This window comes from Salmo salar, chromosome ssa04, assembly GCF_905237065.1.
Source record: "Salmo salar chromosome ssa04, Ssal_v3.1, whole genome shotgun sequence".
In the NCBI taxonomy this organism is placed as follows: Eukaryota; Metazoa; Chordata; class Actinopteri; order Salmoniformes; family Salmonidae; genus Salmo; species Salmo salar.
The window spans coordinates 37,312,398-37,577,836 of NC_059445.1; the positions used below are offsets into that span (position 1 = coordinate 37,312,398).

General features: G+C 42.5%; 8 protein-coding genes across 18 annotated transcripts; 5 read left to right on the forward strand and 3 right to left on the reverse strand.

Annotated features, from left to right (window-relative positions):
* Nucleotides 1–8,146: 8,146 nt before the first annotated feature.
* Nucleotides 8,147–33,364, reverse strand: rgs14b (regulator of G protein signaling 14b). 3 transcript variants are annotated; one of them, XM_014195934.2, is made up of 16 exons: nucleotides 33,119–33,364; nucleotides 32,732–32,854; nucleotides 31,909–31,930; nucleotides 29,544–29,716; nucleotides 24,534–24,626; nucleotides 24,286–24,429; nucleotides 23,848–24,048; nucleotides 23,019–23,145; nucleotides 22,832–22,902; nucleotides 22,550–22,738; nucleotides 21,038–21,114; nucleotides 20,795–20,921; nucleotides 20,616–20,697; nucleotides 16,909–16,967; nucleotides 9,408–9,522; nucleotides 8,147–9,286 (listed from the first exon to the last, which is right to left on the reverse strand). In XM_014195934.2, exons 1-16 carry the CDS (start codon nucleotides 33,179–33,181, stop codon nucleotides 8,904–8,906), a joined length of 2,049 nt encoding a protein of 682 aa, XP_014051409.2. In that variant the 5' UTR covers nucleotides 33,182–33,364; the 3' UTR covers nucleotides 8,147–8,903. The 3 variants fall into 3 exon arrangements, with proteins under 3 accessions (XP_014051409.2, XP_045572835.1, XP_014051411.2); XM_045716879.1 differs by lacking the exons at nucleotides 32,732–32,854; nucleotides 33,119–33,364 and adding an exon at nucleotides 32,124–32,304 and having other exon boundaries at nucleotides 22,550–22,735; XM_014195936.2 differs by lacking the exons at nucleotides 32,732–32,854; nucleotides 33,119–33,364 and adding an exon at nucleotides 32,124–32,304.
* Nucleotides 33,365–42,567: 9,203 nt separating this feature from the next.
* Nucleotides 42,568–47,822, forward strand: LOC106602926 (ADP-ribosylation factor-like protein 3). Its single transcript, XM_014195940.2, has 6 exons — nucleotides 42,568–42,802; nucleotides 43,028–43,171; nucleotides 44,436–44,552; nucleotides 46,162–46,212; nucleotides 46,390–46,575; nucleotides 47,255–47,822. The coding sequence occupies exons 1-6, from the start codon at nucleotides 42,785–42,787 to the stop codon at nucleotides 47,306–47,308; spliced, it is 570 nt and encodes a 189-aa protein (XP_014051415.1). The 5' UTR covers nucleotides 42,568–42,784; the 3' UTR covers nucleotides 47,309–47,822.
* Nucleotides 47,823–53,315: 5,493 nt separating this feature from the next.
* Nucleotides 53,316–59,516, reverse strand: LOC106602925 (pre-mRNA-splicing factor RBM22). The gene is made up of 11 exons (XM_014195939.2): nucleotides 59,415–59,516; nucleotides 58,987–59,040; nucleotides 58,775–58,804; nucleotides 58,376–58,508; nucleotides 58,103–58,203; nucleotides 56,820–56,992; nucleotides 56,412–56,612; nucleotides 56,122–56,286; nucleotides 55,826–55,917; nucleotides 55,492–55,617; nucleotides 53,316–55,301 (listed from the first exon to the last, which is right to left on the reverse strand). Exons 1-11 carry the CDS (start codon nucleotides 59,466–59,468, stop codon nucleotides 55,159–55,161), a joined length of 1,272 nt encoding a protein of 423 aa, XP_014051414.1. The 5' UTR covers nucleotides 59,469–59,516; the 3' UTR covers nucleotides 53,316–55,158.
* A 2,744-nt stretch (nucleotides 59,517–62,260) lies between these two features.
* Nucleotides 62,261–174,809, forward strand: LOC106602927 (bifunctional heparan sulfate N-deacetylase/N-sulfotransferase 1). 4 transcript variants are annotated; one of them, XM_014195941.2, is made up of 16 exons: nucleotides 62,261–62,625; nucleotides 91,897–92,080; nucleotides 132,329–133,300; nucleotides 136,927–137,412; nucleotides 154,578–154,665; nucleotides 154,981–155,135; nucleotides 155,356–155,541; nucleotides 160,505–160,633; nucleotides 160,870–161,052; nucleotides 162,209–162,305; nucleotides 169,021–169,144; nucleotides 169,777–169,951; nucleotides 170,266–170,436; nucleotides 170,671–170,780; nucleotides 171,330–171,432; nucleotides 172,105–174,809. In XM_014195941.2, the coding sequence occupies exons 3-16, from the start codon at nucleotides 132,746–132,748 to the stop codon at nucleotides 172,222–172,224; spliced, it is 2,682 nt and encodes an 893-aa protein (XP_014051416.1). In that variant the 5' UTR covers nucleotides 62,261–62,625; nucleotides 91,897–92,080; nucleotides 132,329–132,745; the 3' UTR covers nucleotides 172,225–174,809. The 4 variants fall into 4 exon arrangements, with proteins under 4 accessions (XP_014051416.1, XP_045572836.1, XP_014051418.1 ...); XM_045716880.1 differs by lacking the exon at nucleotides 62,261–62,625 and adding an exon at nucleotides 91,308–91,791; XM_014195943.2 differs by lacking the exons at nucleotides 62,261–62,625; nucleotides 91,897–92,080 and adding an exon at nucleotides 117,997–118,349.
* An 11,958-nt stretch (nucleotides 174,810–186,767) lies between these two features.
* rs14 (40S ribosomal protein S14) lies at nucleotides 186,768–195,368 on the forward strand. Its single transcript, NM_001140782.1, is given in 5 exon segments — nucleotides 186,768–186,803; nucleotides 187,608–187,758; nucleotides 187,969–188,130; nucleotides 192,553–192,629; nucleotides 195,258–195,368. Coding segments are annotated over 4 exon segments (456 nt in total). The 5' UTR covers nucleotides 186,768–186,803; nucleotides 187,608–187,609; the 3' UTR covers nucleotides 195,326–195,368.
* Nucleotides 195,369–212,146: 16,778 nt separating this feature from the next.
* Nucleotides 212,147–217,179, reverse strand: LOC123742450 (SLC35A4 upstream open reading frame protein). The gene is made up of 3 exons (XM_045716881.1): nucleotides 217,030–217,179; nucleotides 215,521–215,604; nucleotides 212,147–213,074 (listed from the first exon to the last, which is right to left on the reverse strand). The coding sequence occupies exons 1-3, from the start codon at nucleotides 217,042–217,044 to the stop codon at nucleotides 212,877–212,879; spliced, it is 297 nt and encodes a 98-aa protein (XP_045572837.1). The 5' UTR covers nucleotides 217,045–217,179; the 3' UTR covers nucleotides 212,147–212,876.
* Nucleotides 213,448–249,335, forward strand: LOC106602929 (amyloid-beta A4 precursor protein-binding family B member 3). Of its 5 annotated transcripts, none has more exons than XM_014195946.2 (14): nucleotides 213,448–213,637; nucleotides 219,607–219,763; nucleotides 235,118–235,305; nucleotides 235,433–235,506; nucleotides 236,919–236,970; nucleotides 237,533–237,679; nucleotides 238,005–238,132; nucleotides 239,084–239,089; nucleotides 244,485–244,599; nucleotides 244,716–244,803; nucleotides 244,960–245,043; nucleotides 246,454–246,581; nucleotides 246,812–246,991; nucleotides 247,259–249,335. In XM_014195946.2, exons 2-14 carry the CDS (start codon nucleotides 219,715–219,717, stop codon nucleotides 247,484–247,486), a joined length of 1,467 nt encoding a protein of 488 aa, XP_014051421.2. In that variant the 5' UTR covers nucleotides 213,448–213,637; nucleotides 219,607–219,714; the 3' UTR covers nucleotides 247,487–249,335. The 5 variants fall into 5 exon arrangements, with proteins under 5 accessions (XP_014051421.2, XP_014051420.2, XP_014051422.2 ...); XM_014195945.2 differs by lacking the exon at nucleotides 213,448–213,637 and adding an exon at nucleotides 216,253–216,568; XM_014195948.2 differs by lacking the exon at nucleotides 213,448–213,637 and having other exon boundaries at nucleotides 219,322–219,763; nucleotides 246,466–246,581.
* A 201-nt stretch (nucleotides 249,336–249,536) lies between these two features.
* Nucleotides 249,537–256,282, forward strand: LOC106602931 (steroid receptor RNA activator 1). 2 transcript variants are annotated; one of them, XM_014195952.1, is made up of 6 exons: nucleotides 249,540–249,660; nucleotides 251,306–251,434; nucleotides 251,622–251,899; nucleotides 252,067–252,175; nucleotides 252,475–252,537; nucleotides 255,461–255,898. In XM_014195952.1, the coding sequence occupies exons 1-5, from the start codon at nucleotides 249,546–249,548 to the stop codon at nucleotides 252,513–252,515; spliced, it is 672 nt and encodes a 223-aa protein (XP_014051427.1). In that variant the 5' UTR covers nucleotides 249,540–249,545; the 3' UTR covers nucleotides 252,516–252,537; nucleotides 255,461–255,898. The 2 variants fall into 2 exon arrangements, with proteins under 2 accessions (XP_014051426.1, XP_014051427.1); XM_014195951.2 differs by lacking the exon at nucleotides 252,475–252,537 and having other exon boundaries at nucleotides 249,537–249,660; nucleotides 255,461–256,282.
* Nucleotides 256,283–265,439: the final 9,157 nt, after the last annotated feature.

A 265,439-nucleotide genomic window follows, 5' to 3' on the forward strand; every position in this document is an offset into this window, starting at 1 on the left:
ACTGCCAGATTTATGGATTGGGCTGCACTCAGAGTTTCTTGCCTTAGCAAATTGCGCTGTTAAGACACTGATGCCCTTTGCAACCACGTACCAATGTGAGAGTGGATTCTCGGCCCTCACTAGCATGAAAACTAAATACAGGCACAGACTGTGTGTGGAAAATTATTTAAGACTGAGTCTCTCTCCAATACAACCTATCATTGCAGAGTTATGTGCATCCTTTCAAGAACACCCTTCTCATTAACCTGTGGTGAGTTATTCACAATTTTGGAGTTTTATATGTAAGTTGGCTAAATAAAGAGTAAAATTATTGATTATTATTATATTATTATTTGTGCCCTGGTCCTATAAGAGCTCTTTGTCACTTCCCAGCAGCCGGGTTGTGACTAAAACTCACACTCATTCTTATGTTAAATAAATGTATCGTGTAGTGTGTGTGTGTGTGTGTGTGTGACAGGCTTACAATGATGGCAAAAAACAACATTTGAAAGTGCGCTGACCCTGGTTCTAGAGGGGGTACGCAGCTGGAGGTTGAATGTTTGAAGGGGTATGGGACGATAAAACATTTGGGAACCACTGCGATAGAAGAAACCAATCTTGATTTAACCTATGCCTGCAGCTTTGATATGTGCTGAGAGAAGGACAGTGTACCGTCAAGCCATACTCCCAAGTACTTGTATGAGGTGACTACCTCAAGCTCTAAACCCTCAGAGGTAGTAATCACACCCGGTGGGGAGCGGGGCATTCTTCTTACCAAACCACATGAACTTTGTTTTGGGGGAGTTCAGAACAAGGTTAAGGGCAGAGAAAGCTTGTTGGACACTAAGGGCTCCTGAGTAGCGCAGCAGTCTAAGGCACTGCATCTCAGTGCTAGAGGCGTCACTGCAGACCCTGGTTCGATTCCAAGCTGTATCACAACCAGCCGTGATTGGGAGTCCCATAGGGCGGAGCACAATTGGCCCAGCGTCGTCTGGGTCTGGGTCTGGGTTATGGTTTGGCCAGGCTAGGCTGTCATTGTAAATAACAATTTGTTCTAAACTGACTTGCCTAGTTAAATAAAGGTTAAATAATAAGAAAGCTTTGTTGTGGAGATCTGGGGAAGTGCCAGCTGAGTATAAGACTGTATCATCAGCATATAAATGGATGAGAGAGCTTCCTGCAGCCTGAGCTATGTTGTATATGTAAATTGAGAAGAACGTGGGGCCTAGGATTGAGTCTTGGGGTACTCTCTTGGTGACAGGCAGTGGCTGAGACAGCAGATGTTCTGAATTTATACACTGCACTCTTTGAGAGGTAGTTAGCAAACCAGACCAAAGACCCCTCAGAGACACCAATACTCCTTAGCTGGCACACAAGAATGGATTGGTCTACCCTATCAAAAGCTTTGGCCAAGTCAATAAAAACAGCAGCACAACATTGCTCAGTATCAAGGACAATGGTGACATCATTTAGGACCTTTAAGGTTGCAGTGACACATCCATAACCTGAGTGGAAAATCTGATTGCCAGTCAGTTGATTATTGATACGTTTTCCCAACACTTTTGACAACAGGGCAAAATAGAAATGGGCCTATACAGTTAGGTCTCCACCTTTAAATAAAGGATGCATCGTAGCTGCTTTCCAAGCAATGGGAACCTCCCCAGAGAGGAGAGAACAGGTTAAAAAGGTCAGAGATAGGCTTGGCGATGATAAGGACTGCAACCTTAAAGAAGGGTCTTTAGCACCTCAAACTTTGTAGTGGGCAGGGAAAAAAGAGGGAGGAGCATCGGGGCTAGTCGCATTAGAAGGGGTGGGAGATGAGGAAATGTTGGATGGGCAATGAGGCATGGCTGAGTCAAATAGGAATCCTGACTTAATGAAGTGGTGATTAAAGAGCTCAGCCATGTGCTCCTTGTCAGTAACAACCACATCATCAACATTTAGGGACATGGGTAGCTAGCTGTAAGGAGGAGGGTTTATTCTCCAGGTCTTTAACCGTTTTCCAGAACTTCTTGGGGTTAGACCCACAGAGAGAGCATGCACGCACTCATACTCACTCACTCACTCACCCACACACCCACACACACACACGTGCTCACATTGCATGAATATATGATGTGAAGTTTGCAGATGTAGGCATTTTGACCAATTTCAATACATTTCAGGGAAGAATACATTTAATAGAACATTATCTTCTGTGTTGTGTGTTGTCTCAAATCAACAACTCTGGAGAATACACAAGAAAGAAAGAAAGAAAGAAAGAAAGAAAGAAAGAAAGAAAGAAAGAAAGAAAGAAAGAAAGAAAGAAAGAAAGAAAGAAAGAAAGAAAGAAAGAAAGAAAGAAAGAAAGAAAGAAAGAAAGAAAGAAAGAAAGAAAGAAAGAAAGAAAGGGAAAGAAAGAAGTGAGAAATAAGATAAAGATATTTTAGCAGCAGGAATAATGTGATAGACAACGGAATATTAATGCAGTCTCAGGCCCGGAAGAAACGTAAGATAAAACATGTTATACAGTATCTACCTTATTCTCCATCTCCGGCTTCCCTGGCAATGATTTCTGTGTTGTGTGAAAGGCCTGGAAACGAGACTTTCATACCAACAAAAGGAAAACAGCCAGAAGGTACTGTATCTCTCTGATAAACAGTTCTTCCAAGTGTCATGACATTGGCCTGGGGGTAGGTTTATGACCCCCCCCCTCTCATAAATACCTTTCTCCCTTCCCTCTTTCTCTTGACTCTACAGAAGGACTCTTGAAGAACCTTTGTTAAACATATAGAGTCTGGGAACATCAAAAGGTGGGGGGAAAGGAACCATATTTCGGTAATCCAACCAGTTGAAAATATGCGTTGGTACTTAATGAATATGTTGTCATCTGAGACATTCTCATTAATGATAGGATGACATAAACTGTATCTTGGAAAGTCTATACATTCTAGTTATCAGATTCACATGGAATTTCTGTGCAATTTAAATGTTTAAATATGAAACTATTTGTGAAAAGATGAAATGTAATTTTAGCTTCCAAATGAGAGAATTGGGTTTTCATAAGGTTAAAGCTCTGCTCCATCAGTGGCCCGCCCCTGTGAAGAGACATTGGTTATAAACTATGAAACACACCCTTCTCTCCCTCCACTATATAAGCCCTTTACGAAAATATAACTTTCTGTTCCGGGTACATTAGGGCGACGGTCCGATGTCAGAAGGATTCAGATAATAAGCTGTTCCGAGGACGTGAGGACGACGGTCCCACATTTAAAGGACTAACATGTCAACTACAGAATTAAGCCATGAACTTTGAACTCTTATTCACTACAGAAGTGATACCTCCTACCCGTTGAGTTAGCAGCGGCCACTGTAAACGTGGGCTAGGAAAGGACGGACGACGGATCCAGTCTAACACACAACGACGATACTACAACGCATCCAGTTTACCACCAGAGACATTCTTCCGAGAACAGGAAGATCTCTGTTGGGCAACACGGCCTTCCATCTACAACCAACCTATTGAGGCGCAGCTCAGAGTAAATATTTATTGCATTTTCCTTTTCCAAATGGGTGGTTATTTTACATATACATTCTGTGTATATGTAATTCTGTGTGATTAGTTAGGTATTTAGTAAATAAATAATTCAACCAAAGTTTGTATTGCTGATTCAACTTAGCCAGGGTTCGTGAAGATAACCATGAATTTACAACTTTCAGATGAGAGTGAAATAAGGTGACGATTAATATTGACTGCTATTAATGTAAAATATTACTAGGTCTTTAAGAGTTTATTCGGAAGATAACGGCTCTATAAACATTATTTCGTGGTGCCCCGACTTTCTAGTTAATTACATTTACATGATTAGCATAATCAGGTAATATTAATTACAGAGAAAGGATTTTATAGAATAGCATGTCATATCACTTAATCCGGCATAGCCAAAGACACAACACAAGTTTCAAGTTTTATTTGTCACAGGCACAAGTTCAGTGAAAATGCTTAACTTGCAAGCAATTCCCAACAGTGCAGTGTACAAAATCAAAGCAGTATAACAACAACAAAAAACTGCAGAAATAAGAAATAAGACGGGAATTTTAAAAAAGCTGGAGAATGCAAGCTAAATACAGGTTCAGTGCCAGTACCACATTTTACAATGTGCATGGATACTGGAGTAGTTGAGGTAGATATGCTACCATTTTGTGCTTCTGCCATGTTGTGTTGCTACCATGTTGTTGTCATGTGGTGTTGCTACCGTGCTGTGTTGTCATGTGTTTCTGCCATGTCTTAGGTCTCTCTTTATGTAGTGTTGTGGTGTCTCTCTTGTCGTGATGTGTGTTTGTCCTATATATATTTTTTTTTATCCCAGCCGTCGTCAACGCAGGAGGCCATTTGCCTTTTGGTAGGCCGTCATTGTAAATAAGAATTTGTTCTTAACTGACTCGCCTAGTTCAATAAAATAAAATAAATGTGTGTGTGTGATCAATGATGTCTGTTATCTGGGTTAGATTTGTATGTGACTCATCATGGTTGTCCTCTGTGTGACAGAAATGGGACGTTTCTCTCCAGGAAGCAGATTCACCAGGCCTATGACATCATTCACCACCAACTATTCCTGTCCGGAGTGACCTTAGGTAGGGTTTAGGAGAAAGTGACTGGTAGCTGGATAAATAATAATAATAGTAATAATAATCAACAACATGGCAGCAGCATAAGTGGTGTGTGGGTGTGTGAGTGTGTGGTGGTGAGCTTGTGTACAGTGTACAGTATGTGAGTGTAAGTGTGTGGGTGTTAGTGTGAGTGTGTGAGTGTGAGTGTTAGTATGAGTGTATGAGTGGGTGAGTGTTTGTCAGTGTAGACTTGATAGGCAGATATACTGTACATGTAAACAGGGCTATGTAAAAGGAATAACCAGTCACCCGGCATACTCTCTCTCTCTCTGTCTGACATAACATACCACATTTTGTCATGAAAGGAATACCTGCAGCTCAAGTGGTTTCAACACACCAGCAGGGGGCACTCTTAGCTATGGAAATGCTGCGGTACAATGAGATGGATCAAGAAAGATGCTGTTGGATACACATGAGCAGACTGACTGATGGTACAAGGTCGTCTACCTTTATGGCTTGTTGAACCTCATCTGTTGACTTGTTCTTCACTGTGTGTTTGAGGAGAGGTTGGTTGAGCCTGCATGGGATAAAGCAAAACAAGCAAAAAATACAATTTGTTCAGACAGGATGATGACAGCAACTGACAAGTCCCACAGAATTGTTTTCTCTCACTGTTTTCTCTCACTAGTTTCTTCTAGACACAGTTCACGTGCAGAGTCTGTAGTTCACAGGCTGTTGTTCGATGCAACCGGTAACTGTTCTTCTGCTTTAAAAACAACAGTCAACAAGAAACCACGTCAGTGGGCAGACTGAGGCTTCTCTTGGATCAGGTCCTCTCAGTGATGTAAAGCTGTAAATGAAAACAGAGCATTGGAAGTTTCGTTATGGAGGTTTCTGATGTTTTGCAGTTGACTCAGTCTGTAATAGGCTACTAATTTGGAGGGTGTAAAGAAATCAGCAAACACTTCATGAGCATAAGTGCATTACTGAGACGGCATGACCTTGAACAAACCAAAACGAGTGGTTACAAAGTCAAGGAAACTTGACAGCCCATGGAAAATGTTACACTGTCAGACTACTGTTGATGTAGACATCTGATAAGCCTCGTATAGGGAGGAATACATTGACCTATACATTGAATAGGAACTAGAGTTACAGATTTAGAACTCTGGTTATAGATAGATCACAATACAGACTAGATTGAAGAAATTATCATTCTAGTTTAGCTTTGAGGAGAGCTGTGAAAGGCATCAAAGATTAAAATAGATTCTCATTCTTTTAAAGAAAATTGAGCCTCCGGAGGCATGCAGAGGCCAAAACACGCTGCGTACCGCATCGCCATGCACCTCTCAAATCAGTGTTGCTCCACATGGACATGATTGGTTGACGATAGATGGGGGCGGTACGTCCTGCATAAACACAAACTCGCTTCCTTGACAACTTCTTCACAATAGCTGTGCTCTGCCTCCGCTAAGCGCAAGAAGTATGAAAGTCCTGAAGTCTGTAGAGGCTGCATGGTAGTAAATGCTGTACGGCCACTTCAGATGATGGATTGACCATGAAGACCCTTTTAAGGGGTCTACAGACACTATGCAAACAGGCCAGACGGAGGGTAGAGCAGTGCTGCAATGACGTTTTTCATCACGAAAGGGGCGGCTCCTTATAATACGCTCCATCATTTGACCCAGTTTTGTTCTATCTGGAAATTGAGCCCCGACGTAACATTCCTTGCGAAGACTGGGGGGCACTATTGAGTGAATTTTGCAATGGAAGTCCCACCCTTGTGTCTACATCACATCTTTTCCGGTATCTCTTCTGGGATAAACACAGAAGAGATGGATGTTCTGCTACTTCGTTTCTACTACTTGCAAGCTTCCTTTCTTTGTGCTTTTAATGTCGAGATTTGCTAAGCACAATTATGTCTATATCCAGTTTTGAAGAGCATCTGTTTGAGCTGGTGAGACAATACCAGAACCTTTACAACTCTTCGATGTAGTTGTATTCGGCCAAGCAGCTGGAGGAAGAACACCGAGCAATTTCAGCCTTTGGAACTTTGGTATTCCTAGATATGGCTACTATATTGTGATCACTAAAGCCGATGGATTTGGATACAGCACCCCAGTCTGAGGTCCTGAGCGCTCCGGTGCAGGTTTTCATCAAGGATCTCTCTGTACTTTGCGCCATTCATCTTTCCCTCGATTCTGACTAGTCTCCCTGTCGCTGAAAGACATCTCCCACAGCATGATGCTGCCACCACCGTGCTTCACCGTAGGGATGGTGCCAGGTTTCCTCCAGACATGACACTTGGCATTCAGGCCAAAGAGTTCAATCTTGGTTTCATCAACCAGAGAAAACTTGCTCCAGAGCGCTAAGGACCTCAGACTGGGGTGAAGTTTCAACTTCCAACAGGACAAGGACCCTAAGCACAGAGCCAAGACAACACAGGAGTGGCTTCGGGACAAGTCCTTGAATGTCCTTGATTGGCCCAGCCAGAGCCCGGATTTGAACCCGATCTAACATCTCTGGAGAGACCTGAAAATAGATGTGCAGTGACGCTCCCCATCCAACCTGACAGAACTTGAGAGGATCTGCAGAGAAGAATGGGAGAAAGTCCCCAAATATTGGTGTGCCAAGCTTGTAGCATCATACCCAAGACTCGATGCTGAACTTGCTGCCAAAGGTGCTTCAACAAAGTACTGAGTAAAGGGTCTGAATACTTATCTAAATGTAATATTTCAGTTTTTTATTTGTAATACATTTGCAAAAAATTCTAAAACCTGTTTTTGCTTTGTCTTTAGGAGGTATTGTGTGTAGATTGATGAGGGTACTTTTTTGAAATACACTACAGCCTTATTTTAAAATGTAACTATGTGTAAAAAGTCAAGGTCTCTGAATACTTTCCTATGGCACTGCATACAAAAAAAATCCCTGTTGTTTTTACAGGAACTTACTGGCAGCCAGTTACCTTTTGACAGTTTTATGGTACCACTGTAATCGGTAGCATTACTGGTACTGTAATATATTTTAAGGAGTGGGGGAGGGGAGGGAGAGGGGAGGGGAGGGGAGGGGGAGAGTTGTTTGAATTCAGGTGATGTTACAATTCGCCCATTTTCTACAATGGGCTTGCGTTTTACATGTATCTCCTATTTTGTGTGTGCTTGGTTTAAATATATTTTTTTATTATAGTACAAAGACAGTGCTCGCTCTGAGAAGATGTAGACTACTTGTACTCTTTTCTACAACTAGATGCAGGACTGCTTGAGGTGTAAGGCTAAGAGACATGCCTGAGGATGGCTAAGTGGGATGGCTAATAATTATAGTTATTCCTCTCTCTCCTCCCCTCTCTGTCTGCTCTCTGTGTCTCACTTGCAATGAATACGAACAACACGCCGAAGGAGACTGAACATAAAAGGCTGCTAGGTACCCAGGCAATTTTATGCTCTACAGTATCTCTTCACCAAGCAAGAGATACATTCATTTCTCCACTGGATTATTTCCAGTGATGAAATTGTTGTGGCAAACGTTGTATTCCAATGACCTAATATAATTTGATTTACACTTTACACTTTACACTTTACACTGTATCAATACATCAATTTATTATCTCCCAGGCAAAATAAACAGCAGAACAACAGTAACAACACACAGACACTATAGGTAACCATTTATACTGTGCATTTAAAGGTCCGATGCATCCATTTTTATGTTTATATCAAATCATTTTTGGGTAACAATTAAATTCCATTGAAATGGTAAAAAAGAAACAAAAATAGCTTCTTGGAAAGGAGTAATTTCTCAAGCAAGAATTTAGCTAGGACTGTCTGGAAGTGGTATGAGTGGGGAGGGGAAAATTGAAAATTTGCTGTTATTGGCAGAGAGGTTTGGAACTCTCTTTCTTATTGGTCTATCAACTCATTTACTGCATGGTGATGTCACCACGGATGGCCAAAACTCCATCCCACCAAAACAGGCAGCAATTTCAGGTATTTTAGAGCAGCTCTTACACTAAAAAGGCATTACCATAATTTTCACAATTTCACAGTATTATTCCAACCTCATAATGTGGAAATATATAGAAAACACGGGACAACCACATTTCTGACTGCACTGAGCCTTTAAGCAAAGTGAAAATGTCAGTTCACACCACAGGTCAGGTAACAACATGAGGCAATAGAAGGCACTGTAATTCAGCTTAATAAATAAGGTAAAACAGCCATTCCTAACTAGCCTGGGTACCAGTCTGTTTAGCTAACGTTCCACTGTCATTGCTAAACAGACTTGTACCCAGGCTAATTCATAATCCATTCATCCACAGCATTTCTCTTTTCCCTCGGTCACACCACAGTCTCGCGGCCAGGGTCAGGGTCTGAGAGCTGGCTGTCTGAGGAGGGTGGTCTGGTCTGCTCCTCCCCTCCCACTCCTGTGTCTGAGAACTGCAGTGGAGGCCCAGAGGGAAGCTGAAAGGGCTCAGGGAAGGCATGGAAGTGGACAGGAGATGGCTCCAGCTCTGTCTCAGTGAGCCCTAGTCCATCCTGACCCCGCAGTCCCCCCATTCCTCCTCCTCTTTTCCCCTGCTCCTCCTCCTGGTCCTCCTCCTCGTGCGCCTCAGCCAGAGGGAGCTGTAGGAACTGAGGAAGCCACAGCTGCTCCTTCTTCAGCAGGCCTCTCTGATCGTCCACACTGCAGCACTGGGCTCTGGACAGAAGTTCCATCAGACCTGCAGACAACAGACAAATCATGTTAGGCTCATGTCTTAATGTAATAGCAACATAGATACCTGAAAACAGCTGATCATTGCAATAATGTCTAGTAGGTTCCCACACAAACCATTCCCTTACCATCCATGTCATAGGTTCTTCTAAAGGCAGGGTTTCTCAGCCTGGTGTTGGTCCGGACTCTGTCAGCACTAAAGAGGGAGCTAGTATCCACATCTACAACAGCTGATCTTCTTCCCTAACGAATATAGAAAAATGTCACGTTGTTTGAAATGCCAAGAACTTTTTAAAGCCTAGATTCAATCAGATCAAGTGTTAACCGGTGATAGCGGACTCCCACATAGCTGGTATTTTGGCGGTGTCGGAGTTGTAACTGTGTTATAGCTGTCAAATTGGTGAGCGGTTGCTCATGTGGTTGTCACGAAGCTACAACTGCCCCACTCACTTTGGAAGTTCAGAACAAGAAACTGTATGCTACATAATGAAAATCATTAAAGAAATAAGGATTTATATCAGCCTAATCGGGGTGTAGATTACAACACAGATTCCAGTGTTCAAACTTGGAACAAGGCTGCATGGGATTATTATTAATGTGACTCGGCGCATCCAATGGCAATGTCTGCGATACACACATAAAAAATACTGCAGTTTGATATAGAACATTCTAGTGCTTACTATAATATGTAGTATACTGTAGTATACTGTACTCCACACTGTAGTTGATAAATAGATTTATTTGACCATTTAAAACACAATACAACCACACCTGTGGATAATGCATTCAAATCATCAGGGATGTCACAAAAAAAAGTTTGAAAATGTATGAAATAAATATTACACACATAAACATAGCCTACTAGCCATACTTTGGTTACACATATATCAACAAATAAAACAATGGACAGGATGACATTGCCTTAGCCTAGAGCAGGACTCCCTCAGTCGATCAGCGATCTCAGGCTCCTAAACCAAGTTAAATGATGGTTTAATCACGGCGATGTCAGGTGACGCCAGATGATGATGCAGATGGCTTGTCGGGTTCTGATATTATCTTCGGCCTCTCTGTAGCCTGTGATGCCAGATGATGATGATGGAGTTGGCTTGCTGACCCTGATGTCGTCCTCTGCTCAGCCCCCCACCACACATCAGCCCAGAGCAGTAGTGATCCTCACTAGGAGCTCTCTGCCATTTCCACAATGCAGTCAGGTCTCATTGATCAAGAAGCAGCCGGTGTTGAGATGCATCATTTAAATGCATGCCAACATTAGCCAGCTAGCAAAACCAGACAAATCAATCTGCCATCAGTCCTGCAACTCCGTGGGTAAAAACAACCAGATATATCCAATCAACAATTCAATAACTTATCAAAAACTAAAATATGTACAAAATTCCAGAGCTCTCTGTTTAGGCTGCCTTACAACACCATGGAAACCACAGAGCCAGTATCCCTTGGTCATGTGTAGTACTTACTATAGAATTTTGTAGAATACTATGGGTGCTTTCGTTAATTCACTCTGGCTAACTATTACGATTTCAGAGCACTCTCGTCTGAGTGCGCCAGAGCGTAGAATAACTGATGAATTTACGAACGCGCAACACCCGTTGAATATAAACATTGGCAAAAAAACGTAATTAAATTGTTGTCAGCAACACAGTCACAAACGCTCTACATAACATGAAAACAGCCTAACCAGCTCTGCTAGGGCAAGTAAAATGGTCAGAGTGAGGTGTTCTCTCATTTGTGTCTGAAAGTATCTAGCAAGCTAGCCAACTTTAGCTTGTTAGCTTGGGTGCTTGAATGCCATTGCGAGGTCAGAATGCTCAGATCAACCCTACTCCTCAGCCAAAGTGTCCAGTGTGCGCTCTGAACACTCCATGAGCAAAAAGCTCTGAATTTATGAACTGACAACAATCTGAATTTATGAACGCCCAGAGCGCACTTTGGCACTCCAGTGGGAATAAGGAACACACACATTAGTACACACTGTAGTATTCCTCGATTGTGTAGTGCTTACTATAGCATTTTGTAGTGTACTGTAGAATTAGAATACTATACTCCACACTGTAGAATCCCTTGATTGTGTAGTGCTTACTATATAATTTTGGAGTATACTGTACAATACTATACTACACAACAAACTCTCCAGTGTTCATTTTTTATTTATAACTTTAAATCAACACTGAAAGTGTTGCATCTGTGGACCCATATAGACACCGGAACAGTGTTGAATTAAATTAACACACTGCTTAGTGCCTTTCAAGTAAATTGTAGAGTTACATGTGTCATGTCCTGACCAGTAAAGGGGTCATTTTGTTATTGGTGTTGGTCAGGACGTGGCAGGGGTGTGTTTGTTTTGTGTGTTTCGGGGTTTTTGGTTTATGTTCTATGTTTTCTATTTCTATGTGGGTTTTCTAGTTTGTCTATTTCAATGTTAGTTTTGGGAACGACCTCCAATTAGAAGCAGCTGGTTGTCGTTGCTTCTAATTGGAGGCCATATTTAAGTGGGTTTATTTTCTCTTGTGTTTATGGGTGGTTGTTTCTTTGTATAGATGTGTAGCCTTACAGGACTGTCGTTCGTTTTTCTTGTTTTGTTTAGTGTTCACCTTTATAAAATAAAAGTTAAGTATGGACCCTTACCACGCTGAGTATTGGTCCGATATTTCTTAATCCTCAGAAGACAAAGATTATGACAACATGACTGTATTTGTTAGTGACAGAGACATGATTGTTGCATTCATCCCTTTTTGGTCCCATTGACTTCACGAATATGTTATTATAAAAATAAGTTTCATTTTGAGGGCCTAGTTTTATCCTAATACAGGGGCCTGAAACTCCTACACATCACTTTGAACCAAAACCACACCTATCATTATCATATTTCCCAGGACGCTCTATTGCAGGTTGATATTTAGAGTAGTTTTTTCAATATCTATGTTTGTGCATTGATTGATTGATTCATTAATTAATCTTATACTACTCAAATATAAATTACAAAAATATTCTAAACTTATCCTAAATGTTACTTGGACTTATTGCACCGGTAACTGAAATGGTTGTTACAATTTAGATGGTTTAGTTAGTCCCATAGTTTAGTCTTCCCAACCCAGGGAGTCGTTCTGAATGCAGGTTGTGGGTGATAAAAACATTTCAAAAAGTTGGATAGGCCCACAATGGATGGATTATAATAGGAATTACACATCACGTTGCAAGCCAGCATAATGCGACTTGCAGGCCTGACGTAAAGCATTAATTTCAGGCCACTGTATTAAAGATGTGTTCCTAACGGGGTACAAACACCATGTAATGTCATCCTTTGTACCTTTAATTATAAGTGCGTAAGTGTACCCCAGTTCATACTGTACCTCAGGCCACATTGGGCCTGCAAGTAGGGTTACAAAATTCTGGATTCCCAGATTTGTCTAAAATCGTGATTGAAGGATTTCTGATTTTCTCCTTCCATTTCCAAGAAAACTTCCAACCAGGATTTCTGTATAACCTGGGAATTTGGGTAAAGTTACCAGAATGTTGCAAGTCACATTATGCTAGCTTGCAAAGTTATGTGTAATTCCTATTGAACTCCATCCAGAGTTAGGATATACAACAGATGGAATTTTAATTCACCTGCAACCTTGCATTCAGAATGATTGCCTGGGTTAGGAACATTGTGAGGAGACTACCGAAGGCATTTAAACTGGAACAATCATTTCAGTAACAGGTGCAAAAATCTAAATAACTGATTGGATTACTTTAGAAAAATGCATGTTATTTATCTTTGTGTAGCATAATATTAATCAGTCAATCAATGTACAGTACATGCACAAACTTAGATATAGCAGATCAGATGCTTTAATGTTCAAATACATTGATAGAACTTCTGTTCATTTTCTTGCCTTAGTACCTGACTTGCATATCTTAGACCACCTTTTGCAAAAATATTAAACACAAATGTCATCAGTGAATACAAAATTCATTGTTAAGTGTTTTGTTGACATAATAATAAAGGTGCAATATGCATAAATGGCTCCACCATTTCCTGGTTGCTAAAATTCTAATAGTTTGCCTAATTTCAGTTTTGTTGACAAAACAAGCAATGCATAGTGTAGAGACTCATTGTACCAACTAAACCGCCGTGAAATATCTTTTCAATCACCAGAAATATTGTATTTTCAGCTGTTTGAAGCAGGTATACAAAACCAAAAGTAAAAGACGCAAAAATGAAGCTTAAAAACGTGAAGCATGGAAATAGTTCACATAGAACAGATCTAACACTTCTTACACTTGCTTTCAATGAGAATGACAAATCTATAACTCACATTTATATGTGAATTTGGTCAAGTAACCCAAAAAGTTACATATTGCATCTTTAACACATTGTTTTCATCAGAAGAGAAATGTGTACTATTGTGTTCACTGTTTCCGGCAATATGTAAATACTACTGCACAAAATTCTAAATCATCCAATCACTGTCATACCATGTAAACTATATGGAAAGATCTAGGCAATGGGGACTATCCAAATTGTATTATCTTTTAAAATATTGCAGACATGCAGAGATGCAGAGAATGAAGTTGGGTTACTCCTAAATCATAATCTCCAACATTGTGACCTTCCTTAGAGCTTTTCTTCGGTGTGGATTTAGGCCTATACATTCGTATCCTTGTGTTTCTTTATTGTATTCACCTTTCCTTATTTCTATTGTGGATTGTGTTTCTGTGCGCCAGTGGAAAGTCTACAAAACTATGAGCAAACAAAACTGTGTATTGAATACATGGAATTGAGTTGTGATGATACCGATGAATGAATCCTCCACATAATGTGCTTATTTTTGATTAAATGTAAAACACAGACTAGCTTTCTGTTTTGTCTGCTTGGATTTAAGAGAAAGGTATGATTGCGCAATTTTTTTTGCAGGCAGTTGTGTTCTTTTGATGAATGTATTTGCAATTTTGACTGCATAATAGAGTTTTGATTAACGTATTTATGTTTTGAGAAGGCAACTACACTTTGAAAACACATTCATTGTTTTGCAAAAGGCCACAAAATTCTATGTCTTGCGGTGTCTGTTTTGAAAATCGACATTGTTCCAAAAAATGCTTGTACGTGATTCAGAAAAACTGAACTAGCACTTACTAATTTTACCATAATGTACTATATTATGCATTATAGTTGACCATGGTACACCGTGGTGAATACTATGTTAGGCCTATGATAACTTTGTAAATAATGGTATTTATTTATCCATATTACTCTACTGTGCAATGACAATCATGTACACAATGAATGTGCTGTACTGTAAATATGTAGCCATTGAACAAATCTGATGTATCATGGTGTAAAGCTGGAAATCATTCCATGAATATGATCATTATGGAAATAAATAATGGTTTACCTGGTAAAAAAAATACTATAATTTACTTTCGCATACTACAGTACTTATTATAAAATTATTTAGTACACTGTAGTAAACTGTAGTACAGTGTAGAACACTATATACTACACACTGCATTGATATGCTAATATGTAATTTGCATATACCCCAACCCCCTCCCCATGTGCCAATTTCTGCCTCCCATGAGTAAGAAACCTACACGCCAAGTATAGATCATATATTGTTGTTCCCAAAAAATGGAAAAAATGTGTGTGTATGAAAGTGTTCTCCCCCTGCTCAGTTGTGAGCTATAATTTTAATAAAGCTGATTTTAAACACAACAAACTCATGTTGGGAAAAAGGTGAAACTAATCTATGCCTGTTCTGATAAAAACCTTAGGGCATTTAGCCTCGGGGATGCCTTGCTTGACCACACCCTCCTTCCTTGCTCCTGGCCTGCCCTGCCTCTTCCACCAATCCATTTGTTTTTATGGACAGAGAAGAGCAGAAGCTCTGAGCTGTCCGATCAGGTCCATTGTCTACTGTCGGCCAACAGGTCATGGAGAAGAGCAGGAGGGCTGATCTGTTCATACTCATTCTGATCTACTTGCAGGTTATGGCAAGTTTGCTGTTTTAGTATTTGTCCAATAGAACACTACAATATACTACAGTAATGTCTGCAAAACTGCGACAACAAATACTACAATTTAATGCTACAGTAAATACTACACTATGCTGGAGTAATGTATGCAAAAACACAAGACTAAATACTACAGTATGTGCTGTAATGTTTCTGGGAGAGAAAAAAACTGCTGTCCTACAGTTAAGTCCGTAAAAATACTACAATGAATACTATAGTACAGTGCCCTCCACAATTATTGGGACAGTAAAGCTTTTTTTTCTTATTTTGGCTCTATAGTCCAAAGTCCTATAGTCCAAAGTCCAAAGTATGGATTTGAAGTCAAACAATGACTATGAAGATAACGTGCAGATTCTCAGCTTTAATTTTAGGTTATGTTCATCCATATCGGGTGAACCGTTTAGAAATTACAGCACTTTTGTACATAGTCCCCACCTTTTAGGGGAGGAAAGTATTGGGACAAATTCACATATATGTTTATTAAAGTAGTAAAAACGTAAGAATTCGGTCCCATATTCATAGCACACAATGGCTACATCAAGCTTGTGACTCTACAAACTTGTTCGATGCATTTGCTGTTTGTTTTGGTTGTGTTTCAGATTATTTTGTGCCCAATAGAAATGAATGTTAAATAGAGTATGTATCTAAACACTTCAACAGTAATGTGGATGCTACCATGATTACGGAGAATCCTGGATGATGAGTGAGAAAGTTACAGACGCTACATGGGAGGTACAGGGGAGCTTGGCATTTTTTAAGTGGTATGATATTTGCGCGTCTATAACTTTCTCACATTATTCATGATTCATTCAGGATTATCCGTAATCATGGTAGCATCCAGATTCATGTAGAAGTGTTTAGAAACATATTCTTATTTACAACAAAGGTGACTCCAAAAAGACACAATACATTATTTACCATTAATTTCTATTGAGCACAAAATAATCAGAAACACAACCAACACAAACATCAAATGTTTGTCAAATTTGTCCCAATACTTTTGGTCCCCTAAAATGGATGGACCATGTACAAAAAGTGCTGTAATTTCTAAATGGTTCACCAATATGGATGAAAATTCACTCAAATTAAAGCTGACAGTTTGCACTTTAACCTCATACGCATTCTTTGATTTCAAATCCGAAGTTTTGAAGTATAGAGCCAAACAAAGAAAAAAAATGTCACTGTCCCAATAATTACAGAGGGCACTGTTTATAAATATACTAACACTACAGTTTTAATAACATAGTAAACTATGATATTTTTCATGTGGGTATAACGCCAGGAGCGCTATCCTGATTTGACAGCTCCAATGCAGTTACCTCCGATATCGCCTAAATAAAAACAATGAAACTGCTTTGCAGGTAGACAGACAGATATATAGACGGACGGACGGACGGACGGACGGACGGACGGACGGACGGACGGACGGACGGACGGACGGACGGACGGAGCGGACGGACGGACGGACGGACGGACGGACGAGACGGACGAACAGACAGACAGACGAACAGACAGACAGACAGACAGACAGACAGACAGACAGACAGACAGACAGACAGACAGACAGACAGACAGACAGACAGACAGACAGAACGTTGCTCAAGTACCACTCACCTGAAACACAGGGCCTGAGGAGCTACCACACACCATTGAGCTGCTGCTCTGCTCAGTACCTGGGGAAAATAATTGGATAAAATATTCTCAATCTCAAAAACAAAACTACGCAAAACAATTTAGACGCGTGGCGGTCCCGAAATTTCGTCAGCCGGTGATTGTCAAGCAAATAACTGCCGGTCTCACGGTAATTGACCGTTAATTAACATAAACACATTTAGCATCTCCTGGCTTCCACACTGATGCAGACCTTTGGAACATCTACATTTTAAAAAGTCTAATAAATCTATGTAATATAGCCTACGTCTTCACAATAAATCCATTATTTATTTTAGACAGGTTTAAAGAAACATGATATGAAGAAAATGTCCCACTGTCATTGGTATTATGAGGAAAAAACTGTTTTGGTAACTGATGCACATAAGTAAAAGATGACGAGATAATGTACTGTAAACGAAGCAAGTACACTCACAAGGACAACTACAGTAGTACACTGCCTATATATATATATATATATATATATACACTGCTCAAAAAAATAAAGGGAACACTTAAACAACACAATGTAACTCCAAGTCAATCACACTTCTGTGAAATCAAACTGTCCACTTAGGAAGCAACACTGATTGACAATAAATTTCACATGCTGTTGTGCAAATGGAATAGACAACAGGTGGAAATTATAGGCAATTAGCAAGACACCCCCAATAAAGGAGTGTTTCTGTAGGTGGGGACCACAGACCACTTCTCAGTTCCTATGCTTCCTGGCTGATGTTTTGGTCACTTTTGAATGCTGGCGGTGCTTTCACTCTAGTGGTAGCATGAGACGGAGTCTACAACCCACACAAGTGGCTCAGGTAGTGCAGCTCATCCAGGATGGCACATCAATGCGAGCTGTGGCAAGGTTTGCTGTGTCTGTCAGCGTAGTGTCTAGAGCATGGAGGCGCTACCAGGAGACAGGCCAGTACATCAGGAGACGTGGAGGAGGCCGTAGGAGGGCAACCTCCACCTTTGTGCAAGGAGGAGCACTGCCAGAGCCCTGCAAAATGACCTCCAGCAGGCCACAAATGTGCATGTGTCTGCTCAAACGGTCAGAAACAGACTCCATGAGGGTGGTATGAGGGCCCGACGTCCACAGGGCCCAACACCGTGCAGGACGTTTGGCATTTGCCAGAGAACACCAAGATTGGCAAATTCGCCACTGGCGCCCTGTGCTCTTCACAGATGAAAGCAGGTTCACACTGAGCACGTGAAAGACGTGACAGAGTATGGAGACGCCGTGGAGAACGTTCTGCTGCCTGCAACATCCTCCAGCATGACCGGTTTGGCGGTGGGTCAGTCATGGTGTGGGGTGGCATTTCTTTGGGGGCCGCACAGCCCTCCATGTGCTCGCCAGAGGTAGCCTGACTGCCATTAGGTACCAAGATGAGATCCTCAGACCCCTTGTGAGACCATATGCTGGTGCGGTTGGCCCTGGGTTCCTCCTAATGCAAGACAATGCTAGACCTCATGTGGCTGGAGTGTGTCAGCAGTTCCTGCAAGAGGAAGGCATTGATGCTATGGACTGGCCCGCCCGTTCCCCAGACCTGAATCCAAATGAGCACATCTGGGACATCATGTCTCGCTCCATCCACCAACGCCACGTTGCACCACAGACTGTCCAGGAGTTGGCAGATGCTTTAGTCCAGGTCTGGGAGGAGATCCCTCAGAAGACCATCCGCCACCTCATCAGGAGCACGCCCAGGCGTTGTAGGGAGGTCATACAGGCACGTGGAGGCCACACACACTACTGAGCCTCATTTTGACTTGTTTTAAGGACATTACATCAAAGTTGGATCAGCCTGTAGTGTGGTTTTCCACTTTCATTTTGAGTGTGACTCCAAATCCAGACCTCCATGGGTTGATAAATTGGATTTCCATTGATTATTTTTGTGTGATTTTGTTGTCAGCACATTCAACTATGTAAAGAAAAAAGTATTTAATAAGATTATTTCTTTCATTCAGATCTAGGATGTGTTGTTTAAGTGTTCCCTTTATTTTTTTGAGCAGTATATATATATATATTCACACCTCTTGACTTTTCCACATTTTGCTGTGTTACATATTGGGATTAAAATGGATTTAATTGTCATTTTTTGTCAACGATCTACACAAAATACTCTGTAATGTCCAAATGGAAAAAAAGTTTAACATTTGAAAAGAAATGTTTGGAAATAAAAAAACGAATATATCTTAATTAGATAAGTATTCAACCCCCTTAGTCAATACATGTTAGAATCACATTTGACAGTGATTAGAGCTGTGAGTCTTTCTAGTGAAAGGTGAATTTGTGTCTCTGTGTCTGTTGGAAAGCAGACTGAAACAAGTTTTTCTCTAGGATTTTGCCTGTGCTAAGCTCTATTCCGTTTCTTTTTATCCCCCAAAAAACTCCCTATCCTTGCCGATGACAGGCATACCCATAACAAGATGCAGCCACCACAATGCTAAAAAATATGAAGAGTGGTGCTCAGTGATGTGTTGTGTTGGATTTGCCCTGAACATAATGCTTTGTATTCAGGACAAAAAGTTCACTTAATTTCCAACATATTTTGCAGGATTACTTTAGTGCCTTATTGCAAACAGGATGCATGTTTTGGAATATTTTCATCCTTTTCACTCTATAATTTATGTTAGTATTGTGGAGTAACTTCAATGTTGTTTATCCATCATCAGTTATCTGGAAAACCTCCCTGGTCTTTGTGGTTGAATCTGTGCTTGAAATTCACTGCTAGACTGAGGGACCTTACAGATACATGTATGTGAGATGAGGTAGTCATTTAAAAATCATGTTAAACACTATTATTGCACACCGAGTGAGTCCATGCAACTTATTTTGTGACTTGTTAAAAGGGTTGAATAGTTATTGACTTAAGACATTTCAGCTTTTCATTTTTAATTCATTTGTAAACATTTCTAAAAACATAATTCCACTTTGACATTATGAGGTATAGAGCAAACGCATGTAGATCAGTGACACAATATATCAATTTAATCCATTTTGAATTCAGGCTGTAAAACAACAAAATGTGGAAAAGGTCAAGGGGTGTGAATGCTTTCTGAAGGCACAGTAGATGTATAATCTTCATCAGAAGATATATTGTACTAAAAGAGAATATTATATTATATTTTACAGTCAGCTATTTATTTGCTGTTTACATTGAAATCATATTGTCCAACTCCATAGCTGTCATTGTCAAGCAAAACAAGACAATTAGTGATACAGAGTTGGCATGATAGCACAAACAGACTGGCACTTAGACTAGGTACTGTAATTACATAATAATTGCCTAAAAATTATTGGTTTTAATTCTTTGAGATTCATTGCAAAAACAAACGAGCACCACTAAGTACTGCCAATTGTGCTGTCTTCTTGGAAGTGATTATCATGAAGTTCGGAGTAAATACCAGACAAACACTGGCTAAACAAGCACTGTAAATTATCATGCTTTACAGAAAATTCTCATAGGAAATCATAGTGTTTGGCGTAATAGGACATAGCGTATTGCAGAATATTGTACTGACTCCTTTGGGGAAATATATGCATAAGCTTTGTGGATACAGTATCAGTTTTGAGCACAAGCAATCTCACTGTCTAGGTTTCTCTCCTGCACACACATACACACAATAGAAAACACAGAAAAACAAACAGAATTTTGCAGCATACTAGCCTTTCACTCTGTCCAGTGTTATCTTTTTGTTGGCCAGGGAGGTTACGGCCATGCTCATGCTCAGGGACTCTTTGCTCCCACTCTGAAATAAAAGGGAGTATGGAGAGAAAACATCAGAGGGTTTATAGGTTATGCAACAGCATAGAACGTCACAATCAGAGTCCCATAGTTAGACTCACCATGGTTACTATGACGTCCTGTGGTCGCAGACGTTGCTTCTGGAGCACTGGGGTCAGTGCTTCCTGTAGAGACTTACTGGACTTTACCACAATACCCACTGTCTTCCCTGTGGACACTATCTCCACCCTGAGAAATAGACACAACTTGGCATTAGTATGATTTTGTTTGTTTGTAGGGTTTATTTAATTACAAAAAAATACAAAAGTGAACATGTTGTAAAATATCAGGATGTGGACACTCACGCAAATGTCACTCTGAGCTCCAAGAAGACCTGCTGCTCCTTCAGAACTGAGCTGTCCTGATCCAGAGAGAGGGGCTTCTGGGGAGAGACCGGAGAACAGAAGGCGAATAATGAACACAGTACATCAACTATACTTGGCATAGAAAATTCTCCCTACTCCTCCAACTAAGATGCTGCTGAGTGACAGACAGACACCATTTTGGGTAAAACCAATAGTCTGCTTGAGAGGTTGCTTGATTGATTGATTTTATAAGTCAATTAAAAAATATATACATATACACACAGTACATATTCAAACTTGTCAGCGATAACACAATAAAGTCTGACTTATTTCCATTGTGGTCCCTTGTGGTCCCATTGTGGTACATACTCTACACTCTTAGAAGTAAAGGTGCCTGGAAGAACATTTTGGGGTTCTAAGAATTGCCACACCAGTGGAACCATTCCAGGTCAAAAAGGTTCCCAGAGGAACCCCTCTGAAAAGGGTCTTAGAGGAACCCCTGTGTAAAGGTTCAAACCGGAACCTTTTTGTGATGGGATGGGTTCAATAGTCCGCCACAGTGGACGCGTCATAATACCCATAAAAACACAGAAATGGTTCCAATTGTTTTTCCGCCACACATTTTTCACATTATGAATTTGACAAAAAAAATCTAATTAATTGTGTTTGGTGTAGACTTACCTTGATGAGACGTTTTGATAGCTGTGTAATTCTCTCTCAGACAAGGTGAGTTTTCTCAACATATTCACCTCAATTTCCTCTAAAAAATTTGCAATGACAATTTTTTATGAAACTTACATTGTCCGACCGAGAGAGATTTGCGCGGTTATCAAAACGTCACACCAGGGTAAGCCTACACGAAACACAGAACTTATATGAAGTAGCTCTAAAACCCCAGAGGGAAAAATGTATGGTGGGAAAACGATTGGAACCATTTCCAGTCCAGGTTTAAGAGTGGTACCGTGGTACTAAATGTTGAACCTTTTTAATAATATATTGTAGAGCTGGCAGCCTATCAGGAGATAGGAGGCGTGGCTTTACTATAGTTTTTTTTGCCAGCCGTTTGCCATTCCTGTTCGCAATGTTAAGTTTATACACTGCAAATTTAAATGTTCCTCAAATATTTAGGCATCTTACATATTCTAATATAATATTAATATTGCTGAATACATATAGTAATAACGTGGTAACTCCAACTTTGGGATTTGCATAAGCTACAAAACTGTCAGTGTTCAAACTTAACATGCGATGACAATAAAACAGAACCGATGAACAGGGATGACATTTACACTAACGCCTTCAAGCTCAACTCTGGACCTACAAATCAGTTCCACTGCATTTTTTCATTGTTCCCCTCTAATCAGGGACTGATTTAGACAGGGGACACCAGGTGTGTGCAATAAATGATCAGGTAGAACAGAAAAACAGCAAGCTCTGGACCTCGTAGGGTAAGAGATATTACTCAGCTGGCCTCGGCTCTGCATGTAGGAGCCGATTCTGACTGAGGCTCACCTTGTCCTTGCCCTGCAGGTAGATGATGACATCCGAGAGGGGGAGGCCTCTCTTCTCACAGAGCCCAGTCAGCATAGTGCGGATGGAGAGGCCAGGTCGGGCTGGAGCCAGGGAGGCAGTGCCGTCAGGTAGGAACACACAACAGTACTTCTCTGCCTGGCCCGCACGCCAACGCTCCTTCTCCAACTTCTGGGGGGAAAGGGGGTAAAAAGCACAAGTTAATTCAAAGTTTAAATAACTATTATGTGATAGTCAGAGCTTGGTGTGTGTGTGCGTGCTCACCTCTGCTGCATTGAGGAGAGATCCCGACCTGGCTGTGCTCTGTAAGACTGCAGCATGGTCAGCAAGCTCAGCTAAGGGAATGGGTAGGGGGTATATTCAGCTGCAGATATACTGTATGTCATCAGACCAGAAAAGTAATAGACTGTAATGTAAATTCTGAACCAATGCTATCCCTATTGTATTATACCTCCCCACGATCCCCTCTTTTCCTGTCCTTTCTCTCTGGTCAGCTTGTTCTGTGGAACTCCTTTTCTCTTCTCTGCTCCCTCGTCCAAATCCAAAGGTAGAGACTTTCCTGGTTTGACCCTTGGTTTCTATGAACAATACTCAGTTATGAAGTGATGTGTTGGTTTATGCACAAACTTTAGAGCACATTTTTACAATACTGTATGGCCAGGGCCGGCCCTAGCCTTTTGGCGGCCCTAAACGAGATTTAGTTGAGGGGCCCCACACCTCGCGAGCAAAACATTTTAGTGGCCCCCCTCTTGACGGCTGAGATAAAGTACATTTCCCGTAATTCTACACATTTTGCCATGGGGCGCAGAGATAATGTTGCAGTTTTAAAGCAAGTATCCGCAATTCTACACATTTTGCCATGAGGTGGAGATAACATTTTGCCATTTTATAACTAACTTCATGCAATTCTATTAATTTTGCCACCGGGGCGGAGATAACATTATTACGTTTTACAGTTAATTTCCTGCAATTCTACACATTTGAGCACATGTTCTTCTTACCCGGTCGTTAATTCGGACATGATTACTACAAGTTCAGATAGCTGGTTAGACTAATTTTCCAATCTAAAAATATTTTGCTGACTTGGAATAATTGAGTGACTGTCAGCGACTGACATAACAAGAGGAAAACTGCTGATACACAACCATATCTCTAAACGGCACCTTGTGTATTCTACTATTCTAACTCTCAACAAACAGTAAGTTGAAACCCCAACTGAGTTCCAATTGTATTTTTTATTTTTGTACGCTTATACCTGGGGCCGGCCCTGTGTACGGTACCTCTTTGGGTTTCTGGTCAGCCTTGGGTCTGTCACTAAGAGAGGGGATGTCAGTCCCAGCAGTCTTTCTGGTTGCTGTGCTCTTTGAGCGGGGGCCCAGCTCAGGTAGAGGCCTGCCCTCCACATTGGCCAACATGCAGCTCTGATAGAGCTGGGAGCGAACAAAGCGTGTGTAGCTGTCAAACTTCATCAGCTTGAAGATCTGAAGTGAGGGGGAGAGAGAGAGAGAGAGAGAGAGAGAGAGAGGAGAAGCCTTTTTAAGTCAGGCAACACAACCATCTTTGTTACTAAACTCAGTTTTCATGGCATTTCTTATTTTTCCTGCTGTTTCCCACAGCAAAAGATGGGCATGCTACTGTATGAATACTTAATAAAGGAATATTTCATTATTTTCTAACGGAGGCTTGCTACAGTAGATGATGTGTCCATGATGGTGTACCTGTTGTTGAGCCTTGTGATACATGTCAGGTTGAGGGTTTCTCACTTCCCACTCCTCGATGCGGACTTTGTCATCAATGTTGATGGGATGGGAGGCACTGCCTGAGAGGTAACTGCTGTAGATGGAGCGAGCCTCCTGATTTAACTGGACAGAAAAGGAACATGGTCAGACCCTGACAGATAGAGACCCCTCTTAGCACATGGGGTAATCTTGAAGATGTCAAAAACCAATTTTCATCTGTGAAGTACCTTCTCTTTCTGATTGACTGGGATCTGTCTGAACTTTTCACATGCCTGCCAAAATAAGATGTTCTCAGCACTGACCTCCGACTTCAGGAAAGCCTGTGGGTTTAAGCAGAAAAATAGTCTTGTCACCAATATTTACCCAACCACAATACCTTATCACCAGGCATAATCTTCAGCCTGTTTATACTGTCTGAAAACTGTGGGTAGTTTCTTAAGGGGTTAAGGGGGAAACCTCTTCCACAGTGTTTTTTTATTGGACCTTAATACTACCTTAAATTTGACTTACAGTATACCCTGCAAACCAAAATTGGTTCTGAGAACGTTCCCAGAACATTCATTAGGTTGCCATAAAAACTGTCTAGTTGTGCTGATGATTATACAATGTTTGTATAAAACATTTGCCTGATGTTGCAAGAACGTTCCCAGAACACATTTTGTTATTACATCACCTGGAAACCTAATAAGAACCCTAGGGCAATGTTCTGTGGTGGTTGTTACAGATGTAGTGCACAACATTTCAGTGAATGTTAGGAGAATGTTCAAAGGATATTTAATTTAAAACATTTTCTTATCAAGAACATTACTTGAATGTTTTTGGGACGTTATCATCCTAATGTTAGATAAAACCCTAACTAGAACTTAATGGGAATGTTAGCTAATGTCCTGGGAATGTTCTCTGTTTGCTGGGTATTGTTTACTCTGATATCTCACTCACACACATTCCTCTGCTCTCCACAGGCCCGTAATCCAAACTGGTGAATCTCATCTCTTTTCCCATAAATCCTCCAGCCCTCAGGAGAAAATCAGACGCCCATGTGGTTCTGACTATTTAAGGGACTCTTGCGTGGGCCTCTTTTTCACTTTAATTTCTTTGGCATTTTGACAAACAGTCTTTGTGGCAGGGTTATGTAGTCTCTCCCAGTCAGTAAAAAAATGCTTTCATTCAAATAATGTTTTGTGTTTGCTTTTCATGCACTGTGTAATTGATGTGTATATACAGTACCAGTCAAAAGTTTGGACACAACTACTCATTCAAGGGTTTTTATTTATTTTGACTATTGTAGAATAATAGTGAAGACATCAAAACTATGAAATAACACATATGGAATCATGTAGTAACCAAAAAAGTGTTAAACAAATCAAAATATATTTTATATGTGAGATTCATCGAAGCAGCCACCCTTTCCCTTGATGACAACTTTGCACACTTTTGACCTTCTCTCAACCAGCTTCACCTGGAATGATTTTCCAACAGTCTTGAAGGTGTTCCCACATATGCTGAGCACTTGTTGGCTGCTTTTCCTTCACTCTGCGGTTCAACTCATCCCAAACCACCTCAATTGGGTTGAGGTCTGGTGATTGTGGAGGTACTGTAGATATAGTGTAATTGTTGTTTTTTGATGTGTTCATGCAGGGCTTATATCAAATCAAATACAATTTTATTGGTCACATACACATATTTAGCAGAACTTATCGTGGGTGTAGAGAAATGCTTGTGTTCTTAGCTCCACCAGTGCAGTAATATCTAACAATTCATAACAATACACAAAAATCTAAAAGTAAAATAATGGAATTAAGAAATGTATAAATATTAGGATGAGCAATGTCAGAGTGGCATTGACTAAAATACAGTAGAATAGAATACAGCACATACATATGAAATGAGTAAAGCGGTATGTAAACATTATTAAAGTGACTAGTGATTCCATGTCTATGTATATGGGGCAGCAGCCTCTAAGGTACATGGTTGAGTAACCGGGTGGTAGCCAGCTAGTGATAGCTATTTAACAGTGTGATGGCCTTGAGATAGAAGCTGTTTTTCAGTTTCTCGGTTCCAGCTTTGATGCACCTGTACTGACCTCGCCTTCTGGATGATAGCGGGGTGAACAGTCCGTGGCTTGGGTGGCTGGTGTCCTTGATGATCTTTTTGGCCTTCCTGTGACATCGGGTGCTGTAGGTGTCCTGGAGGGCAGGCAATGTGCCCCGGGTGATGCATTGGGCAGACCGCACCACTCTCTGGAGAGCCCTGTGGTTGCGGGCGGTGCAGTTGCCGTACCAGGCGGTGATACAGCCTGACAGGATGTTCTCAAATGTGCATCTGTAAAAGTTTGGGAGGGTCTTAGGGGCCAAGCCAAATTTCTTCAGCCTCCTGAGGTTGAAGAGGCGCTGTTGCGCCTTCTTCACCACGCTGTCTGTGTGGGTGGACCTTTTCAGAACGTCAGAGATGTGTACGCCGAGGAATTTGAAGCTTTCCACCTTCTCCATTGTGGTCCCTTCAATGTGGATAGGGGCGTCCTCCCTCTGCTTTTTCCTGAAGTCCCCGATCATCTCTTTTGTTTTGTTGATGTTAAAGGAGAGGTTATTTTCCTGGCACCACTCCGCCAGGGCCCTCACCTCCTCCCTGTAGGCTGTCTCGTCATTGTTGCAAACTTGCTGGCTGAGTTGGAGGCGTGTGTGGCCATGCAGTCATAGGTGAACAAGCAGTACAGGAGGGGGCTGAGTACGTACTCTTATGGGGTTTCGTGTGTTGAGGATCAGTGAAGTGGAGGTGTTGTTTCCTACCTTCAACACCTGGGGGCGGCCCGTCAGGAAGTCCAGGACCCAGTTGCACAGGGCATTCTTACATAGGTATTCCTCTTGAATATGTCTGTAAACACTCCAGCCAACTGGTCTACGCATGCTCTGATGACGCGGCTAGGGATACTGTCTGGGCCGGCAGCCATGCAACTTCTTATGGCTTGGGGGCAGTATTTCAACGTCTGGATGAGAAGCGTGCCCAAAGTAAACTGCCTGTTACTCAGGCCCAGAAGCCAGGATATGCATATAATTTGTCAAGTTTCCAAAACTGTTAAAATAATGTCTGTGAGTATAACAGAACTGATATGGCAGGTGAAAACCTGAGGAAAATACATCCAGGAAGTGGGATTTCTTTGATGTGGGTATTTTCAATTGAATGCCTATAGAGTATCTAATGGGTTAGGACCCAGATTGCAGTTCCTATGGCTTCCACTAGATGTCAACGGTCTTTAGACATTGTTTCAGGCTTGTTTTCTGAAAAATGAAGAAGAGTGAGACCTTTCTGTCAGTGGACTGTAGAATCATGCCGTGCTGGTTTGCTCCGCGTGACTGAGTGCGCACCCTTCGTTGTTTTTCCTTTCTATTGAATACGCTACTGTCTGGTTGAAATATTATAAATTATTTAGACAATTGACAACCTGAGGATTAATTATAAACATCGTTTGACATGTTTCGATGAACTTTACCGGTACTATTAGAATGTATTCGTCTGCATGGTTTGACCGCCTTTGAGCCAGTGGATTACTGAACAAAATGAGTTTTTGGGATATAAAGAGGGACTTTATCGAACAAAACAAACATTTTTTGTGTAGCTGGGACTCTTGTGACGTTTTGCCTGTTTGATTGCCTTACGGAGGGAATAACTACATGGTTTGTATTTCGACCATCTTCCCAGTCATCTTGCCATGGTTAAATGCGGTGGTTAGCGCTTTCAGTTTTGAGCGAATGCTGCCATCTGTCCATGGCTTCTGGTTTGGGTAGGTTTAAATAGGGACAGTGGGAACAACCTCCCCTATACACTTCCTGATGAACTCAGTCACTGTGTCTGTGTATACATCAATGTTATTATCCGAGGCTACCCGGAACATATCCCAGTCCACATGATCAAAACATTCTTGAAGCATGGATTCCGATTGATCAGACCAGCGTTGAATAAACCTTAGCACGGACTTCCTGTTTGAGTTTCTGGCTCTAGGAAGGGAGGAGAAAAATCGAGTCGGGATCTGATTTGCCGAAGGGGCCTTGTAGTGTAGGCATCCAGGAAGATAGAATAGGAGGGGTCGAGTGTTTGGATATTACATTTTTGCATCTGAGCTCCTAGAGTGTGCGGCTCTCCCTTATTTTCAAGGGGTCGCGTGTTTTCCCATCGCGAGTACTACAGTCATTGTGTTGGTAGAACTTCGGTAGCATTTTCCTCAAATTTGCTTTGTTAAAATCCACAGCTACAATAAATACAATAAACCTCAGGTATGTTGTTTCCAGTTTGCATAAAGTCCAGTGTAGTTCCTTGAGGGACGTTGGGGTATCGGCTTGAGGGGGAATATACACAGCTGTGACTATAACCAAAGAGAATTCTCTTGGGAGGTAATACGGTCGGAGTTTGATTGTGAGGTATTCTAGGTCAGGTGAACAAAAGGACTTGAGTTTCTGTACGTTATCACAATCACACCATGAGTGGTTAATCATGAAACATACACCACGCCCTTCTTCTACCTGGAGAGTTCTTTATTCCTGTCTGTGCGATGTACTGAGAACCCAGCTGGCTGTATGGATGGAGACAGTATATCCAGAGAGAGACATGATTCCATGAAACAGAGTATATTACACTCCGTGATGTCTCTCTAGAAGGAGATCCTCACTCTGAGCTTGTTTACTATATTGTCCAGAGACTGAACATTAGCGAGTAATATACTCAGAAGCGGTGGATGGTGTGCCTGCCTCCTGAGTCAGACTAGAAGTCCACTCCGAATACCTCTTCGCCGACGAGCAGCATCTTGGAGCAGCCTCTGGGATAAGTTAAATTGCCCTGAGGGGTAAGAACAAAGGATCCAATTCGGGAAATTCCTGGTCGTAATATGCTGGTGAGTTACCGCCACTGATATCCAAAAGTTCTTTCCGGCTGTATGTAATAACACAAAAACATTCTGGGCGAATAGTGTAAGAAATAACACAAAAAAGCAAAATACTGCAAAGTTGCTTAGCAGCTAGAAGCAGTGCTGCCATGTCTAAGATGGCTATGACATCCTGAGACCGCGGTTAAATAAAGGTAAAATAATCAATACAAAATCATAGTCTTTCCTTTACATGACAATGTACATGTTCAAAATTACTTCATTTATCTCTTAAAAACACACAAGACCCATAAACACACACTGTATACTAAAGCTCATCATGAATAAGCCTGAAAGATTGTGTACAGTCAGGTTTAGGTCCTACCGTGAAGTAGAGGACACCAGTTGGGTCCTGTAGTAGCCTCTCAAAGCTCACAGCCCAGCTGGCCACCTTCCCCACACCACTGGCTCCATCACTGGGCACGGTGGGGAGACTGGAGTTACTGCTGGAACACAGGCCCGCACTGGCTCCACGCTCCTCTGGTACCACATTCAGCTCTGGAGACATTAACAACAGGGCTGTACTGGATGTAATACAGAAACGACCATATATGCTTCACTTTGAAATATGATATGTGTCTTCTCCTGTACTTGAACATAGTAATGTGATTTTGAATACAGAGAACTTAAATCTAATCACTGAGTTGTGAAAATATACAGGAAATTAAAAGACGAATGTACAAAAAAAACAAGTCCTGCGAAACTCCCTCACGTGACTTTCTTTCACATACAGCTGTCAGCTATTGACGAGGAAGTCATTGTGGTAACACTGTAACTTCAGAGCCAGACAGGCAGGTGAACCCAATAGACAGTGCATTCTTTAGCTTTTACAAACAGTAAACACTACTTACAGTGAGCTACAAAAGTATTGGGACAGTGACACATTTTTTGTTGTTTTGGCTCTGTACTCCAGCACAATGATACAATGACTGTGAGGTTGAAGTGCAGACTGTCAGCTTAAATTTGAGGGTATTTTTTTATCCATATCGGGTGAACCATTTAGAAATTACATCACTTTTTGTACATAGTCCCCCCCCCCATTTTAGGGAACCAAAAGTATTCGGACAAATTCACTTATGTGTATTATCGTAGTCAAACGTTTAGTATTTGGTCCCATATTCCTAGCATTAAATGATTACATCAAGCTTGTTGTGACTCTACAAACTTGTTGGATGCATTTGCTGTTTGTTTTGGGTTGTGTTTCAGATTATTTTGTGCCCAATAGAAATGAATGTTAAATAATGTATTGTCATTTTGGAATCCCTTTTATTGTAAATAAGAATAGAATATGTTTCTAAACACTACTACATTCATGTGGATGCTACCATGATTACGGATAGTCTTGAATGAATCGTGAATAATGACGAGTGAGAAAGTTACAGACGCACAAATATCATACCCCCAAGACATGCTAACTTCTCTCCATTACGGTAACAGGCTAGCTTAGCACATTTCTTTGTTGTTGGGGGAGGAGGGGTGTGATATTTGTGCTCACTCATCATTATTCACTTTGAAATATTATTTGTGTCTTCTCCTGCACTTGAACACAGTAACACGATTTTGAATACAGAACACTTTAATCTAATCACTGAGTTGTGAAAATGTACAGGAAATTAAAAGATGAATGTACAAGAGGACAAGTCCTGAGCAACTTCTCACGTGACTTTCTCTCACATACGGCTGTCAGCTATTGACGAGGAAGTCATTGTGGTAACCCCGTAACTTCAGAGCCAGACAGGCAGGTGAACCTAATAGACAGTGCATTCTTTAGCTTTTACAAACAGTAAACACTACTTACAGTGAGCGCCAAAAGTATTGGGACAGTGACATTTTTGTTGTTGCTTTGGCTCTGCACTCCAGCACTTTGAATTTGAAATGATACAGTGACTATGAGGTTGAAGTGCAGAACGTCAGCTTTCATTTGAGGGGATTTTCATCCATATCGGGTGAACCGTTTAGAATTACACCACTTTTTGCACATAGTCCCCCCATTTTAGGGAACCAAAAGTATTGGGACAAATTCACTTATGTGTATTAACGTAGTCAAAAGTTTAGTATTTGGTCCCATATTCCTAGCATGCATTGACTGCATCAAGCTTTTGACTCTACACACTTGTTGGATGCATTTGCTGTTAGTTTTGGTCGTTTCAAATTATTTTGTGCCCAATAGAAATGAATGGTAAATAGTGTAATGTGTCCTTTTGGAGTCACTTTTATTGTAAAGCTGACAGTCATTGTATCATTTCATTGTTTCACTGCAATACTTTTGGAGCTAACTGTATATGAGTGAAACATGTTGAGAGAGGAGGACGCTGTGCTACAGGGCCATTCACTTATTCACATGCAGCTCTGATGTACAGCTCCTCAAAGCACTCAGCAGGTGAGTGAGTGAGTGAGTGAGTGAGTGAGTGAGTGAGTGAGTGAGTGAGTGAGTGAGTGAGTGAGTGAGTGAGTGAGTGAGTGAGTGAGTGAGTGAGTGAGTGAGTGAGTGAGTGAGTGAGTGAGTGAGTGAGTGAGTGAGTGAGTGAGTGAGTGAGTGAGTGAGTGAGTGAGTGAGTGAGTGAGTGAATGAGTGAGTGAGTGAGTGAGTGAGTGCATCCATATGTATAACTGGGAGAAAGCAGACCATCTATTGTCCGGTCCAACATGTTCAGTGAAAAAACCCCGAATGTGTCCATGTTTCAACTCACCTCCGTCCGACACTGCCAGACTCTGTAACCACAAACATAGACTAGTGAATAAATCTGCTTTGGATTAGGGTAACAACAATCAGATACACAATGATTTTATATCTAAAGTAACATATTTTTAGTTGGCGTAAAACCTCTAATCTTTAGAAGACTTTAGAGCTTAGACAGTGAGACTGTGAGACAGAAAGACAGACAGACAGTCTAGGCCCACTTACTGCACGTCCATTCGTTATTCCAAGGTTTTTATGTGTTAGGAACATTGCCGTATCGCTTCGGTTAATTGAAAGATTCCAAGAGAGACATTGATAGATCACTGAAGAAGGGTTCCGGTAATGTTCTTCTCTGAACCTACTTGCTTTGCAGTGACTGCCACTTCCTGACTGCACAGGAAGTCTTGCCATAGCAACATGACCACAAGAGGATGTGTGTGCACTCTACACAAACCCTCGTCTTACTTTACCCCCTTGTCTAAAGCAATATCATTCTCATTCATGCAGACAATAGAATACACCAAAACATGAAATGAACACACTGAAGATTACAGTTTGAAAATAGTTTGTGGTGTTTGAGTTTCTCTAGCCAAATATTGGTCATGTGTTTTAATTAGCATAAAACTGGATCTTAACCATATAGAATTAGGAAGATCTCTATGCTTAACCTTGACAAATTTCCACCAGCTGTAAGTGACTAAACACACACCATCACCACCATAAACCACAGCTCACATATTGTTATCTAATATTAGTTAATAATTAGTTAGTACATTGTTATCTATAAGTGAATTAAGTTAATTATATATAAGATAATTTTAGTATAGGTTTACCCTTGTGAGATTCAGTGGTCTAATGCTGGTTTCATTGTTGTATCTTCCAAGTCTCCTTCGGAGAGAGGATCTCAGGGCAAGTTGAGAGAATCCTTTGGTGAACTCTTTGAACATCATTGTTTTCTGTAGGATAAATTCAAAACAATCCAACATTGATCAGATAAATTACGTCACACTTGGCTCAACTATAACATGACTTGTCTGAGCATGTTCCATACTCTCTAAAAATCTTGAACTTCCATGACAACCCAAGGGGAGCGGGTAAATCTGATCCTAGCTATCCCTAAATGCTACATAAGGCACCACAGGAAATTCCCCCAAAAGCCACAATCCTCACGATACAGAATATCTACTGCACATGATTAAATGTATGTAAAAGTATTGTACCTTCTCTCTGGATTCTCCAGTTGTTTTCCTCAAAGGACAGTGGCAGGATGCAGAGGTCTCCATGGCAGTGGTGGAGCCTACTGGAATAGACAGAGAGAGAAAGGAGAGGAAAGGAGATGAGACGTTAACAGCTCTGGGCGGCTTATGCCAGGGGACTGGTCTGGGGCCCACAGTGATGATGGCTTATCACTGAACAAACAACATCCCAGCCATAAACCACAGCTCACATGGATATAAAAATCAATGGGTGGGACACAGATAGATAAACACAGCAACCACTCAAGGGGAAGTCTCAGGTTGTCTCCTCCTCCATTCCAGTTTCACAGTGACTGTCTGTTCCTAAAACTGTGTGAACCAGCCCGCATGTAACCCACTCATAACCCATTTTAACATAAACCAGCCTGCATGCCCATATGGCCATTTATACATACACAATATAGACCTGTGCATACAATGTTTTTATTTCACAATTCAAGAAAATAAGATTGACCTTCATCCTTGTGTAATATACTGTATATGACACCATTCACTGTACCATTTAATTCTTTGCAGTAACCTAGTAGTATTTTAGTAGTATTTTATTAGGATCCAATTAGCTACAGCCAAAGATGCAGCTACTCTTCCTGGGGTCCACACAAAACTTAAAATAATACATAATACTAACAGACAATGATAGCCGAAGGACAGAATCACATACATTTTAAATAAGAATACACACTTTCATATTCTTATGCCTTAGCAATTCATGCAACATGTACTCCTAACAAAGGCTACACTGCAGTCTTCCATTTTGTAGCAGTTGCTTACTGTTACAATTGCAGGTCCTGATCCTAATCTCTCAGAACCAGTTTTTCTGTAAACACTAGCAAGAATCTCACAACATTAGGAACCACCCGTGTCGTTGATTCTGCCATTTGACGTCAACGCTATTCATAATATTAATGTGATTCATAGTTGCTACTGAATGCAAGTGCAACGAAAACGACAATGGAAATGCTACTTAAACGTTCAATCTGCCTGTGACTCAATCATACTGAGAGGAACTGAGGAGAAAAGATGAGAGCTTCAGCTTGCAGGGCATCATGCATAGAGAATGATAATAGAGTAGGTAACTGATGGATAAGAGTGTGACTGTGTGTCAGACAAATCTGACTCATGGCGAGATGATGAATGAGTGGAAGAGGAGCAAATACTAAAACCAAGATGATTTGCTTTGAATTTGTGACTCAAGAGAACATTTCTTGTTACAATAGAGTAGAGTTTATTGGCAAGAGAAAAGCAAAGAGATTACAGGTGCAATGAAACACAAATGTCTCAGCAGTATCTATTGTATGATATCATGAGAATAAGCCCCCTTTTCTCCTTGTATGATATAGATGTAGGATCTTAATTTGAATCGGTTTGCTACAGTGGGAACATAATCCTGTTGCGACAGGAAATGTGAATTATTATATGGATTATAATTAATGGACATTTTTGTAGTGGTTGATACATTTTTTATAAGTGAAAATCAAGTCTGAAATTTCAAAGTGGAAATTAGAAACTTCAGAACACTTTTTTACATTTCAAATATACTACAAGTTGCGCATTTCCTGCATGGCAGGAATGTTCTTCTGTAACATGGTGATCAAATTAAGATCCTACATCTGCATTATCCTCTCGCTCAATGCATTAGCAGCAATACAGCTTGGAACTGACCACAGCTGGAGCGGACTGGATCTTCAAACTGGACTAACATGCACTATTAGGGCACTCCGCTCTCACTCTAGGAGCATCAGGCCACGAGACTGAGAGGTAGTATGACCGCTAGGATTACCTTGACAACACCCTCTCCTCTTAGCAGCCCAGGTATTTGTATTGCAGCAAATAAGCAATGAGGCCAAAAAGGTATAATAACTAATGCAGTTGGTAGGGTTGCTATAGTTGTCATTCGGTTTTACTCAGGATTGCTTTATCTTAAGATTGACAGGATTCCAAGATAATGTGCAATCTTCTTTGAGTGTCTATCATATAGAGACGTTTAAAAGGAATTTGTGCTGGACTGCATTGTGTAAACTGTAGCAATACATCTTAGTTTTGTCACTCTGACAGACTGGTTAAGCCTCTGTCCCATTTTACAGGACAGTTAATAACAAAGATTGCCCCCTTGGTTGATAATAGACACAGACCAGAGGAATGCAGGCTTTTGTGCTGGGAGAGGGAGAGGACACTTAAGCTACTAATCCTTGAGTAACGGTCCTCTGAGAGGGTAAAAGGAGTCGTGATTTGAAATTTGAAACTCTTTCAGAAAGCTATTTTCACTCCGAACACAAATCCCAATTGAGAGACTATATGTTGTATTCTCCTCACACAAACATGCATGATGTCAAACATGATCCTCTGATGATGATTAATGAACCCCAGCTTGACTCTGACTGTATTTCCCTTGATATTATTCACTAACAATCCCTGAGTATTTCATTGATTCAGACATATCCTGGAGTGCATTGTACAAATTAGGAAAATGCATGTGTCTGAGTGACAAAGGTTGATCCCCCTGGGCACTCCACCACTCAGTCTAAATGTATACATGGCTATGCCTCTTACAGCTTCCAGATGGTCCTACTGTAAACTGTAAAACAAACTTTCCCTGTGGATTTACACCATTATTCTGGCAGTTGCCAGTTAAATACTGTCATTTTGATTTACAGCAGGGATGCTGTAACATGTTTACAGTAAGAAAAACTGTGCTGTATTATACAATACTGCATAATACTGTAAACGAGCCAACAGTAATCATTACAGCAACACAGCTATAGGATATTATATAATGAAGTAATTTGCTGGCAATTCTGATGCCAATATAATACTGTAAATGTACAGTACAGCATGTTATTGTAATCTGTTTTACAGTACCAATACTCTTACTGTGTTTTTTTTTACGGTAATTGAAATGAATGAATTAATGGTTGAATTAATGAATTAAATTCATTGAGGGAAGGCAGGTTTGTATTTAACTGTAATTGCATGGGATTGGTGCAAGCAGGTTGGCTGCTAGTGTTTTATATACACTATATATAAAAAGTATGTGGACAACCCTTCAAAATAGTGGATTCGGCTATTTCAGCCACACCCTTTGCTGACAGGTGTATAAAATCGAGCACACAGCCATGCAATCTCCATAGACAAACATTGGCAATAAAATGGCCTTACTGTGACTTTCAACGTAGCACCGTCATTTTATTTAACCTTAATTTAAACATTTTATTTAACCTTTATTTAACTATGCAAGTCAGTTAAGAACAAAGTCTTTTTTACATTGACGGCCTGCCAAAAGGCAAAAGGCCTCCTGTGGGGAGGGGTGCTGGGTATTTTTTTAAATAAAATAATAGGACAAAACACACATCACAACAAGAGAGACAACACTACATAGAGACCTAAAACAACAACATAGCATGGCAGCAACACATGACAACACAGCATTGTAGCAACACAACATGACAACAACATGGTAGCAACACAACATGGCAGCAGCACAAAACATGGTATCAGCACAAAATATGGTACAAACATTATTGGGCACAAACAACAGCACAAAGGGCAAGAAAGTAGAGACAACAATACATCACGCAAAGAAGTCACAACTGTCAGTAAGAGTGTCCATGATTGAGTCTTTGAATGAAAAGATGGAGATAAAACTGTCCAGTTAGAGTGTTTGTTGCAGCTCGTTCCACTCGCTTGCTGCAGCGAACTGAAAAAAGGAGTGACCCAGGGATGTGTGCGCTTTGGGGACCTTTAACCTGTTATGGCTAGGGGGCAGTATTTTCACGGCTGGATAAAAAACGTACCCGATTTAATCTGGTTACTACTCCTGCCCAGTAACTAGAATATGCATATAAATATTGGCTTTGGATAGAAAACACCCTAAAGTTTCTAAAACTGTTTGAATGGTGTCTGTGAGTATAACAGAACTCATTTGGCAGGCAAAAACCTGAGAAGATTTCATGCAGGAAGTGGCCTGTCTGACAAGGTGTCGTTCTTCTTGTCTCTGTTTATTGAAGAGTGAGGATCTTAGCTGTACCGTGACACTTCCCACGGCTGCCATAGGCTCTCAGAAGGCGGCAAAATGCTGAATCGTGGCTTTGCAGGCTGTGGCTGAAAAAAAGTAGCTCGTTTGGGTAGTGGCTGGTTACAGTACTGTGAGACTCAGGCTCGTGCCCGCGTCGACCGAAAGCTTTGTTTACTTTCCTCTGTTTAGCTAAATGGACATTCCCGGTCGGAATATTATCGCTTTTTTATGAGAAAAATGGCATAAAAATGGATTTTAAACAGCGGTTGACATGCTTCGAAGTACGGTAATGGAATATTTAGATTTTTTTGTCACGTATTGCGCCATGCGCACGACCCTGATTTACCATTTCGGATAGTGTCTGGGACGCACGAACAAAACGCCGCTATTCGGATATAACGATGGATTATTTTGGACCAAACCAACATTTGTTATTGAAGTAGCAGTCCTGGGAGTGCATTCTGACGAAGACAACAAAAGGTAATCAAACTTTTATAATAGTAAATCTGATATTGGTGAGTGCTAAACTTGCCGGGTGTCTAAATAGCTAGCCCGTGATGGCTGGGCTATGTACTTAGAATATTGCAAAATGTGCTTTCACCAAAAAGCTATTTTAAAATCGGACATATCGAGTGCATAGAGGAGTTCTGTATCTATAATTCTTAAAATAATTGTTATGCTTTTTGTGAACGTTTATCGTGAGTAATTTAGTAAATTGTTAGCAAATTCACCGGAAGTTTGCTAGTTCTGAACGTCACATGCTAATGTAAAAAGCAGTTTTTTGATATAAATATGAACTTGATTGAACAAAACATGCATGTATTGTATAACATAATGTCCTAGGTGTGTCATCTGATGAAGATCATCAAAGGTTAGTGCTGCATTTAGCTGTCTTCTGGGTTTTTGTGACATTATATGCTAGCTTGAAAAATGGGTGTCTGATTATTTCTGGCTTGGTACTCTGCTGACATAATCTAATGTTTTGCTTTCGCTGTAAAGCCTTTTTGAAATCGGACAGTGTGGTTAGATAAAGGAGAGTCTTGTCTTTAAAATGCTGTGAAATAGTCATATGTTTGAAAAATTGTTTTTGTATTTTTGAGGAATTTGTCATTCGCGCCACGCCTATCATTGGATATTGGAGCAGGTGTTCCGCTAGCGGAACGTCTAGATGTAAGAGGTTAACAGAATGTGACTGGCAGAACGGGTGTTGTATGTGGAGGATGATGGCTGCAGTAGGTATCTCAGATAGGGGGCAGTGAGGTCTAAAAGGGTTTTATAAATAAGCATCAACCAGTGGGTCTTGTGACCGGTATAATGAGATGACCAGTTTCTCTGTAATCTAGCATGGGTAGAATGGTCATCTGAAACAGGGTTAGACTGGCAGCTCGGGTTAAAGAGGAGTGATTACGATAGAGTAAACCAAGTCTGGATTTAACCTTAGCCTGCAGTTTTGATATGTGCTGAGAGAAGGACAGTGTACCGTCTAGCCATACTCCCAAGTACATGAATGAGGTGACTACCGCAAGTTCTAAACCCTCAGAGGTAGTAATCACACCGGTGGGGAGAGGGGCATTCTTCTTGCCAAACCACATGACCTTTGTTTTGGAGGTGTTCTGAACAAGTTAAGGGCAGAGAAAGCTAGCTGGACACAAAGAAAGCTTTTTTGTAAAGACTTTAATACAATATCCAGGGAGGAGCCAGCTGAGTATAAGACTATCATCTGCATATAAATGGATGAGAGAGCGTCCTATTGCCTGAGCTATGTTGTTGATGTAAATTGAAAGAGCGTGGGGCCTAGGATCTAGCCTTGGGGTACTCCCTTGGTGACCGGCAGTGGCTGAGACAGCAGATGTTCTGACTTTATACACTGCCCTCTTTGAGAGAGGTAGTTAGCAAACAAGGCCAAAGACCCCTCATAGACATCAATACTCCCACAGGAATGGAATGGTCTACCGTATCAAAAGCTTTGGCCAAGTCAATAAAAATATCATCACAACATTGCTTAGAATCAAGGGCAATGGTGACACCATTCAGGACCTTTAAGGTTGCAGTGACACATCCATAACCTGAGCGGAAACCAGATTGCAAATAGGATAGAATGGCACCTTTCCAACAAGTCAGTTCGTCAAATTTCTGTCCTGCTAATAGTCATCTCCATGTACTCAGTGTATGCTGACACCCCCTACTGTATAGGAGCAACATTGCACTAATAGTCATTTACAACATCATAACCATTGTATTCTCCAGCTGCCTGAGCATGACCCAGGGGAATCAAAGGTTTAGGTGAATTGTCATACAGTGGGGGGGAAAGTATTTGATCCCCTGCTGATTTTGTACGTTTGCCCACTTATAAAGAAATGATCAGTCTATAATTTTAATGGTAGGTTTATTTGAACAGTGAGAGACAGAATAACAACAAAAAAATCCTGAAAAACGCAAGTCAAAAATGTTATAAAGTGATTTGCATTTTAATGAGAGAAATAAGTATTTGACCCCTCTGCAAAACATGACTTAGTACTTGGTGGCAAAACCCTTGTTGGCAATCACAGAGGTCAGACGTTTCTTGCAGTTGGCCACCAGGTTTGCACACATCTCAGGAGGGATTTTGTCCCACTCCTCTTTGCAGATCTTCTCCAAGTCATTAAGGTTTCGAGGCTGACATTTGGCAACTCGAACCTTCAGCTCCCTCCACAGATTTTCTATGGGATTAAGGTCTGGAGACTGGCTAGGCCACTCCAGGACCTTAATGTGCTTCTTCTTGAGCCACTCCTTTGTTGCCTTGGCCGTGTGTTTTGGGTCATTGTCATGCTGGAATACCCATCCACGACCCATTTTCAATGCCCTGGCTGAGGGAAGGATGTTCTCACCCAAGATTTGACGGTACATGGCTCCGTCCATTGTCCCTTTGATGCGGTGAAGTTGTCCTGTCCCCTTAGCAGAAAAACACCCCCAAAGCATAATGTTTCTACCTCCATGTTTGACAGTGGAGATGGTGTTCTTGGGGTCATAGGCAGCATTCCTCCTCCTCCAAACACGGTGAGTTGAGTTGATGCCAAAGAGCCCCATTTTGGTCTCATCTGACCACAACACTTTCACCCAGTTGTCCTCTGAATCATTCAGATGTTCATTGGCAAACTTCAAACGGGCATGTATATTTCAGTCCTTCACGGCGTAGTGTGTTACCAATTGTTTTCTTGCTGACTATGGTCCCAGCTTCCTTGAGATCATTGACAAGATCCTCCCGTGTAGTTCTGGGCTGGTTCCTCACCATTCTCATGATCATTGCAACCCCACGAGGTGAGATCTTGCATGGAGCCCCAGGCCGAGGGATATTGACATTTCTTTTGTGTTTCTTCCATTTGTGAATAATCACACCAAATGTTGTCACCTTCTCACCAAGCTGCTTGGCGATGGTCTTGTAGCCCATTCCAGCTTTGTGTAGGTCTACAATCTTGTCCCTGACATCCTTGGAGAGCTCTTTGGTCTTGGCCATGGTGGAGAGTTTGGAATCTGATTGATTGATTGCTTCTGTGGACAGGTGTCTTTTTTACAGGTAACAAGCTGTGGTTACGAGCACTCCCTTTAAGAGTGTGCTCCTAATCTCAGCTCGTTACCTGTATAAAAGACACCTGGGAGCCAGAACTCTTTCAGATTGAGAGGGGGTCAAATACTTATTTCCCTCATTAAAATGCAAATCAATTTATAACATTTTTGACATGCGTTTTTCTGGATATTTTTGTTGTTATTCTGTCTCTCACTGTTCAAATAAACCTACCATTAAAATTATAGACTGATCATTTCTTTATCAGTGGGCAAACGTACAAAATCAGCAGGGGATCAAATACTTTTTTCCCCCACTGTATGTTATGGCATTCATCATTTCAAAAAATTGTCTTCAAGACTTATGTATGTCTTATCTTTTAAGATGGTGCTGTAGTGGATAGCGGCTGTTTTACATTTTATCTTGCGGGTTTCTCCTCTGGAAAACTAAGATGTGAAGAGTGTGTCTCTTTGTTAACAGCAGCTGATGCGTGATATTTAACGTTAATGAAGTCTCAAGCTTTTGCTCACCTGAGTTAGAATACCTCATGATAATCTATATTTAGCTGTCTATTTACCACCACAAACAGATGCTGGCACTAAGACCACACTCAACAAGCTGTATAGGGCCATAAGCAAACTAGAAAATGCACATCCAGAGGCGGCATTTGTTGCCGGTGATTTAATGCAGCTAAACTGAAATCCGTTTTACCTAATTCTTACCAGCATGTCACCTGCGCAACTAGAGGCGACAAAAATCTTGATCACCTTTACACCACACACAGTAACGCAAACAAAGCTCTACATCACCCTCCCTTTAGCAAATCTGACCATAACGCTATCCTCCTGATTCCTGCTTACAACCAAAACTGAAATAGGAAGTAATAGTGACGTGCTCAATACGGAAGTGGTCCAATGAAATGGATGCTAAGTTACAGAACTGTTTCACTAGCACAGACTGGAATATGTTCTGAATTTAATCCGATAACATTGAGGAGTATACCACATCAGTCACTGGCTTCATCAATAAGTGCATCAACGACGTCGTCCCCACAGTGACCATACGTACATATAGCAACCAGAAGCCCTGGATTACAGGAAACATCCACACTGAGCTGCAGCTTTCAAGGAGTGAGACACTAATCCGGACGCTTATAAGAAATCCCGCTACGACCTCCGACAAGCCATCAAGCAGGCAAAGCTTCAATACAGGTTCCTACTACACCGGCTCTGACGCTCATTAGATGCTGCAGGGCTTGCAAACATTCACTATCAGCCCCGAGCTGCTTCCCGGACTATCTGCATTGACCTCCCCTTTGCACTAACTCTTTTGATTCATCACATATGCTGCTGCTACTGCTCATTATTTATCATGTTGCCTAGTCACTTTACCCCTACCTATATGTACATACAGTATATACCTCAATATTTCTTACTGCTGGACATTGACTCAGTATTGGTACCCCGTGTATATAGCAAAGTTATTGTAACTCATTGTGTATTTATTCCTTGTGTTATCTTTCTTTTATTTGTCTATTTTTCTCTCTTCATTGTTGGGAAGAAATGTGATTTGATTTGTAAGGAAAAGACAAAACAATATTTTGGAGGAACACGGAGGAGGAAGAAGGATGAGGGGTTGGAGGATAGTGGGCAGAGACCAGAGAAAGGCAGCAGATGAAGAGCTCTGGGCTTCCCGTGTGGCAGGTGGTGGGGAGGATAATCCAGGTAAATTCTTTAATGCATGGAGTTAGGCACAGAAAGGACAAGGGAGGGGTGGGGGCCAATGGGGTTGGGGGAAAGGTGTGCAAAACAGGGAGGGCTAATTGTAGCCTGGTAATCCTTCCCTGGCCCCTACCTACTCCTCCTCCTGAGGGAAATCTTCAAAAAAGCCAGGGTGGACGACTCCACCCTGGCTCTGGACGCTTCAAACGGATGTAAGGGGTACCGAGGAGATACCTTTAGGCCTATTTACTGGGTACCTGGACAACACTGTGCTCACCTCTGAAGATTCACCATATAATGAGGATTTACCCTCTTACCTGTCCTTTTTTCCCACCATCTGAAGCACATCATTCAACATGGGAGAAGTTCAAAAGGTAATTCCGCTACCTTCTGCTGCCGATCTTTGAGTTTGATGGAAATGTACATCTTGATGAGTCCTAAAGGGTTATTCAGGGACAAATTGTTTTCTCTTTTCAATAATTAACTGTCGATTTGACACAATCTCAGCTAATAAAATGCCTAGTAGTCTCTTACAAGCTTCCTAATTGCTTTTTTTCTGTGTCTGTTTGCAATATCCTCTTCTATCTTGTTTTTCTCAGGGGTTTTTCTCAGTCCTACAGAAATTAAAAGGAACCACAGAACAGGAACTTCGTATAGTCCTTCTGGGTCTAGACAACGCTGGCAAAACAACGCTGCTAAAACAGCTTTCATCCGAGGATGTCAACACCATTACTCCTACACAGGTCAGATCCATTCCTGGCATGCTCTGAACTTACATAAGCAGGCCCACTGTAGTTTTGTAATGACAACTCTGTGACCCAGCTCCATGGCAGGATATTACACTTCCTTCCTCAGGTTGTTGCTGAAGGCTTACACGGAATGACACTTACTCAATGGAAGCCGGATGTCAGATCTTTTTTTAACCTGCTGATTCAAAATCGGATCTTTGATCATATCAATGTCTTCTACCAAGCTATAATCATTCTTGGATCTCTAAATGGGTGACATTTGAGAAAACAATGGCATATTAACCTAATTGTCACTCCACTGGTAGCAAGTAAAGCCGCTCATCCCTTCTAGCAGTTCAAATAGATGCAAAGAATTGTCACACTTCATGTCAGACATGAAAAGGGAGATAAATGGCCTGATCCCAGATCAATAAATCAAATGTATTTTAATGGTCCTTTTTTTTACAGCAGCAGTTGTCACAAAGTTCTTTACAAATACCCAGCCTAAAACCCCAAAGAGCAAGCAATGCAGATGAAGATGCACAGTGTCTTGGAAAAAGTCCCTAGAAGGCAGGAACCTAGGAAGAAACCTAGAAAGAATAGTCTCCGAGGTATGACCACTGGCCAGTCCCCTTCTGGCTGTACCGATGACTTCACAAGGGTCAGGTCACTCCAGAGGGTTATACTACAAAGCAGGATCAAAGAGTCACTTGCCTAAATATTCTGAAATAAGTTCTTTTTTTTTGAAAGATGAGCTTGAAATGGGTATGGTCTAATTAACTCAACAACCAAAAACACATGGCTAACTCATTGTCCTGCTTTGTAGTATATCCCTCTGACCAAGAGCTAAGGGGCTTTGGAAATAAACAAGTAGTATCATCAAATATCGACACGTTGTCTATTCAAGTTCATCATAGTAGTGTTGTATGATTTAGTTTGGTTTTTCATATGTTCAAAGGCAATCACAGACAGTGCTTGTTTTATGCAGACTTTGCACAAAATAGCACATTAAGCTAGACTAAGAATAGAGACCAGGCTGTGACTTTAATCCAGGGGTTGAAGATTACTTAACCATTAAGGCAGAGGGTGTGACACACATTTTGTAAGGCCTAGCTAAAAACAGAGGGTCTAGGTTTATTATCAATGTACATGTCTATCTTGTAATGTCAGAATGTTATAAACAAATGCTTATTTAGAGACACAAGTAGCCTACAAGATTAAGGCAGTGTTCTGCTGAACTGTGTTACCTCCAAATTCTGCTCCTCCATTGATCCCAAAGGGCTTCAACATTAAGAGTCTCACATCTCACGGAATGAAACTGAACGTGTGGGACATTGGAGGACAGAGGAAGATTCGACCCTTCTGGAAGAAATATTTGGAAAACACAGATTTGTTGGTGTGTAAATTCTGTTAGCAGATTTCTCACTTTGTCCTATTATACAGTGGCTTCAGAAAGTATTCACACCCCTTGAATTTTTCCACATTTTGCTGTGTTAAAACCTGAATTTAAAATTGATTAAATTGAGATTTTGTGTCACTGGTCTACACACAATACCCCATAATGTCAAGGTGGATTTACGTTTTTAGAAATTTTTACAAATTAATGAAAATGAAAAGCTGAAATGTCTTGAGTCAATAAGTATTCAACCCCTTTGCTATGGCAAGCCAAAGAAATTCAGGAGTAAAAATGTGCTTAACACGTCACATAATAAGAGCGGTGAATTCCAAACACGGATTCAACCACAAAGACAAGGGAGGTTTTCCAATGCCTTGCAAAGAAGAACACATATTGGTTAAAAAAAAATAAGAAAAAAAATCATCACTACAAAGATACAGGTATCCTTCCTAACTCAGTTGCCAGAGAGAAAGGAAACTACTCAGGGATTTTACCATGAGGCCATTGGGGATTTTAAAACAGTTAGAGTTTAATGGTTGTGGTATGAGAAAACTGAGGATGAATCCACAACATTGTAGTTACTCCACACTACTAACCTAGATGACAGAGTGAAAAGAAGGAAGCCTGTACAGAATAAAAATATTCCAAAACATGAAACCTGTTTGCAATAACATACTAAAGTACATTTTCAAAAAATGTGGCAAACGAATTAACTTTATGTCCTGAATACAAAATGTTATGTCTGGTGCAAATCCAACACAACACATCACTGTGTACCACTCTTCATATTTTCAAGCACTGTGGTGGCTGCATCATGTTATGGGTATGCTGGTCATCGGCAAGAACTAGGGAGTTTCTCTGGATAAAAAGATTGAGTTAAGTACTGGCACAATACTAAAGGAAAACCTGGTTCCGTCTGCTTTCCAACAAACACTGGGAGAAAATCCCCTTGCGGACAAGAACCTAAAACACAAGGTCAAATATACACTGGAGTTGCTTACCAAGAGGACAAACAATGTTCCTGAGTGGCCTAGTTACAGTTTTGACTTAAATCGGAATGACAACCTATGGCAAGACTTGAAAATGGCAACGATCAACAACCAATTTGATAGAGCTTGAGGAATAAAAAAAAATGATGTGCAAATATTGTCCAATCTAGGTGTGCAAAGCTCTTAGAGACTTCAGCTGGAAACACTGCCAAAAGTGAGTCTAACATGTATTGACTCAGTGGTGTAATATTTCTGTATTTCATTTTCAATTCATTTGCAAAAATGTCTAAAAACATGTTTTCACTTTGTCATTAAGGGTTATTGTTTGTAGATGGGTGAGAACATTTTTTATTTTTTTTAAACCATTTTGAATTCAGGCTGTAACAACAAAATGTGGAATAAGTCAAGGGGTATGAATACTTTGTGAAGGCACTGTATCTGCAACATGCTTCAGAGAGTAAAATAGAAGCCATTTACTACAGTCAGGTTTAGACTACAGCCTGTTTTATTGCTTGGGCATTAGTTTACTTCAATCTCAATAAAAGTGAGATACCAAATAGAGAATCAATCATATGTGTTACAAGATGATAAATGACCCGCCTATTTCCTCTTTCCTCCAGATATATGTCATAGATAGTGCAGACAAGAAGCGGTTTGAAGAAACTGGACTGGTGAGGCCAACTGAAATAGCAGTCATTCTCTATTCCAAACATTGTCTTGTAAATCTTTAATGTTAACAGTAAGCCTTGTATTATAACAGTGGATACGCAAACCAGTAATTGCTGACAACACGGAGATGTAGTCCACACACTATGCTCCTCTCTGAAATAACACTGCTGACCCCTCAGGAGCTGTCAGAACTGATCGTTGACGAGAACCTGAAGGGGGTTCCAGTGCTCATCTTTGCCAACAAGCAGGACCTGGCCACGGCCTCGCCTGCCAGCGAAATTGCAGAGGGCTTGAACCTGCACACGTACCGCGACCGGGCGTGGCAGATCCAGGCCTGCTCCGCTTTCTCTGGAGAGGGAGTACAGGTAGGCCACAACATCTCTGAAAATAGGACAGATCATGTCAGTTACCATTTAATGAAGTTAGAGGGACACCATATCACAATATAAAATAACTGTACTGTACAATCCACTGGGACTTACAAGACATATGAAAGGCAACATCAAGTGCCAATTCAGTGGACTCAGTGGGTGTTCATGTTCTGTTCCTCCTCATGTAGTTAAAGGGGAGTGCTGTGCGTACTCCAGCAAACGTCCTCTTCTCACTATTCATGTAGTAAAATAATTGGAGCCCACAGGAGAATAAGTTATTCTCTGTTATCCACCATATCATTAGTAGGATCTTTTCAGAACCTATAACTGGGTTTCACATAGTGTGCAGCATATTATGTCATTACAGTTTACAGCAGGGTTGTCAGGGCAACATCTCAGTAGGGGTGAAAATGAAGAGCTGAAACAAACTATTGGAATGCTTTGCCTCATCGTCGTAACACAACATGAAAGCCGTGTAAAGCTCCAGATTAGCATCTGCCCGAGTACTGTCCTAGAGGATCAGGAGGTCAGACCCCAACATAAGACCTGACTATATGTCCAATGAAATACGTAACACTGTAGCTGCAATATACTGTACATCTACGACAGGTATATGCTGTAATTACTTTGTAATTTTTTTTAAATGTCATGTGTAATCTTTTTGTTCTCACAGGACGGCATGAACTGGATTTCCGACACCATTGTGAATAGGAAGAAAGCTGACTAAACCCTGAATATCCAACATGCTGCTTTGTACGCACATACTTTTGTGTGTTTCATGAAAACTCTGTACAAATGTTAACACCCAATGCAATGGTGACAGGTTTTATAGATGAAGCCATCTCTCTGAGGATGACCCAAAACATTTGAGATCTTTCTGGCTTCTCAAATCCAGCCACAGGAAAATGGACTGAAGGAGGGGGTCACAATAGAAACCATCAACAAGAGAATAAAACACATATTCTCCCGGTCCCATGAAGGGTTAATGCTCTGGAATGATACTTTCTTTGATATAAGTCTATGGAGAAAAAACTATTCTGGAAGAGCACAAGTACTCCAAGGGACAGAGCATTTTATGGGCAAATAGTCCCACAAAAACTTTAGTAGAACATCTCTACTTTTAAGCATATTTTAGGAAAAATTCATACATTTTGTAGTTTGTGTGGTTTCATTGTTTATACATTATTTGTTTATCGCGTGAATTGAGACTGTGATACAACATAAATATTGAATTGGCAAAATCTGCTCAGACGTATGCATGCTTTGTTTGTACCATCAATTAAAGCAATAGGCAAGCACTCTTCCATCCTGTTTGTCACTGCTGTCAGACAGTAAGTCAGTGCTGCCCCACAGTGGGGGACTGTCATCATTACACCTGTGCCAGGAATAGTAAACTCACAAAAAACAATCCATGGTCTGTGTCAAATACATTGTAAGTAAATGTATATTCCTGTCGCACACACGATGAGGGCTCAGCGAACAACTGAACGAGAAGTATCTGTATCGCTATAGACTATGCTAATTCAATTCAAATCTGGACCGAAGCCGGTTCCACTGCTTTTTTTCCATTCTTCCCCTCTTATCAGGGACTGATTTAGACCTGGGATAACAACTGGGTGCAACTAATTATCAGGTAGAACAGAAAACCAGCAGTAGTCTAAACCTCGTAGAGTAAGATTTGAATATCCCTGGACTATGGTGTCACTTCAGAGTTGATGTCAGCAGCTGGATCGTGTTTTTATTATCAGTGATAATTTGTAAGTCGCTCTGGATAAGAGCGTCTGCTAAATGACTAAAATGTAAAAAAAAATATGGATGGATGACAGCTAAATCCTATCTCATTAGTCCCTGTGAGGAGTACAGCACACTCTGACGACCACTCACTAAAATAAGCCTGTGTTCTAAAGTGGGTGGCCCGACTGTCAGAACCCTGTCTTTCACCAGCAAAGGAAGCTCTGCCTTGAATAGAGAGACATACTCAGACCCTTTGCTATGACACTCGGAATTGAGCTCAGATACATCCTGTTTCCATTGATCATCCTTGGGATGTTTCTAAAACTTGAGTGTCAACTTGTGGTAAATTCAATTGATTGGACATGATTTGGAAAGGCACACACCTGTCTATATAAGGTCCCCCAGTTTAGGGTGCATGTCAGAGCAAAAACTAAGCCATGAGGTCAAAGGAATTGTCTGTAGAGCTCTGAGACAGGATTGTGCCAAAGCACAGGTCTGGGGAAGGGTACCAAAAAAATTCTGCAGCATTGAAGGTCCCCAAGAACACAGTGGCCAACATTCTTAAATGGAAGAAGTTTGGAACCACCAAAACTCTTACTAGAGTTGGCCCGGCAAAACTGAGCAATCGGAGGAGAAGGGCCTTGGTCAGGGAGGTGACCAAGAACCCGATGGTCACTCTGACAGAGCTCCAGAGTTCCTCTATAGAGATGGGAGAACCTTCCAGAAGGACAACCAGCTCTGCAGCACTCCACCAATCAGGCGTTAATGGTAAAGTGGCCAGACGGAAGCCACTCCTCAGTAAAAGGCACATGACAGCCCACTTGGAGTTTGCCAAAAGGCGTCTAAAGGACTCTCAGACAACGAGAAACAAGAGTCTCTGGTCTGATGAAACCAAGATTGAACTTGTAGGCCTGAATGCCAAGCGTCACGTCTGGAGGAAACCTGGCACCATCCCTACGGTGAAGCATGGTGGTGGCAGCATCATGCTGTGGGGATGTTTTTCAGTGGCAGGGACTGGGAGACTAGTCAGGATCGAGGGCAAAGATGAACGGAGCAAAGTAGACGAGAGAGCCTTGATGAAAATATGCTCCACCAGAGCGCTCAGGACCTCAGACTGGAGCCAGAGCCCTAACCTGAACCCGAACAGAACAGTAGGCTGTAACATAACACAATGTGGAAAAGGTGAAGGGGTCTGAATAGTTTCCGAAGGCACTGTGTGTGTGTGTGTGCGTATATAAACTCAGCAAAAAAAGAAACATCCTCTCACTCACTTTCAGCAAACTTAACATGTGTAAATATTTGTATGAACATAACATTCAACAACTGATACATAAACTGAACAAGTTCCACAGACATGTGACTGACAAATTGAATAATGTGTCCCTGAACAAAGGGGGGGGGGGTCAAAATCAAAAGTAACAGTCAGTAGCTGGTGTGGCCACCAGCTGCATTAAGTACTGCAGTGCATCTCCTCCTCATGGACTGCACCAGATTTCCCAGTTCTTTCTATGAGATGTTACCCCACTCTTCCACCAAGGCACCTGCAAGTTCCCGGACATTTCTGGGCGGAATGGCCCTAGCCCTCATCCACCGAGAGGTCCCAGACGTGCTCAATGGGATTGAGATCCGGGCTCTTCGCTGGCCATGGCAGAACACTGACTTTCCTGTCTTGCAGGAAATCACACACAGAACGAGCTGCATGGCTGGTGGCATTGTCATGCTGGAGGGTCATGTCAGGATGAGCCTGCAGGAAGGGTACCACATGAGTGAGAAGGATGTCTTCCCTGTAACGCACAGCGTTGAGATTGCCTGCAATGACAACAAGCTCAGTCCGATGATGCTGTGACACACCGCACCAGACCCTGACGGACACTCCACCTCTAAATCGATCCCGCTCCAGAGTACAGGCCTCGGTATAAAGCTCATTCCTTCAACGATAAACGCGAATCCGACCATCACCCCTGGTGAGACAAAACCGCGACTCGTCAGTGAAGTGCACTTTTTGCCAGTCCTGTCTGGTCCAGCGACGGTGGGTTTGTGCCCATAGGCGACGTCTGGTGAGGACCTGCCTTACAACAGGCCTACAAGCCCTCAGTCCAGCCTCTCTCAGCCTATTGCGCACAGTCTGAGCACTGATGGAGGGATTGTGCATTCCTGGTGTAACTCAGGCAGTTGTTGTTGCCATCCCGTACCTGTCCCACAGGTGTGACGTTCGGATGTACCGATCCTGTGCAGGTGTTGTTACATATGGTCTGTCACTGCGAGGACGATCAGCTGTCTGTCCTGTCTCCCTGTAGCGCTGTCTTAGGCGTCTCATAGTACGAACATTGCAATTTATTTCCTTTGGCCACATCTGCAGTCCTCATGCCTCCTTGCAGCATGCCTAAGGCACATTCACACAGATGAGCAGGGACCATGGGCATCTTTCTTTTTGTGTTTTTCAGTCAGTAGAAAGGCCTCTTTAGTGTCCTAAGTTTTCATAACTGATCTTAATTGCCTACCGTCTGTAAGCTGTTAGTGTCTTAACGACCGTTCCACAGGTGCATGTTCATTAATTGTTTATGGTTTATTGAACAAGCATGAGAAAGTGTTTAATTAAACCTTTTACAATGAAGATCTGTGAAGTTATTTGGATTTTTACTAATTATCTTTGAAAGACAAGGTCCTGAAAAAGGGATGTTGTGTGTGTGTAATGTGTGTGTGTGTATAAATATACACACACACACACTCCGGCTCCGACATTGCTCGTCCTAATATTTATATATTTCTTAATTCCATTCTTTTACTTTTAGATGTGTATATGGTTGTGAATTGTTAGATATTACTGCACTGTTGGAGCTCGGAACACAAGCATTTCGCTACACCAGCAATAACATTTGCTAAATATGTGTATGCAACAGATACAATTTTATTAGAAAAAAGCAATCAGATAAAGGATCGGAGAACTGCACTGTCTTTGGAAAAGTTTCTTACACCAACATTAAGTGAGTTATCCGGATATGGATATCTGGAGGTAGTTCTGGAATTCTAAGACATTCAGACGAGTATGTGTTCTGTTGGTTAGTCTCATGTTATCACTGAACAACTCCTGTTCTATATAGTGACATCCTGGTTTCGCTGTGACTAATTTACTCGTAATATCTCTGGATTTGTACTTGTTGCTATGCTGTATTGTTATGCAGTAACAAAACTATAACATAAGAACACACGCTTACTGCGACTATTTCTACCTGCCATACTCTCTAACCGCAGGGTGTAATCCTACTGACAAGGATGATGCAGGCACAACTCTGTGACATGGCCAGTTAAATAAAGGTTAAAAAAATAAATAAAGAGGAAACACCTGGTCCAGGAAGTGCGCATGGAGACACAAGAAGGTATGGCAACCACCACAGTCCACTGAGGGAATCATGACGGGCTACTGAAAAAGAAAGCCACATTGCATTTCATTAGAGAATTCGATCATCTTTGGGTTCAATCCTATTTGATTAGAAAAAGTTAATATATTCCATATCTACTGGGGCATAGAAATGTCTTTTGACTTGATTGTAGTAATCAAACACATTCTTGAAGTAATCATCCTCGTTGATGATCTGAAAAAAAGTACAACGTGCCAGTCTCAGACACTGTTACAAACAGTGAGAGGCTAGCTACATGATTAGTGTCTGCAATTCAGTCATGCACTGTTAGAGCCAGTCAGTCATATTCTATGGAACACAGAAGACAAACGGAACTTTGAACGTTGGCTGTAGGCCTACGTGTAGGGGGGAAAAACCCGCTCCAGCTTGGGCAGTGGCTTTGTTCACAAGGTAAAAAAGTCCCTACAATCAAGTCAAAAGACAATCAAGTCTGTGTTTCTCTCTAGCATGGGATTGTATGTACATTTTATAACTACACCATCTACTGTATCTGCCTTTGTGTGTTCTCTTGTCTGTGTTAGAGCACTTCGACCTGGGGAAGGTGATCGGCGTTCCTAAGGATGTGATGGAGGAGCTCAGCCTGCTGTCTAGCAGAGGTTCTAACAATCCACCTCAAAGGTTACTCTGGTTCTCTGAAAGAAGTTCCTCGTGTGACGTTCAATGACACTGTGATCCCCAAGCTCTACGTCTCCCCATGGCAAGACCAGCTGCTGTCTGCCATCTCTGCCTGTCTCCCTTAGCTGCCTCAGAAAATCACCCCATCCAACTACAGTTGCTTCAACACGTGAGCCCCAGCTACTGCCTCAGTAGCTGCCCTCAACACACACACACCTTCAGTTCATTCTAAGAGTCTCAGTCAAAGAAAGTTCTAGGAGTCTGGTTTCCTTCTTGGCCGGCTTCTGAAACCACTATGCTGTCTGCTTGTGAATCCAGAATTTGGCGCAGGCTCACACACCAGTCTGGGCCACTGAGTAAAGCTTATATTTTAACATGCCGAAGTAAACACACACACACACACACAAAAAAAAAAAAAAAAACAGTCAAGACCGATTTATATCTAGACACAACGGGAAATGACTAATCAAAACCGGTCATCTGTCTTGTCACTCAACTTTGAGATCTCTTCACACCATGCTACCATGACCCACACACTAGAGGGCTTTTGAGAAGAGGGCAAATTTAATATGGTTATACTTACTAATTCAAATCCTGACACCCATTTATTTCTGTAAGGGCCCCAATGCCATTTGGAGGGACAGCAGGTAGTGTGTGGATGTTCCCCCTGCCTGGGTTTGAGCTTCTGTAGGCCCGTGCTGAGCCTAGTCTGACCTGGGAGAGCATGTGTGACCAGCGCAACTTCAACTGCACCCCCAGGAGCCGGGCCACCCAATACTCTGATAAAATTAAGACTTCATACCATGACCGCTTTAGAATTTAGATGACAAATGATTTGCAGAGGACTTATCTTTGTACTCTTCCATACATAAACTGGGAGTCCAAATAGTGGATAGTTACTGTGTTTCTTGAGATATTGTTGGCTCCCTGTCTTTTTCTGCCTCAACTAACGATATCAAGAATGCCTTAAACCAGATAATTATTTATCAAGGACAGAACTTTGTAAACTATGTACATAACTTTTCAAATGAAAGGATAATATTCATGAAGCTAAAATGTGACAAGCATACATTTCACAGTTCTATTAAAACAAAGACATTTACAATTCTACGGAGACATGGACAACTTCATCAATCTTTAGATAATAGTGCCACCACATGGAAGTAAATGGTCTTAACAACTGGAGTTTCTTAAGACCGTTAAAGCTGTAATACTTGATGAAATTGCCATGGCCGTTTGGGATATTACACCAACAAAAAATACAGCAAACAATGAACACTTTACCCCCCTTTGACACTGTTGCACACACGATAGAGCAGAATATGTACTGCATTAAAAAAATTGCCACGGTGCTCACCTCCATTTCATCAACAACAAAATAAATAAAGGAGCCGTTTGCCCTAATGAGGACTCCATCTTTAACGTCTGACAATCCTGCACAAAATGCATGATATACAGAATAATTTTGTACAAATGGAAATAGTTTGACATTTCTTGTATAAGAAATGTTTTGTACAATATGCACATTTTACAAACATAAACCTCCCTCCTTTCAAATATACAAGCCATCCGAGTTAGAACCAGGGGTTGGAAAATAAATCATTTTACAATCGTTTCGTTTTGAACAGAACCATTATTGTTTTCATCCCGTTTCACTGTTCTGACCAGCAAAATAAAGTGCTGAACCAGTTCGAACATATAGCTCCTTCATATTCCTTTTTAAACCTCTGAAATATACATTTTTGTTTACATTTAGCTCAATGTTAAATGACTTCACCAATCAGTGCGGCTAGAGCAGCTTGCTGTGGAGCGGGTAAGCGACTTAATCTGTATAGGAAAGTTGTTAAGAGCAAATAGTATTTTGCCGTAACAGCATGGTTTAATCATAATGAAAGACAAACACACACACTGTGTGTAGGGCGTGAAATGGAACAGAAAATTTCAGGTTGAGGAGAGAGAATGGAGGAAGCTTGCCTTGAAGCCCTGGGCATCTTGTTATGACATGCATTGTCTGAATTAGGCCCACAGAAGTATACCTACGGAGGATCGGCTTCTATGGAGAAACTTTGAATGTCATTGAACTTCCGAGTTGGTTTAATGTTGGACCAGATCAAATATTAGTTAACAAGCTTGTGTGTGCAGAGCAGAACTAGAATTAAAAACACATCTTACCTTTTTGTAGGTAATAAATCCAATGTGAGGTGTGAAAACAATAGTATCCCTTAACTATAATTGAAAAAGTCAATTCATTCTTTAAATAAACATCTCTCCCTAATTTCTAAATTATGCGGGTAACGTCGTCAGTAGGCTACAGTAACCTATGCTTCAGAGGGGAGGGGCAAATAGCCAACACACACACCCACTGGCAAAGATTTCCAGCTGGAAGGCAGATGCTGGAATAAGTTTGAGTGACAGAGAGGGCTTGCATAGGTGCTCCGTTGCGATTTTTGTGGACTGTTCCAGAACACTATAGATCACGTTTTCAGTTCGGGTTCTTTTCCTCAAATAATTTATTTTCGGTTCTGCTCCCTGAACCGGTTCCAACCCTTGGTTAGAACATAGGTTGAAATGGAGGAAGGTTTAAGGAACCATTAAAAATTACACTGTTCAGAACTCCCTTTTCCTAACCAGCGAGACCTTGCTGGTGCACAAACAGAGGTTATCCTCTATATAACGCTTAGAACATGGATCTCACATCAGTGAAATGTGCCTACAGTTACTGTGCCTGGTTTGTTTATAGGGTGGAATTGGTAATTTGGTAAGGAATTGGTATAAGACTAAATCAAAATGTCATTAAAAACAGCAGGGTCTAGGAGCCTCCGTGACGACTGGCGTGTGCACCCATGCGCTGTGGATCCTGGGAGGGGTAGTGGACATGGCCAGGAGGCCTCATCCCCATGGGATGGGGTATCGCCATGGGGTCCATGGAGTGGAACATAGGTGGGCCAAAGCCTGTAGGGATGGAAACACCACAAGTTATAAGTGCTGCTGATCTGCTTTGGAGGTTAAACAAAGAGTCTTACACAGAGAGATTGAGTACATTAGGACTCAGGATAATAAAACACTTCTTTCAAATGTGGTCCTCTATAGGGGGGAAAGTATGGGAAAAGGTGGGAGGAGAATTCATGGGACTCTTGTTTACCTGGAGGGGGCATAGCCACGCCGGGGGGTGGGGGTAGACTGATGTTCATGACAGGAGGGGCTGAGTTGGGGCCCAGGTTGAAATAGTTGGTAGGGGCATCTTCATCCACAGGTGGCAGAGGTAGCGCTGCAGGTCAGAGACAAAGGGTGAGTATTGACAATCACATTATTGGAAGTGTATGGTCAAATGTGAGAGTTTTACTGCTAAAAGATAAAAGTGTAGCTCTCGTGTGTCCCGTGCTTATACATTTGTTTCTGGTATCTGTATTAGCACTTTGTGACAACTACTAAGGTTAAAAAGTCTTTATAAAATAAATGTAATTAATTGCCCTCACCTCCAGGCAGTCCAGGTACCGGCTCCAGCTTCATCCCCATCTCTGTCACCCCTTCCCTCTCCCTTCCCTCCTTCCCCCGCGCTCCCTGGGACCTGTGACAGGACACATATCAATCAATTAATGTCACACTGTGGGAATTTATACTGGGTTGAAAATGCACAGCTTGTAATATCTATGATAACAGAGCAATCAGTCAACAGACGAATGGGCACCTGCTGGCATAGCCATCTGTCACTAGTATTACAAACCACAGGTGATAGTGTATGAGATTGTCATATCAGAGGGTGGGACTTTACCTGCCCCACTTGACGTTGAGTCTGCGACCTTTGATAATGAGCTTGTTGAAGGATTTCTCAGCAGCCAACTCTGCAGCCTGACGGGTGGCAAACTGGATGAAGGCACACTGCTGCCTCTGAACGATGGTGGTGGTCCGGATCTCCCCAAACTGGTAGAAATGGTTCCTGTTGGGAGGCACGCGGTTAGAGCACCCAACCATTGTAAACATTCAGCAAAGCACACGTGTCAAAATTTCATATGCTTCATTTGGAGTAAAATGTACTACATTAATTCCCGAGCAGGCACTCACCTGAGCTCTGAATCAGTGATGGAGTCTCCGAGCCCCCCCACATACAGTGTAGTGATGGACTTGTCCTCTGGCGTATCCAGTCTAGGCATGGTGGAGGCCCTCTTCAGCAGCTTGTCAGCCACAGGGTCGTTGATACCATAGTAACGGTCCTTAATGTTCTGGTCTGCCAGGGGATCGTCAGGATCAGTTGGCTTCTCATGCCTGGAGTTCAGTAGTTCATAGTTAATGAGAGTTAAAGCAAAACATATGTCAACATCCTTGGAAACAATCTTATCTTGGACAAAGTTGATAATCAGACCTTAAGTTTACTTTTTCCATTGGCTCATAAGTCAACAGCTGCCTGATGTTTAACACGTGTGTCAAGACTCTCTTTCCACCTTTGGTTTCATGATGTTGACAGTTGCTCACCTGTAGGGACACTCTTCTCCTCTCTTACATTCTCCCTTCACCCAGAAGGAGCAGATGTGTGGTCTGTTCCTCTTGTAGTAAGGCGTGGTGCGGGCTAGCTTCAACAGCATGTCACTAGAGCTGGGGGCCTTACCCAGGAGACCCACTGGCCGTGTACCATCAGAGTTCCCTATCTGCGGTCAGGAAAGAGCTACCGTCAAGAGGGTGCATTTTGGTTCCATTAAAACTAAAGCCCCACCGATATTGGTATTTTGGGTCTGATAACGATTCTGATTTTTGGGGAGACAACTTACTGTTACATCTGCCGAGGAAATTAAAAGGCAAGATTTTTACACACCAAGTTCTCATAAATTGTCAACCAAAAGAGCAATTGTAGAAGACAAAGGTTTCAAATGTTGAATTATTACATTGTGACAGTAATGACACATCATGAATGGTCACAAGTGTTCAGATCTGTTTCCGGTTCTGGTGGGATCCATGGAAACGCATGGCATTTTCATGGCTTTCTTTTGCAAATTACTATGAATTAATGAACTTATTTCTTAAAACTTGGCAATACTAAACAAAATATTAAGGTGTGGGACATTTATTGTGTGACAAGAAATAACTAGCAGGTCTATTTCGCTCCTGCAGCTAGAATTTGTCCGTCCACAATTAAACTGTGGGAAGATGGCGTCTCTCAGCACCAGACAATAGAAAGAGCTGTCCGCTACTATACAAGAGATTGTTTGTGAGGAGATCACCTCTGCCCTCGACTTACAATTCAAACCCATAAATGAATCATTGGCAGTGCTCACTGCTAAAGTGGATACCTATTCAACAAGTACTCAGATAAGCATGATATTTCCTATCGGGAAAAGGCCAATATTGGCTGATAATATCGGTGAAACTATATATTTGCCGGCCTCTAATTAAAACCAGGGTGTTCGATTTGACAGGAAACCTCATGAAGAATGAAATAATGATGAATGACCTGGCCACGAAGGTACACATCTCAGACAAGAGGACCAAAGAGCAGATATTTTTGGGTGGTACTCAAATCAGTGAGTAAACATTGTCTGGAATCTTTCCAAGGGAAAATGAGAAGGGTCAAAGGGTGCTATCTGAACCTTCTTGGCATGAACATACTGTAAGGATATTTACGAAGCAAGCCAAGTTATATGACAGAATGTAAACGTAGATCTGTCTGATAACATTAACGACACAATTAGAGGTTTACTCACGGGACTCAGATCTTAATGTTAGGAATGACTTTTGATCTTAAATAAGGGAAAATACATCACCTCTCTTTCCATGTTCTGAGTGTAGTATTCCTTGTTCACGTCGGATTTTGGCACGTCGTCCTTGATTGACAGCCCAGTGTCTCGGACCTGTATTGGCAAGCCTAGATGGAGTAATGCCAATTTAGACAACAGCCACACTGAACGTGTCTGAAGTGCAATATCTCTCTTTTATACCCGTACAACTATGTGTATATTCATGTGTATATTCATTCTGGTAACAGGCATAACCTGGCCAGAGGATGAGTGTTCCAAAAACTGTCTTTGTTGACTCACCATACTCTAGATCCAGCAGGCACGTCTGACAGACATTCTTCATCTTACTGCACGTCTGGCACACCTCTGTCTTTTTGAATCGCATGCGGGTCCCAGGACACCATCGGAACACTGTGAAGGGCCTGGCACATATCTAAGCAGGACATAGCGGTAGCAGGGTGTCAGTCTGTTTAGATTGCAGTTTCATACTCTGTACTTTAGTATGGTTCTTTAACTCCAGTGTTGGAGAGCTGATGTATGTGTAGGCTCTCTTTCTAGCCTGGCAGTAGCTCATACAAATACATCAGCTAGTCATAGATTGTACACCCAGTATCTCCTCAGAACCTAAGTTGGAGAACTCTGCTATGAGTAAACAGTGACTGATTATCCAACTAAGAATGAATTAACTTAATTTCTTACCTTACACTCCTTGCCATATTTCTCCTTGGTCTATCAAATAGAAACAGTGTGATACAGGGCGAGTTTTTATAAATAACCATAACTAGAAGAACATGCAAATCAAAATAACATGTTTCAGCCACAGAGATATGGTTTCATATGAAATTTAGCATAAAATTGTTAACAGTTAACTCCTACAGAACAATAACCAAAAGACAATTGATTAAACTTACCATTCGAATATAAGGATTCTCTCCAAGACATGTCTGGCAGAGAATAGGAAAATCCTGTGCAAGGGAAGATTAGTACATTACAGTAACAAACAAAACAATTAACGTCAGCTAGCAAACTTACTAAGGTTGGCTGGAACCAATTTTTGTTCACGTTTAGTTAGCTACGTAGCTGTGAATGTTTTTGTTTTATTTTGCTAGCGCAACGACTTAGTAAACTAGCTAGAAACCATATCTGATTTGCACTGTTATTATTGGGCGATTCCATGCCAGTTAGGTATTAGCTAGCTAAGCGAGCTCAAATGACAATACTTGTCTAATACAATGCTACCACCGCTTATTGACACAGTCAATGTCACGGAATAACAATTACAAATGACATATTCCTTTCAAATAATTCTGATTAACTGAAAATGTCATTTCAAACATACCGCGTCTTCCCAATTTTGTCTGTTGTAAATATTAGCTCCTAAAGATGTCGCCATTTTCAAAAAGTTTGCTTCCCAGCATGCAATGCAGCAAAAAGCATCTCACGTGATCAGACCAAAAACACGCACACGCGTCCACACACACGCGCTAATAAAAGTCTATAACTATTATTTCACAGTCGAAACAACATCTTCAACAATTATTTGGATAATTTTAATATGTGGATCATTTGTGGATCATTTGAATGTGTATCGTGAATACTTCTACCAGCATGGTTGTGCGTATATAGCGGTTGCTCATTGAGGAAAGGGTGTAAAGTAATTTACCCCCAGTCTCTCATGTGGGTTTGTTTTTTTTGTTAAATTATCTGATCGGATTTCGGTAATCAGATAGGATTAAATGTTAGAATTGGGTTTTTACAACTTAAAAAAAAATATAGTATTATAAGGATTTGGTAACCCAATCTGACCTTTAAACAGGATTATATGTTGTTGCGTTTTTCAAAACTCAAAGAATGTGATTAGGAAAATGTTGATGCGAAAATCTGGATTATTTTGATCCCACTGGAAGGGTGGATTCAGGGTGGATTTAGAAAGGTGAAAGGCCCTAAAACCAATACATATTAATGTATGTAAGGTGAGGAGTTTAAAGAAGTTCTTACATCTGAAAACCAAAGGTTAATTATGTTATACTGCGGTATAGGTAGGCTATATGGTCAGTTATTTTGAGAAGTGTCTAGTAAATGCAAGTATGTGGGTTCTATAATTATTTTATCCTTGGGACATCCATACCCCGTTGAAGTTGACATTTTAAATTCTTAAGTAAAGGTTAGGGTTATGGCTAGGCTAAGGATTTAGGGTAGGGATGTCCCAAGGACCCCGGATAGCACTAACCATACATTTATTCATGTAGTTTAGTCATCTCTGTTTCCCTATGACAAAGTAGCCTATCACAACATGTCCAGTAGATGGCAAAGTGTAGGCCTGTTCAATGCACTGAAAATCCAGATTCTGTGATCTTGATATTGTGGTATCTAGATCAGAAGGATCCTATCTGATTATTTCCTGAAAAGAATGGCTAAAAAACAGCTAGATCGATCTGATCCTGAATAGCAAAAAAGACGATTACAAATACGGATCATTCTGATCCAGATAAAAAGTTTTGAAAAACTGGGCCATGACCGTGATGATTAGCAGGAGCGGTAGAGATACTCTCAATGATCGGTCGGTTATGAGAAGCCAACAGACATTTACTCTTGAGGTGCTGACTTGTTGCACCCTCGACAACCACTGTGATTATTATTATTTGACCATGCTGGTCATTTATGAACATTTGAACATCTTGGCCATGTTCTGTTATAATCTCCACCCGGCACAGCCAGAAGAGGACTGGCCACCCCTCATAGCCTGGTGCCTCTCTAGGTTTCTTCCTAGGTTTTGGCCTTTCTAGGGAGTTTTTCCTAGCCACCGTGCTTCTACACCTGCATTGCTTGCTGTTTGGGTTTAGGCTGGGTTTCTGTACAGCACTTTGAGATATCAGCTGATGTAAGAAGGGCTATATAAATCAATTTGATTTGATTAACAGCATGGCCTGAGCAGAGGTCAAAGATACTACTATTTATCTGTAAAACCATAAGAATAACCAGGATTAGGGATTAACACATTTATGTATTTTAGTGATTTCATAAATGCATTATAGCAGGCACAGGTGTAAAGAGGTATGTTTCTGTTGAAGAGCAATGGATCAACTCTCTCAGAAGACTTCGGATCCCTGCCCCATTCGTGTCATAAGGCATCTATCTATATAGTATGAAACCCATGCCTTCAGAGAGAGAGGAGAGGCCGAGATGAAGCGAGTGAGAGAGAGAAGAGATAGAGATTATTGTAATTCTTATCCCATCGTGAATGTTCAGTGGAATGTGTAATTTTTGTAATTTTTAATTACAGCCTATATTCAACAAAACAACAATATAATATATATATATATAATATATATATAATATATATATATATATATATATATATATATATATATATATATATAAAATCCCAAACTAATGTTGCAATGAGCCTCATCATGCTAGGTAAAGCCCCGCCTTATCTCAGCTCACTGGTCACCATAGCAGCACCCACTCGTAGCACGCGTTCCAGCAGGTTTATCTCACTGGTCACCCCCAAAGCCAATTCCTCCTTTGGTCGTCTTTCCTTTCAGTTCTCTGCTGCCAATGACTGGAACGAACTGCAAAAATATCTGAAGCTGGAGACTCATATCTCCCTCACTAGCTTTAAGCACAAGCTGTCAGAGCAGCTCACAGATCACTGCACCTGTACATAGCCCATCTGTAAACAGCCTATCTATCTACCTACCTCATCCCCATACTGTATTTATTTATTTATCTTGCTCCTTTGCACCCCAATATCTCTACTTGCACATTCATCTTCTACACATCTACCATTCCAGTGTTTAATTGCTATATTGTAATTACTTCGCCACCATGGCCTATTTATTGCCTTAACTTAACTCATTTGCACTCACTGTATATTGACTTTTTGTTTTCTTTTGTTCTACTGTATTATTGACTGTATGTTTTGTTTATTCCATGTGTAACTTCTGTGTTGTTGTATGTGTCGAATTGCTATGCGTTATCTTGGCCAGGTCGCAGTTGCAAATGAGAACTTGTTCTCAACTAGCCTACCTGGTTAAATAAAGGTGAAATAAAAAAAATATTTAAAAAATCAGCTTGTTGACGTTTTGTTTTTAGGGGGGATCAGTCGAGGTATTGTTACGTCATCTAGCGACCATTCGCTACTCTCCGAGAAGGCGACCAGGGGTGTATTCATTGCGTATTGAAACGGAAACCGTTCACATTTTAAGAACCAAACAGAGCAAATGGAACAAAACGTTGCGGGGCCTACCTGCATTACTCCAATATATACTCTCGTTTTCGTTGCAAAGCATTTTCAGTTTGGAGGAAACGGGTTCTGTTGCAAAACGTTTAACAACAGATAAAAGGTTTTGCAACAGAATCGGCTTAATGAATACTCCCAAATAGAAGGAGTGAGGCGAGTCCGCTCGTGTTTCTCGCGCACCCTAGGAGTAGTCTAAATCTAAACCGGGACGCCCGAATTCTGGTAAAGCTACTGCCTAAAGCCGAACTTCAAATCCAGCTTTTAGACACCAAGGTTTGGTCGTGTCGATGAAACAATCAAGTGGGTAAGTTAAATGGGTTTGTGTAGTAAGCGTGCTGCAGGAAGCACACGCGTTCCCGGAGAACGCTACTGTACTTAACGTTAGCCTCTGAAAGTCTCCCCTTCTCCAAATTCGACTCTCGAATTTGGAGAAGCGGGGAGACAGCTATTGTAGCTACAACGACAGAGAAACGAGGACATCGTTAGTTAGATATGTGAGCCTTTTTAAATGGTTGTCTAAAATCGTAAATACGGTTGATCGCGACCTATATTTATAACAGTAAAACAAAGAGTATACAGTGATTTATTAACCTGGTAAACTGCAACGCTAATGCATGATGATAGCTAGGTTATCTGGTAACGTTAGCTTCACACTGATTCAGCTAGCCTGCTAACTAACTAACGTTAGTTCTGCTAGCCAGTTAAACCATGAGTTGAAAACAGCCAGCTATTTTCGGTGTACAGAATCAATCAAGCTAACTAACTAGCCAGGAAGGATAGCATTTAACGTTACAGCTTTTGTGTCCATGCACAGTTGCTGAGTGAATGTTTTTTTTTTTTCTCCAGAAGACTCACTTTGGTGATTAATATAAAACAACATAGTAACATGGATATCAATGTTGAATGCCTTTTATTATGCCAGTGCTTAAATGTAACCATTTAAGAACAGCAGTGATGGATCCTACTACTGCAATGCAATGCACACGTAAACAGCAACATGTCCTGTTTTGTCTATACTCGGCCCTAGCTAGCTAACGTTACTAGCTGACATGTTGCAAAATTGTGCGCACAGTTTGAGTGTTATAATAGAAGTGTAGCCAACTACAAATATTTTTATTTAACCTTTATTTAACTAGACAAGTCAGTTAAGAACAAATTCTTATTTACAATAACGTCATACCCCGGCCTAAACCGGCGACGCTTGGCCAATTGTGCGCCGCCCTATGGGACTCCCAATCACGGCTGGTTGTGATACAGCCTGGAATTGAACCAGGGTCTGTAGTGACGCTTCTAGCACTGAGTTGCAGTGTCTCAGACCGCTGCGCCACTCGGGAGCCCCATTTTCTTTGCACTCATATTCTCAGGATCTGCAAGATGTTTTTGCCTTGGTCACTCTCATGAAATTGTTTTAGCAGAGCAGTTCTGACCATATTGTGTTCCTTTTCTGTGAAAAGTCGATTACGTTTCTAGATTCAGGCATATGCCATTTCCTATAGCAATATGCTTTGCCTACTTCTTTCTGTTCCTGTTGGTCAGTTGTCAGATTGCTTTCTGCCAAACACTTTCAGGAGTGATCACTTCATTTGGCTGTATTTTGCAATGTTTTAAACCTTAGACCACACTTTATTGGGGAATAAAATAAACCTATGTTGTTTTTTGACATATAAACATCAAGAGGTTCCCTTTGCATAATACAGGTTCCCTTTTGCATACTTATGCATACAATGTGTTTTTCTTCATGCTGTGAGACAGATGTCAGTGTGCTGCTGACAGTTTAGCTTCCTCCGCTGTCCCTGTCCCCATACCAGGCTCGAACCAGTGATCCAATGCTCGCAGACACACGTGACCGCCATCCTTGACAACTTACCAACCGTTTTGAGCTATTATTCGATAGCTCCATCAGCGAGGGCTTATCATAAGTTACACTGCACATGCAACACAGAAAATGTTCCCTCACTGTCTCAGGTTAAGCTTTCCTTTATCATGGGATTGGACTCAGTCAACCTTGCAATCCTTGGACCTCTAGTCGAAACCTACCTCACCGAGCACTTGCTGTGCTACTCCACAGGGTGCTTCCCTCTCTCCTATAGTGGGTCACAGTCCACCACCAGCACTTAGGCAAATTAATCAGAATGTGCTCATAGCCCTATTTCTCCCCAGAATATTGCTTTCTACCCCCCCCTGGGAGATGGCTTAATTGTAGAGTGATGTTGATTTGGGCTACATAAATAAAATTGCAATGCATACATTTGGTTCTGATGTTACATAAGTCTACGCAGAAGGGTGTTGACATTACATTTATTAAAATCATGTTTACTTTAGGGTGCACCTGACCTGATTAGTTAGTGTCTTACATAATGGTGTTTATTCAGTTTGACTTTTTATTTGACAGATTTATCTAAATATACATTTTTTCAAACGGATCTCATTTAATCAATTTTATTTGTCATCTGCCTTCACTCATATCTCATGCCATAACATTAGACAATGGTACTGTTCATTCACAAATATTATGTTATTGTAAACCACTATGTGGAATTGGTATTTTACTGCATTCAACAGATGTTGGTTTCCAGTTTTTGCATTAGCCTATGCTCTGACTCTCCTAAAACCCAAACCTCACCCTCTGCCCTCCCAAGTCAATGATGTATGCTCCCCTCTCACAAGGCACTTTGTTTGCCTGACATGAATCACTGACATTAATTAATTGCTCGTCTGTGATGAAACACATCATTGTATGGAGAGAGTTCCTTCGCTCTGCCAACTTTCTGCCTCTAGACTTCACTGTGATGTTAGGTTGGTGAACACGTGCTGCTGGATGTTACAGGCCTGTAGTTGATTGGCCACAGTCATTGTACAGTAGTTAAAGTGCCCCACTAATGATGTGCTCATACCTTTTCATCATGGTTACCAGGACTCATAGGCTACACTAGTTTTTCCATTTTTATCCAGGGCGAATGAAGATCGAAAATATCATTCATCTATTTCACTTATTGAGTTTAACCACGGAAACGCTTCACCTATGTGATGGATTGTAATGGATAGTAAATAATATCCAAGACTCTCTCCTAAAGCCACCATTAGTGATTTAAAAAAATATATTATTTATTTTATTTTTTGGCCGTAAGCATTTACGTTTTGTCCTATCTTGTGGCGGTATAATCTGTGTAATGGACCTTTAGCAAAATGAAGACCAGATGTTTTTACACTATAATCTTTTAATATGTTTTATGGCCCGGACTGTAGATTTTAGTGTACTTGAGAATTATACCTCGGCTTTGAAATGCTCTTAAAAAGCCCACTTTTTGTAGGTATGATCAAGATCATCCTCCACCAATGCAATATCCATTAGTATATTCCATTAAACTGTTACCATAGATGGTTACGTAGTGGTGTACTGCAGATTGATGTGCCCCTCAGATTAATGGCATGCAGTCCCTGCTCCCGTGATCTGTCAGTGTCCGGTTGCAATATTGGTCAACTGAGTTCTAATGTATCCCTAATTGATGGCGAAACAATCTACTTAAAGGTGCAATATGCAGAAATGCTCCGCCATTTCCTGGTTGCAAAAATTCAAATAGTTCACCTATTTTCAGTTTACGACAAAAGAAGCTATGTATAGTGTAGAGAATCATTGATATACAAAACCGAAAGTAAAAGACGCGGAAAAACGGAACTTTCTAATGGGAGCCATAGAAACAGAGCATAGAACAAATCTGCCACTTCTTAGACTTGCTTCCAATGAGTGACATCTATAACACACATTTCTTTGTTACATTTTGCAGCTTTAAAGAACCCCTGAGGCTGTGAAGCATGACCTGGGTTGCTCATCAAGGCATCTATTGTTTGATCGTGCAGTAATATTACAAATTATTGGAACGTATGGTGAATACAAGTTAAGTACCTCCTCGCCCCTTCAGATTGGCTCTGTAGAACAATAGGCTATTTGCATCAGGGTGTGTTCTACATGGTCCATGATTGAGTAAAAGTAGTAGCGGTAAGATGATGTACTCTAGTCATGATATTCCACTATTGGGTCTGTAGGCCAAACTATATTTGTACACGTGCAATACTCATTGCCGCTTAACTCAATTCCATACATTCTGGCAGTATGCTTCCTTCCAAAACAATTTACCAAAACAGTTAAATGGCTACTAACTTAACCACATAACTGCCACTTGTGATGAGTGGTGGTCAGGAGGAGGGTTGGTTGTCCCCGTCTGTGGCTGTTGGTAACCAGAAGTAAAGGAACCGGACCACATAATGCCTATGGCCCTGTGTGCCTGTCACTGGTCCTCTCCCCAGTCCCCATGCTGCCAGCCAGCCAGTGCCTCTCTCCTCTAGCTCTCATTCTGTTCGACACGGAGGAAAGAGTAATTAATCTCCAGGAGGAGCGTGCCAAATCTAGGGACTGCATAACAATTTGTCTTCTTCGCAGGGGCACTGCCAAGTTCTGCCTGGCCCAGTATCTCCCTCCACCCTCCCTGCTGGAACCGACACTGAGCAAGCTGTCACTTTGCCTCTCTGTCAACACAGGGATATTTGTGTTCAACTCACCCAAGTATCAACTCCTTCTCATTCGCGGTAGAATACATCAGCAGCTGGCCTCTTATCTCTTGGCACAGCGAGCCGCTTAACTTCATTAATAAGGTGCATGTGTTGTTCTGGAAGTGTGTGTGGGGTCAAAGTTCAGACAGTGAAGGATAACGATATGATGTCTAACTGCTCTGAAGTAAGGCACAGGGCAAATGATAGGCCTAGTTTGCCACAGTTTGCTTTCAGTTCGATAAAGGCCTAGCCCCCCCATCTGTTGTAAAACCTTCCAAGTCAGACATACTGTATGCAAAGTCCTGGTTCTGTGTTTGTCTGCGCGTGTACACGAGCCAACTAGCTGATTCTCTGTAATGACTGGGATTACTCTGTTGATCCATCATCTTAACCCAATGATTATCCAGGGGTCCTTGCTACTATTGTAAACCACACTAATGTAATTTGTTTGACAGAGATCAGTTCCTTAGGTTTACACTACTGGATTCTTTTGACTGGTTAAAATGGAATGAAAATTGATTGAGAGTAGCGTGATAGAACAGTGGGGACTCGCTGTCTGCTTGCATGTTTAGAATGCAGTTCATGGTATTATGACAAAGAGGGACACTAAATGCTCTAAGAATGTGCTACTGTTTGGTACTCATGAGTCACTTATTCGTCTGTGGAGACTACAGTTAATGAAGTTTGTTGGCAGTATGGTTCTGCTCTTTTATCCAACGGTGTTTGTGCCTGTCTGTCTTCTGATTTAGTCCTGTTCGACCCGGCAGAGCGTCAGGCATGCAGGTCCAGATTGATTTCATGAGAATAGATCAGAGAAGATTCTCACCAACAAATCTGCGTGCCGAGTTAGATCTGGCTGAAAGATGTCTGTACATTTCCTGACAGATGGGCAGCATTTGGTAAAACATCCAATCATCCCCCCCCCCTCATATCCACATTGCCATTGTTGTTGTCACAGCTGATGTGAACAGCGTTGTTGACTAAGTAAAGTGCCTCTGACACATGAGCCACCATGTTTCAGTGTGTGCCAAATTAGCACAGCTAGGCTAGATGGGCTGCTGTTTACTCAATTGGCCATTGGCAGCTTGCACACAGTTACAACAACAATGCTCTCATAAACACACTATGTTCAATGCATGCTCTCTCAATACCAATGTACATTTTCACACTGTAAGGCTTATTAAATGGAAATAGCAACAACAGATACTGGCATGTCAATAGCAACCACTGGTATTTACCAGCATGTCAAATCCGCTGATCTGATCATTGTGGTCTAAAATGCACATGTTAGTGTCATGGTCATTGCCCAAGCCAGCAGTGAAAATGTCACAGGAATAATGCTGAGTATGATGTTAATCTGAGTATGATCCGATAATCCAGTGGGCATGAGCCTTGCAGCTCGACCACTGCAGGTGGTTGTATTAGCCCTGCATCTGTAATCACATGGATCCAGATAAACACATCTCCACGCAGCCAGCGTGAATTACACGTCTTTGACTCTGTAAATGTCGCAATACACACAGTGGCATACAATCCCCCAGGTATCAGACTGCCATTCTTTTCATTTTCAGTCAGCCGTGATACAGTAGGACATCTGCTGCTTGTTAATTTACCCCGAAGTGAGATTGGCATGATGGTACCAGTCTGCAGTAGAGCTTTGCGATGTATTTTCTGATCCAAAATGGTGTAGCAGTCGGACGTGTGTGTTTGTCTTATCCTGTGTAAATAGCTGGTCTTCTTCATGTATATCTTAATCTCACTTTCTATCTACGAACTAAATATACTTTTCTGCAACCCGCTTCACCCAATGTGGTACGGATCTGCTATTTTTATTCCTTATAACTGGAACTTCCATCAGGAGCTAGCCGGCTAACTACCTACGTTGTTAGCCACGGATAGCGGTCTTCACCTTTTTCTCGGTCACCAGCCAGCCTTAGCTCAGACAATACCTGCCAGTCTGCACAGCGCGATATCAACCCAGAGCATATCGGGCTGCTTCTCTCTACCACATCACCGAATTCCTGCTGATCTGGATCGTTACACCGGATCATCGCAGCTAGCTAGCTGCAAACGAGTGGCTACTGTTAGCTAACGCCTCTGTCCCGAAGCAAACACCAGCTAGCCCCATATACCACCTAATTCTAGGGCTACAATACCTCCTGTGCCAATTGGCCTGGACCCTTTATTGTTGACACGGCACCCCGCCGATCCATCACGACTGGACTGCCGACGTGATCGCCCGATGTGGTTTCAACAGTCTATTCTGTTACGATGTCGCCGAAGAACCTTCTACTAGCCTTGGCCCGCTAACTTTTCTGAACGCTGTGTCCCCTGCTCGTCAGCGTAGTAGTGACTACCGAACGGCACATTGACTCACCTATTGCTGCTCTTTTGACCCTATGATCACTTGGTTACACAAGTGCCCCCTGGACTATTTCAATAACACGGTACCTAATTTTGTTTACATGTCGGCCCCAGCCTCGAACTCAGGTCCTGTATGTACCCAACTGACCCGCTCTGCCCATTCATCGCCATTTACCCGTTATTGTCTTAGCTCTCCTGATCAACACCTGTGATTTGCTTTATGCCTCTCTCTAATGTCAATATGTCTTGTCTACTGCTGTCTTGGCTAGTTGTCATTGTTTTATTTAACTGTAGAGCCCTCAGTCCCGCTCAACATGCCTTAGGTCTTTTTGTCCCACCCCACACACATGCGGAGACCTCACCTGGATTAACTGGTGCCTCCAGAGACAAAACCTCTCAACGCCTAGGTTTACCTCCACTGTACTAACATCCAACATTATGCCCTGAATCTACTCTACCACGCCCAGAAATCTGCTTCTTTTATTCTGTTCCCAAAGCAATAGACGACCAGTTCTCATAGCCTTTAGCCGTACCCTTATCCTACTCATCCTCTGGTGATGTAAAGGTTAACCCATGCCCTGTAGCCCCCAGTTCCACTCCTATTCCCCAGGCGCTATCATTTGTTCTGTAACCATAAAAGCCTTGGTTTCATGCATGTTAACATTAGAAGCCTCCTCCCTAAGTTTGTTTTATTCACTGCTTTAGCGCACACTGCCAACCTGGATGTCCTAGCCGTGTCTGAATCCTGGCTTAGGAAGAACACCAAAAATCCTGAAATTTCCAGCCCTAACTATAACATTTTCCGACAAGATAGAACTGCCAAAGGGGGCGGAGTTGCAATCTACTGCAGAAATGGCCTGCAGAGTTCTGTCATACTATCCAGGTCTGTGCCCAAACAATTTGAGCTTATACTTCTAAATCCACCTTTCCAGAAACAACTCTCTCACCGTTGCTGTTTGTTCTAGACCCCCCTCAGCCCCCAGCTGTGCCCTGGACACCATATGTGAATTTATCTTCAGAGTTCATACTGTTAGGTGACCTAAACTGGGACATGCACCCCGGCCGTCCTACAATCTAAGCTAGATGCCCTCAATCTCACACAAGTTATCAAGGAAACTACCAGGTACAACCCTAAATCTGTAAACGTGGGCACCCTCATAGATATCATCCTGAACAACCTGCCCTCTAAATACACCTCTGCTGTCTTCAACTAGGATCTCAGCAATCACTGCCTCATTGCCTGCGTCCGTAATGGGTCCGCGGTCAAACGACCACACCTCGTCACTGTCAAACACTCCCTAAAACACTTCTGCGAGCAGGCCTTTCTTATCGACCTGGCCCGGGTATCCTGGAAGGATATTGACCTCATCCCATCAGTAGAGGATGTCTGGTTATTCTTTAAAAGTGCTTTCCTCACCATCTTAAATAACCATGCCCCATTAAAAAAATAGAAAAGAAAAAAAAAGAACTAAGAACAGATATAGCCCTTGGTTCACTCCAGACTTGACTGCCCTTGACCATCACGAAAACATATTGTTGCGTACTGCATTCGCATCGAATAGCCTCCGTGATATGCAACTTTTCAGGGAAGTTAAGAACCAATATACACAGTCATTTAGGAAAGCAAAGGCTAGCTTTTTCAAACACAAATTTGCATTCTGTAGCACATACTCCAACAAGTTCTGGGACACTGTAAAGTTCATGGAGAACCTCCTCACAGCTGCCCACTGCACTGAGGCTAGGAAACACTGTCACCTCCGATAAATCCACGATAATTGAACATTTCAATAAGCATTTCTCTACGGCTGGCCATGCTTTCCACCTGGCTACCCCTACCCCGGTCAACTGCCCGGCACCCTCCACAGCAACCCGCCAAAGCCCCCACCATTTCTCCTTCACCCAAATCCAGATAGCTGATGTTCTGAAAGAGCTGCAAAATCTGGAACCCTACAAATCAGCTGGGCTAGACAATCTGGACCCTTTCTTTCTAAAATTATCCACCACAATTGTTGCAACCCCTATTACTAGCCTGTTCAACCTCTTTCGTATCGTCTGAGATCCCTAAAGATTGGAAAGCTGCTGCGGTCGTCCCCCTCTTCAAAGGGGGAGACACTCTAGACCCAAACTGATACACACCTATATCCATCCTGCCCTGCCCTTCTAAAGTCTTTGAAAGCCAACAAACGGATCACCGACCATTTTGAATCCCACCGTACCTTCTCCACTATGGAATCTGGTTTCCGAGCCGGTGGGTGCACCTCAGCCACACTTAATGTCCTAAACGATATAACTGCCATCAATTTTAAAATACTGTGCAGCCATCTTCATCGACCCGGCCAAGGCTTTCGACTGTCAATCACCGCATTCTTATCGGCAGACTCAACAGCCTTGGTTTCTCAAATGACTGCCTCGCCTGGTTCACCAACTACTTCTGAGTTCAGTGTGTCAAATCGGAGGGCCTGTTGTCCGGACCTCTGGCTGTCTCTATGGTGGTGCCACAGGGTTCAATTCTCGGGCCGACTCTTCTCTGTATACATCAATGATGTCGCTCTTGCTGCTGGTGCTTCTCTGATCCACCTCTATGCAGACGACACCATTCTGTGTACTTCTGGCCCTTCTTTGGAGACTGTTAACTACCCTCCAGACGAGCTTCAATGCCATACAACTCTCCTTCCGTGCTTCCAACTGCTCTTAAATGTAAGTAAATCTAAGTGCATGCTCTTCAACCGATCGCTTCCCACACCGTCTAACATCACTACTCTGGATGGTTCTGACTTAGAATATATGGACAACTACAAATACCTAGGTGTCTGGTTAGACTGTAAACTCTCCTTCCAGACTCAGATCAAACATCTCCAATCAATCCAAAGTTAAATCTAGAATCGGCTTCCTATTTCGCCACAAAGCATCCTTCACTCATGCTGCCAAACATACCCTTCTAAAACTGACCATCCTACCGATCCTTGACTTTGGTGACGTCGTTTACAAAATAGCCTCCAACACTCTACTCAGCAAATTGGATGCAGTCGATCAGTGTCATCCATTTTGTCACCAAAGCCCCATATACTACCCACCACTGCGACCTGTACGCTCTCGTTGGCTGGCCCTCGCTTCATATTCATCGCCAAACCCACTGGCTCCTGGTCATCTATAAGTCTATGCTAGGTAAAGCCCTGCCTTATCTCAGCTCACTGGTCACCTTAGCAGCACCCATCCGTAGCATGCGCTCCAGCAGGTATATTTCACTGGTCATCCCCAAAGCCAACTCCTCCTTTGGCCGCCTTTCCTTCCAGTTCTCTGCTGCCAATGACTGGAACGAATTGCAAAAGAAAATATCACTAAAGTTGGAGACTTACATCTCCCTCACTAACTTTATGCATCAGCAGTCAGAGCAGCTTACCGATCATTGCACCTGTACACAGCCTATCTGTAAATAGCCCACCCAACTACCTCATCCCCATATTGTTATTTATTTTTTGCTTCTTTGCACCCCAGTATCTCTACTTGCACATTCATCTTCTGCACATCTATCACTCGTGTTGATGCTAAATTGTAATTGTTTCACCACTATGGCCTATTTATTGCCTTACCTCCCTAATCTTACTCCATTTGCACGCACTGTATATAGATTTTTCTATTGTTGTTGACTGTACGTTTGTTTATCCCATGTGTAACTCTGTTTGTCGCACTGCTTTGCTTTATCTTGGCCAGGTCACTGTTGTAACGGGCCTACCTGGTTAAATCAAGGTGAAATAAAAAATGTATTAGGTTTGTGTGATTTCAGTGTTCTATGATATTACAGTTACACCATGCTATCTATTCTACACACATTATGTCTCTGCAGTCTCATATTCTACTGATATGAAGTTATTGGGATTTTGGGCCATATCAACCAGCCTTGCTCTTCAGTTTCCCCTTGTTACATCAGTCTCCCAGGCCAGGCTTCTACCTCTCTCTTGTACCAGACTATGGAACTGTCACAATGAGTGACCGCTTCAAGCTCGTTTTTAGATTTATTTTAGCAGTCAGGGAAGTTATGTCATGTCTTTTTCTGAAAAATGTGAATAATTGAAAAGCATTCAGGTGGCTGAAGTGTTCAGTCAGACTGTAGGACAGGTCTCTGCCAGCAGGAATAGACTGTATTCCCACATGGATGTAGAGCTGCCTGCTGTCCCCTCGTGTCTTAGGTGCAGTCAGTCACTCTATTGGTATGCAGCCCTGTCCGTGCCAGTAAATGGATTCTCCATTGAAATGGAAATTGAAAGTTGCCTTTACGTAGATTGTGCAGTAAGTAGCTTTGTGTCTTAACAAGCAGCTCAACTCATCCCTAATGATGAGCCAGTCAGGCACCAATGACTTCATGGGTATCAGCTGCAGATGCACAGTGGTCCACTTAAATAAATAAATTAAACTGAAGCGATTGTCATTCACAGTTTTAGAATTTATACCCCTTTCAAACCAAGACGAAAAGCTGGCAACTTTAGCATGCCGCTTTTTGCTTTTCTTTATATCTGAAAGTTATTGCCCGCAGACAAAGCCTGTGCTTAACACTGAGTGTGCAAAATGTTAATAACACCTTCCTAATATTACGTTTCCCCCCCGCTTTGCCCTCAGAACAGCCTCAATTCATCGGGCATGGACTCTACGAGGTGTCGAGAGCATTCCACAGGGATGCTGGCCGTTGTTGACTCCAATGCTTTGCACAGTTGGGTCAAGTTGGCTGGATGTCATTGGGTGGTGGGTCATTCTTGAGCATGAAAAGCCCAGAAGTATTGCAGTTATCACGAACCCGTGCGCCTGGCACCTACTAGAATACCTAGTTCAAAGGCACTTAAAAATATTGTCTTGTCCATTCCATTCACCCTCCGAATGGCACACACAATCCATGTCTCAACAGGCTTAAAAATCCACCTTTTAACCAGTGTCTCGTAATGTTTTTTTCTTTGCATTCCGTGTATATTTCCGGCAACCGACCTAGTCAAATTTTATTTGTCACATGAGCCGAATACAACAGGTGTAAACTTTACTGGAAATCCTTATTAACAAGCCCTTCTCAACAATACAGAGTTAAAAAGTACCATTTTTTGGGGGGGGAATAAGAAAAGAGCAAATACACAGCACCCTCTGTAGTGCCTTGCGGTTGGATGCCAAGCAGTTGCCACACCAAGTAGTGATGCAGCTTTCAAAATGCTCTCAATGGTGCAACTGTATAACCAGCTTTGGCACACGTCAAGTCGCGAACATTATTTTGCTGTCTGACAAACTTTTCCTCAAACAGCAACTAAAACATGCAACTTTCTAGTCAATGTTTTAGCTAGCTATCAACTATCTGGCTAGCCAGCGCATATAATTACCAGAACATATCTGAAAACGTTTTTAGTTTAACTGGAGCCAACTTCTTATTCACCATAACAGGAAAGTTTACACATTTTTACAAGGGAATTATTTACAAGTATTGTCTAGCTTCATTTCTTCACACGTTGTTGTGAAGAAATGAAAACAGTTCGTTCTGAGGAATTGAGCACTTGATACTGTTTGCTGTCATGTCACCATGATAACGATTGCAACAACAGGGTCAAACTTGAATGTCTCGTGCTCAGATGCCGGCAAAGCAATGGCTCTATAGAAGGTGAATGCCAACAAGAAAGGTAACAATGGGGCTGTTTTGAAAGGGGATCATATCAATATTGCCCATTGTTTTTACAGGCCACATACCGTGAGTTAGGTATTACATGGCAATTGCTCCTCTTAGTGGAATTGAATTTGATTATTCAGCCTGTGTACTTGTTCCATTCCAGTTGGTGCCCTGTGAGATTGTGTCAATGTGTTTACACAGGGCTGAGGGAAGAGTGCAGACAGAGAAAACAATGGGAGCAAGCAGAGAAAGGTCACTGCATCACGCAGCGTATGCCTGGAAGAAATATTAATTCCCAGACAGGGTCGAGGCCAGAATTGGCACTTTGTCGCCGTAAAATCGTTTTTCAAAATGAGTTGCTCTAACTTGCTCAGACACACAACGTGTGCTTTGATAACTGATATTGCTCATCTCAATGCTTCCACACGACACGCAGATGGCTATTTCTGTCGCTTGCTTTTTTTTTTTTCTGTCAGCCCAAGTGTGATATACTTGTCTCTTCCAGCCAGGCAAGCAAGCTGTTTGAATTACATTGCTGCTGGATGGAAGAAATTGGGTTCAAATGTCAAGAGCGGTGACAAAATGACTGACTTGTTTTTGCTTCCTTGTCTGTGTTATTTCACCCGGAGAGCTGACAAAGGTGGCGTTGTCATGGGGAGGAAAGGGTGATGGAACGGAGGAGAGACTAGGCTGTGGTAGGCAGCAGTTCAAGCCTCTCAGCCCCTCTAATTCCAGAGACAATTCCCCACATGATGTAATTCCACTGCTATGGCTGGCGTGGAGCCTAGGACCTTTGGTTGTACCCGAGCCCCTCCACCCTGCAACACACCCATCTCGCATGGACATCTGATTCAGTTTCTTATTACATTGTGCTGGAATGTCCTATCCAATCTTCCGTCTTCTGGGAAAGACAGATTTGAGCTTTCTTCTACAGTACATTTTTGTGTCCGTGCTCACGTTTATCCTCCCCCCCCTCTCTCCCTCTCAGAAGTACTGTAAGAAGGGAGAGTCTAGATGAAGCGGATTCTGCTGCCAGCCTCCTTTTTCTAGTTCATTAACACGGCTTAATTATTTCCCTTTACTTCTCTGGAGACTCAATGTTGTTGCAATCGAGAAGTTGATGTTCTGTTTTATTCCCAAAAGCAAAACATGATCAGCATGTGTTTATGTGTACCGTATATGCCTAAGCAGGTGCCCTGGGCCTTTCTGCAGACCCACATGCTTCCCTCAGTCTACTGTGTGTGTGTGTGTGTGTGTGTGTGTGTGTGTGTGTGTGTGTGTGTGTGTGTGTGTGTGTGTGTGTGTGTGTGTGTGTGTGTGTGTGTGTGTGTGTGTGTGTGTGTTAAATAATCCCAGGATCTCAGCCCTGATTGTTAGCATGTTCTGTGCAGCAGAACTGCTGACTCAAGGATGGGTTTCTTTCCCTCATCTGAATTTAAGTGTCTGCCTTTTGTTGCTCTAGTTTCCACTATCTTGTACCCATGGGCACATCCGATATGGAGCGACACTGGTGCTGGGTGTGGAATTTCTCCTGCTTCCCTCTGTCTGGTACTGCATGGGGAAGAGATTGAATGTGCCATCTGGAAGATACTGTATTTTCATCATTTGCCTCTGGGCCCTCAGGTGGGAAACGAGCTCCACTTATCAGTTACAAACATGAGGCTGCTTCCTTTTTGATCATGTTTATTTTTTTATGTTTACTTTGGAATGTAAAGTGTGTTAATATTACTTTACTTACTACTTAGAATGTGTTATATAAATTCAAATATGAAAACCTGTTTAAAAAAAAAAAAGGCAGACTAGCTCTCTTGTGAGAACAGGGCGATCAAGGTTCTGTGGGAGTTGTGTAATAGGCTTTGTGGCAAAGCTTACATTATGTTTAGCCGACATAGCATGGGGCGCTAAATGTGAGCTGCAATCAATGGATGTCGACATGCCTCATTATAGGACACTGTTTTTAGCCGCTCTGAGCTGGTGAAGCTCTTCTACATTTTCTGAGATTCGATTGGAACATGGCTCTTTGGCTCAGGGGACCGCACACAGAGATGGGTTAGAGCTTGTTTGTTTTGGGGCCGTACATGTAAAATGATGAGCTCCACTCCTGTAAGTTTGACTCTTTTTTTAATCTTGAGCATCTAGGGCAGTTGTCAGTAAACTCGTCATACATGCATATGACCTCCTTCCAGAATCTGCTTCTGATGACGCTCCTCATCCATGCGTGAGTTTAGTTTTAGGTTGCTTTTGCCTCAGTCTTGACCTATTCAGAATAAACTAGCACTGTGGGGGTACTCCTAAATTTTCACACAAACATTGTTTTTCTCATTAAGTCTAAGCCCTCTTTCTTGCAGCACAGGAATGTTGTTTTAGAGGAGCCCTAAGCTCAGTTTGAAGCTGTTTTCAGCTACATTTGCTCATGGGTGCAAAATCTGTTTTAATACTGTTTTGGTGAAGTTGCCAGGAGAGGTTCGCTTGTATCCATCTTGGTTTTGTTTTCCAGAGAAACTGATGTGGGTTTGTTTTGGTGTGTGTGGGAATTGAGCTGTAAGCTGTCATATGTAATTGCTATGCTTACTTACCTGCCTTTTTAATTTTTTTATTTACTTGCTAATTAACACTTGATTAGGCCTATAAACCAATTACACTTTTTTCGTATCTTGATTTGATTACATTTTCTATCCCAGTCCACCTGGGAAAGGTGAGCTTCATTGAACTGTGAGGTAGAGGCACTATGGAGCTGAAATGCCGAAAACCGCCTGCCTGGCTCATCCTACATATCATATATGCCATTAAGCAGAAACTATTATTCAAATGACTTAGTCATGCGTGCATACATTTTACGTATGGGTGGTCCCGGGAATCGAATCCTCTATCCTGGCAATGCAAGTGGCATGCTCTACTAACTGAGCTACAGAGGACTATGCCGCATGTTCCCAGTTCTATCAGCACTAACAGCTGCTAAAGGATAGGCCTAGAGGTGGCTCAGAACTGCGCTCGTATTAAGCTTTTAGTAAAAATGATTTGCATTTAATGAATTACCTTTTTTCATAAATACATTTTTGTTATAGCATAGCAGAATTAGGCTAATGCCTTCCCATGACCAGAGCAAATTAATGGCTATTGTCATAATAACAACATGCTAGTGTTTGGTGGGAAATTAGACACAACAAAGAAAGCACATGATGATCCAAAAGGCAAAGAAAAGAAAGAACTGAAGGCAAAATGACTTGATTTTTAATGTGGTATTCGTAGCCCCAATTTGTACTCATCTCAGCGTTTGTTCTTCGTGAGCCATTGTCATGGTTACAAAATGTCGTAAAATGATTGGCCTCTCGGTTGTTGAGTTCTATGGAAAACTTGTGTGCATAGCCTGAGACCAAACCTTGGCGTTGCTCTAGCTGAGTACGTGGGTGACTCTAGAGCCTGACCGATATGGGATTTTTTAAAATCAGATTTTAGAGTGGAAATATTCACAGATAACTGATATACACCACCATTCAAGGTCACTTAGAAATGTTCTTGTTTTCCATGAAAACATGCATGAAACGAGTTGCAAAATGAATAGGAAATATAGTCAAGATGTTGACAAGGTTACAAATAATGATTTTTTTAATTGAAATTGTCCTTAACTTTGCTTTCATCAAAGAATCCTCCATTTGCAGCATACATCCTTGCAGACCTTTTGGCATTCTAGTAGTCAATTTGTTGAGGTAATCTGAAGAGATTTCACCCCATGCTCCCTGAAGCACCTCCCACAAGTTGGATTGGCTTGATGGGTACTTCTTACGTACCATACGGTCAAGATGCTCCCACAACAGCTCAATAGAGTTGAGATCCGGTGACTGTGCTGGCCACTCCATTATAGACAGAATACCAGCTGATTGCTTCTTCCCTAAATAGTTCTTGCATAGTTTGGAAATTGGCTCCTATTAAGCGCCGTCCACAGTGTATGTCGTTGCAAAATGGAGTGATAGCCTTCCTTCTTCAAGATCCCTTTTACCCTGTACAAATCTCCCACTTTACCACCACCAAAGCACCCCCAGACCATCACATTGCCTCCACCATGCTTGACAGATGGCGTCAAGCACTCCTCCCAGCATCTTTACATTTTTTCTGCATCTCACGAATGTTCTTCTTTGTGATCCAAACACCTCAAACTTAGATTCGTCTGTCCATAACGCTTTTTTCCAATCTTCCTCTGTCCAGTGTCTGTGTGCTTTTGCCCATCTTACTTTTCTTTTAATTGGCCAGTCTGAGATATGGCTTTTTCTTTGCAACGCTGCCTAGAAGGCCAGCATCCCGGAGTCACCTCTTCACTGTTGACATTGAGACTGGTGTTTTGTGGGTACTATTTAATGAAGCTGCCAGTTGAGGACTTGTGAGGCGTCTGTTTCTCAAACTAGACACTCTAATGTACTTTGTCCTCTTGCTCAGTTGTAAACCGGGGCCTCCCACTCTCTATTCTGGTAAGAGCCAGTTTGCGCTGTTCTGTGAAGGGAGTAGTACACAGCATTGTACGAGATCTTCAGTTTCTTGGCAATATCTCGCATGGAATAGCCTTCGTTTCTCAGAACAAGAATCGACTGACGAGTTTCAGAAAGTCCTTTGTTTCTGGCAATTTGAGCCTGTGATCGAACCCACAAATTCTAATGCTCCAGATACTCAATTACTCTAAAGAAGGCCAGTTTTATTGCTTCTTTAATCAGGACAACAGTTTTGAGCTGTGCTAACATAGTTGCAAAAGGGTTTTCTAATGATCAATTAGCCTTTTTAAAATGATCAATTTGGATGAGCTAACACAGCGTATCATTGGAACACAGGAGTGATGGTTGCTGATAATGGGCCTCTGTACGCCTATGTAGATATTCCATAAAAAAATCTACAGTTTCCAGCTACAATAGTCATTTACAACATTAACAATGTCTACACTGTATTCCTGATCAATTTGATGTTATTTTAATGGACCAAAAAATAGCTTTTCTTTCAAAAACAGGGACATTTCTATGAGACCCCAAACTTTTGAATGCCAGTGTATATAAACTGGTTTCTTAAATTTGAGGAAAGAGCATTAATGTAAGCACCACATCAAATTTAGGAGTCCCAGAAATATGAGATGTTTTTTTTTGGGGGGGGGGGGGGGGGAAACTGTTACTCTAAGCTGCACCAATTCCAGCAAAACAGTTGCCTGAACTCTGAAGACTGAGCTATCTCGTGCTAGCCATCTGGAAAACAACAAGGGACACATTTTCAATGTATTGGTATTTTAGCTATGTTGTCATCGCTTGTACAATCTGTACCCACTCTGTTACAGATTCAGACAGTGGTCAAGTAAGCTACTGTGGCTATTTGATCATAATGTAGGCCTACTAGAGTGGCCTACATTAATAAACAATGGATAAAATGCATCTCATAACATTTTAACATGGAAATAGAACAGCTATCATTGAGCCTACAGTAGCAGCCAATGTGTTCACTGTAGGCCTACATTCCATGTCTTTTGAAATAGAACTTGACATGACTTGACATTAACCTGTTTATCCACTTGTCCTTCAGACAAGGTGAATGAAAATGTTTGATGCAAGAAACATCTTTCCAATATCAAATGTATTCTGAGACAAGTTATGCTATCCTCTGCCTATTGGCTACTTAGCTTATTCAAGCCTCTCTCAAAATACAACACTGCTTTTTTAAGACCAAAAAAAAGCTCTTTACCAGACTCTCTTTTCAAAGATATCTAGAAATGTACATGTTTTATGCTCTTGTAGGAAGCAATGACTCCCCCCATTTCTGACTACAAATTGTCTAACTGGCTTAATGACTCACTAACTAGCAAAGGATAAGAACAAATGTGCACACGTGGCTACATGCAGCTCTCGCTTTGATCTCAAAACAAGTGCATCTACTGCTCATGCTGTAAACACAGCCCAGTTCAAAGTCAATGGCACAGACCATTGCCATTCATGGATCTATTTGCATATAGTCTTATTGAAGCTCTGATTTGGTTATGCCGCACCGGTCTGTGTAGAGTATGGTTGTTGTGCATGTCGACGCAATAGAATCCTACTCCAATGCGTTCTGCCTACAGAAGTTTTGTTTCTGTGTTGCATTGAAAGTGGCTAGTATTGCATTGATTCCATCACAATTCCAATAGTAAAGGGAAACGTTGATAGTGTTAACTAAGGGGGAAAACTCTCCCTCTGAGCTCTGTATATGCTTCTCTGTGCGGGTTGATATTTCTTCTGCCCGGCAGTCCCGGGGGAGCTGTGTGCGGGTGCAGCTTAGAGGGAACATTGATGTTTTTCCTTTCAAGTGAGAACCAATCACAAAATTTGCCTCTTGCCCAAAGCGTTGCCTCAGTGAATGGTCTTTGCTATCCGGCATCCTTGGGACGTCCCTACCCAATTGAATTAGAAATGTAAAATGGTTACGTTAAGGGTTATGGATAGGGTAGGGGTTAAAGTTAGGGTTTAGCATAGGGCTGTGTAAGATTAGGGAGGACAATAAAAAAAAAAAAAGTCATGTTCAGCATGGTCTTATTTCTATTACAGCATATTGGATGACTGTCATTCATATTCTATTTACCCAGCTCAATGTAACATCGATAGGTTTAGGCTACTACATGATACTTTAATTTTCCCTGTATCCATCATGAGGTTGCCTACAAATTAAAGTTTATAACGTAGGTGCACACATTTCAGAAACAAATTGAAGTAATCAAGGTGACTGACACAGTGACACATTCAATACCGCCTTGCACACACTTGCCTTCATCTAGCTGATTTTGGGTGTAATCATTAGTCCAAACAGTTGCAAATGAGTTTTCATATGGACAAATTCAGTTAGGTTTATCCCTGCTTCGTTTGCATCCGTTTATGAAATGTTTTTCAACAGAATCGGAGGAATGAATACACCCTGATCACCCGCACACACAGTTCACTTTCATAGCAGCCACATACAAACAGCATGCTCACCTTGTTCTATAATTCCTTCTCGCATCTACACGCTCTCCTCCTCCCACCTTTTCCCTTAGCTTGTGGACTTCAGTGCACAACACACCTGCTGTCTGTGACCTTTCCAAGCCAAATTTTCATATCTTAACTGCTAACCGCTACATAGCCTACATCGTTGTCACCATATTGGCTTACGTCATAGTTCTAGTAGCTATTTAACACGCTAGTCACGCAATACAGTGTACAGCAAGCAGTTTAGCAGTTACACCGGCGGGCCCCAGTTGCAATAAATTTAACAAAACCGAAAGCTTACCTTGACTTGGAAGAGTTCCCGTGTTGGATAGCCTTAGCCAGCTAGCTAACAAATAGCATTCCTATCTGTTTTAGCCGGGTGTTTGTGTAGGCTAAATTAGCTAGCTGCATTAACTTACTGTGAAAGTGAACAAAAATCCAATAATCTCTCTGCTGCTTAATTTTTTAACTGTTTTAATTGTGTTTTCTTTTGAGTCAACTACTCACCACATTTTATGCACCGCAGTGCTAGCTAGCTGTAGGTTATTTTTTTCAGTACTAGATTCATTCTCTGATCCTTTGATTGGGTGGACAACATGTCAGTTCATGCTGCAAGAGCTCTGATAGGTTGGAGCATGTCCTCCGGAAGTCTTCATAATTACTGTGTAAGTCTATGGAAGGGAGTGAGACCCATGAGCCATATTGAACTATCTTGAGTTTTGTTTGCGAGTTCTATAGTATTGTATAGATATGGGGGTGACTGGAACAGGCAATGTAACATCCATAAAAAATAAATAGGAATCTTGAAGAAAAATACAAATTTTACACGCAGCGTACTTCGGATCATCTTAACTTTGTCTATAATTGGTTTCTCTCTTCATTGTGAGTGTCCTTTTTTTCAGCTTCATGATATCCGTAACATCCATACCTGTTGTGGATGTGATGGATATGGATGTGATGGCTATGGATGTGTCATCTTAGTTTTTGCATTTACCGGACCTGGTCTAACCATCTACCAATTACGAATACAGTCTTCTAAATGTGGGTATTCAGATGATGAAACGTAGCTAGTTAGCTAACTATACTGAACAAAAAATATAAACTCAACATATAAAGTGTTGGTTTCATGAGCAGAAATAAATGATCCCAGAAATGTTCCATATGCACAAAAAGTTTACTTCTCCCATGTGGAAAAAAAATGTGTTTACATCCCTATTAGTGAGCCTTGGTCCTTGGCCAAGATCATCCTTTCACCTGACAGGTATGGCAAATCAAGCGGCTGATTTACAAAAATCATGATCATTAAACAGGGGCACCTTGTGCTGGGGTACAATAAAAGGCCACTCTTAAATGTTTAGTTTTGTCATACAAAACAATGCCACAGATGGCCTAAGTTTGAGGGAGTGTGCATTGCCATGCTGACTGGAGGAATGTCCACCAAAGCTGTTGCCATAGAATTGAATGTTCATTTCTCTTGCTAAAAAAAACAATACCGATATTTAAAATTCTAGCAGCCTTTTTAAGCATTCTAGTACAGGTAAATGGTTACACGGACACAGCGGTCTAAGGCACTGCATCTCAGTGCAAGAGGCGTCACTACAGTCCCTGGTTTGAATCCAGGCTGTATCATATCCGGTCGTAATTGGGAGTCCCATAGAGCGGCGTACAATTGACCCAGCGTTCTCTGGGTTTGGCCGGGGTAGGCCGTCATTGTAAATAAGAATTTGTTCTTAACTGACTTGACTAGTTAAAGGTTACACACCACACTGACCAAAAAGTTATCTTGTTGGCATTTACGCATGTCCCCGTTACCGGTAAAACGTAATCAAAACCTATTTCTTTCACTTAATTGCTGTGCTGTTTCGATGTTCAGTCGTTTCATTCTCAACCATGATTTCATCATACATGTCAAGCAGTGATTTTTCAGCTCTGTCTGTCAGTGCGCACCGAGGAAGAGAGGCCACTGTCTGTTTCCATCTTGTCCAGCTGTGTATGTAACATTTCACATAAAACCTGTTTCTTGTCTGCATCAAAGTAGAAGTCCTCGTACCTAGCATCGAGCATTGTGGCGACACTGTAAAGAGTGCCACCGAATCGCTTGATAACAGCCTGTGTCGGCAGTTTTATTAAGCAGGTGTTTCAATGCCATGACAGAGGGTATCACCTCTGCTGCAGATGCGGGTGATGAGCTTATTTCTCGAGTCAGTTGTTCGAATGAAGCTAGCTAGTGTGTTCATGTTCTCAAATGCCATTGAAATGGCAGCAGCGGTATGACAACCAGCACATTCATGAGCATGCAATACGACTTTCCTCAGTACGAAATCCTCGACAACCCACTGTGCTGTCAGACTCCGCATGCTCATGGGGCTGATATCGCTGGTCCAAATGTCAGTCGTGAAGCTAATAGAAGTGACTCTATTACTGTGTATCTCCTCCGGTAGAGCGACATCTGAAAAATAGCGCACTTGGTAGTGTGTACCAGTGCTCGACCAGTCGGCGAATGCCAACATCACCCACGACAGAGAACGGTTGATTGTCAAGGGCAATGAATTCCATTATCTTGGCATTAATGGATTTCGCCTTTGAGTTGTCTCGCCGAAACTGCTCGACTTGTTGACTGCTCGATCCACACAGCAGACATTGTGAGCTAGGTTAGGAATGCTGTGTGGCACGTGTAGCGCAACATTTTACGTGGTGTCATTACGTCATGTACCTACGTTTTATAGGTATGCACTTCAGCATTTACATCAGTTTTGGCATTTTTAGTTAATATCGGGCGATTTTATTTTTTTTAATATTTGTTTTTTTTTAATTTTTGTTTTAAATTTTTTATTTTTTATTATTATTTTTTAAATTTATTTATTTTTATTTATTTTTTTATATCGTGCATCCCTAATTTCTCTACCGTAAGCTGCCTCCAACCTTGTTTTAGAGAATTTGGCAATGTATCCAACCGGCCTCACAACCACAGACCACGTGTAACCACGTAATAAGCCCAGGACCTCCACATCCGGCTTCTTCACCTGCGGGATCGTCTGAGACCAGCCACCCAGACAGCTGATGAAACTGGAGTATTTCTGTCTGTAATAAAGCCCTTTTATTGGGACATTCTGATTGGCTTGGCTTGGCCTGGCTCCCTAGGCCCACCCATGGCTGCGCGCCCCTGCCCAGTTATTTGAAATCCACAGACCAGGGGCTAATCATTTTTTTTTTCCTATTGTCTGATTTCCTTATATGAACTGTAACTCAGTAAAATCGTTAGTTGCGTTTTATATTTTAGTTCAGTATAGATTGTCATTTTGCTCAGTTTTTGCAGGTTTTGGGTGGAGATTTTTTTTTTTGCAGTCATTAGGTTGCAAGCTTTTATCCTGACTAGCACACCCACCCCCGGAGCTCGGAAGTGTGTGGCTGCCTCGTGGCGTAATCGCTACGTAAAAAGGTTATGTTGGTGTTTAAATTATTATATTAACATGCACTCATATTTTAAGTCCTAATTGGTCAATAAGCAGCGTTCGATACAGGAGGGGATTGATTGTCTCTGCTGTAACCAAGAAGCTTCGTCTTGCAAGCTAACCACTTAGCTAGCAAGTTAAACCAATTACATAGCTGGAGCACTGAGCTGGAGATTTATTTGGCACATCTTATCTGGGTTTCACAAAGGGGTGCACGTTTTGGTTTTTGCTGTGTAGTGTTAAGGCAAACACCAAAACCTGCGTCCCAAGGACCGAGTTTGGGTAACACTGTCTTAACATATAGTTAGTTATATTGGATAGCACAGGTTTATTGGTTTAGTGACAACCAAATGTAATTTGCTGGGTCATGTTTACCAAATGCGCTGTTGAAAATTGTTTTACCGGAGTAGACGCAACTCACTTCCAACTGCTGTTTTGGGGTTTTCAATCATTCAGATTATTTAAATTGTTCACCATAAGAAGTAGTTTTGGTGGTTTTGCTTTAAACAGTCAGTGTACTTGGTCATTTTTCCATGAACAGGGTAATGTCAAAGGACAGCAATCATTTTTGCCAGCTGTGCATGGTCGCATTCATTCATTGGTTGGAGCGGAAAAGCCACTCCGTAAAATTCCAAACGGTCTAAACCATTCACTTTTGATATGGGTAAAATCCAAAGCTGCGTTATATTAATTGGCAAAATGCCATGCTAATTTCCAAAGAGAAATATTGACATATTAATAGCTGAAACCCAATTTTAAAATACAAAAATGACAAATCATTGGGTGATTTCAGATAAGTGGGGGGGGGGGGAATTGTCCCCAGCCCTAAGCTGATAATGGGGTGGTAGATGCTCAGTCTGCCCTATGGCTCAGCTCAGGTGGCCACAGACACACACACACACACACACACACACACACACACAGAGAGAGGGCCACTCAGCTTAGAGAATTCTGCTCAGACAGATCCAGCTCCTGAGCTCCCATCAGCAGATATTAATGGAAAATGAATGTGTTCATGCAAAAAATGTGAGTGTATCGAACCGGCATCAATTGAGCGCATATGGTTTTCCATATGTGCTTCATGCTTTATTTCTCCAATATGCCAATATTTAAAAGTCCGCTTTCTTGAGTATACATTTCTCCAGAGGTACTATAGACACACATCAAAAGTCAAATGTATATTTTGTTTGTCCATTCTGTGAGAAATTAATGACCATGATGCTGGAATCGCCCACATTATAATGCATGGTTTCACTCAACGATATTCCTCTTCTTGGTAGTTAAACAGAGCAGTGAAATATTTTTTTTCTAATTCTTGCCTTAAGTGCATTTATCTGTTCTGGCTTAATGTGTGTGCGTGTGAAAGAGACAAAATGAGGGAAGAAAATGTTAAATTAGTAGCCTATTGAATTTGGATTCCTTCCACCTTCATTCCTTCCACGAAGGTGATTTGCGTTTATTGTCACGCAGGTCGGATTCTCTTGCCGTTTTCTTTTCCATATGCCTTTCTCACTCGCTCGCTCACTCACGCCATACCTTTCCTAAACAACATGCTTCCGTGCTGTGAATAGTGAGCCCACACAGTATGTCTTTCCATATGTGCTGAAAGATTTAGGTTACCTTGTACAAAATAGGAAATCCTGTATAACTTTCACTATAATTAACTAACTTTGAAGTACACTATATATACACAAAAGTATGTGGACACCCTTTCAAATTTGTGGATTTGGCTATTTCAGCCACACCCTTTGCTGACAGGTGTATACACAGCCATGCAATCTCCATAGAAAAAAAACATAGGCAGTAGAATGGCCTGTACTGAAGAGCTCAGTGACTTTCAACGTGGCACTGTCATAGGCTGCTACCTTTCCAACAAGTCAGTTTGTCAAATTTTTGCCCTGCTAGAGCTGCCCCAGTCATCTGTAAGTGCTGTTATTGTGAAGTGGAAACATCTAGGAGCAACAGCAACTCACCCGCGACGTGGTAGGCCACACAAAGCTCACAGAATGGCACCGCCGAGTGCTGAAGCACGTAGAGTGTAAAAATTGCCTGTCCTCGGTTGCAACACTCACTACCGAGTTACAAATTGCCTCTGGAAGCAATGTCAGCACAAGAACTGCTAATCGGGAGCTTCATGAAATGGGTTTCCATGTCCGAGCAGCCGCACACATGCCTAAGATCCCCATGCGCAATGCCTAGCGTCGGCTGGAGTGGTGTAAAACACGCCGCCATTGGATTCTGTAGCTGTGGAAACTGTGCGAGTACTCTGGAGTGATTAATTACGCTTTACCATCTGGCAGTCCGACAGATGAATCTGGGTTTGGCGGATGCCAGGAGAACGCTACCTGCCCCAGTGCAGTGCCAAATGTGAAGTTTGGTGCAGGAGGAAACATTTTCTTGGTTTGGGCTAGGCCCCTTAGTCCCAGGGAAGGGAAATCTTAACGCTACAGCATACAATGACATTCTAGACAATTCTGTGCTTCCGACTGTAGTTAGGTCTATTTCCCTGCTTTTGAGAGGATCTGGCGAGTAGTTCCTGCAGACAAACGGCAATTGCGTTAAGCTAACGATATGCAACCTTCAACTTCCTTCAAACTGCACACAGAGACATAACAACATTTATATCCATGAGTTCATCTGACTCTGGGTACATAGGAAAAATGAATTCCCCAAATCCCGAAGTATCTCTTTTTAACTAGTCAATTATTTAGCATGTCTTTAAAAAACATTTTTGCCAACTGCATTTAAAAAAATAAAATAATAATCAGATAGCTCTAGGCCCATATTTGTGAGATAGAGAATTTTGGATTTCTTATTTGTTTCATAGATAAATGCCTCATATCCTGAAACCAAGGACAAAACAATCAGACATTACCATCAGAGCTGGTGACAGATGGCGTCAGCTGTGAGTTCTGACTGCTGTCCAGAGTGGTTTTGTTATTGTTGGCTGTGTGTGGCTGTCCCCTTCTCTCACCTCCGAAGTGTTACGTTACTCTAAAAATGACAGATGCCAACCCAAAATAAAGGGGTCCTAGCCCTGAACAGCTGAAATAACCTTCCGCATGCTTACCCGTATCCCCCCCCCTCTCCCCATGGAATATAAGTATGTTTTTAGTCTGCTCACTGTCATTTGGCATGTTCGATGGAAAGTTGTCACTATGGGGAGGCATGCTGGCTGTCAGCAGGTCAGGCAGATGAGACCTTGTGGTCCCAGTAACTTGCCAAGGACATGGACCATCACAAAGCCTTTTCACTGGGACAAGCATGGTCATTGGCAAAGACTGTTTGTTCCAAGACTGGAGTTTTGAAGTGATGGATGTTATCATTTTAAATAGAACCCATCCCATATGGGTTTCTATCATAATAGGAAAATGGCACGTTTTACTTCAAAAGCTGGTTTACAGATTGGTGTTTTTGGTTACCCAGTTAGATCTTTCAAACCCTGTATTGTGATCTGCCCAGTAACCATTAACTTCTCTAGGGCCAGTGGAACGATTTCATCCCACGTACGTAACAGCCAGTGGAATCCCGTGGCACGTTATTCAAATACCTTAGAAATGCTATTACTTCAATTTCTCAAACATATGACTATTTCACAGCATTTTAAAGACAAGACTCTCGTTAATCTAACCACACTGTCCGATTTCAAAAAGGCTTTACAACGAAAGCAAAACATTAGATTGTCAGCAGAGTACCCAGCCAGAAATAATCAGACACCCATTTTTCAAGCTAGCATATAATGTCACATAAACCCAAACCACAGCTAAATGCAGCACTAACCTTTGATGATCTTCATCAGATGACAATCTTAGGACATTATGTTATACAATACATGCATGTTTTGTTCAATCAAGTTCATATTTATATCAAAAACCAGCTTTTTACATTAGCATGTGACGTTCAGAACTAGCATACCCCCCGCAAACTTCCGGTGAATTTACTAAATTACTCACAATAAACGTTCACAAAAAACATAATTATTTTAAGAATTATAGATACAGAACTCCTCTGCACTCGCTATGTCCGATTTTTAAAATAGCTTTTCGGTGAAAGCACATTTTGCAATATTCTAAGTAGATAGCCCGGCATCACAGGGCTAGCTATTTTGACACCCACCAAGTATGAGTTCTGTTATACTCACAGACACCATTCAAACAGTTTTAGAAACTTTAGGGTGTTTTCTATCCAAATCTACTAATTATATGCATATTCTAGTTACTGGGCAGGAGTAGTAACCAGATTAAATCGGGTACGTTTTTTGTCCGGCCGTGAAAATACTGCCCCCTATCCCAAACAGGTTAAGGGCTTGTAAGTAAGCATTTTACTAAGGTTGTATTTGGCGCATGTGACAAATAAAACGTGTTTTGTGAATGTGTGCCATTCAGAGGGTGGTAGTCAAGAACTGCAATGCTTCTGGGTTTTTCACACTCAACAGTTTCCTATGTGTATCAAGGATGGTCCACTACCCAAAGGACAACCAGCGAACTTGACACAACTGTGGTAATCATTGGAGTCAACATGGGCCATTATCCCTGTGGAACGCTTTCGACACCTTGAAGAGACCATGCCCAGACAAATTTAGGTTATTCTAAGCTCGAAAGGGGGGAGGTTCAACTCAATGTTATTAAGGTGTTCTTAATGTTTTTACACTTGGTGTATATGCTGAGGTAATAACAGATTGATAACTGCTAACTAGTAGTTTGCTGGAACCATCAGACCACTACTTATGACAGAACTTTGACTATGACTCTGCTGACTTGGCTGTGCGAGTACACTGAAAAGTTTCAAAACGTCTTGTTTTTTGGGGCGAGGCTGAAACCATGATTAGGTCTAGCAGTAAAGTGCATTATCCCCATGATTCCTTTAATGAAAGTGTCTGCCTAGCCCCTGGGCCTGTTTCGCTGGGGCCTGCTGCTGTGATGAGCAATCTGCTTAATGTGCACTCTGGAGAGAGAAAAAAGGCTTCTGATTCTATAACGTTTCAAACTCCAATTGCGGGAAATGCACGTCTTTGGGAGACACTGTTCTCAGTTTTCTATGGGTATGTACTTTCTATTTGTAATTTCTTAATATTGAGCGCCTTAATAGCAACTATTTTAAAACCAAGATATTTGATACGGCTTTAAGATACGAAATGCGCAATTGCACATCGGCCGTTGCGATTGCACAGGGTAGCAAGCTACAACTGCAATGTTGGCCATTAAATGTACTGTTAAATCAAGACATGATTACAAGCAGTGGGTATTATATTTAGTGTTAGCGTTCTAGCTAATGTATTTCGAGTGTTCACTTCCTCGTGGTGAATTAGCCACAAAAATAACTTTGCTTATGATATTACTGCACATAAAGATGTAGGCAAATTCATCACCATTGAACAACACAATTCAGAAAATTCTGGAGCCCTATTTCAAACCACAATTCATGGCAACCACTGGATTCGGTTGCACATCGAAATATCTTGAATCATGCATGTTGGATGAAATAACTTATTTCTTGAATAGCCTACGATCTCAGTAGTCTTATACAATCTAAAGCGCTGTGAATGATCACAAATGTTTTCTATTGTGTGACGCCATGGAGGAAAAAAAGTTGGCGTGACCAAGTCATGGGCTGGTGCCACCAACTGAAAGTTAGTGACACCAGGGGAAAATGTTAGTCTGGAGCCTGTCAATAAGTTTTTTTTGGTAGGACAAGGCTATGTATGTTTGTGCACATGGAACTCAGTGATTTATGTTTACTGTAGGTTCCTCAGACAATAAAAATGTGACGCATTAAATGGCATTTAGTTTTGACACCTAACTAGACTAAATCATTATTCAAATAACAAAAATGTGACTAAGACTTATTTCTTTTGGGTCAAAATGACTAAGATTAGAGTAAATCTTTAAAAATAAAAAGCGCCAAAATTAACACTGCCTTATTCCCAATTCCGCTTTCATTCTTGTTATTGCGCTGGTATGCACAGAAGACAGAGCGATTTGAGTAGACCCAATTGTAATCTGACGGCTGCTGGAACTGTTGTTTTAAAATGGTACCCTTTCCTCTATCTTAAGCCGGGGGGTTTAGGTAATTAAACCATAGAGAACACCATATCAGCAGGGTTGATTTGCAGGAAGCTGTACAGTGTTAATATTGACAATGATAATCACTTTGGTATATACCAGTGCAATCAAATGTGTTATTCAATTGTTTTGAATGTAGGTCCGCTTGATAAGTATTTTCATGAAAGCGACAACAATATAGTTACATCTGATACAAGCTGTGCCGTGTCGTCCCAACCCACATGACTGATGTGTAACCCCTCCTACTTTAATTATCTGCAATGGAGCTTTTTTTTTTCTACTCTTAAACCAATGTTGCTCTGTATCCTCCATACAGACTCTTCTCATGCGTAGGCTACATGCTTTGCAAGGGCGGACCTCTGTAGCTCAGTTAGGTAGAGCGTGGCGCTTGCAATGACAGGATAGTGGGATGGATTCCCAGGACTTACAAAAAAAGATGCATGCATCACTGTAAGTCGCTTTCGATGAAAAGTGTCTGCTAAATGGCTTATTATTATTGTTTTTATATATTACAACTCATTAATGAATGTCTTCGCCTTGTGTTTTTCCTCTTAGTGCCTGACTGTGGTGCGTCCCAGATGAACATTACTCCACATCACCAAGTACACCAGGGTCCCCTGACTTGACTTGAAGCGTGTTTTTATATCTGATGTTCTTCCAGAAGACGGAGTACCACTGCACTGTGGCTGGGGACTTCTAGGGAAGATACCCCTACACTCACTCCACTGTTTGGAAAAGGGTAAGAACTTTCATCCTGACTTCACCCCCTGGACAGGACGCTAGGCTACATCAAGCTCCCTCACTCTACATAAAAAGGAGAGGGTCCTGCCCTATGGGCCACTCTGGCCTCAGACGAGGCTTAGTTTCATCCTGAGATCAGTTCAATGGGAATGAGGGTGTCATCATGGAGAAACTAATGGACTAAGGGATTTATGTACAATGAGTACATGATGTGCTCCTAAGTAGAAATGTAGAAGCACGCAAATCTAGGAGAACGATGACTAAAAGTTAGTGAATAAAAGTTTTGGAGTGATCCATGCTCGATCAAGCACAATCATTAGGTGAGACCAAAAAATGTCACTGCCCCTTTAAGTAATGGGCTGTAACCGTGTTAACTTGGGCACTCCCTTGTCTGGGATGAAAACAAAAATCTGACTGCGTGACGTCTTCCTAGCAGCAGAAAGTTGCAGCAAACTTGAACTAACATTTGAAAAAAACAACCTCACGTGAACGAAACAATGTAACTGGCCAAAGAAAACAAAGACAAAGTCACACTTTAGTAGCCTTTCTTGTCAATTCGACCAACTTCTACATAGGGGCTTTGGATTAAAAAAACACTTGCTGGTGAAATAGGCATTCTTATCCGCCAATGACAAAATATACCCTCAGATGGTGGGTGTTTATTTCCAACCCTGGACACCATGATTTCAAAAGCTCAAAGCTTTGCATTTACCAAACCCCCTCTGAGAATGGAAGAGGGAATGATTTTGTTTGAATGGCAGATATGGCAGATCTAGGCCTCCCTCCACTAATAAGACAAAGCACCCAATGCTTAAGTGGGAGGTGGAAGTGCCTGTACCCATCACTTGCCATTTGGGTGGGTACTAGTAGCAGTATGCTAGTAGCAGCTTGTTCAACAGGCATTCTAACCTTGGGGGCTTGATCTTGGTACGTTTACACAAAAGATCCCGTCAACTTGGAGTAGCAGTTCACACTATTGGATGGCGTCAAATGCAGGAAATGGAGTATTGGGTTTCGAGTGCAAATTTAATATTGGACTTGGGCAAAAGGGTAACTAAAATACAGTGGTCAAAAGACCCTTGTCCATTTGGGCCATTGTCATGGTATTGGTCTGTCTAGTTCAGGGATGGCCAACTGGTTGGAGGAGGAAATTATAGTCCTAAAAAAGCATTCCGTTTTCACTGACTCACTCAACGTTTAAAAAAAATAAAAAATAAATGTAATAGCTTTTTTAAAATTGAATCCTTATTTATCTAGGCAAGTCGGTTAAAACAGATTCTTGTTTACAATGACGGCCCACCAAAAGGCCTCCTGTGGGGACGGGGGCTGTGATTAACAAAAAACAACACTACATAGAGACCTAAGACGACAACACAGCATGGTAGCAGAACAATATGGAAGCAGCACATTATGGTAGCAGCACAAAACAAGGTACAAACATTATTGGGCACAGACAACAGCACAAAGGGCAAGAAGGTAGAGACAACAATGCATCACGCAAAGCAGCCACAACTGTCAAGAAGAGTGTCCATGATTGGGGCCTCTCGAGTGGCGCAGTGGTCTAAGGCACTGCATCGCAGTGCTAGCTGTGCCACTAGAGATTCTGGGTTCGAGTCCAGGCTCTGTCGCAGCCGGCCGCGACCGGGAGACTCATGGGGCGGCGCACAATTGGCCCAGCGTCGTCCGGGTTAGGAGAGGGTTTGGCCGTCAATGTCCTTGTCCCATTGCGCACTAGTGACTCCTATGGTGGGCAGGGCGCAGAGCACGCTGACACGGTCTCCAGGTGCATGGTGTTTCCTCCTACACATTGGTGCGGCTGGCTTCCGGGTAAATTGGGGATTGTGTCAAGAAGCAGTGCTGCTTGACTGGCTTGTGTTTCGGAGGACGCACAGCTCTCGCCTATCCCGAGTCCATACGGGAGTTGCAGCGATGAGACAAGACTGTAACTACCAATTTGGATACCACGAAATTGGGGAGGAAGCGTCCATGATTGAGTCTTTGAATGAAGAGATTTAGATGACTGCCCAGTTTAGTGTTTGTTGCAGCTCGTTAGTCACTAGCTGCAGCGAACTGAAAATAGGAGCTTCCCAGGGATGTGTGTGCTTTGGGGACCTTTTAACAGAATGTGACTGGCAGAACGGGTGTTGTATGTGGAGGATGAGGGCTGTATGTGGAGGATGAGGGCTGCAGTAGGTATCTCAGATAGGAGGGAGTAAGCCATAAGAGGGTTTCATAAATAAGCATCAACCAGCGGTTTTTTGCGACAGGTGTACAGAGATGACCAGTTTCTAGAGTAACATAAAGTGCAGTGATGTGTCCAATAAGGAGCATTGGTGGCAAATCTGATGGCCGAATGGTAAAGAACATCTTGCGGCTCGAAAGCACCACTACCAGCCGATCTATAAATTACGTCTCTGTAATCTAGCATGGGTAGATCATCTGAATCAGGGTTACTTTGGCAGCTGGGGGGAAAGAGGAGTGATTAACGATAGAGTAAACCAAGTCTAGATTTAACCTTAGCCTGCAGTTCTGCTATGTGATGAGAGGAGGACAGTGTACCCTCTAGCCGTACAACCAAGTACTTGTATGAGGTGACTACCTCAAGCTCTAAACCCTCAGAGGTAGTAATCACACCGGTAGGAAGAGGGGCATTCTTCTTGCCAAACCACATGACCTTTGTTTTGGAGGTGTTCAGAACAAGTGTAAGGGCAGAGAAAGCTTGCTGGACGCTAAGAAAGCTTTTTTTGTAGAGCCTTTAACACAAAATCCAGGGAGGAGCCAGCTGAGTATAAGACTATCATTTGCATATAAATGGATGAGAGCGCTCCCTATTGCCTGAGCTATGTTGATGTAAATTGAGAAGCGCGTGGGGCCTAGGATCGAGCCTTTGGGTACTCCCTTGGTGACCGGCAGTGGCTGAGACAGCAGATGTTCTGACTTTATACACTGCACTCTTTGAGAGAGGTAGTTAGCAAACCAGGCCAAAGACCCCTCAGAAACACCAATACTTCTTAGCCGGCTCACAAGAGTGGTATGGTCTACCGTATCAAAAGCTTTGGTATAGTCAATAAAAATAGCAGCACAACATTGCTTAGAATAAAAGGCAATAGCGACATCATTGGGGACCTTTTTAAGGTTGCAGTGACACATCCATAACCTGAGGGGAAACCAGATTGCATACTAGAGAGAATAATTTAGACTTCAAGAAAGCCAGTCAGATGATTGACTTTTATTTTAATTTTTTTCCTCTTACACTTTTGATAAACAGGGAAAATAAAATTTCATTTCTATATCTTTCAGTCTCTAAAGGATTTAAAAAAAATCTCTGTCAAATGAAACCGCTCGCATTTGCGGTGCGCTTTTGAGAAGTGTTTTTCTGATAATTGCATTTAGCCTACTGCCGTGTGCGCATTGCTGCACTTATAATGTAAAGAAATGGCCTAATAGTTTATCTAGATTTTAAGCTAAACCTTATGATCTAAACATCAGCCTCATTGCTTTTTTGTTTTAAATTGTAGGCTACAGTGGTTGTATTAATTTGGGATCTATGATGCGGCTATTCTGTGTTGAGCTGTTAACAAAGAAATAGGTACGCCTATATGCTTAATTCAGAGTTAATGTAACTTTAGTTGTTCTGCAAACGTTGGGCTGTATGTTTTGTTTTTTAATACATTGTAAGATTACATGGTGAGACTACTGATTTGGAAAAAAAGTCGCTTCAAAGGCATGAGGTCTGCTTTGTTTTTTGCTCCGGCTGTATACACTCCAGTAGTCTCCCATTCACAATTTGACAAGCACTTGATAATGCCTTGAATTTCAAGCCAGCATCCCCTTTGTGGCCGTAATGCACCCTAGAAAAACCCATGCATTTTGCGCCCAGGAGAGCTGCATTGTGCCCTTCTCCCTGAGTGCGCTGCACAATCCGAAGCGTCTCTCACTCACACGGCTCTCCATCACGTCACAAGACCGACACATCGGGGACGCAACTGCGCAATTCCGAGGTGCATATTGAAGATATTGGATGAACTGTTTACATTTCCTTTTTGTCAGCCAACAAGATCAGTAAGCCATAACGAACAGCAAAAATCTACTATCCCCCATAGTACAAAAGTCGACCTATTCTGTGTGAGAAATAAATATTCCAAACAGCCTGGGACAGTTGTGGGATGCGATAGATCCCCAATTAATACGACCTCTAGCATTAAAAAAAATGTGGGTGATGCTACAGATCAGAATGTTTAGCTTAAAATGTTGATAAACTATTAGGCTATTTCTTCACATTATAAGCGCAGCAATGGACACATGGTAGTAGGCTATAAGAGCAAATGTTCCATTAGCGGAAAACACCATTATCAAAAGTCACAGCAAATGCAGTTATGCACGTAATACTTTATAATAAAAGGTGCATTCTATGGTGAAAAGCATAAAGTGCTTAATGTTAAGAAGTTATTTGGCCACTTTAGTTTTGATACAAACCTAATCAAATTATATAGGCCAATGGGCTAGGCTACATGAGGTGTGCGAGTATGATTCGTACAAGTCGCCAAAAAAAAAGGCATCGTTTCTTATGCTGAGCATCATTTCATTATATACTGTCAAGTAACAGTATATAATTCACAAGTGGTAGGCTAATATTGTCACCCATCAGACTATTCTTGATTTAATCTTTACATATATTATTTAGTATATGTGTGACATTTGTTATGATTTTTAATGGACCACTATCATGTACCTGTATCGAAACAACAGGGGCAGCGGGAAAAAATACATGCCATCTATGCACTTAAATGGCGAATGGAGGCTGCTTTTCCCCGTGGTTTATTTTCATGCCAGCCAGGTAGGCTTTTCTCCTGCTGGAAATATAAGCAATGTGCTTAATATTAAGAAAGTTTAAAAATAAATATAGTAGGCCTAGCCTATAGAAAGCTGATGGGAGCCTCCTCTATTTAGTAGAGGCCATCACTCTGTTTTCTCGCTCAATTGCATAGCCTATAGAAATGTTGCGCAACATGGGCTCTCATGAAGTGTTTGATTCGAATTTTGAATACATTTGCATATAATTATTATTCGTCATAAGGCCACTGTGGCCTTGGAGCATTTTTTTTTAGGGGTTATTACGGCCACACAAGGGGACATTGATGGACATGGCCGTCGATGCCGCTTGGAAATTCAAGGCCTGTTATAGACAGAACTTTTTTCTCTTTTCAGCAGAATCCATTTGCTTTCCAACCCGTTTCCCCTGCGGTTGTATTTGAAATGTTGTGAAATGCCTGCTTTGAGTTCACTGACAGATTTGATGCACATTCCCATCTGTAGCCATGCCTTGTGATTGAGCTACACACACAATCCACAACTAGGCAATTTTTGAAAAATAAGTTATTGATATACTGTGGCTAAATTATAGTCCTACTCCCGGTGTAGTATTCTGAACTATTTCATTTATTTCTGAACAGACCACAGTAATTCTATAACTTTGGCAAATGCATTTCAATTTATTCACCCTTCCCGCGGTTATGATTCTATAAGGAAATAAATTATGACGTGCATCGCTGGTGAGATGACAGTTTCAGGCTCATGTCTGTCAGACCAGATAGAGGGAGCGAGATCATAGAAAGTGAATCTCATTCTAGTTCTGTTAGATACAAGCACGCTTCTCTCTCTCTCTCTCTCTCTCTATATCTCTCTAAACCACAATGTTGGGCAAACCATAAACTCGGGCCAGTCTAACACAAATCAATTCTAAGAATATCAGGCATGTTTTGACATTGTATTTTTTTTTATGGGGCAGGAGAATTACAGAGGAGGCAACTTTAATTAACTCTGATTTCATTCTAATTTTTACATTGCAAACAAGTGAAAAAGATTTTTCATGCCAAGAGGTACTGGATCCTGGCAAATGGGTTCCGGAACAAAACAGTTCAAAATTGAGAGGTGCCGGATTCTGTTCCGGCAGGATCCAGCTCAAAGTAATCATGGTTAACTTACCAATCAGGGGTGCCCTCCTTTGATGTATATATATTTTTTTTGTCACCATCAGTCATATCATATTAAAAACAGCAAGCATTTCTCTCTACCCTTTAGCAAAATGTGTAGATTTTCTGAAAATGTGTGGTAAAACTGCATTTTTTTTTCTCTCAGCCCCATGGCAAAATGTATGGAATTGCATGCAATTAATTATGAAATCGTGAACTTATCACCGCCATATGGCAAAATGTGTAGATTTGCAGCGAACTTGCCGTTTTAAAGCAAAATGTAAACGTGTAGAATTGCAGGAAATTCCCTCTAAAAATTCACATTTTCCTTAAAGCCCCCAAAAGGCTAGGGCTGGCTCTGACTGCATGTATGGACTGCATGTATGGATGCATTTTTTTTCGTGGCCATCAATTGTTGCCTATCCCTGATCAAGCTGCTTTGAGTTTATTATTACTCAAAGAGATGTTGCTTTTATTTAATAGTAGCCTGTTGATGTATTACCCAGTCTATTTATATCCTCTTAGGAACAATTTCTAAATGTCTGGCGTTAACAAATACAACATTTATTGTTGTACGACACTACGAGTAAGTTCTTTGACTATTCATGTGTACTGCATTAATGAAAGAAATTGCATTTGGCTCATAGACAAAATGTCTATCTCACCAACTTGAAATGTTCTTCACCTTCTATAGGGAAGTGATGGAGGAGGATGAATTATGAACTTTCATGAATAATTGAAAGCAATTGGCAGGTTTGAATAATTAATGTGAGAGAAAGGCATCTCCTGGAGCCGGTTGCTGTGCTGGGATTAACTTGCAACACTGCCGGATCCTGCAAGGCTTCTTCAGGCTGGAGATTAGCCAGTCTGGACAGACGTAACATTGTCAGATGATGCATATTCAAGACCTCTTGAGGTCCTTTGATCATAATTGGACCAGTAACTCCGTAGCGGCACAGGCAAAACTCACCTACTCCACCATAGAATAGCTACAGATGGAGATGTGCTTAGTTGACTCGAGTGTGGAGACTTGTTTTCCAGTCATAGAAACTTCTGAGGCCGTCACTATCATGATTGCACATGAATAATGAATGAGCAGCCTCAGAAAAACATATGCAAGCACACAACTACCGATACATGGGCTAAATGCATATCCAAACAGACATGGCACATCTTCTACACTTTTTTGTTTTCGCTCATTCTTTCACCCAGCCTACAATCCATGAACATTTTAAAGGCGATTCTTTGGACTTGGCCCAGAGCAGGGGAACTGACGGCTGCTCTCTGTCTGGCTTTAGCCTGGGTGCCTAGCCTCAGTCCTTTTCCCTGACTCAGTACCTGTGGCTCTCGGGCCTCGTTCCAAACCACCAGCTCAGAGCTTTCTAACCCCCAGGGGGGACTTTAAAACACAAATGCTCACACAGGAGAAAAGATGCCGAGGACATCCACTAAGCTGATGGGACCCAGGTGGCACTAAACTGCAGAGGCCAGTGTGATAGTTCATACTGACAAGCCAGTCAGAAGGTTGGCATTTACGTGCAGAAAGGCTTGATAGAGCTGAGGAGACAAGAGGTCAGCAGCAGCACTCTAGTGTGAGTTTTACTTGCCTTTGGCTTTACCCCTTAAAATGGGCCTATACTCGCACAGAATACATAAACGCTTGATTGAGTGGGAGCACATAGTGATAACCATACGTTTTTCTAGTGTTTTCCAATAACTATCCTAAATGTCCATGTGTCATATAGAATCATTGAACTGTTTTACACTACAGCTATTTGGTGTGTATCAGAATGTGTTGGGGAAATACTAAATCACTAAGCTAAGGACCCTGAGACTAAACGCCTCCCTCTGCAACTGGATCCTGTACTTCCTGACGGGCTGCCCCCAGGTGGTAAGGGTAGGTAACAACACATCCGCCACGCTGAACCTCAACACGGCGAGCCCCTCACAGGCTGACTACACGCGAGCCTTGCAAAATAAATTTAGAGATCTAGATTAGTCAATTATTGCTCCCGCGTGCCAACGAGCGTCTGCGTTGCCAAGGGCTAAAATAGAAGGCAGTTCTATTTCTGACGCAGATCGTGCTGCCATCTCCTCATTGGTTTATAGAAGCAGGTACCCACGTGCCATCTCCTCATTGGTTATACCCACGTGGGTGACTGAAAGAAGAACGAGGTCAGTGGCGGTAATGCACCTAATTTGTGAAAGTTGCCAATCGCAATATAAAGTCAAGAGAAGAAAAAGCCTGGGAGGATGACTAGAAACGATTCGGTTGACTGTTTTATCTGTGGATTAATTGGTGGAGTAGAGGGCCTTGTGCATTTCAAGTAAAATAACAACTCAATGTTTATATCCCAGGACAAATTAGCTAGCAAGTGCAAGCTATCTAGCTAAATTGCCATAAATGTTTAATGCTTTTCGACCTGTCCCCAAATAAATATAATTGGTTGAGTTTGTTTTTGATATTTTAACCTGCATGTCGTAATCGCGTTTGGTGTGGGGGGACAAAATACATTTATGCACGATGGCGCACGGGCGCAGCCGGTTTGGGTTCCGTGTCAGGGGTGCGTGCTCAGTCCCCTCCTGTACTCACTGTTCACTCATGACTGCACGGCCAAGCACGACTCCATCACCATCATTAAGTTTGACACAACAGTGGTAGGCCTGATCACCGACAACGATGAGACCGCCTATAGAGGTCAGAGACCTGGCCGTGTGGTGCCAGGACAACAACCTCTCGCTCAACGTGATCAAGAAAAAGGAGATGATTGTGGACTACAGTAAAAGGAGGACTGAGCACGCCCCCATTCTCATCGACGGGGCTGGAGTGGAGCAGGTTGATAGCTTCAAGTTCCTTGACGTCCACATCACCAACAAACTAACATGGTCCAAGCACACCAAGACAGTTGTGAAGAGGGCACGACAAAACCTATTCCCCCTCAGGAGATTGAAAAGATTTGGCATGGGTCCTCAGATCCTCAGTTTCACAGCTGCACCATCGAGAGCATCCTGGTTAACTGCGTTGTTGGTTAAGGGCTTGTAAGTAAGCATTTCACTGTATCCGGAGAATGTGACACATACAATTTGATTTGGAATAGGCATGTATTCGGCACCGACTTAGCACCGCCAGGCTCACTCTTGGATGGAGCTGTGTCCGTTTAAGTAGTAGGCTGGAGCTAAATCACAGCCATGCAGCTTTGGAACATAATTAAAGAAAAGACAGTCAATAGGGTCTCTACAAAATATTAGCGTCTTTGACACTAAATGCAATGACAATTGGTTAGGGTTTTTTGAGAGATCAGCAGGGAGGCAAATGACAAAAAAGCCTTTAAGCAGGTTATTCTGAGCATCGCCAGCAGTCTGGTGTGGCGTTCTTTTAGATCCATGCCCCCTCGACAGACCGCGAGCTGGCAGATGGTCTCTGTGCTGGGCATGTGTGTGTGTTGCTCTGCTGTGCCCTCTACCTCGCCCCAGGCGGCCAGCCTTTGATGTCATCCCTGTTCTCCCTTGTTTGCCCTGATTGATCAATTGTGTTCTGAATGGCCTGGTTCTTCTGCAGGTAGGGTATGTGCTGCAGCACCTGTTACAATATGACCGCATGTCATCCCCACCAGCCGTCCTTAAATTTGACCTGAATGTGTTCCACAAGAGGTTGCTTTGCTGCCCAGACATCAGAACTGGTTTAGCTGTTGTTAATGAGAGCACAGCAGAGCTCCCCAGTGGACAGTGGTTGAAGCTTGTTGGAGAAAGGGTTGGCTACCCATTGGGAGGAGATGCAGGTAGTGCTGAGCGATTTAGTGCTTTTTGAGGCCTGTTTCAGTTTGATTATTACAAAATAATCAGACTTCGATTTCGATTATTATGTTTACATTAAATGCACTCTGTATTATGCGAGTTGAATTCTCTAACACAGAATAATACAATTAATAGAACTCCTATGATGGTAATGACTGCATTACTGCTTATCACTTAACCATAGTTTATTCACATTACTTTAATAAAATATCACAGTTGTATATTACATTTGTTTTATTTGACGACTTTATTAAGTCATCATCTCATCTCTGTAGAGTTGCTGCCTATGCTATCTGACAAAATCAATACCAACGGTCACTTAGATCATGTATTTTCAGGCAGAGATGTATTGCGAAGCAATCAAGCAACTGCTCGCTCTCCCTCCCGATCACCGAGTGTACAAAACATTAAGAACACCTTCCTAACATTGAGTGTGACCCTCTGAACAGGCTCAATTTGTCTGGGCATGGACTCTACAAGATGTCAAGTGTTCCACAGGGATGCTGGCCCATGTTGACTCCAATGCTTCCCACAGCTGTGTCAAATTGGCTGGATGTCCTTTGGGTGGTAGACCGTTCTTGATTCACACGGGAAACTAAGAGCGTGAAACTCAGAAGCATTGCAGTTCTTGACACAAACCGGTACGTCTGGCACCTACTACTATACCCCATTCAATGGCTCTTAAATCCTTTGTCTTGCCCATTCACCCTCTGAATGGCACACATACACAATCCATTTTTCTAGTTCCACTGGTACTCCTAAATTAAAATTCCAGGTCGCGCAGCAAAATATTTAGCCGCAAATATGAGTAAAATGGTCGCACTGTAGAGCCATGTCTGGAGAAACTGCACATTGAGCTCATAGAAAAACCCTGAACGAAATGGTATTCAAATAATTGAACCAATGACGGTCAATTACTTGTTTATAAAATAAATGTTTAATCGCTCAGCACTAAATGCAGGGAAGGAAGAATGAAAGGTGGGCCCCTTTCAGAGAGTGAGATGATGCTTCTGATTATTGGCCTAATACCTGCTTGCTTCACCCTGAAACGTAATCTTCCACGTTGTTTCAGTGTGCATGCCTTTTCTTTTAGAATACACACACACACTGACGGAGAGAGACAGACAATTCTACTATTGCAAGGCCCTGCTTTTTATCACCAGCTCTTTGGGTTCCATCTCTGCTCCCTGAGCATTAAGGCAGTCTTCACATTTAATTGTTACGCTCAGATCCAAATACTGACACGTAAGAGATTAATTCCATATCCGTAACTCACTTGGAGAAGGAAAAAGCCGGAAACACAAGTCCATGAACGTCGTTGGTTATGCTGTGAAAGAGCGAGAGCGCGGAAATGTTTCCATCCCCCTCCCTCCTCCACCCCTACCCCCACGGCACTGCTCGAACAAGACCCCATCGCCACTCTCTTCAGCTGCTGTTCAACTCAATTATCTGAATGGCTGAGTACTAGCCTGTACCCTTTTAATAATGGCATGTTGTGTTTAGGAATTCTCTGCAAGCTGGCAATTACAATGGCGGGGGAGGAGGGGGCCACATTAAACTTACCCCTCCCTCACCTGCCTTCCTCTCACCAAGCCAAATTAAATAGTAAAGGTGACTCGCCACGCTCACTCTCACCTCCTTTCTCTTGCTCTCCCTTCCCCTCTCAAGCTCCCTCTATACTCTTGCTCAGTGTCCATGCCAGGCTTCTATTCTCCTTTTATTTAGTTTGGTTGCATTTTATGTCTGGTATTATTTTTACAGAACGATGTGCATATGGTAGTTATGTAAGATATTTGGTGTGGTAATCCTGCTTTAGTCACATATGCTCAAGCTGTCATGTCTGAACAATTGCCTATTTTCTCTTTAATCATTTTGTAAGTTTTTTAATTGTGTGTGTGTGTGTGTGTGTGTGTGTGTGTGTGGCAGTTCTTTCAGGATAAAAAGAGCAGTCATGTTATTTGTCTGTTTCTCATGTTCCTGTAATGCCAACAGATTGTGTTGTCGTGAGAGTATTGTTCATAGAAATTCAAATCTCCTGACTTGGAAAAATGTCAATGTTCATTGAGGTGGCAGGTAGCCTAGTGGTTAGAGTGTTGGACTATTAACCGAAAGGTTGTTGGATTGAGTCCTCGTGCTGACAAGGTAAAAATCTGTTCTGCCTCTGAACAAGGCAGTTAACCCACTGTTCCCCGGTAGGCCATCATTGTGAGTGTTTTTAACTGACTTGGTTAAAGAAATAAAATAAATGCATCACTGCGTTTTCCTTTTCTTTTTTTTTTGTCAAATTACTATTTCAATGCGTTTTGTACACCAGTGCTGAAAGGGGATGGTGTAGTGGAAAAAATATTATTTTTATGTTCTGAGGAAAATGTCTTCTCCCAGTGGTGTGCTCCAGTCAGCTACCTCTGAACATGCCTCATCCATCGGAGTGTTATTGCAGGCCCCCCTCCCTCCCCACCAGACTGGACTCCCTGTGCGTTTTGAGTCCATCACCCCACCCTTCGTCTCCTCTTCTCCCCAACAGTGACACCATTGGAGCAGGGGGAATGTAATGGCCTAAAGTGGATGAACTTCAGTGTGAAATGACCCCATTTTAGTGAAATGCTGTTGCCCTGATGCCAATTGCTCCCAAGTGCATTGACGCCCCGCTTCTCCAGTCCCGGCGCCTTGTCATCTTAACCTTAACAGTGGTGTAACTTTGTATCCCCTGTGTAACTTGATAGTAAGGTCACACTGTACAGTCAAGGCCTCTAATCGCTGTGAGTATTTAACTCCACAGATATAATGCTTTGTTTTTCATTAGAATGTAGTCAAAATACGTAGTGAAGAATGGGACTAAAATTGAACCAAAAGAAAGTATATGTCACAATAGAGGTTGTGTCTGTAAAATGTATGTATAATCTGGAAGTAGAAGCCTAAGTGGTGGTGTTCATTAGTTTGCTCCAATTAGGGGAGGGGTGGTAGGGTTAGGGGTAAATAATAAAGGAAAATATAATTTTATATTTGCAGTACGAGTCAAAAGATTGGACACCTACTCATTTAAGGGTTTACGTTGTAGAATAATAGTGAAGACATCAACTATGAAATAACACATGGAATTATGTAGTAACCAAAAAAGTGTTAAACAAATGAACATATATTTGAGATTCTTCAAAGTAGCCACCCTTTGCCTTGACAGCTTTGCACACTCTTGGCATTGTCTCAACCAGCTTCATGAGGTAGTCACCTGGGATGCATTTCAATAAACAGCCTTGTTAATTTGTGGAATTTCTTTCCTTAATGTGTTTGAGCTAATCAGTTTCATGAGGAATGTTTTTCAAACAGTCTTGAAGGAGTTCAAACATATGCTGAGCACTTGTTGGCGGCTTTTCCTTCACTGCGGTCCAACTCCTCCCAAACCATCTCAATTGGGTTGAGGTCGGGGGATTGTGGAGGCCAGGTCATCTGATGCAACACTCCACTCTCCTCCTTGGTCAAATAGCCCTTACACAGCATGGAGGTGGGTTTTGGGTCATTGTCCTGTTGAAAAACAAGTGATAGTCCTAGTCCCACTAAGTGCAAACCAGATGAGATGGCGCATCGCTGCAAAATGCTGTAGTAGCCATGCTGGTTAAATCTGCCTTGAGTTCTAAATAAATCAGTGTCACCAGCAAAGCACCATCTCACCACCTCCATGTTTCACGGTGGGAACCACACATGCGGAGATCATCAATTCACCTACTCTGCGTCTCACAAAGACACATTGGTTCGAACCAAAACTCTCAAATTTGGACTCATCAGACCAAAGAACAGATTTCCACTGGTCTAATGTCCATTGCTCGTTTTTCTTGGCCCAACCAATTCTCTTCTTCTTATTGGTGTCCTTTTAGTAGTGGTTTCTTTGAAACAATTTGACCATTAAGGCCTGATTCACGCAGTCTCCTCTGAACAGTTGATGTTGTGATGCATTTGTTACTTGAACTCTGACCAATGTAACTCTGAAGCATTTATTGGTGCTGCAATTTCTGAGGCTGGTAACTCTGCTGCGGAGGATAAGTCCATTAAAGGTACGCTGGGTCTTCCTTTCCTGTGGCGGTCTTCATAAGAGCCAGTTTCATCATACCGCTTAATGGTTTTTGCGACTGCATTTGAAGAAACTTTCAAAGTTCTTGACATTTTCCTCTTTGACTGACATGTCTTCAAGTAATGATGGACTGTCATTTTTCTTTGCTTATTTTAGCTGTTCTTGCCATAATATGGACTTGGTCTTAGCCCTATTTGGTATATCTTCTGTATACCACCCCTACCTTGTCACCACACAACTGATTGGCTCAAACGCATTAAGAAGTAAAGAAAGGTACACCTGTTAATTGAAATGCATTCCATGAATCTGGTTGAGAGAATGCCAATAGTGTGTAAAGCTGTCATCAAGGCAAAGGGTGGCAACTTTGAAGAATCTCAAATATTTTTTGGTTGTTTTTGTTTTACACTTTGCTTACTTTGCCGCAGCCCGTCTGGTGTTCAACCTTCCCAAGTTCTCTCACGTCACCCCGCTCCTCCGCTCTCTCCACTGGCTTCCAGTCGAAGCTCGCATCCGCTACAAGACCATGGTGCTTGCCTACGGAGCTGTGAGGGGAACGGCACCTCCGTACCTTCAGGCTCTGATCAGGCCCTACACTCAAACAAGGGCACTGCGTTCATCCACCTCTGGCCTGCTCGCCTCCCTACCTCTGAGGAAGCACAGTTCCCGCTCAGCCCAGTCAAAACTGTTCGCTGCTCTGGCACCCCAATGGTGGAACAAGCTCCCTCACGACGCCAGGACAGCGGAGTCAATCACCACCTTCCGGAGACACCTGAAACCCCACCTCTTTAAGGAGTACCTAGGATAGGATAAAGTAATCCTTCTAACCCCCCCCTAAAAGATTTAGATGCACTATTGTAAAGTGGTTGTTCCACTGGATATTATAAGGTGAATGCACCAATTTGTAAGTCGCTCTGGATAAGAGCGTCTGCTAAATGACTTAAATGTAAATGTACTACTTGATTCCATTTGTGTTATTTCGTAGTGTTGATGTCGTTACTATTCTACAATGTAGAAAATAGTAAAAATAAAGAGAAACCCTTGGAACTTTTGACTGGTACTGTATTTCTTACTAAATAAATATGGGGGATGGGAAATTATGCAGATAATAACATTGATTGAAGCCACAATCTATCTGCAATTTTTTTAAAGCTGATCTACCCACTAAAAAAATGTAAATACGTAGTTTGAAAAACCTAGGGCGTGTTTAATGTCATGTCATGGTGGACACACAAACCGAGAGGAAATGGGGGTTAGTAGTATTCAGTATAACAGCACATTGCTGTTCTCAGTTAAGGGAAATAGACTGGTAACTACAAGTGGCTCTAAAATGTCCATTCGCTCTGCGCCTACTGACAAGGCAAGGTTTGCACATTCTGAATTACTCATAATTATTTCTTCAGGGTCGATATGTATTAGCTATTGAGTTTGATCTGATCTGTCCAATTGTACGCCAATCTCAGTCATTTAAGTTAAGGGACCCAGCAAAGCGGAAGATATTGGTTGTGGTGTTTGCTCATGGTAAGAGTGGATATAGAGTGGAAGAGAAAAGGTGCGACAGTCTCACTCGTTGGCACCTCAAATCAAAAACGCAGGGAGTGTCATTGATCTGGATGTTTTAAGATGCGTGCTGCAGCCCGAGCCATCCCTAGTGTTTCAGAACGGCATCGCTGATTCAAGAAGACGTGCAGTCATACATCTCACTGCTGTCTATCTCCCGCTCAGAGTTCTGAGAAAAGGCTGGCATGCAATCAACACGTTTCCAGTGCCGCTATGCACCTTCAATCGCCTTTTGCAGCCCTACTTTGTTCTTATTGACTGTGCTCCATTAAAGTAAGAGCATATTTATTTTAGCCTCCGTTTGTTACAAAACAGTCTAGACTTCTTGCGGTTTTACTGAGCCAAAAGTCAAAGCCAGTAGTGTAAAGATTATTGGCCTAATGGATAGTTCAGGAAGCACTCAATTTGCCCTTCCACCTCATGAGGCTTTGCCAGAGAGGGTTGGAGGTGAGAACCGAGTTATGGGAGAAACAACCCCCTCACCACAGCCTTAAGAATGTATGTAATAAAGTACCGGTATGTCGTCTCCACAGGGAACCCTGCTAATGCATATGATAAATGGTTAGTGGTGAAGCCCATGCCTGTGGTTCCATTTGCTCCATTTTCTAAATGCACAGTCATAAGTTTCAAACAGGACACTGTGACTACAAGTGCCAGTGAGGATGAGCAGTCCGCATGCTTCGACCATAGACTTAAACAATGGGACCCAAGGGAGCTGTTTGGGGATGTTGATAATGCCCAACTCACCCCCTTTCCGTCTTATTGTCCACTGTAAATTGAGCTGCGCACCACTTTTTTAGCCATTAAGATGCAGCTGTATAGATCACTCAAACTTGACTCTGGACCTCCAAAGCCAGTTCAACTGCATTTTTCCAAAAATGACTCCCCTCTCATCAGGGACTGCTTTAGTCACGGAACACCAGGTGGGTGCAATTAATTATCAGGTAGGACAGAACCAGCAGGCTCCGGACCACGTAGGGTAAGAGTTGAATACTGCTGGAATAGACTATAGAGGAAGCTCATGTTTTGGCAAGTGGTTATGATCAGGGCTGTGTGAGCAGTGCGTACTATGGTGCCTTGTCTCTGAGTGTCAGTAAATGTTGTCAGGGCAGACTGTGTACAAACCACCTAAAGCAATACGGAGAAGAAAGCAGGTAGGTATGCCAGCGCTTGGCCTACCATCTGTTAGCTGGTGATTATTTAATTGCTTCTTAAGTCTGTGTTTGTTGAACCGATGCCACAGATGGGCCGATTCTAATAACCTCTCAACTCTTCTTAATTCATCTGTGTTGCTGTGCTTGTCAGCACAAATTGGTTTTTCGCTGTTGCAAATCCACAGGCGCAGTTTGAGGGCTATTGGCCCTCTGTGCCACTTTTTTAGGGGGTGGCGGTGTGTGCGAGTGCGATGGCATTTTCAGAGAACTGAGCCAAGGTTTCAAGGAGGCCAAACTGCCATATTTATCTCCATACAACTGTAGACTAAGAGTTGTCTGCAGTTTATTTCCCCCAGCTGCAGTACTCTGTAAACATACAATGCATTCGAAAAGTATTCAGACCCCTTCACTTTTTTTTGTTTAAAAAAAAAAAAATACAAATAAATAAATTAATATATAAACATTACAGCCTTACATATTTTACATTTAAGTCATTTAGCAGACGCTCTTATCCGGAACCCAAACCGGCTGCGCGCGTGTGCTATCGTGAATACATTTATTTTGTCCCCCCACACCAAACGTGATCACGACACGCAGGTTAAAATATCAAAACAAACTCTGAACCAATTAAATTAATTTGGGGACAGGTCGAAAAGCATTAAACATGTATAGCTAGTTAGCTTGCACTTGCTAGCTAATTTGTCCTCTTTAGCTAGCTTGCTGTTGCTAGCTAATTTGTCCTGGGATATAACATTGAGGTGTTATTTTACCTGAAATGCACAAGGTCTTCTACTCCGACAATTAATCCACACATAAAACGGCCAACCGAATCGTTTCTAGTCATCTCTCCTCCTTCCAGGCTTTTTCAGCTTTGAATTTATATGGTGATTGGCATCTACACTTTTACCACGACAACTGGCAAAACATTTCGTCTTTCAGTCACCTATGTGGGTATAACCAATGAGGAGATGGCACGTGGGTACCTGCTTCTATAAACCAATGAGGAGATGGGAGAGGCAGGACTTTCAGCGCAATATGCGTCAGAAATAGAAAGGAGTTCTATTTTAGCCCTTGGCATCGCAGATGCTCATTGGCACCCACGCGCGAGCAGTGTGGGTGCAATAATTGAATAACATGGATTTCTAAATTTATTTTGCGACGCTCGCCCATGCGACGTGTCCGGTCTGGTCAGCATGTTATTCTAAAATAGATACATTTTTTGCTAATTCATAAAAAAATTAAATAAAATATCATATTTACATAAGTATTCAGACAGTTAATACTTTTAACGCGACTTTGGCAGGGATTACAGCATCGAGTCTTCTTGGGCATGGCGCTACAAGCTTGGCATGTCTGTATTTGGAGTTTCTCCCATTCTTCTCTGCCGATCCTCTCGAGCACTGTCAGGTTGGACGGGAGCGTCGCTGCACAGCTATTTTCAGGTCTCTCCAGAGATGTTAGATCGGCTTCAATTCTGGGCTCTGGCTGAGCCACTCAAGGACATTCAGACTTGTCCCGAAGCCACGCCTGCATTGTCTTGGCTGTGTGCTTAGGGTCGTTGTCCTATTGGAAGGTGAACCTTTGTCTCAGTCTGAGGTCCTGAGTGCTCTGGAGCACGTTTTCCTCAATGATCTCTCTGCATTTTGCTCTGTTCATCTTTCGCTCGATCCTGACTAGTCTCCCAGTCCCTGCCGCTGAAAAACATCTCCACGGCATGATGCTACCACCACCGTGCTTCACCGTTAATGTGATGCCTGACATTCAGGCCAAACAGTTCAATCTTGGTTTCATCAGACCAGAGAATCTTGTTTCTCATGGTCTGAGTCCTTTGGGTGCCTTTTGGCAAACTCCAAGCAGGCTGTCATGTGCCTTTTACTGAGGAGTGGCTTCCATCTGGTCACTCTACTATAAAGGCCTGATTGGTGGAGTGCTGCAGAGATGGTTGTCCTTCTGGAAGGTTCTCCCATCTCCACAGAGGAACTCTTTCCAGTGTCCATCGGGATCTTGGTCACCTCCCTGACCAAGGCCCTTCTCCCCCGATTGCTCAGTTTGGCTGGGCGGCCAACTCTAGTAAGAGTCTTGGTGGTTCCAAACTTCTTCCATTTAAGAATGATGGAGGCCACTGTGTTTTTCGGGACCTTCAATGGTGCAAAACATTTTTTGGTACCCTTCCCTAGATCTGTGCCTCGACACAATCCTGTCTCGGAGCTCTACAGACAATTTGTTTGACCTCATGGCTTGGTTTTTGCTCTGACATGCACTGTCAACTGTGGGACCTTATATAGACAGGTGTGTGCCTTTCCAAATCATGTCCTATCAATTGACTTTACCACAGGTGGACTCCAATCAAGTTGTATAAACATCTCAAGGATGATCAATGGAAACAGGATGCACCTGAGCTCAATTTCGAGTCTCATAGCAAAGGGTCTGAATACTTATGTAAATAAGGTATTTGTTTTTTGTTTGTAATACATTCGTTATTATGGGGTATCGTGTGTAGATTAAGGATCTTTTATTAAATCCATTTTAGAATAGGGCTGTAACGTAACAAAATGTGGAAAAAGTCAATAGGTCTGAATACTTCCCCAATTCACTGTATGCATCATTGAAGGTGTAACAAACAATTTCTCCTGTAAAAGATCAATAGCTGTGAGAGCTCCTGACGTTTTAATTGGTAGTGCTCGTGATACATCTCTGGGAAGGCAAATCCTATTGCTTTCCTTTACAATCCATTGGAGTAAACTCTGCCTCCTCTACGCTTGGATCATGACGAGCTGATGTATCAATCTTGGCGTTCCTTAGCTTTTTTTCCCCTTTCTCTTAAACCTTACCAACCTCTGTCTTCTGGTCCTAGTATAGTTTACTTCCTCCTCACACTCTCATTTGTTCACTGCCTGTTCATTGTCTACAGCTAATGGGGATATGGAAGCTGACAAACACTAGTGCTGTGGATGTTTCCTGTAGCGGGACCCTCGATAGAGGTGTGTACACACCCTCTCTTTTCATTTTAAAATGGAATGTATATTATCCTGCCCTGGGTTAAATAATGCACACGTTCTTCTAGAATGAATTGAGTGTCATCTTGGAACATATTTTTGTATTTGTCTGCTGTTTTTCATGGTGGTTTAACAAGGTTACCAGTATCTGGTGATGTCTGTTATTCCACCTCTCTGAAATTAAGATTAATGAGGAAGTGCGGGTGCCAGCTGGGACCAAAATAGATTTTGTAAATTGGCTCTCTGCTGAAGTTTAGAGGTGGACAGTGGGATGAGCAACATGCTTTCTATAATTCTCACCTTCTAGCCTTACAACGGACACGCATCCAAGCGCCACACATCCAAGCTAGTATGGGTGAGTTCTCAGGACTGCTTTCATTCCTAACCCTTTTCCACAGAAATCTGTCCCTTATCGCTGAACTCCCACAGAGGCCTTGGTTGTATGTTGGCTTCTCCCACTGAAAGCTTGCTGTAATGTGGAAAATCAAAGCTTAATTCCGCATCGAGGTAGAGGGGAGCTGATTAACTGGAAATGAAAAGAATACAAATAGTTCAGAGTAGAAAGTTAAGCCTATTCATTTAACGGAGTGGCCCCGGATTGTTCCTCTAGACAAAATATGTGCATTGATTGAAACTAAACACAGGGAGGCTATGCTATAGTTTAACACCATTTGCTAAAACATTTGCTCAAGGTACATAATTCAAAAACAACACTAACTCAAGATCTAAATGAAAATCCCCATGAAACCGATTCAGATCAAATGGTTGGTATGTAGATGCTATATGGGTGTTTCACAGGTAAAACTTGAATGATAATTCTTCAAGATGAACAGAAATGGGAAGGGAGGGTGACAACAATTGGTGTGTAAAGTAGAGGTAATCAAACACAAAACGCAGATTGTGATTCGGATCTTCAGATTTGGGGAAAAGGGATCCAGGGTGGCGGGACGGGACTGTTACCTACGGATCTGCAGCCTCTACCATGATTTAATACAGTGCTATTGCCTCAGATCCTCTTTTCTTTCAGGAAGTAACATGATTAACTGAGGTAGTGGGCAAATGAACCAGGGGAGGTTTTTGAGTTTCTTAAAAGGGTTTTAGTTTAGACATCCAGTTGTGTCTCGCATAACGGACATATCTGCACACCCGCGCTCCGAGCAATCCACTTAAGGCGTCCGCATGCTTCCCAGCCGAAACAGTTCAATAGAATTCGTGCATATTAGATTAATTCTGACTATTTTGATGAAGTGTATACTGACTACGGCATCTCAAAATGGACAAACGGTACCATTGCTGCTTTTTCAATATAAAAATTAAGCGAAAGGTCTTTTAAGGGAGTACGCGAGCACACTCGTTTGGTTCGCCTAGCACACTTTGGCTAGCCGGCAGCCGAACTGAAGCATGCTGACGACTTAAACAATCATGTTAGCCCTGGTCTAATCGCCGGTAATGGAACAGATGGCGCCCTTAGGCTTATTTAAACAAAAAAAAACAACATGGGTAAAGAAAAGGCATGTAAGCGTGTGCTATTTGTGCAGTTGGTTCCAATCAATAGAGCACGATGTAAAGCTATGGGATCAGGATGAGTTTAGTTTTGTCTGTGATGTGTGTACCTATACATCGTCCTCTGGGGGGCCCTACCTATACATCGTCCTCTGGGGGGCCCTACCTGGCATCACTCAGACGGCTGGCTGGCTGGTCTCAGCCAGATAGAAGCTGTTTAATGAGTTGTTGTGCGTTGTAATCCAGACGGGTCAAGGGCACAGCAATGTCTAGGATGTCATTATAGGGATTATGAATTAACCATTTAAAGACCTTTATCTCATACTGGGCTGGGTGTGTAGAAGCGCCACTGCATACTGTATAGTGCAGTCTTGTCATTGGTTAACAAAGGCAGGTAGTCTTTGTATCCTCCCAACCTCTCTGAAAATAAGATTTTAGGTGTGACTTGCCACAACTCCGATGACCGTAGCCTGAATCTCTCTCAAATTCAGAGGCCATAGCAAAAAAAGTGCCTGTGTCCTCTAATAAAGGTAAGGTTTGTGTGTTTCCCCAGCCTGCCTCTGTCTCTGGGTGATGTCTGTCAGTTGTTAAAGCAGCTATAAATAGCGTCCTTTTGCCGTGTTGTGCAGCCTAATTAAGAAGGGGGGACGAAGGTGCTCCCAAGCATCTGGGCTTGGCGCGGAATGGCTACCCTGTTCATACGAGCTAGTATTTGCACACCGCTTCCAATTATCCCCAGTAACGTGCTATGCCTTGTGTGATCCTCCAACATCCAAGGGTACTCCCACAGGAATCACGAACTGAAGTTAATACAACTTTAAAGGAACAATCCCAGATTTTTTTTTTTTTAAGTAAAAAAATGCACTTACATTTTATTTTCAAATAAATCACCTCCCAATATTCTTCTGAAGGTTAGGGAAGAAATATACATCCCACTTTTAGTAAACAAGAGAACAATGTAGATTTATGTCTGTCTGAGACACATGTTCCACTCCTCGCTTGATTTATGGTAATAGCTCTGGCGTTGTGTTTCCAGAATCAATTTAGCCAGTTAAAAATTGCACACAGAATGGCGCATTCTGACTCATTCTCTTAACCAGCTTCACCTGGAATGCTTTTCCAACAGTCTTGAGGTAGTTCCCACAAATGCTGAGCACTTGTTGCCTGCTTTTCCTTCACTCTGCCTTCCAACTCATCCCAAACCATCTCAATTGGGTTGAGGTCGGTTGATTGTGGAGGCCAGATCATCTGATGCAGTTCTCCTTCTTGGTCAAGTAGCCCTTACACAGCCTGGAGGTGTTGGGTCATTGTCCTGTTGAAAAACAAATGATAGTTCCACTAAGCACAAACCAGATGGGATGGAGTATCGCTGCTGTGTGCTGTGGTAGCCATGCAGGTTAAGTGTGCCTTGAATTCTAAATAAATCACCAACAGTGTCACCAGCAAAGCACCATCACACCTCCTCCATGCTTCACGGTGGGAACCACTCATGCGGAGATCATCCGTTCACCTACACTGCGTCTCACAAAGACACGGCGGTTGGAACCAAACATCTGAAATTTGGACTCATCTTCTGTATACCACCCCTACCTTGTTACAACACAACTGATTGGCTCAAACGCATTAAGAAGGAAAGAAATTACACAAATTAACTTTTAGCAAGGCACACCTGTTAATTGAAATAATTCCAGGTGACTACGTCATGAAGCTGGTTGAGAGAATGCCAAGAGTGTGCAAAGCTGTCATCAAGGCAAAGGGTGGCTACTTTGAAGAATCTGAAATATAAAATAGATTTTTATTTTTAACACTTTTTTTGGTTACTACATGATTCAATATGTGTTCATCATTTTGATGTCTAAACTATTATTCTACAATGTAGAAAATAGTAAAAATAAACCCTTGGATGGTTAGGTGTGTCCAAACGTTTGCCTGGTACTGTATATTGTGAACCGGCCATAATAATAAATAAAAAAATATAGGTGTTTTTATTTTTTTTATTTTTTAGGCCATATCGTCCTAATTGAGGTGACAGACAGAAATGATCACTGCATCATCGCATAACATAAAATCGAAAGGTATAAGGCATTTGAAGTGGCTGCAGCACCGCCTCTTCGTTGCGCACTGCAGGATGGGATATGTTCTAACTCTACAACATGACTATGACATAGCGAAATTCCAGTGGAACGCTATATTCTTTCTTTTCAAAGGAAAAGGAATTTGAAAGAACAAGAGATGGCCCTTTTGTTTTTTTGTTTTGTTCTCAACCTGTTGTAGTGGTTGCGATTAGGAGTGTCACGAGTGGACGTCACATCAATAGTCCTCTTAGAGTGACTGTGGAGATCTGAGCGCTACAGCAGCAGGTGGATCAGTTGTACCCACTGGAACTGATTTACATTACATTACATTACATTTACGTCATTTAGCAGACGCTCTTATCCAGAGCGACTTACAAATTGGTGCATTCACCTTATGATATCCAGTGGAACAACCACTTTACAATAGTGCATCTAAATCTTTTAAGGGGGGGGGGTTAGAAGGATTACTTTATCCTATCCTAGGTATTCCTTAAAGAGGTGGGGTTTCAGGTGACTCCGGAAGGTGGTGATTGACTCCGCTGTCCTGGCGTCGTGAGGGAGCTTGTTCCACCATTGGGGTGCCAGAGCAGCGAACAGTTTTGACTGGGCTGAGCGGGAACTGTGCTTCCTCTGAGGTAGGGGAGCCAGCAGGCCAGAGGTGGATGAACGCAGTGCCCTTGTTTGGGTGTAGGGCCTGATCAGAGCCTGAAGGTATGGAGGTGCCGTTCCCTTCACAGCTCCGTAGGCAATCACCATGGTCTTGTAGCGGATGCGAGCTTCAACTGGAAGCCAGTGGAGAGAGCGGAGGAGCGGGATGACGTGAGAGAACTTGGGAAGGTTGAACACCAGACGGGCTGCGGCGTTCTGGATGAGTTGTAGGGGTTTAATGGCACAGGCAGGGAGCCCAGCCAACAGCGAGTTGCAGTAATCCAGACGGGAGATGACAAGTGCCTGGATTAGGACCTGCGCCGCTTCCTGTGTGAGGCAGGGTCGTACTCTGCGAATGTTGTAGAGCATGAACCTACAGGATCGGGTCACCGCCTTGATGTTAGTGGAGAACGTCAGGGTGTTGTCCAGGATCACGCCAAGGTTCTTAGCACTCTAGGAGGAGGACACAAGGGAGTTGTCAACTGTGATGGCGAGATCATGGAACGGGCAGTCCTTCCCCGGGAGGAAGAGCAGCTCCGTCTTGCCGAGGTTCAGCTTGAGCTGGTGATCCGTCATCCACACTGATATGTCTGACAGACATGCAGAGATGCGATTCGCCGCCTGGTTATCAGAAGGGGGAAAGGAGAAGATTAATTGTGTGTCGTCTGCATAGCAATGATAGGAGAGACCATGTGAGGATATGACAGAGCCAAGTGACTTGGTGTATAGCGAGAATAGGAGAGGGCCTAGAACAGAGCCCTGGGGGACACCAGTGGTGAGAGCGCATGGTGCGGAGACGGATTCTCGCCACGCCACCTGGTAGGAGCGACCTGTCAGGTAGGACACAATCCAAGCGTGGGCCGCGCCGGAGATGCCCAACTCGGAGAGGGTGGAGAGGAGGATCTGATGGTTCACAGTATCAAAGGCAGCAGATAGGTCTAGAAGGATGAGAGCAGAGGAGAGAGAGTTAGCTTTAGCAGTGCGGAGAGCCTCCGTGACACAGAGAAGAGCAGTCTCAGTTGAATGCCCAGTCTTGAAACCTGACTGATTAGGATCAAGAAGGTCATTCTGAGAGAGATAGCAGGAGAGCTGGCCAAGGACGGCACGTTCAAGAGTTTTGGAGAGAAAAGAAAGAAGGGATACTGGTCTGTAGTTGTTGACATCGGAGGGATCGAGTGTAGGTTTTTTCAGAAGGGGTGCAACTCTCGCTCTCTTGAAGACGGAAGGGACGTAGCCAGCGGTCAAGGATGAGTTGATGAGCGAGGTGAGGTAGGGGAGAAGGTCTCCGGAAATGGTCTGGAGAAGAGAGGAGGGGATAGGGTCAAGTGGGCAGGTTGTTGGGCGGCCGGCCGTCACAAGACGCGAGATTTCATCTGGAGAGAGAGGGGAGAAAGAGGTCAAAGCACAGGGTAGGGCAGTGTGAGCAGGACCAGCGGTGTTTTTAGCCTCCTACCTTTTTGTTTCGCCGTAGTGCTTTATCGGAGTGTGACTGCATGCTGGTACCACATTTACTACATCCGTCGCTAGCCGCAGCAGTAGTTGGGATCGGTCTGTCTATCTGCTTGTCGGGCCGTCTGTGGGCGCGATATTTCATCATGGTCACAGATGGATTGAGTGCGACCCAATTCAATTATGCATTTTATGACAGCCAAGTGGTGGTTGAACGCTACTGGAATTCTGACGAGTGCTTAGCAGTTATGGAAAGACTTTCAGTTTACTGCCTCTTTTCATGTTTCATATTTGTGCTGTTTCAGTAGAGCATTCAAAGTAAACTACATTGCACAAGCGTGCAGTGGTGTATCATATTGGATTTAGACCCACCGCTTCCCCCAGTCTTTATCTCTGAAAACACAGCCGTTTCCCCTGTCCCCCTCCCCTCCCTCCTTTTTAATTTCAGGAGACAAACAGGACACCTCCAAACGGGCAGTAATCCCCTTACCCTCATGCCGGAGTCAGTCCATAGGGGGGATTATGTCAGGGGTACAGCTCACAGGGTTAGCACCGTCCCAATGACAGGAGATTAGCACACATTAGATAAGCAGCGGGGTGGGCTCGCCGCTCACACCAAACACTGGCCATGCTGTGCGTGGGGGGGGGTGAACCCGCTCTCTGTCCAAGCAAGTCCTCTCTAAGGGTTGGCAGAGGGACTGGACCAGCAGAGCAGTCGTGGTGCTTATTGATGCGTGGTGGTTTTACTCAAAACCTGCAGTCCCCGCGGTTACATATTGTGTGGATGGGTGGCGGGCGGATTGAATAAAGAGAAAACAATACCTTAGCAATTTATACATTGAGGTTTCATTATTTTAGGCTATCTGGCATTAGAGCGTAAGCCTAAGCTTCAGGGCCTTAATGTACGTGTGCCAAATAGCCTACAGCCTATCGCCAAATGCTTTTGGGAATGGGAAGAAAAAGTTAACATTGATCCACGGATGCTAAAAGGACAATGTCGGAGTTGAATTCAATAATAGAAAAGCTGCGAAACGGAGAGTTGAAAATAAACAAGGGTAAGTAATGTAATGTTGGGCTAGATTTGGTGAAGTGGTAAAAAAGGAAGACATCAGTGATATTTGTGAGGCGCTATACAAAGTCTGACTGTCACAAGATGGGGACTTCAAATAGGCCTATGGCACATCAAGGGAACTGTAGCCTACTGTTTAGATGGGTAAATTTGGAAACTGAAATCTGGACACTGACTAGGTCTATAACCTCTCACATAGCCTTAATATTCACTCCTACAGAATTATGCATTTCTTGTAGTTCACATGTAGGCAAAATTCTGATTTAATTCTTTCAGCATCTGGAGAGGAAGGGAATGCACAGTTAGATACCACCTGTAGAGGTGCTAGTTTTATCAGCATAATAAAAGCCGATTTTAGTGTTTAAACCACATAAAATATGTATCCAAGCCAAACTGAAGTCTTATTAGAAACATGTTGGGTCGTTTTCAAAGATTTCTATTTCCTTACCACCGGCCAAACTGATATAATTTTGGACAGCAAATCTTTATATTTATATATATATATATATAGGAGCATTTTCTCCCCGGTCCCTAAACGTCTTTGCTCCGCAAAAGAAACCGAGATGACAGAACTTTACCGACGTCAACTAGATTGAAGCATTCATTTATCGATTTATGACATCGTTCTGGTGAGCAAGGGTTTGTTTAGTCTTCTAGGGCAACATGTAATGACAGAAGAGAAACTGTATGCTCCTAATTATAGGCAAATTGACTAACAAATAGCCTACCAAAATGTTTAAAATTATAAACCGATACGTATCTAAATCAGGCAGAAAGAAATCCTGCACCCTCTCTCAAAATCCTTCTGCCATCTGACTGTAGCATACGGTCCCTTTTCTGTATTAGCGGTTAGGGTCCGGGTTTCAGATTTTCACTATCACGTATAGTCGGGCGGTTATGGGTGGGTTATTAGCAATTGCGGGCGGGTGAACAAACAGCTGACCCGTGCACCACTAGTGGTGGTACAGTGTGTGCTGGGCTGGCGGACTGTGTGTGTTTGTCACCAGATGTAAGCAGCGCGTGTGTGTGTGAGCTCAGAGCCGAGCTTAGTGAGGCTGGTGGTGAAGTGGTGCTAAAGCTCTGAGAGCAGAGAAGAGCAGAGCGCCTGTGGAGGTAGGCAAGCAGCATTAGCTAGCAGAGTGGAGAGTGGAGGAGCACGAACAGAGACTGGCCTGGCAGGGGCACACACAGGCTGCTGGAGGGCCCTCGAGGTGGACATGGGAGGATAGAGCTCTCCAGACGCGCTTCACAAGGTACTGTGGCTGATGCTTTCCTGCAGAGTAGCTCCATTGAGGAGAAAAGTGATTGTATGGTCTTATGAAGGCTAGGCACTTACAGTTCCTTCAGAAAGTACTCACACACCTTGACTTTTTACACATTTTGTTGTGTTACAGCCTGAATTTAAAATGGATTAAATTGAGATTTTGTGTCACTGGCCTACACACAATAACCTACAATGTCCAAGTGGAATTGTGTTTTTAGAAATGTTTTACAAATTAATTAAATGATAAGCTGTATTGTCTTGAGTCAAGTATTCAACACCTTTGTTTTGGCAAGCCTAAATAAGTTCAGGACAAAAGATTTGCTTAACACGTCACATAAGTAGCATGGATTCACTCGGTGTGCAATAATAGTGTTTAACATGATTTTTTTAATGACTACCTCATCTCTGTACACCACACATACAATTCTCTGTAAGATCCCTCAGTCCAGCAGTGAATTTCAACCGCAAAGACCAGGGAGGTTATCCAATGCCTGGCAAAAAAGGGCACCTATTGGTAGATTGGTTAAAAAAAAAAAAAACGTAAAGCAGACATTGAATATCCCTTTTGAGCATGGTGAAGTTGTTAATTACATTTTGGATGGTGTATCAATACACCCAATCACTACAAAGATACAGTTGTCCTTCCTAACTCGGTTGCCAGAGAGGAAGGAAACCGTTCACCATGAGGCCAATGGTGACTTTAAAGCAGTTACAGAGTTGAATGGCTGTGATAGGAGAGAACTGAGGATGGATCAACAACGTTGTAGTTACTCCACAATACTAACCTAAATGATAGGGTGTAATGAATGAAGCCTGTACAGAATATTCCAAAACATGCATCCTGTTTTCAACAAGGCACTAAAGTAAAACTGCAAGAAATGTGGCAAAGAAATGAACTTTATGTCCTGAAAATAGTTATTTTTGGAGCAAATCCACAACACATTACTGAGTACCACTCTTCATTTCTTTAAGCATGTGATCGGAGACCCATCAACAGTCATAGACGGCAAAATCCTAGAGGAAAACACAGTTCAGTCTGCTTTCCAATAGACACTGGGAGACAAATTCACCTTTCAGCAGGACAATAACTTAAAACACAAGGCAAAATATACACTGGAGTTGCTTACGAAGAGGACACACAATGTTCCTGAGTGCCAAGTTACAGTTTTGACTTAAATCGGCTTGGAAGTTTATGGCAAGACTTGAAAATGGTTGTCTAGCAATGATCAACAACCAACTTGACAGATCTTGAATCATTTTTTAAAATGATAATGTGCAAATATTGTCCAATCCAGGTGTGCAAAGCTCTTAGAGGCTTACCCAGAAAGACTCACAGCTGTAATCGCTACCAAAGGTGATTCTAACATGTATTGACTCAGTGGTGTGAGTACTTATGTAAATTAGATCTTTTTGTATTTCATTCTCAAAACATTTGCCAAAATGTCTGAAAACATGTTTTCACTTTGTCATTATGGGGTATTGTGTGTAAATAGATGGGTGAGGGAAAAATGGTTTTAATCCATTTTGAATTCAAGCTGCAACACAACAAAATGTGGACTAAGTCGAGGGTTATGAATACTTTCTGAAGGCACTGTATGTCCTCTCTGTAGGCTTAGGCTATATTGAACAAATGTTATTCACTGGTTCACATTGAATCCTTAGAGTTCAAACTGATTAATTTTTTTTACTGGAAATGTTCTGGATCCATCTATGCAGGTGTCCCATGTTGGACACCAGGTTGTGGCCACTGCCTCGGCTCTGTCTGTCTTCATATGCCGCTTGTTTGCGCATTTGCTCCAGTCTAGATAAACAGGATTAGATATTTAGGATTACACTTCCCTGACCCTCCCCATATTGTGCTGGTCTAGGCCTTTTCAGATTGCTAATGCTTTGTTTTAACCCTGCCTCAGACCCAGAGGTAACTACCAACCCAATGCCACATTGATTGATATCCAATTGGGTGGCTGATGACCTGAAAAAAAATGATTCTCATATGATTCTGAGTCTCACAGAATTTGAATGGGTATTGGTTTTATATTCAGTGGCTTTTCTTGTCGGTTTTGAAAATTGCTTCTCCATGGGCCATTTCATGGTACACCTTTTTTAGAACAGCCTCAGTCTGTGCATAAAAATAAGTGTTTAGCAAGCAAGAATAGTGGCTGCGCTAAACGAATGGCTGCGTGGAGGCAGTAAACAGCATTGCGGTTGTGACTGACTTTTATTGCCAATTAATAAGCAAGTGAGGACAACGGTGTAAGAACTAGGGATTTCATCTTGTTTTTCAGTCATACCATAGTAAAGATGACACACTCTAGTAGCTATTATGATGCTCTACATTCATGGCAAATCATATTAAAATGCACAGAAAACTTAAGAAATTCCTTTGTGCGGTAGATAAAAGTTCAGCGCTGGGATTTCAGGCTCCTCAGTCAAACAGATTTAGATACCATCAGAAAGCATTGGCGCTCTTAATACATTTATTTTTATTTTTTTAACTTCTGTTTGTTACAGCGGCTGATCGCATTTCTCTGCACGATCTCGTCTGAAGTTTTGCCGTGTCTGTTTTCACGGGTGGCAGTTGCCAGCTCTCCACAAAATAATTCAAATTCATATGGAGACAGGAGACTTTGTGGTGATGTCTGATATAGGATAACAGTTTGACTTCTGCTTTCTGAAGGATGATGTGGTTGTGCTTTTCCTTTAGAAGTGGTAGCTGGAACAGTTGATCCAACCAAAGCTTGTTTTTAGCCTTGTTTCACATCGTTTATGTCCTCCCCCTAGTTACTTAACCCTTTACACTCGTGGGAATTGACCTATATGTCTTGTGCTAATTGTAATATTTCTTACAGAAGAAATATGAAATCCATATGCATAAATAACCATGGTAGCAATTGAAAGGGAACAGTTTGAGGATTATGGGAAATAAAATGAGCGAGGTGCTGAATTTCAGAACGGCTGTCAAGTCAAAACTCTTACAGCACTGTGAAGCGCAGAGCCAGAGCTCTGACGTCATGTAAATCATGTTACTGTACTAAGTCCAATTTAGACGTTTATCTGTGCCCAAATCTGCCATTTTCAACCCGTATATGTACAGACAGTCAGCAATATTTATGTTCTTCATGTATGTGTTGGCAGAAAGATTCCTCACTCATGTGAGACTTCTATGGTATGCCGAATATCAGTGGAGGATTCCAAAGTCTCCTAAGTCATATCCCTCCCTCTGATGTAAGTTGGCCTCAACATACATTCGGTTTATGTGTAACAGCCTATATTATCCTGTTAGCATGGATCCCTCTGTAATGGCTATTCACCTGGGTTGTGTTTAGCCTTAGCAACCCTTTTGGTTCCTAACCCATCATCGTTAAGCTGATCTATCTGTAAACCGAAGCCATGGTCTTATTACCCATACCCCAGACAGTCCAACGCTGTGGTGATTCAGAGACGTTCACAGCTTCTAGTGAAGTGAGTCAGACCTCGGTGATGATAGTAGTTAGTCCGAAGACTAATTAGCAGTAACTATCCCAGTGCCTTAGAATACAGAGCCTGGCTAATTGCACATAATCAGTGGCTGGCAGTTGCATTTTAGTACAAGCATTAACATAATGAGCACATTCCTCACTCTACACCAGCTCTCCACTATTTTGTTTCCTTTTATCGACGTATTGATTGCAAGAGCTGCAATAACACAACATAACCTCTGGAACAGGAAGCAACATCAGTGTCCACATCTGGCTTTTGAAGAGGTATTTTATAATGTGTCTGTCCTCCTCTGACGTCTACCACAACATGCTGCTCCTCCATCGTACTGCCGCCAAACCACTCCCTCTGCCCTGTGTCGACTAGATCCACCCTGACTTCTTTTTAGGTGTACAGTGGAGACGAAAGTTGAGGCAGGAAGGGAAGCCCATTAAAACCTGCATTAGTCTCAGTCTGCTAAGCCCTCATGCATGAGCAAGGACCGGGTTCTCAGTCCGTCGTCATGTGCTTCAAACAATGTCTGTCATTGTGAATGTGAAATGGCACTGGGCCCAGGGGAGTAGGCCTGGGTACACTCTGTGAATCTGAAGTTAGGGTTGCCTGAGACGAAGAGAAAGCAGTCCTGCAAGGCTAGCCACCCAGGGCCAGCGGCCAGGGATTGTCTTGTAGCCCAAGCCTCTGGCGCAGTTACCCACGGTGCTCATTACAGGAAGTGTTCCGGTGTTACTGGCTCTACCCTCCAATCAGTGGCTCGCTAATATTCCGAGTGTTGAGGCATGACGCCTTTGTTTTTTTCACGTTATCTTTTTCATTTCAGTAGCCCATCTCCACTGTCCAAATTTGCTTTGAAAATAAAAAGAAAGGATTGAGAAGAAGCCTTGACTAAGATAAAGCAAAAGCAGAGAGGCTTTGAAGACTCGATCTTTGAACTTTTTTTCTGTCTTTAAATTATTCCACTGTGTCATACAGCCCCTCATATGCAAGGAGAACTCAGTCTCCTAAATGTGTTGATATTCCAACCTTTTCCCTCTTCTAGTCTCTATTCTCCAATAAAATCCCATTGATTGGTTGACTCGGATGACCAGTAATTCCAGCACATTAAGATCTCTGACCGTCTATTACATTCTAACAACGCGATTGATTAGGTGCAGCGGCGTTCCAATTTGAACTACTTTTAATAAGGGTAGTTGATACAGATTCCTCACATACCTGAGGTTATCCTGACATAACGTTCAAACAATTTAAAATGGGCGGCCTACGTTTGAAAATACAATTTCTTGTCCTCATTTTGATAGCCAAATTAAAGATGGTATTCCTAGAGTTAGTGGAACATGAGTCCATGCTTAATGGTTCTCTCCACATCTGTTCCTTAATGTGTCGTAAGGGCCTTTTGTACTGTATGTGGCTGAGTCAGGGGAGAGCTAAGAGCGTATTGCTGTCCCTCTCTAGGAACACATGATGCATGACGTATGTGATGCCCTGAGGGGAAGGGTGTGTGCTAGCACTGATCAAGCTCCTAGAAAATGGCCGTGTGTGTGTGTGTGTGTTCCCGGCGGCCCTCCGCTCCTTTTCACGTCTGTCAGAACTCTGACTGCAAGAAGAAGAAGAAAAAATGGACTTTGGGAACTTGGGAGTTGGTGACTTATTGGTAAATGTCAAGGTCCTTATTTTCCCACATTTCTAACAGTCCCGTTTCTCCCCCCCGCCATCTCAGCATTTTTGGTATGTCAATGTAGAGGCTTTGGAAACTTGTGACACAAAAGCAATTTGTGAGCTTTGGTGGAGTGAGCGGTGTGTTGGTGACGCAGACAGCCATTCTCCACTCGTGCTCATTAATGTTGCTCATGCTATTATTACTAAAGGTATCATTTCTCAAAGTTAGGATCGACTTCCTGCGCTATAGATACACATAAGACTCAAATGCCAGGAATACCACTCTTTCCCTTCCATTCTCCCTGTTTTTGTCAGCTACATGGAACAAAAAGAACACTCCTGAAAGCCGTTGTCACTCGTCTTGTAAGACTATCTGCCGTCATTTCAGCCTGGTATTCAGTTTCTCAGAAGAGACAATTGATGTGAAGGAAAAGCGCGGTGTATTGATCTGGAGGAGATGTGAAAATTCTGTTATTTTGTCTGCTATTTGCCTCAGGCACTGTGACTCATGTCACTTACAGTGCCTTAAGAAGGTATTCACCCCCCCATTGACTTTTTCAAAATGTTGTTGTGTTACAGCCTGAATTTAAAATTGATTAAATGTAGCTTTTTTGTGACTGGCCTACACACAATACCCCATAATGTCGAAGTGAACTAATGTTTTTAGACATTTTTACCTATGAATTCAGAAATAAAAGCTTATTGACTCTCTTGAGTCTAAGTATTCAAGCCCTTTTTTATGGAAAGCCTAAATAAGTTCATTACTAAAACTGTGCTTAACAAGTCACAATAAGTTGCATGGACTCACTGTGTCCAATAATAGTGTTTAACATGATTTTTGAATGACTACCTCATCTCTGTACCCCACACATACAATTATCTGTAAGGTCCCTCAGTCGAGCAGTGCATTTTAAACACAGATTCTACCACAAAGACCAGGTAGGTTTTCCAATTCCTCACAAAGAAGGGCACCTATTGGTAAAGGAAAAAAAAGAAAAGGCTGACATTGAATATCACTTTGAGCATGGTGAAGTTATTAATTACGCTTTGGATAGTGTTTCAATACACCCAGTCACTACAAAGATACAGTTGTCCTTCCTAACTCTGTTTCCGGAGAGGAAGGAAACAACTCGGAGATTTCACCATGAGGCCAATGGTGGCTTTAAAAAATAAATAGCATTTTAATGGCTGGGATAGGAGAAAACTGAGGATGAATCAACAACATTGTAGTTACTCATCAATACTAACCTAATTGACAGAGTGAAAAGAAGGAAGCTTGTACAGAATAAAAATATTCAAAAATATGCTTTTACAAAGTATTGACACAGGTGTGATTACTTACGTAAATTAAATATTTCTGTATGTCATTTTCGATACATTTCTAAAAAAAAAATGTTTTCACTTTTTGTCATTGTGTGTGCTGTAGATGGGTGAGAGAATCCATTTAATCAATTTTCAATTCGGGCTTTAACACAACAAAATGTGGAATAAGTCAAGGGGTGCGAAATACTTTCTGAAGGCTCTGTATCTCCACTGCCAGAGAACAAGAAGACACAGATATTCAAACCTTATACTAGAGCTGGGACAATAAACCGGCCATACCAATCACTTATTGGCCGTGTGTTGCCAGGACAACAACCTCTCCCTCAACGTGATCAAGACAAAAGAGATGATTGTGGACTTCAGGAAAAGGAGGACCGAACACGCCCCCATTCTCATCGACGGGGCTGTAGTGGATCAGGTTGAGCGCTTCAAGTTCCTTGGTGTCCACATCACCAACAAACTATCATGGTCCAAACACACCAAGACCGTTGTGAAGATGGCACGACAAAGCCCATTTCCCCCCCAGGAGACTTGATTTGACTAGATTTGTCATGGGTCCTCAGATCCTCAAAAAATTCTCTACAGCTGCACCATCGAAAGCATCCTGACTGGTTGCATCGCTGCCTGGTATAGCAACTGCGCAATGCACTACAGAAGGTAGTACGGCCTAGTACATCACTGGGGCCAAGCTTCCTGCCATCCAAGACCTCTATACGGTGTTAAAGGAAGGGCCTAAAAGTTGTCAGACTCCAACCACCCTAGTCATAGACTGTTTTCTCTGCTACCGCACGGCAAGCGGTACCTGAGGCTTCTTAACAGCTTCTACCCCCCCCAAGCCACAAGTCTCCCGAACAGCTAATCATATGGCTACCCAGACTATTAGCATTGCCCCCCCCCCCCTTTTTTTTTTTTGCACTGCTGCTACTCTGTTTATTATCTATGCTTAGTAACTTTGACTCTACCTACATGTATATATTACCTCGATTAACTGGTGCCCCCGCACATTGACTGTGTACTGGTATCCCCTGGATATTGCCTCGCTATTGTTATTTCACTGCTGCTCTTTAATTATTTGTTACTTTTCTTTGTAATTTTTTTACCCATCTTTTTTTCCTTTTTTTTTTACTTAACACTTATTTTTCTTAACTGCATTGTTGGTTAAGGGCTTGTAAGTAAGCGTTTCAACTCCTGTTGTATTCGGCGCATGTGACAAAAAAAAATATTATTTAATTGCAGGATTTTGCTGGCATGGTTCGTTACGATGTCGCCTGTGCTAGTGAAGTTTGAAATAAGTTCGCTAATATGGGTGATTTGTTAATGGGACAATGGACGGCTACAACCATCAAACCAGTACCAGTAGTTTAAAGGATAATTAAAAAGAAAGTGTGGTGCACATTATTATAAACGTATATTTCTATTTAGCGCATGAATTCAGGCAATTTATCACGATATGGATTTTTGTCCATATCGCCCAGCTCTACGTTATACTTTATAAGCGCTTGTACCTTGTGTAACGCAGCCCCGTCCTACAGTAGAACCTACTGTCTATGACGGAGCAGCTTTTGCGCTCCTTGTTGTTTTGGGGTGTATCCCATCTGTTTCACTTGACAAATGCATTGTGTCATCTGAATCATACTGGGGTTTTCATAATCCTTTACACATTTAAAAGGGTGGGCTACTCCTGTCGCGGTGGCTGCCTGGTGCATATTAAATAACTTGTGTATGAATAGCAGAGCCCCCGTCCCTTTTAATCCTGGCCCAGATGACACGGTGACAGGCCTTCACGTCGCTCTCTTGGCCACAATGGGAGCCAAGTGACAGGTATTGTGGTCGGAGCTTAGACTGGGTGTGGGGACTGGGGAGGGGGCAGGGAGTGGGGTAAAGGACTCAAATGCCTGCACGTCGTCCTTAGAACCCCTTCTGGAATTTACTCTTGCTTTGTTGCTTGCTGAAACTAGCCCCCTTTCCCGCCTCTAAACTTTCTGATGGGGATATTGGATCACGCTAACGGACTAGAACATGAACAGCTGCGTCTCACCAAAGGGAGGGCGACTCGGGCGTCTTTCACATGCTCTGCTCCCAGCACCCTTTTGAAGTGATGAAATGGCTTTCTCCCTGGCCATCCTCTCCATGGCCTTGCCTGTGTTTTCATCTTTATAAATGTACTTTTGTGCTCTTGCTTTGCTTTGGTATTCATGCATTTTTATCCCTGTACCCCTGCAAGGCTTTGATTCTTTGTTCCATGCTCTTTTCCCATGCGCCCTCCCACCTTCCATATATTAATGGATCTGTGGTGACTGGTTGTATCCCACCTCAGGCACGCTGGATCTTGTTGTCTCCCTGCCAACTCAGCCGTTTCCAAAGTTTGAACAAGCTCTCGTTTTAAGCTTGTGTATTTGTCCTCTGAAAATTGGTGCTTTGTAGAGGAAGACAAAAAAACAAGGTGCGGCCATTCTAAACAAGCAACCCTGTAGAATATGCCCAGGCAGGTGAAATGTACCCGTTTTTTGTGTGTTTGACTTTTTTTGTGGGTAAATAGAAGTTCTGTTTGCAGACCTGTGTTTGTTAGCTTCACTACAGACTCGCTCGACCTTTTTTTGGGGTTCATTTCAAACCAGAATGTCATAAGAGATTATGCTCGTTGAAACATTTCCAGCTGAAATTGCCCAAAATGACAATACATTAACAGTATGCAAGCAACTTCTATTATACAATGACGTGACCCTGGATAGGTGCTTGGTTTCCGGAGTCATGATGGAGACTTTGTGGACGGGGCTGTCCATCGTGGCAATGATGCAGGCTTCTAGAGACTAGAGGTCATTCATATTCTGCTCCACCTCCTCTCTTTACCTGTACCACACTCGCTTCTTAAAGTTTTTAGTTTTAACTTTACAGATGAAATAAGTTCCTTTTGAAGTGAATGGAAGAGCGCAAGGATCATTTGTGAAAGCCCCTGCTAATCAATTCAAGTGGCTGTCATTACCCTGTAATCCAGAATTGGCCTGTCCTGGATCCTCTTGGTATTCTCTGAGAGGAATGCCTTAACGCCGGGATTTCGTGACATCGGCACATTAATTCACTGACTGGGTCTTCTGCTCCCCTTTAAAAACCCATTTATATATTTCTCTTTGTCAAACGGTATGAAAAAATGATGGGGCAGCACCCATCAGAATCAGCACCTTACTGTACGTGTTGGAATGCGCCTCTTTCTAGGGCGGGTATCCCCAAACTGGGATACGCACAAAGCCGTCTGGGGTACGCCAAATAAAAATGTGATTCACATTTTAAAAAAAATTGTTTGTTTTCAAACGGTCCATTTTGTATTTTCCAACGGGGCTATACATGTGGTTGAGTTTTTTTTTTTTTCGCGCCTGAGTAGCCTCGTTTCACAGCCAAAAATACAATTTAAACCATCTAGTGTTGAGCGAAATAACACAATGTCAAATACAGGTAGCCTAGTCAAATAATGAACATCCAATCACATTAACCGTTACGCTCTCGCGGGAATTCCACTAATGGTCCGTATGTAGCCAAACGTAGCTGCTGCTCATTCCGTTTGCTCGAAAATTTATAAATGGTTTTAAAAAAGTAAGTTCCGCGTCCATAGACATATACCAGCTCAACTGGTAGTACTGCTACTGTCTACGACACAGGTTGTTCTGCTTCCACGAGCATATCCAATGCTAGCATCAATAATTCTACATTTGTTGTTAGCCCAGCTAGCATGGACACGGACAGTTGTGAATTTGACGCAGCCGAAGAGCTACAGCCCCCTTGCACAGGACAACAGACAGGGACGTTGGACCATCGAAGAGGCCCAAATATGATAACTACATTGGTTTGGGGTTCACTTATATTGGGAGTAGTGCCTTTCCTCAGCCACAGTGTGTTATGTGCAAAAGTACTATCTCACAACTCGATGAAACCTTCACTCTTGCGCAGACATTTAGAAACAAATCATGCCAATTTGGAAAATGTTTTTTTTGAGAGAATTAATACGACTTTCAAGTGGTAAGACGTATAAAAGCAACAGATACCATTAATAAGAAGGGGCTACAAGAATCTTATATGGTGAGCTACTGAGTGGCTAGGACAGGCAAGTCCCATACTATTGTGGAGGACTGCCACAGATATAGCTGGGACAATGCTGGAGGAAAAGGCCCAAAAAACTGTACAGAAGATGCCTTCAAACACCGTTTCACGATGCATCAGTGACATATTACAGCTGGATGAGTCAACAGACGTGGCGGGCCTGGCACAGCTCCTGGTATATGTCCGTTATGTTTATGGGGGCCAGTTAAAGAGGCTATCCTCTTCTGGAAATTAGGACAACAGGAGAGGATATTTTTAAAGTACTGGCCATCTTTGTGACATCAAATAGACTTTGGTGGTCAAGATGTGTTTATCTGTACTGATGGCGCAAAATTCGTGACAGGAAGACCGAGTGGAGTGGTAACGCATGTGCAAGCAGTTGCTCCTGACTCCACTTGGGTCCACTGCAGCATCACCGAGAGGCTTTTGCTGCAAAAGGAATAACTGACAGCTTGAAAGAAGTTTTGGACACTACAGTGAAAATGGTTGACTTTGTTAAAGCAAGTCCCCTGAACTCTCGTGTATTTGCAGTACCACGCATTGATATGGTCAGTGACCATTTAACGCTTTTACAACATACAGATGTGCGCTGGTTATCAAAGGGCAAAGTACTGACACCTTTTTTTGAATTGAGAGACGAGCTTAAAGTTTTCTTTACTGACCATTTTCACTTGTCTGACTGCCTGCACGATGACGAGTTTCTCACATGACTGGCCTATCTGGGTGATGTTTTTTCTCGCCTGAATGATCTGATTCAACGATTACAGGGACTCTCCACAACTTTATTACATTTACATTTTAGTCATTTAGCAGATGCTCTTATCCAGAGGGACTTAGTAGTGAATGCATACATTTCATTTAAAAAAAAATCCCGTACTGGTCCCCCGTGGGAATCGAACCCACAACCGTGGAGTTGCAAACACCATGCTCTACCAACTGAGCCACACGGGACCGTTATTCAATGTGCGGGACAAAATTGAGGCTATGATTAAGGAGTTGGAGCTCTTTTTTTTTTGTCTGCATTAACAAGGATGACAACACAGGTCTTTCCATCATTGTATGATTTTTGTGTGCAAATGAACTCAAACTTACGGACAATGTCAAATGTGATATAGCGAAGCACCTGAGTGAGATGGGTGCGCAATTACGCAGGTACTTTCCCAAAACGGACGACACAAACAACTGGATTCGTTATCCCTTTCATTCCCTGCCTTCAGTCCACTTACCAATATCTGAACAAGAGAACCTCAAAGAAATTGCAACAAACGGTTCAGTGAAAATTGAATTTAATCAAAAGCCACTGCCAGATTTCTGGATTGGGCTGCACTCAGAGTATCCTGCCCTGGCAAATTGCGCTGTTATGACATTGATGCCCTTTGCAACCACGTACCTATGTGAGAGTGGATTCTCGGCCCTCACTAGCATGAAAACTAAGTACAGGCACAGACTGTGTGTGAAATGATTTAAGACTGAGTCTCTCTCCAGTACAACCCTACATTGCAGAGTTATGTGCATCCTTTCAAGCACACCCTTCTCATTAACCTGTGGTGAGTTATTCACAATTTTTGATGAACAAATAAAGTTTTGTATGAAAAGGGCTAAATAAAGCAAAACTATTGATTTTATTATTTGTGTCCTTGTCCTATAAGAGCTCTCTTTCACTTCCCATCAGCTGGGTTGTGACAAACTCACACTCATTCTTATGTTTAATAAATGTCGTGTGTGTGTGGGGCAGGCTTACAATAATGGCAAAAAAACCATTTGAGAGTGCGCTGACCCTGGTGCTAGAGGGGGTACAGCTGGAGGTTGAATGTTTGAAGGGGTACGGGACTATAAAAAGTTTGGCAACCACTGTACTAGGGGATCTGATATTGGCTTGTTGATGTCCCTGGGAGCATGTTTAACACTGTTTCCTTGAGCAATCAGGTAGACACAGGCACAATTCCAACACATTTTGATCAGGGTGGCCTATCTTAAGAGAAACTTTTAGTTTATTCAAAATGGATGTCATTAAACAACATTTAAAAAGAATTCCTCAAAGATGCAGTCAAGAAATGCAGAGTGGGATGGAGGTTGAGCTCAGTAAAAGGAGGAGAGAACTGGAACACTGAACAGTCCTATTCTAAACTGTGTCTATGTTTGTCTTTGTCCTCCAGGTCTCCAGGAGAATGTTTTGGGGATGAACTGCTGGAAGAGCAGCACCTTGCTGGACAACCCGTGTGACCCCAGAGAACCATCTTTACCCCGTCGCCACCTTCGCCCCTCTGTCAGTGCTGCGGAGAGCCCAAAGACTTAGTGTGAGCAGTTGGGGGTCGGGGGGTGGGGAGGGCAGGGGACCTGGGCTGGTGGATGGAGGAAAGGCACACATCCCTTCTGCCAGCGAGCCACCCACCCACCCTGATGGTGTCCCCTGCCCATGTCGCTCCCACCACCCCTCTGCAATGGTGACATGAGAGAATGTGATGTGAAGGAGCCTATTGTATTTTGGAAGAAGAATCGCTGCCACCTCTGAAGCAACTGTTGCATTCTGATTGCTTTCACCGTGAACTCTGTGACTGATTCTGCGCAGGGTGATGTTGCTGCCGTCATGCGGTCGCCTCCGGCGGCTCTTCCGTCACTCTCACTCCCTCACTCTCCAGACCAGCCTGCTGCTCCTCTTCCTCTTCTGCATGGTCAGCGTCCTGGTCTCCGCCTACTTCCTCTACGGAGTCAAGCGGGAGCTGGAGCCGGCTGCGGGGGGCGTAGGAGGACCGGAGGAAGGCACTGCTGACTGGGATGACCCTCGGGCCACCACGCCCTCCACCTCCTCCCGAGCTCTCCCTCCACGCACGGCCAGGCCCTCAGACGCGTCACGCACCGACCCTGTGGTGCTGGTGTTTGTGGAGAGTCTGTACTCCCAGTTGGGCCAGGACATTGTGGCAATCCTAGAGTCTGGCCGTTTCCGCTACCGGACCGAGATCGCCCCGGGGAAGGGGGACATGCCCACCCTGACAGACAAGGACCGAGGCCGTTTCACGCTGGTCATCTACGAGAACATCCTGAAATACGTCAACCTGGACGCCTGGAACAGAGACCTACTGGACAAGTACTGCGTAGAATACGGAGTGGGTATCATAGGCTTCTTTAAGGTTAGTACTAAAATAGGAAGCCGATTCTAGATTTAATTTTAATGGCTGTGATAGAAAACTGAGGATGGATCAACAACATTGCAGTTACTCCACAATACTAACCTAAATGACAGAGTGAAATGTTGAAAGCCTGTACAGAATACTCAAAATATTCAAAAACATGTATCCTGTTTTCAATAAGGCACTAAAATAAAACGTGGCAAAGAAATGAACTTTATATCCTGAATACAAAGCGTTATGTTTGGCGCAATTCCAACACAGCAGATCACTGGGTACCACTCTTCATATTATCAATCATGGTGGTGGCTGCATCATGTTATGGATATGCTTGTCATCGGCAAGGACTAGGGAGTTTTTTTTTATGATAAAAAGAAATGGAATAGAGTTTAGCACAGGCAAAATCCTAGAGGAAAACTGCCTTCCAACAGTTCAGTCTGCTTTCCAACAGACACTGGGAGACAAATTCACCTTTCAGCAGTACAATAACCTAAAACACAAGACCAAATATACACGGAAGTTGCTTACCAGCAAGACATTCAATATTCCAGAGTTGCCTAGTTACAATTTTAACTTAAATATGCTTATATATATGGCAAGTCTTGAAAATGACCGTATAGCAAATATCAGTGACTAACTTGACAGAGCTTGAAGAATTTTAAGAATAATGTGCAAATATTGTACAATCCAGGTGTGCAAAGCTCTTAGATTTACCCAGAAAGACTCAGCTGTAATTGCTGCCATAGGTGATTCTATCATGTATTGACTCAGGGGGTTGAATACTTGCGCAATCATGATATGTTAGTGTTTTATTTTTCAGGAATGTTTTACAAATGTTCGAATTTTTCTTCCACTTCGACATTACAGATTATTTTGTGTAGATCGTTGACAACAAATTACCATTAAATACATGTTAAGCCCACTTTGTAACACAACAATGTGGAAAAAGTCAAGGGGTGTGAATACTTTCTGAAGGCACTGTACTTCACGAAGAAACTGCTCTCTATACCACTCGATCACACGTCTTCCTGTGTCTTCCCTCAGCCTCAGACTGGACAAGTAGGCGTGCCATGACATTATGGTCATTGTAGTTGCTTACTATGTTTTCTGCACTAAACTATATAGAATATTGACCTGTTGGACACTACAACATCACACAGTTTGGGCTTACTCTGAATTATCTCTAGAGAAACTCACAGGAAAATCAATAAATGAATGAAATTCAATTAGTTTTAAAATAACCAAAATGTTAATCGCTTAACACAATTAAAATATATGTTCTTTTGAAGTACTTTTTCTTATTTCTATAATGTTTCTTAAGTAAATTGTAATGGATTTTTTGTGATGGATTTAACTCTTAAACTGCCGTGGTTTTAGTTTTTTAGTTTTGTTTTTACAGTAACATAAACTAATAAAAGCTATTATGTTCTTTGAAATATTTTTTTTTCCTGATACTGAAGACCTTCATAAACACAACCAAATTAATATTTTTTCCATCGCATATATGAAATCTATTAATTAGACTGCTAGAATGTTGACGTTCAAAAGAGGCGTCATTGGCCCGGAGGGGGGGGGTCCAACGAGGCCAGGCTTTTCTAGTGTTTGTTAGCACTGTGGACTACAGAGTGGGGGGGATCATAGGGTTCTTTAAGGTGAGAGCCAGTCACCGATTGCAGCCTGGCAAGATAGGTGTACATTGCTTATCAATCTCAAGTGTCTTTAATCAGCTGTATAAAGAAACAATACGTCCTAAGAAGCGCTATAGAAATGATACTGATTCGCCGGGTAGGAGCACTTGTGCTGATTATGTCAGACCTTTTGTGTGTCCAATCTGATCCCTGGTTCATCACGCTGAAAAAGTAATCAGATTTATCATCATGCCTCCACTCAAAATCTCCTCACCCTGACTTTACCACTGGCCCTCTTTCTGCTTCAGGCTACAATCACCATATAGACTAGAAGAGGTCCTCCTAACCAGTAAGCATCCTCTCATAGTCTGGGATAGGCAGGCATTGCTGGAGGTCAGGTCAGAGAAAGTGGACACCTAGACTGGTTTGTGTAAGTACATAGTCGGATGAGTAGAAAAGTGGACCGTGAGCTGCGAGACAGCAGAATTCTCCGGTCCGCCCTGAAGCCGAGGGGGAATTCAGTGGTTTGCAATAAAAGTGTCTGAATGAAATGTGCGCTCGTTAATTTTAAATGACTCCCGACTGTGTAAAAGGCGGGCAGGTTCCGCCTTGACGGTGTCGTCTAACCTGGAAGTCTACCTCTGTGTTCAGCTCGTCCAGTATAATACAGTACACACGCACGCACACACACACACACACACACACAGGTCTATCAACAGAGTCTCTGCCTGTGGTTGGTTGCTACCCTGCTGTTCCTCTAGTGCAGTGGTCCTGTCATGGCTCATCGACCATAGGCCCGTAGCTTAGCTGATAATGGCCCTGCTGGAACATGGCTCAGCAAATTCACCAGGGGTGGGAGTGGGACTCACTCAGCTGCTTGGCTGCAACAGTAAATTGGCCCGCCTAATTCCCCTTGGTTGGGTCTGAAGTAAACCCCCTCCTGTTAGCCCCAGTGTTGTGGTACTAAGTGGCCTCGCCCAGCCTGGTCCCAGCGCTGACAGACAGGGGAAGTCCAAGCACTAGAGCAGGGTTTTCACAATCTGAAAGGCCAGCTCGGGCCATTTGCTAACCAGCACCCTCACTTTTAATTACACCCAGGCAGGGATAGAGGCTGCTTTAAGCCCCTCTCGTCCTCCCATTAGTCCTTGAGCTTAATCCTATATCCATGTTGCTGTGTAATTGGAATAAATCCTCCCCTCCTAAACTAGCACTGGAGTCAGTCTCCTCATAATTCACCCAGGGTTAGGCTATATTAAGAACTGCCCCCTTTTCTTGCTGTGGGCGTTTGGCCAATCAACCCCGTAGTATCCCTGGGCTAGTAGCCATGTAGCCATGACCAGTGTTGTAAACTACTTAAGTAGTACTTCAAAGTATTTTTACTTAAGTAGTTTTTTTGGGGTGTCCGTACTTTACTACTTTACACAAGTTTGACAATTTGGGTACTTTTTCCACCACTGGCCATGATGCACTGAAAGCTAGGCCTAATAGGTGATAACCACCCAAGTCTCTGGATCTGACTGAGGGGCTCTTGTGTAAAGGGTGGCTACTAGCTAGAGATAGATGGATAGTAAATCATATTTTCCAAAGTCAGATATTGCCAGTGGCTCTGAGAATAGAGCAGCATCTGCTAAGCCACTGAATGATGATTTGCTAGTTTGGTTTGGATGTGAGTCTGGCAGACTCGGACCGTCTATGGCTGTGATTGTGTCGAATTACAAAATGCTGTTTATCACCAATCGATACAAGCTTTATGGGGCTCCTGCTCAGAATGTAAATTAACAAATAAGGGGCAGAGGGTTCACCTGCATTTTTCTTACGCTCCTGCACAAATGCACACAGTGATTTGCGCAACCCACACATGGCCAGAGCCCGTAACTCTTTGGTAAATGTTTTCAGCATTGGAAGAGAATTTTTGAGGCCATCGAGTTGTGAAGAAAATTAACTGTAAACAGAAATGCCCGCTGTGACCTGGCTCCATCTCTCCCCTCTCTTCTCTCCCAGGCCAATGAGAACAGCCTGCTCAGTGCCCAGTTGAAGGGCTTCCCTCTCTTCCTCCATTCAAACCTGGGCCTGAGAGACTGCAGCGTCAACCCCAAGTCCCCCCTGCTCCTCATCACTAAGGCCCGGGAGGTGGAGCGAGGCCCCCTACCCGGGGACGACTGGACTGTCTTCCAGTCCAACCACTCCACCTACGAGCCTGTTCTCCTAGCCAGGACCCGGGTGCCTGACCTGGGCCCATCCGGGGTGGGGGTGGGCGGCCCCCTCCATGCCTCTGTGGTCCAGGACCTGGGGCTCCATGACGGCATCCAGCGGGTGCTCTTCGGCAACAACCTCAACTTCTGGCTGCACAAGCTGGTGTTTGTGGACGCTGTAGCCTTCCTGACGGGCAAGAGGCTGTCTCTGGCTCTAGATCGGTACCTGCTGGTGGACATCGACGACATCTTCGTGGGCAAGGAGGGCACCCGCATGAAGGTTTCTGACGTCAAGGTAAGCATCCGCAGTGTATTGGTCTTTGTAAAGGGGGTTTTGTTTGAAGTGCGTTTACTCGTGTCAGTGTGTTTCTGTGCGTGATATTACAGTGTATATATTTACATTTAGTTCAGTAAGTAGGCTAATCACCAGAGGTGTAACCAAGTCACTTTTGTTCGAATCTTAAGTTTTTTTTTATTTTACCTTTATTTAACTAGGCAAGTCAGTTAAGAACAAAATCTTATTTTCAAAGACGGCATAGGAACAGTGGGTTAACTTTTTAGTGACGGGGCAGTATTCGGAAATTCGGATGAATGACGTGCCCAAATTAAACTGCCTGCTACTCGGGCCCAGAAGGTAGGATATGCATATTATTAGTCGATTTGGATAGAAACACTCTGACGTTTCTAAAACTGTTTGAATGATGTCTGTGAGTTTAACAGAACTCGTATGGCAGGCAAAAACCTGAGAAAAAATCCAACGAGGAAGTCGTTTGTAGTTTTTTCAACTGATTGCCTTTCCAAACTACAGTGTCTGTGGGGTCATTTTGCACTTCCTAAGGCTTCCACTAGATGTCAACAGTCTTTAGAGCTGTCTCAAGCCTGGGACCAGTGAGTTGTTTACTGCGCACTCACGCAGGCGCGCCGCTCCTTCTTTTTCCTCTGTAATGAATACGCTATTGTCCGGTTGGAATATTATCGAAGATTTATGTTAACTTCTTTGGGATAGGGGGCAGTATTTTCACGGCCGGATAAAAAACGTACCCGATTTAATCTGGTTACTACTCCTGCCCAGAAACTAGAATATGCATATAATTAGTCGATTTGGATAGAAAACACTCTGACGTTTCTAAAACTGTTTGAATGGTGTCTGAGTATAACAGAACTCATATGGCAGGCCAAAACCTGGGAAGATTCCATACAGGAAGTGCCCTGTCTGACAATTTGTTGTCCTTCTGTTGCATCTCTATCGACGTTACAGCATCTGTGCTGTAACGTGACACTTTCTAAGGCTTCCATTGGCTCTCTAAAGCCGCCAGAAAGTGGAATGGCGTGTCTGCTGTCTCTGGGCAAAGTATAGGAGCAGAGTTTGTAAGTGGTCAGCCTGGGGACAGTGAGACTGGAGATTCGCGATCACGAGAACTCGCCATGTTTTTCTTTGTCTTTGAATGAATACAACGTTGCCCGGTTGGAATATTATCGCTATTTTACGAGAAAAATAGCAAAAAAAAATATTTTAAACAGCGTTTGACATGCTTGTAAGTACGGTAATGGTATATATTTTGACATTTTTTGTCACGAAATGCGCTCGCGCGTTACCCTTTGGATAGTGACCTGAACGCACGAACAAAATGGAGGTATTTGGATATAACTATGGATTATTTGGAACCAAAACAACATTTGTTGCTGAAGTAGAAGTCCTGGGAGTGCATTCTGACGAAGAACAGCAAAGGTAATCCAATTTTTCTAATAGTAATTCTGAGTTTAGGTGACCCCGAAGTTGGCGGATGTCAAATTAACTAGCCGTGATGGCCGAGCTATGTACTAAGAATATTGCAAAATGTGCTTTCGCCGAAAAGCTATTTTAAAATCAGACATAGCGATTGCATAAAGGAGTTCTGTATCTATAATTCTTAAAATTATTTATTTATTTTGTCAACGTTTATCATGAGTAATTTAGTAAATTCACCGGAAGTTTTCGGTGGGTATGCTAGTTCTGAACATCACATGCTAATGTAAAAAGCTGGTTTTTGATATGAATATGAACTTCATCGAACAAAACATGCATGTATTGTATAACATAATGTCCTAGGAGTGTCATCTGATGAAGATCATCAAAGGTTAGTGCTGCATTTAGCTGTGGTTTGGGTTTGTGACATATATGCTTCCTTGGAAAATGGCTGTGTGATTATTTGTGTCTATGTACTCTCCTAACATAATCTAATGTTTTGCTTTCACTGTAAAGCCTTTTTAAAATCGGACAATGTGGTTAGATTAACGAGAGTCTTATCTTTAAAATGGTGTAAAATAGTTGATTGTTTGAGAAAATTGTGGTATTTTAGTTGGTTTTGTATTTCGCGCCGTGCGATGCCATTGGCTGTTGGCTAGGGGTTCCTCAACAGGTTAAGACCCTAAGGATTGATTGCAAACATCGTTTGACATGTTTCTACGAACAGTAATGGAACTATTTGACTTTTCGTCTCAGGTTTTGCGCTCGCACATTATGCCTTTGGATTAGCGGTTGCATTAAGGAGTAGGAGTAGTTAAGGAGTAGTGTATCTATAATTCTTTCAATAACTGTTGTAAATTTTATCAACGTTTATGATGAGTATTTTTGTAAATTGATGTGCTCATTCACCGGAAGTTTTGGGAGGCAAAACATTTCTGAACAGCACGGGCCAATGTAAAATGGGGTTTATGGATATAAATATGAACATTATTGAACAAAACATACATGTATTGTGTAACATTGAGTCCTGGGAGTGTCATCTGATGAAGATCATCAAAGGTTAGTGATTAATTTTAGCTGTATTTCTGGTTTTTGTGACGCCTCTCCTTGCTTGGAAAATTGCTGTGTGGGTTTTTCTTGTTTAGGCGCTGTCCTAACATAATCTAATGTTATGCTTTCGCCGTAAAGCCTTTTTGAAATCGGACAATGTGGTTGGATTAACGAGAAGATTACCTTTAAAATGGGATATAATGTTTGAGAAATTTGAATTATGAGATTTTTGTTTTGAATTTGCCGCCCTGCTATTTCACTGGCTGTTGGCAGTGTGTCCTGCCGGTGGGAAGCTAGCGTCCCACATGTCAACTGCCTTGTTCAGGGGCAGAACGACAGATTTTTACCTTGTCAGCTCGGGGATTTCGATCTTGCAACCTTTATTAGTTGCTAGTCCAACGCTCTAACCACTAGGCTACCTGCCGGCTCAAGTCACAAGGTTCGAGCATGTCGAGTTATAAGTCAAGTAAAAAATAAACTGTACCGGCCATGACAAATCTTTCTGTTTGAGGCTACCAGACGACCCTTTTCATTATTTTGTCTGCAACACATTTTTATTATGTAATAATACATTCAAATTGCAAATGCAAGCTTCATATGTAAATTATAAATTTCAAGCAATTTTGACATGCAAAGACCAGTAGGTCTATGCTAATAATTGTTGCTTGAAGCCCCATTGCTGGTCAGTAAATTGTTGAGTTTCTTGATCAACCTAAAAGTTTTGGAGCTGCATATTCATTTATGGCAATCCTCTCGCCCTACAATTTGTGTTTTGCGCTGCACCAGATCTTATACCTGTACAGTAAATCAGCAATTTCTTCGAAAGCTCAGTGGTTTTCAAACTTTTTGACCCTCGACCCCCAAAAAGTCGTGGTTCAAAGCTTGCGACCCATGTGCGTGCACATGCAATCGGGCACAGGGCGAACACACGCGTACAACCGCTGCGCAAATGTACAGTGCCTTCGGAAAGTATTCAGACCCCTCCAGACCGCCACATTTTAAGTTACAGCCTTATTCTAAAATTATTTCAAAATAAATAAATCAGAAATACCTCATTTACACAAGTATTCAGACCCTTTGCTATGAGACTTGAAATTGAGCTTAGGTGCACCCTGTTTCCATTGATCATCCTTGAGATGTTTCTACAACTTGATTGGAGTTCACTTGTGGTAGATTCAGTTGATTGGACATGATTTGGAAAGGCACACACCTGTCTATACAAGGTCCCACAGTTGTCAAGAGCAAAAACCAAGCCGTGAGGTCAAACGAATTGTCTGTAGAGCTCCGAGACAGGATTGTGTCAAGGCACAGAACTGGGGAAGGTCCCCAAGAACACTGTGGCCTCCATTATTAAATGGAAGAAGTTTGGAACCCCCAAGACTCTTCCAAGAGCTGGCCGCCTGGCCAAACTGAGAGATCGGGAGAGAAGGTCCTTGGTCAGGGAGGTGACCAAGAACCTGATGGTCACTCTGAAAGAGTTATAGAGTTCCTCTGTGGAAATGGTAGAACCTTCCAGAAGGCCAACCATCTCTGCAGCACTCTACCAATCAGGCCTTTATGGTAGAGTGACAAGATGGAAGCCACTCCGCAGTAAAAGGCACATGACCGCCCGCTTTGAGTTTGTCAAAAGGCACCTAAAGGACTCTCAGAATGCGAAGCGTCACATCTGGAGGAAACCTGGCACCATCCCTACGGTGAAGCATGGTGGTGGCAGCATCATGCTGTGGAGATGTCTTTCAGCGGCAGGGACTGGGAGACTAGTCAGGATTGAGGCAAAGATAAACGGAGCGATCCTTGATGAAAACCTGCTCCAGAGCGCTCATATCCTCAGACTGGGGAAAAGGTTCACCTTCCAACAGGACAACGACTCTAAGCACACAGCCAAGACAACGCAGGAGTGGCTTCGGGACAAGTCTCTGAATGTTCTTGAGTGGACCAGCCAGAGCCCGGTCTTGAAGTCGATCGAACATCTCTGGAGAGACCTGAAAGTAGCTGTGCGGCAACACTCCCCATCCAACCTGACAGAGCTTGAGAGGATCTGCAGAGAAGAATGGGAGAAACTTCCCAAAAACGGGTGTGCCAAGCTTGAAGCATCATTTTTATTTTTTGATATTTTTTAGTTTTTATTTCACCTTTATTTAACCAGGTAGGCAAGTTGAGAACAAGTTCTCATTTACAATTGCGACCTGGCCAAGATAAAGCAAAGCAGTATGACACATACAACAAGAGTTACACATGGAGTAAAACAAACATACAGTCAATAATACAGTAGAAAAATAAGTCTATATACAATGTGAGCAAATGAGGTGAGATAAGGGAGGTAAAGGCAAAGGCTATGGTGGCAAAGTAAATACAATATAGCAAGTAAAACACTGGAATGGTAGATTTGTAGTGGAAGAAAGTGAAAAGTAGAAATAATGGGGTGCAAAGGAGCTAAATAAATAAATACAGTAGGGAGAGAGGTAGTTGTTAAGGCTAAATTATCGATGGGCTATGTGCAGTGATCTGTGAGCTGCTCTGACAGCTGGTGCTTAAAGCTAGTGAGGGAGATAAGTGTTTCCAGTTTCAGAGATTTTTGTAGTTCGTTCTAGTCATTGGCAGCAGAGAACTGGAAGGAGAGACGGCCAAAGGAGGAATTGGCTTTGGGGGTGACCAGAGAGATATACCTGCTGGAGCGCGTGCTACAGGTGGGTGCTGCTATGGTGACCAGTGAGCTGAGATAAGGGGGGACTTTACCTAGCAGGGTCTTGTAGATGACTTGGAGCCAGTGGGTTTGGCAACGAGAATGAAGCGAGGGCCAGCCAACGAGAGCGTACAGGTCGCAGTGGTGGGTAGTATATGGGGCTTTGGTGACAAAACGGATGGCACTGTGATAGACTGCATCCAGTTTATTGAGTAGGGTATTGGAGGCTATTTTGTAAATGACATCGCCGAAGTCGAGGATCGGTAGGATGGTCAGTTTTACGAGGGTATGTTTGGCAGCATGAGTGAAGGATGCTTTGTTGTGAAATGGGAAGCCAATTCTAGATTCAACTTTGGATTGGAGATGTTTGATGTGAGTCTGGAAGGAGAGTTTACAGGCTAACCAGACACCTAGGTATTTGTAGTTGTCCACATATTCTAAGTCAGAACCGTCCAGAGTAGTGATGCTGGACGGGCGAGCCGGTGCGGGCAACGATCGGTTGAAGAGCATGCATTTAGTTTTACTAGTATTTAAGAGCAGTTGGAGGCCACGGAAGGGAAGTTGTATGGCATTGAAGCTCGTCTGGAGGGTTGTTAACAGTGTCCAAAGAAGGGCCAGAAATGTACAGAATGGTATCGTCTGCGTAGAGGTGGATCAGAGACTCACCAGCAGCAAGAGCGACATCATTGATGTATACAGAGAAAAGAGTTGGCCCAAGAATTGAACCCTGTGGCACCCCCATAGAGACTGCCAGAAGCCCAGACAACAGGCCATCCGATTTGACACATTGAACTCTATCAGAGAAGTAGTTGGTGAACCAAGCGAGGCAGTCATTTGAGAAACCAAGGCTATTGAGTCTGCCGATGAGGATGTGGTGATTGACAGAGTCGAAAGCCTTGGCCAGGTCAATGAATACGGCAGCACAGTATTGTTTCTTATCGATGGCGGTTGCGATATTGTTTAGGACCTTGAGTGTGGCTGAGGTGCACCCATGACCAGCTATGAAACCAGATTGCATAGCGGAGAAGGTGCGGTGGGATTTGAAATGGTCGGTAATCTGTTTGTTAACTTGGCTTTCGAAGACCTTAGAAAGACAGGGTAGGATAGATATAGGTCTGTAGCAGTTTGGGTCTAGAGTGTCCCCCCCCCTTTGAAGAGGGGCATGACCGCAGCTGCTGTCCAATCTTTGGCAATCTCAGACGACACGAGAGGTTGAACAGGCTAGTAATAGGGGTTGCAACCATTTCGGCAGATCATTTTAGAAAGAAAGGGTCCAGATTGTCTAGCCCGGCTGATTTGTAGGGGTCCAGATTTTGCAGCTCTTTCAGAACATCAGCTGACTGGATTTGGGAGAAGGAGAAATGGGGAAGGCTTGGGCGAGTAGCTGTGGGGTGGTGCAGTGCTGTTGACCGCGGTAGGGGTAGCCTGGTGGAAAGCATGGCCAGCCGTAGAAAAATGCTTATTGAAATTCTCAATTATAGTGGATTTATCGGTGGTGACAGTTTCCTATCCTCAGTGCAGTGGGCAGTTGGGAGGAGGTGTTCTTATTCTCCATTGACTTTACAGTGTCCCAGAACTTTTTTGAGTTTGTGTTGCAGGAAGCAAATTTCTGCTTGAAAAAGCTAGCCTTGGCTTTTCTAACTGCCTGTGTATATTAGTTTCTAACTTCCCTGAAAAGTTGCATATCACGGGGGCTGTTTGATGCTAATGCAGAATGCCACAGGATGTTTTTGTGTTGGTTAAGGGCAGTCAGGTCTGGAGAGAACCAAGGGCTATATGTGTTCCTGGTTCTAAATTTCTTGAATGGGGCATGCATATTTAAGATGGTGAGGAAGGTATTTTAAAAAAAATTAAAAATAACCAGGCATCCTCTACTGACGGGATGAGGTCAATATCCTTCCAGGATACCCGGGCCAGGTCGATTAGAAAGGCTTGCTCGCTGAAGTATTTCAGGGAGCGTTTGACAGTGATGAGTGGAGGTCGTTTGACCGCTGACCCATTACGGATGCAGGCAATGAGGCACTGATCGGTGAGATCTTTGTTGAAAACAGCAGAGGTCTATTTAGAGGGCAAGTTGGTTAGGATGATATCTATGAGGGTGCCCGTGTTTACGGCTTTTGGGTGGTACCTGGTAGGTTCATTGATCATTTGTGTGAGATTGAGGGCATCAAGCTTAGATTGTAAGATGGCTGGGGTGTTAAGCATGTCCCAGTTCAGGTCACCTAGCAGCACGAGCTCTGAAGATAGATGGGGGGGGCAATCAGTTCACATATGGTGTCCAGAGCACAGCTGGGGGCAGAGGGTGGTCTATAGTAGGCGGCAACGGTGAGAGACTTGTTTTTAGAAAGGTGGATTTTTAAAAGTAGAAGTTCAAATTGTTTGGGTACAGACCTGGATAGTAGGACAGAACTCTGCAGGCTATCTCTGCAGTAGATTGCAACACCGCCCCCTTTGGCCGTTCTATCTTGTCTGAAAATGTTGTAGTTAGGGATGTAGATTTCAGAGTTTTTGGTGGTCTTCCTAAGCCAGGATTCAGACACGGCTAGGACATCCAGGTTGGCAGAGTGTGCTAAAGCAGTGAATAAAACAAACTTAGGGAGGAGGCTTCTAATGTTAACATGCATGAAACCAAGGCTATTACGGTTACAGAAGTCATCAAAAGAGAGCGCCTGGGGAATAGGAGTGGAGCTAGGCACTGCAGGGCCTGGATTCACCTCTACATCACCAGAGGAACAGAGGAGGAATAGGTTAAGGGTACGGCTAAAAGCTATGAGAATTGGTTGTCTATGACGTCCAGAATAGAGAGTAAAAGGAGCAGGTTTCTGGGGGCGATAAAATAGCTTCAAGGTATAATGTACAGACAAAGGTATGGTAGGATGTGAATACAGTGGCGGTAAACCTAGGCATTGAGTGATGATGAGAGAGATATTGTCTCTAGAAACATCATTGAAACCAGGTGATGTCACTGGGTGGTGGAACTGAAAGGTTGGATAAGGTATAATGAGCAGGGCTAGAGGCTCTACAGTGAAATAAGCCAATAAACACTAACCAGAACAGCAATGGACAAGGCATATTGACATTAAGGAGAGGCATGCTTAGCCGAGTGATCATAAGGGTCCAGTGAGATTCAGACAGCTAGCCGGGCCATAGGTTGCAAGCTGGCAGAAGATGGAGGGAGGTCTGTTTTTAGCCACCTTGTGCGTTTCCGTCGGTAGATTAGTGGGGTTCCGTGTGGTAGAGGGGACCAATCCAATTGGCAAAATAGTTATAGTGGCCCAAGAAAATTGTCCGATAGACCTATTCAGATAGCAGCCGATAAGACGGCTAACAATTAGCGGGCCGCAGATGGGCGTTCAGGTTGCGGCGTGACGTCATACCCAAGAAGACTCGAGGCTGTAATCGCTGCCAAAAGGTGCTTCAACAAAGTACTGAGTAAAGGGTCTGAATACTTATGTAAATGTGATATTTACATTTTTTTAATTGTAATACATTTGTAAAAATGTCTAAAACCTGTTTTCACTTTGTCATTATGGGGTATTGTGTGTAGATTGATGAGGGGAAAGAAAGATTTAATCAATTTTGGGATAAGGCTGTAACGTCAAGGGGTCTGAATACTTTCCAAATGCACTGTAACCTGTCATTATAGCCATAAATGGTCATGCATTTTCAAAATGGAAGATACAGAAATAGATTGTTTTTACACCTGCATTTTTTTGTTGAAAGTCATTCATGTTAGCAGTCAATATCAACTTGGGAAATCATGTCACATTCTCACTTATCTGGAGTCCAGAGCAAGCAGGATCATACGGCCTACCTGTATGCAGCGGAAGTTGCGGGATCGGATGGAGAGCATGATCTGTCTGTAGACCTTTTTCTTCTGTAGAAATATCATTATTATTTAGCCAGATTATGTTATCTAGGGCTGTGGCTGTCAGGAAATTTAATCAACCGGTGATTGTCAAGCAAATAACTGCCGGTCTCACGGTAATTGACCAATAATTAACATAAACAGCTTTAGCATCTCCTTTCTTCCATGCATAGCCTTCAAGCCTGATGAAGACTTTTGGAACATCTACATTTGAAAAAGTCTAGTAAATCCAATTAATATAGCCTACACCATCACAGTAAATCCGTTATTTATTTTAGACAGGTCCAAAGAAACATGATATGAAGAAAATGTAGTCTATTTCAGAAGAACATAATACCTTACTATGAGTGTCCTTATGTTAGGTCCTGATCTGGCTATGCCATATGGCTGTTGGCTACACTAGCTAATTTAGCAGACAAGATTTGCTTCGAATTCTGTGGCATTATTTTATATTGTTTTGTAGTTTGAAGAATACAATTGAACATAGCGGAATAAAATGGAAAGGATATTTTCTCTGAACGATTTCTGAGGAAGTGCGCGCACGCGGCTATTGTGTTCAGCGGTTAACGAAGAAACGGGTCCTCCTATATGCTTTATTTTGAGTTATTTATGCAACTTTAGTTGTGATACAAACGTTGGGCTATATGTGTAGATTTGTTTTTATTCATTCTAAGGCTGCATGATGCGTCTACAATGATAATTCAAAAAAAGTTACCTAAAAGGCATGAGCTCTGCTTTGTTTCTTGCACAGGCTGCACACAGTTCATCAGTCTCTCGTTCACAATTTGACAAGCTCTTGATTATGCCTCATATTTCCCGGTGGCATCCCCCTTGTGTAGCCGTAATGCCCGCTAAAAACATCCATGCCTTTTGCGGCTGTTGTGCTCTTGGTCTGAATATAATAATTAAAATTCCATTCTCCTGGCTGCCAATCGCCGTGCCTCAAAAAACCTTTCACTCACATGGCTCTCTCAGATATTGCAATTATTATTAGCCAATGCACGTCACGTGATCGGGTCCTTCTCACAGGCATCTCAGTTCCGACGTAGGCTACAAGTGAAGACAGACACATCGGGAACGCAACTGCGCTCGTCCTTATTGAATTAATTGAAGATATTAGAACAAGATGAGTAGGCCTAACGAACAGCAAAAGCACTAGCCTATGTCAATCTACTATCCCCCGTAGTACAAAACTTGACCTATTCTATTGCGAGGAAGAAATATTCCAAACATAGTCTGGGACAGTTGTGGGATGCGATAGATCCCAAATGAATACAACCACTCACGTCACATTTAAAAAAAAAAACAATGGGGCTGATGCAACAAATCAGAACATTAAGCTTAAAATGTTGATAAACTATTAGGCTATTTCTTCACATAATAAGTGCAGAAATGCACACACAGCACTAGGCTATTAGAGTGAATGTTCCAAAATGCAATCCAGTAGTGGGAAAACACCATTCTAAAAGTGACCTCAAACGTGACCTCAAACTTAAAACTCATGCGCCGCCTATGTATGCCAGTTAAGCTCTACATTGGTTGTAAAGTGGATTAATGTGCTTAATTTTAAGAAGTTATTTGGCCACTTTAGTTGTGATACAAACCTTATCAAAACATAGGCCTATGGGCTCGGCTACATGAGGTGTGTGACTACAATTTTTGAAAAAGACGCAAAAGGCCTGCGCTGTTTCTTGCCTTACTGCACACAAGCTGGGCATCATTCACTAGTGAAAGGCTAATATTGTCACCCATCAGACTATTCTTAATGTAATCTTGTCTTTACATATACTACATAATATATTTTAGAAATTAGTTTTGATTTAAAATGGACCAGTATCATGCACCTGTCTTGGAACATGGGCAAGGGAAAAATACATGTCATCTATGCACTTAAATAGCAAATGGAGGACACTTTTCTCGTGGTTTATTTTCATGCCAGCCAGGTAGGCTATACTGCTGTTGTAAAGATAAGCAATGTGCTTAATATTAGGAAATTTGAGAAATATAGACCATCCGCAGGATGTTGACCATCAGCGGCATCAGAAATTGGAGAAGCCTAGTCACCGTGACTAAACGGTCACGTGGAATTTTAACTGCGGTCATGAATAGTGACTGCCAGTGTGGCAGTAATACGGGCACTGTAACAGCCCTAGTTACGTCTTCATCCCATAAGTATTGAAGGTAGTGCGACGTTACAGCCATCTTTAGACATATAGCCAGTACCACCACTGAGGTATAGAGTTATAACCCACCAAAACTAGGCCAATCTGAAATATGAAAATGATCAATGAAATCACCAGGTTGCCTGTTGTTGTGGCAAAGATGCGTCCGTAGCAGATTGCTAAATGGTACTTTATATGGATAATATTATTGTAGGTAGCATAGGCTACTCTGCTTTTGCCAGGAAAAAACTGTGAAAATTAAACAAGCGCTTTCTGGTCACTAATGTGTGCCCGCCTTTGCATGCTAATGACTGGTCATTGGTCAACATTCAAGACGCAATTACCCCGGTAGCTGGGGGAAATGGCCATTTTCTAAAAACATTTGAATTAAGTGTAAACTGTGGCCACTTATTTCCCTTCATTTTTTGTTGGCCTAAGCCTGACCGTCATCCACATACCAAACTATGCCAGCAATTGGACATTGTTCTCAGGTGGGGGGAGCTTGTTACCCTACATTACCCTAATCCACGGAGACTCTGGGCCACAAAATTAGTTACAAAACGTTATTAAACCTGGTCAGATTGAAGATTTATTTTTTTCCTATCATCTCAAGTTTCAAGTAATCAAATGTGTGTCTCGAGTCAGACTAAAGTCTAAGTCATGTGACTCGAGTCCACACATCTGCTAATCACTAATCTGTTGCATATCAATCTGCCCTATTCTATTGCTGGCATACATATTCCCAGAGAGATTTACTGTGTGATAGTGGCAAGGTTATTATAGTAAACTAAAACTAGTCATAAAAAAAAAACGATTTAGTAAACTGAAATAAAATAGTTAACAAACTAAAAGCTATCTTTGACTCAAACAAACAAAAATAAAAAACATCATGAGTTATGTCAGTTTAATAAAAAAAATTTTTTTCCTAAACTGTGTGCAAAACATTCATGGTGTTTTCATGCTTTTGGAGGTGTTTCAAGCCACTGAATCTGGCTGGTAAATGCTGCCAGGAAATGGTGAGGTTTGAAATGGACCTTGCTTGTGCATCACAAGCTAGCTAAAAGGGAAGAAATCCGCTAGGTAGATGACCTAGCCAAAGGGCGAGCACAGAGTTTAAGCAATGGCAAACCGTGAACCTCCAGTGGTGGGTCGATAACAGCAAAGCCCCGTAGAGGATTACTTTGAGAACTTTGTCAGATAAAGGTAACAGTTATTGATTCTTCTGACATGTACTACTAAAGTTAAAGCATTGGATTGGTGTAAACGTAGGCAAGAGTTCCATTCTACCATATCCCTTCCACCAGTCTAGGCACTATTCCTTTTAATTTCAAGTCACGTTGATATTGACTTTATCATTTAAACCTAACCTATTTCCTGACCCATCACCTTATGTATTACCGCCCCATAGTGGCAAGACGTGACATCCCAAAAAACACAAACTATACAACCCAAATGGCTCCTAGCCTCCCACGCGTCCTTTCTGTCCCGAACCCTGAAACTGAAACTAAATCATATAAAAACATAAATGGTTTTTATAAAACTGAAACTAAATGAAAACGAGCAAAACGGGTCTGAGAACCAACTGAAGCTAAACTGAATTTCCAATTAAAATAAATGTAAAAAAGAAAAAACACAACTATAATAAGCAGTGAGTCATTCAGGTGTCGGTGCCAGAGGCAGAGCTGACCTTGAAGGAGGGACACAGACAGTGAGACAGCCAGGTGACTTTACCATGTGTGAGAGAGCCCATGCCAGAGTTGTGCAGATGTGGCAGTGACCGAGGGGCACAGGGGCAGCCACCAACATGTCTGTCCCCAGGGGGGGGCCGTCTTGAGGACACAGGACAGGGGGACACAGCTGGCCTGACTGCCATGGTTGTCTCTCCCTCACGCTGTCACTGTATATCCCCTCCACAGCCAGAGAAGGATCAGAATGCAACTGAGTGGAACAGAATATATTTTATTGTATTGCCATCCAATGTCTCTTTTCAAAGTAGAATAAGACTCCGTGAGACTGGAATCCCATACAACCTCCTCCTCAGTCAAACACATATTTCAAACTAAAGGTCAGGAACTGCCCTCCAGTGTTTGTCCACATCTTTTTCTCTCTCCCTCCAACCCAGAGGACATCCTTTGTCCATCCAGCCTTTCTAGCCGTCCAGGCCTTTTAACACCCCCTCCCTGCCACAGCAGCTGGGTGTGAAGCTCAGCTCAACCACTATCTTTGGCTTTGCTTTGTGATGAGTCACTGTTCAAGGGGCGTCCGCAGACTGGCCCTACAGCATGAATATTTGATACAGACGCAGCTTTGCATCGTTTGTGTTGTTTATCTCTCCTCTCGTATTCTTCTTCTGAGAGGCCCATTCCGGTGCAATGGACTGTTCTTCTGTGAAGGGGGGAATGAGGGAATGAAACAAACACAATCAAAGCAGTGTTGTCTTGTCTGCCACCACAGTGTTAAATATGAATCAGGCTTTGATTGAGCTGTGGCAGAGAGGGGCTAAACCTAAAAATAAAAAAAATAGACCCAGATGCAAAGTGAATGTGGACAGGGTAATGAAGTGTAGAGGGATGATGAGACAGATGCTAAGTTACTGGAGGCACAATAAACAACTCACATCAGTGTGTGTTTTTCAGAGAGAGAGGGAGAGTGCATTTGTCTGTCTGTGCCGGGGGAAAATGTGTGGACTGAAACACTACCGCTAACTACAGTGCCTTTTTGGAGTAACAGATAAAGAATGCATATGTGGTGGCCTGGGGTGGTCTAGCGATCTAAGTCACAAGGAAGGTGTAGCGCAAAGGTTCTTTCAGATCTCTCTGACCTTTCACCCCAATATCTCTGTCCAGTAAACATCCAAAATAGTTAACGCACAGTGCATTTGGAAATTGTTTCGACCCCCTCTCTCTCACTCCAAAAAAAACATACAAAATTGTTGACGTACAGTGCATTCGGAAAGTTTTTTTATTTTTTTACGTTACAGCCTTATTCTAAAATTGATTAAATTGTCATTTCCCTCATCAATCCACACACAATACCCCATAATGACAAAACAAAAACAGAAATGACACATTTACATTAGTGTTCAGACCCTTTACTCAGTCCTTTTTGAAGCACCTTTGGCAGTGATTATGGCCTCGTCTTCTTAGGTATGACGCTACTTGGCACACCTGTATTTGGGGAGTTTCTCCCATTCTCTGCAGATCCTCTCAAGCTCTGTCAGGTTGGATGGGGAGCGTCGCTGCACAGCTACTTTCAGGTCTCTCCAGAGATGTTCGATCGGGTTCGAGTCCGGGCTCTGGCTGGTCCACTCAAGGACATTCAGAGACTTGTCCCAAAGCCACTCCTGCGTTGTCTTGGCTGTGTGCTTAGAGTCGTTGTCCTGTTGGAAGGTGAACCTTCGCCCCAGTCTGAGGTCCTGAGTGCTCTGAAGCAGGTTTTCATCAAGGATCTCTCTGTACTTTGCTCTGTTCATATTTCCCTCGATCCTGACTAGTCTCCCAGTCCCTGCCTCTGAGAAAGATCCCCACAGTGTGATTCTGCCATCACCATGCTTCACCGACGGGATGGTGCCATGTTTCCTCCAGATGTGACGCTTGGCAATCAGGCTAAGGAGTTCAATCTTGGTTTCATCAAACCAGAGAATATTGTCTCATGGTCTGAGTCCTTCAGGTGCCATTTGGCAATCTCCAAGTCGGCTGTCATGTGCTTTTTACTGAGGAGTGGCTTCCATCTAGCCACTCTACCATCAAGGCCTGATTGATGGAGTGCTGCAGAGATGGGTGTCCTTCTGAAATGTTCTCCCATCTCCACAGCGGAACTCTGGAGCTCTGTCAGTCACCATTGGGTTCTTGGTCACCTCCCTGCAAAAAATTTGAAAAACCTGTTTTTGTCATGATGGGGTATTGTGTGTAGATTGATGAGGAAAAAACATATTTAAACCATTTTGGAATAAGGCTGTAACGTAACAAAATGTGGATAAAGTCAAGAGGTCTGAATACTTTGATCATGTGTGTGTGTGAACACAGCAAAAAAAGAAACGTCCTCTCACTGTCAACTGTGTTTATTTTCAGCAAATTTAACGTGTAAATATTTGTATGAACATAAAAAGATTAAACAACTGAGACTTAAACTGAACAAGTTCCACAGACATTTGACTAACAGAAATTGAATAATGTGTCCCTGAACAAAAAGTCAGTATTTGGTGTGGCTGCCAGCTGCATTAAGTACTGTAGTGCATCTCCTCCTTGTGGACTGCACCAGATTTGCCAGTTCTTGCAGTGAGATGTTACCCCACTCTTCCACCAAGGCACCTGCAAGTTCCCAGACATTTCTGGGGGGAATGGCCCTAGCCATCACCCTGATCAAACAGGTCCCAGATTGAGATCTGGGCTCTTCGCTGGCCATGGCAGAACACTGACATTCCTGTCTTGCAGGAAATCACACACAGAACGAGCAGTATGGCTGGTGGCATTGTCATGCTGGAAGGGTCATGTCAGGACGAGCCTGCAGGAAGGGTACCATATGAGGGAGGAGGATGTCTTCCCTGTAACGCACAGCGTTGAGATTGCCACCAATGACGACAAGCTCAGTCTGATGATGCTGTGGCACACCGCCCCAGACCATGACGGACACTCCACCAAAATCGATTCAGCTCCAGAGTACCGGCCTCGGTGTAACGCTGATTCCTTTGACGATAAACGCGAATTCGACCACCCCCCATGTTGAGACAATACCGCGACTCGTCAGTGAAGAGCACTTTTTGACAGTCCTGTCTGGTCCAGTGACGGTGGGATGTGCCCATAGACGACGTTGTTGCCGGTGATGTCTGGTGAGGGCCTGCCTTACAACAGGCCTACAAGCCCTCAGTCCAGCGTCTCTCAGCCTATTGCGGACAGTCTGAGCACTGATGGAGGGATTGTGCGTTCCTGGTGTAATTCGGGCAGTTGTTGTTGCCATCCTGTACCTGTCCCGCAGGTGTGATGTTCGGATGTACCGATCTTGTGCAGGTGTTGTTACACGGTCTGCCACTGCAAGGACGATCAGCTGTCTGTCCTGTCTCCCTGTAGCGCTGTCTTAGGTGTCTCACAGTACGGACATTGCAATTTATTGCCTTTGGCCACATCTGCGGTCCTCATGCCTCCTTACAGCATGCCTAAGGCACGTTCACGCAGATGAGCAGGGACCCTGGGCATCTTTCTTTTGGTGTTTTTCAGAGTCCGTAGAAAGGCCTCTTTAGTGTCCTACGTTTTCATAACTGTGACCTTAATTGCCTACCGTCTGTAAGCTGTTAGTGTCTTAACGACCGTTCCACAGGTGCATGTTCATTTAATTGTTTATGGTTCATTGAACAAGCATGGGAAACAGTGTTTAAACCCTTTACAATGAAGATCAACGAGATCTTCAGTTTCTTGGCAATTTCTTGCAAGGAATAGCCTTAATTTCTCAGAACAAGAATAGACTGACGCGTTTCAGAAGAAAGTTATTTGTTTCTGGCCATTTTGAGCCTGTAATCGAACCCACAAATGCTGATGCTCCATATACTCAACTAGCCTAAAGAAGGCCAGTTTTATTGCTTCTTTAATCAGCACAGAATTTGTCAGCTGTTCTAACATAATTGCTAAAGGGTTTTCTAATGATCAATTAGCCTTATAAAATGATAAACTTGGATTAGCTAACACAAGATGCCATTGGAACACAGGAGTGATGGTTGCTGATAATGGGCCTCTGTACGCCTATGCAGATATTCCATTAAAAATCTGCTGTTTCCAGCTACAATAGTCATTTACAACATTAACAATGTCTACACTGTATTTCTGATCAATTTGATGTTATTTTAATGGACAAAATATGTGCTTTTCTTTCAAAAACAAGGACATTTCTTATTGACCCCAAACTTTTGAACGGTAGTGTATCTAATTTATGTATTGCATGTGAATGACTCCTAACAGTTATCCATGTCCCCTCTGTCCAGGCCCTACTGGAGACCCAGAATGACCTCCGAACCTTCGTCCCCAACTTCACCTTCAACCTGGGCTTCTCTGGGAAGTTCTTCCATACTGGTGAGTGGACAGGCATTTGGTTACCCACTGTATGACTGTATAGGCGAACCCAGGGCAGAGCTTATAATAGAATGTCTCATGACAGACGATCCAAGTCTCGCATGTTCCAGAGCATACCATTGATCATGAGGTACATCACCAAATGCATAGATTAAATGTCAACAACAACAAAAATACGCACATTTTTATGCTTATTAATGAATGAACTTCAGATTATCACAGCGCATATTGCTAGGTTTTCAACACCACCACACACCTATGCCTGCGTATATGTGTAGACTAAACTCCCAGTCTCCCTCTGTCTCTATGCTCCAGGTACGGATGAGGAGGACCTGGGTGATGACCTGCTTCTCTCCTATGGGAAAGAGTTCTGGTGGTTCCCCCACATGTGGAGCCACATGCAGCCCCACCTTTTCCACAACCAATCCGTGCTGGCCGAACAGATGCTACTCAACAGGAGGTTTGCGCAGGTAGGGTGGGGTGGCATCTGCAGTCTTTACACACACTCTACATATATTACACACTGAGGGTTTTGTTATGTTGATACTAGGAGACTGCAGGGTGGTTGGTTGTTAAAAAAATGCATTTCTGTTTGAATTTGGCCATTTACGGTTGATTTTAAAAAAGTAGAAAAATAGCACGGGTGAATTAAATCATAATGTGTTAAATCAACCGGTTCTCTCCGCCCAGGAGCATGGCATCCCCACCAACATGGGCTACGCCGTGGCTCCCCACCACTCTGGGGTGTACCCCGTCCATGTCCAGTTGTACGACGCTTGGAAGAAGGTGTGGGGCATCAAGGTGACCAGCACGGAGGAGTACCCCCACCTCAAACCTGCCCGCTTCCGACGAGGCTTCTACCACAGTGGCATCAGTGTAAGGACTCGGCCCAATCACCCCCTATCCTCATGCTCTTTCTCACACACACATACACACACACACACACACACACACAAGGTTCTATGTATAAACTAGCTGTTCTTGAAATGATCTGTGTTGATATTTTAAAGACTTGGTTTTGTGTTCAATAATTTAACTACATTTACATTACATTTAAGTCATTTAGCAGACGCTCTTATCCAGAGCGACTTACAAATTTGTGCATTCACCTTATGATATCCAGTGGAACAACCACTTTACAATAGTGCATCTAAATCTTTTAAGGGGGGGGTTAGAAGGATTACTTTATCCTATCCTAGGTATTCCTTAAAGAGGTGGGGTTTCAGGTGTCTCCGGAAGGTGGTGACTGACTCCGCTGTCCTGGCGTCGTGAGGGAGCTTGTTCCACCATTGGGGTGCCAGAGCAGCGAACAGTTTTGACTGGGCTGAGCGGGAACTGTGCTTCCTCAGAGGTAGGGGGGCCAGCAGGCCAGAGGTGGATGAACGCAGTGCCCTTGTTTGGGTGTAGGGCCTGATCAGAGCCTGAAGGTATGGAGGTGCCGTTCCCTTCACAGCTCCGTAGGCAATCACCATGGTCTTGTAGCGGATGCGAGCTTCAACTGGAAGCCAGTGGAGAAAGCGGAGGAGCGGGGTGACGTGAGAGAACTTGGGAAGGTTGAACATCAGACGGGCTGCGGCGTTCTGGATGAGTTGTAGGGGTTTAATGGCACAGGCAGGGAGCCCAGCCAACAGCGAGTTGCAGTAATCCAGACGGGAGATGACAAGTGCCTGGATTAGGACCTGCGCCGCTTCCTGTGTGAGGCAGGGTCGTACTCTGCGAATGTTGTAGAGCATGAACCTACAGGATCGGGTCACCGCCTTGATGTTAGTGGAGAATGACAGGGTGTTGTCCAGGATCACGCCAAGGTTCTTAGCACTCTGGGAGGAGGACACAAGGGAGTTGTCAACCGTGATGGCGAGATCATGGAACGGGCAGTCCTTCCCCGGGAGGAAGAGCAGCTCCGTCTTGCCGAGGTTCAGCTTGAGCTGGTGATCCGTCATCCACACTGATATGTCTGACAGACATGCAGAGATGCGATTCGCCGCCTGGTTATCAGAAGGGGGAAAGGAGAAGATTAATTGTGTGTCGTCTGCATAGCAATGATAGGAGAGACCATGTGAAGATATGACAGAGCCAAGTGACTTGGTGTATAGCGAGAATAGGAGAGGGCCTAGAACAGAGCCCTGGGGGACACCAGTGGTGAGAGCGCATGGTGCGGAGACAGATTCTCGCCACGCCACCTGGTAGGAGCGACCTGTCAGGTAGGACGCAATCCAAGCGTGGGCCGCGCCGGAGATGCCCAACTCGGAGAGGGTGGAGAGGAGGATCTGATGGTTCACAGTATCAAAGGCAGCAGATAGGTCTAGAAGGATGAGAGCAGAGGAGAGAGAGTTAGCTTTAGCAGTGCGGAGAGCCTCCGTGACACATAGAAGAGCAGTCTCAGTTGAATGCCCAGTCTTGAAACCTGACTGATTAGGATCAAGGTCATTCTGAGAGAGATAGCAGGAGAGCTGGCCAAGGACGGCACGTTCAAGAGTTTTGGAGAGAAAAGAAAGAAGGGATACTGGTCTGTAGTTGTTGACATCGGAGGGATCGAGTGTAGGTTTTTTTCAGAAGGGGTGCAACTCTCGCTCTCTTGAAGACGGAAGGGACGTAGCCAGCGGTCAAGGATGAGTTGATGAGCGAGGTGAGGAAGGGGAGAAGGTCTCCGGTAATGGTCTGGAGAAGAGAGGAGGGGATCGGGTCAAGTGGGCATGTTGTTGGGCGGCCGGCCGTCACAAGACGCGAGATTTCATCTTGAGAGAGCGGGGAGAAAGAGGTCAAAGCACAGGGTAGGGCAGTGTGAGCAGGACCAGCGGTGTCGTTTGACTTAGCAAACGAGGATCGGATATCGTCAACCTTCTTTTCAAAATGGTTGACGAAGTCATCCGCAGAGAGGGAGGGGGGGGAGGGGGAGGAGGATTCAGGAGGGAGGAGAAGGTAGCAAAGAGCTTCCTAGGGTTAGAGGCAGATGCTTGGAATTTAGAGTGGTAGAAAGTGGCTTTAGCAGCAGAGACAGAAGAGGAGAATGTAGAGAGGAGGGAGTGAAAGGATGCCAGGTCCGCAGGGGAGGCGAGTTTTCCTCCATTTCCGCTCGGCTGCCCGGAGCCCTGTTCTGTGAGCTCGTAGTGAGTCGTCGAGCCACGGAGCAGGAGGGGAGGACCGAGCCGGCCTGGAGGATAGGGGACAGAGAAAATCAAAGGATGCAGAAAGGGAGGAGAGGAGGGTTGAGGAGGCAGAATCAGGAGATAGGTTGGAGAAGGTTTGAGCAGAGGGAAGAGATGATAGGATGGAAGAGGAGAGAGTAGCGGGAGAGAGAGAGCGAAGGTTGGGACGGCGCAATACCATCCGAGTAGGGGCAGAGTGAGAAGTGTTGGATGAGAGCAAGAGGGAAAAGGATACAAGGTAGTGGTCGGAGATTTGGAGGGGAGTTGCAATGAGATTAGTGGAAGAACAGCATCTAGTAAAGATGAGGTCAAGCGTATTGCCTGCCTTGTGAGTAGGGGGGGAAGGTGAGAGGGTGAGGTCAAAAGAGGAGAGGAGTGGAAAGAAGGAGGCAGAGAGGAATGAGTCAAAGGTAGACGTGGGGAGATTAAAGTCACCCAGAACTGTGAGAGGTGAGCCATCCTCAGGAAAGGAACTTATCAAGGCGTCAAGCTCATTGATGAACTCTCCAAGGGAACCTGGTGGGCGATAAATGATAAGGATGTTAAGCTTGAAAGGGCTGGTAACTGTGACAGCATGGAATTCAAATGAGGAGATAGACAGATGGGTCAGGGGAGAAAGAGAGAATGTCCACTTGGGAGAGATGAGGATTCTAGTCCACCCCCCCGCTGGCTCGATGCTCTAGGGGTATGCGAGAACACGTGGGCAGACGAAGAGAGAGCAGTAGGAGTAGCAGTGTTATCTGTGGTAATCCATGTTTCCGTCAGCGCCAGGAAGTCTAGGGACTGGAGGGTAGCATAGGCTGAGATGAACTCAGCCTTGTTGGCTGCAGACCGGCAGTTCCAGAGGCTGCCGGAGACCTGGAACTCCACGTGAGTCGTGCGCGCTGGGACCACCAGGTTAGAGTGGCAGCGGCCACGCGGTGTGAAGCGTTTGTATGGCCTGTGCAGAGAGGAGAGAACAGGGATAGACAGACACATAGTTGACAAGCTACAGAAGTGTTGTTTCTTGTATTATTGTCTCTTGTGTCTTTAGAGAACTGTTTCACTTTGATATCCTTTTTCTTCTGTCCTGATTTTCTCTTTCTTTTCTTCTGTTAACTAGATATTCTTTGTTGTTCTTCGTTAGCTAGCTAGCTTCTTCCAAAAGAGTCCCTAGCAACTAGGAAGTATTAAATTGAGGTTGTTTGATTTATTTACTCTGGTTATAGTTCACCCAGTTGTGTTAATAGATAACATCTCTGGCTTCTGGTAAGTGCTTGATATTGAAAGGTGTGTGCCTTTCAGTGGTCAAAGCTTTGTTTTTTGGTGTGTTTTGAACATTTTGGTTTAGCTCGTGGTAACAGCGCTGAGTAGAGTGAAGGAAAGGGAAGAAGCAGTAGTGCCGACGTAGCCGTGCTGCCACGCCATGAGGCTGGCGTGGTCTATTCACTCCCCTTCTCCATCAGTGTTTTACCCCTCCCTCCCTTCCCAGGAAATAAAAGCACGCTTACAGACACAGTAGTGTGAATGATCATAATGGACATTGCTATGTTAAGCTCTCTCAACATTACAATCTCACCGTCGATGACAGCCCTGCCAAAATCAACAAAGACAACTGCTTGGCTTGGGATGTGACGAGAACGTTGTCATTTTCAGACAAATGTAATGTCGCTGTCAATGCCAATTTATTTACAGTATCTCTACGATGTGTAATTTTATGTCCATATGCTTGGCATGGGCATAAACAACAGCTTGCCTGGTTAAGATATTTACACTCAAATGTCTCATACATTTTAAAGCTGAAAGACATTTGTATTTTCTTTATACACAATGTGTTTAGGATTTATTTATTTTTTATCTCTGTTAAAGGCCCCTTTTCTAACTCCAGCAGTTTTCAGTTATTTATTTATTGTCTGGTGGAGGAGTGCGATGATGTCACGGAGATGTTAATTCCGACCTCAACACGTCCCCGTGAAATATTCACTGGGTAGTTGGCAGAGACCCTCTGAGGTGTAAACCTAGATTTTTTTTTTTTCTCTATCCCTCCTCTTTCTTCCACTCCCTCTTTACCCCTTAATCAGCAGTCTGTGACTCCCGTTAGCGCGGGGCCGTTAGCCACTCTGTGTTTTCCAAAATCAGAGAGAGAGAGAAAAGCCTGGGAGCCTCAGTCTGCACATCCAGCCTTCCCTTCCTTTCCCTCCCTAAGCATTTCACTGCTGCTTTCGCTGCTATTTTTACCCACAGCCCCAGCTAGCTATTATGACAGGGCCTGATTTGATACAGCGTGCACCTCGGCTGAACAGACAGTGCGATGCTTTTCGGGTCGTTCTGCTCCTGTGATTGTGTGCTCAGACGCCAACCGGATTGCAGGTTGTTGTGTTTTAACTATGTTAGGACAGAGGCTTTGTGTTAGGATCGAGAAAATGGGTTCGCTGACAGACTAAATCGAGCTACGTCATATTTCATTCTCCACAATGACAGTGTGACCACTCTAGTTTATTGGGATAATGATGTTGAACCACCTGAGCTGGAAGTGTAGACAACCCAGAGGAATATAGTGTCCTCAAGCATTTCTGACCGAGTGGCCATGTTTGGACTTTTGTGTATTTGTTTAGTTATTCACTGGGTATCAGGGTCGGCTTCTATAAGTACACTCCCCACTGTGCAGGTGTGTTGCTATGTAATATTGATTGTGTTGTGTTAATGTACTGTAGGTGCTGCCCAGGCAGACGTGTGGCCTGTTCACTCACACCATCTTCTACAATGAGTATCCTGGAGGACCCAAGGAGCTGGACAAACTCATCAACGGAGGGGAGCTCTTCCTCACGGTGCTCCTCAACCCGGTGAGACCAGACCCACCTCCACCACTAGCATCAGGAGAGGAATGCATTTCACCATCACGGATAATGCTGCTCATTTCTCTATGGCTGCTTTGAAAACCCTTTTTTTAAATGTATTTTTTTTCTACTTTTTTTAAACTCATTTTGTGCCAGGGTGGTTGGAAACGACGGTGCGTTGCGTGGTCTTTTTCTCTGAATGTCGTTCAGTTTTTATTTTATTTTTCATTCCGTCCTCACAGATCAGCATCTTTATGACCCACCTGTCCAACTACGGGAACGACCGTCTGGGTCTGTACACCTTTAAGAACCTGGTGAAGTTCCTCCAGACATGGACCAACCTGCGGCTGCAGACCCTGGCACCTGTGCAGCTGGCCCAGCGCTACTTCCAGATCTTCCCCGAGGAGAGGGACCCCATCTGGCAGGTGTGTGTGTTTTGTGTGAGAGGCCATGAGAGCTGTGGGGTCACTGGGTGTTTGGAACTCGGGACTATCATAAACCAGGCTGTCATTTAAGAGAAGGCTAGATAGAAGAGATGTTGCCTTTTGACTCAGTCTCCATTGCGTCATACAGTGCAAATGTTATTTTGGTAGGTACGGCTAGGAGAGGCTGGCTCTTTGAACTGTGGTTTTGTGGTGCTCCTGCTTCCACAGTAGCACTCTGACACTGTTTCCCATCAACGCAGAAAGAAGACAGGTTTCCTTCCCTAAGAGGTCCAAGTGCCATCTTGGCAGTTGCTCACACTGACTGTCAATATTGAGTTCTCACAAAGTAGAGAGGTTAATGTGTGCCGGCCGACTCCCTTTGAAGTTTGGAGAAAACTTGTGCCTGCCTGGTTCCAAAGGCTTCTTCATCACAGCACTGTGTTAAGTGTCTTGGGATTAATGTGATATCCTGGTCACCTCATTACCCATCAGGCAGATGTCAGTGGGGACTGAAGGGAAGGGGGCAGGTAGATTTAAGGCAGTTGGCGTCAGCTTGGCATGCAGAATGACCTTGAGGCACGTGAAGATGCTCGCCTTGCAGGGCTGCTCTGAACTATTTTCCACACAGATACACTGAAGGCTACTTACCACTCAGGAAAAACAATGGAAAGGCAGCCTGCCTGATACTGATTACGGGTTCTTTCCCTAGTCCTTTCTTGTACAAGCATAATTGATCAAGGCGTGAATCAGTAATCGAATGTTTGAGTCTGCTCCCCCAAACCTCTGTTGGACTAGACTGGTTGGGTTCATTTGAGCTGAATTAAAAGTACCCGTCCTCCGATTGGCATCGTTGGTCCCACAGGGTGGATACGGTTGCCTGTAACCATTGTGCCGCATGTTTGTACACTCCCCCCAAAGGTCTCACTGCTTTCTTGGCTGGCTTTAATCACGTAACACTGAAGTCCCCTGGCCAAGTCAGCGGTGGACTTTAATTACAAACAGACTGCCGCTTGATATGATACTGGAGCCTGAAAGAGAGAGAAAGAGAGAGAGAGTGTGCGTGTGTGTACAAATCACATCCATGGTAACTTATCCTGAGGCACCTTACCGTTTTACTGAACTGAACTTCCAGGTGAACTAACTCTTGTCACTACAGGACCCCTGTGAGGACAAAAGGCACAAAGACATTTGGTCCAAAGAGAAGACATGCGACCGATTCCCGAAGTTGCTCATCATTGGACCACAGAAGACAGGTGAGCAGTAAACAACAGATATCATAATGTACAAAAATAATATCTCATGAGGCCTCACGAGTGGTGCAGCGGACTAAGGCACTGCTTCGCAGTGCTTGAGGCGTCACTACAGACCTGGGTTCGATCCCAGGTTGTGATACAACCGGCCGTGACCGGGAGTCCATTGAGCGGCGCAAAATTGACCCAGCGTCGTCCGGGTTAAAGGAGGGTTTGGTTGGGGGGGGGCTTTACTTGGCTCATCGCGCTCTCGCGTCTCTTTGTGGCGGGCCGGGCGCCTGCAGGCTGACTTCGATTGTCAGTTGAACTGCGTTTCCTCAGACACGTTGGGGCGGCTGGCTTCCAGGTTAAGCTGGCGGGTGTTAGGAAGCACAATTTGGCGGGTCATGTTTCGGAAGACACATGACTCGAAGTCAGAAATTTACATACCCTCGTTTCTCAACCAATCCACAAATTTCTTGTTAACAAACTATAGTTTTGACAAGTCGGTTAGGACATCTACTTTGTGCATGACACAAGTAATTCTTCCAACAATTGTTTACAGACATATTATTTCACTTATAATTCACTGTATCACAATTCCAGTGGGTCAGAAGTTTACATACACTAAGTTGACTAAGTTACATACACTAAGCTTTAGAAACTTCTGATAGGCTAATTGACATGGTTTGAGTCAATTGGAGGTGTACCTGTGGATGTATTTCAAGGCCTACCTTCAAACTCAGTGCCTCTTTGCTTGACATGGGAAAATCAAAAGAAATCAGCCAAGACCTCAGAAAAGAAGTTGTAGACCTCCACAAGTCTGGATCACCCTTGGGAGCAATTTCCAAATGCTTGAAGGTACCACGTTCATCTGTACAAACAACAGTACACAAGTATAAACACCATGGGACCACGCAGCCGTCATACTGCTCAGGAAGGAGACTCGTTCTGTCTCCTAGAGATGAACGTACTTTGGTGTGAAAAGTGCAAACCAATCCCAGAACAACAGCAAAGGACCTTGTGAAGATGCTGGAGGAAACAGGTACAAAAGTATCTATATCCACAGTAAAACGAGTCCTATATCGACATAACCTGAAAGGCCGCTCAGCAAGGAAGAAGCCACTGCTCCAAAACCGCCATAAAAAAGCCAGACTACGGTTTGCAACTGCACATGGGGACAAAGATCGTACTTTTTGGAGAAATGTCCTCTGGTTTGATGAAACAAAAATAGAACTGTTTGGCCATAATGACCATCGTTATGTTTAGAGGAAAAAGGGGGAGGCTTGCAAGCCGGAGAACACTATCCCAACCGTGAAGCATGGGGGTGGCAGCATCATGTTGTGGGGGTGCTTTGCTGCAGGAGGGACTGGTACACTTCACAAAATAGATGGCATCATGAGGAAGGAAAATGATGTAGATATATTGAAGCAACATCTCAAGACATCAGTCAGGAAGTTAAAGCTTGGTCGTAAATGGGTCTTCCAAATGGACAATGACCCCAAGCATACTTCCAAAGTTGTGGCAAAATGGCCTAAGGACAACAAAGTTGAGGTATTGGAGTGGCCATCACAAAGCCCTGACCTCAATCTTATAGAAAATTTGTTGGCAGAACTGAAAAAGCGTGTGCGAGCAAGGAGGCCTACAAACATGATTCAGTTACACCAGCTCTGTCAGGAGGAATGTGCCAAAATTCACCCAACTTATTGTGGGAAGCTTGTGGAAGGCTAGCTGAAACGTTTGACCCAAGTTAAGCAATTTAAAGGCAATGCTACCAAATACTAATTGAGTATGTAAACTTCTGACCCACTGGGAATGTCTTGAAATAAATAAAATCTGAATTAAATAATTCTCTCTACTATTATTCTGACATTTCACATTCTTAAAATAAAGTGGTGATCCTAACTGACCTAAGACAGGCAAGTTTTACTAGATTTAAATGTCAGGAATTGTGAAACTGAGTTTAAATCTATTTGGGTAAGGTGTGTGTAAACTTCCGACTTCAAATGTATGTATGTGTATATATATACTACCAGTCAAAGGTTTAGACACACCTACTCATTCAAGGGTTTTTCTTTATTTTTACCATTTTCTACATTGTATAATAATACTGAAGACATCAAAACTATGAAATAACACATATGGAATCATGTAGTAACAAAAAAAGTGTTAAACAAATCCAAATATATTTGAGATTCTTCAATGTAGCCACCCTTTGCCTTGATGAAAGCTTTGCACACTCGTCATTCTCTCAACCAGCTTCATGAGGTGAGGTAGTCACCTGGAATGCATTTCAATTCACATGTGTGTCTTGTTAGAAATTCCACAAATTAACTTCTTTCCTTCTTAATGTGTTTGCGTCAATCAGTTGTGTTGTGACAAGGTAGGGGTGGTATACAGAAGATGGCCCTATTTGGTAAAAGACCAAGTCCATATTATGGCAAGAACAGCTCAAATAAGCAAAGCGAAACGACAGTCCGTCATTACTTGAAGACATTAAGGTCAGTCAATGTGGAAAACTTCAAGAACTTTGAAAGTTTCTTCAAGTGCAGTCGCAAAAACCATTATGCGCTATGATGAAACTGGCTCTCATGAGGACCACAACAGCAAAGGGAGACCCAGAGTACCTCTGCTGCAGAGGATAAGTTCATTAGAGTTGCCAGCCTCAGAAATTGCTGCCCAAATAAATGCTTCAGAGTACAAGTAACAGACATATCTCAACATCAACTGTTCAGAGGAATCAGGCCTTCACGTTCTTTGGTCTGGAGTCCAAATTTGAGATTTTTGGTTCCAACCGCAGTGTCTTTGTGAGACTTAGAGTAGTTGAACGGATGATCTCCGCATGTGTGGATCTCACCGTGAAGCATTGAGCGGAAGGAATGATGGTGTGGGGGTGCTTTGCTGGTGACACTGTCAGTGATTTATTTAGAATTCAAGGCACACTTAACCAGCATGGCTACCACAGCATTCTGCAGCGATACACCATCCCATCTGGTTTGCCCAGAGCTGGGTTTTATTTTGTTACCAGCCACCAGCATGGCATTGTTTGTTAATTAGAAACAGCTGCAAAGTTATTCCAAAGTTATTGGCCACCTCCACTTTTTTATACCATTTAAAAATGATCAAAATCCATTGGAGAAAGAAAATAAATGTTTACTTATTTTTTAGCTAGTCTGTGTTATAAATATATATCTGACCGTTTTATAAATGGTTTAATTGCGTGATAGGATGGCATTTTGCAAAACCTGCTACCCCCGTCCCCCCAAGAAGAATGGTTTTGACCACTAAAAGTCACTACATGCTCCAGATAAGGTTAGCAAGATGGCTGGCTAGTTATCTAGATAAGGTAATCATGCTAGCTAGCTACACTGACAGCGGTCAGTGCCCTATTTGTTGATGTTTGTCAATGCCACGTGGAAATTCCCTCTCCCAATTTGTGAATATGTATAAGAAGCCTTTGTCATTCCTCAGAGGTAGAGCGGAAATGCACATTTAGGTTCCATGACAGGAAATTACGTTGAAATAGTGGCAGCAATTTCCTCTGGGGTAGTCATTTAACATACAGGTAACTGTCAAAATAAGGGAAACACCAACATAGTGTCTTAGTAGGGCGTTGGGCCACCACGAGCCGCCAGAACAGCTTCAATGCGCCTTGGCATAGATTCTACAATTGTCTGGAACTCTATTACAGGGATGCGGCACCATTCTTCCACGAGAAATTCCATAATTTTGTGTTTTGTCAATGGTGCTGGAAAACGCTGTCTCAGGCACCGCTCCAGAATCTCCCAAAAGTGTTGAATTTGGTTGATATCTGGTGACTGAGACACAAACACCATTTAAACCCCCTATGCTCCTTTGAGGCCCCTCTTTCAAAGTCACTGAGATCTCCTCTTCTAGCCATGGTAGCCAAAATAATGGGCAACTGCCAACTGGGCATTTTTATACATGACCTTAAGCATGAGTGGATGTTAGTTGCTTAATTAACTCAGGAACCACACCTGTGTGGAATCACCTGCTTTCAATGAACTTTGTATCCCCCAAGTGTTTCCTTTATTTTGGCAGTTACCTGTACATCCAGAGAGACATGACCTGAGCTCATTCCAGGTGCAGCTAGGGGGGTTATAGATGATGTACTGTGTCTCAGATAGCCATCCCCTAGTGGTGTGTAGAATAGACTAACTGTACTAAATCCACTGCACCAGAAGGACAAGCGCTTCTCTGCCTGGCATGGAACAGCCTTGAACCTCTGTTTATTGACAGCAAGGAGAGAAGGGATGGATAATTAGCATCTGGGCAGTCATTTACAGAGTGTCACACACTTTATTTAATTTATAGGATCACCACAGACAGGCAAGCAGTCAGTCATTGGGTTTTATTGTAACCTTGACTGCTTCCCACTAAATGGGAATTTCAGGTTTAGTGCGTAGCCTAATTAAACTTCTTAAAGATGTCTTAAGGGAGCGATAGCCCTCCTGAGACTGCTGTAAAATGGCCATGTTAATCTTTTCAATAAAAACGGATTAGGGGGTTGGGTCTGAGAGTAAGTTTACACATTTCACCATTGTAATTACCAAACTGCACCAGCATTCACTATAATCTTGTCAGCCATCTTGTCTGTCAACTTTACATCCACCACTCCTCTTTACCTGGCACTTTATCTCTTACTTAGTTGAGTGTTTTGGGCTCTCAGCCTCTAGGTAGACCTGTTGCTATTTAAAGCTATAGCACATTTCAGATGGGTAGTAAATAGCTGTGGTAAAGAATCAGAAATGTATCACATTTTTTAGCATTTACCAGTGGTGGAAAAAGTGCAAAATTGTCACACTTGAGTAAAAGTAAAGATAACTTCATAGAAAATGACTCAAGTAAAAGTGAAAGTCACCCAGTAAAATACTACTTGAGTAAGACTAAAATGATTTGGTTTTAAATGTACTTAAGTATCAAAAGTAAATGGAATTGCTCAAATGTATTGAAGTGTCAAAAGTAAAAGTATAAACCATTTCAAATTCCTTATTAAGCAAACCAGACGGCATAATTTTTTTTTATTATTGAAGGATAGCCAGGGGCGCACACTCCAACACTCAGACATAATTTACAAACTAAGCATTTGTTTTTAGTGAGTCCATCAGATCAGAGGCAGTAGGGATGACCAGGGATGTTCTCTTTGATAAGTGCATGAATTGGACCATTTTCCTGTCAAAATGGAACGAGTACTTTTGGGTGTCAGAGAAAATGTATGGAGTAAAAAGTACATTATTTTCTTTAGGAATGTAGTGTAGTAAAAGTTGTAAAAAATATAAAAAGTAAAGTACAGATACCCTCAAACGACTTAAGTAATACTTTAAAGTATTTTTACTTAAGTACTTTACACCCCTGGCATTTACAGTTCCTTCAGAAAGTATTCACCCCCTTGATTTTTTTTCTCCACATTTTGTTGTTACAGCCTGAATTTAAAATTAATTAAATTGAGATGTTGTCACTGATCTACGCACAATACCTCATAATGTCAAAGTGGAATTTTGTTTTGTAGAACTTTTTGGAAATCAATAAAAAAAATGAAAATCTGAAATCTCTTGAGTCAGTAGGTATTCAAACCCTTCATGGCAAGCCTAAATAAGTTCAGGAGTAAAAATGTGCTTAACAAATCACATAAATTGTGTTGACCCATTCTGTGTTCAATAATTGTGGTTAACCTGATTTTTGAATGACTACCCAATCTCTCTACCCCACACATACAATTATCTGTAACGTCCCTCAATCGAGTAGTGAATTTCAACCACAAAGACCAAGGAGGTTTTTCAATGCCTCGTAAAGAAGTGCATCGATTGGTAGATGGGTAAAAAAAAAAAAATACACTGAATATCCCTTTGAGAATGGTTATTAATTAGGCTTTGGATGGTGTATCAATATACCCAGTCACTACTACTAACTCTATTGCCAAAGAGGACGTAAACCACTCGGGGTTTCCACTCAGTTAGAGTTTAATGGCTGTGATTGGAGAAAACAGGATGGATCAACAACATTGTAATTACTCCACAATACTAACTTAACTGACAGAGGTAAAAGAAGGAAGCCTGTACAGAATAAGATATTCCAAAACATGCATCCTGTTTGCAACAAGGCACTAAAGTAAAAAAAATGTGTCAAATGAACTTTTTGTCCTGAATACAAAGGGTTATGTTTGGGAAAATCCCCCCCCAAAAAAACACATCGGAGTGCCACTCATGTTTTCAAGAATGATGGTGGCTGCATCATTTTGTGGGTATGCTTGTTATCAGCAAAGACTAGGGAAAATCCTAGAGGAAAACCAGGTTCAGTCTGCTTTCTAACAGACACGGGGAGATTAATTCACCTTTCAGCAGGACAATAACTTAAAACACAAGGCCAAATATACACTGGAGTTCCTTACCAAGACGACACTGAATACTAATCACGACACTGAATAATAATCTAATCAAGATATATTAGTGTTTTTATTTTTCATTTTTTAATACATGTAAGAGTTGTTCTTCCACTTTGACATTATAGAGTATTTTGTGTCGATCGTCTACCAAAAATGATCATTTAAATATATTTTATCCCACTTTGTAACACGACCAAATTTGGAAAAACTGAAGTGGTGCGAAAACTTTCTGAAGGGACTATGTCTAATATCTAACGTATACCTCCATCGTCTAATAATATCTATATTGGATATTTGTATCAGCAATACTCATGAAAACGGCTGGTCTTTGTGCAGGCACCACAGCCCTATATCTGTTCCTGGGGATGCATCCTGATCTAACCAGTAACTACCCCAGCAAGGAGACCTTTGAGGAGATCCAGTTCTTCAATGGTCACAACTACCACAGAGGCATCGACTGGTATGTGACTTCCCTTCTCCTACTTAATCATTTTCATTGCCACCACTCCGGCACTAATTCCTCTTCTCCAAGACATTTCCAACATTCCTGGTTGTGTTTTGGGGGCAGCGTGTTAGAATGGAAAGAGAAATCACTCATGTTAACCGCCATGCTTTTCATAGCGTATTAAACCAACTGTTTTGAGACATATTCCAGTTAGTCTTTTTGGCTTTAGAGGAATGTTTCATCCTTCAAAGGGAGAGGCTTTGGTTCATCCCCCTCTGAGCTCAGTCATTGATTAACAGAAAGCAGACCATTGTATTAATGTGTGGTGGGCTCGGTTGTGGAAAATTGGTCTCTTTCAGCTAGTGACTGGTTTATGCCTGTGCAGTCATATGTTTTATCCAGAACATTTAATCATTTTCATAGTTATTGATGACAAATGAAACTAGTCTGTGTTGTTTACATAGGATGTTGGTATTTGTTATATGGACAAGAATGACATTGTTTACCATGACTCATTCTGATCCTTAAATCCTTTTTGTCAGGCAATTGTTGTTGTACTTTAAATGGTGATAACCAAATTGTCTTTAGGTGACAGATTCATCTAATCCGGTTCAAACTGCTCTGTCTGTTTGTCCTCGCTGGAACAGGTACATGGAGTACTTTCCCCTACCCTCCAACACCAGCTCAGACTTCTACTTTGAGAAGAGCGCTAACTACTTTGACTCCGAGGTGGCTGCACGCCGGGCAGCCGCCCTCCTACCCAAGGCCAAAATTATCACCATCCTCATCAACCCTGCAGACAGGGCCTACTCATGGTACCAGGTGAACCTCCCTCCCAGAGAAAACCACTTCCCACTGTTCCATTTCCAACACCAGACTCTATTATAGGGATAGCAATTGGGTGAAATGCTGTGGGTGGCTTGAGGGTAGCTTCACTCCTTTTCCAGGTCAGCCGCATTGCTGATTTCCCTTGAGCTTGCAAATAAAGTATCTAATATCCTGGTATAGAAATAGGTGATGTACCGGTTTGTAGGAGTGTGAAATGAGTTGGAATGCCCTCTGCAAGGACACAGCACTCTGGAGGAATCTGGCAAGGTGGGCTGACTGTGACGTCATATCTGTCTGTTCTGCCCCAGCACCAACGTGCCCATGGTGACTCAGTCGCCCTGAAGTATACTTTCCATGACGTCATCACTGCTGGCCGCAATGCCCCCATCAAGCTGCGGGTGCTCCAGAACCGCTGTCTGGTACCGGGCTGGTATGCCACCCATCTGGGCCGCTGGCTCAACCACTACCACCCCAGCCAGGTACGTTTGGTCATCTGGGTCCCAGGTGTGCATGCTTGTACTCGTGTCTGTTTACAGTGATTGTGCATAAGCATGTGGTTAAATGGAAACAAACATTTATTCAGTCTGTATATACTATGTGTGTGTGTGTGTGTGTGTGTGTGTGTGTGTGTGTATAGACTGTTGTTGGTGTTGAATTTAAGACCGCTCACCTAGTCCATCTGACCTACTGTGCTGTTGTAACTGGTTCCTCAGATCCTGGTTCTGGATGGTCAGGTGCTGAGAACAGAGCCTTTTGCTTTGATGGACAAGATCCAGAAGTTCCTTGGGCTGACAAACACACTGAACTACCACAAGATTCTAGCGTGAGTGTCTTATTCGAGCTTCGAAACACTGTAGACCCACTTGCTGGAGCCAACACATGGCAAATGAAGGCTTTTGTTTCCCTAATCGTGTGAAATGTAACATTATGCGTATTAATGCATTGAGCTGGCCAACACCAGTGTGGTTGTGCAGCAGCCTATCTTTCCTGTTTAGAGCAGAGGTGATTGCTTTGTGAACAGCTTTGATGTGATTTTCAGAATGTTCCCTTCTGGAGGGATTACCATCGCTTTGACATCTCTCTGCCAACCTATTCCCTTTCTTCTGCATCCCCTGGTCTCCAGCCCCCCATATCTCTGTTTCTGCCTCTGATGCTTGACCACATAATCACTCAGCCATCCTTGTAAACAGCAACATCTGTCAGCCACATCCTCTGTAGACAATGGATATGTTTTGTCCCGCGTCTCTTCTCTAAACACGAAGAGCCGCAAACCATCTGTTCAGGATGTTCCCTTTTGATTAGGTTGGGAATTTATTTTCATCATTTTGACTGGCCCTCCTCCATTTTATGGTTCCGTGTTCCTCTGTTCTAGGTTTGATCCCAAAAAAGGGTTCTGGTGCCAGTTGTTAGATGGAGGGAAGACCAAATGCTTGGGCAAGAGTAAAGGACGGAGATACCCCGACATGGACACAGATGTAAGTTATGAACCTTTCCCTTAAGATAAGTGGATTATATTATTCAACACTTATTTCACTTTTGTCACCTTGAAAAGCAAGTATTTTTAGATTTTATAGAAGGGGGAAAAAATGTATTTCCTACAGTCAGTGCTGCTTTATCATTGCTTGTCTGTGACAGACTCTGCTCCTTTCAGGGTGGGTTTGGAAAGCCACCAGATCGGGCAGAGTGTCTAATGAGCAGACATAGAGAGGGGTTGTGAGGGGGGCAGGGTGGGCAGTGGGCACAGCTCAGGTCCTTGAAGTTACCTTGACTGTTTTGGCACAGACACCTCGGAGGTAATTAGCTGGGTAATGGCGGGTGATTTTTCTCTCTCTGCAGCAGTCTGAATGGCAGGGCTCATGAGACTTGCAGTGCCCGCTGCCCGAGTTGCTCAGTATCTGGGGAAAAAATCTCTGCACACTAAGTTAACTACAGATTATGTACAATGTTATGTGGTATTGTTCCCTGTGCATAATAGTTAGATATTCATGATAACATTGAATATTTGTATATAATTTGAACACCACCTAAATGGGTAACTACTGTGGGTGGGAGCTATAAATGATGTATTGGTCTATTCACATTTTTCTTGTAACTATATGACCCTATATTTGACTCTCTCTCTCCCCCACTCTCTCGTCCTGTGGCAGTCTCGCTCCTTTCTTAGGGAGCATTACAGGGACCACAACATAGAGCTGTCCAAGCTGCTCTATAAGATGGGCCAGCCTCTGCCCAGCTGGCTCAGGGAGGAGCTGATCCACAGCAGGTAGCCTCAGCATGGCCGGGGACACAAGGACAGAGACGCCACCCCAACCTGCCCACACATAGGGGGTGCACTCTCCCCTCCGCTCCAGCCAGCCAGCGCCACGCGGGGTGACCAGGAGCTGAGGAAGCAGGAGAGACACAGCAGGCCCTCCATGCCCACTCAACCCAGTGGCCCCCAGCGACCCAAGTTTGGGGTGTGGGCCTCAGAAGGGGAAATGAGGCAGGGGTGAAGGAGAGACATGAACTGTGTTTAGGATTGTTCTATTTCTTTGTCAGAAAGAATGACAAAGTGCCCGTCTTGACCGTGGGCACATGCACACAGCAACGCTGGGGCAAAGAGAGAAGAGGGATCAAAGAGATGTATCATTTCCTCAAGGAGAACCCAATGTTATTATTCGGTCTCTCACACAGACAGGCAGACACACTCACTCTCTGTGCGCTTTGCAGAGGGCGGAGAAAGACTTTGTTTCTCAGTGCCAGTTATGAAAAATACACTAGCCAATAATGGATATTCAAGTGCCGGAGTGGAATGTTAATTTGAAAGTATTTCTGAATTTATATTTTAATCATTAACACTCATATAGTGCTGGATGTCTGTATTTGTTTCCGAGCTGTTATGGTTGCACAATGCATCGGTCGAGCATTGTATGTTCCTTTCAACTGTCCCATGTTTTTAATCTGTGTTCATCTGAAAACATAACTGGAGTCCATGAATTGCTCCCACAGACCACACTGACACTTGACCTTTATCATGTCAAGTCAAATCACCTTTGGGTCTCTAAGACCTTCAATATAATGAATCCACAGTACAGTGGGATTAAAAAAGTGAAAAGTGTAATATTTCCAAATGAGACAAGCTTGCGTTGTAATGGTCAGTGGAATGTTGTCCTTGGTCGTAACTGCCTTAATAATGAAATATTGAAACCCATTCCTAAATACAGGTGGACCCTACCATGTCTGTAGAGTACACTACAAACTGAACGTAAATGTGACATGAAAAATGTAGCTGCATGTTTTAAAGGCCTTAAAGTGGATATTGCAATTTCACTCCAAGGAGACGGACATCCTCGTCGCCATCCAACTTGTTACTGTACCGAGCACGTCTCTTGATTTTCCGCTAATAGAGCAAGAAGAGCAGGATGTTGATTCCTGGTCTTTCCCAACTCAACTGAGTCGAGCTTAGTCACTTCCCTATTCCTTCTGTCATCTGATTTGTCACTCCTTTTGTGCCTGGACAATAGGTGAGTGCAGAATAGAAGGATATCTTTTGATCAGCTCCACTGGGGAAGGATACTGGTGCCCCTAGCCCTTGTCTCCTAGTTTCCAGTTACAGACAACACTGTCTTCCCTTCCACTTGGAATGACTTTGCCACATGTTGTCAAACCAACACACCAGAGAAGCGTAGGTCACAGCAACATATCTCTAGCTCTGCAGTGGTTGATTTAGTATGCCCTTTGAACCCAAGCCCACTAGATCAGTTGGTAGTGTAAATGGCGGCCTATAAGAAGTGGTCCTTATCCTTCTGTGTAGGATGGCTCTTAAAGGTTCACACTGTCCCATGTCATCCTCAGACATTATTCATCAATGCAGCTTATAGTCCTAGCCCACTTCATAGTGTCCAATCAGGTGTGTTCTGCAAAGACTTTGAGAAAATTAAGAGGTGAAATTGGATTTGAAGCTGCAAATTCAAGACTGTTAATCCCACCCTCTGGAGGAGCTGGGGTGATCTATACAGGAGATTGAGAGCCTTTTCTTTTCTCAGTTTATTAGTCAAGGTTATAGGAATGTAAACTCACATCATTTTATCTCCTGTCAGTTGCTATGGATACATATACGAATAATATGAACATATGTGGGAGGTTGTTTCTTTGTTGTATTACAATCCAGTATGTACAAATACATGATCTACTCTGAATCCATGCTCTCCTAGAAGCACAATATTTATTTCTCAACACAGTGTAAGAAGGTTTTGGTACAACTTTCCTGTTAAAGAGAACAGTCCTTGTTTGTGTGAGGGATTTTGCAGTGCCCCAGAATACGAGGGTCCATTTAGCATTTTGTATTACTTGGACCCTTGTGAAGAAGTGTGGTTTTATGGGTCCATTCTAGATTAATTGTATTTAAGGTACTGAATCATGCACCTTGTGTGGCGACACACATGCATGCACAAATGCTGCTCTCATTTCAATTTGTTCAAGGAGCTGTACTATATTCACAAATCCTTTGTCTTGTCATTTCCTTTTTGCTTTTGAGCCGTTTTACAATGCAATATAAAGTACAAGTGTTCTGGTTCAGAGTATCAGGGAGGGTGTTGTTGTTTGAGCCTAGTCACTACGGTCAGGAGATGGGCCGAGTGAGTTCCCATGTCTGGGCAGTTCCTTCTTTACCCCACTCACTCAGCAGAAGTCCCAGTGAATTTCACTCTGTATGATAATGTTGGACATTGAGTAGTGATCATTCATTAACTATAAGGAAATGATAATCATCTGGACTGTACAATCAACCAATTGTTGTTAATATTTTTTATTGTTTGTAGCTAAAATTTTTGTGATTTTTAATTTACAAATAAAGAAACCACTGTCTTTTAAACTTTTGTCATGCATTTTAATTTCCCATGTAGTTGACGACGATCTCTTGGGGTATGTAAAGTGATAAGAGCAGGACAGGGACCCACCCTGAAAGCTGTGTAAACCAATGTGGCACATAAACGAGTTTTCATCCAATTGGCGACAGATTTTCATGCGAATATAATAAAAAATCACAAAGAAAATATGCGCATTTTCGCACCAAACGGATTTGTTGCGGATAAAAGTCAGTGCGCCATGACAGTGCACAAATGTATTTTTTTTCACTTAAATGTTTATGTACCGAATAATAAAAGTTCAATGTGTTTCCGTCGCATTTTAAATTCTACCGATAGTTTGTAAAAAAACCAAAAAAAACTTGCGTTTAAGTAACAAATACAGCTACTCTGGCCCTGGCATTTGAGCTCTAGACAACAGCACGCAGATACAGTGCGGGTAGGCTAGTTTATGAATAAGAGCGAGAATAGTTTTATTTGTCAAACGGCAGGCAAGCATCACTCATGTCACCAGAATAAGACCCTCGATATTTATGGGAAAGGTCGTATTGGGAGGACCACACGCCATATCATCGCGTTGACTCCAAGTTTACTTTGATCTGATGGTTATTATATAATATTTGCGCATAAGGGCGTTTCCACCACAATTTCTGTCAATTCATTTTCCCGACGCAAAAAGATCCCATGTCAAACAAATTATCTGTCGGCATTTATAAAATTGTACCGAAACTACCTGTTTCTATCACAGCTGTCGTGATTTTTTCAAAATAAGATATGACTTTACTTTCATAAAAACTGTATGGAAACGTGGTGAGTGACTGTAAATTGTCTTCTTAGCTGTCATATAACAGTAAATCCAGTGCTTAATTTGAGCTGGATCCTGCCGGAACAGGATAGGGAAAAGTAATGTATGTCCATAAATATCAAAGAACGTGACAATTTAAAATATGTTATCATATATTTAAAACCCATATAAAAAGCTCACAACCCCTATACACATTTTTTTAATATGGATATATATTGTCATCATGCAAAATGTACGCAGATTATTTTAAAGTTTTTCCAATGGATTTATTGCTTTGAAATGTTTTCCATAAAAGTATTTTTCCATAGCATATATTTAAAAACCATACATAAATCTCACATGTAGGGATTAATTATTTAGTCATTGCATTTGGTGTTAGGCAACAATATTACTACTTTGTTTCTTTTAGCTACTGTAGATGATGCTTGCCATCATTTTGCGAATAGATTGAGATGGCGAAGACAACTATTGTAGGTTTATAATTTATGTACAAGTTTTGAAAATGCACAGAAACCTGTTTATTTTCATACACTGTAGTTGTGGCTGACCATCACATTGGACTTATAAAACATGGTTTATATATTATTGTTCTAATTAATGACTGCAGTAGGGTTGGAATTCCCAATTATTTTGGACTGAGTCCTCCGAGAATTTCCATTGGGAATAGTTTATGCATATTGCCAACAGCAGGGGGCGCGGTATGAGCGTCTCCCCTTCCCTCACCAACAGTCGAAGAATCAAATCAAATCACATTGATTTATATAGCCCTTCTTACATCAGCTGATATATCAAAGTGCTGAACAGAAAATCAGCCTAAAACCCCAAACAGCAAGCAATGCAGGTGTAGAAGCACGGTGGCTAGGAAAAACTCCCTAGAAAGGCCAAAACCTAGGAAGAAACCTAGAGAGGAACCAGGCGATGAGGGGTGGCCAGTCCTCTTCTGGCTGTGCCGGGTGGAGATTATAACAGAACATGGCCAAGATGTTCAAATGTTCATAAATGACCAGCATGGTCAAATAATAATAATCACAGTAGTTGTCGAGGATGCAACAAGTCAGCACCTCAGGAGTAAATGGCTTTTCATAGCCGATCATTGAGAGTATCTCTACCGCTCCTGCTGTCTCTAGAGTTGAAAACAGCAGGTCTGGGACAGGTAGCACGTCCGGTGAACAGGTCAGGGTTCCATAGCCTCAGGCAGAACAGTTGAAACTGGAGCAGCAGCACGGCCAGGTGGACTGGGGACAGCAAGGAGTCATCATGCCAGGTAGTCCTGAGGAATGGTTCTAGGGCTCAGGTCCTCCGAGAGAGAGAAAGAAAGAAAGAAAGAAAGAAAGAAAGAAAGAAAGAGAGAATTAGAGAGAGCATACTTAAGTTCACACAGGACACCGAATAAGACAGGAGAAATACTCCAGATATAACAGACTGACCCTAGCCCCCCGACACTTAAACTACTGCAGCATAAATACTGGAGGCTGAGACAGGAGGGGTCAGGAGACACTGTGGCCCCATCCGATGATACCTTCGGACAGGGCCAAACAGGCAGGATATAACCCCACCCACTTTGCCAAAGCACAGCCCCCACACCACTAGAGGGAAATCTTCAACCACCAACTTACCATCCTGAGACAAGGCCGAGTATAGCCCACAAAGATCTCCCCCACGGCAGAACCCAAGGAGTCTGTGACAACTAACCATTTCTCCTCCTGTCTACTTTTTCTTTGTTCTGTTAAACAGGTGTGTGGTGTACACAAGCAGTGTATTCAGCCACATCATATTGAGCTTATGTTGATTGGACTAAATTTTTTTAGTATCTTTTAGTTGTCAATGTATTAGACTAAGCAAGCTGATTTGATAATATTGAAGTTGAAACGATGCTGGAATAGTGGAGGCAGCTCCTGTTTTCTTTGCAACTTTCTGTAACTCTCCGTGGTTCTACATCAATAGTGGTTTAGTAGTCCGAAAATGTCGGAAACATTAACTTGCTTGACCATGCTGTAGGTCATGTAACTGTTTGTTACATGCAATGTGCTTTATGGGCTTCACCGGAGGTTGCTCATCTGATTTCAGTTTTGTGATGAAACAAAGGTGTGGTTGAATTTATTCTGCCACTGTGTCTTCTTATTGTCTCAGCCTTAAACCTATATATCACGGTCGCAAGGCAAACAACATAGTTATCACAACACATACAGTAGGTTGTAATATGGCTTTTTTTTCTGGCTTGGCTCGCCCAGGTTTTTTTACCCACGCACTGCTACTGTACACAAGCACATTATTTATAGAAAATGTTGGAGACTAAATGGTGTCCTGAGTGATATTTACCTTTTATGTTGAACTTGTAAAGTTTAAATGTGTAAATTGATCGAGTGAAAACTGTAAGCGATCTTGACATAGAGATGACTGGGTTTGCGGCCAAGCTAGCCTAGCCCATAGAATAACATGAAGAAATGGTGCCAACTAATATTCTGATTTGAATTTATTGATTAATAGCTTCTCTGAGGTAAAATTGTGGTTTCTTTTCTACTCCGTTTATATTTTCTATACCCTGACATCTCCAGATTTCAAGTGTTATATATTACAGAGTTGTATTATTAAATTATTTTAAGCGGTATACACTAACGCTAAGCTAACTGCGCTAACACTAGCCTGTCAAGTCTATAGGGTTGCTATTAGCTTAGTGCTACCGTAGGCTTGCTCAGTATTGAGATGGCTGATTTGGTTTATTTTTTATTTAGCTATAAAGGTTAAAATAGGCTTCCTTATATGTGTATTTATTTGTATTGATGATTGTCTTTTATAATCTGAGGTTAAGATAATGGTGTATTTTTAAATACAAGTCAGTGTATTAGCTACCATGACTATTTTAAATAAAGAGAATGTATTATGTTACTGTACTTACAGTACGTTCTAGTCTTTTACAGCATCTGACTGAATTATTCATGTTTTGCAGATCAAAATTCACCCAGGCCCAAACGTTACGGTCCCAAAGAACGTCTGGAGGGCGATCGTGCAGCTAGGCCAACAGTTCCACTGCCATGGTAAGAGCGCTGTTGGGTGCTTATGATGTTTGACATGTTGCTGAAGAGCAACCTGAGAGGTATGTACAGAGATCGTATCGACTGTAGAATTAGAATGACTATAAGGGGCATAGGCCCTTAGATCATGGAAGGGCTGAGCCTTGCAGGTGATGGAGAAGCATTTTTAGGCTCAGTCGAATTTCATCTTTTGGGGGTCTCCATCTCAGAATGCACATATAAGGATGACAGGTAACCGGAGGCACATCGCCTGTTGTAAGGGCTGTCTTCAGGAATGGACCAAAATGCAGCGGAGTTAGTATTCATCTTTCAATTTAATTAGAAAGAACACTATAACAAACAAAACAATGAAACTGACAGCCAACAGTCCTGTCAGGTGCAAACACACTAAACAAGAAACAATTACCCACAAACCCCAGTGACAAACAACTCCTACATATGTGACTCCCAATCAGGAACAACGATTCCCAGCTGTTCCTGATCAGGAGTCACAAGACACACACCAGACTGCCACGTCCTGACCCCCAAACTACTACACCAGCTCCATCTGCTGGTCAGGACGTGACAGTACCCCCCCCTCAAGGTGCAGACCCCGGAATGCACCTAACCACAACAACAAAAAACCACCAACAAACAAAATCCCCAACAAAACCCTAAAACAGTAACCCTAAACAATAAGGGAGGGAAGGGAGGGTGGCTGCCGTCAACGACGGCACTGTGCTACACCCTCCCTCCCCAACCCACCTATCCTGGAGGCGGCTCAGGCTCTGGCCGTTCCGGGCAGTCTGGCCACTCCGGCAGCTCGGGGCAGTCTGGCCACTCCGGCAGCTCGGGGCAGTCTGGCCACTCCGGCAGCTCGGGGCAGTCTGGCCACTCCGGCAGCTCGGGGCAGTCTGGCCACTCCGGCAGCTCGGGGCAGTCTGGCCACTCCGGCAGCTCGGGGCAGTCTGGCCACTCCGGCAGCTCGGGGCAGTCTGGCCACTCCGGCAGCTCGGCGCAGTCTGGCCACTCCGGCAGTTCGGCGCAGTCTGGCCACTCCGGCAGTTCGGCGCAGTCTGGCCACTCCGGCAGTTCGGCGCAGTCTGGCCACTCCGGCAGTTCGGCGCAGTCTGGCCTCTCCGGCGACTGTTGACTGGCGGGCAGCTCTGGCGACTGTTGACTGGCGGGCAGCTCTGGCGACTGTTGACTGGCGGGCAGCTCTGATGACGACTGTTGACTGGCGGGCAGCTCTGATGACGACTGTTGACTGGCGGGCAGCTCTGATGACGACTGTTGACTGGCGGGCAGCTCTGATGACGACTGTTGACTGGCGGGCAGCTCTGATGACGACTGTTGACTGGCGGGCAGCTCTGATGACGACTGTTGACTGGCGGGCAGCTCTGATGACGACTGTTGACTGGCGGGCAGCTCTGATGACGACTGTTGACTGGCGGGCAGCTCTGATGACGACTGTTGACTGGCGGGCAGCTCTGATGACGACTGTTGACTGGCGGGCAGCTCTGATGACTGTTGACTGGCGAGGCTGGGTTGACACACTAGACTCCTGATGCGCGGGGCTGGTATAGGACGTGCCAGCCCAGAGACACGCACCTCCATGCTAGTGCGTCTGGCGGGAAACACCGGACCGAAATGGCGCGCTGGCGGTCTTGATTGTAGGGTTGGCATCACCCCTTCCGGCTCGATGCTCCCCTTGCCCTAGCACCTGCGGGGCACTGGTACTGGGCGAACTGGGCTGTGCGTCCGTATCGGCGAGATGGTGCGTACCACAGCGTAACATGGCGCCCTCCACCTCAATTGCACCTACCTGTAGTCACGGGTAGCTGGCTTACGGCTCTTCCCTGGCCTGGCCAAGCTACCCGTGTGCCCCCCCCAAAAAAAATCTTGGGGCTGCCTCTCGGGTTTCCTAGCCAACCGTGTTCCAGCGTAACGTTCCCGATGGTTCCTCTGTCCAGCTGCCTCCACTCTCCTGAGTGCCTCCACCTGTTCCCATGGGAGGCGATCCCTTCCGGCCAGGATCTCTTCCCAGGTGTAGACTCCCTTGCCGTCCAGGACGTCCTCCCATGTCCATTCCTCCCTTTTTCTCTCCTGTCGCTGCTCCTTCCTCTTCCGCTGCTTGGTCCTTGTTTGGTGGGTAATTCTGTAAGGGCTGTCTTCAGGAATGGACCAAAATGCAGCGGAGTTAGTATTCATCTTTCAATTTAATTAGAAAGAACACTATAACAAACAAAACAAGGAAACTGACAGCCAACAGTCCTGTCAGGTGCAAACACACTAAACAAGAAACAATTACCCACAAACCCCAGTGACAAACAACTCCTACATATGTGACTCCCAATCAGGAACAACGATTCCCAGCTGTTCCTGATCAGGAGTCACAAGACACACACCAGACTGCCACGTCCTGACCCCCAAACTACTACACCAGCTCCATCTGCTGGTCAGGACGTGACACCTGTAAAAGAGGCTAGTTGCTGTTCACGCAAACCAACACTGTTTCTGATGGGAATGTCCGTTTTACTCACTCTAATTCTATGAGACTATGGAAAGGGAAAGGGGGATACCTAGTCAGTTGAACAACTGAACGCATTCAACTGAAATGTGTCTTCCGCATTTAACCCAACCCCTCTGAATCAGAGAGGTGTAGGGGGCTCCCTTAATCGACATCCATGGCTGTGGTATAGAATGTATATATGTATGTATTATTTGTAGCGTTGTACAGCTAAACCAGAGTCATTATCTTTAGACCCAACTCAAATTTAAATATTTGGCTGTGTCATTAATTACAACACATTGAACTTATGTATTTTGAACAATTCTAAGTGGTAAAGCTAAAATGGGAGAAGATGGGAGAAAAAAGACAGATTGGATCCTGAAAAAGTGATAACAATAACCGGTGAGTAGGTTTTTTTCTTCATCGATTACAAATATGCATTTGACAGTGTGCAGGTATCGTCATGATATTGTTCTAAAAAATAATATCACTTCTAAATGACTCATGGCAGAAAGAATGGTGAATATTATTCCAGACACTGATTTCGAGATTTCTTTTTTCCCCCCATTCAACAAATTTAAGATGTTAAAGGGATAGTTTACTTTTTTAGAGTTTATAGTCAGATTGCTAAATCCCCTCAAGTTGATAGTGGCTATTTAAAAATCGTTGAACCATGGATTACAGTTTCTCCTGGCCCATGGACTACTTTCAGAGTAAGGAACCATCTTACTGACTATAAGGTGTAAAAAAGTGAACTATCCCTTAATTTACTCATTGCAAATAGGGCGTTAATGGTCAAGGATTTCTTATTCAACTGAATCTGATAAGCTTTGCACATAAAGCTTTTTTTTTTAAACAACCACAAAAAAACATGTATGACCCCAAACCCAACCCCTAACTGTTCTATGTGCTATTTATCTTGGATTTGTTGCTTTCCCTCCACAGATTCTGTCATGAATTGCTTACCTGGTTCAACAAACGGACACGTGGGAATGGCTTACAACAATAAAATGGCTGAATTAAGAAGCGATGAGAGCAAAAAATGGAATTAATTGGATTAAATGTGTTTAGTGTTTTGAGTCGTTTGTTCAAACGTTTTATTACCATGACTACTAAGTATCACTAAAATAATGCTCCAGTTACATAAACTATATATACAAAAGTATGTGGACACCCCTTCAAATTAGTGGATTCGGCTATTTCAGCCACACCCGTTGCTGACAGGTAAATAAAATCGAGCAGCCATGCAATCTACATAGACAAACATTGGCAGTAGAATGGCCCGTACTGAAGAGCTCAGTGACTTTCAATGTGGCACCGTCATAGGATGCCACCTTTCCAACAGGTCAGTTCGTCAAATTTCTGACCCAGTCAACTGTGAGTGCTGCTATTGTGAAGTGGAAACATCTAGGAGCTACAACGTCTCAGCCACGAAGTGGTAGCACACAAGCTTACAGAACAGCACCACCGAGTGCTGAAGCGCGTAGCGCGTAAAAAATAATCTGTCCTCGGTTGCAACATTCACTACCGAGTTTCAAACTGCCTCTGGAAGCAACGTCAGCACAATAACTGTTCATCGGAAGATTCATGAAATGGGTTTCTATGGCCAAGCAGCCACACATAAGCCTAAGATCACCATGCGCAATACCAAGTATCGGCTGGAGTGGTGTAAACCTTGCTGCCATTGGACTCTGGAGTGATGAATCACGCTTCACCATCTGGCAGTCCGATGGACAAATCTGGGTTTGGCAGATGCCAGGAGAGCGCTACCTGCCCAAATGCATAGTGCGATCTGTAAAGCTTGGTGGAGGAGGAATAATGGTCTGGGGCTGTTTTTCATGGTTTGGGCTAGGCCCCTTAGTTCCAGTGAAGGGAAATCTTAACGTTACAGCATACAATTACATTTTAGACGATTCTGTGCTTCCAACTTTGTGGAAACAGTTTGGGGAAGGCCCTTTCCTGTTTCAACATGACAATGCCCCCGTACACATAGCGAGGTCCATACAGAAATGGTTTGTTGAGATCGGTGTGGAAGAACTTGACTGGCCTTCACAGAGCCCTAACCTCAACCCCATCAAACACCTTTGGGATGAATAGGAATGTCGACTGTGAGCCAGGCCCAATCACCCAACATCAGTGTCCGACCTCACTAATGCTCTTGTGGCTGAATGGAAGCAATTCCCTGCAGCAATGTTCCAACATCTAGTGGAAAGCCTGTTTTTCTGCAATGTAGAAAATAGAAAAAGGAAAAACCCTGGAATGAGTAGGTGTGCCCAAACTTTTGACTGGTACTGTATATATATATATATATACCAGTCAAAAGTTTGAGCACACCTACTCATTCCAGGGTTTTTCTTTTTTTTAACTATTTTCTACATTGTAGAATAATAGTGAAGACATCAGCACTATGAAATAACACATGGAATCATTCGGTAAACAAAAAACTGTTAAAACAATCAAATTATATTATTTGCCAGCTTTGCACACTCTTGGCATTCTCTCAACCAGCTTCATGAGGTAGTCACCTGGAATGCATTTCAATTAACAGGTGTGACTCTTAAATATTGTACCTTTTTTTAAATTTTCGCCTAAAATAACATACCCAAATCTAACTGCCTGTAGCTCAGGACCTGAAGCAAAGATATGCATATTCTTTATACTGTTTGAAAGGAAACACTTTGAAGTTTGTGGAAATGTGAAATGAATGTAGGAGAATATAACACATTAGATCTGGTAAAAGAAAATACAAATAAAAAGACAAGCATTTTTTTCTTCTTTGAAATGCAAGAGAAAGGCCATACTTTCAGATAGGAGTTTAGGTGTAATTTAGATTTTGGCAACCAAATGGCAGCAGTGTGTGTGCAACGTTTCAGTCTGATCCAGTGAAGAATTACATTACTGCACAATATTTTGTATCAAGTCTGCCAGGAGTTTGCGCAAATGTTCCCGAATTGGTCAATTCATACATTTTCAAGAACATAACTATAGAGAACATACCAAATTATATGGTATGCTATGGTAATAAACAATTTAAGTTTACACACTCCCAGTAATGTCATACAGGACGGAACATTAGCTTATACACTAACTTTCACACATCTAGATGGTCGGGCGTGGTGGGTGTGGAGCAAGAGACAGCAGTGGAGTCAAACTCTAGACCACAGTTCCTACATTAAAAATAGATTTTATCAAACAAAACTATGCTACATTTTATCTCTGGGACCCTTAGGATGACAAATCAGAGCAAGAGTACTGAATGCAAGTACATTATTTACCTTCAGAGGTGAATGTATCAAGCCAGTGGTAAAAGTTTTTTGTTGTTGTGCACTCTCCTCAAACAACAGCATGGTATTTTTTCACTGAAATAGCTACTGTTAATTGGACAGTGCAGTTAGATTAACAAGAATTTAAGCTTTATGCCCATATAACACATATCTATGTCCCCGGAAGTTGGCTGTTACTTGCAACGTCATTCTAGTCACATTAGCGCACGTTGGCAACATCCGTCCCCGTTTAGGGACACCCGTCCCGTTAAAAGTACATTTGCGGAATGTCTTTCCTTCTTAATGCGTTTGAGCCAATCAGTTGTGTTGTGACAAGGTATGGGTGGTATACAGAAGATAGCCCTACTTGGTAAAAGACCAAGTCCATATTATGGCAAGAACAGCTCAAATAAGCAAAGAGAAACGACAGTCCATCATTATTTTATGACATGAAGGTCAGTCAAAGAGGAAAATTTCAAGAACTTTCAAAGTTTTTTCAAGTGCAGTCGCAAAAACCTTTATGATGAAACTGGCTCTCATGAGGCCCGCCAAAGAAAGGAAGACCAAGAGTTATCTCTGCTGCAGAGGATAAGTTCATTAGAGTTAACTGCGCCTCAGATTGCAGCCCAAATAAATATTTTAAAAATATATTTTCCTTTATTATTTTCCACTAACCCTACCACCCCTCCCCTAATTGGAGTAAATTAATGAACAACAACACTTTGGCTTCTACTTCCAGCTTATACATACTTTTAACATTTTATAGACACAATCTATTTTACAATAGTTATTCTTGTTTGTTTTTACTCCTATCCTTCAGCTACCATCAACCAGTCCCATCTATTTCTGAAGACCATACAGTTTGATTTGTATTTGCCCTATATTCTTAACTGTGTTGTTTCACAAAAGTTCTGAACCTATATACATTTTACGGACACAGTATATTTGACATTAGTTATCTTGTTATTAGTCCCACCCTTCAGATCCACTCAACCCCTCCCACCTATCTCTTAACACCATCCCTATTGGATTTCTATTTGCCATATATTTTTGAACTGTGCTGTGATGTTTCACAAAAGTTCTGAACCTTTCTACTCTCATAGTTTCTACAGATTGTAAATTAAAGATACATTTTTTTGCTAAAAGTATTATAATATTATTGTTCGATTGACTATGACTTTTCAAATCACCCAGTAGTGCTATCTGCAATTCTTCAGCCATTCCTGGACCTGCGACCAAAAACAGGCTACATATGGACAGTACCAAAACAAATGATCTAACGACTCTGTCTCATCGCAGCAAAATCTGTAAAGCTGGGATGTTTAAAAAAAAACATTTATTTAATCAGGCAAGTCAGTTAAGAACATTCTTATTTAAAATGACGGCCTACCCTGGCCAAACTCTAACCCGGACGCTGGGGGCCGCCCTAAGGGACACCCAATCACATAAGTACGTATATGTCACATACAGCCTGGAATCAAACCAGGGTCTGTAGTGACACCTCTAGCCCCGAGATGCAGTGCCTTAGACCGCTGCGCCACTCGGGAGCCCCCAAATATATAACATTCTATTGGTTGCCAGAATTTTGTATAATAATTTAAATGAAAAATTCTAAGTTTTGAATCCAGCGTCATTTTGAGTATCAGTTCATAAACCATGTGCCATGGAATCGGTACATCGAAAATCTCTTCCCAGCTATTTTGCAATCTATGTGGCACAGCTGTCAATTTTTGGGTCCTTAAATGAAACTGGTATACTTTTTTATTTATCACAATTTTCTTTAACCAATTTTGGTCTTTGATGCAGGACTGACAGACAAGTTCCTTACTTTCTCCCCCTTCCACTTGCCTCTTCCATTTTTGCGGTAATCCTGCAATTAGTTGGTTGTAATTTTGGGTAGAGCAGACATTTCCATATATTTTTGTTCGTGGAAAGCATTCCCAGAAGAGTGAAGGCTGTTATAGCAGCAAAAGCGAGACCAACTCCATATTAATGATTTTGGAATTAGATGTTTGATGAGCAGGTGTCCACATGCTTTTGGCCATGTAGTGTGTGTAATATAAATGTGAATACTGTATGAGTCACACATATATGAGCATATAAGTATTATGCCCATACATACAGATATATGTGTCCACACACATAAGTACATATATGTCACATACTGTATCTGTTGAAATATACAATAATGGGCCGTTTTCATATATCTGACCTATATTTCTGCCTTATACACCGTATATATACAGTACAACAAGAGAGAGATAGACTGTGCGTGCTGTTTAGGCTACATATGAACCGCTTGATGGCAGTGAAGTGCATGGTCCACTTCCGGAAAAAGAAAGCTTGAACTCTGAACCCGGTTGCGTTTGTTCTTTCCTTTCCTGTTTCGGCTTTAGAAGAGACACACACAGGTACAATGTCGCAGAATTTATATCCGAATTAATCCTGTTTCACATAAAGTACAAAGTGTTATTGGGGCTTTTAATCGATACACTTAACTTTGATTGGTATGTTAAATGTGTCATTTGTCTGAACTTGGCTTTAGACGTTTGGATTAGACGGCATTGGTGTTGGCTGTAAACTGCCGTTTCCATCATTCTAAACCCTGAATTTCGCTTACTGGATGGAGCATGTTGAGTGGGTTTTATGATTTGCCATGTTAACCATATTGTCTTCAGTCATGTGCGTTTTTGCAGATTTGAAGTCGAATGCGTTTAAAATGAAATCGAATAAGTGTAGCTAGTTAGGTTGCTGTCGTGGTAATTCAGTGCTAACGTTACAGTAGTCGGTTAACGATGGGCATCTGCAATTTTTAGTCTCGATTTTGCTGTGACAATCACACATGGGTTATTTTTGTATGGAAATTGTCGTGTTGTATATGCTATGATATAGCTAGCAAGTCTAGCTGCTTGCCTGTGGTACTATGTGATTTTTGTATCGAGCGTTGGCTTTAAAGCCAGATAGTTGGTTATTGGTCAGTTGCGATAATAGCTAGTTAATGGTTGTTCATATTCTCTTCTAGTTACTTAGCGAACTAACTAGTTACAAAAGCATATTGTGGTGAAGTTATCTACAAAGGAACCTAACCAAGACCTAGCCTGCTAACTATTTAGCAATGGTGCTCACTCCACCTGGTCCCAAATTGGGGCGCTTGAATGGATGCTAATGCCAGACATGTATGACGCCATCAATGCTGACGAATGCATCTTTTGCAGCTATGGCACCTCGTAAGGGTAAGGAAAAGAAGGAAGAACAGGTCATTGCCCTGGGACCCCAGGTTGCCGAAGGCGAGAATGTCTTTGGAGTCTGCCACATCTTTGCATCCTTCAACGACACCTTCGTTCACGTCACTGATCTTTCTGGCAAGTAAGTACAGGATACAATGGAATAGTGCACTCCCAGCTTTATAATAAATAAAATATACTAACTATGTGTGTCGTTTTTGGCTTAAACTAATGTGTGTAAAGTGCATGCTATCTATCAACAGCAATCGGTCATATTATCATGTTGTTAGTAAATGCCTTGTCTGAATTGGTTTCAAATGCTTTGCTCTAAACATGTACCTGCTTCCTCCAGGGAAACTATCTGCCGTGTGACTGGTGGTATGAAGGTGAAGGCCGACAGAGACGAGTCCTCCCCCTACGCCGCCATGTTGGCCGCCCAGGATGTCGCCCAGAGGTGCAAGGAGCTGGGAATCACTGCCCTGCACATCAAGTTGAGGGCCACTGGCGGCAACAGGTTAGGAACCCCCCTCACTGATCTGAAGCACAATCTGGTGTTGCTCCATGTCTTTTGTACATCTACAGTGCATGATGCAGCTAAATTGTTCTGGTACATTGTCCTTGGACTACTCTTCTTGCATATGTAAATATACCATGCAATTAAAGGACCCGCCCCCAGAGGAAGTTGCAGCCACTATTTAAATGTAATTTCTTGTCCTAGAGAGGAAATGTACCTTTAGCTTCCACCTCCTGAAGTATGACGAAGCTAGTTCGATACCTAGGTATAGTATCTTGCTAACCTTATCTAGCTAGCTAATGTTATTGGTTGTTTACTTTATTTTTTTCTACACCATATTCAAAAGATTAGCCAAGCTGGCTCTGGCTGGAGCTGGATTTGCAATAAACATTTATTTAAGGAAAACTTCGCCACAGATGGAAACCACTGGCATGTCTTTGACTATGCCATATGTTTATTTTTTGATAACTTTTATATAACCAGGGGAAACCATTAAGACCAGGGTCATCTTTCCAATGTTAGTTCAAGCAATGTGAGCAACAATTCAAGCATTATCACTACAGCATTAGTTGCATACGTACAAATATGTTGCATTACATTCAAAAGGTCAGTGGAAACTAATGTATACAATCAATCAAAACAAGTGCAGTTTCCATTGGTATCAGAGCCACAAATTCACCTTTTAAGACAAAAGACCAAAGTTTTAGTGACCTGTTGGTCATTACAGGACTGAGGGGCATAGTAACAGAAAGTAGTCTTCCCTAACTTTAGAGACCGGCGGAACCTCTAGAACCAACCAGTCTTATAGTTACTAGATTTCCAATTTAGAAGTGGGGTAGTATGGGAGTTTCTAATGTTGGGCCCTTCTGGTAGTCAGAATATCAGCCAACTGAACTGTATGAGCAGGGAATAAAATTACCTTTTTGGTCCACTAGCAGGTAAATAAAAAATCTACCAGCCAAACATTTTTTACCCCCCCCCTTACATCTAGATGTTCCGCTGCCTCGCCAATATCCAATGGTAGAGCGTGGCGCGAATTACAAACTCCTCAAATCCAAAAACTTCAATTTTTCAAACATATGACTATTTTACACCATTTTAAAGACAACTCTCCTTTATCTAACCACATTGTCCGATTTCAAAAAGGCTTTACAACGAAAGCAAAACATTAGATTATGTCAGGAGAGTACCCAGCCAGAAATAATCACACCCATTTTTCAAGCTAGCATATAATGTCACCAAACCACAGCTAAATGCAGCACTAACCTTTGATCTTCATCAGATGACACTCCTAGGACATCATGTTATACAATACATGCATGTTTTGTTCAGTCAAGTTCATATTTATATCAAAAAACAGCTTTTTACATTAGCATGTGACGTTCAGAACTAGCATACCCACCGAAAACTTCCGGTGAATTTACTAAATTGCTCACGATAAACGTTCACAAAAAACATAACAATTATTTTAAGAATTATAGATACAGAACTCCTTTATGCAATCGCCATGTCAGATTTTAAAATAGCTTTTTGGCGAAAGCACATTTTGCTATATTCTGAGTACATAGCTCGGCCATCACAGGCTAGCTAATTTGACACCCACCAAGTTTGGGGCTCACTAAACTCAGAATTACTATTAGAAAAATTGGATTACCTTTGCTGTTCTTCGTCAGAATGCACTCCCAGGACTTCTACAACAAATGTTTTCGTTCGAAATAATCCGTAGTTATATCCAAATACCTCCGTTTTGTTTGTGCGTTCAGGTCACTATCCGAAGGGTAACCCGCGAGCGCATTTCGTGACAAAAAATATTCAAACTATTCCATTACCGTACTTAGAAGCATGTCAAACGCTGTTTAAAATAAATTTTTATGCTATTTTTCGCGTAAAATAGCGATAATATTCCAACTGGGCAACGTTGTATTCATTCAAAGGCTGAAAGGAAAAAAATTGAGAAGTCTCGTGAACACGCATCTCAGTCTCACTTGTCCCCAGGCTGACCACTTACAAACTCTGCTGTTGTACTTTGCCCGGAGACAGCAGACACCCCATTCCACTTTCTGGCGGCTTTAGAGAGCCAATGGAAGCCTTAAAGTGACACGTTACAGCACAGATGCTGTAATGTCGATAGTGATGCAACAGAAGGACAACAAATTGTCAGACAGGGCACTTCCTGTATGGAATCTTCTCAGGTTTTGGCCTGCCATATGAGTTCTGTTATACTCACAGACACCATTCAAACAGTTTTAGAAACGTCAGTGTTTTCTATCCAAATCTACTAATTATATGCATATTCTAGCTTCTGGGCAGGAGTAGTAACCAGATTAAATCGGGTACGTTTTTTATCCGGCTGTGAAAATACTGCCCCCATCCCAAAGAAGTTAAATGCCATATCACGCAATTATACCATTTTATAAAATGGTCAGATATGTATTTTTTTATACAGACTAGCTAAAAAGAATGTACAAATTATCCAATGGATTAAGGTAATTTTCTGGAGGAAAAAAAAGTGGAGGTGCAATATCAAGTTTGTACCCCGCCCCATCTTAATTTGCTCAGGCAGCCAAGTGGACATGAGGCTACTTGTTTCATGTCGGTCGCAAAGAAGAATTACTTGGCACCTGTTTCTGGTTAACCTCTTACATCTAGACGTTCCGCTAGCGGAACACCTGCTCCAATATCCAATGATAGGCGTGGCGCGAATGACAAATTCCTCAAAAATACAAAAACTTCCATTTTTCAAACATATGACTATTTCACAGCATTTTAAAGACAAGACTCTCCTTTATCTAACCACACTGTCCGATTTCAAAAAGGCTTTACAGCGAAAGCAAAACATTAGATTATGTCAGCAGAGTACCCAGCCAGAAATAATCAGACACCCATTTTTCAAGCTCGCATATAATGTCACAAAAAACAAAACCACAGCTAAATGCAGCACTAACCTTTGATGATCTTCATCAGATGACACACCTAGGACATTATGTTATACAATACATGCATGTTTTGTTCAATCAAGTTCATATTTGTATCAAAAACCAGCTTTTTACATTAGCATGTGACGTTCAGAACTAGCATACCCCCCGCAAACCTCCGGTGAATTTACTAAATTACTCACGATAAACGTTCACAAAAAACATACTTATTTTAAGAATTATAGATACAGAACTCCTTTGTGCAATCGAGGTGTCCGATTTTAAAATAGCTTTTCGGTAAAAGCACATTTTGCAATATTCCGAGTAGATAGCCCAGCCATCACGGCTAGCTATTTAGACACCCACCAAGTTTAGCCCTGACCAAACTCCGATTTACTATTATAAAAGTTTGATTACCTTTGCTGTTCTTCGTCAGAATGCACTCCCAGGACTGCTACTTCAATAACAAATGTTGGTTTGGTCCCAAATAATCCATAGTTATATCCAAATAGCGGCGTATTGTTTGTGCGTTCAAGACGCAATCCGAAGTGTGAATAAGGGTCACGAGCATGGCGCATTTCGTGACAAAAGATTTCTAAATATTCCATTACCGTACTTCGAAGCATGTCAACCGCTGTTTAAAATCAATTTTTATGCCATTTTTCTCGTAAAAAAGCGATAATATTCCGACCGGGAATCTGCGTTTAGGTAAACAGACGAAAGAAAACAAAGCATGGGGTCGACTCGGGCACGCGCCTGAGTCTCACAGTACTGTGACCAGCCACTATCCAAACGCGCTACTTTTTTTCAGCCAGAGCCTGCAAAGCCACGATTCAGCTTTTTGCCGCCTTCTGAGAGCCCATGGGAGCCGTAGGAAGTGTCACGTAACAGCAGAGATCCCCTGTAATGGATAGAGATAATCAAGAAGGGCAAGAAATTGTCAGACAAGGCACTTCCTGCATGGAATCTTCTCAGGTTTTGGCCTGCCAAATTAGTTCTGTTATACTCACAGACACCATTCAAACAGTTTTAGAAACTTTGGAGTGTTTTCTATCCAAAGCTAATAATTATATGCATATTCTAGTTTCTGGGCAGGAGTAATAATCAGATTAACTCGGGTACGTTTTTATCCGGCTGTGAAAATACTGCCCCCTAGCCATAACAGGTTAATAAATAATGCCATGCGGGTGGGTGGTAACATTGAAATAAAACCCAGCCCTGAAAATGAAACGTAGGTATCATATGTGTTCACACGGACTTGCACAAAGTGGATCGTTTGGATTTGTCACTTCAAGGCCAAATATCATACTTTGACTAAAGCTATGACTTGACGTAAATCCTTGTGCAACACCATTCTCGAAAAAGTGGATTTCTACTAGTGTGGCCTTTCAAGTGCATTCTTTATTTTGCCAGATTTTCTGTGTTGTGGAACTGAATTTATCTATAGTGGACTATATTAGATTGTCTTGTGTGCAACAGTACTCAGTGTGAACATTTTGCCTTTCAGAACCAAGACCCCTGGACCAGGCGCACAGTCTGCTCTCCGTGCCTTGGCTCGTTCTGGCATGAAGATTGGACGCATCGGTAAGCTTTAGCTCATTTACTCTGTCAGGAGTATCTGTAATAAACGAGATAGTGCTGTTATTTTTTCTTCGACCAATAGATGGTCCACTCACGATAAACGTTCACAAAAAACATAACAATTATTTTAAGAATTACAGATACAGAACTCCTTTATGCAATCGCGGTGTCCGATTTTAAAATAGCTTTTCGGCAAAAGCACATTTTGCAATATTCTGAGTAGATAGCTCGCCATCACGGGCTAGCTAATTTGACACCCACCAAGTTTGGCGTTCACTAAACTCAGAATTACTATTAGAAAAATTGGATTACCTTTGCTGTTCTTCGTCAGAATGCACTCCCAAGGCTTCTACTTCAACCACAAATGTTTTGGTTCAAAATAATCCATAGTTATGTTCAAATATCCTCTGTTTTGTCCGTGCGTTCAGGTCCCTATCCGAACGGTGACGCGCGGACGCAGGTCGTGACAAATTTCAAAATATTCCATTACCGTACTTCGAAGCATGTCAAACGCTGTTTAAAATCAATTTTTATGCGATTTTTCTCGTAAAATAGCGATAATATTCCGACCGGGAGACGTTGTTTTTGTTCAAAGACTGAAAGAAGAAAAATGGTGTCTTCACATGCACGTGCGCACCCGTGTCATTGTTCTCAGATCGACCACTTTCCATATCCCCTACTGTTTTTCGCCCAGGGACTGCAGAGTCATCATTCCCCGTTCTGGCGCCTTCTGAGAGCCTATGGGAGCCTTAGAAAATGTCACGTTACTGCAGAGATCCTCTGTTTTCGATAAAGAGGCTATAGAAGGCCAAGAAATGGTCAGAGAGGGCACTTCCTGTATAGAATCTTCTCAGGTTTTGGCCTGCCATATGAGTTCTGTTATACTCAGACACCATTCAAACAGTTTTAGAAACTTTTGGTTTTCTATCCAAATCGAACAATTATATGCATATTCTAGTTTCTGGGCAGGAGTAATAACCAGATTAAATCGGGTACGTTTTTTTATCCGGCCGTGAAAATACTGCCCCCTAGGCCCAACAGGTTAAGTTTTGGGCCAACTGAATCTGTCTTATGATGCAGTTTTTGTTTTAACTTCCAAAAGAAAAACATAAATGAACATTAATGCTCTGCATTGCGGTACTATCAGTGCTATTTGGCATCCTTGGGATTGCCCTAAACTTCACCATAACCTTGACCATATAAAAGTTTAATTTCAATCGATGGTATGGACCTCCCAAGCTTCAATCGGTGGTATGGACCTCCCAAGCTTCCCGTATCGCACAGACCATTGCAGTACCCCCATACCGCTAGCAGCATTTTAGCCACAGTTATGTGCTAGCTGTCTAGGTGGTTCTAAATTTGCAATGAACAGACTCATTTATGTAAGGAATTGGCCACTCAGTTCTCATTCTGTGAAAGTATCTTATCCAGGTAGGCCACTTGATTTCATCTAGACAAAGTGAACAGGCGATGTTCAAACAGTTGGAGACGGACAGGAGGGTGAATTCATAATTTAACTTCTACCTTTTTCGCAAGCAAATAGATCCACGTTGGCTTTAAATTAAAAGATTAGCTGGCTACTCACGAGCACGTGGGCTTGATTGTTTGAGATGTTTTTAATTTCCTATAATGCCTGCTACTAGAAGTTGGTCATTAGTGGATGTGCTTAGTTCGGGTTAATTTAGTAACAAACTGTCTTTTCGTAGACATGATTTGAAAACCAGATGTGTGATTATTGCAAAAAAGCAGTTTAACATTTTTTATATAATTATTAGAGGCTTCTATGGTTTTGGAAGACTTATATTTAGCCTAGGTATAACTTTACAAGCCCTGAATTGGATTATGCCTGACTGTTTGAAATGCAGTGTGTCAACCTTTTTTAAATGTGCAGCAAGCTTATTTAGACAACATTAAAAAATTATTTCATTCCAGCATTCACTTAAAGCATTTTAATACATTTCTTCATCTGCACTGTTATTTACGTCACATTTATTGTCTTTGTATGCCTCTATTTCAAGAACGTCCTAATAATAAAACATCCTAATAATTTTTCTTTGGAGTTTTCAGTAGTTCTTACTTTGGCCACTAGAGGGTGATCAGTCGATTACTTGGTCTCTACTCCCAAAGTTGACTGTTTGTGATTGCCAGTTAGCTAGCAGTATTCAGCTGTTAGCAGCCAATGGCTAGCAGTTTCTTACTGCCGATAAACCCAAAAAAATTGGATGTTTGGCATCTTATTATTATTGAATTATGTAACAAAAATCTTTAACAATTCATGGTAAGCTCATAAACCGTAGATTTAGACTGGGTGTTTATTTGAAACACTATTTGCTGAAATGTGTGCCATTGCCCAGCTAAAGGGGACAGGCGGCTATGAGACTTCAATGAAAGTTTTACGGTACTCTGGAATACTGTTGTCACAACCATGTCTTTTTTACACTTGTCATTTAGCAGATGCTCTTATTCAAAGCGACTTTGGATGAGACATGTTGGGCAAATGTATGAATCTGTTCAATGCCCTTCAGGCAATATTCATTGAACATGTTAAAATGAGGATGTTGATGAATAAAGGATTCGATGTACAATTCTTGTTACTGTTTATCATGCTCACTAACGCTTGCTCTCTTGCAGAGGATGTCACCCCTATTCCATCAGACAGCACCCGCAGAAAGGGAGGTCGTCGTGGGCGTCGTCTGTAAATGTGCTTATTTTGAGTTTTTCACTCAATAAAAGGTTAATTCCGACCTCTGCTTTTGTCTGGTTCTTCAGTGGTTTCTCTTCAAATCAAAGGGTTGATTTACACTGAACAAAAATATAAACGCAACATTTAAAGTGTTGGTCCCATCTTTCATGAGGTGAAATAAAAGATCCCAGAAATGTTCCATACACATTAAGGTTATTTTTCTCATTTACAATCCCTGTAAGTGAGCGTTTATCTTTTGCCAAGATAATCCATCCTTCTGACAGGTGTGGCATATCAAGAGGCTGATTAATTAAACCACATGATCATAACACAGGTACACCTTGTGCTGGGGACAAAAGGCCACTCACTCTAAATTGTTTTGTCACACAACACAATGCCACAGATGTCTCAAGTTTTGAGGGCGAGTGCAATTGGCATGCTGACTGCAGGAATGTCAACCAGAGCTGTTTCCACATAATTGATCATTTCTCTACCATAAGCCACCTCCAATGTCAAATCATGCTTTACACAGCACATTTCAGACATGGAATGCAACACAATGTGCTTCAAAGGAAGAAAAAATGTAAATATTTACTACACAAACGCAAGGATAAAAATAACCGAACGACTAAAAAGCACCTTAAGGAAAAGCAAAGCTAAAAAAGTGTTTTTCGGCCATATCGGGTTCTGAGGCAGGCTATTCCAGAGGCTGGGGGCATAGTAACTAAAGGCTGCCTTTCCATGCCTCTTGGTCCTAGGCTTTGGGATGGTTAAAAGGCCAGTGCCAGAAGACCTGAGGGACCTACTGGGTACGTAACTTAAACATTGGGGTGCACAATTGTGGATTGACTTAAAAACCCATAGAATCTTTACATGAATTCGAGTCTTGAGTATGACGCTACAAGCTTGCCACACCTGTTTGAGTTTTTCTCCCATTCTTCTCTGCAGATCCTCTCAAGCTCTGTCGGGAGTGTCGCTGCACAGCTATTTTCAGGTCTCTCCAGAGATGTTTGATCTGGGCTCTGGCTGGGCTGCTCAAGGACATTGAGACTTGTCCCGAAGCCACTCCTGCATTGTCTTGGCTTTGTGCTTAGGGTCATTGTCCTGTTGGAAGGTGAACCTTTGCCCCAGTCTTAGGTCCTAAGTGCTCTGGAGCAGGTTTTCATCAAGGATCACTCTACTTTGCTCTGTTCCTCTTTCCCTCAAACCTGACTAGTCTCCCAGTCCCTGCCACTGAAAAACATCCGCACAGCATGATGCTGCCACCAGCATGCTTCACCATAGGGATGGTGCCAGGTTTCCTCCAGACGTGATGCTTGGCGTTCAGGCTGAAGAGTTCAATCTTAATAAGACCAGTGAATCTTGTTTCTCATGGTCTGAGAGTCCTTTAAGTGCCTTTTGGCAAACTCCAAGCAGGCTGTCATGTGCCTTTTACTGAGGAGTGGCTTCCATCTGGCCACTCTACTATCATAACACTCCTGTGAAGATTCGAAGGATTAGGTTGCAGTGGGTCCGCTCTACAGCGCCCTCTCTCTCCCGCAGAGGGAGAGGTGGAGGGGGCCACTTTATGTCGGTCGTAAAATACGCTGCGTCTATGCTCTGTAGTGGTCAAGATTGGAATGTAACTGTGGAACACAGAGAGACACTTAGACATTAAAAGGTTGAATAATTGAACAATATTTCTGTATTCCAAGCAGTTGAAATGGTCCGTGGACAGTTAAGGGACAGTCATGTCGAGTTTGTTTCATTTCGTGATCTCATGAACGACAGGAAACACACATTACTGTGTCTTTGGTTGTGTACACTTCTCAATTATGGGGTTTACATCTAAATGTTGTGAAACGTATATGATTAAATATGGAACTATTTGTGAAAAGATGTGATGTTAACCTTCTAAATAAGAAAATTGTGTTCCATATGAAGCCTTAACCAAGTCAGTGGCCACGCCCACGTAAGCACAGACATTACCTCGGCGTTATGAACCGCCCCTTCTCCCAGAAGTGTATAAAACTACTCGTGACAAAATGTACATTTTATGCCAAAGAGACCCACGGTAAGCCGGACGTCATGAATGGTTAAGAAATCTACAAACCAGAGTTAACGCCGGGACGAGGTTCCCACGTTGGAATGGCTATCACTCTAAAGACCAAAACATGCCGGGTGAAGCTGGTGTGTGAAGTGGTTCAAACTACAAGACCAGAAAACGTGGAGACCATCCCCACACTGAAATGGTGAAGAAATCTAAAAACTAAAGACCAATTATTCAGCCTGCAGCTGTTTAAATACTTTAGTATGGTAAACACATCTGTCCTAAGAACATTTCTGAATGTTATAATGGATACTTCAGAGTACCAATCTACAACTACGACAAACTTTGATATCTGGTGGACAAACCAGAGGCTTTCTGTCGACTGTCTATCCAGCAGACGGACTGGCGATCGCAGAGGGACAACAAAAACACCTGGAAATATGTAAATTGCAATTTCTTTTCGAATGAGCGCTTGCTCATTTTCAAAGTATTAACAATTTCTATGAGTGTAGTTATCAGCTCTGATTTTCCCGCTCTTGAGCTGTCCACACCCCTTTCCTTTGTCTACCAAGCCGTCATATCGGTTTCGTCCACTAGGGACTTTTTATTTGTATCACATAGTAACCAATTTATGACCTATTGGACTGCCAGATTGTGAAGCGTGATTCATCACTCCATCGCTCTGTCAGTGACCATCGTGTGCTTGGTCACTTCTCTGACCAAGGCCCTTCTCTAGGAAGAATCTTGGTGGTTCCAAACTTCTTCCATTTAAGAATGATGGACGCCACTGTTCTTGGGGACCTTCAATGCTGCAGACATTTTTTGGTGCCTCGACGCAATTCCTTTGACCTTATGGCTTGGTTTTTGCTCTGACATGCACTGTCAACTGTGGAACCTTGGTGTGTGCCTTTCCAAATCATTTCCAATCAATTGAATTTACCACTGGTGGACTAAAGTCAAGTTGTAGAAACATCTCAAAGATTTGTATTTATTTAATCCATTTTAGAATAAGACTAATGTAGCAAAATGTGGGAAAAGGGAAGGGGTCTGAATACTTTCCAAATGCACTGTATAATGCAATATTATAGGCTGCTGCCCTACCATATTCCTATGTGTTGAATTTTGATCGGGTTTGTAGCTGGAAAGTAGTTAACATTTTGTAGAGAGAAATATATTAGATTGTACTACAATCAGTCTGGGATAACCTCGATGTCCATCTGACACTAAAGGCTTCATTTACACAGGCAGCCAAATTCAGATCTTTTGGCAATTATTTCAATAGGGTCTAGTTCCAGCAGACACCTTCTCAGGACACAGACGCTGTGAGAAATGCAATCTCTAACAGGGTGTCGAATGATGCCAGAGAGATAGCTAGATAGTGTAGCCAATTTATCAAGGTGACAGCTAAAGAAACTGGCTAAAGCGTGGGCAAGCTGGATAAATTATGTCTGGGGGCGAAAGAAATGCACACCTTTTTAGGTGAGGTGCTGGCTAGCACAGTAGAACACTTGAAAAAGAAAAGGAGAGCCACACTAGGAGCTCAGATGCAATAATTTAATAACCAACTTTGACAGACAAGCTGTCTTCATCGGGGTATAATGACACACTGCGGGTCACTGATTTATATAGTTTGGAAGGACACAGGTGTCTAATTGTGGCCGGGGGTGGCTTGATGTCATTGGTTGATTTACAGATATAAATAAAAAGCATGAATGGATAACATACGATCATACAGTTGAAGTCGGAAGTTTACACGTGTTGGAGTCATTAAAAGTCGTTTTTCAACCACTCCACAAATTTATTTTTCACAAACTATAGTTTTGGCAAGTCGGTTAGGACATCTACTTTGTGCATGACACAAGTAATTTTTCCAGCAATTGTTTACAGACAGATTATTTCACTTATAATTCACTGTATCACAATTCCAGTGGGTCAGAAGTTCACATACACTAAGTTGACTGTGCCTTTAAACAGCTTGGAAAATTCCAGAAAATTATGTCATGGCTTTAGAAGCTTCTGATAGGCTAATGGACATCATTTGAGTCAATTGGAGGTGTACCTGTGGATGTATTTCAAGGCCTACCTTCAAACTCAGTGCCTCTTTGCTTGACATCACGGGAAAATCAAAAGAAATCAGCCAAGACCTCAGAAAATAAATTGTAGACCTCAAGTCTTGTTCATCCTTGGGAGCAATTTCCAAATGCCTGACGGTACCACGTTCAACTGTACAAACAATAGTATGCAAGTATAAACATCATGGGACCACGCAGCCGTCATACCGCTCAGGAAGGAGACGTGTTCTGTCTCCTAGAGATGAACGTACTTTGGTGCAAAAGGTGCAAATCAATCCCAGAACAACAGCAAAGGATCTTGTGAAGATGCTGGAGGAAACAGGTACAAAATAATCTATATCCACAGTAAAACGAGTCCTATATGGACATAACCTGAAAGGCCGCTCAGCAAGGAAGAAGCCACTGCTCCAAAACCGCAAATAGGCGCAAATAGATGTTGTGCGGGTGTATTTCTGGGTGGTAAATCAGAGTTGACCTATTGATCTCTGATCTTTCTGCCCCGCGATAATACGACCAAGGGAGGTTCCGAAAACACATTACCGATACTGTCATTGGATCTTAGAATGTGCCAATGTTTGTGAATGATGAATGCTTCTTTTTACAAGACTGTCCTTGAAAGAGATCATGTCTCGATTTGTATATGATTTTCTCAATGGCAGTATTAATCTGACCATTTTTGTACCGCCTCTCCTTGAAATTTCTTTGCATATCAGCCAGTCTTAATCTGATTATTTTTTACAGTTTATTTTGATTTGACAGAATTGGCTGTAGGGCAAACTGTTTTTCAAGGCAAGCGGGTGACAGCTATCAGCCCTTGGACCTGACCACAGTCTCAATTTCACTTCTCTTCAAACAGACTATGAACTGTCTGTTTTGGGGGAGCCATTTCAGATTGAAAACCCATTAGAAAGCTTGTAACAGAGAGACTGCCACATGATGTCTTAGCCACATACTGCAATTAATGTGGAAACTACAGCAGGGTAAGAAGGGAATAATACTTTTTTAATAACCAAACTAAACAGTTATCATCACTACTATACTGGCTAAAAGGCTATCTAGATATAAATAATTGTTGAGCAGTATTGGTTTTAATCTGTGATTGGATACATTTTGTCTATATAGATGCTGATAGATTTTGTTTTCATGTGATTTAGAATCTAGATCAATTCCTGAAACCCCTGATGTCACTATTTATGTTGTGGAATTGACTTATACCAGCAGAAAGAACGCTTGCTTTAGTATGGTCTATTAATTGATTAAAATCTTGTTTCGCCTCTAACACTTTTATATTGATTACTGTAATATCGGAATCATACGAAAAATCCAGACAACCTAAAATACTTATAACAAAGCAGTAAAGCATCCATCATGTTTTAAATGTTTATATTCTGTCTCCTTCTCAGAGGGTCCAACAAGAGGGCCTTTGAGATAGCTAGCTTCACCCTCCTGGCCTGCCTGCTCATTTCTGGCCAGGCTTTGACGGCCTACTTCGTCCTGGGCCAGAGGAACGACATTAAAGCCCAGGAGGAACAGAGCAACTCCCTGAAGAAGGACCTGAGTCTAGGGCTCACTGGTGAGACTGTGGGCCTGGGCCTGTGGGGTCTAGTGTCAGCTAATCGCTATCACAGCTGCAACCTTTATTTGGAGCCTGTTGAACAGGAAATAAGTAAACAAAAAAAAGGTTATCTTTCCTCTGTCTACAGATGTCCCCATGAGCATCATGCCTGTGCTGATCGATGAGTCTGCTGAGGGGGTCAGTCTTCAGCTATGGAAATTACAAATTACATGTTTAAACCATTATTATCTAACCTCAAGACCTGATATTTTAGCTTAATTTACCGGTTATCCGGTTGGTTCTTTTACAGGTTGGAGACAATATATCCACAGGAAAGCATAATTAAATACACTTTTCAAAGTGCTGGTAGTGTGTTCAGATTTCTATCAACACTCACTACTGAGATCCAAACTGCCTCTGGAAGTAACGTCAGCACAATAACTGTTTGTCGGGAGCTTCATGAAATGGGTTTCCATGGCCAAGTAGCTGCACACAAGCCTAAGATCACCATGCGCAATGCCAAGTGTCGGCTGGAGTGGTGTAAAGCTCGCCGCCATTGGACTCTGGAACAGTGGAAACGCGTTCTCTGGAGTGATGAATCAAGCTTCACAATCTTTCAGTCCGACGGACAAATCTGGGTTTGGCGGATGCCAGGAGAACGCTACCTGCCCGAATGCATAGTGCCAACTGTAAAGTTTGGTGGAGGAGGAATAATGGTCTGGGACTGTTTTTCATGGTTTGGGCTAGGCCCCTTAGTTCCAGTGAAGGGAAATCTTAACGCTACAGCATACAATGACATTCTAGACGATTCTGTGCTTCCAACTTTGTGACAAGAGTTTCAGCATGACAATGCCCCCGTGCACAAAGTGAGGTCCATACAGAAATGGTTTGTCGAGATTAGTGTGGAAGAACTTGACTGGCTTGCACAGAGCTCTGACCTCAACCCCATCGGACACCTTTGGGATTAATTGGAATGCCGACTGCGAGCCAGGCCTAATCGCGCAACATCAGTGCCCGACCTCACTGATGCTCTTGTGTCTGAATGGAAGCAAGTCCCCACAGCAATGTTCCAACATCTAGTGGAAAGCCTTCCCAGAAGAGTGGAGGCTATTATAGCAGCAAAGGGGGGACCAACTCCATATTAATGCCCATGATTTTGGAATGAGATGTTTTATGAGCAGGTGTCCACATACTTTTGGTCATGTAGTCTAGCTACATGTTAGCACTTCCTCTCCAAACGCCCTGATTCTGTGGAAATTACATTGGAAACTAAAAAGTTATATTTTCTTGTAATTTCTCTATGGGTGGAAAGTATTTTTAATTAACCTACGATATTCAATATAATATGGTCAGGTGTACTGACTGCTGCTCACTGCTAATCGTTAAAAACTGAGATGCCATAAAATTTAAGTTTCATACCATTTCAAGTGTACAAAACAAACCAACCAATGCCAACCAAAGCAAAAGAACATGTGCCATTAAATTTTGTCACCACAAGAAGAAAACAGTTCAACATACAACACCGATATACTGTAACATGCATCATCTATGCAGAAAAAGGAAAACCAATTATAAATGCTCTGATATTGAGAATTTCTTGTTTCCCTGTTCCTGACAGTTCTTTAAAGTATTGACAGATAGACTGCATCTTAGTGCTGAGAACATGAATAATATTGGGTGCATCTCTTTCCACTAAGCTCTCAAACACCTGTCAGTCTGGGGTTATTCATTCAGACCAAGAAAGACCATGCAAACAGATGCAAAACCTTTTGCAACGGAAACACTTTGCAACGAAAATGAGTTGCTATTCAAATTCAGTTATGTCCCTCTCCATTTTGTTCTGTTGACTTCCGTTTAGTTTGTTGGTTCTTAGTGAATACACCCCTCGTGACAATGGCTGTTAGGAGACTTACAACCACTGTCTGAGGACAATATCATTTATCTAATAGTGCATGTCTCAAGAATGGGCCTAAAAAAAACGAGTATTGTGGTAAATCAGTTCAACTTCGCCCATATACTAATTCCTGGCTGAAAGGCTGTACTGGACACTAATGGAATTGTAATGTACAATCCAGATGTCCAGTGTTATATCAGTAGGTAGATGGATTTACGTTGGTAAATACCATTGAGAATGTCCTGACCAGTTGCATCATGGCCTGGTACGGGAATTGCTCCGTTCAAGACTGCAAGCCCCTCCAGCGGGTGGTGAAGACAGTCCAGTATATGACTGGGGCCATGTTCCCACCGATCCAGGACATCTACTTGAAACAGTGCCTGAGGAAGTCTCGCAGCATCATCAAGGACCCCAAACACCCCAGCCATGAGCGGTTCACTCCCTTACCGTTGGACAGACAGTATTGCATGAGGTCTGACACCAACAGGCTCTATCTACAAGCCATCAGACTGCTGAACACTTGAACTGCACTGACCACTTGCACTGTCTATCCACACACACACACACAAACACACCCACACACACACACACACACGCTCATGCTACACACACATCACAACTGCTGCTGCTACCAGACTCCTATTGATAATACTGCACAATTTAAACACTTGCCCCCCAATCTGAATGTTTATTGATTATACTGCTTAATGTATACACTTGTATAATACACGTGTAAATACTGGACTATAAATTCTGCTTATAAATTCTGCCTTCATGTATTATACTTATGCAAAAATATTTATTCTATTACTGCCATTTACTTTGTTCAAATTCTTATCTTTTAATATTTCTTATTGTTGTTGCATTGTCGAGAAGGAACCTAGAAGTAAGCATTTCGCTGGACAGTGTATACCATGTGTATCCTGTACATACGACTAATGAACCCCTGCCAGTAGTTCCTGCAAGACATGCATGCAAACTGCAGGTCCAATAGTTCCCCTGTAGAGGTCCCTGTGTACCATTCTATAGATTGCCTTGTGATTTACTGTGTACACTTCTCATTCAAAACTATCAACCAGACACAAAAAACTGGTCTACTTGGAGCAGGTCAATCGGTGCCTTCAGAAAGTATTCAAACCCTTTGACTTATTCCACATTTTGTTGTGTTACAGCCTGAATTCAAAATTGATTAAATATGTTTTTTTCTCACCCATCTACACACAATACCCCATAATGACAAAGTGAAAACATGTTTTTATAAATGTTTGCAAATGTATTGAAAATGTAATACAGAAATATCTAACGTACATAACAATTCACACCCCTGAGTCAATACTTTGTAGAAGCACCTTTGGCATCGATTACAGATGTGAGTCTTTCTAAGACCTTTCCACACCTGGATTGTGCAATATTGTGTTATTTTCATTTCATTTTCAATTCTTCAAGCTCTGTCAAATTGGTTGTTGATCATGGCTAGACAACCATTTTCAGTCTTGCCATAGATTTTCAAGTAGATTTACGTAAAAAAATGTAACTCGGCCACATTCACTGTCTTCTTGGTAAGCAACTCCAATGTAGATTTGTCCATCTGTTTTAGGTTATTGTCCTGCTGAAAGGTGAATTAATCTCCCAGTGTCTGGTGGAAAGCAGACTGAACCAGGTTTTCCTCTAGGATTTTGCCTGTGCTTAGCTCCATTCCTTTTTTTTTATCCTGAAAAACTCCCCAGTAATTAATGATGAAAAGCATACCCATAACCAATGTTTCCTTTAAGCTGCTTGCAGTAGCCCCGAGACTGCAGTGCAGAAGAAATATCAGCCCACAGAGAGAAGCATGAGATTGAACATCACTCAACTTTATAGAGCAGTGGTCACCAATCGGTCGATTGCGATCGAAGGCATTTTTAGTCGATCACCAAACATTTCTGTAAAAAACCCAACGAATAAAGCTTTATGTTTCAATTCTTTTTTTATTCATTTCGGGCTATTGGCGGAAGGTGTACCCAATTCAGCTGCCCTGCGCGCCGGGTAGACGAACTGTTGCCATTTTGAACACGGCCCGTGTACACTACTGACGATACGCTGCGGTGAAACACTACTACCCATTTATTTTAAATGAAAGGAAACAGCTGGGCGATGACCAATCATATGGAATGGTTACTGTGATGAATTTGAAGCTATGCGACCCAACGCTGGAGACTTTCTTCAGCAAAGATCGCTGACAAAAATACTAGGATGGAAGCAAATGTAAGTAATTATAACATCATAACGAATTATGCAAAAGATGTACAGTGGAGAGGAATATGTTAGTTAATGTAGAGACAAACGATCATAAAGTTAATTGACAAAAATGGCTATTTAGCAAGCTAGCTGACTAGCTAACATTAGCCAGATAGCTAGCTAGCTTTATGTGCGTTGTGACATGAGTATGAAATTGAAATTCGTGTCGTTTAATGTTTTAACGACTCCTGAGAAAACCAAACCAGGCTGTTATCTTGTGAAACAGTGGATGTAAATAATGTACTGCTAATTGAATGTACAATGTTGTAAGCTTGCATTGCTGATATTTGCCATGCAATGCAGCTGAAGTAAAGTAGCTAGCTAACTATTTTCTTGCTTATTGTGTAGTGGAGGATAAAAATACCTGTATACCTATGGATGTGTAGATAGCTATATAACCGATCTGTGTATGGACCCTAAAAAGTTTGGTATAAATATTAGTTCAGAACAGTGGTTTTAATTGCTTCCACCAGTTAATCATTCATCCCCAATAAATTACAGACAATTACTGTTACATGTCAATATTATAATGTCAATGTTAGCTAGCTATAAACCTCAGCTATCACAGCCGGTTGTATTGACTTCAAGACAGTCTGAATGGCATCAATGGATTGAGTATAATATAACATAACCATATTGTGCCAAAGATGTAAGTCATATAGACATGTAGTTACTACCAAGCATGAGTTCCCCCACATTGTACCCTGAATATATTCCCTGATCATGTACTCTACCTTGGCAAATAAAGGTGCGGTTCAGGTATGAATATCTGTGACATTCTTTTATAGTCATATCCGATACCAGGAGTATCAAACTCCAATCTTTGAATGATGCTGTCTGCATGTATGCATTACAATAATGCACTTCAACTGTGTAAGGTCTATTTGACCAAGAAGGGGAGTGATGGAGTGCTGCATCAGATGACCCCTGGAAAGCAGAGTGAAGGAAAAGAAGCAAACAAGTGCTCAGCATATGTGGGAATTCCTTCAAGACCGTTGGAAAAGTATTCCAGGTGAAGCTGGTTGAGAGAATTCCAAAAGTGTGAAAAGCTGTCATCAAGGTAAAGGGTGGCTACTTTGAAGAATCTAAAATTTGTTTAACACTTTTGGTTACTACATGATTCCATATGTGTTATTTCATAGTTTTGATGTCTTCACTATTATTCTACAATGTAGAAAATAGTAAAAATAAAGAAAACCCCAAACTTTTGACTTGTACTGTATGTTAGCAGCTCGTTTGATTTAGCCTGCACTGTAGCTAGCTGCCTAATAATACATTATATTTTTTTACATTTTCAAAATGTATTTAATTACTTGAATAGCTTCTCCCAGCCATGTGGACGATTAGTAACAGGGCAGCAAAGTTTGTTTGTCACCAAAGTGATTAAGAGCATATTACTATTTACCTGTGAATAAATTAATTAAATGGAGAATGGATTAAACTATTTATCCATTTAATAACCTTAATACAAACTTGCAATGCTAAATTATTGATGCACAACCGAACTGCTGCCATATGCTTTTATTATTATTTTTACCTTTATTTAACTAGGCAAGTCAGTTAAAAACAAATTATTTTTTACAATGTCGGCCTAAACCGTCCCCTAACCTGGACGACGCTGGGCCAATTGTGCACCGCCCTATGGGACTCCCGATCACGGCCGGTTGTGATACAGCCTGGGATTGAACCTGGTCTGTAGTGACGCCTCTAGCACTGAGATGCAATGCCCTAGACCGCTGTGCCACTCGGGAGGCAAAGTGAGCAACTCTGGGCGGCCGAAGCAGCATGCGGCAATTAACCGCATGCTAGAGTACACAGCACCTTATAAAAAAAGATTGCAGTCAGAGTGCAGTAGTACTGCAGTATGCTGCAAATACTGCGTCCAAAATAACACCTTTTTTTACAGTAATTTTGCATTTACAATGCAGTATACAGTGCCCTTGACTTCTTCAATTTTTTGTTACCTTACAGCCTTATTCTAAAATGGATGAAATTATTTTATTTTCTCATCAATATACACACATACCCCATAATTGACCAAGAGAAAACAGGATTTTTGAAATGTTTGCAAATTTATAACAAATAAAAACCTGAAATACCTTATTTACATAAGTATTCAGACGCTTTGCTATGAGACTCGAAGTTGAGCTCAGGTGCATCCTGTTTACTGTTTTATACAACTTGATTGGAGTCCACCTGTGGTAAATTCAATTGATTGGACATGACATGATTTGGAAAGGCACACACCTGTCTATATAACGTCCCACAGTTGACAGTGCATCAGAGCAAAAACCAAGCCATGCGGTCAAATGAATTGTACCGTAGAGCTCCGAGACAGGATTGTGTCGAGGAACAGATCTGGGGAAGGGTACCAAAACATTTCTGCAGCTTAGAAGGTCCCCAAAAACACAGTGGCCTCCATCATTCTTAAATGGAAGAAGTTTGGAACCACCAAGACTCTTCCTAGAGCTGACTGCCCGGCCAAACAGAGCAACCGGGGGAGAAGGACTTTGGTCAGGGAGGTGACCAAGAACCCGATGGTCACTTCGGAAGAGCTTCAGAGTTCCTCCATGGAGATGGGATAACCTTCCAGAAGGACAACCATCTCAGCAGCATTCCACGAATCAGGCTTTTATGGTAGAGTGGCCAGACAGAAGCTACTCCTCAGTAAAAGGCAGATGACAGCCTGCTTGGAGTTTGCCAAAAAGCACCTAAAGGACTCTCAGACCATGAGAAACAAGATTCTCTGGTCTTAGTAAGATTGAACTCTTCAGCCTGAATGCCAAGCGTCACATCTGGAGGAAGCCTGGCATGATGAATGGAGCAAAGTACAGAGAGATCTTTGATGAAAACCTGCTCCAGAGCGCTCAGGACCTAAGACTGTGGCGAAGGTTCACCTTCCAATAGGACAACGACTCTAAGCACACAGCCAAGAGAACACAGGAGTGGCTTTGGGACAAGTCTCTGAATGTCCTTGAGTGGCCCAGCCAGAGCCCGGACTTGAACCCGATCAAACATCTCTTGAGAGACCTAAAAATAACATTGCAGCGACGCTCCCCAGCCAACCTGACCGAGCTTGAGAGGATCTGCAAAGAAGAATGGGAAAAACTCTCCAAATACATGTGTGCCAAGCTTGTAGCGTCATACCAAAGAAGACTCGAGGCTATAATCGCTGCCAAAGGTACTTCAACAAAGTACTGAGTAAAGGGTCTGAATACTTATGGAAATGTCATATTTCAGTTTATTTTTAATACATTTGCTAAAATGTATAAAAGCCTGTTTTTGCTTTGTCATTATGCGGTATTGTGTGTTGACTGATGAGGGGGAAAAAACATTTAATCAATTTTAGAATAAGGCTGTAACGTAACAAAATGTGGAAAAGGCAAGAGGTCTGAATGCTTTAGAATGCACTGTAACTGTTGAAAGTTGATACTGTGAGAGACAGTCAAGAAATACAGCAAAGAGCGGCATTAAAAAATAAAGTACCACTTTTTTTGGTATCCAATTGGTAGTTACAGTCTCATCTCATCGCTGCAACTCCCGTACGGACTCGGGAGAGGCGAAGGTCGTGAGACATGCGTCCTCCGAAACACAACTCATCCAAGCCGCACTACTTCTTGACACAATGCCCACTTAACCCGGAAGCCAGCCGCACCAATGTGTCGGAGGAAACACTGTAAACCTGGCAACCGTGTCAGCGTGCACTGCACCTGGCCCGCCACAGGAATCGCTAGTGCGCAATGGGACAAGGACTTCCCTGCCGGCCAAACCCTCCCCTAACCCGAATGACGCTGGGCCAATTGTGCGCCGCCCCATTGGTCTCCCGGTCACGGCCGGCTGCAACAGAGCCTGGACTCGAACCCAAAATCTCTTGTGGCACAGCTAGCACTGCGATGCCGTGCCTTAGACCACTGTGCCACTCGGGATGTCCTAGAGCTGCTGTTTTTATGAGTGAGTTCATGTTTAAGTTCTTACTCAGCACCAGAGGCGCAACGTTCACTTGGGACATGACCCCCCCACATTCTAAAATTGCCTTTTTGTCCCCCATGCGACACTGGTGTGCTTTAGGACCATGCAGACACCTCAGAGCAGTTGGGTAGGCTGTTTTACGGTTTTATACGGCTGGATTTAGGACCATACGGACACCATAGATCGTGCGGACAGGCTGGCTGGGTGAAGGCAAAGCTTTTAAAAGGCTGGTATATAGGACCAGCACGGGAGAGATGAACAGAGGCAGGTGCTGGTTACACATGCACTCAGAAATGTAATTATTCTGCTGGAGGTGTAAACACAAAAGGGGACATATTTGCATGTTATTTAACTAGTAAAGTTGGTTAAGAACAATTCTTATTTACAATGATGGCCTAGGGACAGTGGGTTAACTGCCTTGTTCAGAGGCAGAACAACAGATTTTTACCTTGTCAGTTTGGGGATTCGATCTAGCTACCTTTAGTTACTAGCCCAACGCTCTAACCACTAGGCTACCTTATGGGCTTGTAAATGCTGGCTGAATTCTGGCAAAGAGTATGTTCTTTAATCTCAGCATGTCTACAGATTCTGCCTGTTTTTGTTTGCTTGAAAATGTTGATAATGAGACTGTTATCAGTAGAAAATGTGTAATCTAGCATTTATAGCGGCTAAGAAATGTATTGTCATTAATTGGAAGGTTGGTTATACTCAAACAATGGATGGCTGAAATGTCAAATTATGTATCACTAGATTTGATTTATTACAAGATTAAGGGTATACTGTGCAACTTTCATAACGTCTGGATGCCTTATATGGAATACTGTACGACAAAAGGAGTCTGTATTGAAAACATGCCCACATCAGGGGAGACACCTATTTAGGCAATCCCTAGCTACCAGGCTGCAAAAGTCCTGGCCCTGGGCGTCTGCAGTACTGTTGGTTGTCACTCTGGCCTAACACACCTAAAACCAATAATGAATGTTTTACTAAGATCCTAAAGCTGAGTGGGGTGTGTTGGGTTGGGGCGCTGCAGGGCCGTGGACCCCAAGAGGCAGGACGGGGTGACCCAGCTATATTGTGTGTAAAAAGAGCTTTATTAGGCCCATGATATGAATTATATGGAGGATGTACTGTTTCTGTGTGTTAATGTGTAGGTGTATGTGTGTTTTTATTAAATGTATGTTTTTCCAAACCTTTCCCTTGAGACGTAAAAAGATAGGAAGGAAGTTGTTCGGGAGAGTTGAGTTATTGACTAGACTGGTGGGGGTCAGGTGTGCAGGCGGCTCGGGCTAAAATTTGATATAGAGGATGTCTTAAAAAAGACAATTAAAAGTTAGGTCTTTGTACTTTATTTGTAAGAGTTGTTCATTTGTTAGGCTTTTGGTTAAAGGTGCAACACAATATTGATTATTGAATTGATCTAGTTCAGTCTTATCTAGTTCAGTCTTTAAATGTATGCTCACGCAGCTGTGCCTCACAACGTTGCATAGGCTTACGGTTTTTAAGCCATGTTAAAAACAAATCTGAGTGGTAGATCTCGGCTTGCGTTTGGACTCAGAAAGTGATCTTGACTCCGAAAAGATTGGTGACCACTGTTCTAGAGTTTTCCCTGTTATAACGTTTCCCTTTAGTGTGGCAATTGTGATCGAATCAACATAATATTATCCACTTTCAATGCTACATACCGAAACAAAACAATCTATGCAAGAGATTTTGTTGTAGGCAGAATGCATCATCCCGTACTCTACATGGTGAGGCATAAACAAGACTGGTGCTGCATAAACAATCAGAGCTGCAGTAGGCCTATATGCAGCTAGACCATTGCCATATATGGATCTGTGTCACATTTTTTACACTATTACTTTAGTGCCTTTGTAAAGGATGTCACGCTGCTTGCTTAGCGAGTACCAGTACCTCACAAACACACGTGACCGCCCTCCTCAAGTGTCTTAGCCGATCGCGCCACCTCAAAAGCTAGCTAAAGGCTGAGGAGTAAGTTTCACACATCCCCGGTTTTCTCCTATCACAGCCATTAACTCTGTAACTGTTTTAAAGTCACCATTGGCCTCATGGTGAAATCCATGAGCGGTTTTCTTCCTCTCTGGCAACTGAGTTTGTAAGGATTCCTGTATCTTTGTAGTGACTGTGTGTATTGATACACCATCCAAAGTGTAATTAATAACTTCACTATGCTCAAAGGGATATTCAGTGTCTGCTTATTTTTATTTTTTTACGCATCTGCCAATAGGTGCCCTTCTTTGCGAGGCATTGGAAAACGTTCCTGGTCTTTGTGGTTGAATCTGTGTTTGAAAATCACTGCTCGACTGAGGGACCTTACAGATAATTGTATGTGTGGGGTACAGAGATGAGGTAGTCATTCAAAAATCAGGCTAAAAACTTATTGCACACGGAGTGAGTCCATGCAACTTATTATTATTTTACTCCTGAACTTATTTAGGCGTGCAATAACAAAGGGGTTGAATACTTATTGACTGAAGACATTTCAGCGTTTCATTTTTAATTAATTTGTACAAATTTCTAAAAACGTCATTTCACTTTGACATTTTATGGGGTAGTGTGTAGACCAGTGACAAAACAATCCAAATGTAATCCATTTTAAATTCAGGCTGTAACACAACAACATGCGGAAAAAGTCAAGGGGTGTGAATACTGTAGACTTACAGTGACCTAAAAGTCCAAAAATAGGTTGAGAACCTGGTATCTACCTGGGGACATATTTGTATATGTAACAGTGTAGGTTCCGTCCCTCTCTTCGCCCCAACCCGGGCTCGAACCAGGGACCCTTGCACACATCAACAACTGACACCCCACGAAGCATCGTTACCCATCGCGCCACAAAAGCCACAGCCCTTGCAACGCAAGGGGAAACCCTACTTCAAGTCTCAGAGCGAGTGACGTCACTGATTGAACTGCTGTTAGCGCGCACCACCGCTAACTAACTAGCCATTTCACATCGGTTACACTCACCCCCCCTTTGACCTCCTCCTTTTCCGCAGCAACCAATGATCCGGATCACGGCACCAATGTAACAGTGTAGGTTCCATCCCTCTCTTCGCCCCAACCTGGGCTCGAACCAGGGACCCTTGCACACATCAACAACTGACACCCACGAAGCATCGTTACCCATCGCGCCACAAAGGCCGCGGCCATTGCAACGCAAGGGGAAACCCTACTTCAAGTCTCAGAGCGAGTGACGTCACTGATTGAAATGCTATTAGCGCGCACCACCGCTAACTAACTAGCCATTTCACATCGGTTACATATATATGAACATAATATTATCTTAGTCATGTTTAAAATCTGGATACTACAAGTTATACATATCATTTGGGTATAACAAGGTTATATGGTTGATCTGCGAGCAAGACGAAATAGAAAGCTGACCTGAGGCAAACAAGATCTCGCACTATAAAGCACCTACTTCCATAAGTAAAATCCTTATTGCATAAAATAGGAACAATGTTATCTTTCCAGTTAATATAAAAACATAGGCTAAAGTCCCTGCAGGACTATTGCACACATTGCAAGAGATGATTGTAAAGACACTTAACGCGTAATTCAAGGAATATATCGTTTTCCCCAAAATGTCTCCTAACAAACACACATCGTATAATTTCTCTCAGTTCAGGACATTGTGCAATCTAAAATAGAGGGCTTGGAGGTGGGGTAGTCCAATGGATCCTTTTGATGGGGCAGGGAGGTGTGGTTTATTGGTTCAGAGATCCACATTTCCCCCCAAAACCAGGGCTGCTACTTGCTGGGTCCTTTAAGAGTGTTGAAATAGTCTTTCAGAGTTTCCTCGATGTTGGGCACGTCAAAGTTTTGAGCTGCAAAGATGCCTGTGCAAGTCCCAAGGACCACGCCCAAAACCGCAGAGGATCGCAGCCTAGACACGACATACCCTGCCAAGAAGCCCTTGAGGAAAGGAGAGGCCAGCACACTGCCACCCTGGAACAAATAAATGCACAATAATCCTCATGTTAGAAACAAACACAACACGCAGGTATGTTGTTGCTCTCATCTGAAAGTTTGACAAGATGTATGGAAAACCTGTGCACTATGCATCCATGCACACAAACAGACTTGATATATAGCCTAATAACTACAGAAAAGAGAGGGCTTGTATGAGGTCATGTTTGTGTGAAAACACAGCCTGAGGCTAGGGTGTCCAATCAAAAACGTATCTTTGACCAATTGGTAAACTAATAAGTTAATTCTGTAGATAATCCTCTAAGAAAATCAATGGTCCAAACTTCATGTCTCCATCATAATACATTCAAAAGCTATTGGAGTGTTTACTCTTGTACTTTTGCAGGATGGCCAGAATTAGGGTGACTAATTCAATGGATGCCAGAGAAAAAAATGGGTCAAAGAAATCTGGAAAATTGCATCGCATCAACTAGGCTGGATTCTGTGCAAGAATGAAGGCTACTGGCTACCTGACAGGCTCGCTTTCCCGTTGAACTCATCATCTTTCTTCTCAAATCCGCAGGACATAAAACAATATAGAGGTAAGGTGGATATCGATTTTGAGACATGACATGTAGTATTTTCATATTTTAGTATACACTTTAAATATTAATTTGAAATTCCTGTTCTTTTTCGAAGATTTCTCACCAAAAAAAGTGTTTCTTTGTGAAATGTCAACGGAGAACTGAGGATCTATCAAACTTTTTATTTTCAAAGCGTTTTACTTTTAATTCAGCACTTGCCATGCTAACTTTGGCGACCCGTGAAACAACTTTGAAGACAAAGGCCACAAAATGTAAAATCCTCAAAAGTTGTTACAGAGAAACCTGCACCACTATGTCAACAGAGCTCTGTGCTTATTATCGTATGTACTAGGTTACGAAATCCGACTTTTGGGATATAATGTTAATGATATGTTAGAGAAAGACCCCACTGAACGATTCAGAACATGAACAATCATATTTGTTTTGGTAAAAAAAACTATTTTATAACACAAGGAAGTTAAATTTTATCACCAAAGCACGTTTTTACCTACTCATATCATGGGTGGACATCCTACCGAGGCCTGTGTGTGTGTGTCAGGGTTTTCCCCAAAAAATAAATGAAAAGACAAATTTGGCTCCGGCCAATTGTCCAGGAGAAGAAGAAAAAAAATCCCATTGCGAAAATGCATTTTAGCCTATTCATTGATTGAAATACCTGTCGATGTGGCGCTAGAACGGATACTACAGCTCACCAAACAGCTTGTTCGTTAATGCTGGAGTGAAACGTGCCTTTATAAGCCTAATAATGGCGCAACAATTCTGAATGTAATCGCTTGTTAAAAACAGTTTTGATGGCCACGATTAAAAAGAGATAATATATGCTTCCAGTTTGCCATTCAAGTACATAGGCAACTAGGCAGGCTTCAGGACATCACACAACACTTTGTAATAAGCTGGAGGCAATATGCATTTTGAAAACATATAGGACTACTTCATTTTCTTGATACCTGAACGTTTTACTACATAAAATACAACCAAACGTGCAGTAGGAAATTATTTTATAAAGACTATGCCAATGAAATCAGTAGCCTATTCTCTCATGTTCAATTGGTTTTCAAATGTCTTTCATTGTCCAGTAGCCAAAGGCACAATCCTAGTCATATTAGCAACCCATGCTAGTTGTTGCATCTTTATCTCCCCTCTTTCTAAATTTCGAACAGATATTTTCATCTCGGTATGAAATCGCTCACATGTGCTGTGCGCTTTTGCCAATGGTGTTTTCCCACTAATTGCATTATGGAATAAACATTCACGCGTAGCCTACTGCCTTGTGCGCATTGCTGCGCTTATAATGTAAAGAAATCCTAGTTTAGCAAAATCTTAAGCTAAACGTTCTGATCTGTTGCATGAGTCTCCCTGCTTTTTAATGTTTTTTGGATGTAGCCCAGGCCTAATGCTTGTATTCATTTGGGATCCATTGTCCCACAATGGTCCCAGAGTCCATTTGGCTATTTCTCTCGCACAGAACGACAAGCTTAGCTGACCAATAGAATAGGTACACTTTTGTAGTAAAGGGGATAGTAGATTGACATAGGCTAGTGAGTTTGCTGTTCATTACTCCTCTTGTTGGCTGAGGAAAAGTAAATGTGGACAGTTCTTCTAACATCTTCAAATTCGCATCGGAATTCAGTAAGAAGGACACACAACGTTGCATCCTGGAGTTGCATGTTCTGTTAAAATGAATCAGGCCTACCATCATCTAAATGTGATTTCAGTCATTCTGAGCACTGCGTGTGGACGCCATAATCAGGTTAAGCATCCAATGCATATGGGTCCGGTAAATTTCTTAAACGTCCAGTAAATGAAAGTGCTGCCGGTCAAATGTATGGCGCCACATTTTTGGAAACCCTTGTTTGTGTGTCAGACATCTGACTGCTCACCTGTGGGATCCCAGCCTGTACCTCCTTCTCCACACGGTGCTGAATATCCTCTAGCTGGTCCTTGAGCTCTGCCAGATCCTTTAGCTGTCTCAAAGGGTAGTAATACATGTCAAAAGTCAATTTAGGACTGCAAGCAAGGCAAGTTATTGACACATAAAACATGAGTCCGTCCTCCCCAATTAAGGTGCCACCAACCTCCTGTGCCTGAGTGCCTAGCTGCTGCTACTCTCTGTTATTATCTATAAGTTACATAGTCACTTTAATTCCTCTACCTACATGTAATGTTTATTGTAATTGTTTGTTACTTCTATTTATTATTCTTTCTCTTTTTTTTAGCTATTTCAAAAAAACGGCATTGTTGGTTAAGAGCTTGTAAGCATCTCACTGTAAGGTCTACACCTGTTGTATTTGGCGCAAGTGACAAATACAATTTTATATCTAAGCTAGATCTACACTCAAGTGATTCTTTAGCCCAAAATGTGTGTCCCAAAACAATCAAATATTCCATCCAAATTCTTCCTCTTACCGAGTCCCATTATATTGTATACGAAATCCATTCTTCGCCGATACTAATGCATGAATGAACTTAACATCTTGATCGACTATTGATTACTCTGGACTAGTGTGCACAGCTTTGACCGCTCAGACAAAGATATGTAAAAACGAAGATATTTCATCTGTGTCGTTTTCAATGGGAGCAAATGAGGCATAGTAGGCCGAACCAGCAAGGAGGTGGGCAGAGCCAAACACGAGCTAGAGAGATGTTATTGGCGCGATTAAGCATTATTAGCATATAACAGTTAGAGAACGCCTTCTCTGTGTACCGTAACTCAATTAGCCCCCTCCACTCCCTGTAAACAACGCACATTGTTTGAAACTTTGGCAAACGGTCACGTCTACAAACACGTGTGCATTCTGTTCGTAACAGTTTGTAGTTTTGCGAACAGAAAACTATATTGAGCTCGGGCTCTTCTTCAATGAGAAAACCAGGGGAATGTCGGTCCAGTTCCATCTCGCGCCATACTCCCTCGTCTCCTCAACATATTTGGTGGGTTGTCGCAATTCCAACCGGATGCTTCTGATTTATACATCTGGTGAAACACCGGTCTGCTCGTTCTATCCGTAGCTCAGTCAAGGAACATTTGTATTCTACCGGTTAAAACAATATGGCATATGAGCATTGTGTTTCCAGTCTACATTCTCACAATCATATCCAGCACAATTGCTAGCTTATATAGACTGTATCAGTCACCAATGGCCCAGCAGGCCAGGTTGCTACATGAATATAATGTTTAGTAAACGTTAGCTAGCTCGCATAGCTGGGCTAGTTTGACCGTTTCTTAGCAAAAACAGAAAGCTAGCAAGCTAAATAACGGTCAGTCGACTATCTACACATAACGTTAGCTACACCGAATATACCTAAAACTAGCTACTAATAAGCTACTGCTACAACCGCGAATAAAAGCTCGGATTTTTAACTCTCCGTAGGCTAAAGTTTACGGCACTAACCTTGTCGTCCGCCATGTCTTTGAATCAATGTTGGTGGTACTGATTTATGACTGGGCTCGATTTTCTTCCCTGCTAAAATATGTGTGACTAAAAGTCTTGTGCGGTGTGCCGACTGTTTTTACTCAGTTTACTTTCTGGACTACATCGCTGTTATATGCATTCTTTACAATGTGGCAATATCAATTCATTTTTTAAATCTAGCTCTAGCGTTATTATTTATTTATTACATGATTAGAATTGGAATTGAGGCCAGTACAGTTACAGGACACGGCAGGCGTAAAGTTAGTTTGCAGTATTCGCAAGTAAAATAAACTGATTTGAAACAATTAGTAATTGTAATCGGACAGCCTTTTGGGAGGATTACATGGGCTTACATTTGCATAATGCTATGAAACTGAATGTCAAGAAGTACAACAATATTCCAAATTCTAAGAGTTAGCCCAAATACATGGCTCTGCCTGATGCCATCAGAGGAGCTTTGTATGTCAAGAGGGGTTGTAATTCCACACGCGAACTGGGTGATGCCACGGCAACCGAAGTGGAGGCTACAGACCATGTGATGCCAATTGCAGTCATGTTTTCCAAGCAATTTCCATATAAGAATGCTCAAGAGGACACATTATTAGGCTATGTCAAATCAAATGTTATTTGTCACACGCGCTGAATACAACAGGTATGGCCATTTGATTAATGAATATGCAGCTGGGAGGTAGATTGTCTGTGGATTGTACTGGCCATATGACAGATGCAGTCACAGGCTCTATCTTACATTGCCTTTAACTTTTGCTCTGTTGAAACCTCTGGTTGTACTGTGATAAGGATAATTAATCTGGCAGTTAAACTTACATCATTTAGCAAACACTCTTATCCAGAGCAACTTACAGTAGTGAGTGCATACATTTTCATACTGGTCACCTGTGGGAATCAAACCAACTGAGCTACACACAACTACACTACAATTACACTACAACATTGCATCTAGGGAAAAGAGATGGGTTTAGAAAAGCTGCAGCAACAGACTTTGCCTTCAAGGAAGCCTGCCTATAGAACACCCTTCCTCCCTATAGAACACCCTTCCTCCCTATAGAACACCCTTCCTCCCTATAGAACACCCTTTCTCCCTATAGAACACCCTTCCTCCCTATAGAACACCCTTCCTCCCTATAGAACAACCTTCCTCCCTATAAAACACCCTTCCTCCCTATAGAACACCCTTCCTCCCTATCGAACACCCTTCCTCCCTATCGAACACCCTTCCTCCCTATAGAACACCCTTTCTCCCTATAGAACACCCTTCCTCCCTATAGAACACCCTTCCTCCCTATAGAACAACCTTCCTCCCTATAAAACACCCTTCCTCCCTATCGAACACCCTTCCTCCCTATAGAACACCCTTCCTCCCTATAGAACACCCTTCCTCCCTATCGAACACCCTTCCTCCCTATCGAACACCCTTCCTCCCTATAGAACAACCTTCCTCCCTATAGAACACCCTTCCTCCCTATAAAACACCCTTCCTCCCTATAGAACAACCTTCCTCCCTATAGAACAACCTTCCTCCCTATAAAACACCCTTCCTCCCTATAGAACACCCTTCCTCCCTATCGAACACCCTTCCTCCCTATCGAACACCCTTCCTCCCTATAGAACAACCTTCCTCCCTATAAAACACCCTTCCTCCCTATAGAACACCCTTCCTCCCTATAAAACACCCTTCCTCCCTATAAAACACCACAGCGTACTGATGCAGCCATCAGGAAAGTTTAGATGTACAGTATATCATCCTGTATTCTGGCATTGCTATGAAAAGCACTCTCAAAGTGTCCCTTCTCATATATTTTTAAGAGTAGGGCTTGGCAGATGCAGGTTCTTTGTGAGGGGCAGATTTATCTCTCTAATCTTCCTGAGACACCCCTTTTACACAGAGAGGCATCCCATCTCAAGTTGAATTGAATCCTATTACGACTCCCTCACTACACAAATACTCGATAGGCTACACCAGTCGCATTCACTCTTCGAGAAAGCATGTTTGTTTTGATTTTTGTATTATTGCCCTTTTGTTGGCCTCCATATAACTGTAGTAATGTATTTCTTCTAGAAAAAGCATGCTTTTTGGGTCTGATTGCTGGTCTGCCTGTGCCTTTGTCCTTAGTACCTTTTCTCTGCCTTAGCAGCCCTTAAGGCACCGAGAGCCAGGGGACAACCAGAGAGGGAGGGAGAGAAAGAGGAAGAGCGATAGAAAAGCTTGAGCGTGTGAGAAAGAGAGGTAAGGGGTGGGGAGAAAGAGGAGGGGGAGTGGCGGAAGCTGCAGGCATCACTGAGCGCAATACAAAGAGAGCGAAAGGAAAGGCTGTAGCAGTGTAACAAACAGCATCCCTCCAGCACAGATAAAGAGATAGAGACGCAGGATAGAGAGAGAAAGATCATCAAGAAGGAGGGAGAAGGGATTGATTATTTTTTACTCAGAGAGTTCCCGGGTGGGGCTTGCACAGAGAGTCAGACAGAGAAAGAAAGAGTGAATATTTTTAATCCTCTTGGCATGTGAGTGTGTCCCTTGACGCTTGGCACTGTGTGCAGTTGTAACGAGTGTGCGGGGAAGAGTTGTCCTGGCGGCATCAGGACATTTTGGACTGGAATGTGGTGCAGCTAAGCCAGGTGGCCAGGAAGGAAGGAACACCTATCAGCATGCTGGGGAAGGATTACATGCTCGCCATCATCATAGTCAATTATGACGGTGAGTAAACACACACACTTACACACACTGTCCTGGGCTCCTCCGGACCTTTTTCTCTCCTCATCCCTTGTTCCTCAGAGGGAGAGGAGACAGCCGGCCTGAGGAGTAGTGAGTACAGTAGGTACTGGCCTGCAGGTGTGAGCTCATTATCTGATTTTCACAGGTAGACAGGCTCAACTACAGGTGCTGTGTCATCTAGGGCCGGCTAGGCATTCTGTCCCACACACTTTGTAGAGTGAAACTGGAAATACATGGTGGGTGCTTATATTTGTCTTGTTTCACACATGTAAAAGTGTGTATTATACACGTGTGCAATATAACGTTTTTTTTTTTCTTCACCTTGTCAGCGCGGGGATTCGAACTAGCGACCTTTCTGTTACTGTCCCAGCGCTCTAACCGCTAGGCTACCTGTCGGAAAGTTCTAAGGGTTATTAAGATTGAGTTGGGCGATTGTGTGTTTGTTGAGAGTTCAGGTAGTGGACTAGCGTGCTTCCATTAGACAAAGAACATTTTGATCTATGGATTTTTTTGTATTTAGCTTTGTATTAAAAGGATAGTTCACCCAAATTGCAAAATAGCATTAGTTTCATTACCCTGTTAGCAGTCTACAGCAGACCATGCTTTGGTTTAGTTTCCCTGGCACTGTTTCCAAATGCTAGCGTTGTAGCATTTGTGGCACAAATCCAATAGAGGTTGCCGGCTTGTGGTCCTAAAACCCGGCAATGAGTTACCTCTAGTTCGTTCAGCCATCCCTATGGGGAAAATTAATGAGAAAGAATAGGGTTTAGGGATGATCACCGAAAATAAGGTCTGAGGTTAACACAGGCTTAGGAGATCTTATACATTTTGTTTTATGAGATAATATCAGTCAGTTAACCTGACCTTTAGGAATTATGAAGCCTTTGTGTCCTTTATGAGCTTTTTTAAAACAAATACATAAATGCTTCAAAATTCACAAAATGTGATGTTTGCTGATGAAGATTGTCTCATAGACCAAAATAATAAGATCTCCTATGCCTGTGTTTACCACATACCTTATTTTCGGGATTTATCCAAAAACGGCATTCATTTCCCCATAGGCTTTGTCAAACGAATCACGGCAGAGTTAGTGCCTACAAAAAAAAGCCATTACTATTTCTCTCTATTCAAGTCATGGCACAAATCCAATTCAAGTCAATAGCATTTTTTGCACATAATTTCCAAATCATCCCAAAGTATTTAACATTTATTGTGCAGCTCAAACAAAGTAACTTATAGATGATTTGAACATGATGCGCGAGAAGTGCTAATATCGGTACCATGACTTGACTGGGATTTGTTCCACAAATGCTAAAACGTTAGCATTTGGAAACAGTGCCGGGGAAACTAAACCAAAACATGGATTACTGTCATACCTTGTCCATAGACTGCTTACAGGGTAAATCAACCAATATGTCATTTTGTAATTTGGGTGAACTTTCCCTTTCTTGATAATAATGGCGATGGTGGGGATTTCACAAGCAGTGATGTATCTGTCTGTTGCTTCTGAACAGTTTCATATATCACAGTGTTACTAGGTGTTCTTGCTCACACATCATTATGGGATCATTACACCCTTGCGAGTAGATGTCGACCGATTATGATTTTTCGATACCGATTATTGGAGGACCCAACAAAAAAAAGCCAGTACCGATTAATCTGCCGATTTTTATATATATATTTGTAATAATGACAATTACAACAATACTGAATGAACAGTGAACACTTTTATTTTAACTTAATATAATACATCAATAAAATCAATTTAGTCTCAAATAAATAATGAAACATGTTCAATTTGGTTTAAATAATGCAAAAACAAAGTGTTGGAGAAGAAAGTAAAAGTGCAATATGTGCCATGTAAAAAAGCTAACGTTTAAGTTCCTTGCTCAGAACATGAGAACATATGAAAGCTGGTGGTTCCTTTTAACATGAGTCTTCAATATTCCCAGGTAAGAAGTTTTAGGTTGTAGTTATTATAGGACTATTTCTCTATACCATTTGTATTTCATATACCTTTGACTATTGGATGTTCTAATAGGCACTTTAGTATTGCCAGCCTAATCTCGGGAGTTGATAGGCTTGAAGTAATAAACAGCTCAACGCTTGAAGCATTGCGAAGAGCTGCTGGCAGACGCAGTAAAGTGCTATTTGAATGAATGCTTACGAGCCTGCTGCTGCCTACCACCACTCAGTCAGACTGCTCTATCAAATCATAGACTTAATTATAATGTAATAACACACAGAAATACGAGCCTTAGGTCATTAATATGGTCAAATCCGGAAACTATCATCTCGAAAACAAAACGTTTATTCTTTCAGTGAAATACGGAACCGTTCCGTATTTTATCTAACAGGTGGCATCCATAAGTCTAAATATTCCTGTTAGATTGCACAACCTTCAATGTTATATCATAATTCTGGCAAATTAGTTCGCAACGAGCCAGGCGGCCCAAACTGTTGCATATACCCTGACTCTGCGTGCAATGAACGCAAGAGAAGTGACACAATTTCCCTAGTTTAATATTGCCTGCTAACCTGGATTTCTTTTAACTAAATATGCAAGTTAAAAAAAATATACTTCTGTGTATTGATTTTAAGAAAGGCATTGATGTTTATGGTTAGGTACATTCGTGCAACGATTGTGCTTTTTTCGCAAATGCGCTTTTGTTAAATCATCCCCCGTTTGGCAAAGTTGGCTGTCTTTGTTAGGAAGAAATACTCTTCACACAGTTCGTAACGAGCCAAGCGGCCCAAACTGCTGCATATACCCTGACTCTGTTGCACAGAAATCAAGAGAAGTGACACAATTTCCCTAGTTAAAAGAAATTCATGTTAGCATGCAATATTAACTAAATATGCAGGTTTAAAAATAAATACTTGAGTATTGATTTTAAGAAAGGCGTTGATGTTTATGGTTAGGTACACATTGGTGCAACAACAGTGCTTTTTTCACGAATGTGCTTGTTAAATCACCCGTTTGGCGAAGTAGGATATGATTCAATGATAAATTAACAGGCACCGCATTGATTATATAAGTACAAGCTAGATAAACTAGTAATATCATCAACCATGTGTAGTTAACTAGTGATTATGTTAAGATTGATTGTTTTTTCTAAGATACGTTTAATGCTAGCTAGCAATTTACCTTGGCTCCTTGCTGCACTCGCATAACAGGTAGTCAGCCTGCCACGCAGTCTCCTCGTGGAGTGCAATGTAATCAGCCATGATCGGTGTCCAAAAATGCAGATTACCGATTGTTATGAAAACTTGAAATTGTCCCTAATTAATCGGCCATTCCGATTAATCGGTCGACCTCTACTTGTGAGTCCCTCCGGATTTTTTGTTTGTTTTACACTCTGTGTTCCCTGAGGGCCGACATGAATTCTACTCTCCATTGCATGGCTGGTTAAACTTCTGTACATCGTATGTTTGCCGCTGATCTATATGTAATTCTTTGATTTTGTGGTATTGAAATCAATACCATCAATATCATGCCATCATTTATAAATAGAGAATGTGTTTGTATGATTGTTTAGATGAGGGTAGTTTCATTTTTTGTGTTCAATTGAGTGTTTTTGTGTTCAATTGAGTGTTCCTCTCTCCCCTCACACAGTAAGCAAAAACAAGCCCAGAGCTCTTATTGACAGAGGACAGGATGTGTTGTTCACCTTGGTGACTGTGTGGGTTGCCATGTGACTTGGTGTTGTCTTGGTAACTGTTGCTCTCCTGGTGTTAGGAGTGGCTGGTTTTTATTATGGAGGGTAATGCATAGCACAGTAGGCAGCAGGCACCATGTTTAGTTGTAAGCACAAAGGAGAGCAGAGTCAATGGAGAGTCAATTATACATTTGTTGACTAAAATGTTGATATTACCATCAATGATTTATTCTACAGTATAGTATTGTAGTAATGATGAATTAAATGTCAAGTTCGATGCATATTGTTGAGTAACAACACTTAATATCCTCTCAGGAGGCTATAGAAGGCTTGTCCCTTTGTTGTACTTTTTTTTGCTATCAACTTTTCCCTCATTCATAAGCCCAAACACCACAGGTTCCTCAAACAAAGCGTCTGCCTTGACTGTGTACGTCATTGCTCCCAAAATAATTCCCCTCAAAAGAGGCGGAGGGAGAGAAATAGAGATGTAGAGAGAGCGTCATCCTTATGCTGGGCATGATACATGTAAACAGGGACACTGTGTGTCTGTAGTTTATTGGAAAACTGTATTGTCTAATGTTAGCATCGTATACACATTATCCTGCAGGGTTGGAGGGGGTTAGGGTGGGGAATGGAGTCTTAATAGCACCCTGCGGAACATAAAACTGGTCCCATATCTGTACAGTATGTGTTTTGAATTAATTTATCTGACGTTCGTTGTCATGCCATCCATGTTTGGGTTGGGTTCGCACATAGGCTTCAGATCTACGACTAGTCAAGGGATGCGTGTCATGGCTGGTAGAAAAGGATATAGCCGTCCTGTTCCCGGATTGAGAGCTGAATCCCAGATTGAAGTTGTGATCCACTCTGGCCCATAATCCCTCTGGCAGATAGAGCCCAGCTCTGACCTTGCACAGACGCACCATTGGGATTACTCGCTCTCCTCCAGATGTACTGTAGTCTCTCTCTCCCCCCACCCTCTCTCTCTCTCTCTGTCTCTCTCTCTCCCTCCACTCTCTCTCGCTCTCTCTCTCTCTCCGTCTGTCTCTCTCTCTCTCCGTCTGTCTCTCCGTCTGTCTGTCTGTCTGTCTGTCTGTCTGTCTGTCTGTCTGTCTGTCTGTCTGTCTGTCTGTCTGTCTGTCTGTCTGTCTGTCTGTCTGTCTGTCTGTCTGTCTGTCTGTCTGTCTGTCTGTCTGTCTGTCTGTGTCTGTCTCTCTCCCTACCGCCCTCTCTCTTTCCTTTTCTACAGTTTATCATATTACTGTTATTTATAGTCTCTACTTAATTCTCTCTGCATAATGTAATTTCTTGTCTCACTTTCTCTTTGGCTCTAGTCTACAGCACAGGTGTTTTACATTGTTATAAACATATTCTACATTTTTTCTCTATTTTTAACCATAGCTCTCATTTCTAAATCCCATTATGCCTCAATATTCCATTTGCTGTCCCAGTTACTCGTTCCCCATTCTCTAGTGTAAGGGGCAGTTCTGGGCAGAGAGAGCTACCCGACTGCAATCACTGCCATCATGACTGCTCAATTACAGCTGTTTACAGCCTCGTAGGGAGCGCAATCTACGGCTCTGTCTTGATTGGCCATTTTGGAGTGCTTTGGTAACAGGCTCAGTCCAAACGTGTGTTGAGAGACTCAAGTGTGTGTCTGTATCTAGAGTAGAGTCGATAGCCACCCATCAGTGACAATAACAAGGGGGGCGAGGACTGTACTGTACTCCTCCCCATAGAAACACCGCGTCCCTACGTCCACTTAGTCACAATGGAGACTTGAGTTATTTGAACGGGGACCATAATTAAATAAAGCCTGCCAAAATCAATGTAACAAAATACTTGGGAACACCTCTCAAGTGCAGACTGGCACCAATGAGTAAAGGCAACTCTGACAAAGCTATGGCTGATACCGCATGGTGGACTAGCTCATTTCTGCCTGTCACAGGAATAGCAGTCACATTCCTGCACATGCATCAATCTAATGCACATGCACAGCGGCACACACAACAATATCACGCGGATGTCTGTTCCCCTGTTAGCCCATTGGATCAGCTGGTTTACAGCAGGAGTTGCTATAGGGACTGATCACGCAGTGCAGACTCTGGGATCCATCAATAATTCACTAACACTCTCTCCAGGAGATTCACTGCTGTATGGCACACTTTCACTAGTCTGCATTCTGCTCTCTACTCCCAACGCTATGTAAAACGGCAAGAAATGCATGTGTAGCTTACCTTCTGTGCGATTGGAAAACATACACGTTTTCACCTTACAGGTCAGTACAATCCATGGACAGAAGCCTAGTACTACAATGGAAGTCATAATGGAGGCTACACTTACATCAGACCATTAAATATTTAGGTAGAAGAAAAGCCATGATATAGAGAGGATTATTTATGATAATAGACAGGAACTGGTTCAAAATAGCATGGTGATGACATATATTACTTCAGAGATGACTATATGAAATGACCAACTACAGACTTAATTATTACTCCCCTGTGTCATTGGTGTTGAGACAATACACTAATACTTCACGGACTTCATGAACTCCACTATTCAATAGAAAGCCCTATTGAGTCAGGAAAGCCATTGGTGTTGAGACAATACACTAATACTTCACGGACTTCATGAACTCCACTATTCAATAGAAAGCCCTCTTGAGTCAGGAAAGCCATTGGTGCTGAGACTCAGATTTTTCACTTTGAATTGTATTCCAAACTAAAAACGTTGATTTCAAAGTTTAACAAACCATCCAACTATGCAAAAGGACTACTTTTAACAATTTACACTGAACATTTTACACAAAAACACATTTACTGGAAGAACTGTGCAGATGCAAAAAAAAAATACTATTATTGCTCTCTATATCTTCTCCGTGTCACCATGCTCCCGCTCTCCCTCTCTGGCGCTCGAGCGTGCCAGGCTTACGAGCATCAGCGCTCATTGGACTCACCTGGACTCCTTCACTTTGTTGATTGCCCCATCTATATCTAAAGCTTCTACTCCTTTGCTGGCTCGAGAGGTTTTATTGCCTCGGTTGGCTTGGCAGGCGCCCATCCCACATCACGCCTCAGCCGGCTCGTCGGGCTCTCACGCCTCAGCCGGCTCGTCGGGCTCCCACGCCTCTGCCGGCTCTTCGGGCTCCCACGCCTCTGCCGGCTCTTCGGGATCTTCGGGCTCCCATGCCTCTGCCGGCTCTTCGGGCTCCCACGCCTCTGCCAGCTCTTCGGGCTCCCACGCCTCTGCCGGCTCTTCGGGCTCTTCGGGCTCCCACACCTCTGCCGGCTCTTCGGGCTCCCACGCCTCTGCCGGCTCTTCGGGCTCCCACGCCTCTGCCGGCTCTTCGGGCTCCCACGCCTCTGCCGGCTCTTCGGGCTCCCACGCCTCTGCCGGCTCTTCGGGCTCCCACGCCTCTGCCGGCTCGTTGGGCTCCCTCGCCTCTGCCGGCTCGTCAGTCTCCTACGCCTCAGCCGGCTTGTCCATCGCCGATGCTTCGGCCAGCCCGTCAGGCTCGCCCAGGTGGGATGCCAGGTGATGGGGGGGGGGGGATCACGACTGCTGCCTATCCTCTCCGGTCTATCACGACTGCTGCCTATCCTCTCCAGTCTATCACGACTAAGTCTGTGCTAAAAGCTTTGACTCAGTTTATCTCACTGTTTGGAATCCCTAAGGTCATTCAGAGTGATCAAGGATCTAATTTCACCTCTAATCTGTTTGGTCAGGTTCTCCAACAGCTCCATATTAAACACAATTTGTCTAGCCCCTATCATGCGCAGAGTCAAGGAGCGCTGGAACGTTTCCATCAAACACTTAAGTCTTTGTTGAGAGCTTATTGTACTGAGATGGATAAGGATTGGGAGAAGGGGTTGCCTTGGTTACTGTTAGCCGCTAGGGAGGTTTCACAGGAGAGCACGGGTTTCAGTCCAAATGACCTTGTTTGGACATAGGGTGCGTGGACTTCTATCTGTTCTCCAGGATGACTGGAAGTCTCCCGAGCCCCCTCAGTCCCTGTTCTCTTATGTGTGTGATTTCCGGCGACGCCTGTACGCCGCTGGTGAAATGGCTAAAGAGAAGCCATCATCTTCACAGGAGAGGATGAAGGGCATATTTGATCGGCGAACTGAGCCTCGTCACTTTAGGTTCTTGCTCTGCTGCCAATTGTTGGTTCTCCTTTTCAAGCCAAGTTTCAAGGTCCATATACAGTTGTGCGCCAATGCACTGAGCAAAACTATCTAGTTGCCACTCCAGAACGGAGAAAAGCACACCAACTGTGCCATGTAAATCTGTTAAACCCTCTGAGGCTGAACAGTGGGAGTCTACAGAGGACGGTAAACCTGTTCTTTTGGCCGATACCGTTATTTCACTGGGTTCTTGTCATGCTAGGTCCGTGCATGGGGAGGAAGATGTTCCTGGTTCCGACGATTGCATACTGCAGGGTAGAAAAATTCAGAGACACTGGATGTTTTAGACAGCCTTCTCTCTCATCTACCTGTTGATGGGTGGGAAGAGATGGTCGGTCTGATTCTGAGATTTCCAGGTTTGTTTTCTGATACATCTACACGTACAAACTTAATAGAACACGATATTGACGTTGGGGATGCTGACCCCATTCGTCATCGGTTCTATAGAGTTTCTTCAGAGAAACTGCGTTGTCTGGATACTCTGGTCAGGTACATGCTGGAGAGTGATATAGCAGAGCCTCTTTCTCCAGTTGGGCTCCTCCCTGTATCTTGGTCAGTAAACCGGATGGGACAAACAGATTTTGTACGGACTACCTTAAGGTAAACGGTGTCACTAAGTCAGATTAATTTCCTCTTCCTCGGATGGAGGACTGCATTGATCAAGTCGGAGCAGCAAAGTTTGTGAGCAAATTTGACCTGTTAAAGGACTATTGGCAGGTGCCACTGACGAGTAGGGCACGTGAAATCTCTGCCTTTATTACACCCTCTGGTCTGTACTTGTATTCAGTTATGAGTTTGGCCTGCGTAATGCACCTGCCACTTTTCAGCGACTTATGAACAGGGTTGTCTCCGGTCTGGCCGGGTGTGCTGTTTATCTGGCTAAGGTGGTAGCTATTGATGCTTTTCCACCACCAACTACTAAAAAGGAACCGATGCGTTTCTTGGGAATGATTGGTTATTACCATAGTTTTTGTAGGAACTTCTCTATTGTGGTCGCTCCCTTGACGGATTTGTTGAAAGCCAAGGCTGTTTACGTCTGGTCTTCTCGTTGTCAACAGGCTTTTGAAGATGCAAAGAGGTTGCTTACCTCAACTCCGGTGCTGGCTGCTCCTCGTGTGGATTTGTCATTTACCTTGCAGGTGGATGATAGTCATATGGGGGCAGGTGAAGTTTTGCTGCAAGCAGATGTGTCTGGGGTTGAGAGGCCTGTTAGTTTCTTTTCCAAAAAGTTGAACCATTATCAGTTGAACTATTCGGTCATGTAAAAAGAAGCGCTAGCACTCATATGGGCGTTACAACACTTTGAGGTGTATGTCGGGTTGGGAGTAGTACCTATTGTGGTCTACACCGACCATCCCTTTCACCTTCTTGAGGACCATGATGTGTCCTAACCAGAGGATAATGAAATGGTGTTTATTAGCATTTAGCATTCCATCTCAATGTGCAGCACATCAGGGGGACTGATGATGTCGTTGCTGACGAGCGCTCTCGTGCGCCCTGTTCCTGAATGTCCACGTGACTGACCCCTGTTATTTTATGTTTGGTATTTTCCTGTTCTATCACTCCTGTCTGTTCCCTTCTGGTCTCGTTTTCTTCTTCCCTCTTAAAGGTTGCTTCCTCTGCACAAAGGTTGCTGAGGTCTGGAGAGGATGAGGTTGGCTGGGGCAAGTGGAAGTGTGAATTATGGATTTGGGATGCAGGCTGGGTCTTCTATTAGGATCCAGGGCAGTATTTTGTTTGTGTGACTGGTATGGTGTTCCGGGGTCCTTGTCGGTGGGCGGAGCCGGGAGGGTTGTCAGTGAAATGGGACACAGCTGGGCTCGGGTGTGTCCCGCGATAAATACACCTCTTCCCCATTCGTTGAGGAGACTCTCCATGCAGACACACTGATAGAGTTTGGTTGTGACGTTTTTGTGGCCGTTTTGTTTGTTTGCTTTGGCACCTTTCATCACCCCTCATTATCACATTTATGCACGCAACCACTCACTTACACTACTGATTACTGACTACACACACCATTGTTAATTACTAGCTTTAAGCACCAGCTGTCAGAGCAGCTCACAGATTACTGCACCTGTACATAGCCCATCTATAATTTAGCCCAAACAACTACAGTGAGGGAAAAAAGTATTTGATCCCCTGCTGATTTTATACGTTTGCCCACTGACAAAGAAATTATCAGTCTATAATTTTAATGGTAGGTTTATTTGAACAGTGAGAGACAGAATAACAACAAAAAAATCCAGAAAAACGCATGTCAAAAATGTTATAAAATGATTTGCATTTTAATGAGGGAAATAAGTATTTGACCCCCTCTCAATCAGAAACATTTCTGGCTCCCAGGTGTCTTTTATACAGGTAACGAGCTGAGATTAGGAGCACACTCTAATCTCAGTTTGTTACCTGTATAAAATACACCTGTCCACAGAAGCAATCAATCAATCAGATTCCAAACTCTCCACCATTGCCAAGACCAAAGAGCTCTCCAAGGATGTCAGGGATAAGATTGGGCTACACAAGGCTGGAATGGGCTACACGACCATCGCCAAGCAGCTTGGTGAGAAGCTGACAACAGTTGGTGCGATTATTCGCAAATGGAAGAAACACAAAAGAACTGTCAATCTCCCTCGGCCTGGGGCTCCATGCAAGATCTCACCTCGTGGAGTTGCAATGATCATGAGAACGGTGAGGAACTAGCCCAGAACTACACGGGAGGATCTTGTCAATGATCTCAAGGCAGCTGGGACCATAGTCACCAAGAAAACAATTGGTAACACACTACGCCGTGAAGGACTGAAATCCTGCAGCGCCCGCAAGGTCCCCCTGCTCAAGAAAGCACATATACATGCCCATCTGAAGTTTGCCAATGAACAACCGGGTGAAAGTGTTGTGGTCAGATGAGATTAAAATGGAGCTCTTTGGCATCAACTGAACTCGCCGTGTTTGGAGGAGGAGGAATGCTGCCTATGACCCCAAGAACACCATCCCCACCGTCAAACAGGGAGGTGGAAACATTATGCTTTGGGGATGTTTTTCTGCTAAGGGGACAGGTCAACTTCACCGCATCAAAGGGACGATGGACGGGGCCATGTACCGTCAAATCTTGGGTGAGAACCTCCTTCCCTCAGCCATTGAAAATGGGTCGTGGATGGGTATTCCAGCATGACAATGACCCAAAACACACGGCCAAGGCAACAAAAATGTGGCTCAAGAAGAAGCACATTAAGGTCCTGGAGAGGCCTAGCCAGTCTCCAGACCTTAATCCCATAGAAAATCTGTGGAGGGAGCTAAAGGTTCGAGTTGCCAAACGTCAGCCTCGAAACCTTAATGACTTGGAGAAGATCTGCAAAGAGGAGTGCGACAAAATCCCTCCTGAGATGTGTGCATACCTGGTGGCCAACTACAAGAAACGTCTGACCTCTGTGATTGCCAACAAGGGTTTTGCCACCAAGTACTAAGTCATGTTTTGCAGAGGGGTCAAATACTTATTTCCCTCATTAAAATGCAAATCATTTTATAACATTTTTGACATGCGTTTTTCTGGATTTTTTTGTTGTTATTCTGTCTCTCACTGTTCAAATAAACCTACCATTAAAATTATAGACTGATCATTTCTTTGTCAGTGGGCAAACGTACAAAATCAGCAGGGGATCAAATACTTTTTTTACCTCACTGTACCTCTTCCCCTACTGTATTTATTTATTTATTTACTTATTTATTTTGCTCCTTTGCACCCCATTATTTCTATTTCTACTTTGCACTTTCTTCCACTGCAAATCTGCCATTCTAGTGTTTTACTTGCTATATTGTATTTACTTCGCCACCATGGCCTTTTTTGCCTTTACCTCCCTTATCTCACTTCATTTGCTCACTTTATATATAGACTTATTTTTCTACTATATTATTGGCTGTATGTTTGTTTTACTCCATGTGTAACTCTGTGTTGTTGTATGTGTCAAACTGCTTGGCCAGGTCGCAATTGTAAATGAGAACTTGTTCTCAATTTGCCTACCTGGTTAAATAAAGGTGAAATAAATATATAAATAAGAAATTGTATTTACATTACCTCAGTTAATAAATATATTTTTGTTATTCCTAATCTCCACGTTGTCTCCCTTTTTGTTACGGACTTTGAGCCGGTTCGTGACACATGATACCTTGACTTGAAAAAATGAATTACAGTAAGTGAGTGGGTTTACACCCGGTATCAGAATGATGGTAACGGAACAGCACACTACAGCAAACTACAGTGGAGTATAGTTCTGTACAGTACAGAATAGTAGGATATAGTACAGAAGAGTACAGTACTTTATAGTGTGCTTAACTCTAGTGTGCTCTGTGTACTCTACTGAACTCTATTCTATTGTACAGGACTGTACTGTACTCAACTTTTTTAAACTTTACTGTATTGTGTTCTACACTTCTGTGCTCTGATGTACTGTGCTCTCCAAACTTGTCGAATGTGGACGTCTATGATTTGGTCCTGACTGGACCAAATCGGAACCAGTCCTGGACGTCTGTTTGGGACAAATTGAACCAGACCAAAAATCAACATCCGTGAACATTGAAATGAAAGCCTGTCCGGACCGTACCAAAAAAACATCTGTGGAATATCAAATAACTACTTTTCAATGTCCATGAACACCCAGTGTTTGTCGGTGCTCAGTGGATGCTGGTTACAGTAAATGGAAAGAGAGAGAGAGACCTCACTTGCTTTGCCCACCAGAAAGAGAAATAATTCAGTTGTGAGCTGAACATAACAGTACTAGGTCTACCTTGTTACTTCTGAACTTCCCTTATCCTCATGAAGGAGGGAAATGAGATGTGTTTTTATTTTTGTAACAGAATGACAAGACACTAGGCAATCTTTCTTAAACTTAAAGAAAACAAATAATTTATCCAAAACTAAATATAAATGTATTTATCATATCTTTTAAGATATTTTCAGGTAGATGTTTTCCAATACCCCTTTTCCATCTGTTTGACCAGAAATCAAAGCCTTTGCTTATTCTTAATATTTAGGATAGAACATTTTTTTTAAATGTATACATGACTTCATTTCTCAAAGATATAGACTTGTAGCTTTCATTTGACACGAGATTTGAACTTCACATGTTAGTGCTCATGGGGTCCTTTTACATGGAATTGCCCCATTACAGATCCATGCAAACTGTAAACAGGGGCTATTTTGTGCACTGTGTCAACATCAAAATAGTTACATCAATACTATTCGCTTACCATAGGAATTGCACGGCACATTTAATCTGTTATTGGAAATCATTTTACAGTGGAGACTGTGCATGATAGATTTTCCCATTTCACCAAGCTTTTTTCTTTTAGTGGCTGTCTCCAACTGTGCTTCATCACACGATGCTGACAGCATAAGAACTAGTCAGCCTAAAATACTTAAAAAGTCATTTGGGCGGTCATTGCTTATGGCCTGCCAGCAGAAGGCTTTGCTGCTGCCGATGGGGAAACAGAAGAATGTTTGATCGGTTCATGATTGGAGCTATTGGAACTCTCATAGTCTCTCATAGTCTTCCATAGATCCCAAAAGGACTGGACATTCACTCTGAACAGTTGGCAGTCTGAGTGGTACGATGTTGCTACCTAGGAGAGGATTCGTGCCACTATCTTGGTGAATGGGGTCAGTTGCATGGAAGGCGATGATTCGCTATGTTTTGGCTTTCATATTGAGGTCTTGTGATATGAGGATTACCCATCATCAGCCCTGGTGTCAGGTTATGTAATACCAAATAGCTTGACTTAAACCACAAACCCACCGTAGGAGTGAAAACCCAGCATAGAAGTAAGAACCCAGGGAAACGGTAAGAACCCAGCATTAGGAGCTGTCTCCCACCTTTGCAACAAGGATTAGGACTAGGCTACATCACATAGACTCAGAGCCTTTGTCCTGATCTCAAGGAGCATAATTGGGAGTAAGGCTCTACTCTAGTCTGGTATGACCAGTGACAGCCATTGTGATATACAGTAGTTGTTTGTGACAAGTATACTTAACCATTCCATTTTTAAAGCAGAAAATATCAATTTCTTTCAAACTGTCATACATTACTATGTCCCACAGATGCTAGTTCTTAGAATCCCTCCCCTGTATTACTCACTGGTTATAATATCAATAATGGGAGAAGGGAGGCTACAGTAGGAGAACTCTGTGCCAAATTGTCTCCTCTGGAGGCCTCGTCCTCAGGGTTGGGATGAGTTCTAATTCTTCACACAGCTTCATAACGCCCCAGAGATGGTGCACTGACCCGTCAATCAGACTGTGAAATGTATTGAATAGTAGTGTCATCCAAGCCCAGGAGGCCCGCCCGCCCGCCCGCCTGCCTATAGTAGCATCCACGGAGACTGAAGAGTTCTGCCTCCATCTCTCTCTAACACTGCTGTCTCTTATACACTGCTGTCTCCTATTGATTTTCTCTCCCTGTAGCTGGGTTCAGCTGATCTGTTCCTGGGTATAATCTTCTCATGCTATTTATCCCAGGGATGCGTGGTGTTGTTTTTCATTGCCAGACACAGGGGTGACCAGGGTTAAAAAGCCAGATGAATGGGGATGAGATGTACAAGGCATGAAATCATGTCAAATTCATTTGGGTCACGCACTCACAAATGACAGACCAGAATTAAATAAAGAAAAATAGGCATAAGTGCTTTTTGCATGCTTGATTTAGCCTCTCTATTTTCATTCTGTGCCGCCAGGTTGAGGGTAACACAGCCACTGTGGCACTCTGCTGTGAAAGAGACACCCGTGCTGTCTCCCAAATTACACCCTGTTCCCTATGTGGCCTGGTCAAAAGTAGTGCACTACATAGGGAATAGGGTACCATTTGGGACAAAGCCCTCGTGTCACTACTGACCCACTTCTTGCTTTCTCTCTCTTCTAATTTTTTTTTACCACCACTCTATTCGGCTCGCTCTCCCTTCGAGCTAAGCACATTGAGTTAACGTGCAGAATTTGTCATTTCGTGAGTGCGTTACATAATCATTTGCCCTTTCCGAACTCGAAGCTGGTCAGTGTTAGGAGAAAACAAAGGAGTCGAGCCTCAGACACTGTAGCTTTGCTAGCCAGCTGTGATGCAGAGGGACTGCTCTGAATTCCGATCTGGCATTTGGCAGAATTAGCATGTTGCCAGATGATCTCATGAGGATCTGTTTTGCTTTCCTCTGCCAGTCTTGTGTGGCAGGGCTGTGGAGAGTAAGGTCAGCCGTGTGGCTTTAGACTGGGTGAGGCTAACGCTGGATGCCTATGGGATGCAGCCCCCTGGGTACGATGGACCTCAGAGCTGTGTTTATGCTACAGCCAGTTACCATTATGAACATAATGAAATATAGATCTGAAACTATTATCGTCCTCATCACTTAATTCATATGACACCAACTGCACTGTAATATTGGTCATGGGTACTTATTCATTAAGCTTACTTACTTTCGCCTCTCATCGTTGTGATCCCTGCCTGTTCTGTGTTCTTCAGACAACATCTGGAATGACCCGAGTCTTGATCTGGACACTGACCTGCCGTCAGGGTGGCGCACCATCCGGGACAGCACTGGCACATACTACTGGCACGTGCCTACAGGCACCACACAATGGCAGCACCCATCCTACAGCAATGAGGAGGAACAGAGCGCCGTCAATGGCATCACTGCCAAGGACCTCAATGTTAGGGTTTTAATTTCAAAACACAGTTCAGTCCTGCTGTTTGAATTTGGCTGCTTTATACTGAAAGTGGTTTCATCAGAGAGGAAAGGATCACACTTCTAATAATGTCTCATGTCCTATTTTCCAGAGCCTGGAGGCTGGTGGCAGACGTGGATCAAGGGCAAGGCTGACAGAGAGCCCAGTGGCCTCCGTAAATGACAGGTACTCCTTCAAAATCCTCTGCAGACCCACACCAACACTCATTCACCTTCACAAGCACTGTAGCCTTGTTACAAACTTGTTCAGGCCATCCATGGTAGAGTATTGAGTACTACACAATTAAACTCTGTGCCGAAGTTATTCTACAAGGTTAATGGGTCGATGAGGGACATTAGTATCACCTGCATATCCGGATGCTTAGGGAGCTCTTTGAAATCAAATACATTGGTTGTGTAATCAAATGAGAGGGTTAGTGCATGGGATGTATTCTCTCTCTTTGAATCTGTTTGATGGCAAAAGGGCTCATGATGGCTTCACTGGCCCGGGAATGTGGCAGACCACATATCCCTATGCCTCCCGGAACACTACCCATTATTCCATTCTCTGTGTTCTGAGCAGAGGCCAGATCTGTACGCCTGCCTTATCGGGAATGGATAAGTTCTTTGAAGTGTCATGTGCAGATGGGACAACCATTTAAGGTCCTAGTTCTGCACCAAACTACGTCATATCGTTACAGTCCAGCCTTTGTAACATAATCTGAATACATACAGGCAATTACGGGGAAAAAATCGGTCCAATATAGTGCCTGAAGATAAGTCTTAACCATCTGTCACACAAACCAGTATTCTAAGGTTTCTTTAGCATAAAGCAAAGTACAACCTGTTTGGTCATATCTCCTTGATGGTTGTTCATAAGTTCTTTAACATTACATATGGCTGCCTTGCTTTTACCATTAAGGGTAAAAGCACTCAACAATTCAATTATCAGGAGTTATTCTGGCAGCACCTTGAGGCGCACTGTGTCCTGTAACATGTAGAGGTTGTTGAATCCGCCAATAAACACAGTCTCTGCTGCAGTGGCGATGTGTAGAATCAGGATGCATTTGACACATGGGAGCTTAACATTCTGTATGGGCAGAGGTTGTGGAGAATAGTGAAACTCAGCTCACTGAGCATAGCATCAAGAAATCCATAGGTCTTATAATGGACATAATCATATCCTGCTCTGCTTCACCAAAGAGTGCAATGGAAAGGGAGGGAAGAGTCTTGACTCAGTGGCCTCCTGGTTGCAGGAATAGCAGCCCTTGTGATTGTCTCCAGTCAGCTGTATCAGAGGGCTAATGAGAACTCCACCTCTGAGTCAGTCGGCATGAGGTGATCAAACCAGCTCTCTGTTTGTTTTTAATCATCCACTGCTCACTCAACAGCTGTTTCCATCAGTGGCAGGCAAGGGCTTTACTTTCAAAGTCAAACACAAACAGATAATCAAAGGACTAGGTGGTGACATATAATACAATATTCCACACAGCATCATCCAGGGCAGCAGTGAGGGATGCAGAAAAGGCTACCATGTCATTTGTGCTGTCGTGGTGGTAATCCTTCATGTCATTTGACTGTTCTGCTAATCTCCCACAGGATCTCCTGGCAGGACGATTATTTCTGCACCAACATGGATCCTGACTCCAAGGTAGAGTGGGCTACGACGTCCAAATCCCTCTCCTTCTGCAGAACAGCATGTTCTGACCAATAACATCCATAAAACCAGATTTCTCCATTTCTGTCACCTTATTGTAAAACGTTTTCTTTCATATATTCTAGCTGAATCAGAACTCTAACAGTATTTGCCGTCATGTATTCGTTGAGGGTTAAAAGAGGACACCTTTTTTTATGTAAGCCCTGGTCGATAGTTGTTTTTTGGCCCAGGCTAGGCAGCTCTTAGAGGAGTTCATAGACCATGTCCACTAAAAGGATTTGAGAGTTATCTTTGAAGTCACAGTGAGGAGCAGTACTGATCGAAAGTCGCTTAATGCATTTCGTGGATGCATCGTGTTGATATACTGTAGATGCTGAAGACACTTAACCTTTTATACTGTACGTGATCGAAAAACACTGCGTATCCATGCGCATCTCTCTCTTACACTCTCTGCTTATTCCCTTTTCTTTCTGCCTCCTCCTCACCTCTACCATCCACTCCTCTCCGCTGCCTCCTGGGCCCTGTTGGCGTGGTGTGGTGTGGTTGTCTTGGTCAGTGTTTTGCGGTGCGCTCCCTGGGCTGGGTGGAGATCCCAGAGGAGGAGCTGACCCCGGGGAAGAGCAGTCTGGCTGTCAATAACTGCATCCAGCAGCTGTCCAGCAGCAAGGCTGAGGGCCGCGATGCACTAGGCGCCTGGGGAGAGGTAAGAGGAGGCGGGGGGGATGGGGGGGGGTGAGGGGTGAGGGAGTAATGGTGGGTGGTGAAGTAGAATACAGTAACATTACTTGTTTATTAGGTTTTGTTTTAGTTTGGTCTATTGTACATGGCTCATTGTGCAATTGTTTATTGTGCATTACTCCTTTAAATTAAATCATTAGTAGCCTTGAGAACCCTCAGTACCTCATACGACCTTGTGTTTGGTCCAGTACATGTGAGCTTGCAGTTTGCAGGCCAGATTACCCTTACTGCCACCATAAAGCAGTCCCACTGGAGCCCCCCCTCCACCCTGTCATCTCTGTCTCTCCCAGGGCCAGGACATGATGATGGTGCTGAAAAAGGACACCCTTAGCCTGATGGACCCAGTGGACCGCAGCCTTATCCACTGCCAACCTATCATCAACATCCGTGTGTGGGGCGTGGGATGCAACAACGGCAGGTGGGCCAACCTGGGGATCGTATGGGCAAATATCCCCAGTCCTCTCGCTCCCTCTCTTTCTTATGGACAGTGTTTATATAATGTAATCTCGGTTAACCCAGAAGGAAAATATCACATCATTTGGTCAGCTGTGTGATTTATTTCTGGGTCCATAGGTGTTAGAAATTGGGAGTTCCGGTTTTACGAAGTCTCCTCCCTCGCACGAGTAAACTCTCAGCCATAGCTAATTTCACCACACGCGTGAAGTTCCCCCGACCTGATATGTACAAATAATCAGTGACGAAAACCCAAACAACGGAACTAGTGCTGCTCATTATCCTACACGTTCCATCCTGTCTACGAGAGATGAATATATCTGTAGTTACATTTTGAAATACGGTATAATATGGTGAACTGACCAACTAAGCACAATTCTCTTGGGTTGATAGTTCAGGAAAGACTGTTTAAAGTTTTTGTTATTGCGTATACTTGATGATATGGAAATATTCCATTGAGTGAAGAAAGTCAATGATTTAGATGATATTGTTTTTATATGGGCTATACAGCCTTGAGTAAGGTTAGTTCTTCTGGGTCACAGATGTTTATGGCCTATTGTAATACACTGGGAGCTCATGTTGAGTGGATTTGAGGGCAACTATATTTTCGTCTACGCTCTTGGTGGAGAACATTCAGGCATTGATCTGATGGCAGTGTCAGTAGAACTACATCTAAGTAGAATGGAATAGCCCCGAGGAAGAAATGTGACAATGATAGAAAATACTAAGGATTTGAAAAATCCAAGACTGAAACTACTGAAAATAAGTCAATATATAGGTGCAACATTTTTACACACAGTAGGCTATATTGTGTTATGATCATAGTTGTAAACCAATGCAACAGATTTGTCTCATATTTGAAGTAGTTGTAATAATTAACTTTCTTTCTTTTTTTAACTGCCACTCATGAAAACAGAGACAGGTAATCACTCTCTTCTTGGTCAACTCATTTTCTGCTGACGTGCCATTTGTGACTTTGACAGCTTGCATCATGTTCTCAAGTGAACGCTTGGTGTCTCGGTAGGTTCTGTGTAGTTTCTGTAGTCATGCTCTAGTGTCTCATCGATAATGTAACGTGCTTCTGCCGACGTGTAATGTACTGTATGTGAATGCCTGCCCTGTTTCTCATGCATGTTCAAAGGACCCCCAGTCCATTTCCTTCTCGACTTGTAGTGACCCTTGTTTCTTACGCAATGTGCTGTTCTGTCCTTGGCTCACAACAAATGCCCACTCAGCACTATCCCAGACTCTTGTCTTGCCAAATGATTACTGCTGATGATTGATCTATAAAGTGAGATTCATAATGGTATATCTACCTGAGGGTAAATTCAGCTCGAACAGCATTTTAATCAATTAATCAATTTGAATCAATTAGAAGCCATAGTGACTGCATTCCTTTGAGAGCCAAGTGGAGGACGCATCAATGTGTAAATTCATCTTACAGGTTTTCTACTACAGTTGAATGGGCCTTTTTTTTAGACGAATGGACCAGGAGAGATTGCTGGGTCGTGTCCAATTGATCAGCTCTCCTGAGCCTCTGCCAAGTCGCACTCCTTTCAACTGTGCCAGCCTGAGTTAAACTGCAAAGTCGCACCTTTCTCTGTGACAAATACTCCCCATATACAGTGCCTTCAGAAAGTATTCCCCTTGCCTTATTCCACATTTTGTTGTGTTACAGCCTGAATTCAAAATGGATTAAATATATATTTGTTCTCACCCATCTACACGCAATACCCCATAATGACAAAGTGAAAACATGTTTTTACAAATTTACTGAAAATGAAATACAGAAATATCTAATTAACATAAGTATTCACACCCCTTCTAACACACATGTTAGAATCACCTTTGGTGTGAGTCTTTCTGGGTAAGTCTCTAAGAGCTTTGCTCATCTGGATTGTACAATATTTGCATATTACTCTTTTAAAAATTCTTCAAACTGTCAAGTTCATTGTTGAAGAGCCATTTTCAATTCTTGCCATAGATTTTCAAGCCGATTTAAGTCAATAATGTAACAACGCCACTCCGGAACATTCAATGTCGTCTTGGTAAGCCTTGTATTTTAGGTTATTGTCCTGCTGAAAGGTGAATTCGTCTCCCAGTGTCTGTTGGAAAGCAGACCGAACCAGGTTTTCCTCTAGGATTTTGCCCGTGCTTAGCTCTCCCTAGTCCTTGCCGATGACAAGCATACCCATAACATGATGTAGCCACCACCATGCTTGAAAATATGAAGAGTGGTACTCAGTAATGTGTTTTGTTGGATTTGGCCCAAACATAACGCTTTGTATTCAGGACGTTAAGTTCATTTCTTTGCCCAGTTTTTTGTAGTTTTACTTTGATGCCTTATTGCAAACAGGATGCATGTATTGAAATATTTTTATTCTGTACAGGCTTCCTTCTTTTCACTCGGTCATTTAGGTTAGTATTGTGGAGTAACTACAATTTGTTGATCCGTCCTCAGTGTTCTCCTATCACAGCCATTAGGCTATGTAATTGTTTTAAAGTCACCATTGGCCTCATGGTGAAATCCCTGAGCAGTTTCCTTCCTCTCCGGCAACTGAATTAGGCAGGACGTTAGTTACTATCTTTCTAGTAACTGTTTGTATTGATTCACCATCCAAAGTGTAATTAATAACTTCACCATGCTCCAAGGGATATTAAATGTCTGCTTTTTTATTTTTACCGATCTACCAATAGGTGCCCTTCTTTGCTTGGCATTGGAAAAACTCTCTGATCTTTGTGGTTGAATCTGTGTTTGAAATTTACTGCTTGACTGAGGGACCTTACAGATAATTGTATGTGTGGGGTCCAGAGATGAGGTAGTCATTAAAAAAAGAATGTTAACTTCTATGGGATCGCCCCCATAGGGGGTGTTTCCTTTCAAATGGTATCAAGAATATGCATATCCTTGCTTCAGGTCCTGAGCTACAGGCAGTTCAATTTGTGTATGTCATTTTAGGCGAAAATGAAAAAAAGAGTCCAATCCTTAAGAAGCTGTACATTATTCTTGCACACAGAGTGAGTCCATGCAACTTATTATGTGACTTGTTAAGCACATTTTTACTCCTGAACTTATTTAAGCGTGCAATAACAAAGGGGTTGAATACTTATTGACTCGAGACATTTCAGCTTTTAACTTTAAATGAATTTGTAAATATTTCTAAAAAATATAATTTCACTTTGACATTATATTATTGTGTGTAGGCCAGTGACACAAAATCATAATTTAATACATTTTAAATTCAGGCTGTAACAACATTTATTGGGGGGAAAGTAAAGGGGTGTGAGTACTTTCTGAAGGCACTCTACTCCTCGCTTTTACTGTATTACACCCAAACGAAAAACGTGGATTATGCAGGATCGGCTCCAAGCATAAGCGACATAAGCGGTCACTAAGGGCCCCCACTCTCAAATTACTGTTCCGAGTTAGAATAGTAGAATTCACAAGGTGCAATTTCGAAATTTGTTTGTGCATCAGCAGTTTTTCTCTTATGTCAGTCACTGACAGTCACTCAATTAGCCATATCAGCTAACTATTTTTTTATTGGTATGTTAGTCTAGCCAGCTATCTAAACTTGTAGTAATCATGGCCGAATACCGATCGGGCGTGCAGGGCATGTGCCCAGGGGCCCTGACCTCCAGGGGTGCCCCTATTGATTGTGTTAGTTACTCTCACTCAGCTACAGTGAGGGAAAAAAATATTTGATCCCCTGCTGATTTTGTACGTTTGCCCACTGACAAAGAAATGATCAGTCAATAATTTTAATGGTAGGTTTATTTGAACAGTGAGAGACAGAATAACAACAAAAAAATCCAGAAAAACGCATGTCAGAAATGTTATAAATTGATTTGCATTTTAATGAGGGAAATAAGTAGGAGGAGGAATGCTGCCTATGACCCCAAGAACACCATCCTCACCGTCAAACATGGAGGTGGAAACATTATGCTTTGGGGGTGTTTTTCTGCTAAGGGGACAGGACAACTTCACCGCATCAAAGGGAAGATGGACGGGGTCATGTACCGTCAAATCTTGGGTGAGAACCTCCTTCCCTCAGCCAGGGCATTGAAAATGGGTCGTCGATGGGTATTCCAGCATGACAATGACCCAAAACACACAGCCAAGGCAACAAAGGAGTGGCTCAAGAAGAAGCACATTAAGGTCCTGGAGTGTCCTAGACAGTCTCCAGACCTTAATCCCATAGAAAATCTGTGGAGGGAGCTGAAGGTTTGAGTTGCCAAACGTCAGCCTCGAAATCTTAATGACTTGGAGAAGATCTGCAAAGAGGAGTGGGACAAAATCCCTCCTGAGATGTGTGCAAACCTGGTGGTCAACTACAAGAAACGTCTGACCTCTGTGATTGCCAACAAGGGTTTTGCCACCAAGTACTAAGTCATGTTTTGCAGAGGGGTCAAATACTTATTTCCCTCATGAAAATGCAAATCAATTTATAACATTTTTGACATGCGTTTTTCTGGATTTTTTTGTTGTTATTCTGTCTCTCACTGTTCAAATAAACCTACCATTAAAATTATAGACTGATCATTTCTTTGTCAGTGGGCAAATGTATAAAATCAGCAGGGGATCAAATACTTTTTTCCCTCACTGTATTATTAACATGACATATCAGCCTTAGTAACATTTGTAGAATTGCAGGAAATTTGCTTTAAAACTGCAAAAATGTCTCTCCACTCTGGAGGCTGCGGAGGGAAGAACGGATCATAATAATGGCCAGAACGGAGCAAATGGAATGGCATCAAACACCTGGAAACCATGTATTTGATACCAATACCACTAATTTGGCCCCAGTCATTACCACAAGCCCATTCTCCCCAATTAAGGTGCCACAAACCTTCTGTGCTCTCCACCCCATGGTAAAATGGGTATAATTGCAAGAAATTAGCTGTAAAACTACCAAAAAAAATTATCTCTGCCCCATGGCAAAATGAGTAGAATTGCATGAAAGCTTACTTTAAAACTGCAACATTTTCTCTACTCCCCATGGCGAACTGTGTAGAATTGCACGAAATTGACTTTAAAATGGCAAATGTTCTCTCCACTGTCAAGAGGGGGGCCTCTAAAAGGTTTTCCCCGCTAGGTGGGGAGGCCCCACAACCAAATCTTGCTTAAGGCCCCCAAAAGGCTAGGGCTGGCTACGTCTGTCAGGAAATAGCTGTCATTCCACCCTGGTCAGAATACAGAGTATTGTATACACACACGGCCTCAGATGAAGGCAGGCAGATTCACTCTTTTTTTGTGAGGTGGTGGCGAGATGCTGTGTAGACAAGATCAGAGGACATAGTGGCCTGCACTGACTGCCAATCTGTTTGAGTGGTTCCCTGAGATTTAATAGAGAGGAAGGATCCCACCCTAGCGTTTGTGGGCCCACCTTCGATGCCAAAGGGAAGCCCATCTGTTATTCCCTCTTTTCCCTCAATAATTAAAAAGCTGCAGGTCTCTTAGTTCTTTTCCCAGGCATCGGCATATTCTGGTGCACCAGAGTTGTGGGCTATAAAACAGCACTGTTGCTCAAGATCATTTCAAGATCATTTCAAAACTCACTAAGGATGTTGTAGAGAGAATTACACACGTAAAGCCACATAAAGCCATCAAACTGCGACCACTGAACTTTTCCCCAATTAGCAACTGCACATGGCACACAGAACAGTTCTTTATGAGCGAACTACTTGTCAGATAGTTTACATTACAATGTCAGTGGAGTAACTTTGCTCTGATATGTGATTATAGTGTAGAAGAGATCGTGAATCTCTTGTCCCTTTTCTGATATTAGAAATTGGTGACAGGGCGACGTATTCCAAGTCCCTGTTCCTTAAAGTCCTGAGAACAACGTCTGTCCATATGCATCACTGGTATTTATAGACCTGACATCTGACACGGCCTGCTCCTATCAGCTGCTGAGGGACACAGCCTGAGGTCACAATGTGTTGAGCCAGAATGGAACTGATAGCATCGATGTTGCGAGAGCCTGTGCTGTCTTCAGTGCTCAGTTGCTTAGTCGTTTGATGATTGTGCATTTTTATCAAACCAACGTGATGCTGACTGGTGTACCATTGGTTTCAGTTCAGTGGACCAACGCGGCCATGCGGTACAGTAGTTGTGCAGAAGAAGCAATAGTTTGATGTGTCACGTGTATTCAATATGGCTTTGAATTCCATTCCATTCATGCTAATGCTATTATCTTGTCATACACACAGTACCAGATCACCAGATAAATTGTGAAGTTGGTTAACTTCCCCACAAACCAGACATATAGATTCTCTGTGTTAATCTTTGCTTTTGTGTTCTGTACCGTTTACAGAGACTTTGCCTTTGTGGCCAGTGACAAAGACACCTGTATGCTGAAGTGCCATGTGTTTCGCTGTAACGCCCCAGCAAAAACCATCGCCACAGCTTTGCATGAAATGTGCTCAAAGGTAACCAAAGGTTTCCAGCATAGGAAGTGGTTGAACATCCCTTTTAGCCCACCGTAGTAGTTTAGGTTCATTCTAGAGTGAGCCAGTGTGAATGATATGTCTGTGTGTGTATCCAGATCATGGCAGAGAAGACGACTAGAAGCCCATCTATGGCACGCTCCCTCACCATGGAGAACATCTCCCCTGTGGACCTGCCACGTCAAGGTACTGTAGCCTGGCTGAGCTCAGAGCCCACAGAAACCCATCAGTTACAATTTGTAGGGACTTTTCTGACTGGAGCAATGTGTAGTTTATACGGATGGTAAACTCCATAATATGGCAGAAATCATATGATACATTTTATTCGTATTTTTGCTGCAGTGGACTTCCTGGATGCAATGAGGAAAAGGGTGCAGAAGTTTGAGGTGCAGTACATCGGAAACCTGCCTGTCTCCAGGGCGATGGGTAGGTTTACTATATGCTAATCTCATCCTATTGATTTATTAAACTGGCAAAATACCATCAAACTTGTCATCCATTGAACTAGATAAGAAAATGAGCCAATGTTCCCTTTCCTATAACAACCTCGAGAGTCAACAGGGGAACAGGACCTGTAATGTCTCATCACCAGATATAGAGGATTAGACAGCAGCCAGGAGTCACAGGCATGTTTAAAATTGGGGCTGGATAACGAGACAGAGGACATCGTCTCTTTATCCTCAGCAAATACGCAGAGTCACGTTTCGTGGCTAGCTAACGCTCAGGTTCACTGCGTAGTTGGCTGTCCCCAGGCGAGGCGTCGTCTCGCAGTATGTAGCACGGCACTCTTTCAGAAAATGGATTATTGATTACAGGGTCCAAAACGGTAGCGTCCGTCAAGGTGTTGTTAGCTGGATCAGCTGACTAACGGACATAAACGCCCAGTCCCAGATGCTTTATGTCTCAGATGTTATGGTCCGCTAAGGTTTTTATTTAACCTTTTCATTTGTTTTGGAGATTATTCCACTAGTAAGGTGCAAAATAAAACTAAAAGCAGATTAGCCTAACTCAGTGGAGATCCCCAGAGTTAGCCATCCCTGATACCGGGTCTGGTAGCTCGTACAGTGTAGTTTAACAATGAAGTAAGGTACTGCAGAAGTTTGTGCAAGAGGGCTTTATATGCAAAAAGAGTGCAACGCAACGATCTATGAGACTTCTAAGAGGGCCAGTCCACTTTCTGATACAGAAAGCAGTAATGTGTACTGAACCTGTTGCCTGTAATAAACTGCGTTCAATGGCTTCAATACAGTGGCAGCTGCATGCATATAGACAATATCACCATAGTCTATAACCGGTATGAATGTCGACTGAATGATTTGCTTTCTGCTATTTAACGAAAGGCATGGCCTATTCCTATAAAGGAAGCCCATTTTAAGTCTTAACTTCTTAAACATCAAGATGCCCAGATATTTAAAAGGCGGCCCACAATCAATGTGGGCACCATCCAGTGTATATATGCATAAATCATCAGATACATTTTTAAGCGTTTTGGAAAACAACATATGCTTGGTTTTACCTGCATTAAGTACCAATTTCAGTTGACTAAAGGCTTTCTGCAAGGCAATAAAGGCAGATTGTAGCTACCAAAGAGGTTTTCTTATTAATGATGACAAGCCATTAGTCGTCATTGGAGATTACACACCCGAGGTGATGATCGCATAGGTTCGCAATCACTGGAAGGTCGTTTGATCATACTGTGTGGTACAATGAAGAAGAGTTGACGCGAGGAGCATTTCCTCTCAAAACAGGTGATCTAACCATAACCTTGGTTTTGCAGTACCTTTAGAAGTCACTGTGCTGTTACTGAAGCAGCTTTATTAAGGGGCTTTATGTGAGATCCTCTGGCAGGTATGGAGGTGCTGAACCGGGCCATAGAGAGCATCATGGACACCTCAGTCAGTGACGAGTGGGAGCCCATCGTCATCCACATCTCTGACACTGTGCTTTCACTCTGGAAAGGAGAGGTGAGGAGTGCTCAGGAAACCTGTAAATGCAGTGGTCAGACCAACCAATGAAATTATTACATTTCTCTGTCTACCCGATTCTCTCTCTGTCTCTCTCTCTTACACTCTCTCTCCCTTTGTCTCTCCCTTTGTCCCTCTCTCTCCCTTTCTCTCTCTCTCTCCTTCTTTCACTTTCTTTCTCTCTCTCTCTCCCTTTCTCTCTCTTACCTTCTCTGGGATTTCTCTTTCAGGATGGAGATGATCCCTTCTGGGAATGTCAAGTGCGTTACCTGACCTTTCTGGGTGTGGGCCATGACACACACACCTTTGCAGTGATAGTGGACGGCGGGACGCAGCGGTTTGAGTGTCATGTTTTCTGGTGTGAGCCAGACGCAGGGATCATCTCTGAGGCTGTGCAGGCTGCGTGCATGGTGAGTGACTAAGGGGTCACCCTGAGGGATGAAACACAGGGCTGGAGAACTAATGTACAAAATGGCTTCTGTAGACGCGGAGGTGAAGCTAGCATAAAAAATACTTGAATTTATACATGCTATCATGGCTGACTGATGAATATTTTAATGGAATTAGTAGGTACTGGTAGAGAATGTACTAGAGCCATGAGTCATGTATGGTATCTTTCTAAAATGAAAGAGAAACTAAGGTCACTGCTTAACATGGCTCCATTGTGCCCCCTGCAGGTCCAGTACCAGAAGTGCTTGGTGGCCCAGACTCCACCACCCAGGTCCAAAATGTGGCAGGCGGGTTCCAAGGTGAAGAGGGCCAACTCCATGGACGGTTTCACTTTCCCAGCTCCCCTTCACCAAGGACTGTCCCCACCCATGACTGGCTCCTCCACAGCCAAAAAGGGCATGCTGGCGTTTTTTGAGACTTTCAGAAATAAACAGTCAGCAGTTTCCACACCATAACAACCAGATAGGGAGGGAGGCGGGAGGGAGCAAGTGAGAAAGCGAGTGAGGGAAGGGGACTTGGGTAAAGGGAGGTACGGCAAATCAGTTTTAGAGGAAGGGTAGAATGTATAACAGATGTATAACCAGCCATTAGAATGTGAAGATTGAAGGCCAGCTGAGTTTCTATTTGACCAGGCAGGGATGACCATTATCTTAAACAAAACAAACGTGCTGCACTTCTGCTTCTACTGTGTTTCTTTGGGTATACAACATATCTCAACTAGGCTGGTTTGTGGTACAGATTTAGAAAAGAACATTGAGGTGCTGTACTCTCACATTCCACACCTTTCTTGTCAAGGAAGAGTTTAAGTCATTAGGATCTTGACTTGTACTTTTATTGCAAAATACCATCAAATACACAACAATGGCTCCCTGGTTCTAAGTGAAACATACAGTAGCAAAAAATATGGTGCAGTAATTGACTACTCTTTAATATAGTTTTCTGATATTGAACATCAGCAAAATGTAACAGTGACCTCATTCTTGTACAATCAATGTAGCTAGGTAGGTTGTGTTAAGTACTTATACTGTTCTTTCTAATAAATGTAAAGGGATCTTTAACTTCAGATATAGTCATATAAGTGTGTCAATTTATAGCCTATAGTCCCTCTGACAGTTGACACCAAATAGATTTCAAATGTGAGATTAGGCATCATAAAGATGGGAGAGAAGATATCACACTATATATTCCTCCATTATTCAAATTAGATGTGGCAAAATCGAGAATCAGACCGATGAACATCCAAGACCCCAGTTTGTCAACAGCAAATGAAGTCCAATCAGATCTGGGCTTTGGTACAATTTTGATGCAGCATACTCAGAAAGAATCCCTTTAAGCAGGATTCAGGAGTGGCGCCAGTGCCACAGTGGTCTTCACATTAGAGTGAAAGAGAAGGTGTTTTAGTTCTGTTCTGAAAAAGGTTTGTGTTAGTACATGCAGCACAAAAAGCATAAAAGTGTAAAAAAAAAAAAACATTTAGAAAGGTATGTAGACAGTCCCCTGAAGCTCTACAGAAGCACTGCATGCTTTCGCACACGCTTGGGAATGAAATGGTACTTTCCATGCTATTGGAAATGAAAAAAAAGACTGACTCTCACTAGTAAAACTGAAAACACTTAGAAATCAAGTCAATGACTAAACTCTAAATGCAACCAGTCCCCACCACTGAAAGCCCGTGTTATGTTGTTCCTATTGGAGGACATGCTAAACAGCATTTTCACTTGAGAAAACACCAAAACACACTGAATTGATATCACTTTTGTGATTCCCCCAAAATACAGAAAGGCACTTGGTTTATTGCATGCTGATTTTCAGTCATTTGCGACAGTAGTCCCACTGTATGCTGTGAAACACTTGGGCACATAAAAGGAATGGCGCTTCAGAGAGGTCATACTATATATTACCGATATGCAACAGCTCCTCTTCCCCCATTCTAAATAGGTATTATATGAGAAAACAACTCAGGTCTCCATATTAGTGGAAGGTTCATGTCAAAGTTGGAAGAATGAAAAGTTGGAGCTTTGGCATAAAATAACATGGGTGGAGAAGTGATATCCGTTTTATCCAGGGGAACTTGGGAGAGGTAATGTCATAAAATTGCTAATGTAGCACCTTGAGATTTCTTTGGGTTTTTGCTATTTATACTACTAGTAAATACATATGTCTATATATTTTGCAATATTTTAGCAAAATTTGAAAATAGGATGTCATGTAAATGCAAACTATTGTGATTATTTCGCGAAGTTGTACCTCACTAGGTCCACACTGGTGGTCTATGCTGGAATAATAAATTGCTTGGAAATCCTGTTCTCTGTTTTTTGTGTGTTATGTTTATCAAAGTTCAACTTCAACTCCTCTTTTACAAAGAAAGAGCCTTTTATTTCAACATGAAGTCTAGTCTCATTACCCAGAATCTGGGCACTTTGCTCTACATTAAGTCATCCACTGTTTACTAGACCAGAAATATGAACCAATTTCCTCCATTATATTCCATTCTATTCTATTGACCAACCGGACATGCGTAATGCCAATGTTCAACATCCTGTCCACGTGTCCCGGAAAACAAGTTTATTTGTTGTATATGGAAGAAGAGAAGAAGCCATGGAGGCGGAGGACCTTTACATTAAACCAGGTATGTTCTGTCCAATTGAATAGTTCGAATTTGTTTATTTAGCGAGAAAAGTTCGCTAACGATAGACATCAGTTTACTGCAACTGTGCTAGGGTGATAATGCAGGCTAGTATGAAGACAAGCTAGCTAGCAAGCAGTAACTATCAAACTACATTGCTATCTTGCTAACAAAGTTGTCAAAACATCTTGAAGATGCGTTTGCATAGACTTTATACTACCTCTTCATTTGAGTTATTTCCCCACTGCTTTATCACATCTAATTTGAGCGTGACTACAGGTAACGTTATCACATGATGTTGATCATGATTATGAACATAATCAGTTTTGTTGACCTGTCAGTACCGTCATGTTCAAGTTGGAAGTTTACATACACTTATGTTGGAGTCATTAAAACTCGTTTTTCAACCACTCCACACATTTCTTGTTAACAAACTATAGTTTTGGCAAGTCGGTTAGGACATCTACTTTGTGCATGACACAAGTCATTTTTCCAACAATTGTTTCCAGACAGATTATTTCACTTATAATTCACTGTATCACAATTCCAGTGGGTCAGAAGTTCACATACACTAAGTTGACTGTGACTTTTAAACAGCTTGGAAAATTCCAGAAAATGATGTCATGGCTTTAGAAGCTTCTGATTTGAGTCAATTGGAGGTGTACCTGTGGATGTATTTCAAGGCCTACCTTCAAACTCGGTGCCTCTTTAATTGACATCATGGGAAAATCCAAAGAAATCAGCCAAGACCTCAGAAAAAAGAAAGTAGACCTCCACAAGTCTGGTTCATCCTTGGGAGCAATTTCCAAACGCCTGAAGGTACCACGTTCATCTGTACAAACAATAGTATGCAAGTATAAACACCATGGGACCACGCAGTCGTCATACCGTTCAGGAAGGAGACGCGTTCTGCCTCCTGGAGATGAATGTACTTTCGTGCGAAAAGTGCAAATCAGTCCCAGAACAACAGCAAAGGACCTTGTGAAGATGCTGGAGGAAACGGGTACAAAAGTATCTATATCCACAGTGAAACGAGTCCTATATTGACATAACCTGAAAGGCCACTCAGCAAGGAAGAAGCCACTGCTCCAAAACCGCCATAAAAAAAGACAGACTACAGTTTGCAATTGCACATGGGGACAAAGATTGTACTTTCTGGAGAAATGTCCTCTGATCTGATGTGCGTGAGCAAGGAGGCACATGAACCTGACTCAGTTACCCCAGCTCTGTCAGGAGGAATGGGCCAAAATTCACCTAACTTATTGTGGGAAGCTTGTGGAAGGCTACCCGAAACGTTTGACCCAAGTTAAGCAATTTAAAGGCAATGCTACCAAATACTAATTGAGTGTATGTTAACTTCTGACCCACTGGGAATGTGATGAAAGAAATAAAAACTGAAATAAATCATTCTCTCTACTATTATTCTGATATTTCACATTCTTAAAATAAAGTGGTGATCCTAACTGACCTAAGACAGGGAATTTTTACTAGGATTACATGTCAGGAATTGTGAAACTGAGTTTAAACGTATTTGGGTAAGGTGTGTGTAAACTTCTGACTTCAACTGTGTGTGTGTGTGTCTAGCTGCTAACGAGTAGTTAGTAAATGGTAGGTCTTCTAAAATAAAACCCTCTCTGCCTTTGTTAAGGTAATCAGGAGCGGGGCTGGAATGACCCTCCACAGTTTTCCTATGGTTTGCAGACAGCAGCACAAGGGGGTCCCAAGAGGACCCCTCTCAACAAGAGAGTGCCCCCACCTCAACTCACAGGATCCCCTTGTACGTTCTAGGCTTTGGCAGAGAATTGGATGTTGTGCCTTGAACATGTTTTAAATTCATTGATCTTTTGAGTACCTTAGTACTTTTGATGTTTACTCAAGGGGTGTGAGATTGTCTTTCTGATGACAGTACTTTCCCCAGACTGTCAGAGCAGATAATGAATCATCCTGGTTCTATTTATCCACAGGTCCTGTCCCCGGAGATTGTCCTTCCCTAACAGCTCCAATGACTCCTCCTACCAACCCACTGGCCCCTCCTCCATGTAGTATGAACACACCCCCTCGTCCATGTCCTGTCGCAGCCCCTCCTCTTGGTGGGGTGATGATGATGGCCACACCTCCACCACCTTTCCCTGTGGTAGAGCACACAGACTCAGCCAGTAGCCAATCAGAAAGTGAGCCAGATGTCAACTATGTAGTCACTCTTCTCAACTGGGCACTGACAGCTTGTAGACACTCAGTCAAAGTAAGAATGATTTCTATAGCTCTAATTCCCAGCCACAGTTGACAAACCATTTACAAAAAGCATGTTGTGTGTATATATAACTCTGTTTTGGTGCAGTGCACTGTTTGAAATGACACTCACTGCATTGCTAATCAAATTGCTGAATGTTTTACTTGTGCCCCTTGCAGAAACAGGTGTGTAATAATGTGGCGAAGCGTCTGAAGCTCTTTGAGGACATGTGGAAGTCTGGGAAGCTGTCACTTCCTGTTAGGAGAAGAATGAATGGACTGGTGCAAGGTAGGAGATCCTGTGTAGTTTGATGGAGGTCATATTTCTACTGATGAAAAATAAATCAGGGATGCAAACTAGTGACCTATGTGATTTGTGTAGATCCGATGACAAAACTTTTTTTTTGGGGGGGGGGGGGGGTTGGATCACTACTGGCTGTATGCAATAGGGTAATGCGCGTTTGAAGCAATACTGACTGTATCCAAAGCACAGCCCATCGTTCACATAACAGAATGCAGCACGTGACTGAAGAGAGAAGAGACAACCCATTTGCTAGTCACAGCATCAGCTTTCCCGTTATCTTACAGCAGCACGTCCCCTGAACGATAACGAAGAGGTAGAAGCCTGACCACGGAGACGGGGGTGAGAAGGTGATGAAGTGTACTTCATGTGCTGTAACTGAAAATCAACCGGCATTTGGAAAGTTTGAGGTGAGGGAGAAAGTGTGGTGGAACAAGTATTAGCATTGTTAAGTATCTTGCTAGCTGGTTCGAATTCTCCGTTAGCTGGCCAGAGAAATGTTGAGCAAAATAAGACGACTTACTAACTGATCAAATAATTCAGTTTATGGTGTGGAAATGAACTGGCTAATAAAGTCAGACAGCTAACGTTAGCTAGCTAACGTTACAACATCAGATGAGCTAACGTTAGTAACCGAATCAATTCATTATAGTATTAACTGGTATAAGACTCCTTGCCATTCCTCAAGTTATAACGTGTTAGTTGCTTACTGGACCCTGGCAATCTGTGTGAAAAGTTAACTAGCTATCTGTGAACTAATGTTTTCCCTCTATAGTATGTTGTTAATTTTCAGAATGAGAGAATTATGTGAAAATGAGGCATTGCTTGTTAAACAAGTGGATTCAGGGATCGAGTGTCGCTGGGCCTGGCTTAAACTGGATGCCACTATGGAGTTGAAAGGAACACCACACACTTTCCCTCTTTCTCACTTTTTCAATACAGTGTATGAAAAGGGGTATGCCAGGTGTACTCTCTGCAGAAAGTGTACAATGTAATAATGTGCAGTGTAGCCCAAATGTATTGTTTTTGTTGTGTTGAACTTGACAGCGTGTGTGATTTCTTTTTTTATTTTTTATTTTTTTATTATTATTTTTTTAAAATTTTTTTATATATATATATATATATATATATATATATATATATATATATATATATATATTTATTTTTTTTTAGGGGGGATTAGTAAAAAAAATGTTTACTCAGTAAAAGTTATTTTTTTTGCATATACGTAGCCTTGTGTACTTTAAAAAAATATATATATTTCACCTTTATTTAACCAGGTAGGCTAGTTGAGAACAAGTTCTCATTTGCAACGGCAACCTGGCCAAGATAAAGCAAAGCAGTTCGACACATACAACAACAGAGTTACACATGGAATAAACAAACATACAATCAATAATACACCAGTGAGACATACCTGCTGGAGCGCGTGCTGCTATGGTGACCAGTGAGCTGAGATAAGGCGGGGCTTTACCTAGCAGAGACTTGTAGATGACCTGGAGCCAGTGGGTTTGGCGACGAGTATGAAGCGAGGGCCAGCCAACGAGAGCATACAGGTCGCAGTGGTGGGTAGAATATGGGGCTTTGGTGACAAAACGGATGGCACTGTGATAGACTGCATCCAATTTGTTGAGTAGAGTGTTGGAGGCTATTTTGTAAATGACATCGCTGAAGTCGAAGATCGGTAGGATGGTCAGTTTTACGAGGGTATGTTTGGCAGCATGAGTGAAGGATGCTTTGTTGCGATATAGGAAGCCGATTCTAGATTTAATTTTGGATTGGAGATGTTTGTGCCTGTGTATATTGGTTCCTAACTTGCCTGAAAAGTTGCATATCACGGGGGCTATTCGATGCTAATACAGAACACCACAGGATGTTTTTGTGCTGGTCAAGGGCAGACAGGTCTGGAGTGAACCAAGGGCTATATCTGTTTCTGGTTCTACATTTTTTTTTAATGGAGCATGCTTATTTAAGATGGTGAGGAAGGCACTTTTAAAGAATAACCAGACATCCTCTACTGACGGGATGAGGTCAATGTCATTCCAGGATACCCCGGCCAGGTCGATTTAGAAAGGCCTGCTCGCTGAAGTGTTTTAGGGAGCGTTTGACAGTGATGAGGGGTGGTCGTTTGACCGCAGACCCATTACGGATGCAGGCAGTGATCGCTGAGATCTTGGTTGAAAACAGCAGAGGTGTATTTGGAGGGCGAGTTAGTTAGGATGATATCTATGAGGGTGCCCGTGTTTACGGACTTGGGGTTGTACCTGGTAGGTTCATAGATCATTTGTGTGAGATTGAGGGCATCAAGCTTAGATTGTAGGATGGCTGAGGTGTTAAGCATGTCCCAGTTTAGGTCACCTAGCAGCATGAGCTCAGAAGATGGATGGGGGGCAATCAATTCACATATGGTGTCCAGGGCACAGCTGGGGGCAGAGAGTGGTCTATAGCAAGCGGCAACGGTGAGAGACTTGTTTCTGGAAAGGTGAATTTTTAGAAGTAGAATCTCTAATTGTTTTGGTACAGATCTGGATAGTAAGATAGAACTCTGCAGGCTATCTCTGCAGTAGATTGCAACACCGCCCCCTTTGGCAGTTCTATCTTGGCGGAAAATGTTATAGTTAAGGATGGAAATGTCAGGGTTTTTGGTGGTTTTCTTAAGCCAAGATTCAGACACGGCTAATACATCCTTTTGAGAAACCAGGAGCCCAGGGTTGGCAGAATGTGCTAGTCATGGAATTAGTAGGGTTCCAAGTAGCAGAGGGGTCCAAGTCCAATTGGCAAAATGGGTATAGTGGTCTGAGAAACTGGCCGATTGATCAGCTAACAGTCCAATATGCTCTCGATAGCTAGCAGGCCGTGGTTAGCAGAATGGCTGTCATGGCTAACTGCAATATTAGTGAATTGTTTTTTTTCCTCAAGACTTGAGTGTCATTTGCAGTAAAGTCTAGGCAACAAATAACATTGGATTGCTTTCTTTTATTTTTATTTAGCTGTGAGTGAGGTTCACATTAACCACTTATTTTACACACAGAGACTGATCATGTAGATCATATTGTTTGTTGTTTAATTAGTTAACCTGAATTTCCCCCTAGCAGGGATTTTGTTTTGCATGTTTCAGTGCAAAAAAAAAAGTATCACCTTTTTGGTCCCTCGGCAGTTTGCATCTCTGATTTAAATGGGTCACCCACCATTTTATATGAAACAAATGAGTCAATCAAATGTTCAAATGACCTAACCACGTCTGTGATGCTCCTGTCTTTATGCTCCTGTCAGAGTTGAAGACTTGTAACTGGGACGCAGCTGATGAGATCCACCGGGCTCTGATAGTGGACCATGTTAACGAGGTCAGTCAGTGGATGGTGGGGGTCAAACGTCTCATCGCTGAAACACGCAACTTAAACCCAGACCTCCTGCACACACAGGAAGTAGACCAGTGTCTAGACACCAGCAGCACTGCTAACTCTGAATAGATCAATAATGACACTTTTGGAACTTTTCTATTAGGTTGTGGAACCATGAGGACTCTCGGTCGTCCATGTGAAAGCCATTGAAATTCTACTTTTAGGCTTACTCTCTCTTTTGCTTTTGTATGTGGAGATTCCACATATTTTGACATGTTTTTCCTGTAATTATGCATTATGAATTGCATTTGATTGCAGTGTATTGCTATTACCGAGCTCTACCAATTCTGACAATACAAAGATACCTTTATCCCTGTTTTTATGTTGATTGTTTACATTTGATACAGCCTTTCCCCATTGTGTCTTGTTTGGTTAAAGGGCTTATATCAGAAGTGTCAGTAATGGAACATTTTATTTGGATCGTTCTCTCTTCCAAATACTGTATAATCTCCCTTGGACAGCCTTGTAAACAGTATTTTACTGGAGCTAAGATTGCTTTAATTGTACACAAGGTCCAATGTATTATTCCTGGTTTAGCCTACAGTTTTCAATGACTTATCATCCCCTATGTACATAATCATAAGAGCAATAAGAATGTTTTAAAGCCTGTGGTCTGCTTCTGTTGACGGTGGCATTGCATTACATGTGTATCGTACACGATAAGACCAAATAAATATGATTTGTGGTGGAAGTATTCCTTGTATTTTTATGCAGCAGTAGGTTCATGTCATGAACTGTTATTTATATTGGTTCTGTAGTTAGACAATGAGGAAGTTCCATTCTTCCAGCTTTTCTGACTTGTCTACCTCCATGGAGACAGATGCAAGGAGAAGCCACCAGAAGGTGGCGTCTTGGGCTTTATTTTTCACTGATGACCGTGTCGTGGCTATGACATCTAGAGTAAACTTGGGCACTTTATAGGAAGGGTTACACAAGATTTTATGTCTTAAGTTTATAGCGCTAGAGGACTAGCCACCATGAATGAGGCGTGGCTTTGTTTTGATCGTCTGAGGTCTGTGACAACAACACTGTTTTATTGTTGCTAAGTGAGACAGTAATTGATGTGAACTCATTATGGATAATGTCATCATCACATTGTCCCAGTCTGCCCATAAAAGATTAGATCATGTTGGAGTAAAGTTTCAATTAAGTCATGGAGCCATCTGAATCTCATGTCCTTTATCATTGTTGTAGAAAAGTGGGTTTTAAATGAGGAGAGCTTTTCCTCTCTAATCATGGCATAGTTCAGATCTCCTGTGCCTGGTTTACAGCTGCTGATAGAATAATACAGTATGGCTGGGAGAGCTTGGGTTGTGTATTGGGAGAGATCGGGATTGCTTGTTGCAGGGTCGAGATTTTTCAGTAGAATCTGTGTTTACGTATTCCCACACTGTATCTCTCTGGCACTGAAGAGCCAGGTGCCTGGGGTAGGGCTATAATCATGTTACCTGTCTTCCTGGGAGCTGCAGGCCAACACTTCTCACTGATATCATCTCTACATTACCTGTACTGTGTTCACATTAACAATAGTGTCTGCTTTGCGTACTGTAGTAAACTCTGACTAATCATGTAAGGCTGGCAGTATAACAGCTCTGGCAGCAAGTGTTGTCACAATGCCATATGCCAAACTCACTCCCTGCATTTATGTATTTATTTGGTGAAAACAGTGACATAAGAACTACAGGGAAGTGAACTTGAATTTAATGAAAGGAATGTGCATTTACCGTGTTGATTTCAACAAATACTGTATAGTCTACAGTGCAAGCAGACACTTGCTATGGAGGTTGAGAAATGCTCTTGTGTTATTTAAGGGGCAGTCTGTAGTTGGTACATCCATTTTTAGACTTTTAAATGAATGTATACCCTTTTGATTCTTGAAGAAAATGACTTATGAGCTTAGTTGTCCTACCCCATCAGAACCCAAAATATAAGCTTGTTTTAACTCAATGTAAATCTAAACAAACACTGTATAGCCGCAACTATAATTTTGATATCATGGATGGTCAGTCCTTGTATCCAAAGCTCTGACAAGGATTTTGAGAGCGGTTACATTATTCCAGCCCCATCCCTCAGCTGTTTACCAAATCAGTGGCGGGGTGCCGCTTTGTTATTGTTCAAACTGCGGATTGCCGCTTTAATGCACACATCACACCATACCAGTGCATCACAACTCAAGTCCTGAGAAGCTAGTTGCGATTGGCTGTTGTATCGGATGTTTTCTCACCCAAGCAATCGAGTATTGAAAGGTGAAACGCCGTCCTCGGATTAGCACTTACATTTCCTGATTCTTCTCCTGATTACTGGGGGGAGGCTGTTTTTCATTCCAGAAAGTTAGCTTGCGTCACACATTCCAAAATCTTGGCAAATGTGAACGCATTAACATGTCTATGATCAACTGTTGTAAACGTTCCCTTTTTATCTCTTTAGAAAATGCTAGTCTTTGTTATTTGTTCAACAGTTCTCTGTGTTAAATGTGTTCATCAACATTTTTTTTTTTTTTTTTGCACTGTTTCTTGTAGCAGTGTGTCAAATGTATTACAGCATTCACAACACAGCTCAATCAGCCTCACAGTCACAGCCGGTCTATACTGTCATCATTTACCATTCAGTCACTACTAGGCAAAACAGACTGCAAATGCAGTCAACGAGTTTGTAGAGTCACAAGCTTGACGTAATCATTGCGTGCAAGGAATATGGGACCAAATACTAAACTTTTGACTATAAGTGATTTTGTCCAAATACTTGACTTCTTCACATGGGGGGCTTTAATTTCTAAATGGTAAGACGGATATGTATGAAAATACCCTCGAATAAAAGGCGACATTCTATAGTCGCCTCATATGAAACATTTGATCTCAAATCCAAAACGCTAGAGTATAGAGCCCAAAAAATAAATAATCCTTCACTGTCCAAATACATATGGTGGGAGTGTATCTTCACTGTCCAAATACGTATGGTGGGAGTGTATCTTCACTGTCCAAATACGTATGGTGGGAGTGTATCTTCACTGACAAATACGTATGGTGGGAGTGTATCTTCACTGACAAATACATATGGTGGGAGTGTATCTTCACTGTCCAAATACATATGGTGGGAGTGTATCTTCACTGTCCAAATACGTATGGTGGGAGTGTATCTTCACTGGCCAAATACGTATGCTGGGAGTGTATCTTCACTGACAAATAGCTTCAAGCAGAAGAGGTACTATAGCACATTTCCTTAGAGGAACAGACAGAGCTCCACAGGCTAATTTCACAGAAATCAACAATATTTCCTAAAACATGGGGTGTTTGTCTCGAGAGACCTCTGTGTTTGAACAGGTGGCGGAGGAAAAGGAAATTGACAGGAAAGCCATCATTCTATTCCTCCTCAGCCCGATTTGGTTGTATATGTAAAGATGCTGTGAGACTGATCGTCTCACGCTGTTGCTGCTGTGAACTGACTGAAAGGAGAACCGACACCCAATCACAGTAATCCTGCTGGGCTATTAAACTCCCTCTCTCCAGACATGAGTGGCAAAGCAACAGTCTCTCTCTCTCTCTCTCTCTCTCTCTCTCTCTCTCTCCCCACTGTGGTGGTGACTGCTGAGGCCTCAATAAGCACTCATATACATACCCCTAGCAGCCCTAATACACTTTCAATAGTTTTATTGCTACATCTCACTTTTGAATCTGGACAGCTGGTTGCAATCTTAGGGTCTCTTTACTCTACGCTACTTTGACGACACAAACTAGGTCCAGGAGAGATACTTGGGTAAAGAGACAGATTTAGATTTAAATCACACTTTAAGCGACGTCTCCCACACTAGCTCTGATTCAGAGGGATTGGTTTAAATGTGGAAGACACGTCTCGGGTTGAATGCATTCAGTTGTACAACTGACTAGGTGTCCACCTTTCCCTTTCCCAATAATTACCCTAATTACCTTTAAAGGGAAACTTCAGGATTTTGGCAATGAGACCCTTTATCTACTTCCCCAGAGTCAGATTAACCATTTTTAAGTCTCTGTGTCCAGTATGAAGGAAGTTGGAGGTAGTTTCCCTAGCCAATGCTAACTAGCGTCAGCACAAGGACTGGAAGTGTATGGGTATCTTCTAGTGTGCTTGCAGATACCCCATAGACTTCCAGTCGTTGTGCAACGCTAGTTAGCAATTTTTTTAGAACTGCACGCAGGATTTTAAAATATCCACACATTTGTCAATCATTGCATTAATCAACTGTGCAATATGGTTTAGATGAGAGGCCTGTGCAGTTTGAATCGCTATCCTTATTCTGTCTCTATTGTATTTACAGTATGCTAATAGGTGCACACATGAAGCAGGAATGTAGCTTTGGCCACACCACATCCAAGGCCGATGTTGAAGAGCGAGATTTCACTAGACACATTTTAATAATGTAAATCCACCCTTATACTGCCCCTTTATACTTCACTCCGTCCGTTGTTTTTCATGAGGTGAGAACTAGTGAATGAACATGTCCAGCATCACATAATGTGTATCAAAATCAAAAGGTTGCTGCAGCCAGTTGTTTATTCAGATGAATTCGTGCTGATTATTAAGACTTCACATTGCAGATTCAGACTTGAGTGTCCTGGCCAGGCAATACATAGTATCTTTACCACAATTTATGCCAAGAGAATTGTGTGTCTATCCATTCCTCACCCCCAATAATAGCACCTGTTGATGGATTCATGAATGCTCCAGGTTTAAGAACAACACAAGGCAGGAAGAGAGAATTACATTTCATACGACGATAGACACTTTATGTAAGATTGAAGTGCAGCCTTGAAATTGAATGGCTTTTCCTTGTAGTGACATTCACAGTATTTAACCTTGTAAAAACAAAACGATGTGACCTCTCCTCTAAGAAAACATATCACCCTTGATAAAAAGGGAAGTCAACCTTCCTGTCTCAAGTACTGTCTCTACTCTGTATGTATAAACCAAACTGTTTTGAATATTACAAACAAAAGATACTATCACTCAGTTTAGCTATGCGGTCACGTTTCTGTACAGAGGAATGAGCTGGTTTAGAGTACCAACTGTGGATGGCAGTTTCTATAGACACAAGCCAGAAGGGAATTAGATCTCTCTGCAATTGACCTCGATGTAGTGTGTTTATTGTTCCGAACACATATGGCAGGTATGAGGAATTTGAGACAAAGGTCCTGGATCCATTTCCACTGCAGGGGTGTGTGTTTTCATTGCCTTTCTTTTGTGATTGGAGAAGGTGTTGTGAACACATCACACACCATGGTGCTAGTCTGGTCTGGTTCCCATAGTCTGTTGCCAAACTCCCTGACATGCAACCAACCCAGCTAGCACATATGGTTCCTTGGAAGTTGTGGGAACGTACGTTTTTGGTTTCCCATTGGTTCTAGGAACGAAGCCATAAGTTTCCTTGCCAGTAAAATTGAAAGTTTTAGTGGTTCTGAGAACGTTTTACTATGGTTTCCTGAAAGTTTTCCTGGGAGGTTTTATTAACAATCTGAGAATGGAAATTATAGGTTATTGTGAGTTTTTTAATAATTTCCTTAACTTTCACTGAATGTTTCAATAAGACTTGTATTAACACTGCTAGCTTAGGTTAACTGTTTTGGCCAACACACTTAACAAGATAGAAGATAGAGAGAGTTTTGTTGACGCTGAGAACGGAATGTATATGTTTTTCTTAGAACGTTCTTTGAACGTTACTAATGTTTTTAATGGAAAGTTTTAATGTTCTGAGAACATCACTTTAAATGGAAGAATGAGGAAACCTGCAGAAAATGTTATGCTGAGGTACTGAAATTCCCACAGAAGAAAGTTGTTTCTTAACATTCTCTGAACTATTTGAGAATATTCCCAATGTCAGACAAGTTGGAGAACATTCCTGGAACATTACCAAAAATGCAATTAATTTGAACTTAATTAATTTGAACTTTTAGGAAACGTTCTGTTAAAGTAATGAAACACCAAGAAAATTGTTATTTTGTCAAATTCCTTAAATCTGCTGAGAAGGTTCCAAAGCCAAGCAACTATCCTGCACCATTCCCAGAATGTTGTGGGAAGGTTGTATGCAAAATAACCATAGGACAACACTCACCAAGCATAGGATTCTCAGAATGTTATGTACTACCTGGGAATACCCCTTTTAACACACTCGTATCAAACACACACTGTACACATTACCAAAGCCAATCAAGTTTTATTTTAAATACCATACAAATATGATAAGACATTAAAAATACATACACTATGTGGCCAAAAATATGTGAACACCCCTTCAAATTAGTGGATTTGGCTATTTCAGCCATACCCATTGCTGACAGGTGTATAACATCGAGCACACAGCCATGCAATCTCCATAGACAAACATTGGCAGTAGAATGGCTTGTTCTGATGAGCTCAGTGTCTTTTGACATGGCACCGTCATAGGATGCCACCTTTCCAACAAGTCAGTTTGTCACATTTCTGCCCTGCTAGAGCTTCCCCGGTCAACTGTGGGTGTTGTTATTGTGAAGTGGAAACATTTAGCAGCAACAGTGGCTTAGCTGCAAAGTGGTAGGCCACATAAGCTCACAGAATGGGAACACCGAGTGCTGAAGGGTGAAGTGCTAATGGTCTGGGGCTGCTTTTCATAGTTCAGGCTAGGACCCTTAGTTCCAGTGAAGGGAAATCTTAACACTACAGCTTTCAATGACATTCTAGATGATTCTGTTCTTACAACTTTGTGGCAACCGTTTGGTGAAGGCCCTTTCCTGTTTCAGCATGACGATGCCCGCCATGCACAAAGCTAGATCCATACAGAAATTGTTTGTCAAGATCTGTGTGGAAGAACTTGACTGGCCTGCACAGAGCCCTGACCTCAACCCCATCAAACACCTTTGGGATGAATAGGAACGCAGACTGCGAGCCAGGCCTAATCGCCCAACATCAGTGCCCGACCTCACTAATGCTCTTGTGGCTGAATGTAAGCAAGTCCCCGCAGCAATGTTCCAACATATAGTGGGAAGTCTTCCCAGAAGAGTGCATGCTGTTGTAGCACCAAAGGGGGGACCAACTCCATATTAATGTCCATGATTTTGGAATTAATTGTTCCACTTACTTTTGGCCATGTAGTGTAGACACACATTTTTCATTCACAGTCACCACTGACTACAGTATGTCACACAAGTTAAGTCACACATTTTGTACAATACAGTATATGCATGGGTATTACATCTTCGTCATCTCAGAGAGATGCAGGGTCACTTACAATAAATATAAATGTCATTTTTTAACTAATTTTAAATGCAGCACATACTGTACACTGCCTTGCAAAAGTATTCATCCCCTTTGGCATTTTTCATATTTTGTTGCATTACAACCTGTAATTTAAATGTAGTTTTGTAGTAGGTGAAGTGAAATGAAAAAAGTAACTTGTGCTGCGTGCATATGTATTCACCCCCTTTGCTATGAAGCCCCTAAATAAGATCTGGTGCAACCAATTATCTTCATAAGTCACATAATTAGTTAGATTGCACACAGGTGGACTTTATTTAAGTGTCACATGATCTGTCACATGATCTCAGTATATATACACCTGTTCTGAAAGGCCCCAGAGTCTGCAACACCACTAAGCAAGGGGCACCACCAAGCAAGCGGCACCATGAAGACCAATGAGCTCTCCAAACAGGTCAGGGACAAAGTTGTGGAGAAGTACAGATCAGGGATGGGTTATAAAAAAATATCCGAAAATTTGAACATCCCACGGAGCACCGTTAAATCAATTATTAAAAAATGGAAAGAATATGGCACAACAACAAACCTGCCAAGAGAGGGCCGCCCACCAAAACTCACAGACCAGGCAAGGAGGGCATTAATCAGAGAGGCAACAAAGAGACCAAAGATTACCCTGAAGGAGCTGCAAAGCTCCACAGCTGAGATTGGAGTATCTGTCCATAGGACCACTTTAAGCCATACACTCCACCGAGCTGTGCTTTATGGAAGAGTGGCCAGAAAAAAGCCATTGCTTAAAGAAAAAAATAAGCAAACGTTTGGTTTTCACCAAAAGGCATGTGGGAGACTCCCCAAACATATGTAAGAAGGCACTCTGGTCAGATCGGAATAAAATTGAGCTTTTTGGCCATCAAGAAAAACGCTATGTCTGGTGCAAACCCAACACCTCTCATCACCCCGAGATCACCATCCCCACAGTGAAGCATGGTGGTGGCAGCATTATGCTGTGAGGATGTTTTTCATCAACAGGGACTAGGAAACTGATCAAAATTGAAGGAATGATGGATCCTGCTAAATACAGGGAAATTCTTGAGGGAAACCTGTTTCAGTCTTTAAGAGATTTGAGACTGGGACAGAGGTTCACCTTCCAGCAGGACAATGGCCTTAAGCATACTGCTAAAGCAACACTCGAGTGATTTAAGGGAAAACATTTAAATGTCTTGGAAGGGCCTAGTCAAAGCCCAGACCTCATTCCAATTGAGAATCTGTCTGATGACTTAAAGATAGCTGTACACCAGCGGAACCCATCCAACTTGAAGGAGCTGGAGCAGTTTTGCCTTGAAGAATGGGCAAAAATCCCAGTGGCTAGATGTGCCAAGCTTATAGAGACAAACCCTAAGAGACTTGCAGCTGTAATTGGGCAGTGAATAGTTAAGCACGCTCAAGTTTAATTTTTTTTGGTCTTATTTCTTGTTTGTTTCACAATAAAAATTATTTTGCATCTTCAAAGTGGTAGGCATGTTGTATAAATCAGATGATACAAACCCCCAAAAAATATATTTTAATTCCAGGTTGTAAGGCAACAAAATAGGAAAGATGCCAAGGTGGGTGAATACTTTCGCAAGCCACTGTGTCTGAGGCAATGTCAACGATGTCCATGATTCAGACCATGAACTGCAGTATGTAGACAACTACATAATTTAGATAATTATGGAATGGGGACTGTGCTCCATTTTATGTTCCCTGGCCTGAAGATGGAGAGCCTTTTGATCATGGCCTATCAGGAGAATTTATTCCCACAGTCTAGCCTCCATGTTCCAGCTTCTACTTGTGTTGTAGAGGGAATGTGAAATGGTTTCGAGATACATATAGCCTACATACTTGCTGTACATTGCAAACACACCTATTGTTGGTATTAATACAAAAGTTACAGCGAGTTGCTTTGTCACTTTTCACAGATCAAAACGATATAATTTATAACACACTGATTGTTACAAAGGATTGGGTTCATTCATTACATGTTATTTTAGTGACATAAAAACACAAGTCATCTGTTACAAGTTGCTTACTCTTTTGGGACCATTTCAGTACATTCTCATGTGCTGAATTAGTGAAATGACTCCTCATAGCTGAATTAGTTAAATCAGTGGTTCCCAAACTGTGGGGTGGTCGGCAGAGGGGGGGGGCGGTGGCATGTCAGCTAACATATTTGTATTAGGGGGGCCCTGAGTGAAAAGATTTGGGAACCCCTGAGTTAAATGACTCCTTACAGCTGAATCAGTTAAATGGCTCCGCCTCACAGAGTATACTGAACAAAAATATTAAAGCAACATGCAACAATTTCAATGATTTTACTGAGTTACCGTTCATATAAGGAATGAGTCAATTGAAATAAATTCATTAGGTCCTAATCTATGGATTTCACATGACTGGGCAGGGGCGCAGCCATGGGTGGGCCTGGGTGGTTATAGGCCCACCCACTTGGGAGCCATGCCCAGCCAATCAGAATGAGTTTTCCCCCACAAAAGTGCTTTATTAAAGACAGAAATAATCCTGAGTGTCATCAGCTGTCCAAGTGGTTGGTCTCAGACAATCCTGCAGGTGAAGAAGCCGGATGTGGATGTCCTGGGCTTGCATGGTTACACGCGGTTGTA

Coding starts and splice junctions, on each gene's coding strand:
- rgs14b (XM_014195934.2), bottom strand. CDS start 33,181: ATGGAGACCTCTGCATCCTGCCACTGTCCTTTGAGGAAAACAACTGGA. Junction 31,931..32,731: donor GACCACTGAATCTCACAAGG/GTAAACCTATAC, acceptor TTGTGGTTACAG/AGTCTGGCAGTGTCGGACGG. Junction 9,287..9,407: donor AAGAACCTATGACATGGATG/GTAAGGGAATGG, acceptor TGTTGTCTGCAG/GTCTGATGGAACTTCTGTCC.
- LOC106602926 (XM_014195940.2), top strand. Junction 43,172..44,435: donor ACACCATTACTCCTACACAG/GTCAGATCCATT, acceptor TTGATCCCAAAG/GGCTTCAACATTAAGAGTCT. Junction 44,553..46,161: donor TGGAAAACACAGATTTGTTG/GTGTGTAAATTC, acceptor TCTTTCCTCCAG/ATATATGTCATAGATAGTGC.
- LOC106602925 (XM_014195939.2), bottom strand. CDS start 59,468: ATGGCGACATCTTTAGGAGCTAATATTTACAACAGACAAAATTGGGAA. Junction 58,805..58,986: donor AGAATCCTTATATTCGAATG/GTAAGTTTAATC, acceptor TCTATTTGATAG/ACCAAGGAGAAATATGGCAA. Junction 56,613..56,819: donor GGAGAAGAGTGTCCCTACAG/GTGAGCAACTGT, acceptor ACTGAACTCCAG/GCATGAGAAGCCAACTGATC.
- LOC106602927 (XM_014195941.2), top strand. CDS start 132,746: ATGTTGCTGCCGTCATGCGGTCGCCTCCGGCGGCTCTTCCGTCACTCT. Junction 155,136..155,355: donor TCAACAGGAGGTTTGCGCAG/GTAGGGTGGGGT, acceptor CTCTCCGCCCAG/GAGCATGGCATCCCCACCAA. Junction 170,781..171,329: donor AACTACCACAAGATTCTAGC/GTGAGTGTCTTA, acceptor CCTCTGTTCTAG/GTTTGATCCCAAAAAAGGGT.
- LOC123742450 (XM_045716881.1), bottom strand. Junction 213,075..215,520: donor TACAGGCTGGGATCCCACAG/GTGAGCAGTCAG, acceptor TATTTGTTCCAG/GGTGGCAGTGTGCTGGCCTC.
- LOC106602929 (XM_014195946.2), top strand. CDS start 219,715: ATGCTGGGGAAGGATTACATGCTCGCCATCATCATAGTCAATTATGAC. Junction 235,306..235,432: donor TCACTGCCAAGGACCTCAAT/GTTAGGGTTTTA, acceptor CCTATTTTCCAG/AGCCTGGAGGCTGGTGGCAG. Junction 246,992..247,258: donor CTGTGCAGGCTGCGTGCATG/GTGAGTGACTAA, acceptor TGCCCCCTGCAG/GTCCAGTACCAGAAGTGCTT.
- LOC106602931 (XM_014195951.2), top strand. CDS start 249,546: ATGCGTAATGCCAATGTTCAACATCCTGTCCACGTGTCCCGGAAAACA. Junction 249,661..251,305: donor GGACCTTTACATTAAACCAG/GTATGTTCTGTC, acceptor GCCTTTGTTAAG/GTAATCAGGAGCGGGGCTGG. Junction 252,176..255,460: donor AATGAATGGACTGGTGCAAG/GTAGGAGATCCT, acceptor TGCTCCTGTCAG/AGTTGAAGACTTGTAACTGG.